At 41.5% G+C, this 279,718-nt stretch overlaps 2 protein-coding genes and 1 long non-coding RNA gene across 7 annotated transcripts; all 3 read right to left on the reverse strand.

Annotated features, from left to right (window-relative positions):
- Positions 1–1,974: 1,974 nt before the first annotated feature.
- CPQ (carboxypeptidase Q) lies at positions 1,975–165,741 on the reverse strand. Of its 4 annotated transcripts, none has more exons than XM_055800300.1 (9): positions 165,544–165,668; positions 164,340–164,437; positions 143,837–144,293; positions 132,076–132,283; positions 106,067–106,274; positions 64,883–64,994; positions 48,026–48,117; positions 38,159–38,360; positions 1,975–7,810 (listed from the first exon to the last, which is right to left on the reverse strand). In XM_055800300.1, exons 2-9 carry the CDS (start codon positions 164,406–164,408, stop codon positions 7,650–7,652), a joined length of 1,509 nt encoding a protein of 502 aa, XP_055656275.1. In that variant the 5' UTR covers positions 164,409–164,437; positions 165,544–165,668; the 3' UTR covers positions 1,975–7,649. The 4 variants fall into 4 exon arrangements, with proteins under 4 accessions (XP_055656275.1, XP_027633512.2, XP_055656276.1 ...); XM_027777711.2 differs by lacking the exon at positions 165,544–165,668 and adding an exon at positions 163,025–163,114 and having other exon boundaries at positions 164,340–164,439; XM_055800301.1 differs by lacking the exon at positions 164,340–164,437 and having other exon boundaries at positions 165,544–165,741.
- Positions 165,742–176,278: 10,537 nt separating this feature from the next.
- SDC2 (syndecan 2) lies at positions 176,279–236,849 on the reverse strand. Of its 2 annotated transcripts, none has more exons than XM_055799109.1 (5): positions 236,425–236,849; positions 187,773–187,884; positions 180,713–180,846; positions 179,782–179,917; positions 176,279–178,544 (listed from the first exon to the last, which is right to left on the reverse strand). In XM_055799109.1, exons 1-5 carry the CDS (start codon positions 236,482–236,484, stop codon positions 178,381–178,383), a joined length of 606 nt encoding a protein of 201 aa, XP_055655084.1. In that variant the 5' UTR covers positions 236,485–236,849; the 3' UTR covers positions 176,279–178,380. The 2 variants fall into 2 exon arrangements, with proteins under 2 accessions (XP_055655084.1, XP_055655083.1); XM_055799108.1 differs by lacking the exon at positions 236,425–236,849 and adding an exon at positions 192,208–193,099.
- A 13,449-nt stretch (positions 236,850–250,298) lies between these two features.
- Positions 250,299–254,536, reverse strand: LOC114010385 (uncharacterized). The gene is made up of 3 exons (XR_003551807.2): positions 254,208–254,536; positions 253,500–254,027; positions 250,299–251,403 (listed from the first exon to the last, which is right to left on the reverse strand). It is a non-coding gene; the product is annotated as an uncharacterized LOC114010385 (long non-coding RNA).
- Between the last annotated feature and the right edge of the window lie 25,182 nt (positions 254,537–279,718).

Consider the following 279,718-nt stretch of genomic DNA (forward strand, 5'->3'; position numbering starts at 1 on the left):
TAATGTTTTCCCCATCCATCGCTTCACAGATGAGGAAGGGAGGGATAAAACTTTCATTGACACCTAATAGAGCACACACAGCAAATGTTTACTCAGTTCTTCTGCTTTGAAGATACTGTCAAGCACTCCGCTGACAGCCATTACTGTTCCTGCTTGTTTAGACACAGCTCTGAAATGTAGAGATATGGAACATGAGAAGTATTAGACTTCAGTGATTTCACAGTGTGATGACAATGTTATATATCACAAATCCATTGCAAATCCAAGCCTAAAAGACATACAAGTACTGCAGCAGTTTGAACTGCAATTCAGGCTATTTGGGAGGAAAAAAAAGAGTCTGTGACCCTGAGCTCTTCCTGAACTTCTAGCATTTGAAATGAAAAAAAAAAAGAAAAAAAAAAAAAGTATTCACCTCCACACCATCACCAGGCATGAAAACTCCTCATTCCAGCTCTATGGGAGCAAAGATGCAAAGGACCTCTGCACCCAGGGGATGAGCAGAAAGATTCTCCGTGGCAATTCTACATTAGGTGTACAGAAAGAGGTCAACAAAACTCCTGGAATCTGGTTAGTGATCTTCAGTTCCCCTTCCTTTAGATGAAGCCTGGAGTGACTACCCTTTCCACAGGACCACAAGGCAACCACCCAGGCTGAGGTGAGTGGCTGAGCTACCAACAGCCGGTTTATTATTTGTCACATGAAGATGTGGTATCAAGAACAGCTGCGTCACACACTTCTTGCAGAATGTGCCCAACAAAGGCTTCTGGTCCTCACCCTATAAATTCAAACTCACATAGTTAGTTCTGGGAATACAGCGCACCCAGTGTGTTATCAAACATGTAGGGCATGGAGAACCCCTAACCAGAGAGCTTCCGATGTGCAGCAGCCTTTACTGATGCTAGCAAGCACTGTCGGGATTTTGCTCAACAGAGAGACATACGCACATTTTCTCTAACCTCTCCTTTCAGTTCAATCAAACTCATGATGTGAAACACCAGAAATGAATTTTTGCTCAACTGAAAGAAGTGTACACTTCCTTCTATCACATCTGCTTCCTTCTAACAACTTGGAAATTAATCCTCTCTTCATATTTAAAGATTTGTTCCTGTTGATAAATGGATTCATTTTTTGTAACTTAGATAGGTTGTTGTTTAATACATGCGGTACTTATACAGTTTACTGAATTATGTCATTTATTATCTTCTCATACATATGGAGACACTGCTGTTTATTAGAGAAATGAGAAGAGGCTTCTACAACTGTACATGCCAAAACCTAAGTTCAGCTATTTCTGCATTAAAAAACCACCACTTTCATCATTTTATGAAGATCTAACGAGACCAGATTTTTAAGTAATTTCTTCTACTGCTCGTACTTATCCTTCCAATAAGCTTGCCATATAGCCAGAAGGGACCCCTGCTTGGAGGGACAGCAATACCAAAGCTAGGCTGAGTTACCAATAGAGCTGTTCCCTGTCTTCCGTGACAAAAAAAGCATACAGGCATTCAAAACTAGTGTGCATTTGCTTTTTGAGGTTTCATGTTAAAGGTTCAGCCTACATTATAAAGGCTTAAAATAACTACTGCACAGAACTCAGCATTGGGAATCACTGCTGGAAAGAAGCATGCATTTTCTTGTGGATATTTATAGCTTTCTCTGTTTCTATGATAAGCAATTTGGAGGGTAAAGCTGTCAACATTTTATTTCCATTCAGAAACCATGCAGTGATTTATGCCTGTTAAACTTTCCATGGTTAAATGTCTCATGACTCACTTTCTAGTAATTCCTCTTATTAAACTCATGTTACTGATGAGCTAAAGCTTGACAATAGCTACAGGAAGAACAGCATGGCAGACTTATGTAAAAATGTGGATATTTTGTTACCTGCTTTTGAACAATCATTAGCCTCTACATTGTGTATTACATTAAAAGCATTTAGAGCAAAACAAAAAATGATGACTTGAAGTGCAAAAGAACTGGGGAAGTTGCTTTTAAGTACAGGCAATGATATGAATTCTCTGTAGCTATACCACTGCCATAACATCCCTGGAAAAAGCAAAAGATACAGACAATCCAAGATAAGTAACATATTGAATAATCACATTCACAAAGGTGAAGTCAAAATATCCCAGAAATTATAACACAAGCCACAAAGAACCTCAATGAAATCACAGTTTCAAAGACTTTCCCAAAGATTCAGTCCACGCACAGGACATCAGTCTTATCAAGATGCTTGCTGCACTATTACCTGAATTCCTACTGAGACTAAGAATATAGTTGCTACTCTGTAAATCCAGATATTTTTTGGCAACTTCTGCTTATAAAGTACACACCCTGATAAAAAGAAGAAATGAAATAATCATTGATAAGAAAGATTTTCCGTATTATGCATAGAGGGAGAAATGTGTGTAGGTGTGTGTTAATATGTTTTAAGGTCAATATAAATCACTAGCTTGGTTAACTGAGAGAAAAACCACAAAAATAATTTTCTCATTTCTCTCTCTTGAATTTGCAGTCCAGTGTTGCACATGCTCAGTCAAAAATGTCACTTTTGCACTAAATGTTATACTTCAGCTTCAAAATCACCTCAGTGGTATAAAAACAAACTAGTAACTCATTTATGGGCAGCACAGTTTGGCTGAGGTAGGAACTTCTGTATCTGAAACTTAACTTCAGGACTGACAGGCTGCATGGCTATTTGAAAACCATTTAACCTATTCCCTTTGCCCATACTGCCCCACTGTACGGCCACTGATTTTGTGAAACAGACTTAGCATGTGTGTGATGGTCCAAAGCTGTGAAATTATATATATAGATGGCATTGTGTGCGACCATTTTGCATACATCATACCACACCATTCCTGGATGCAAAGTACTATTAGTTTAAAATGGATATGCCTAATGTCCAAATTCTGTTTTGAAATGGCAGTATCTGAAGGAGGAATATTTCTTTTTGTTTGTCATGACAAATAGTAAATGCAATTAGCAAATGTAAATACAAATAATGCAAGTAATGTAAATGCAAACGGTAATTAGTAAAAGACACATTTTACAGATGAATTCTCATGCAGCTAAAAGGCATTAACCCCTTACTCCTCTCCTCCAATAGAACCTCACTTCTGCTATGAACTTATGTTTTACACGCATCTATGTTTTAACACACTGTTGTTAAATCAGACTACATCAAACATGAGCAGCAAACACCACCACCACCACCATTTAGCAGTGAAACTCGGGCAGGTTTACGTAGAGCTCCCGAACTCATCCAGCAAAGCAAAGTAAAACATCGGTACTTGAAGCCACAGCCCCTGCCTCAGTGTTACCTTGCTCTAATTTTTGTGGTCTGTCCTCCAGAGCTTCCCTCTTTGCTTTCTATAAACCTGATTTTCATGGAGTTATATAGAAAATCATGACCAGTGATGAAAACTCATTGCACTGATCACAAAGCTCTGTCTGCCAGTAACACAGGCCAGTGGTAATGGCAAGTGGTGGCCCTGATGGAGCTCTCACCCATGTGCTTATGTGTTGCTCTTCAGAGTCATCTCAATTGCGTCTTGCAGTTCCTGAGCCCCAAGGCACAAAATACGCAGATTTTTTCAGTCGCATACTCATTCCTGATATCCATATCACAGTACAGGTGCTGCAAATGACAGTGAAAGACCAAAAAAACACCCCCAAAATAAAAACTTAACATAAACTAAAGGTGTTTAATCTGTCCTGAAGTGAAATCAAACTGCAAGCTAGACACAGAGCTGGATATAAACTTGTCATTGATGTCCCTCCTCCAAAGGCAAAGAGGATTATTAAGAAGAGAGGAGCCTAAAGACCTTAATCAGGTGCTAACACAATGTATTTATTGAACAATTGTAACTATAAATCACAGCTCCATAGCTGGTCAAACCTTTGGGCAAAAGGGCTAGAGCTTCCAGAATCAATGGCCATGAAAGACTATGGTGTGCGTTGGACAGTGCTTCCATGCATCTGCTATACACAGAAGATTACAAAAGGTGTAAGTTAAAACATTTCTGTAAGTGTGGTGCAAAGATAAAATGGACTGTGCACAAAATAATATTCCCTTCTACTACATATGATCCATCTCCCCTATGATTTAGCAGAAAAAAAGAAGAAAAAACCCCCAAAGATGCTCCTTTTCCAGAAAGTCTTGAATTTTCCCATTCAAGAGCTGTGATGCATGCATCATTAATTTCTATGCAGAAAACATTGTTCACTTCAACCAGCAATTAGTGGTAACATTTCTATCCTGTGCAATGATGAGATTTTTATGCTAATCATTACACAGCAGTAAATTAATCATTTGGGCACATTTAGATGGTATGTATATTTCATGAGACAGATATAGATATCAAGATCAGTTTGATATTTACTTATGGTAAATGGAAGTGTCTTAAACTGTTACGGGGGAAGCATACTAACTAAATATACAGCCAAGGATATTTGCAGTGTAGCAGCAGCAGAAGCATCACTTCATCTCTTGTTCCAGGAAACAGCTCTCTTTCTTTGTTTCTAATTATTTTAAAAGGAAGTAAAGATCTTGTGGGATCACCTAGAACTGAATCATTCAAAGAGACAGTGAAACTCCAATAATGTCTTGACACATGAAGGACAAAAGCGCCAACTCGGTTTCCTATCCTGCAATTCTTTTACTACTCAGAAAATTACCTATGTTACATTATACAGTATTGAAAAGAGACTTTTCATCAGCATTTGTGTTATAGTCTAGTTGGGTAAATGAATTATGTATTGGCCCTGTCCTTCTTTAACTATGTCTGAAACCTTCGAGCTGCAGCAGAAAGGAAGGCTACCCAGGGGCCTCCCTTCCCAGCAGATGCAAGAGATTTGTAATACCGTGAGGAAAATGTTTATTTGAAATTTAAATTTTTAACATATATTTAAATGCTGCTGCTGTTTTTTCAACTCTCGGCTCACACATCTATGCAGGCAAAAAGCAATCTAGTCAAAGATAGCATTTTATTTTAGTGGAGGGAAATGTACACATGGCCCCTTTACCTTAGAATGTCATCAAAATACTTATGAAAAGCACAGATTTATGGCAGCTGACCCTGACAATCATAATAATAAAAATGGTATCTTCAGCTATTACTTTCTCAAGTAAAGTTGAGAAACATCCTCCAAGATCAAAGGGGGCATGCCAGTGGAAAGCAAAGTTATGTTTTCTGGATCGCTTTAGAAGTGCTCTTGAACTGAAAATTGACCAGCCAATATATGTTTAATTGCCACTAATTGAAACAGTATAATTGCTACACTGAGCAGGGATAAAGATGAGCTACTGCACAGAAGGTAAAAAATCCCACTGGGAAAGGAAAGAAATGTATTAGCATCTCTTCATTTATGGAAATTTTTGAGAGAGGTACATCTGAACAGACAGGTTATGAGGAGAGCACTGTGAATAGTTGGACTTTTAGGTCTGAGAACTATTACAGATGAGAGGAATCAAAAAGCCAATGTCTTATTTTAATGGAACCTGGGTTTACATGTAAAAAATTCTTTGTCAATTTGAAAACTAAAATGTTTTAAATTTCACTATTTCACCATTTCTATAAAAATAAGTTGGCAATTTTTTGATTTTTGAACATTTTTTTCCAAACCCACTCTGTAAAGCTTCTCTCCAGAGAAGTGTATCTGAAGTTGACATGAAGGTTAGATTTTCTTCAGGGGCATCACAAGTTTTAATCTTTGAGGCTTATCTTATGGATCATAGGAGCCAACAAGTACATCTTGGGATGTGCTGTGGTGCCACATGCATAACGCAGTGTTCTTCTCCTCTGCAGAAGTATTCTTGACACCAGAGATTCTCCATTTGACTTGAGGCAATGGAGAAAACCACAAATAAACTCTGTTTCCATGTGAGCAGAGGTTAAGATTTGTAACAATAAATGTAACTTCATGGAAAACCCTTCTGAATCTCTGATGTACAAAGTGGCATACCTTGAGAGTGAAAGACGTGGAATGTAGTTCAGGAAATAGTAATATCCCATGAAGGTCAAAAAGCTGGATTTAGAGACAGCTGAGGACACGTCAGTGGTGAGCACCACCAGCTGTGCTCTTGTCTAGCAAACCAGGAAAAAGAAGCATAAACATCATGCCTTGGAAGCAGAGGAAATTTTGCTAACTTTATATCAATACTAATTCTTTAAAAAGAAAGAGCAGAGTATCTCCAGGCAGCCTTTATGTTCCTGAAGTGATTTGGAGGGAAAATTGAAATATTTAATAAATTTGATGTAAAACAGCTATTATCATGGTAAACAGATATCATGGTTATTAATTCTATAAAAATGAATGGCTCATCACTCAGCTACTGCTCAATGACAGAACTGATTAACAGCACCAGGGACTGCCTGCCATTTGGTTTAATACTCCATATTGTTCGTTACATTAGTTGTTTGGTGTTGATTATATTGCAGCAGTTATTCACATCAGTAAGCTTGCTCATTGTAAAATTTAAAAGCAGAAACAAGCGCCATGTCGCAAAGAAATGAACAGAAATCATACAGCTGAAAATATTCCCCAACACCAGTTATATCTTCTCTATAGATAGCCCTGAAGTTATCTGAATGGTCATAATTTTTGAGCAGGAAAAATACCAAAACCCAACAAAGTATACAAGAATGAAATTCCCAGGTTAATTCCTCCATCAAAGTGCATATGTACCAGTGTCCTCTCACCCAGCTTCCAGCAGGAGAGCATCTCTGCAAGAGAGGGGCAGTTGGGAACGGCTTCAGAAGTCGGAATCAAAATCTGCTCTTATGCTTCGTTTGGATATCAGCTGGCAGGTAGTGAAGGTCACAAATCACAGCTGTGACGCCGTTTCTGAAACATCATGGCATTTCAGAGAAAAACTGCCACATGAAATTCTCTGCATGTCACTATGGTGAGTCTTCCATCAGAAAGAAAAGGACATGCACAGCTTTCTCCTGAAGAAACACAGGAGATCTGGGAGTCCTGTGGCTGGCTTCTTGTCCTCTATGCTGTGTTTTATCTGAGCCTCACATCAAGTGACCTTTAGTAAAATTTAACAGCAGGAGCTGAACAAACTATTAAAAGCCCTATTATTTTAGCATTTTGACCATTATTTGACCATTTTACCATATATTACCATTAAAACAGCCAAGATGAATTTGTCCAATAACCTGAAAACTGTATAGAAACTACAGTATTATCTTATGAGAGTAAAAAGGGCTGCTTCATTAATAGTATTTCATTCTAATGCATAGAGTGAAAGACAGAGAACAAAACCATAAATGTGTACACTAACTCAATACATTAATTATTCTGATGCAACTAATTTATTTGGTATATTTTTACTGCAGCACAGGACCACTCTGCATACAAATGGTTATTATGTCATAGTCAAAGAGGTATTATACCTGCATCAGAAATTCAAAAAGTACTTAATAGAAGAAATTTTAAGTAAAAATCACAAATGGAAGATATCAAAACAGCAAAAAGGAACAGGAATGTGTAAAAGAGCACATGAGTTTTGAGGAAAACTGACATCATAATACACAAAATCAGGGTAAAAAGCAGAATTTCCCACAGCTGTAAACCACATGCATTAGTGGACTCACAGTCTTTGCTGAAGAACAGAAATCTTCTTTCTTGCTGTTTTATTACCTTGGCAACATCTCCTCCATGTCAGCAATTACATAGGAGACAACAGTCCAAACAGCAGCACACAGATTCATCTGGTTTGGATCCTGAACTGTCATCGTGTCCCCGTGAGAATGATGAAACCAGAAGTATTTACTGAGGTCATCACGCAAGCTGGCACCTACAGAGAAAAATGGGCAATATTCCTTTATAGGAACACAAATATTTGAAGAGGAATATAAACTTAAATCCATTCCTGGGTTTATGATTAAAACCACATGCAACCGTATAAAGTTCCATATAATAACTGCACAGAGCTGTGGCATCTGCAGTTTGCAGGGTTTTTGTTAATTGACTTGAGTGAGCTTGAGGCAGCAAAAATTCACACTGGGGAAAAGCCGACCTTCCCCTGGGAGACTCACTTCCTCAGCAACAGTATACATCTGTTTTCCTCTAGGACTACCAAAGTCCAAGCAGGAAAATCCCTACAACCCCACATGTGGTGGCGCTTCCTCCATTCCTCTTCCCACTGCTCTGATGATGAGTTACGACTGAGTTACAGATCCTTTCCTTGCTGTTATTTGTGTTGGGGAACACTTTGGAATTTGCTTCTACTTTTGAGCCCCTGTTCGTCACAAGGATGTGCGGTTTCAAAGCAGTTTTCTAGACAATCTAGGGTAACCCAGGTAGCCCCCAACTACATAACCCTTGCAGTCATGACTCCTCATCGGCTGGGGCAGAAGCACCTGGGGTGAAACCGCAGATCTTCCCATTTGGGAACAACTGACTGCCTCTGGGAGCACACGGGCAGGGAAAGGACTACTCTTTTGCAAGCCAGGTGGGCTCAGGGAGCACAACTAATGCCAGTGAGGCATCACTCAAGGCCGCAAGGCAGACCAAAACCAACAGGAGCAGGAGAAAGTGCCACCCCACCGGGCACAGCAGCAGAGACACTGGTGGGGGATTTGCACCCCGGCCATTTTCTGCCTGGTCCAGTCCCCACTGATCCCCTCTATCCCTTTGCAACTTCTCTCCCAGTTCATTACTCTGCCTCTTCTCTGGTTCTATCAGCCTCCATCTGCTTTGTTTTAATCTCATTAACCCTGCCATCGTTAACAGAATTCCACCCCACATTTCGAAAATAAGTAGATGTGATATTTTCCCACACCACACAGATCCACTGCTTGCAATTCCTTTGTGTAGATTCCCTTGGCCTCCCACTGACTGGGGCTAGGAGGTGCACAGCTCCCAGGGTAGGACCCACCTAGCACAACAGACCCCTTCCTCGCTTGGTCATCAATCCCAGAGAACAAGCACTGATGTGAATTCACCAGTAAGAGCTATGGGCCCCAGGCGGAAACAAACAGAGGCTAAGCCTACTATGCCAAGGAAGACAGAAAAAACCCAGGACTGTTTGATTATAAAGACGATGTAAATAAATTATTCATATACTTATTTACACTCAGTGGAAATCAGTATCAGATGATGAAGGCTTTGATAAACTCATGTGTGCTCGTAAGACTTAGTTATGATTTTTCTTGGGTTTCCCTGAGATGCCTGAAGCCTTTGAAGAGAATGAAAGCAAAATTTCTGACAGCATAACTGTACATTCCTATAATACATATCTTTTGATCACTTGTACAGTCATTCAGGACAGAGTCCAGCTCTCACTGTGGTTAACAGGCATGTTTCTATTGCTCTAATGGGGACTGACTTGGATGGCTTGTTTCACTGCCATTTCAGAAAGAAGGAATGGAAAGGTAATGCATTTTATAATTCTATCCAAGATGAAGATCCCTTCATAAGATAATACGCAGAAGGCCAAATGCTGTAGCATATGGTTATATGGTATCGTGATTGATTTAATTTTAAGAGGCTCTTCTTGCTTTTAAGACTTGTTTGCTACTGAGTTGGAGCAAGACAGGAGTCACTGGGTAGGTTACAGGTGCTGAATTATGGTCCAATAATTTTAGCATTGAATTTATGTCAACTCGTATTCACTTTTAAAATTTGATTCTGAATTATTTAAAATATATACAATGATAAAAGGGCTGAACAACAATAAATTCTTTAACTGACAGACTTCTGCACTAAGGACACATTACAAGTTAAGCCACTGAGGCAAACCCATTGCAATTTTTGGACACTTTTGTACGACTCAAGACAAAAATTGGTTGCCTGGAATTTGTTGCAAACATTTTGCTATTCACATTAACTACGGATTTACAGAGTAGTGTTTTATCTCTGTGAATGGAACAAGGATAAACACCCTTTGCTTTGAAATGTTTAAATCCCTGAAATGCTGAAACAGATTTATTTCTCTAAATTGATTTTAAAAATCAGAAAATTATCTGACTTTGGCATCAAGCAATTAATGCGCAAGAAACATCAGAGTGTGAGTACACAGAGTATCAAAGGGTTCGTAAACTGGCTGTGCTGTCTCTTTCATGTCTTGGGCTAGCATTAAAGTCACTGAGCTGTAAATATCTTGTGAGACTAAGGAAAAGACCCTAAGAAAGCAGTTTTAGCCTATATAATTAGAAACAAAAGTGAAAATCCATGTTCTTGGCTTTGAGCACAAGAGCAGTTTACAGCCGAGGGCCTCACGCAAGCCTCTAGACATGAAACACCCTGTGGCATAGATACGACTGCAAGCGATTTTTATGTCTCCTGCTCCAAACCTGAGACTTCTCCATGTTGATGTTAGCTGCCTGGAGATATTTATGGCTTCCAGAGGTCGCCAGGCTGTGGGCAAGACACTGGCTAGTGCCATTTCACTGGTAAATGCATCTAGGACTGAGATCAATCCCTGCAGATGACCGTAAAGAGGGAAGTTCTGTGGAGCTCCATGGTCTGTGGTCATGCTGGGTCACCTGAGTAAAGTCCGCCGGATCCTACAGCCCCTTTTCAAAAAAACTAACAGAAGCAGCAATGCTGAGAGCACAAGCAGCCATCCTACAGAAGGCAGGGACAGGGAGAGAAGGATTCTGCATCACACTTCAAACAGTGAGGTTTCAAAGCACATCAGCTGGCTGACTGTACTGTATCCTCGATAGCCACTGAATTGTTAACCCTTCTCAAACAAAATCTTCCTGAAAGCCAGAAATGCCACTTCCAGAAGCTTGAAAGAAACTGGAAAACTCACCTAGATATAAGTTTTAAAACTCCAATTACTAGTAATTTTGTTCTTTCACCTAAAACTGATCTTAGCTTTTGTTTTATTGCTATTACCTAATATTTACCTCAGGAACAACAGCCAGCAACAAATGGAGGTTCATTTTTACCAGCTACATAAGCCAGCAGTCGAGTAAAATAGATGAGTAGCCATGTTTCATAGACCTATGAATTATTCACCCATCTCCATGCCAGCCACCGAGAAAGGGGATAGCATACAGCCTTACAAGAGTCTGAAAGGTCTAATTAAGTACTTAAAAATCCTCAGATGGGAGGTGCTACACAGGTAGAATCATAGAATGGTTTGGGTTGGAAGGGACCTTTAAAGGTCATCTAGTCCCACCTCCCTGCCAAGGGCAGGGACACCTTTTACTAGACCAGGGTGGTCAAATCCCCTCCCCAGCTTCCCTTAGGCCCCCTTCAGGTACTGGAAGGCCACTGTCAGGTCTCCCCGGAGCCTTCTCTTCTGTAGGGTGAACAACCCCAACTCCCAGCCTGTCCTCACAGCAGAGGGGCTCCAGCCCTCTGACCATCGTCATGGCCCTTCTCTGGGCTCGCGCCAGCAGGTCCTTTTTATGTTGGGGGCCTCAGAGCTGAACGCAGGACACTGGAGGGGTCTCACAAGAGCAGACCAGAGGGGGAGAATCACCTCCCTCAACTTGCTGGCCATGCTGCTTTTGATGCACCTCACGATATCATTTGCTTTCTGGGCTGCAAGCGCACATCGCTGGGTCACGCTGAGCTTCTTGTCAAGCGATACCCCAAGTCCTTCTCCACAGGGCTGCTCTCAATTCATTCTCCACCCAGCCTGTATTTGTGCTTGGGGTTGCCCCGACCCACGTGCAGGACCTTGCATTTGGCCTTGCTGAACTTCATGAAGTTTACACGGGGCCACCTCTCAAGCCTGTCAAGATCTCTGTGGATGGCATCCCTTCCCTCCAGTGTGCCAACTCCACTACACAGCTTGGTGTAATCAGCAAACTTGCTGAGGGTGCAGTCGATCCCGCTCGTCCATGTCGCCAACAGAGACATTAAACAGCGATGGTCCCCCAGTACCAATGTCTGAGAAGCGCCACTCATCACTGTTCTCGGTGGAACCAATACTCAAACAGAAAAGCAATAGATAGGCTGGGTGCTCCACTGTCACGTCTTATGCACTTTGCTGCTTTCCTTTGTTTGCAGAGCACTGATTTAAAAAAAAGATGTTTGCCAGACAACCCTCTTTAATTGTCCTTTTTCAGTCTGCTCACATTTACAGTGATGTGAATCACTGAGGAACACTGCTGGCCAGTAAGGCAATCAGTGAGAAACTGCTTCTAGCTGGATGTAGTAGGTGTTGTGGCATGAAAACAAGGAATGTTAAAAACCACTGCCAAAAATGCTGTACTTATTATTTGAATGCATCGAAGACGCTGGAAATGAAAACCTGAAAATAATAATTTACAACTTTAATAAGGTAATAAACAGATAATTCATAGTCCCATTACAAAGTGGCAGGAAACCCTCTTTAGTACAGGGGTGCTTTTCAGATACTTAGCAGCAATCTAGTGCCACTTGTGATCCCTCAGGTGCCTGGTGGGACTCATTGACATGGGTCTGATGGAGGGACCAGAGAACTTACGTCTCATGTTTGGAGCAGCTGCTGGGGCCAAGCAGTCCACTGTTTGGTAGCACAATGTGTGTGTTCCGGGAACTTAAAGCAGGGTTCTCCTTGGCACACCAAGGCACGACCTTACTTGCCCTTTGTGGGAAAGAGTTGCATAAGTAGGGTCAGAGGCAAACACTCAGTAATGCCTCTAACATCTCAGGTTGGGCTTTCTGGTTTCTTTGTTGTGGAGGTTGTGGGTTTTTATTTTGTTTTGGTTTTCTGCTTTCAACTCCTTCTGAGCTCGTTTCCTTATACTTGACCTGTTAGTGAGTCTGTGTGCTGAGCAGGCTGCAGATGAAACAAATTTTGTCATCAGGTTACAGAGCAGGGCAGAACTTGCCAAACAGATCAATTTACTCCATAAATGTAATAATTTTAAAAACATGCACAACCAGCATACGCTCTTGTGTGATCAAATGCCTGTTGAAAACCCACACTGCACTGGGGGGTTTGGGGTGATACTGATGTCATCTGAGCTGACAAAATCATTGATCACAGGGGTACCCTTAGCACAGCAGGCAGGTGTCCTGTGATCAAATCCAGCTCCTAGGAAACATTAATCCTAGGTATTGCAGGTCTGCTACACACAGTTCAAATAAATATACAGTTTACCTCTTCTCCCTTCCCCAAGTGCTGCACCTTCTTTTAAGACTTGCCATCTTCCAAGCTTTGCCATCAAGTGCAAGTGATTCTTCATGAGTTGATTCACTTGTCATGCAGTTGTAAGAAAAACAAGGCAACGGTATAAACCTGCACCAAAGCAGTCCATTGCTTTTTTGGTTTATTAATGTGAATTACCAGAAGCAACAACCAAACACAACAACTGTTGCCTTCCAAACTTTTGCTGCTACTGTTGCCAACACTGCCACCCCCTCCATCTGCCCTGTTTATGACTTGCCCAAGGTACTGTCACGAACATGGCATCAGGACCTTGTTTCCTAGCCCCAGGTTGTGGCTACCTCATGGAGCAGGAGTAAGATACGCTACCTCTTGTGCCACTCCACTGGGGGCACCATCTCGAGAAACGGCATCTCTCCATCTACCCATCTGGAGCTCCTTACTGGAGTCCAGCACAGGGATTAAGGGACTGAAGCATCTTTCATATGAAGAAAGACTGACAGAGCTGGGGATGTCCAGCCTGGAGAAGAGGTCTGTATAATACCAGATGGGAGGGAATAAAGAAGAAGGAGCCAGGCTCTCCTCAGCCTTATACACTGACTGGACAAGAGACAATCACCATGAATCAAAATACATTAAAACACACCTGAACACCAGAAAACACTTTTTAATGAGAGGGTGGTCAAACACTGGGACAGGTTACCCAGAAAGGCTGTAAAGTCTCCATCTTTGGGGATATTCAAAACCTGACTGGACATGGTCCTGGGCAACCTGCACAGCTGACCCTGCTTGAGCAGGGGGGTGAACTTAGGAGCTCAAGAGGTGCCTGCCAATCTCAACCATTCTGTGGGACTCACTAACCCATGCTGCTGTCTCCTTGGCTCATTCAGACATCTCTTATAATTGACACACCATAAACAGATTCTTCAATTCAAGCTCATTCACGTCTTGAACTCATTTCATGAGCCTCTGAATAACCAGCTGTCTCATACACAGTGTGATGCACTGCATAAGGCAGGTAAAAGCAGCTGCTTTGGTAGTCGATACTGACAATGTATTTTCAGCGATCAGCTGTGTAAGAGTATCTTGATGAAAACACACACACATACGTTAAGGAATTGCGAAAACGAGCTCATCTTATCTAGCTTCTGATCTCAGCATGAAATGCACTATGTGAATATTAATTAGCTGATGATCAGAATATTTACCTGCCCTACACTACCACATTAGACACCAGTTCTTCGTATGTCAATAAACTGTCTACCACATTTTTTTCTTGCCAACTTCAGAAGACACGTTGCTGCTATTGAGGTAAAAGGACGAATGAACCACAAAATGAATGATGAGCATGTCAGTGATGACCACTGCTTCTTGTCAATTACTGTCAGGCACCACTGCCTTCATACACACTGCCTTCATATATATCATTAGAATTAAACTTTATTGCCAGATATTTAAGCATTAAAATTATTGTCACTTGTGCAAACAATGACTGGAAAAGTAGTTATTGATTATCAGAATGATTAAAAAGGCAGTTTCCATAAAACACATATCTTCAAGAGGGAAAGTGTATAGTAACTCCAGAGTATTTTTTCAGTGTAAAACATTTTGCATTACATTCCTCCCTACATTTTCTTTCTTCTCTTTTTTATATCCCAAATAGCATTTAATTGCCAAAGCCAAATGCGAGTCTTGAAGTCAATACATGTTTGCTGTACAGTCCTATCAACAGCTTGCCAGTTGTCTTCACTTTCAAGTAAATCTCACAAGACAATGATTCCATGAAATTTTCAAATATGATGGGAAATTCCCCACTGTTTGTATAACCTCTCTTGGGTGTGGTGGGTCTTCAGTATTACAGTTAGATCCTTGAGATACTGACCTCTACATGTACATTGCCATATATAGTGAAGTTAATATGGTAATGAATTACAACAATGTGTAACTTTTTTAGGTTTCATTTTACAGTAATCCCTAGAGGAGCTGACAGAATTGCCACTCCACTATTTTACACAGTATATATACCGCTCCAAATAGAAAAGACACCAGCTCAGAAGAACATACACTCTAAACAGACAAGAGGGACTGCAGGATGAGAGAGGCATGCAGAGATGAAACAGCACATTCATTTTCTCACAGCATCTCAGAAAGGAATAGATGCCATGTATCCAAGCCTAGGCCAGTGCACTGTTGAGCAAGCTGTACTACCTCCTACACAGCAAAGTTGGAAATGCCTTAATAAGGGGTATTTTTCTCAGTATTTCCAAAAGTTTATGAAGCTAAAACAAAGGCTTTGCAAGGTAACGCATGTATTTCTTGCATCTTCCAAGCGCCTACGTGTTTGAGCTTCATCTCCCTGTCAAGACAAATCTGCATACTATCAAAGGTACTGCTTGTAGTACGATGTCAGCACAAACACCTGATCTAAAACTTTTATTTCTGCAGTGATTTTTCTGCATACAAAAGACAGATTCCCCCAACCCCCCTTAAATATTGCTTTTGTTTCCTGCTTTTTCCTCAGGAAACAAGAAAAAGTCCTTTAATTCATTATCAAGTTTATTGCAAACTTGGACTTTTTAATACCAACGACACTATTCAGGAATGTGCTAAAAAACTGCAATGCATTGGAAATAGAAAGACTTGATGAAATATATGTCCTTTTCCTTTACAACGACTACTTAGAAATAGGAAGAAAAGAGGCAAAGGGACACATCACAGTCTTCACGCAGTTAAAAACTGCTGTGTACCATGAAAGCGTAAATACTGATGATAAAAGCATTCTCCTCCTCACACCAGAGTGCTAACTCAGCTTTGTACTCCTACACACCCTATGAAATGGGGGTGTGGGGTTACACATACATCCATACACTAACAGAATCAACAGCCTCTCACTTCTCATAGCTGGAGCATTGCTGCCCTAAATGCTTTGAAAGGTCAAAACTGGAAGGCTCCCCCCACCCCCACCCCTCCCCCCGTGCCACAACATCCCTGTTGCTGCAAGCCCTGTGGCGTGCTTGGCTGCCTGTGCTAGGTGTTGCACAGACGTTGTGTCAGCTGCCCTCACTTAACTGCAGTCTTTATACTACTACTGTAATGAAAACACAACTATTGCAGACATGCGTTGCATGTATTTTGGCACACACATTAACCTCTTTTGTGGGATAACCTGTAGTTGATAGCTGGCTTTAATGCCAATTATTTCATTAACCATTTTTCATGTAAGCAGAGGCAATGGAGAATACTAATGGTGTTTAGTGGGGCGCTGACAGCATTAGTTCTCCTGTCATTTAGTCTCAAATGATGAAATTACAAACTAAGTTGCTTGAGTTTCATGGCTACAGACACTGAAATAGTTTCCAGTACAGAGCTTATAAATTTACACCAGAAGCCCTGCTGTTTCACCTCCTGAGTCATTCTCTCAAAAGTCTTTAAAATTCATGATTCAAACAACAAGGCAGAGGGGAAAGCTTTCAGTCAGTTGTTTCAGTGGCTAATTATATGAGACTAGAGTGTAATGGAGACAGTATGAAGTGTGCATTATTTCTTGTTTTGCTTAATGCATTTGAGAATTAATCCTCTGGATACAGTAAACAGACTAAATTACAGCTCAGGATTATCACAGTTACTTTTGCATTAACCTTTCACTCATTGCAGCAGAGGACTGGTGACAGCTGGGGATTCAATCTAAACTCACACGAAATCCTGAGAAATGAGGTCTCAGGGAAGGAAGCAGTTCTAGTCTACAGAGCACAGGTTGACTAGACTCTAAAATAATATCCTAAACAGTCCTTGACTGGAGAAGAAAAAACCCCAAACTGATGAAGCTTCAACAGCGAAAGGCGAAAGGCACTGGAAGCATTTCCTCCACTTATCTTCTCTGGGTCTTAAATCAGTAAGGCTCTTTTTTGAAGGGGAAAAAAAAAAAAAAGAAAAAAAAAAGAGAAGAAAAAAAAAGGGTGAGTCTTGCTAGCTGGTGCTGCCCAAACATGACCCCACGCTTGCAGGCTGGCTACCTAGGATGGAGAGATCCTCCACAGGCTCACTAATCTCATTTTTGAACCTATTCACACCTCTGCCTGCCACAGCCCCCTGTGGCAATGCATGGAGTGCCTGAGCATTTCATGTGGGCACCCTACAGTTCCTGCTTTGTGAGCTGTAGTAGTAGCACCCTGCCTTTCCCCGTTCACCTTCTTTGTACCATTGATGGCTTAATACACTTTTATCACATCCTAACTCAGCAGCTTTTTCCCAAGCTGAAGAGTACTCTTCATACAGAAACTTTCATACCTCTGAGAAGGCCAGGCTGCTGGTGACTCTTCTTCTTCCTTTTTCTAATGGTATTTCAATGTTCCTGAGATGAGAAGCCCAAACACCAGCGTGTGAATGCACTTGTGACATGACTGTAGCATACCACAACACATTACCTGTGGATGCTTTCTGATTCTTCTTTCTTCCTTCCCCAGCTGCACAAAACACTGTGGTTTTTATCATCCCTGGACACTGAATTGACAATTTCAGACAATTACCCACAGTGATTCCCAATCATTCTTCCTGAAAATAACTTATGGGGATCCTGTTGTTGCGTTTGCATAGCACCTATACTGCATTACCCTGCATTTATTGACACAAAAATGTCACTGGTTGTTGTATTGCTTAGGCATTTTCTGCTATAAGATTCCTGTCACATTTTCACAGTCAGCATCAGTTTTGATATGAAATATTTGAAGTAGTCATCAGCAAACTTTGCCAACTTGCTATCCTTGCTATTTACTCCCTTTGCAGCTAACAGGGAGTTTTCTGAACATCCAAAGTGCCAAAAAAAAGGTGGCTGGGCAGCCTAATAAAGCCTTTCTCCATTATGAAGACTGACAATTTATTTCTCCCTTCTTTTAATCAGGTATTACTCTGCAAGAGGAAAATACCTCTTATCTCACAGTAGCTTATTTCTCTAAAGGTCTTTGATCAGGAGCTTTTGAAGACTCAACTGTACTTTGCTGAACAGACCCAGTTGCAAAAATGGTTATAAACTTCTCTGAAAAAGCCCTGCTAGACTGGTGAGGCCTGACTCCTTTCTCAAAAGCTACACAGCCTCTTCCATTACTTTTGTATTTTCTGTCTTTGCAGCCCTTCTCTTGCCTCTGTGACCACCACATCCCTATTTAGGGGATTCCCTACTTAGGGCATTTCAATTTAGAAGGCTTATATAGCCGTATTAGATGTCTGTATAAGTATGTACATCACAGAATCACAGAATCTAAATTCTGTATATTTTAATACCGTTTATTTAATTTGTGCATTCTTCAAAATGAAGTATATGACTACATACTTTAAGCAAAGACAACAAAGTTGATAGTTTTAAAATTGGTTGTTGGATTTATAAATCCTTTACATTTTGCATTCTCTTTTAAATGCTGTGTATGAGGGATGAAAATCAGCAATTTCTCTAATTTAGAATTCTTTCTCATGCGTTTGTTTATGCCTCAGCTCAGCAAAGCAGTTAAAGTTTAAGCATGTGATTTATTTTAATGCTATTAAGGTTTAAATGTCACACATGAGGGTCAAGTGAAGACTGGGACCCAGGCAAACCATCTTTCCTAATCAAATGCATTTCTGTATGTCTTTGTACTCTCTGTATAACTGCAACATGTAGCTGATGTTATAAAGCTGCTTAGAAACCCAAAGTATTGAAGTACTTTCTTCAACGTCCCCTGCTAGCCGAAAAGCTTCCTGACAATGCCCAGGGGTAGACCCTTGCTCCATCCTGTGCCAACAGCTTCCAAACCACCCCAGAAATTCAGTGGAAGCAGGCACCCCTGGATGGTTTGAACGTCGGATGTGGGGAGTGGGAACTGTGAAAATAAGCCACATTATTGGGGTTTTGAGCAGCATTTCTGTTTGCAGGAACTGTTCGCATTTATTTACATTTTCAATCTGTTCAAGAAGCTTCCTTGTATTTTACAATCAATGGAGCTATTTCCTACGGTAAACTTGCAATCCAGTTTAATGCAAGCCTTTAGGTTTGCTTCCCCAGAGGACACTGGAGATAGACAGAAAACATACAGGTTTCCATTGAAGTTCCCTTCAAGCCCTAACCTCCCCTCCTAGATACAATCACAACTGGATGTTTAATGACAAAATTCCTGTAGGGCCCTCCATAGCAAGTAGCTGACTCCTAGAAATGCCAATATTCATAGGACCCAACCAAGCAGAGCTCACTTCTGCCCAAATGGTGAACAAAGCCTGTTAATGACCATGATGGTGTTTAACTAGTTGTCTGTTATATTTTATATCACATAAACAGAAACTGCATTTATACAACCACATCGACAGGATGAGCAATGGTGTTTACTGTCTCTTTACTGTCATACCCCATTGAGACTACCAAACTCTTCAAGGTCATGGTGGATTTTAGTTGTAGGACCGTTATAAAAGGCTGGAAGAATACTACGGCTATGAGCTACAACAACAAAATATCCTTCAAAATACCTGTGGTTATTTTGATTAATGCATACTTGAGTTTTAAACAAATATATGTTATTTCCTAATAGATGTTAGATGCTCCAGATACTGGTGGTGCAATACCTCTTTCATTTGATCTACAAACTAGTGTATATTTAGCTAGTTCATTATTAATAGAAAAAACGAGAGGTACTTGAAACAAAGTTCAGATCTGATTCTATTGCAAGGTTCAGGGCTGTTCAGATCTGGGAGCTTTGAGTAATTTCTAAACCAAAGCTGTAATAATCATCCCCATTCTGGTTTACAGATCACATTGTCCTACAGGCCGTGAACACAAAGTAGCAGGAAGGAAAATAAGCAAGGCTAACAATTCAATTTCTTAACAATAAATGGCTTATCTTTGTCAACAAAGCTGCAAAGAAAAAACATATTTTAACCAAAAACAATTTTAAAATTAGGGTACAGTGAAGACACCTGCTGCAACACTGTTGTCCATAATCTCAGATTTTTTCTGTTCTAATATTTTATGAAATTACATGGGGCCCCATTTGGAAAAGAAAAGGGGTAATTAAAGAAAGGATTTCTGTCCTTTAAGGGAGGGAAGGACAGAAATTCCTCAAACCTGCTCTGACTCTGCAGTGTATCACTAACTGTATGCGGGCTACAGCTAATCCACACAGCAGAACTAATCCTAGAAGAAGACACAGTAAATAAAGCAATGTCCCTAACTGGCATGATTCTTCCAATCTGTAAATTTGAGTCGCTGTGATAGCTGTTTCGCCACGGTCTAAACACAGTGAGTGACTTGTCAAAATGCAAAAATAGTAAGAGTGAAACAGAAGTGATATAAGCTTAGAAAGAACACTAAGAGAAGCTGACAACTGATTTTAAGTTGAAAGGTTAATCTGCTTGCTTTCAGTGACAGAGCCTCCGTCCTACCAGTAAGTGTAAATAGCATTTGCTTTAGAGACAGGCTTACTGCATTCTCTGTATTACCGTGCACTGAAGATGCTATTTTCTTATGAATCTGAAGGGGGTTTGTGTTCATTCAAATTATACCTGTATGGGCGAAAGCCCCATTTAAAACATGGAAAGCAGACTGGTTGGGTGAAACTTGACAGAAGCAGAACAAGGCACCAGTGTGTCCAGCTGCCCTGAACGCCAAAGTGTGAGTGTAGCTTTGAAAACCCTCCTCCAGATGCCATCTGACTACCTCCATCACAATCATATTTTTGCACAAATCAAGGATCAATATGTATTTTTCACCATTTGGAAATAAAAATGCCCAACGCCCCATTTTCAACTATATGGCCCTGTTGCTTAGTGCAGCTTTTGCAGAAATTTCACAAGCAGCTCCAAATGGCACAGTTTTACATATGATGCAACAAATGCAGATAATTTGACAACAGTGACCAGACTCTACACAATACAAAGTAAACAAACCTTGATTAGTTTAAACACTCCCTACCACCCTTCTGATACATTGTGCTCACACTAAAATATACAGCAGTGTTTACAGCTGTATAAATCGGAGCCATTTCAATTTGGATTTAGTCAAAGAAATCAAGTGTAAGCACCCTCTTGCAAAGCTGTTAATGGTGCTACATTCAAACACTACCTATAGACTAATGCAAAAGGGAAAAAGAGCCAGTGATGATCGTTAGCAGCCTAGAGCAAGATTATTACCAAATGATTGTAATTATTTTAATATAGAGATGTTAAAATTGAATACATTCCTTCAAAAAAAATCTTAATCCCTGCATTGCTACGCTTGCCTTTTGTAGGAAAAAGATATGCTTCCCAAATACAAGTTTTCATATCCAGAAGCCCACTTGACAGGCATTCAGGGCATTAAATCCAGAATAGATGGATTTAGAGCTCTATGCTCATCAACCTGCCTTCCTTTTGATTACTGTACTAATATTCACTTCTCAAATCAATTAAAATGTTTCCTATACTGTCCATCACTAAATGAAGTCTGAGAATACAGATTAATTTTATAGCCTATCAAAAAGTTCAAAATACTCAGTTTTCATTGGAAAAGAGCAGATATGACCATTGGTTCCTTTCACATATATGCATATACATATACCAACCCACACATAATTCACAACCTTTCAGGAGCTAAATGTGCACTTGCTAAACAGCATGCATGCAATAAACTCAGAGAACTGCAATGACTAGTCAGTCCAACTGGATTTAAAAGCCTTACCTAAAAATAAGATCTGCATGAAAAATTTTTACGCTTTGGCCAATGTTTATTTTACTTTTAGATCCTCACTTTACTTTCACATGCTCACTTTAAAACTGACAGGCATTTGATGGTAAAAAAAGAAAAAGAGGATGATTTTTCTCTCTTTAAGATCTATTGCTGCAAAATACTCTTGCATGATTATTGGTTGAATAGTTTCCATTCCCCACTCCTACAAGGACTGACACCGAGGGATTAAAACTGGCAGGTCTCATTAGTCCCGGGTAGCCCAACCTTAGCCTTAGCTAGTATCAGATTCCTCAGAAGAGGTGAAAAGAAGCACCACCTTTTCAGAAATGCAGCCACTGAAATCAGAATGCATTGAATGAAGAAGGGAAAATTTCCTCTGTCACATATTCTTTTCAGGGTCAAAAAATAGACAAGTGAGATTTTAAATAAGTAACTCCTTCCAGGTAAGTACAGTCAAATTGTTCCCCAGCTGACAGACTGCCATCACATCCCACTGCTGCCAGCAGGGTCCACAGCTGTGACTCCAAAGGTGGCTCTGGGTTTGGAAAAACACGGTGTAGCAGAGAAGGCAATAATAATTACTTCAATAATTAGATTCAGTCTTGTGCTGTGTATCAAGAGCTTATCTGGAATTAGATGAGGCACCCAGGAGTGCCTTTACAGCTAGCTATTTTAGTGAATGGAGCAGCCAAATATCCTCTTCTTGAAACAGTGGAAGAGCAATCACACTTTTTCCTGTCTCAATGAATTTAAAATGCACTGCAAATCAAGAAGAAAAAGAGAACGACCGAAGAAAAGCAGCAAAAGGGATGGAATAACAGTATCCATCACGGGGACACGTGTTCAATACTGCCCAATTTTTTTGCCGCAGAAAGGATGCTCTATACCTTAATAAGGGAGGCAGATTTTTTGCCCAGGTAAGCCATAAGGAGGGCTGAGACAGGGGCCCCTGACCTGCACAGCTTGAGGAAGTGAAGCCAAGACACAGCTGGTTGGGGAAGACCGACACAAGACAGAGGTGACACAGCAATCCTGCCCATTTCCATAGAGGCAGAAGAACTGGCTTGGCAGGCAGGAGCTCTCACACCTTTTAAATTATTACAAGACTGTTTCTTAGCACTCTCATAGCTCAGTCCCCAGGGACCATGCACAGTCCCTTCCCTCTTGCTCTCTTATTAGAAACATAAAGTCACTACTTGAGACAAAGGATAGTGAAATGAAATTGTCACTAGGTTGAGTATACCAAGTGAAAAAGTTTTTAAAGATAACAAGACAATGTTCCCAAAAACATTGCACCATGTCTCAAAATTATTTTACCATTAATCAATTTCCTGGCAGCCACTTGTCTGAGCAAAAGAGAGGAGCTGCATGGACAAGAAGAAAGCAAGCAAATGGCATTTTTAACTGTGTGATGATCCCTTCTTTCCCCCAAGCATCTTGAAATAAAAGACACAAATACAGAGCACTTGGAGGCTTCAACAGCATCCAATGCATGTGCTTTTAATCATGACTGCACATGAACATCTGCCCTGAAATCTAGCCAGCAGGTTTTGGTGGACAAGAAAAGTACACATAGTAATTAGGAACTTAAGGAAGAGGCAGGCAGACTAATTAACTTTCCCCCATGCTTCCCATGTAGCACACCTTAGGGATTTAAAATTAGAGACCTGTATAATATGGGATGTTTTCAAGATTAAGAAGTCTGAAACTTGATTAGTTTTAGCTGCACAATGAAATCTGCTTCTTAGCTACAAGTTAGAAGGACTAAAATTGTTCAGTCCAAGAAAACAAGCTGCTGCAGCAGTGTCAAAGCCCTGACGTGTTCAGCCTGTGGTTCTCACATTCCCGTACAGCAAGGGAGCAAGAGCTGCCCTGTTAGACCCAACCTCCTTCATACTGCTGGCAGTTGCAAGCTTGAGAGCAGTGGTGGATGGAGAGCTAGTAACGGTTTCAAGGCTGGCAGTGGCTACTTCCCTGAAAACAGCTTAGGAACCTCCCTAGTACTTCTGCATGGCGAAAAAACCCCCAAGAATTAACCTAGCCTTTGACAAAACTAGGGATTTTAGCTATTAGTGGCCATCTATTTCTGCAGCTTTCTGTGCACAGGCTGTGAACAGAGACAACAAAAAGAGAATGCACTACGGCTTACCTGAAACTAATACAGACTGTGTAGGTGCATACTGCAGCCTACAAGACTGCTGCCTGTTTCTCCAGGGGCTGCTATTAACGTAAGGGCCCAGGTCAGTCTGCAAGATGCACTGGTTAAAGCCTGAGTGCAAGAAAAACAACTGCCCAGCCTCCTGCAGTATTTTTCTAAACACTTCTTTTGGTGACATCTGTAGCATGTACAGGGGCCCTTATTTCTGCCCTGAAAAACAAATGAAAAGACACTTTTCAAAGTTTATTTTAAATTTCAGATCGATTCAGCTGATTTCAGAGCCTCTGTAATTTGGAAGCGAAGTGCTGCCGCTGCAAGTCTCACCTGCCTGCAGATTCAGTTAGCATTTTTAAAGTACAGAACAGCTGTTACACACAAGGAGTCAATAGTGATTGTTGGTATCAGTAACGTTTCCTGCTTATCTCCGGCCTAAATCTGCAAATCAACTAAAAGATGCTTTCATTGGAGAGCAGCTACCCTGGAAGGCCGAAAGCCTAAGGCTCCACACAGCTCTGCCCCAGCCATTTCACCTTCCCTCTCACCTTTCCCCTCCCACTGGCATTACACTGCCTTTCAGCTTAGGAAGACACAGGCACCTGGCTTCAGGATGAGGGCCTTGGATTTATATTATAGGGAGACAAAAGCTCGAAGGAAGGACTGCATCATAATTTACATTTAACACTTTAAATAACACACACAACACTCCTGCATCTAAAAGGCCACTGACTGTATGCGGATTATTTAGCACTATGCAGAGTAGCACTGCTTAGAACATGAGAACAGCTGAACTGGGAAAAAAAAAAAACAACAAGGTTCAGTCAGCCTGCTGCCCTCTCTGGTAGCAGCCAATGTTGTGAGAAAGAATGGGAGAAACAGGGTCTTCTCCTTCACTGTACCTTCAGTACAGACACCAACAGACAAGGACTTTCTGAATACAACTTGCATTCGTATCACTGTTGGACAGCCTTTGCCAGACCTTTCTCCCATGCAGCAGTCCATCCTTTTTAAGTTTGTATTTGACCCTTGTCTCCAAAACATCTTGTGGTGCTGATTTCTTTTTATCTACTGTCCAGAAAAGTGTGTCTTTTTGTCTGAACCTGTTCTCTGGTTAGTGTTGATGCTCTGATACTCTGGTTATGCTATAAAAGCTGAATTGTTATTCTCTATAACATAATAGAGCATTATCTATAATGTAATATTATGGAGGAGAACTGTTCATCCTTTTTGTGCTGTTCATATACGTCTCTCATACTTTTCATTTTTCTTTCTAGAGACGACGATAGTTTTGTTGGTGGCTTCCACTTTAAATCACGACGGGACAATCTGATAAAACCTGGAACTAGCCTGGTTTGTGTCTGCATCGAATTCCAGAGAGTAGCTTGTACAGCATAAAGATTGGTTTCCTTTGATTAAACCAGTACTTTGTAACCCATATTACCTTGATACAGTAATACATGATGCAAAGACCTGCAGTTTCATGGAATCCTAAGACAGGCAAGATAACAAAAGGCAGAGCTGGAAAAGCAATGACACAACTCTGCTCTTCTCTTTTCCCAATTCAAATGAAAACAAAAGGCACCCACAATTTTTCTCACAAAGTGAAATAAAATAGTAAAACAAAATACTCCGATCATTCACATTTTCTTGACTTTCTTGATATAAAAACCTTAAAAAACTAGTTTCTATCATTGCTTTAAATTTTAACTAAATGTTTATTCTTAATAGAACTCACCATTCTGTTATTTTCTATTCTAATTTCATCAAAATAAATCTTGTTTATACAAATCAACATTTCTCAATTTCTTTCTTTCCTTAAATACTTGAAGAGCTAATTTACCTATAGAAACTCTTCTGCAATGCATTCTAAGTAAGAAAAAAACTCAAAACACACCCAAGATCAATACTTCTAATGTCAGAAGCAAAAGCACTGTGATCTCCAGATGCTACCAGAATATAGTATGCTCCAGCACCTGAGTCTGTGTCTTCAGTATACATGATAGCTCCTTTTGGACTAACTCTCTGATCCTATAAAACATGTTTAACAGTTCAAAATTATGTTAATCACTAAGGACCAGAAGAGACAAATAAAAGTATGTATATTAAAAGGGTAATCTAAACTGGATGGACAGGGTACTCAGGGAGTAAAACTGGAGGGATGTATAGAGTGAGGAACTACAGGGGTCTAAGGTTATTTGGTATTTCCATTATAGACCCAAACAATGGAGGAGAGACTTCCTCAGCCAAGAGATGTCACTAACCAGGGACATATAGCAGGGACACTGAGAACACAATAAGAATTTGTTAAGTGATCTTCACTGAGATACTTGAAAAAAACCCCAAGATGATCATCAGTAGGGGTAAGTATAAACTGCTACACCAAGAAAGGAAAAACCGAACTTCAGAGAAAAACCTGCTCCAAGAGGAAAGAAATAACCATGTCTCTGGTTTATAACGGAAAGAAAAGAGAGCTAATGCACTTAAATTTCAGCAGGAAAGACGCAGGTTACATACTAGAAAAACCTCCCTAAGTACTCAGAATAGCACTGGGACAGACTGGCTGGTCTATAATGTTTCCATTATAGTAAGTCTTCAAGAACAGCACAAACAAACGTGAAAGAAATGACACAGGCATTGGCTAGACCATGTTGGAACCGAGGATGTTTAGAGGCTCTCTAGAGACCTTCTTGCCAGCTCTGTGGTTCTTTGAAATCTCGTCTGTTTGTATGCATTTCTGAAATAGCTCCTTAACAGACTACAGATCTTCTTTCTCTGGCGCTTGACTTGACCCGTGGTTACAGCCAAGTTCAGCCTGTGAGGCAAAGGGAAATTCAGGATCACTATTCCAAGTGATCCTTGCATGCACACATTAAACTAGACATCGAACTTTTGGAGTAATCTTGTTGCATTTCACAAACAGTCTAGAAGTAAGAAATTTACATCAGAAAAATGTCCTGCTCCTGAATATTTCGCATGAACAGCAATGTGTGTGTGCATGTGTAAAATACTGCTGAAAGTCCTTTCTCTAGAAACTTCCCATTTCGGGAGTACAAGGCATAAAGAATTTTCAAAAAGTCACTTCTGTGACTCCACCGGTGCTAAGTTTGGTTTTCATTTCTTCATGTCTGCTCAGAGATGGGCAACTAAGCACTGAGGTTTCTCAGACTGCTCCCAGTACCTTCCACTGTCCTTTAGATGTTGTTGCTGTTGGTTTGGATTTGGGGAGGGGGAGAAGCTGGCAGGCAATCCAGACAACTCTTTTTTAGTTAAAACCACTTTACTTTAGGATTCTTCACAACAACCTCTGTTCTCAGATAATTTTAGTTTTTCTGTCTCATATCTCTAATTTACTTTCGTAAATTGCTTCAATAGCTTCCAGCCAGTGAGGTGTCTGTATGTTACACATCCCTGAGGGAATCTGGGATAGCTATAAAATGCCAATAGTCTGAACTCTTATGTTTTCGCTTGTAGGGATGGAGAATCTACCTTTTGAGAAACCAGGCTGCTCTACCTCTTTCCCCTGCACAATGCCACATTATTGGTTTTCAACTTCTTCCAATTTTAAAATCCAATAACATTTTCAAACACATGGATGATCCCAACCAACAACAGATGGATAATTAAGCTCACTGACAACAAACCTGCTCTCTTCTTAGTAGCAGATGAAGTTGTACATTTTTAGGACTAATCCACAATCCTTCAGGAGCCTGGAGACAAGAGTCTGAAAATCCCTGCTTTCAGCTATTTCTTTACTTTTAACTTTCTTTAAAAACAGCAGCAACAACTGCACAAATTCTGCTGTCCCAGAAGGTCATTGCTCAGGTTAAATATAGTTAATAGAACTGAACTGTTTTAAAATCCAGTTTAGCCAGCTAAGCAACAGGAAAACTGCCCATTTTCTTTGGTGGATTTCCAAGCCCTACATGGTGATTGAGACAGCACTCTGTCACAGGCACTGCAAACAGTCGAGAGCTGTGGACAGGCTGGCCCTGATGGATAGTAATTCCTAATTCAGTTTTCTGGCTCTTTGGATGGAGAATTTGAATAAACTGCTGCTCATGTTGAGGTGCATGCTTTGTCCTTGCAGACAGATTTGTTTACATGTCCCTAAAATATATCTGTAGAAAGCTTTTTCCACATACACTGCTATTTTCTTTACATGCATCCATAACATTTGATCAAGTAAAGCTGCTCTTGTGCTAAATTAATGCAACGTGTCTGATGATTTCAGCAGAAGATGGCCCAGCTTAATTGGGAAGGTATTGAAGACTCCTCTTTATTGCACCTTACAGACAAAAAGTAGCTCCTCAGCATCCCTCAGGTAACTTCTATCATTAGTGAAACCAAGGAAACATGAATTGTTCAGTGAGGATGGCAGCTGGTGTCAGAGCCACAGCAGTAGCCCCGCAGTTTCTCTCTTGCATTTCTGTGCAGCCCACGACCCTTTCTTGAGGATGTGGCACTACAAAATACAAATGTATATTTGGTTTCTTTCACAGTTAGGTGTTTTTCTGTTGTCATGGCTGAACTGACTGGAATTATTGCATGAAAACACATATAATGTCACTGGAAAAACAGATATCTGGCAAAAAAAACTGGTGAAAAGAGACTGCCACTGAAACAATTTTGAACTTGCTCCTTTGAGGAAGATGTCTCTATAAATGATTTCCGAGCTTTGTATTTATTCAGCTACGTCTACTATCAAAAGCATTCTTCAGAAACCTCAGACATTTACACCTAAAATGTCACCTGCAAACGAAAGCGTGATGTGTTTGCTGCTTAAGGAAGGGGCAAGTTTTCTGAGTAATATCTAAAGCTCTGTCACTAAAAAGCTTTCCAATCCTGGATCAAAACCATACTTGGTTCAAACCTCCAGTGTGCCCTGTGCAGTTAAGCTGTTTTTACAGCCTCCTTTCCACGTAAAACTTTAGACTGCTTGGGAAAAAGTGCTGTGGAAGTGCTATATTATTCACTATATTGCCTTTAATGAGTAATGAAAAAATAGTAAGAAAGTAATTGCTACGGTTTAAAAGTAACTCAGGTTTCTGGCTGGCAGCAGAGTCGGTGTGAAGGGGAACAAGTACTACTTATGGTATAGGAAGATGAAATTGAGGGTCATTTAAGTAAATGGGCCAAATACAAATTAATGGTACTGGATGGGCTGCATGAGTGAGCTGGCCAATGCCACTTAGAGGTTGCTTTCCATCATCTCAGAAAAGCTGTGGCCATCAGGGGAAGTCCCCAGTGAGTGGAAAAAGGCAAATGTTATGCCCGTTGTAAAATAAAAAGCAGCAGGATCCAGAGAACTGTAAGGCAGACAAACTAACCTCAGTCCCCAGGAAAATTACGGACTGGAGGGGTGGAATAAAAGTAGGTGGAAAACCGTTACAGAGCGTTGGGCTCAAAGGGCGCCATCAACAGCTAGATGTCTAACTGGTGGCTGATTATGAGTGGTGTGACCATCAAGGGTCAATGCCAGGCCAGCACCCTTTGCATCTTCAGCAATGACCCGGATGACAGAGAGGGCACATGTCCTCATTAACTTTGTGGAAGGAGCAGTTGTGGATGCTGGAAGGCAAAGATGCTGGAGCTCAAAATCTAGGACTGGCCTGACAAGGGCCTCAGAAAATTTCAGCAAAGGCAAAACCAAAGTCCAGTACTGGAACTGGACAACTCACTGCAGCAGCATGGGCTGGAGGTGCACTGGCAGGGTAGCAACTCTGCAGAACAGGTCCTGAAGGCCCTTCTGGGCAAGGGACACCAGAGAGACCTTGTGGCAATGAAGGTAATGTATGGATTACGTTAACAACAGGGTAGCCAACAGGTCCAAGGAAGTGATTTTTTCTAAATCTTGCATCTTCTTTTGGGATTCCAGTTCAAGAAAGGCGTAAACAAGGTGGACAGAGTAGACTCACACTAACATAATCACCCTGGCCAGATGATCAGCTTGTTCTCATCGTTCTTCATCATTCCAATAGCAATTACATCAGCTGTGTTTTGTTGTAGTTTTAAACTTGATTCCAAACCACCAATGGAAACTCTGAATAGTTGAGGATGTACCAAGCCCTGAAGAATCCTATTAGAAACAGTCATCGTATGACTTCATGTAGGAAACTACTTGGAGAGCTGCAAGCCAGATCTTAAATCCATTTAACCTGTGTCCCTCCCATCAAGAGCAGCTTATGCATGGTCTTCCTGGAATGCTACAGAATGGTTTATTTTTTTATTCAGTTTTTAACACTGATGCCATTAGAGTTTGTTTTCCAGGAATGAAATCCACGAATCCAAACATATTTCAGCTGTTGTTCCTGATTGTTCTGGATCATTACACATTTGGTGAGACATTTCCCAACATTTCTGCACTATGAATGTGTCTTATTTTTCATACAGTCAAATTTAAAAAAGGTAAAAAAAAAAAGAAAAAAAGTGGAAAGAATCACATTTAACTTTCACACTTCCCCATTGGCAAACACTTTCCACTTCCAACTTCCTTACACAAATTAAACTCTCTATATTTTTTTCTGTTTACTTCATTATTTGCATGAGCTTCAGTGATGTCGGGGACAGTTCTAGGAATGAGGCTTAACTAACTTGTAGTTCCAAACTACATATTTAACATGTTAACACTGAGCTCTGTGTATTAATGTAGGACACTTGGTTTTTTAGGATCAACAAATGGCAAATGCTTCCATATGAAAAAGCATATTCCCACCCACAGAAACAAAATTCAGCTTTCCTACACAGCAAACAATAGAGAATTAGTATTCCTCTCAGAGGCACAGCCAGAATAAAAACAACCACACCCCAAATCCCAATGAGATTCTCAGTTAGATATTTTCAGTGTTTCTTCTCTGAGACGGAACATATTCTCCTACTAACAAGGTGAGTGACAGGAGATATTTTATTGATGGTTTTTGATATGTTTAGGATTTTTGTGTGCTTACAGAAGGAACCTATTTAATAACAGAGTCTTTTACACCAATCTACCTCATAATTTTTTGAAGAGTAAGCATCCAAAAGTAAGGAAAAAATTCAACCTTACTGATATTCACAGAATGAACAGTGACAAAGTATCTTTAAGGGAAAGAAATCCACTAGACAAAAAGGGCAAGAATCATTAGAATTTATGATTTTATTTTAAACATCTTAATTTAAGTTTTCATTACTAGATTAATAAGTTTATTTAGTATTTGTGCAGTGTTGAATGCACTTCAACAATTTTACTTCTTCTAGGATTCTAATAGCCAATCAGAATGTCAGTGCATCAAACTAATTTATTACAATATTCATACAAGATTATTCTAAATCTGCCTTGCGTCAGGTTTTTGAAAGACAAATTTAAGCGCTATGTAGTATCAGCTGCTTAATCCATGTGCTGTGATTCTTAGCTTGTGACCACTTAGCTCGTGACCACCAAGAAAACATTGTCAAATAAACTGCATGAGATACTGAAGAAAAGAGAAAAACCAGGAATACAACAAGAAATTCAAGCTGCTCAGCAATGTATGATAGTGTTTTGCAAATATTTTTGGTTTCACAGTTCAAATTTCCTCTGGGATTGGCAAGTTAACAATAGTTCTGGTTTTTTAATTGTCATTAGGATTATCTAAATGTTGTAAAAACCAAAGACATGAGCTTTTGATAGTCAAAAACCTAGGCTGTTTGAAATGGGTGAGTCTTAAATGGGGAAGGAGACATTTCATTACGGAAAATGCTTGTAATATTTACTGGCAGATTCACAGATGTTTTAAGGCCAGCAAGATCCATTACCATCTAATCACACCTTCTGAATAACACATGGCAAAACCCCCTCACCTTTTATCTATTGCATATTGCCCAGCCCTCCTGCTTGAATTACCATTTACTTTTTGGAGGACACCCAAGTGCTGTTTTGCACATTCAAAATTATGGAGAATCCACCAAGTCTGCAAGGTGTTTCTGTAGCTCACTAACCTTATTGGAAGAAGGTGTTTGCTTTCTTCCACTTTGCATTTGTTTAGACTCAGGTAGACTCAATTGTTAATGGACTATTTTTTAAAACAATGAGAAATGTGCTGTAATTAGACAAATCTCTTCCCAGCCTAATATGTATGCTGCAGTTGAGTCAACACTTAACACAGTTTTGCATAAACAGAGAGAGATTTAACATCTCCCATTTCTCACTGTAAGGTATGATGATTTCTAGACTTTCAAGTCTTCCTGCAGTATTAAAACATACTACCAAAGAGTGGGTGCCCATAGTGAAGGCAGACTTCAGCAAGTTCATTCAGAAGTAGTCTTCATTTTTATCAAAATAATGTGGATGAGCACTTATGAAGTATTTGCTACAGTCATGAATTATTTTGCCCCAAAGATAACACATTCTTCTTGCCTTGACAAAACCACCCTGTCCCCTTGCATTAGACATGTACATGTCCTAATGAGAATGTCCTAATGAGAAATACAGAAGCCCTCTTAAAGCTACCAGTAAAATTTGCATTCAGGCACTGTGTCTAATCACCCAACTCCATCCCTCTCCCCAACAGTACTATCCTAGCTCAATATTTACATGATCTGTGTCTAGTCTAAATGAAATAAAAAAATCTGCAGTTCTGGTGTTTCCTGTTGATTATTAGAAGTAGCCCCATACTCTAATATGCCAAAACAAGACTCCAGCCCAAGTAGAACAAAGGCGAAAGGAATTTTATGTAAAGCATGGTCAAACTTGTCTGGTAGTCAAATATCACAATTAATAAGAAAACATACCATAATTTACAGACTACTCCTTTCATTAAATGATTAGTCTCAAAGACTTTAACAACTTTATTAAAAGCAAAAGAGTTCATATGAAAGGCTAATAAAAGATATTATGTTAAACTATGAGCCTTTTAAGGCATCCACCTTCATAAAAAGTTGCAGCATATTAGATTTATTACTCTAGAATAATTTCTAGTTTCAAAAGCCTATTTTTATGGAACAATGATAAATTAGTGCATAGATGAATTATTTTACAGATTAATACACACAGTTCCTTCTGCAATAAAGATTTTAAATGTTTCTAATAGCTGTAGCACTTACAGCAGGTTCTCTAAGTGCTAAGCAATTATAACTGTTCTCTTAGCATACTGGTTTAATTTAATACCTCCCAAGTTGCAGAAAATTTGACTTCTGCAGTGGAACATACTCATTCACTATATTTACTTTGGAATGATGAGATATTTAAAAGGAAAGGAATAAAGGAAAAAGGAAAAAACAATACAATACAAATCCTAATTATCACACAACAGTGCTGGTATTATCTCAGATGTATTGAGATCAAGACTCAGGCAAGACATAGGTGTATACCATAAGGCCCTTACACCTCACATCCACAAAAAACATAAATCAGCCCCATATTGGCTGGTGCTGGCAGTGTGCTTCAACGTATGTCCACAGCAGTGAGAACTCAGAAAGTACAAAAATGTAGCACCTCTGGAGTAACTAAAATTATCGAAGTACTTATAACACGATCTATAAAGGTAGTTCTGTCAGTAGTGTTCAGAAGTTTTGTCCAACTTTCTGCTCCATGGGTGAGCAGGAGATATTTCACTTGTGTTAGTCAGTCAAATAACTAAGGCTCTCCACATGATACCGTACACTAATAGTCTGAGATCACAAATCACACAAATGTGACATATTAAAGTGAGAAAATCAAGTTTAATGTCTATTTTTAAGGAAAACTTTTTCTCTCTCCCTCATCTTGTGAGAAGGTCTTTGTCAAGTGCAATATCCCTTACCTGTGCGCAATCAAGGCAAAGCCTTTTCAGCTTCGGCCTGTGAAGTCCTAAACCTTGTGAATCTGATTTTTCCTCTTTTTCTTTACAGTTTTTATTCTTTTGGCAATAAAAAGAGGCTTAGAAACTGGATCCAAAGAGTCTGCCCAAGCCTGTGGACAGTATAAAACAGGTACACTGAGGTGCAATGCCTCATGCATCACAGTGGAGTATCACGAGTATCACTTCCGAACAGATGACCCACTTATGGGAAATAGAGTTTTTATCCAATTTTTCATGCCCAGGTGGCAACCTCAAGTCAGGGAGTTTTCCCATTTCACATGGCTGACACTGAGCAGAGGATCAGGCTTGGCTCAAGCATGCTGGCAGGCTCATACTGGAGTTTGGTGCTACAAAGGATGATGGGGACAGAGGGATAAGGGGGGAGCATGCACCAGAAAAGGAATGGAACTGAAGGATTTAACTTCTTTTGTAATAAGAAAGGAAATAATGCATGTCAAAGCCTGGTGTCTAAGGCCAAAATACATCTTATTTTAAAGGAAGGTAATAAATAAGCACTATGAAAATATAAAAATGAGAGAAATGATATATGATAGTATTTGTTTGCCACCTCTGAGAAAATTACTAATAGATTGGGTTAGCAAATGAATTTTTGATTTCTGAAGAAACATTAAAGTTAGATGAACTACTGGTTTATTAGTTTCTGGAAGAATAATTCCTCCTCTTGTCTAATGTAACAAAAAAGCAAGACACCATCAGTGTGGAGACAGAAAGACACAACCAACCATCAAGGTTCAGAGTGACACTGTAAAAAAGGAGCTTCACCTTTAGGTCACTGGTTGAATTTTAAATAAGAGTTGCCACATGCCTTTGGGGAGTTGTTTGATGTCCTGGGTCAGCTTGATCTCAAATACAGCTCAGTTCCTAACAGAAAGTGTTCCCATCATAAGCACTGCAGCAACAGATAACCTCCCTGACGAATGCAGCAGAAAGGAGCATCCCTGAACCATCTCTCCTGGAAATACTGTCTCCAAGCAGCCTTCCCTCTGCAAAAATAGGACAGCACCTGTTTTCCTCTTCCCTAACATCTAAAGCTGAATTAATGTTCACTGGATACCATAATACAAATATAATCACTTTGTTTGCCTTTTTTACTTTCTGAAGGTTTGCAGGGAAGGCTGACTCGACCCCCGGTGCTATTACCTTAGGTACTAGTTTAAATCATGTTCAAAGCATCCTTGTGATCATCAGATACCTTGCTTTTTCAACAAAAATACCTGAGTGCTGGTATAACAGGGCTTGCTTAAGGGTTTTTTTAACCCTTTCAGATACTGAAGAAGCCTGTTGTGGAAAAGCACGCAAAGAAAGCAAACAAACCCAACCAACCTGTATTTGCAAATCTTGGCCAAACTTGACTAGAACTTACTGTTGAAAAGGAACAAATTTATGTGACACAGTTTAGATGTATCCCTAACTAAAAACAAATACGTAATTGAACGCTTAAAAAGAAAGCTGAGGAAGATAATTGCATAATTAATAAAGGAGCAGTCTTACGACCAATGGTCACCTCAAACTATAAAACCACAGGATAAAATACGACACCACAAAAACCTCATTTCACTTGATTTATGCTTCATGAAAAAGCAAACCGAATGTTACACAAATATTTTCAGTAGCTGAAAACTGGCTATCACTAGAAAAACACAGCTACAGACATTCCTCACTGCTGGGCTGAACTGTTCTCAAAATAATCCAATGTAAAGGCCACTGATGAAAATATTTCTAATACTTGGCAATCACAAAGCACTAAACTCCTGTTTGGTGCAGATCACTTTGCTCGTGTTTAGAGTTATTAGTTAAGCTTCAGTCAATGGTTCACAAAGCACTCTGAACTCTCCTGGCCTCCCTCATCCTAAAATCTCAGTATAGTCACTGCTGTTTTCTTGCAGATATGTTTAAGTAACTTTACAAATAGCATGTAATTGCCTGCCCATTAAAAATAAACATACTGGAAACAGCAGAGAATAAGGAGCCTGAGACATTTCGCCTGTCTCAGGAGCAGCTATGAACAGCTCTGAGAACACACATGCCGTTGCCCTCTGTGGACCTTTCAGACCGAAAGGAGCAGGAGGAACAGAATTTTAATAGCATCTAAAAAGGTGAATCCCAGAATCTGTTTAACACTAAAAAGGAGAAAAATTCTAGAGAAATTATGTCAGAAACCATTCTTACTGTTCAAGAAGTAAACCCTATTTTCTCTCACTGTTGCAGAAACAAAGCCACCAAGTGTATTTTCAAGAAAATATTTAAATAAAATTGATGAAGTGTCAACACTTGACTGCTTGTTTAAATTGGACCAAATTATAAAAGCTGTTACAGTGTGTTCAGTTTGTTCCAATGTTATTATATACCATAAGGGCTCATTCGAGCAGTGAGGATACTGGGGACAAGGCATGAAGATTACAAGATGTCTCAGACTTCTCCCTGGTACAGCCAAAATTCTTTTAGTGGAGCTAATTCCTTCCCACTGGGGCTCAATGGGGAAAAAAAGAATCGCTGTTCCTTTATGCTGCAAGAACACTTTGTTATTTGCTTAACGGGAAGTTAAATGAACCAAAGCTTCAGACAGAAAAAAACCCCCACCATCAATTAATGTGCCAAATTTTTAATAGGAAAGCAGATCAGACTTATTTAAAAACTGAGGTCTCAGTTCTTGTGTATTTATGTTTTCCCAAGGTTGAGCTTGTAGTTTATGATACTTTTCATAGTTTATGGCTTCTGAGGAGTATGGGTGGCTATGGGAGAGGGCTCCCATTTCTGCCTTGCTTCTTCTGAGTGTACTTTACACATGTAGTCCTGGTGAATCAAGAGGACCACGGCAAGCTGTAGCTGTTTATGTTCCAGGTGCACCTCAGCTGATGAAAACTGGTGTACAAGAGCTCATTACACACTGCCATCACAAGCACCACTCACGTATCAACTGAAAACAAGACATTTGAGTGTTAAATTTTTCCCTCTTCCATAGTCTGTCACACCAAGATGGGAAGCACAATGGAAGCCCCTGAGGATCATCTGTAAGTGCTCCCAACACTTTACCTAGGAAATAATTCTGATACATTCACATTTTCTAAACACAGGCTGAGTGGTGAGTTCTCATATTCCAGCTACAAAACAGATATGTTGGTCTGAAATTCTGAAGGATGATGCACGGCTACAGTCTCTCAACAGTTCTTATGGTCTCTCAACTCAACTGAGCACACGGCCCTAACACTCATGTAAGATGCACCCACAGAAAGATGCACCTGCAGACACCTAGGTACCTGAGTGCACCCAATGTCACAGCTGTATGACATTGCACTGAACCACACGCACCTCACCCAGAAAGCAGCACACCAGCTGTAGATGAATCCCTGGCTGTTTAACAACATCCATTCATCCATACTTCTTGCCCAGCACAGATATTTTGCTTTGAAAATTAGACACCCATTTATTTATCTAGGCAGGCAACTTTATAGTAACTTTGTACACCCAGGTGAGTGAGAATCAAAGGGTTCTGACCATAAATAAGAAGCATATATTCTGTGACTCACTGCATCTTCCACAAGACCAGGTAAAAGACAAGGCAGTTAATAAAATAGTAAGAGATTCTAAGCATATAGTAGCTACTAGTAAAACTAGCATGAGCGATGCGCCAGTCTACTCCAGTCATAAAACACCAGAGAAAAAGAACCTTAAAATTTTAAAACCGATCATAATTTTTTAAATATCAGTGTTATGAAACTTTTATTTCTACTATTATTCAAGTGTGGAAACTACCATGGAAATTAACTAAGGCTTCACCCAAGCTGGCCTTTAACTGGGACTCTTGTGCTCTGCAAGCCCCCGTGCTAGTGTGGGGTCTCCTGCACCAGAGGGCTGCCAGCAGTGGATCTCTCTTGCAGCCTGCAATCCTCTTTGCCAACAAGCTGCTCCTCACTGGGAGCCAAATACAATACGCAAAAACCCCTCTCAAATAATTTCAAACTTTGCATAATTTTCCCCCTTTAGCACATGTTAATGCCCCATAACCTTTTAAATGTTATGCCTCTAAAAACATTGTTTCTTCAGCATATAAAACAGAAAGAAAAAGCCCTGTATTTCAAAGTAAAAATAATAATAATAATAAAAATTAAAAAATACTTCTTTTACATTGGAGAATTCTTCTCTGCCTTAGTTTACTATTTATAAACCACCAGTCTGGGATTAATTATTATAAATCCTTAAAGCTGAAAAGACGATTTTAGGCATGTTATGCTACGTATAATCTATACCATTATTAAACTGCAGCTCAAACGCACATTATGTCCTATTTCTGTTGGTCACCTTTTAGCACTTCCACATTTCACCTACAGTGAATGTTACTCCTTGAGGGAAAGCATTTCTCACTGTTTTCAAAACACCAGACCACCCATCTGATGTGCCACTGCATGGAAGGAGCAGTGTCATCTGTAAAGCATGCTCACCGGGCACCCCGTCTCTCATCCAGTAGTCAATGTCTGTTCCATCTGCGCTGTCATAAACATCTGTAACATTGATGGGCTGCAGCAGAGTCATGATCTCTTTCACAATGTCCCGAGCTTTAGCACTGCCAGTAAATCCCAGTCCAGATGGCTTGAAGGTGCCCTCATCAGACTCCATGACGATATCAAAGTTGGATATATTTTCCTAAACGTGTAAGGAAAGAAGATACTGTTTTGTGATTGATATTTTTGGCACCATATACTGGATTCTAGATGTCAGTGTGAGCAAACTGTAACAAATCTGTTAAGAAGCAGAGAAATGCTTTCTGTGGTTGTATGTGTATAAGCATAAATGAAGTGACCTAATCTTTCTGTATGAGAACACTGAAATAGTTCAAGTTCAGTTCTGAGGCGTGAATATTCCATAGGAGTCACAACATGACTGGCCTGCTGTCCCCAAATACTTGCTTTAAGAATTCTGAAGTGTCACCCAGAAAGGCAAGCTATTACCACCGTATTTCAGTTTTTACTTGTAGCTCTCACTTTCTTCTCAGACCTGAAACTCAGAAATTCTGTCGCTGGGGGGAGGGTATGCAGCCTGGTTGACTTTAAAATTAGAGGTATTCAAAGCTCGCTTAGATTGTGAAGGCCATTCCCTTTAAAAAAACAGCTGCTGCCTCTTCAGAAACACATTATTTTCAATATACCATGTAGTCAACCCTGACTTTGGTTGGTCTGAAATACCAAGGTTGCTCCTGACCTGAAGGAATAATGTCTGTTTTAAGGGAGGTTGTCCAAGGTAAGCCCTTACAGGAAACATGAAATTTTAAGATTTTGTGTACAAATGGCATAATAATAATGTGCTTTTCAAGTGCACTAAAGATTCTTTTTTGCTAAAAGAATAAAAAATTAGAATCCAGAGCCATTTATTTGCTTCCCATATGCCCCAAACACTCAGTCACAAAGGTTTAATTGGAATAAAATACTTAGGGACTTTACATGAAGGGAAGTCTCACTTTTTTTGAGAGGCACACAACTTTTTCACAACACAAAACAGTTCATGGACAGGTCAGGCAGAAAAAACCCCTGTATTTCAGACTCTTGAACGTGACTAAGAGAAGTCCATGCAGTTTTTACTCCTATACCCAGATCTCATTCCAGAATATTATGGCTGTCATGGGTTATTACACGAAAATCATTACAAGAGATATGTGATATTGGTGAGTAACAGATCCATGTCACTAACAGCTTATATAAGCCCACAAATCAGTAAAGAATTCTTTCACATTTTTCTGGATGTAAAACTAAATATGAACTACAGGTGGCTGTGAATGTGATATTCACATAAGTTTTCAGAAATTCTTTAAAGAATTTGCCAAGAACTGCATTTTATACTCTAATTTCCCAAAACTTTTCTCTTTGGGTGAAACAAGTTCTAACATACCAGAGGGTATTCATTTCTAACTTAGAAATACATCCAGCATTTAAAAAATTCCATACAAAATCTTTGCATACAATGAAGTAACCTTAAAATAACCAATCTACCTATCCACCCATCCAACTACTGGAAATCAAGGTGGAAATAACCAATATTGTCACCAAATTGGCAATTGCTATTTTTATACAATGAAAATAATCTTCAGTTTGTAAAAGACTAAATGTAAATAATTAGGATATATGTGGTGTCTAGGCCTATCATCAAAAGCAGTATTACAGGTCATGAGTCTTAACATGAAATTGTGTCCATGGATCCTCTGAACACAGTGGGAGAGAAGCAGATCAAGAAAAGCATACTGCATGGTAAAAGGGACCAATGATGCTTCAAAGTCACAGCTACAACAGTAAGTGTCTCAAATGTAAATCTTTACATCACAAGCTCAGGGAGCAAGACTTAGGGAAGACAATACATGTTTTGGTGGTGAATTGCCAATGAAAGCTAACTTAAGTTATGGTGAGCTCTGCATAAATACCACAACACTCAGAAACGGCCCCTTTGGCTGAGTCTTCAAAGCAGGACTTCTGCTCATTTTTAGAGAAGCTGCAGTAAGTAGGAGTGATAAGGCAAGTGGAAAGGACTATTCAGGGCAACAAGGTGAGAAAAGCAAGCACGGAAACAGTACAGATACTGAGAAGATATCTCACCTACCGCCCTGAAGAACAGAATTCCTAAGTTCCAAAACTTCATAAACTGCTAGTATAGCAGCATTACTGCAGTCTTCAGCTGTGTTTTCTCACATAAATGTTTGCATGTGTTTTTAATATGAAACTGAGGAAACAAACCACCCACGATACATTACACCATATTTTTGCTCTGTAAGAAAGCTGTTCAGCTCTGAGAACGTGCTAGAGTGGCATGAAAACAGGATGCCCTGGGGAGAGAAATTAGACTCATTGGGGGACAAAAAAGAAATAGGTCCCAACTACTTGAAGTACCATCTGTCCTTGAGAAAGCTTTTGCCCTATTTTGTCCACTAGAAGATAGGATTAATTATAAAACATTCACTGTCAAGTTTGGAAGTTGCAATCTTAAAAAAGGGAGTTAGGTTGGTTTCACCACACCCATTTTTATACATATATATTGGTGTTTCTACTTACACAGAAAGAAGTATGTACTGGAAAATATGCTATAGGGAAGGTGCTGTGTTGTCCTTTGATCTCTATGGTGCAGGAATAGCTGCCACTTAGCAAGGTGAGGTGAGACCATACATTGCTCCCTTGACTAATTCAAGGGAACAGCACAACAAACCAGTAAGATTTCATTAAGTAACTGCAGTCTCAGCTGTTTCCTCCATTTTCCCTCATTCATTCCTCACAGTGAATTTATCATTTAGAGAAGTATTTTAAATGCAGTACGCAATTTTTTCAGAAAGGAATCCCATTTGCTGTGCCACTTCTCTTAGTACATACCAGAAAATTAAAACTTGTTGATGTTAACCTGCTGCCTAATTCTCTGAGCATCACAATGGGCTTTTATCCTTTATCCTCCTATGACTCAGCCGCAGAAGAGGTCACGTCTCTTTATCTTATCATGTTCAGCTGTTCAACTGCACTTTTAAAATGAAATATTGCAATAAATACTGCATGGGAAAATTGGCTTTCTATAGCTTGCTATTTTCACTGAATATGCAAATAGGCACAATCCTTGCCAATACTTCTGGGTTTAATTTCTTTATTTTAATTCCTTTTATTTCTGTTTTCTCTATAAACAATCTATTTTTATCTCTTCTAAGCAAAACTAAAAATATGTGCTTCTCATCTCTAAGGCAAACACTTGAAAACATGAAATTACAGCAAAATCTTTTCATTCAAGAAAACAAACCCTTGCAACATGCACGACTGGTACTCCTATTGACAGGACACCTGTCCCATCTAGCGCAGACACAGGAATTCCAAGGAGGTACACCCTACCCTACAGGTAGCTACTTAGTCAAAATCCCAACTGTTAATTCTTACCAAATGTTAAACTAGTGCACTCAAATTCATCAGACTCCACTTAGATTCTGGTGTGGAGCTGCAAAGCAAAGAATTTTAAGATTATTTTCAAAATTACGGGAATTTTCAACATCTCATGACTAATCTATTGAGTTGCTGATGGCTGATGGCAATTCCTCTTACCCAGCAAAAGCTGTGAGATACCTGAAAGGACAAGGGAGAGAACAGCTGTCCTAAAAGCCTTCAGCAATTTGGTGCTATTTAAAATAGAATGTTATTACTTGTCCAATAGTTCATTTACTGATTTGGGGTTTTTTTATTCCACTGAGAAAAATCGCCACTTTACATGGAAAATACTGAAGTTTATAACGGCAAAGCACTGTTCTTGACTAACGGTTAATTTGTTCCAGTGATAAGGGACATTAGTTAATCTGACAGTGCATTTTCAGCTTTCTGTTTGTGATTTACAGTTAACTTTAGGAAACACCAATACTTATATTCTTGCATTCCAGTATTTGACTCAGAGCAGTTGGGATTCAAGTATATGACGGTGACAGCCATGTTGCAGAACTTAAGGTGAAATGATGGTCATCCCACTTGCAGTACAAGAAGTGTATTTAAATCAACACCCAGCTTTGTCATGGTGGCACCTGAGACTACAGGAAAGACAAGAGAAAACACCAGAAACACCTAAGTGCATGTGACAGCTGGAAAAGAAAAAAATAAATAATATCCTCTAAGCATTTAATAATATATAAACATGGGGTAGTGTAATTTTGAGTTGCTGTTTAGGTTCAAGATTATTTAATGAAGCAAAACAGCATAAATGGAAACTAGAGAAAAAACACCAAAACAGCTGTTAGGAAGCAGAGATGCGCCAGCATCAAGTCATAATAACCACCAGCCACAAGCATGATCATACGGCTCACACTCTTTTCAAATGAACACAGGGAAAATCAGGAACACTGAGTTATACATTTCTGTAAATTACCCCATCATTATATGGGATAAAGCTGCTGTAAAGCTGAAGATTAGCACAATTTTTGATAGATGAAAAGGTATGGGTAAAGGGCTCATGCTTTTGTCAAAAGATGAAATATTTTTCTGCCACATTTTGTAGGAAAGCGGTCTGTAAAAAAGTCCAGATTTTATGTCTTGTTCTCTATCAGAGCTATAGAGTTCTGACCTCTGAGAAGCCAATGACAAAAACCCCAGCAACTTCAATAGTCCTGGAGCAGGATTTGGTCATGTATTTTTTCACATTTCACATAGTAAAAACATACTACTAGCATGTCCTGTCTTGTACAATACCGCTACTGTTTCCTCTGCAACCACTGGCCAGCACTCACAGAGATGACCATTCAGTATTGTAAGTTCTCTGGGATGACAGACAAGAAAAAGCAGACCGCTCTGAAGACAGCAGCAGGCTAAGGAAGGTATGCACCAGGTTACCTGAAGCCTTGTCTTGGGAGGTATTTTTTTTGACAAAAAGGAATACCAAAAAGAAGCGTTCTTCCTGGAAAATGTTCCATAACTTAAGCTTTTGCTGCTCAAATACAAGAGTATCAAAACGTTATGACTCTGAATGACTATCCCACTGCTGTCCTTTTTTGAAAGATTGTAGGTTTTCATCTGAAAACAGGCAACTGCCAAAATTAAAAATTGTGGTTTACATCTTTCACTCTTTCTATAAGCAAATGAGTACTTTTGTAACTTTCAGTTAAAAATAGATGAAAATAAATTGGCCACACCTTAGAAATTATCACAGCACAAACATTGTTAATATTTCCTGGTTTTAAGCAGAATGCTTTTAGGTTCTCAGCTGGGTAAGATGTGAAATGTTAACATGAAAAGAAGTCAATGAGGAGAAAGTTCATCATGGTGAGTAAACAAGAGACAACAGTTTTCTGTGTCTTGCACAGCTGTGGAGAGTTTGGCTAGAAGGAGCCCAGCTTTCTTACATTAGAACATCCCAAAGCACCAAGGACCTGCGGTTGAGTGCATCTGCCTGGAGCAGCTGTCCTCAGAAGATGTTTCCATTATTTCACGTTTCAGACAACAGCTCTGCTACTTGCATGAGGGGAAGGGAGGAAAGATGCAAAGACAAAAGCTCTCCTAACACTAGACGTGTATGAAATTGGCCCACATGAAACAAAGACTAGTGGGCCAGGAGACATGCTGTCACGACTGATCCTGGATCTTCCCTGCTTCAGGCAAGGAAAGGAATCAACCTTGGTCGACTTATTTTGCTGGGATAAAAGAACCGACATTTAAATCCTTGATGTGTTTGCTTCAAATCAGACACAAATCCATGTCTTATATTTCACCAGAGTAATTGGTACCTTGGGAAATAAACAGGATGCTGAAATACATGAGTTTTCTGAAAACTCTGGTTTTGAGGAGCCAGTATTTTCTGGGGAAGAATCATTTCACCTGAAAGTGACAAGAAATTTTTTAGATATTTGCTTCTTGGAGAAAGTAACTCATTAGAAAATCATGTAGAAACCTCACGTGAGCATCAACAAAAGTACTTAAGTTAGCAACAATGAGATAACCAGCATGTCAGAAAGTCCTGTTTTCATGCAGTCCCAGTTTGGGCAAAGTATCAAATCTTCTTTGTAATAAACACAAAAAGGAAACAACAGCAAACACTGGTGATTGATATTTTTCATAAAATTAAATCTTTACTAAAAAGTTAAAACAATGTGTGGCATTTGCACCAGAAATTTAGGTAAGTACTGTAAACATCATTAAGATAGGAAATGCAGAACTAAAAAGAATGCTTTCTCTAATGTGGTTTGAATTAAATTGGTAACACATTAGTGTCTCCAATGATCACAACAGAATTACTAAAGTAAATTTGAATGTGGCCTAGGATCTCTTAGTCCTCTAATTAGAAAATGTATTTGCTTTCCCAGGAGACTGTACGCAATACTTCTATTCCAAAATAAATACCATCAGCCATTCATAGTCCCTTAATTCAGCTGAGTAAATAACTGTAACCTTGTCTTCATGGTACACAGATCTCTCACAGAAACTAGTCCAAAGCAACAAAAAGGAGGCCAGACACTTCATTACATATACTTCTCTCTGCCCTCATGAAGACAGCATAAGACTAAACACAAAAAAACTTCAAAACCCTTTTGGGGGGCATTCAGGTACCATTGTTAAAGGTAGGAGAATCTGTACTGAATAGCTGCAGCATGAGGTCCTCCAGAATTACTTAAACTATGCTCCTCCTGCTGCTTCCATTCAGTTTGGAAAGGAACACAGCAGTTGCAATGTTTCATATTTTTGAAGTTATTTACTGTATTTTCTGTACCTAAGAGCCCTACTCAGCAACTGGGTCACACAACACTAACCACTTGGCAAACACTTCAGACGTAGTGTTGAACCCCAAGATCTGGAGCCTGATTTATAGTTAGATCCTTTAATTTCATTACCCTTCATCAAAGTAAACAGTCTTAACTGTAAAAGAAAATGAAGATTTTTTCCAGTCTGGGATTAAATCTAATTATTGGCTAACAGTTAAAATCACTTCAGAAGGTACCTTCTTTGGAAGCAAAGGTGTTGGTGATTTGCCTGGGAGGCTTCTACCCCATAGTCAAAACTGAGCAGGTGCTCTGTGATGTACTGGGGTGGCAGGTACCCCTGCACTAAATGGAGGCATTGAAATTGCTGGATGATACTTGGCTTTCAACTCTTGAAATGTCTTAGAAAAACCGTATTGTGAGGACCATGAGATGCTCTCTAGAAAAATACTAGATAAAATGAAAGCATGGTTGTGTAATCTATGTGTCTGACCTTATTGTGACTGTAGCTGTGCAAATATGCTTTCCCTAAGCATCTATTTACTAGATGCTATCAGAAATGGGAGACAATAGTGTCAGACTGAGCTTTTGGTCAACCCAATATGGCAGCTCTTACATTCTCATAAAGCTCTGAACAGCCAATATACCCTATTGCTAGTTTTAATAATCAGAAACTGTAATACTGGGCTTTATAGAAAGACTTATGTGATATAAATAATGCTATTACGCAGGGGTGTGAGTTAATTATTGGCACCACAGTAAAGCCACTATGCTGCTGCTATCTCAGTTATTTCTGCAGTAACTTATCCACTTTCTAGCAGTGGCAACGTGCAATGACAGATGAGGAAGAAAGACCTAAAATTAAATTGAAAGAAATAATAAATAAGCTACAAAAGGAAAAGTATTTGTACTTGTCCAGTACTATATTGTCTTCATTCCTTCTCCCTTGCCACATTTCTGCTGACATAAGGAGGTAATTTACAATGTCAAGGAAATCCATGTCTGCCTGTGCCGAATTACTGCATTTGTATTTCTACTTGTTTGTAGTGAACTAAAGTCATAAGCCCAGGTATGTAGATGAGTCATACAAGCCATCTTTCATTTAACAAGGCATCTTTAAATACCACTTTTATTTAACTTGTACTCATTACCATCAGCAAGCAATGTTTCTGCCATACTATCCTAATTGCCAGAAATTTGCACAAGTAAATCATTAAAAGGTTAAGCTATTTTTCATGCTAAATATAATGTACAGTATTAATCTGCTTTATTTTGTTATTATGAGTAATGAGGTGTCCTATAGTTGTATCAATTTATAATTATGCCAGATCACATGGCAGGAGGGAAAGAAGAACAACAAACAACAGACGGATGTCATTTCTGCTTAAATTCTCCATGTAAATTGCAAACTGTTAAGTTAGACTGGGCTTTCTTTGTGGAGCACACCATCCAGATGGAATCACACCAGTAGAGCAACAATTGAGAGGCACCTTTGTGTCAATTTTTTTAAAAGCAAAGTAACCAAATATCTTTCAAACAACACCCAGCCTGCTTTATATTTCCCTATTTGATCCTTAAGCCTGCTTTTTTATATTACTTCAGAATATAAATCCTAGAGACAACAGTTAAATGCAGACACTTTGGCAAAAGATGAGATGTGCATGAGACAATTTCATGTGTTGCTGACAACACTACCATAGAACGGACCTTATTACCCAACATGGAAATCTACGGAGAAGATGATACATTTCTCATGAGTGGTGTGCATTAGGCACAGAGCACCCCTCCAGCTCCTCCAAAATGAACTGTACATGAGAAGCATCTCGTTCCTGTGCTATATAATCCAGAGCATTTCATTCTAGTTTAATCCTGCTGAACAGCAGAGTGCCAGTGGTAAATCCAGACGACTCATTATATACTAAACTGCAACATGTCACCTCCCTGAAGCTGAGAAGGCAATCCCTTAGGTACCTCTTCCACATGAGAGAGCTGAGCTATCTCTATACTTTGGAGAAATTAAGGAGGGACTACAGTATATATGGGTAGTTAAATACACTGCTTAGTAAGTGGGAAGTTGGTGGGAAATGACTGTTCATCATTTAGACAGAAAACCATAACCACTGTAAGGCTATCTCTCACAATTCTATTACAGATGCAAATTGATTTAGTTTTTTCAGCACAATTAATTTAATTAAAAATGAAATTTCCATTTATTTGTTCTGATAGGTTGCTTACCATTAAAAACATACTCTTAGGAATTGCTTGCAAGTCTGCTTTCATACTACTGTACAGCAAGTCACTTCCTAAACACATTTGCATTCATCTTGTCTCTGCCTTGGATATATTAACCATTGCTGAGAGTAACACTACTAAATCAGGGAAAAGAACAAAAGATAGCTACTTTAACTTAGTTATACAGATACAGCATAATTTTTTTGGGAAAAAACTCCACACACATATTCCATAAAATAGTTTTATGCAACTACCCTTGATGTCATGATGTACTTTGAAAAGGCAGTCAGCAGGAGAGATGGATGTGACAATACACAATATTTTTATCTTGATAACCAGTCAGAGTTTGTGTGTTCCTTGGATCATCAGAAATCAACCATTTAAAATGTTCCAGAACCCATAACATCGATGATTGGCAAAGAGCATTTTAGATTACACACTATTAAGGTAAGATAGCAAAGATTTTTCTCCGTATTATTTTATATTTTACATTGTAAAATATTATGGGAAAAAACAACTAAGCAGAAATATATAAGGCAAACAAAATTTATTTATATTGCAAACATATGTGGACCATTCATCATTCATTCTCAGAAAGTTAGCTATGTTTGAAAGCTATGGCAGGTATCATCATGAAATACCTGTTTCAGAACAGTTTTGTGACAGAATATCTTAGGTCAAGCAGAACATGTATATTTGTGGTCGCATCACTTTCTGTTAAACGTAAAATTAAGTTTACATTTATGATTAAAAGCAGAAAATACACTTTCAGGCAGAATTGGAATCACTATTTTCAGTTAGTTATTAAGCTGAACATTTTGACAAAAATCATATGCAAGTCTCGAGACAAGGGAGAAAAGTGCTGCCAAGAAAATAATCTGAAAACATCATTTACCTTGTGCAACTGATAGTATTGCTCAGCACCTATTCCTCCTTGCTCTTCTGCTGTCCATAGCACCAAGCGCAGAGTCCTTTTTGGCCGAAGTCCTAAAACATAATTTTAAATACTGTTTTTAGTATTAAATACCCATATATTTGAGCATTTTTTGCTTTGGTCTCTGCCCTCAAGTAGGTGAAAAGCCTGGGTTTCCCTTCATTCATCTCTACCTTCACCAAACGCAACCCATTTCAGGGAGAGAGACCATGTGAGGAAGGAGTGGGCTGTTTTGGTACTGCTACCAGTTGCAGGGGCACAGTAGAAGCACATTTCAGGGACATACTGTAGGTGTCTGAAAACCACACAACATAAAATAGCTACCTTGATAGATTTCTGAGACATATGCTAACTGACATTCTGGTGGTCTGCAGTAAGTAATGCGCATCCACCTTCAGCAGATCCAAATCAAATTTTCATGAAAATTAGAATTGCTTTGTCATGGTTAATTTATTACAATTAATTGAAAATGAGCTGCTGGATTTTTCTGAGAAATGTTTACCCATTTCAAGAACTGAGGGGCCCTGCAATATTATTTTGCGTTTTATCAGAGAAATGAAAAGCAACAATCTGTACTTAGGAATCTGAAATACAATCAACTGCTGAAAGCATGACTTTTAAAATACGGCAAACGCAAGGCCGTTTTCTATTTTGCTACGGTAGCTGAGTAAGAAAGATAAGTTCTTAGATAAATTTCGAAACTGTTTCTGCCACAGCAGAACTGAACAGATAGAAGTTGTTGCCCTTTATTTATTTGATTGATTCTATTCATAAACAAATACATTTGAGACATCAAACCTGACAGCATGGAAGAGCAAACAGATCAAGAACAAATAGTGTTCTCTGTGCAGTGTAATGCTAATTATATTCAAGCACAAATAAAGCCCCCAAAACTATTAAAAAAAACTAAAAGAAAAACCAGTGAGGAGACTATCACAAGTGATAAAGCATAAATTACCACACACTATTCTGTGCTGAGGAGAAATAATATCAGTATCACTGTCCAAACTTATTTAATTTCCTAGCTGAAATGGATGAAGTTTACAAATAGACTTGACCTTCATTTTTGTTTTCTCTCCACACAATGTAAATCAACTGAAAGATTTCTTTCCTGAAACTATACACTAGCAATCCTCATAACTGAAGGCAGCATATACAAGGAGTACTCAAAAACTGAAGAAAACACCTTGGAATTCCCAGTATTTCATAATGAAGGAAGTGCAAACCAGTGGTTTAAAGGCGTATTTTCTAAATGTTGATTTGCTGGCTGTAACCAGAAAGGTTGTCAAACCTCATCACTTTAAAAACAACCGTCCCACACACATCCCAGTAGATGCCCTGCTCTTCTCCTAAATCATGACAGTACAGGATTAGCCTCCTTTGCTTTTCAAATTAGCCAGCTGGCCAACGAGGTAAAATTAAGATAATAAAATAGCGATTGGGTTAATGTTAGGAAGATTTTAGACCCAAAATAACCAGTACTTTGGTTAGAAGAGGTGGATCTAAAGAAGAAAAGGTGCTGGGTGTAAAGCACAGAGCAGCTGGTCCTGTAGAATGCTCCAATGGCACTGCGGTTTAAGCATAAATAGAGGCGTTTGTCATACCACCAACTACAAAGTACTGAAGCCCAGTCTCCAGCCCACCACACCAAGGCTGCGAAAGGAGCTTTGGTAGGAGATGCTTGAGACAGGGGAGCAGCATCTCCTCCCTCCTCCCAGGCAAAAATCAAGGTGATTTAGTCTGCCACTACTTCCTTAAGGGGGACTCAGGTCAGCGATCAGGGACATCGGGTTCGGCTCAGACAGGCTGTAACCCCAGCTGATCTCTCCTGCTCTGCAGGAGCTTGAGTCGGTCTCAGCTCACTGGCGGAGAAGAAGTTTGAGATTCTTGTGGCCCCTTCCCAGCCCATCATTGCATCTGCCCATTAAAGCTTGGGAAATAAAAAACCCTGCTAAGCTTTGCTCTTTCCAGTCCCAGAGGTGCTGTATTGGTTCTTCCAGTCTCACAGATTTCTCTCACTGCTGACAGAAATACTTGTGTGTTCTACTGAAATTCAAGGGACAAGCTAAAAAAAAATAATAATAAAAAAAAATATATGTAAGCTATGGAGGCAGTTATTTTAAATACAAAACAAAGTCTACAGAGGAAAATTTAATTTCCTCATTACCTTAATCTGAAAGTGATAAGTATTTATCTACCTGTTATTAGAAACACAGCTATTCTGATCAAAGAATATCAGACTAATCCAATATTCACAAGTAAAATTGCTAAGAATATTCTCAATACACACTGTTATTAAAATATATGAAGTACTATACTTAAGTTACGGTATTTTTTTTTCATTAAGTTTACTATTTTGGCTCGCTTCTTACAAACTACCAGTTCCTAAGCAAGGTATCAGCTTCACAAAATCAGAAGTCTTGTAGATCACAGCCCAAATACATATTGAAAAGGCATGATAAAATAGCACTCAGACCAGAAAACCATGTTCTGTGATGGCTGTACTGTGTAGAGGAGTAGGTAGAAAATTTTACAATGAAGGAAAACTTTCACAAATAAAATAGTGTCTCTTTCCTTTCTACCTATATAAATGACATATCACATAGTCTAGGAAAAAAGGTATCAGAAGAAAAAAAGAATTTTACCCAGACCATTTATGCAGATCATTTTGGCAATGTGCAGCAGGTTATAATGGCATTCACTGATGCATCAGTGCAGAAATACTACCATGTCCTCCCTGGGTCACTAGGATCTGAGATGACGTAACTCAAATGAAACTTGCAGAGCTCAGTACCTGCTCAAAACCACTGTAATCCCAGCTTCCATCCTACCCCTGCATCTCAATAAAGAGAATAGCAGCTCTATTACAGGAGGATAACACCAAAAAGGTGATAGGTGGTACTCAAATAAATTGTTCTTTCTAAGCTCACATAACTAAAACAAAACCAACCATAGATTCTGCTGCAGCTACAGATTAGCTTACAAATCTCCAATGTTTTAGAAAAACGAAGTTGCTTTTTTTCCCTGACTACCTTACTCTTAACTGGGAAACATAACCATAGTTCACCACAAAGGCACGTTTTATTGATCAGCCTCCACATGGTTATACTTTATCCTAAGCATAAAAAATACTAAAGGGTGCCTAGACTTCTAAGATAGAGAATGAAACAAAAACATTGATATGGTTGATCTCTGACTAAGGAAATGTGTGTAGTGAGTACCACAGGACACTCGATGTATTATACTCCCTCTGTGCTGTAGTAGCTACTAGTCTTTTTGTTGTCCTTGGGTACCACACAGTTCAGTCATACTAAGATGCTGCTCTTACTAACGCTATTCTGTGTTTCTTTTAAATTGTCACAGAGCACTCACACTTGCAGATGCCAGCAGCAAGCCTAGATTAGCCAAAATACAAAATGCCTGAGAAGAAAAAATTTGTAACTAAGTGGTATTAAGTAACCAGTTTGACTTCAACCTCAACTACAATGAAGTATTTTATCAAAAGCTTTTCTTCCATAATGTATGTAAAAGATAACTGTCAGCAACTAATATGGTATTACACACACACATGCACATATATATTCATATATACACATTTTATATTAATTTAAAATCTAAAATCAACACTTTCTAGACATGATGCGTATTAGATCCACACACTTTTTACACATGTGGATGATCTCCTTGTGAAAAGACACTTAATAGGATGCTACAAAAGAATTTTATGTCCTACATGTTTTGCTCATGCTTGATAGATTTGAGACATTCCCACACAGTGAAAGTGAAATGTATGGCTTGCTACAAGCACAGACAAGTTATGCTCATCTGTCACATGTAATGTAAAAAAAATAAACCTGCTTTACCCTCAAGACAGCACATAAGCCAGGAGGGGGACTTGAATTGTGACCCTTTTTAATCAAAATAGAGATCAGTTGTGTAAATACTAAATTTCCTTCAGTAAATATTTTCCCACTTTATAAACATAAATTCTTACTGATGGAGAGGATTAAATACAAAGACACAGTATTTCCTAAGAAGACAGTTAGCAGATGGCTAATCAGACTTCTTCAAGAGAAGTCATCATGCTGTTATAAGACTGATCAGGTCTTGAAAATTTAAAAAAATTCCATCTTTGTGAAAAAGGATTCTCTCCCCTTCAAGCCAAGGCAGTGGGATCACCCACAAGCAAACCACATAGCTGTTCAGCTTACATGAGGCATATAAACAAACCGCAAATGGCTCTAAGTAGATTAACAGATAAAGTATTTTAACTTGCATTTATAGTGCAATCAGTGGTAAAATACTATCTTCTTGGTTTTAATTTCTAAAGTCTATTTCTATTCCTTCAGTCTGAAAGCTGCATTTATTTCCCACCCCTCCTGATTTTTAAGAACATTCATAAGAAGTTGCATTAGCTGAAGAGAGGAAAAGCTCCTTAGCAGTGCAAAGATGGGGCTAAAGCTAATCTGTACCCAATAAAAAGGAAAATTACTGCAGACCCCCACCATGCACTCTGAAACTGTGAAAATCATGAGGTTTCTTAGAGCTTTGCCAGCTTCACCTTCCCAAGACCCTGCACAGATGGCCCAGCAAAGCCTCGAAATAAGCATTAACACAGAATAAGTTGCACTACCAGTTGAGGGAGGCGATTCTGCCCCTCAGCTCTGATGAGAACCCACCTGGAGCACTGCCTTCAGCTTTGGGGTCCTCAGCACAGAAACATGGACCTGATGGGAAGCGTCTAGAAGAGGGCCACAAAAATGATCAGAGGGATGGAACACCTCTCCTATGAGAAAAGGCTGAGACAGTTGGGGTTGTTCAAAATGGAGAAGGCTTCAGGGCGACCGAATTCTTAAAGGGGGCTTATAAGAAAGAAGGAGACAAACTTTTCAGTACGCCTTGTTGCAACAGGACAAGGGGTAATGGTTTTAAATTAAAGAAGGGCATAAGAAAGAATTTTTTTACAGTGAGGGTGGTGAAACACTGGAACAGGTTGCCCAGAGGGGTGGTAGATGTCCCATCCCTGGAAACATTCAAAGTCAGGCTGGATGGGGCTCTGAGCAACCTGATCTAGTTGAAGCTGTCCTTGTTCATTGCAGGTGGTGTTGGACTAGATGACCTTTAATGGTCCCTTCCAACTCAAACTATTCTATGATCACTTACTCTGTAATACTGCTTAAGTCACTGATTTATTTGCTTCAGTAGCTACTGGAGAGTTATATACAGATATATCATTCTCAAGTCTTCTCCACTGCTGCATTTAACATCGTAAGCTAGACATTTTTCTGCATTATTACCCTGTGGCCTGAAATTTCTGCAAAAGGGTATTTATACAGAAAGTGATAAGATACATGATGATGATGCTGAAAATCATTAAATTTCTAATACACTCCCTACCTTTTCCAGGTTTGCAGTTTATTAGACATAGGGGATTTACTGGGTGACATTAGATGAGCTATTTCTATCATGCAAGCATTTCTCATAAAATGCCTGGAATTTTTAAAACCTCTGCCACAGCATAAAATAAAAATAAAGTTAGTATTCCACATTTTGCAGAAGAAGAAAAGAATTTATCATCAAACACAGTAGTACAATTTGCTTTCATTTCAAGCAACTATTACCTAATTTATGTACTCTGTGGCATGGGCAAGCACTGTTCTAGACACCCCTAGCACCCCGTTTCTCTGGCTAATTTCAAAGAATACACATATAGCAATAAAATGCTATAAATGTCATTTATAGAATGACAGTAGTAATGCAATTAATCAAAGATGTCCAGACCTTTTCCTCTGAAGACCAAGAAGAAGCCTCCATTCTAAACCAGCAGGATTTTAGCTTTTCATGCTATTAGAAATACAATCCTCTATTCAGACAACTAATTTCACTACTTGTGCAGAAAAGTGTCTGTCTAGTTAGTCACTTACTTAAGAAGAGATGTTTTTTTATTTGAGTGAAAAATAATGATTTAACAGAGAAAATCTAAGGCTATTAAAGCTGTAAGCTTCAAGAAGTAAGGCAAAGCACACCTCAAAAAAACCTTTTAATATTAATTAAACCCTGACTACAGTATATTTCTAATTCTGTAGTGAAGTTCAAATTAGACATGGGAAACAGCTTTTTGCTTGAGAAACTGTCTTTGCTTTCTTCTTAAAATAGTCTAATGCAATGCCATCACCTTGATTTTTTCTCTGTTGATAGGGGTTGTTTGCAGCACTAAGGATGAAGTGAGTCATGAAGGTCTGGAGTAGAGAAATGAGGTCTCCTGGAGTAGAGATGTGGCATCACAGGAAAAAAGACAGAAAATGGGCAGGTCAGGGGCTGGAGAGCAGGAAATGAAAGTGCAGGCAGGAGCCATGCTGGGCACTGCAGCTTGACCTCACCTGAGGCTGGCAGCATGCCCAGAGCCAAGTTTTGGGTGGTAAGGGGAGACGACACTGCCACAGCCACAGAGCATGAGCAGCTTTGTGGACAGGTCCTTGCAAAGAGGACACAGGGAGACAGCAAGGCCTGAGCTGGGCTTGGGAAGGATTGGGGCTTGCAGAGCTCCAGCGGCGGGCCACTGGCGTCAATGGCAGTGCAGCGACACACTGAGATGCATCCAAGCAAACTTTTTTTCCTGTTTTTTAGGGAGGCTAACGAGATTATGACAGAATAGGAAGGGAAGATTTACAGAAGAGCAGAGGTGGGAAACATGAGAGGTTTTAGGTAGATTTAGGCAATGGAATATCCATGAGGAAATGTCCAGGAAGAAGCTGGGTATACAAGACCGAAGGGGAATGATTTGCAAAGCAAAGTAACAAAAGCTGTGAATGATTTGCAAGTCTAGTAACTAAAAATAATGTGGATTAAGCCTTTTGGCTGGGGAGATGGGAGGAGAAGAGGGAAGCCAAGCCCAGAGCCTGGTGGAATGGGCTGCAATCCAGCCAGGTGGCAACGCTGCCAGAGTAAGGGTTTCTCTGGGGGACACATCATTGCCACCTGGCAGCATAGATCAGGGACACGCTCAGATGAGAAAAACTGACAAATGTGCTCTTCTGCGCATGGGGTTTTAAACAAAGAACCAGTTACTGCAGTGTCATGAAGTCAATACAAGTCATGTCTACAAAATAAAAAAAGAAAACCTGCTACTTATGTGTCTAAAACAGCAAAGTACCAAGTCAGCAGAGGACTCCTCCACCCCCTGCCCTGCTATAATCCTGTTGCCATGTTGTCCAAAGTCCCACAAAAGGAAAAGGACATTGTCCACCCTTAAAATGCACCTTATCCCTCTTTAGAAACACCTCCTTCCTTAAACGTATTTAGAGATCTCATCAAATTTTGGAGCAGAAAAGGCCCCGCAGGGCCCTGCTCTCCAACTCTTTGGCATTATAAGCATCAACCATGGTTTGATCTTACTGGGTGGTGGCTCTGCCTTCTGCCTCTGCTGCCCCACTCTTTGTATCAGAGAAATCCCAAATCTGACTGTCCTCAGAGCTGATGAGTCAGAAAATGCACTAGCCATACTTGTGTCTCCATATTGAAAAGATACACCTTAAAAACCCCGACAGTATAGACAAGATGGCCCTGACTTCATCTGGGAAGGATTTCCGCATTTCACCATGTCAGCCACATTACAGGTTTTAAAAAGAAAACACCATAGCCTCTGTCACCAGGTTTTTAAGATTTTTACAGACAGACAAAGCACATAATTTATCTTGAATTTCCTGGGTAAATTAAAGCTTGCAGAGAAGCAGCAGTCCACAGGACACAGAGCAACATTGTTATGGAGGGCCGTATGCCTAAATTTACTGCCAGATTAACAACTTTGTATGTCTGCAGTCACCCCTCTGCTATGGCAAGCTAGTGTGGAAATTGAAGATTTAATTATTTGCCAAATAAGCATTCAACCAAATGTTGAACTGAAGCAATAAATGCAGTTGTAGTGTAACAGCATATGCAGATATTTCATACCAAGTAGATTTAATAGATTTGCAAAAGGTGAAGGTCAGAATAAAATATGCAACTTTGGGGAAGTGGAAAGAATGTAAGAATAAGAAGTTAATATCAGCCATGTTTAATTAAAAAAGCCCCAACCCTACAGCAAAAGCAGTCATTTAACTGTGTTTCACAACATATGTCCTGCACAGCAAACAACTACACCACCACAGCTAGAGGAAATTCAGAAAAATGTTTAACAAATTTTTTGGCAAGTAGGTTAAAATTTCAGTTATATGACTTCAATTAAACTAGCAGAAAAGGAATGGCTCCAGTGATCATTTTTTTAATAAAACATATCTTTAGTCCTCATATATTAGCCAGTGAATTTGGACTTGAGAAATGTAACTTCATACAAAGACTACAGTGAACTGCATAAAAATCTGTCTTATGGTTTTCCAGTCACATTAGTCACAGGTATAATTCAGATGAGAGTTAAAATTTCATTTTTAAATAAGTTTTAAGGGAAAAAACTGTCTAATCAACTCCTTATGAGTTACATAAAATGTACTTCAGGTAGTACCTTAAAATTCTTATGTGCATTGCTTTAAAAACATTTCTGTAGTTTTCTGTGCCTTTGTCCTGTGAAACAGAAATTTGGTTGTGCCAGATCCATGTCTACACCTATAGGAAAGTTGACCCATGAAACTCCATACCCCGTAACAGTGGCAAAGAGAAGAGGGGGAACTATGCATGGCACCTATCACCATACATTTCTCTCTTTCTCATGTGCATATAGGTCATCTTCTAGGAATGTAGGAAAGCCATGTAAAAGGTGTGATGGCTGGGATTAGGCTTTGTCAACAGTCATCCTTCCTTCATCAGGCTGCTCCAACAGCAACGGCAACAGGCATCCTGCCCTAAGTGCAGAAGAGGAAAGCATGCCCTGTTCATCTACTTGACTCCTGGTATTCACTGGCTCTGGCAGCTCCCCATAGCAAATATTTTTTCACATGGAAGAACAAGGGTTCCCAGAAGCACTTGGAGGCACAGTCCGAGCAGGAGACTTCCTGGTCTAATGTGGAATGCAGACATGACTGCACATGAGCTCAGTGAACAAGACAACAGCAAATGCAGGGAAACATTTACTCAGTACCACAATCCATCATTATAGTGGTCTTTGGAGTGCAGCCTTCCCTAAAGTCTACGCTGACTACTTCAACACAGGCAGGAGTTCAGATAGCAATAACTGGCGATGCCTTACACTGCTGTGGTTCAAGCTGTTCTAGAGAAAGAGGGTAAGTTTGTGATTCGGCCAATTCACAGCACTGCCACTGGGCTTCTTCAGAAGATGCACCCTGTAAACACACAGACTGGGCAGTAGCTGGTGGACATGTGTGCACCTCTGGGCTTGGCAGGGCACCAAGAGCTGACTAGCGATGAGGCAAGCAAGACCCAGACACAGCCAGGGAAAGGTAGAAAACACATTTCTGGACAAGGAGAGCAAGCTTGTGGGTAAATGTTGCTGAAAGAAACCTGGGATGTGAACAAAGGACCTGTTGACTATTTGATTTCTCCTGTGCTAGACAAGATGAGACTCTGAAAATGAACTAGACTGTAGTTTCAAGTAGCAGCCCCTATCAACTTCTCAACAGGAAAAAAAAATGGCTCCAGCTGTTTTAATTAAGAGACTCAACCCAACAATTATCATATCTAAAGTTTTTCAGAAGAAAGCAGTGAAATTTATCCGTCAAAATCGACTGCATCTCTAACTCCAATGGGCTGCAAGTTAGGAGGCTTAAAATATTATGCTTAGAAAGCCGACACTGCCATACAACCACCTTCTAAAGAGCATTCTCTATTATTGTCATTATTCAGTTCCCTCAAGCTCCCTTTAAGGATAGAAGTCCCATGTTTCTAGCACTGGAGCATGAGGTAGCTTTGGCAGGGTGCTCCCCAGGGTGGGAGAAGGGCAGAGTGCCTGTGGCCTCGGCTGGGAAATGCCCCTCAGCCAAGCGATGCAGGAACACAGCTGGATTAGGAGCAAAAAGACAGCACTGACTAAAGCTCTGAAATCACTGGGTACATGCTGCCTACTTCTTGATCAAATATACTGTAGACAAGTTATTAGTCCTGAGCAAGGCCAGCATGGTAGCAGCCGCAGGCTTGAAATGGTGGGAGAGGAACACAAATACCACCTTCACAGAAACTGGCAACCAACATCCAGAGCTGGATTGAGTCCCACAGGCCGTCTGTCCAACTTGTTTAGCCAACTAAAGGCAAAATATTGCATCAAAATAAATTCTGGGTAATTTTATGGTGATTATTTTTTTTTTAGTAGCTGCTTAACTAGTCTTTCACCTCACCTGGAAAGGCAGATTCTTTTGTAAATCTCACGTGACATGGGGACAAGAGGAACTGTGTTTCAAATTCCAGTAGAGTATTAACCCAACAAACACGAAAATGCTGAGGCAAATGGCGTCAGCCATCTCCAGGGATGCCCTTTTTTGCACACAAGCTAATAAAAGTAAAATTTGAGAATTGTAAATGCAACCTGAAAACAAGTTGAGTTTGAGGTTTCTATACTGTAATTAGCAACACAGCTGGTTCAGTTTGCTTGAGTGCTGTCTCTTCTACAGCTTCCAAATGTCCTCACACCGCTTCACAGCTCATGCAACACCCTATGGGTTTCCTCAGCTTACAGATGGGAACCCCTCAGCCCTTCCCCCCTAAAACACCCCTAGTGCCTTCCCATGATCTCTGAATTAACCCAGACAACATTCTCACTACTACTGGAGCAATATTTGCTACCGATCACATAGAGACTGCAAACAGATTAAAAAGAAAGAGGCTCCAGTGCTTACACCAAAGCTACATGCGTGCTGATTAACCAGCATTTGTCATCATAGGGGAAGGATAAAAGCTGAGTTCCTTCCTGCCTCTCCCTCAGCCGGGACATCAATGCACTTGCCCATCTCTCCTCAATCACCCATTTGCAAAGAACATATCAGAACTTCATATTCTAAATATTTCTATGCCTCTATCAAATTTAGTTAAAATTGATCAAAAGGTTAAAGACTGCAGAGGGCTGGGGAGGGCAGCAGCTGCCAGACACAGCTGCAGGCAAGCTGCACATTGCACAAGCTTACTGCCTCGGACACCCTGCCTGCAGTTATGATTGGTAATTTCTTAAGCATCGGAAATCCTCAGCTAATTGCAACAGCCCTGGCTCCACTGAATGAAAGGGAGTTTACCAGTTCATACCAGCCCATAAATGCCTCTAAAGACATCTTCATTTCCAGAAAAAGGAACAAAGAACAAGGACCAGATGAGACTTTAGTCTTTCTTCTCATAAACAACTTCTGCGGAAACACTTTCAGTTTTTCGTTTTTTAACCACATAAGCCATAAAGCAGTTCACCACAGATCTTGCTGATCATCAGCATGTATAAGCTTCAAGGGTTCCAGGGAAAAAACCCTGGTTTTCTTTCCTTTGTGCTTCATTAAACTTCAGCGTTAACTGGGAGGAAAGACTCCTTTGGATAACATTAGTCAATTTGGCCACCAGTTGGTGAATTTTTCTGAAAATGAGTTACCGGCAAAGCAAGCAGCTGCGAGAGTATAATTGATACAGAGAATGTGATATGGGTGCACTAAGGAAACCACTTCTGTTTACTCTGGTCAGGAGATGTCTACAACCAGTGCTGTGACCAACAGGTGCACAAGCTGGTGCTGGCATTTAACTGTACATTGCTGGAAGGGATGTTTCACAAGTGAAGCTCCAGCTGCTTCAGAAGAGACAGAGTTGAGTTTTCTGCACAGGGTGGCTGTGGAAAAGCCATTTGGAGTAAGATTCACCTTGCTGAAAGGTAACCATCTAAAAGCTGGTGTTTGCTCTAAATTTGATGCCTGGACTTCCTCCCTGGAAAAGGTGGAGAGGGAACCGCACCCCCAGCAGCTGCCCCCCTCCCGTCACCCTGCTGTGGAAGATGGGCAGAGAGACAGTACCACTATTAGAAGCAAAGTATTCCGCCAAACTTGAAACTTTCCACTTTTTAGCTCTTTTATTTTCCAGGGCTAACTGAATCATTATCTCTCTAAACCATATTCAGAAACTACAGCAGTTTTTAAATGTATTTTTTATGTTTATATTATAAAAAGCCTATGTTTTTAAGGTAGTGCTCTTTTGAAAAGTATACATGGGGATTTTATATGAATTAAATCTTTTTATTCCACTCTTTGGCAATATAATACAAAAATATTTCAGTGCAACCTAGTTTTCATGTAATTCCCTTTCTCTCAAAATGAAACAGCATTCACATGAAGTCAGAAAGTGAAATGGGAAAAAAAAATCCTACCAAAAGTTTGAAGTTTTGAAGACTTCAAATTGTGCTACTACTTCAGATTGTGCTATTGTTATGTGTCCTTGTAGGGAACATGTAACTATTACAGTGTCTGAAATTCTACAAAAAATAAAACAACCACAAAAAAAAAAAAAAACAGGAAGAAAAAAGATAAAAATACAGTACAGAAACTGCCAGTTCAATTAAAAATAAAGGCCAACACTGAAGATTCAGGAAATATAAAGGCTTACACATTAAGTAAGTGATTTACTTAGAAATAAAAGCAAAAACTGTTTAATTTTTTTCTTGAGGCAAGAAAACAAACTGCACTGCTTAAAATAAAATGCAACAATTTTAAACTCTAATTTTAATGATTTTTCAATTAATTTCATGTATTTAGTCCTAAGCCAATAGCTATTAAATGGTTTCAGGAGAACATTATGTTGAAAGTATGGAATGTTACTTAAACTGTAGTAATTCTCCAAGTACTACGTGGAATTATCAAAATTTTAATTAACAGGTGTAACTTGGGTCCACCAGCCACATCCAAGGGTCAAAGTGATACCATGATGAAGGGCTATTAGATCAGCATGGAAAAAAACTGTTTAAATAGTGTAGTAATATCTTGCTTTCATGGAACCAATGGACCATGACAGAAGTAGTGGCAGTATTTCTCACTACACAATGCAAACTTCGTATTCTAGAATTCATATTTCAGAAGCTTGCTTCAGCTTTAAGATCATATCATCATAGCTGTAAGGCTGTAAGATCAGTTACACTTTGGTAAATGCAGACATAGTATTTATGGCTAGACAATGCACCATGGCTTTAAGACTCCCAGTACACAGTACAAAAATTCCACGTGTGCATACAGATGAGCCAGTTGAGTTGACTTATTCCCATGTCAAATGTATTTGGTGGGCTAGTCTAAGATTAAATTCATCAGGGTCCACAAGGATATTAAACCAAATCTCCACAGTTCAAAATATAATGCTTACTCAAAAAACACAATCTGTGGAATTATTTTAAATAAAACTCACTAATTTCTCTCACAATCTGCACATCTGTTACTTTGCTGTCCTTTTTGTCACATTTCATGTGTACCGTAAAATATAAAATCTGCATTAACCGATCTGCTACGGCAGACAGGTTATGAAAGGCCTCATCCCCCGTGCTTATCTACAGGTTACATGTAATGACTCACGAGTCCTCTCCCAGCCTTACGTTCCTGTAGAACACTGGTATAACAAGAAGAGCTGAACACAACAGCTGGCCAGAACAAAGGGCATCAGCAAAGGCTCCGGCATTTCCCAGCTGAGAAAACAGCATTTCACCACAGGTCGTACACCAAACACACAGGCTACTACCAGAGGAAATCAAATATTTGAACAAGCAGAAAGTGATGCATTTCAGTCATGCGTGAAGGGAAACCCAGTGAATAAGAATTATACAATGCCACCATGAACTTGCCCTTAAGAGACACAAACCAGTTTATTGTGAATGGAATAGAGTCAGCAAACACAGAAGCATAATTTTTTTTTCCTCAAGGTGGAGAGAACATAGACAATTTTCCAAGAATTACAAAAGAAATGTAAAAACACTAAAAGAAGGAGTAGGCTTTAGTTTACTTTTAAAAGACTAAAAATTACAACAGATACTACTTGGTTTTGGTTACAGACTGATACTTCATTCATTCTGAGGGTGGGAAAGTGAGATGTAAGAGGTTCAATTAATGCAAAACAAAGGAACAGGAATTCACAGGGATGTCTGATGTTTACCACTGCAGTATGAGAGTGGCTGATCACATAACAGAGCTTGTCTACAAAGCGCTCTTCAAGAAACACTGAGATTGTTCAAGTGCACAAATCCTTCTTATTGGAAGCAGGGAAAGCTAGTTTATTATTTAAACTCTGCCAGAGCTAACAGCAGGAGTAGCAGCAGATTTCAGCTTTTAATGAATATGTGATGCATTCGTCTTGACCACAGGTTACAGTTCTGGAAAAAGGGAATGATGAGGAAAAATAGATTCCATCTAACGAAGGGGGGAAAGCATCCTTGGATATCAACTTCACAATCTAAGTAGTCTGTTTTGAACTAGTTTAGAGAGTGACAAAAGCCCATATGGAAGTAAGACCAGCAAAAAACTACAGATCAAGCAGTAAGACTGGAATTTGCAGTTTGGAGACCAGAAATCAGACTAGGCCAAGGCAGACTGGGAACAGCAGGACAGCAGGCCAAACTTTGAGAAGCTGGGTGTTGAGAGAACACAGGCAGATGACTGTGCAACCATAGCTCCCTCTTGCCCATGCACTGGCCCTATCTCATCTTACCTTGTGGACCATCTCTTCTACCAAACACACCCTATGTGGGCATATGTAGACCATGCCCTTCCATAATAACACTCTGTTTGCAGCCCAGTTCTACCCGCAAGTCAGATGAAGCCCAAAAGCAGAAGAAATTGGCCTTTCGGATCCCACACATAGGGTCTATGCAAACCAGGAGGCAACAGGCTGAGCAATTCCACTCTGGTATTTTAACCATAGCACTACTAGAACAGACATATCCACACTAGAAGCCACCTTTTCCTCTTTCTCTCCTTCTTTGTTTACCTTTAGCATTGTCAGCGTGGGAGTTCAATTCAACTTGTACTTCTGCTGCACAGAAATTCTGCAGGAGGGAGACTAGCAAGTCCAGTGTCAACAGCCTGTGTGCTAGAGTATCAGCTTCAGAAGAGCCCAGCTGATCTGCAGCCTGAATTCCAGAACCCAGTCACCTTGTCACCCTGCTGATTACCCAGGATTATTCAAAGACGTGATCACTGGAATCAGAACATTGCTCTGCATGCCACAAAACTATTGTAGCAGGATACTACAGTGTGCAAGCCCTCAGTGTCAAATGTTGCTTGACAAGACACATGAGCTCACAACATCTGACAGGTCATCATGGTTAAGCTAAATTTGGCAGAAGTGTATCCCTATAGTGATGAGACTCAAGTGTGTTCTTGCTCTGACCTGGATTACCTTTGTGTGGGAAACTGGACCGATGAGACCCACCATCGCCACAGCAGATGTATTATCTTGACATTGCTATGGCAGGAAACTCATGCAATCACCACTGTGAATGACTACTGCCAGAGAAGAGATTTAAGGCAGGAAGATAACACCACTGCCACCGCAGCGACTTACCTATACATTGTTAAAGGAGGAAACCGACTGATGCCATGGAGCAACAGGGCAGGCTGATCCTGCAAAACTTGACCAAGCCCCTGTGCATGTATCCAGACTTGGGGTCAGGGGGGTCAAGGTGCCTGGAGGCCCCTTGATGTTGGGCACGTACACCATTGTCAAGTGGAGGTGTGGTTGAGCAGAACGGCTTGTAACAACCCTATAAAAAACGGAACCAACTAAGATTGGACAGGACGTTCCCCCACCGGACTTGGAAACAAATTGGACTGTCAGGATACCCCAGCTCCGGGGTGGTAGCTATTGCCCTGAACTCTTCCCTTTTCTTTCCTTCTTTCTTTCCTTCTTTTCTCTCTCTTTATCTTTTGCTCTCTCTCCCTTTGCATTCGCAGATTTATTGTTGGGAAAATAAAGTTCCTTGGCTCTTGACTCCGTTTTGAGTCTTAATTCTGTTCCCGAGAATACAAACAGAACCACGCTCTGGTCTCAGACCGGCATGCGACACTTTGCCAGGGAAATCAGCTGTCACAGTCCAAAGCAGAGCCCAAGTGCACAGCAAGATAAAAGCACCATACTCAGGAAATCAGCTCTCTAGTACAAAGCTGAGAACACACCAGTTTGATGGTATAGATGTATCTATCCATCAAACTGGTGTAACAACTCCAGGCAGGATATAAACTTATTTAGGAAGAACATTCAAGGAAAAAACCAAAACCACCAGAATATGTACGTTGGATTTCTGTGAAGTTCAGAATAATTTTTGCTGAATACCTTTACATGCAGATGAAAGGGAGAAGACCAGAGGCAGGATCATTGTCCAGATCCAGTCCTACTTATGGGCTCTTGAGAGGGACTTAGATGAAATTATCTTGAGAAGTCATCAAGAGCAAGGTAAAGGACTGGGAATTAGATTAACTGAGTAACCAATGTAAAAGCAGCATGTAGGACAGTGAAAGAATTAGGAACATGTTGAATGACAATGTTTGCTTAAAAGGCAGAGAACAATATCAGAAGGCTATGGCTATCTGTGACTTCATGAAGCTTCATCTTCATTAATAGGGAGGAACTCATTAAGACAATATGAAAAAGACTGACTTCCTTCTACAGTACCTAGACAGTATATCTCACACTGAATTTTCATTCTGTGATGACGGTGACCATGCAGGCTCAAAGCACTTTCTAGATCACTGATTGATGTGTTGCTTTTGGATGACCCCTGTGATGCAAGAAGGACTTCAACAGACAAACCTGCAAATACTTACACTAAGTATGAATACTTGTGCTCAGAGGAATGGATAAAATAGAAAATCCAGTTTTGGCAACATACAAAATGTCATGGAAATGTAATGCATTAAAAATATTTAAAAATTATGTATTTACCCAGATCCTTAATGAGTGATAATGCTTCCCATGATATGAATGCTCCACCACCATCATCCATAGCTCCCTGCCCAACGTCCCAGCTGTCCAGATGTCCACTGACCAATACAATCTGGAAAAGATTAAAAAAAAATTAAGAGAAAACGTATCTACATGAAAACACTGAATTAGAAAAGTCAGTTCAGTATTTAAGCATTTTAATGATTTTGTCATAAATTTGGCTGTTTAATTTAGAATGGGAAGAAGGAAACATTTCAAATAAAACTAAAACATTGTTCTCCAGTCACTAAATATAAATCTGGGATGACCAAATCCATCCTATTGCTTCAAACCACTGCCTAAATCAAACTAGATACTCTGTGAGAAATACTTAACTGAAAGGTTTTGGCTTGAACCTTAACAAAGTGCATACTTTCCAGAGAAAGAGGACTACTGCACTGTAGAATGGTGAAAATTTCTTTCATATTCCAGTTGTTTAAGCCCTTAGGCATGAAATTTGATTAACCCTATTTTTGGGTGCATAATGAAGAAATATAAACTTAGACTGAAGTGTTCCCAGACAAAGATTGTTGTTTTTTATTATATATCTATGGTACTTGTCACAGAGGACCTCTAATTCATTACTGGATCCCCTATGTGCTACAACAGTGACAACGTATTTTATAGTTCCATTAGTCATAAGGATATTTGAAATTTAAAATGACACGGTAGCAAGTCCCAGATGGGTTTTCTGCAAAGAAAGTTTTGTGGCCACAGTAGAGTATAGCAGTATACGTATCTCCAGAAACACCTGCTTTCAGATCTGAACTCTTCAGAAGTCCACAAGCAGCATCAGACCAATAACAGAAGCAAGACCGTTCCCTAACTGGACCTGAAGCTGAAGGGCTGATAAATCTATGATTGCGATGGAAAGGTCAAGGAGGGACAAGAACTCTGAGCTGAGCAGGCAGTGTGGTAAAATGATGGAATAGCATAAAAACAAGAGCAGTGCCCTAGAAATCTTTAAAAACTGGTACCAGTAAAGAGTGCCCTTAGGACAGGGTGGAAGTGGAAGTGTCCAACCTATGACAGCTCAGCACTGTGGAAAAACTGAAGGAGACCCTGGACCATCCACCTGTGCCCTGCCCAGAACTGGTCATACTGGTTATCATGAAGGCATGCTTCCCCCTCTCTGGTTGGCTGACGTCAAACAGGTCTCACAGTTATGGGATCTAGAAAAAGATGAAAAATGCTCATTCCTTCTGCCACCTTCTTCTCCCTAAGGGATAAGGATCTCCCTGGCATATCATCTCAGCTTTCACTCATTGCAGGACAACTACTCTAGCACTGAAAAAGTGAACATAATGGGTTTCTTTCCTATTATTAACCCTGGAGGGTGAAAGCCTGTGCTGTCAAGTGTGCAGGTAACATTGCAAGAAACTGTTGCACAGTACTGGGGTGCAAATACTAAGACCTCTATTTTTCCCTTTACATAAGAGACATCTTAGTACGTTTCACCAGTTATTAAAAATAATGGACAAACAGATCATGGAAAGACAAAAAGCATCAACTGCTCATCAAACAACCACGTTTTTTCATCCAATCAAATAAAAACTCAGGTAACAAAACTAAAAGGCCCCTTTGTATTAAACAAGGGCCATGATAGATTATTAGTCATATCCATTGTATTGCCATGTGTCCAACCACGATGCACCAAACCCCTTTAAATTTAGCAAATACACCACGAAATGTTATAAATGTGTGTATTATAAAAAACAGAAGTGTCATGCCTTAGAAGCTGGAAAAGCTTGTGATCAAAATCTGAAGAGCAGCTTAGTCTCTCCTTCTCAGATGTTTCAACTCTCTTTATTCCTTACCAAGCCTTAACTCAACATGTGCTTGCTTTCCAGCACAGACTGATTTTCTTGGTAGTAGAGATATACTGCAGCCTTTATTCCAAAACCTCCCCTCTTTCAAAAGCACTTAAATTTAGATGGCAGGCCCCTCTGTAAAAGCCTCAGATTTACACAGGAGATATTTCTGCAATTTAATGTCATGATCCTCCCAGGCCCGGCATGAAAGACTGCAAACAGCATGTTTTCCAGGGATGCTGCCCTGCAGTACAAGTACATAATCTGTGGCAGCCCTCTGCTACAATAGCAATATAGCTTAAAACCAGGCAATCTAAGAAAAGCTAGGCTTTGGAGGTAGAAACCTTTCTGAAATGAGAACAGGAAAAAAGTGTTCATTGCAGTACTCCTTGCTCATTTTTGTTTTCTTATAAGGGAGGACTAAGCACAAACACACACACATGCTCAGTCAGTGAAGGCAACGCACGAATGAACTCTGCTTTGAGTTCATTCATGCATGTGCAGACCCTCTGCAACCCACCTGTGGAGGACAGAGCTCAAACACGACCACACTTTGCAGCTGACTGATGCAGACTCATTACTGTCCTCTCAGTAAGGAATTTGTAAATAATAGTATTTTTAAAAAAGAATAGAAAAGGCTCCAAGTGAAAGCACAACTGTCTGCTGCATAAAGGACGTCTGTTCCACCACTTCAAAACCACCATGTGGTTGGTTTGTTCTTAAAGCAAAAATTGGTTTAAAGAAGATAAGTATTCACTCTCCTAGGAAACAGCTTCAAGCTGAAGTGAATTATTTAGAACAAGCTTGTAAACTCATTGAGAGATAACTAAGTTTACAACAGAAGCAACACCTTGTCTTTAGCAGTGAAAGAATACTTCACTAACTCTGTTCCCTGACAGCGATCTCAACAGGAGTGTCTGAGAGGGAATTACTCCTCATTTCTTTGAAACAACACACACTGCAACAGCAGGAAATTCTGAATCAGAAGAAGGTGGTGTAATCCCATTTGGGATTACAGACTCCATTCATAAAGCATCTTTACCAACTCCAGAACATTACACCAAAACAGATCAAGGTTCAAGTGGATTAAGAAAACCAGATAATTTTATGGATGACCTTTTACTTAAATTTACTTAAGCTAATGCCAATAGCAATTACATGAACACAACCAATGTACTTCTATGTGAAATTTTTTTCACAACAGTTGCTTTTTTAAACTATCATACTTTTGTAGCAGCTGCTAAAATCAAAGTTTCAGTGATCCTGCTGACAGCTAGCCATAGACATTCTTAAAATAAGACACAGTCATAAGTAACAATACCACTATGTTTATCTTGGTCTTTAAGTATATATAATGTGTCTGGGTAATGAATGAAAATATTTCTGCAATTCACTCTAAACCACTATATTATTTAATACAATATTATAAAATAATAATATGATAATTCTCTGCTTAGGTAGGCTAATAACAAAGGCAGTTAAAGCTATCAAGGACATATGATTATTGCATTTCCCACATTGCTTTCAAATCTGTTATGCGGTTCTCAGCTTCAAATCTACACATAGACTAATCACATTCGCACAAAACATCCCTATAGAAATGTCAGTACATGCTAACAGAATATAAGCATTGCAAAGCAATGTAAGTGAGTGTATGTAAGTATAAGTATTTGTTTTAAATATACAGAGAAACCACAAGCAACTGTATAGGACACTACAAACACAGCAATATACATTTGTCAAATTGACAGGAATAAATAAGACAGCTTGCATGCAACATGACACCTTAAGATTCAGCTGTCCTGCAGTGACACAGCTGAGAAATGCTACTCTAGACACTGTCCTGAGACAATACAAGAGAAGTGAAACTGCAGGAAACATTTCAAATAGAAGATGACATTTATGACATTATTATTATATATGACATCTATTTCCTTCTGCACCAGCTTTATGACCTCTATTGGATGTCTTTCAGTTATAACCAGCATTTCAATTGCATATTGAAATATTTTGAAATTTATATTACATTTTACATACTTATATAAATGTATATGTATACATTTTATGTTTTAAAACCGAGAAGATTAGGAAGAGGAAGCACCCTGTCCTGGTTTCCGCTGGGATTGAGTTAATTTTCTTTTCAATAGCTGGTACAAGGCTGCGTTTTGGATTTAGTATGACAATAACATAGTTGATAACACACTGATATTTTTAGCTGTTGCTAAGTAATGCTTATACTAAGTCAAGGGCTTTTCAGTCTGCATACATTTGCATATGTCATGGAGTTACCCTTTTCTAAGCAGGATAGTTTTTGCCACTAAAAATAATCTCCCGTTCCATATGTAGTCACACATGCCTATTGCATTTGTCATGCAGTAACTTCAGAAAATGTAGGTGAGCTACCTTCTGCTTGGTTAGAGGGAATTTTAAGAAGAGTTTATTCCGCTTTTAGTCTCCACAATCTCACTTGCTCCTGTAGAGGTACAAGGCAAAGTCTTCTTTCCATGCAACATTAGAAATCATAAATAATCACATTAGGCAAGAACTGCAAGTAACATTTTCAATCACAGAATTTAATCTATAATAATATTTGTATCAAGTTGTGAACATCAGCATGCAAAATTATTTCATGTCACTGAGGTAGACGTAACAGAAGAGTAACAAAGTCATCATTCATCTTTGCTCTTTATGGATGAAGAAGACTTGGATGGAGGTTAGGGTCCACAAAGCAGGACCTTTATTGATGGAATGTGGCTACCAACACATTCTCTTAGAAAAGCTTAGCAATAACTTTCATTATCCAAACAACTGAAAAGCATTTTTCCTTATATCTTCCTCCAGCAGACAGGGAAGATAAGGAATACCTTAACTTGCATGGAGAGGACACAAAACTAAATAAGAATCCCGTACACAGAGAACGGCATGACAAAGATCTAAACAGGGTATTAGAACCAGATCAAGCATGTTTAACCAAAACACATTCAAACTCCAAGTGTCTGTATGCCGAAACTTTAAGCTAAAATGGTGAAGTCCTCTAGACTGTAACAAGTTCTTTTCAACTGCTCATCCACATTTTCAGCCAAATACTGCTAAGTCATTTGCTCAAGCAGTACAGGTCTACAGTGTGCCAACTCAGTTCCCAGTTACCTGGAAACTCATGAAAAGCATTTCTATTCAAATTTTGCAGTTCTTTTTTCTCCAGGTTGCTTCTAAATAGGTCCATCTTAAGCTCTAGGTACCACAATAAGGTCTTACATTATTTGGATATTTTTTCTACATTAATTTCCTCCCAGTGGATAGGATATTTATACAATAAATTTACAGAAATGAACACCACATACAGTTATTTATGTTTGGACCAAAATTAGAGGAAAACAGAAGTCAGACAAGAATTAGGATCTCCTAATCCAATAAAAAAGTTGCCTATAAATTCTCTGCTTCCCCAGATACTCATTATTCTTTACTCACACAAACACTCTCCCACTTGCCAATTTCCTGTTTTCCTCAGCCCCAAGCAAAATTTTTGATGCTAACCAAACCATGACCGAAAAACTCTTAATCCCCACTTCTCAGACAGATGAACCCAGCACCAAATTCAGGCCTGCTCTCCTAAGCTTAGGGACTACGTTTTGAGTAATCTGCCCATTTGGATAGCATGGCAAGTGTGAAATGCCAGATGGCTTCAGTTTATAAGGATGTAAAGATTTTCTTCATTTCACTGTGTAACAGCATGAGAACAAGGGAAAAGAGAAAGGCAGCATATCATGTACCTAACTAGTGGGCAAATAAAACAGCTGGCAGGACTAAATTTAAGCCCATCATGCTTAACTTGCCTTCAAAACTATGATTAAATAAAGTCTTCAAATACACAGATTTGTTTAATTAAGAGTAGTAAATCTGGCACGGCAGTTTTAGGATGTAATAGCATCATCAATACATTCTGGAAAATGGCAACACCAAGCAATATGCTTTTCTACTGCTTACCCACACAGCAAAGCTGGCACTAGTGTCCACAGTAATCTTCCTCTTCTAAAGTAATTCTTAGCCTGCAGGCTGTATTCTCTTTCCCCTTTTTTAGGAAAAGCTCTGTCATCTTAATGGAATAAAATGTTGGCATGTAATTAGGCTTTTTGCTCTGACCCATTCTCTTCCCTGCTTCACCTCAAACATTTTTCTCTTCAACTCACACAGCAAAACAAATGACAAATTAAGAGTTACCAGCTCTTCCTACTTGGCACTTCATGTAAAGGCAGAACCACATTCCTGTATACAAACCAACATTCCTCAAGTTTTAAAATATTTACAATAGTTATTTGTTTGTATCAGGCAGTAAGATTCTGTAAATCAGTCCCTTGGCTTTTCCATCACAGGCCATCTGAAATCTAAACAATCAGAACTTGTAATCCTATGTGCTGTAGCAGCGCACAGACTGCAGCAAATGTATCACACATCATCTTCCTTTCTGGAATCCAACCCAGCTCTTCCAACAGCTGGACAAAGAGTCGAAGGAAACTTCTCAATCACTGCATAATAAAGACAACCACCTAAATAGCTCCTGCAGGGACACTGCATTTTGTATGTATACTACCATTATTTCAAACCCAGCATCTCAGCATCTGGGGAAGACAAAACTGACAAAGTGGAGTCCCCATCAGCGACATAGCACTATATAGCATGGGATTAGAATTAGACTTAAATGCAAGCTTAGTTACATTATATATATATATATACATATATATATGAATATAAATTCTCTTGTATTTAAAAATGTGCAGTTCATTACTACCAGAAAAAAATACTTTGTCCAGTTACATTTAAACACAGATCTACTCTATAGTTTGTCATTCCATCAACTTCAACAGCTAAATTCAAGCACGGAGATATATCAGAGATATTCAGTTGTAAAAAACACTTACTTGGTAAAAACTCTTCCTGAAAGTCTACCCTGACCATTTCCCAAATATTTGTTTTGGGCCACAAATATGTGAAAAAAATTTGTGAGTTTCTGCACTTGCCTTTAAGAAAACACTAACTGCCTCCAGTTAAACTGCAATTGGATTAAATCATGCCCTAAATGTAAATCAGGAACATTACCACATTTAGTGGATTTTATTTTGTATATATAAGAATATTTCCTCAAATTAGTTTTTAGCTTTGGTGTCCAAATAATATGACTTCACTGTACAGCTCCTTTTATTAGATTTCACGCACATTAGAAATGGTTCTTAAATAATCAGTCTAGCTGTCTCAACTAATTTACAGTCCTAAAGATACACTGAAGTTCAGAAAGAAAAAAAATATTAAAACAAAAACTGTCTTTTCTACTTAATATGCAGTGTAGCAAGTCTTCCAGGCTTCCGATTAAATGATAGATCTGCACAAGAAACTGTAGTAACTCACTTAGTCACACAAGAATCCAACCCTATTACTGCTAAAAAGCTGATTAACCTTCAAAGACCCTCCGGGTCACAATATACAGTAAACTCTTCAAAGCTGAATCTCTGCTTTGTAAGGGTGATTGAAAATAAAGTGTCCTCGGAAAGTATTGCAACGAAACCTCCCTGTTTGCAGTGAATCTCAAAACCACTGAGGAGTTAAATAGCATGGGCTGATATCATTTATGGCATATATGACAGTGAAGGAGAAAATTAGTCTGAAGATGAATTATTACTGATAAGGGAATTGTAGTAAAGGTAATGAGACATAGAAACTATATGAGCATTCAAAAGATAACCAAGTCTTGAAATGACTATCATTTTTGTATTAAATGTTAGATTTTAAGACATAGTATTTCCATATTTAAGTTCCCTCGAATCTTTCATTTTTTATTTCCTGAGCTGTAACATTTCAGAAATAATACCACTCTTCATAATACTGTATTCTGAAAACAAGGATTTTAATTTATGTATTTCAGCCTACTTCTAGAGGGGTTTTAAGAGGAAAAACCGTAACGATAACTACCTCTAAACAAAAGCAGGTATCACTGAAATATCACTTACCCTTCAATAAAGATGATATTGTAGCTGCTATTTTTCTAGTTCAAAGATTAGCAAAGAATCTCTGCAATACTCCTGTAGAAAAGCTGAAATGGCGTCTGACCTGATGTGCAGAGAGAAACAATCCTTTTTCTGCCCTTACCAAAGGAAGACTTCCCTTACACATGCAGTAGATGATTTGTGTACAAAGAAAGGGATTATTTAATAATCTAGAGGCTTTGTATTTATATATTTTTCACTTTAGAGATCTATGATTCCACATTACTACAGATCTAACAACATTACCAAATGTTTTAGCTTTGAAATTTCTTTTATCAGATACCAAAATTCATCTCAGCTAAAATGAACACTAATGTGTAGTGGTACTTCTTTCACCAAAGCATTTACAAAAACGGTCCTTCTTGTACACTGTGATACTATGCACTATTGGCAAGCATACCTTTCCAAAACTGTAAAAATTCTAGTTTTCTCCAAAAAATTACAAAACTATTGTTTCCTCCTGAGAACACTAGAACCCTTAAACAAGACCCATGCCCCACTAGCACTGCCTTAGTGCAGTCTGATAATCTTGAAAGCCATCCTGAGTAGCCACCTCGGAACTGTCCTCAAGAAAACAGGCTTCATTTTAAAAATCCCCCAAGAGGACTGCTGATGGAAACAAGTCAAAACAACCCTTAGATGGCTGTTAATAACATCAGAGGACACAAGAGAGGAGGCTTCAAAACATAACACTTAAATCCCCATGCCAAACACCAAGCATCAGAGAATACTTGAGGTTGGAAGGGACCTCTGGGTGCTCAACAACTTCCAGACCCTGCTCACAGCAGGCTCAACTTAGATCTGAACACTCAAGAATTTTCTCCAGTTGAGTTCTGAAAATTTCCAAAGATGGAGATGCCACAACCTCTCTGGACAAACTGTTTAAGTGTTTACTCTTCAGAAAATATTTTTCCTAATACCTTATTATAACAAGCTTTTTCAAAATGTGCCCTAACTAGCCCTCACTGCAGCATTCAGAAGTCAAACTGGATCCTGAATGCCGTCAGCTCACAAGCCTGCCTCATAGTTTTACATCTCCAGAAGCTTTTACTTAATTCATCAACACCAGCTGAACACAATGGAAATTAAATTCTTGCCTTTTCCCACACCACTGTCCCTCACCATTAGACATACTAAAAGCAGTGCTGATCCTGTAATCAGTTCACCCAAAATTGTCTCATCATCCCACTTCTATAGTCACAATGATCTATCAGAACTGGTGATGCCTCTTGTCCTCACTGCTCTACAGTGGGAGGTGGCTCCATGCCTTTCTGCTGTGATGGCAAAAAATCCCTCCTCTCAGGGTCACAGATTCACAGGCCTGCATTTCACAGCTCTAACTGCAGCCTGCGACAGAGGCTCTTCTGATCAGAGGCTTTTCTGACAGAGGCTCCTCTTGCTCCACAAATCCACACGTAGGCCAGGTTCTTGCCATTTCTACCACTGCTACTTAAAGGATTTCATTGTATAGTATGCTAAAACACTCAATCTTTCATTTGATTACTGTAACCCTTTTTTATCTCTATGGCTTATTCTACTTCCCTGGCACCTGCACAAGTTTTCTCAGAATTTTGCTAAGATTATCCTTCTATTTGTCAGAAGGGGCTTTTAAGATCCTTTTACTCCTCACTAATTTTTTTTAATGTGTACATAACATTTTTATTTCTCTTTCTCATACATACATTGCTTCTCTCTTAATCTGCACAACAAACTACTCAGTGCATCGCTCATTTCATGCATTTCCAGAAAGGCAGCAACCCACCGTGGGGGTAGGAAGTTACTACAAAGTGATGACTGAAACACCTGCACACGGAGCACATGGAGGGAACAGGCAGGAGGAACTGAAGTCTGTGTGCAGCTACAGGGCTGCCATCTCCTTGGGGTCCCAGAGGCATGGCGGGATGGCTCCCATGACCAGAGGGCTGCAAATGATGTGTGCAGGCTCTTTGGGAAGGACAGGCTGGGAGGGTGATGGGGGGAGTTGCCCTTTGTGTGAGAGCAGTGGGATCTTCTGGAGCTCTGCCTGGGGCTGGATGATGAATCAGCTTGGAGGTTGTGGGTCAGGATTAGAAGGCAGACCGATGTGGGTGACACTGCATCTGCTACAGATAGCCTGAAGAGGAAAAGGAAGAAGTAGATGAGGCCTTCTTCAGACAAATGCAAGAAGTCCCACATTTGCAGGCCCTGGTCCTCATGGGGCACTTCAACCACCATGGTATCTGCTGGAGGGCAGAAGCACACAGCAGGGCACAGGCAGTCCAGGAGGTCCCTGGAGTATACAGAAAAACAACTTCCTCACAGAGGTGACTGAAGAACCCATGAGGGAGATGCTCTGCTGGACCTCATACTTACAAACAAGGAAGACTGACTGGGCATGTGAAGGTCTGCAGTGAATGTAAGATGGTGGAGCTCAGGATCCTGAGAGGAAGGAGCAAGGCAAACAGCAGGATTTCAGCCCTGGACTTCAGGAAAGTGGAGTTTAGGCTGTTCAAGGACCTGCTTGTAAGAATCCTATGGGAGACAGAGCTGGAGAGAAAAAGGGTCTGGGAGAGCTGGCTGACTTTTAAGGATCATTCTGGGACTGACCAGCTGGAAAGCAGCTTGGCACAGAAGGAGCTTGGGGTCCTGATGGACTCGCTGACTATGAGCCAGCAATGTGCCTGTGCCATAAGCAAGGCCAACAGCACCTGGGCTGCATCAGGCTGAGCGCTGCCAGCGGGTCAAAGGAGGTGATCCCTTCCCTCCACTCAGCACTGGAGAGATACATCTGGGTGCCGTGTCCAGCTCTAAGCTCCCCAGAACCAGGCAGACATGAATATACTCGAATAAGTCCAACCAAGAGCCACTGAGATGATGAAGGGACTGGAGTATCTGACAGAGCTGGCACTGGAGAAGGCTTGGGGATCTCATCGACATGTATAAATACTTGACAAGGGATGTAAAGAAAGTGGAGCCAGACTCTTCTCAGTAGTGCTCAATGACAGATGACAGAACAAGGGGCAACAGGCAGAAACTGAAACAGAAGAAATTCCATGTAAAAATAAGAAAAAAACCTTTTTTTCCTGCAAGCGTTGTAGAACACTGGAACTGCTACTCAGAGAGGCTGTCAGGTCTCCATCCTTGGAGACGTTAAAAACCCAAACCCTACACAACGTGCTCTAGTTGTCCTGCCTTTGAGCACAAGATTAAACTACATGACCTCCCAGGGGTCTCTTCTTGTAATTATGACACTGATTCCAGAATGAATAATTCACGTTTTCTTCTGGCTCTGTAAATAATCCACATTTCTTCTGGCTCTATAAATTTTGTTAGAGACACAAAAAGCAGAATACAACTTGGAAATAATTTCTGCCAAACCCAAGTATGTCTTTCCAGATCCAGACAGCTAAAGTACAATTGTAATCTTCAATATAGTATTTTACTGGCACAAGACAAAAGATGTCTTTTCTACTTAGGGCCATCAAAATCATGGTAAAAACTAAAGTTCCTATTAAATCCATTTTATGGAATCATTTACAATTTTTGCCTAATAGTTTTATGAACTGATGCATGAACCCACAGAAACAGGACACTACTTGGCTTGCAACATGAAAATAAGGTCTTTATCCTACACTGACCCTAAAAGAGTTGCTTTACATATTGTATGAGGCATGTCTTCAAAGTTGCAACATCACTTTCAAATTATGAGTCTCTAACCAATTACAGTCCCTTCAGTTTCTTTTAGTTTCTGATAATTAAAACAACACTTCTATTGAGGCTTAAATGTGGACTTAGAAAATCAATAATTTCTCATTTATATATTCAAATTAATTATATTGTGTTGATCTCTTTATCAGTAAAATAGGACTAAACAACTGTTTATTATGTAGGGTTACAGTGAAAATTAACATTTGTTCTTGCATTTACAAAAGCATTCATGGAAAACACTAAGAAGTGGAGACTTACAGCCCCTGCCTTACGTTGAAATTATTGAAGCTGTATCTCCTTACGCAAATCAAAATTAAGTCCACAATTTCTAGTACCTGTCAACAGCCCCATAGAAACCAGTCATATTCACAGAGACACAGCCAAGTACTTGCAAGTAACACTGACAGATTTCCCTACTCAGTTCCCATTAGTTTATCTCAAAAACCCAGAATTTTGATACAAAAGGATAGCTTACCCTTCACGTTCATCTGTCCTTAGTTTCTTTGTTTATATACTATTGTGAAATCTAAAGTGTGTTTGACACAACCCTTTCACCAAGATGAAGAAGAGGCTGATTTTTCACACTCAAACAATTTCTGTAAAAGAGCAGGTAAGACAATTCTTGTCAGGATAATTCCCACAGCAGAATTTCTGCTCAAAAGGGATTCACTTTATTGGAACCCATAACACAAGGGCTCTGGAATGCATATGGAGTGCAGGGGACTTCAGAAAACCTGGTGCAAAGTACAGCTGTGACAAAGCAGGAAAAAACAGTGGTAACATGCACTTCAAGTCATTTGGCATACCAAAGGCTGGAAAACCGTTCAAGTGCGTGAGTTGTCTGGACACTGTGTGGCTACTGCCCCTTGCCATCTTGTAATGCATGCACGTGTGTGTCCAAAGAAGGGCAAGGGAAGCTGGGGAAGGGTCTAGAGAACAAGCCTTGTGAGGAGCACCTGAGGGAACTGGGGTTGTTTATCCTGGAGAGAAGGAGGCTCAGGGGGGACCTTCTCACCTCTCTAAAGCTACCTGAAAGGAGGCTGTAGACAGATGCAGCTTGATCTTTTCTCCCCAGTAACAAGTGATAGGACAAGAGGATATGGCCTCAAGTTGTGCCAGAGGAGGTTTAGATTGGATATTAGGAAAAATTTCTTCACTGAAAGGGGGGTGAAGCATTGGAACAGGCTGCCCAGGAAGGTGGTGGAGCCACCACCCCTGGAGGTATTTGAAAGACGTGTAGATGTGGTGCTTAGGGACATGGTTTCTTGGTGGACTTCACAGTGCTAGGTTAATGGTTGGACTCAACAATCTTAGAAGTCCTTCCAACTTAAATGATTCTATGCCAGGCACAAACCAGTGCTTCCCTTGCACAGAACAGACAGCAGATGGGTAACTCATAGCTTTGGACAAACCCTGGAGAAAGATGAAAAAGCAAGTCAACTGCACTAAGAGAAAGGGAGGAGATACACAAGGCCCTTGTCCTGTCTCTTTCCAAAATCATGGTGTGATTACCACAGGTGGGGTACCAGAAAATGGAAGTTATCTCATTTGGAACTGGTCCAGCTTGTGTGAAACATTTGAGTGTTCATTGGAAGGGACACGCAGAGTGATTACAGCACTCATCCCAAAAGCAGGAGAGGTGTCCTCTCATGGCCAAACTCTGTAATCAAGCTGAGCCATGCCTTGCACATGGGCCTTCATCTCCCCTCTATCAAGCCCCTAAGGAATGGTTGCATGTTGGTATCATTTCTGACATTCTCAGAGGCACAAACTTCTTCATGTCCTCCACAGCAAGGGAAACTTTTTGAGCCTGTGAAAATGTTCACAGCAGAATTTGTTTTCCCCATATCCAGCTACAGAGAGGAAATCAGAAAGAAAAACACCAGAAATGCCAGCTAGTTCCGGGTTATATAGACAGGTTTGTGTGATGTGGGTTTCTGTCTACTTGGACTTAACATCAAATTTATGTCCCTAGGCCACTCAAAATCTGCCAGTGCTAAATAATACTGCCTGTCACTTCACCCTAGATTTGAATCCCCGACCTTCATCTGAAAGGTTGTGTGTCTCATTGCCAGTGCCATCTCCCTCTAGTTTCTCTTCCTACTGCTGCAAATTAAAATAACGTAGTTACTTAACTATCCCTGCACCCCTCAATTTCACACATGACAGAGGAATTCATGTTCATAGAAATTTTGACATCTATACAGCACTGGCTAACCAGCTGGCAAGCACCCCTGACCGCTATTAGACATCAGTCTTCAATCACCTCCAAAATATGCATTAAAAACACCCTATATTCATTCAGTCTCCACATCCCTGGCATCGAATGCAATACAGGTTGTTGGATTTTTTTTTAATGAAGCCTTGTGTCATACTAAAATTATTACTGCTGTTCTATTTGTACTTCATTTCATATCTGTTTGTGTTGAAATGAATTTAATTTCTCCTTCAGGCACTCTTCTCAGAGGCTCCTAATCCAATTTTATTAGGCTTTGTGCCTTTAACTTCCAAAATTAAACACAATGGTTATCACAGTAGTACACAAAACTGATTATATGTCCTGGGTTAATAAGCTTGAAAGGCATTTTTAGTTAAGATTATATCAGGGCTGTACCTGCTTAAATACTTTAATGTTTGAATCTTAACAGAAACTTATTCTACCCTTTAAATAAACTTCTGACAAAATTGCACATAGAGAATTAGGGGCATGAGGAACAAGATTCTCCTAATGCATCCACTCTAGTCCTTGTTATCAGATGTAACTGCATGAAAAATCTGATTCATATGCTTATCATTTTATTACATTCAGCAATTTTTATTCCCACATTAGTGGATTTAATAACACAACAATTTCAAAATAACTGATAGGAATCTGTCATTCTCTCTAAACACTTCCCCTCCCACTGATGTCTTATAAAATTTACTACTGACTTTCCAAGCCATTGCTGGATGCTTCATTCCTGTTGAAAGAAGAAAAGATGCTCAAAGTTTGGCCAGCATTTCTTATGTCTACCACATTCTTCTCAAGAGACCAAAGCCTTTATGCAGACGGTTCCCTTTTCATCCACATATGGCAGGGACAGACTGAAGGGAATGTGAGCCGCTGGTTGGCACAAAGATGGTACCATTGGAGAACATTTTAATTATGCCTTTGAAAAATGCTGATTGCAAAATAAGGTCAGGACAAGCAGGAAACTTGAATAGTTGTTAGACCGGTCTTCCTGAACAACAGTAAGCAAGAGTGTTCACCTGGATTTTGCATCTTACAAATGAAACAAAATGCAAATTAACTTGTTCCATTACTAAGAGAAAAAAGGGCAAAACTACTCAGCTAGTGGTCTGCTACTCCTATCACACGGAAACCCCTCAGCCTGGCAGGATAACTGACTTGAACCAACAGGTGTCAAAAACCCTCTTGGAAAAAGCTGCTCCAAATAACAAGTCCTCTGCAATGCATATATCCCCAAAACAAGTAAGCTGCATACTCATTTTCTGAAACCACCTACATTCACATAACCCAGATCTCACTCTAGTAATTAACACTTTCTCTTCCCAGCTGCAGGACACTCAATACTAACACCGCTACATTAACTACAACATTATAATTGCAACTGAGCCACACACAAAGCAAAAAGACACAGAACCAAAATATTTCTAGGACTTTGCCTACAAACTTTGCAATCTAACGAATTACTTACAGTTACTTTCTATTCCACAACTGATTCAGAGTTATTCTACATTCTCCAGTAAACATGCCTTTCCAAAGAAAGCTGGCTAAAGTTTCATTTCTTTACAAAGACACAAGGATAGAAGTTAGTAGAAACAGTAAAGAAGTCAAATGAGGTAAAGAGAAAGCTGCAGATAAAAAGTTTCCACAATTCTGTAGAAAGGGCTGACTCCAATTCAAGTATGTCATCAGAATTAACCATGACTTGTTGCCAGTATCCTCCAATCAGCATAGGTTTGAGGAGAAGAAATTTATATAAACTGCTGCCTGGGAACAGATATTAGCTGGTGGTGTTGTAATGTATCCTTTGTTCCAAGCATGTCACCAGTGAAAGCACGAGTGAGTATCAGAAGATCAGGAAACATACACAAACACACACAAAAAGTGTGCTAGATTGCCTCAGCAGTGGTCTCTGTCTATTGAGCTACAACAGATTCTTGTACTAAGAACACAATCTCCAAATTACCCCAAGGAAACACTAAGAAACAAACCCGGGTCTGAAAACCAGGCTGTAAATGTATTGCAGAAAAACTTTTAAGTGCTTATGAGAGACTTGAGTTTCCTCTGGGGAAAAGGACAAAGCCTAAAAAAAGCTCAAGGTACATTCAGCAGGATCCACACTGGCAAAGGATGGGTGTTAAAAGAGACATTTTATGTAATAACAAAAGTTGTGCTAGAGATGCCAATGATTTTCCATCACAGGGTCATCTTGGTGTCCCCACACACCACCTTCACCATAGCTGCCATAGCAGCACCTGGAGAAATTCTTTTGCTTGCTCTCCAGACCATCTTGATTGGCAGTTGCACCCATGTGTCCACACTGGCTTTCACAAGTAAAAAAAAAAGCTTAAGTATCAGGTTGCAACCAGGATCTCCCTCCCATCCTCCTTACTCCTATTTTTTAAACTCCAGGGTAGAATCTGACAGGGTTTCCCTCACAGGTGTGAGGGGTCAGCCACCTTTGGTGTGTCACTGTGGCTACCAGGCAAATCAGGAAGAACATTTCTCTCCTTTCCCACTGCCCAGCTCAGGCTGAGTCAGGGCAACTTTACCTGAAAGATAGGAAAATGAATACTTATAGTAAGGACAGAGGGCAACCTTCATTTGGCAACCAGATGGTGAAAATGAGATATGCAGGGATTTTTTCACATTCCTGGAAAGCTACTTTATCAACCAATTTCAGTCTCTTCTGCCTGTCCGATATACAACTCCAATTCTCTCTCAATTAATTGAGCCCTGAGAGCCTATTTATTTACAGCTTGACCACCATGGAGGACACAGAGAAGAAAACCAGAAAACACCTTATAAAGCACCATTCATCTCCAGAACTTCGTAACGTGCCATACATCAGGGAAAGTGTTGCTCTGCTGTTGGGCAGGAGGCTCTGCAGAGGGATCTGGGCAGGCTGGACCGATGGGCCGAGCCCAGTTGTAGGAGGTTCAACCAGGCTCAGTGCCGGGCCCTGCCCTTGGGTCACAGCAGCCCCAGGCAGCGCTGCAGGCTGGGGCAGAGCGGCTGGGAAGCTGCCTGGGGGAAAAGGGCCTGGGGGAGCTGGCTGACGTCCGGCTGGGCATGAGCCAGCAGTGTGCCCGGGGGGGCAAGGGGGCCCACAGCATCCTGGCCTGTATCAGAAACTGTGTGGCCAGCAGGACCAGGGCGGTGATCGTCCCCCTGTACTCAGCACTAATGAGGCTGCACCTCGAATGCTGGGTTCCCTTTTGGGCCCCTCGCTTCAGGAGGGACGTTGAGGTGCTGGAGCGTGTCCAGAGAAGGGCAACGGAGCTGGTGAAGGGTCTGGAGCACAGGTCTTGTGAGGAGCGGCTGAGGGAGCTGGGGGTGTTTAGGCTGGAGAGCAGGAGGGTCAGGGGAGGCCTGATCTCTCTCTACAGCTGCCTGAAAAGAGGCTGTAGGCAGGTGGGGATCAGTCTTTTCTCCCAGGTAACAAGTGACAGGACAAAAGGAAACGGCCTCAAGTTGAGCCAGGGGAGGTTTAGATTGGAACAGTTTCCAGTTGAAGTTTCACTGAAAAGGGGGTGAAGCACTGGAACAGGCTGCCCATTGGAACAGGGTGGAATCACCATCCCTGGAGGTATTCAATGTAGACATGGTACTTAAGGACATGATTTAGTGATGGACTTGGCAGTCGTGGGTGAACGGTTGGACCTGATGATCTCAAAGGTCTTTTCCAACATAAATGATTCTGTGATTCTTCAGATATGATGTCTGCACACATTCTAACCAGAACATGTAACATTTCAAGTACCCTATAATGGGTCCGCAAGTTACTGAAGTTTTAGTTTTCAGAATCTAATTTCAGATCATCAAAGACTTAAAACAACAACAGTTTATAAATAAAATGAGATGCACACGGTTTTCAATATGAGAAAGTTCATGCACATACAATAGTGTTACAAGATTAAAGTTCAGTTAGCATGACGTTTGTAGCAAATGCCTTTTCTGAAATAACATTGCAGAACCCAGAATTACACTAAAACCAGAGAAGTACATTTTCTTGTACTTGAGGGAAAATACTGATGGTAAGATGATCTAGGCCAATAGTAACAATGTATTGGAGTAAAAAAAAAAAATATCTGCCCTCAATGCTTCTGCATCTTGTTTTTGCAAAGTGTTTTCCTTTGCCCTAAATCCAGGACGTTACACACAAATTTTCATAAACCCACAATATACCACATACTATATCATATTTCTTGACTGCAGACTACTAATATATGATTTTAATGGTATTTTCTTCATGCCAATCAGCCATAGCAAGAAAACTGCTTTTCCAAGGCTCTCGGTAGAAGGGAAATTACTAAGTATATTACTGTCACATTAGGAATATTTAACAGTGACCGTATGACCAGTGGTAGAAATGCCAGTGAAAGTATACCCAGGTTTTGTTTAGATGTAGGTGACAAAAGACCTTCTGAACACAAATGTTTTTAATCCAGACAACACACAACACCAAAGATAATCAAACAATGTGAGCTAAAAATACATTACTCCCAGTTCTGCCTCCCACATGATCCTCAGTGTCTGGACTGTATGCTGAGTGTGGTTTGGTTTGTTGTTTTTTGGTTTTGTTTTTGTTTTCTAATTGAACCTATGACCAAGGACTACATTATTTCATGGAGTTTCCCAGAATCCATCACATCTGAATAACTTCCACGGTGTTTAGTGATGTGTCCATCATCCCTGTGTATTCCCTCCCTCTCCCTATCACAGTGGGAAATCATTTGTTGATTAAAAAGCACTGTTTGCATATGTTACGCTTATTTTAGGCAATGTAATAGATGTGTGCTTTACATCTGCAGGTGACGATTGGATTTGATGCAGTATGGAGTTTGATTCCCAAGAAAGCTGTTCCCTGCATATACTGACAATATGCTCATTTCTCTCAAAATGAAGATGCCTACCATGACATACTGCAAGTTTCACCAGAGAAACATGAGTTTCTACAGAGAATGAGTCCAAGAAATATCCCGTGCGCAGCAGGTTAGTAAACAAGGAACACGGTCACATTTTACTAATTAGACTGTAATTTTTTGTATTTTTTTGGATATATTTACTGAAAAAAAAATAGAGTTTTCAGTGTCAAGGGCTTTTGCAATGTATCCTTTACAAATGAAAGTACTAGTTAGGTTTATTTATGTTAACCACAGGCACAGAGAAGCCATTGTGTATGCCTGGTGGTTTGGTCTTAAGTTTCTCGTCTCCCAGTGCTTGCTGGAAGGATGGTTCTCTTATAGTATTTGAAGGAACTGAGCATTAGCCACATATCTAAATTGTAGACTAGATAGCATGTTAAATAACGTCTTCTATACCAAAACAAGAAAATGTAGTTTTTGGCAGATTTAATATAATTTTGACAGATAAACAAATAAAAGTACAAAGGAAGCAGGGGGCAGTGCTAACAGATGACAAAATCAACATTTGAGTAAAAGATGTACAATAACCTAAAACATTTTTTTCTGGACTAGCATGCCTAAGGGTAGGAGCCCCTTCATTTTTAAGAAAGAAGAACGCATACGATAACTAGCAAGCAATGTATTCAGGACATCAGTACAAGTAATAACATTCATATCAACAGAGCAGGAAAGCAGAGAAGGACACAGGTTTTTTCTCATGGCTTTTATAGAAGGGACATATAAAGAAACTCTGACCCTGTGCAAAAGCCTTTGAAACTGGATATAAGCCTTCTCTCCAGCAGTCAATAAACAATTTGTTAGATCTTGTCTAAACACTTCCAGTTAACACAGTTTAAATATAGTTTTGATTAGTCTGGCTGCATCCATCTGAACCAATCAATGTTTACAGTATTTCTTATTTCTTTTGGTTTATATAACATGCTCCATGCATTAACTTTCCATGTAAATAATCAGCAATTAAGACCAACATCCAGAAAATGTCCTGAAATTTCCAGTATCCTCATGATCTAACACTTCCTAGGCCGCAGATAGTCAATTCATCTCTCTTTTCCGTAAGACGCTTAGATGTAAATACAGCTAGATCCCACTTTATCCCCAAGTTGGACAAACTGTCTTTAGAAGAATTTCACTGTAGCTTTCACATAACTCAGCAAAATGCATGCAGTTTGTACGAGTCACTCTTAACATTGCCCTAAAATGCAGAATACCTTGCCTTGACTTGGATTTTACTACACCACTGAAGCATTTGAAGGAGTCCTAGAAACAGCTCACCAAAATGTATATTGGGAGAAGATGGATTATTTCAGAAGGTGGAAGACATCATCTCCAAAAAGCTGCTGAAAAGGGTCCAGGCTAGTTTCAATTGCCATCAGAACAGAAGAGATCAAAAGATTGGATGAGCAAGAGGAAAACACACTAACTACACATTGTGAATACCAAAGCAGCATCAAAGATGTACAAGGCTGTAAGTGCAAGGCCAGCAGAAGTTCAGCAAGTTCCAAAGTGTCTTATAAAGATAACTGCACTGGAGTCTTCTCCTAACAGCTGTATAATTTCTGTCACCGCTAACTTTGGCTCGTTCACTATCTACTATGCGGATGGGCAATTATCAAATAAAAATCATCATTCTTTTGCAGGCTTCACATAAAGATATTTTAGAAACACTTTTGTTTCTTCTCTGTGCTTTTCTCCCAAACCTTCCAGGTCATAGAAACAATCCCACATTAAATAGACAAAAACCTCCCTCACTAGCTCTGACATGCTTCTGTAATGTTCACTGACTGCAAATAAACCAAAACCACTGGGGTAAGAAAAAAAAAGAAAATTCAGCTTTGAGTACAAGCAGCAGTTCCCAACTGCAAGCGATTTGGATACGACAGCCCACAATCCTGTACCCTTTCTCCTCTTTCGACCGGGCATATCCCAAGGCCTCTCCGATAAGATGACAGCTGTGCAAAAGTTATTTATTCATACACTGGAATTTGTTTTGCTTTAAATAGAAGTTTGTTTAATAAGATAGTGGAAATACCAAAACCAGACTAAAAACTAGAGGCAGAAGAGATGGAAAATGACAACAAACTTTTCTCCTTGTCAGTATTTTGCAGCACCTGAAACATTTAAAACACGAACCATGGAAGCTCAGGGAGCTAAGTGATTGGCCATTCTGTAGACAGCTGAATGTCTCTCTCAGGAAGCTTTTCATGATATTCCATCTAAATATTCCCTGCTTAGTTTACCTCAAGCAATTATTCACACTATATGCAGACATTTTGTCCCCCTCCCCACTAACCCACTCACTTCAGAAATACCTAATTATTCTACAGTCATTCTCCCCTGTCATTCCCCATCCTGTGCCTACATTTTGTGTTCTTTCCACTGAATTCCTTTAATCAATACTATTCCTTTGCAGGACTGAAAATTGAAAGCTAAAGATGGACTTCCAAATTAAGTCCCATTGAAAATACCTAAATTGCAACAAATCCTTGCAACTGCATTATGTGGTGATGTGGCAGCTCCAGTAAATTCTGTTTCAGAAAGCCTCTGTATTAATTGGGAAAAAAGCGATTAAAAGGAAGTACCTGTTCTTGAAACTGTTAGTCATGGAAAGGGCTGAAAAAATACTACGTATAGAGAATTTAAATCTAGATGCAACCATCAAGAACAAAGTATCTGAAGAGGAGTTAGTGAGAGCACAAGGACAACTGGCAGACACCTCTAGGATCTACATAAGCCTGCAAGAAATCCTAGCTATGAGAACAGACTTTGGTTTCAGAAGGCTGAGTAGTTAGAGATACTCAAATTTACTATCTTCCATTTCTTATAATTTCTCTGTCAGGATTTAAAAAACTTAGGTCTCTTCTGTCTCACTATCCTCTGAAGTTGTTCTTGTTTTAATTCCCTGTGTGTGTGATTCACACCTCTCTCCACCCTTTTTTGTTACCCCCCCCTTTGTAACCTCCTTTTCTCTGACATTCCTAATTCCTCAGTTAAACATGAGTAAAAGGATTTCTCTTTCTACTGACCAACCATATCACTCTCCATGCCTCAAAATCCTCTTAGTGAGTTTAATCGCTCAGCTTCCCCCACTTCCATCAAACACCTTTCTGTATTTGCTCTGAACTTCCGGAACTTTTATTTCAAAACCTGTACTTCCAAACTTTTACAAAGCAGTATTTTAATTGCTCCCTATGTGTCATCCACTTAACTCTTCTCTCATTCCCAGTTTCAGCTGTAAAAATCTTTGGGAGAGTAACTACTCTGTTGTTCTATTTAAGTGTCCTGAAAACCAGGGAGACTACGGACATAACTACAGCTACCTGAATACAGCAAAATTAGGAGAAATATCATATTACTTATTCTAGATAAGAACACCACTCAGTCTCCTGTTATTGCTGGACCATAAGTTTAGCAAGTACCAAATACACAGACAGTAACTGCATGCGGATAACTGTATCTGGGTTGCAAGAACTGGATACGTGACCCCAGAGTTTTCAGTGCCCGTGAAATTCTACCCTTCTACCAGCACAGATGGTACCTTTTCAGCAACACAGACTAAAGCCAAAGCACTACATCCATTTCATTCATTCCTCTAGAACATCTACTCAGCTTCAGACTATCAGTCCTTATTGCAAGATGCCTAGTGATCTGAACGTAAAAACTGGCAAGAATGGCTGTGACGCAGCTGCAGCTGGTGTAGCTTAGGAACCAACAGAACAGTTGAGGTCGCAGATGTGGTCACCGCCAACATTCAGTGTGATGGAACATTTACACAGTACTGGTTAAAATACAACTAACTTCTATCCCCTTTAATAAGACTGAAAGTTGCCCAGGTTAACAGGACCACTTTCAGAAAAAATCCTTTCTCCCAGGGAGTCTGAGTGCCTGACCCAACACATGCAAAGCAGTTTTGGTTCCCACATTTTGATTTTAAAGTAGCAATGGGTGCTAAGGCTTTTTATTACCAACTCCTGCAACACACTAGTTTGATTGAACCTTTCGTAAGTTCATAATCAAAAATTAATTACTTTTGTAGCTCAGCAATGATAATTATGAACTAATAACATTGACTATTTCAGCACAATTTTTAACATATTTCAACAATGTTGAAAGTAACAGTTCATTCCTACTCTCCCTCCTTAAGTCTCCTAAGTAGTTTTACAAGCACAACATGCTGGAAATTCTTTTGGGATGAAAAGTAGTTTCCTCAGTGGTTATTTGTAAGGATATTTGCTAATAATTCGGTAGTCCAAAGTTATATTCCATCACAGTTTCTTTCAAATGCTCAGAAAACTGAAAAACAAAATAAAATGCATTTTTTCCCTAAAATCATTCTGCTTTGCCCACTTCATATCATGGCATCTGCATTTCTGTCACTTTGTTTTTAATTCTTTATAAACAATTTATAGAAGCAGAGCTGTTTCCATGATCAGATTTTTAGATATAGGTACAATCTTTTACCCTCTGCTTAAGCCCTATGTTATACAAACTGCAATCTTCCCACCCAGTTTTTAAAGCATGATTGTTGTCCATTATAAGACATAACAGAAAGAAGCCAGGACCATTCAGATGATAAAGTTCCTGCACTGAGGACAGAATGAAAGCTACACCAGATTCTTCTGCCTGTTTTTTGCTTATAAAAATATCACACTTAATTAAGGGGCGCTTTTAAATTTTCTGACCAAGCATAATATTGGCAAAAACAAACCAGGCACCAGTCAAAACAAAGCCTTTGATTTACTCCTCTGATGACTCTAACTGGTTGAGTGTAATTCATTCTTGAAAGAATTCTGCCCCCAAATCCCACACTGTGAGTGGCTTTCAGCCCCATGAACAAAGTGAAGCGGTCTCTGGTTTTCACAGGGAGGCTCAGTGATGTGGAGAACTTTGGCAGGGCTACAAAGGCTCAGCAGAATGGAGGCAGTCTAAACAGATACGGCTGTTTGGTTTCTCTGCCGGAACTGCTGAATGCAGAAGTAAACCGTATGAGCTGTTTGCTCACTTGAAGTATCAGAAAAACTACAGTTTACAATTAAGTCTGCTTTCTACTGACAAAAATGTGCAATAAAACCCCTTCAACAGGCATGTATATATGTTAAGTATTCTGTACATACAAAAGAACTTAAGCTGAGATTGCTAAAAGCTTAGAGGAAATGTGATCAGCACAAAGGAGACAAGCCAAGTCAAGAAATTAAAACACAGAATGTCTCTGGTTGTTCTGCCTGGAAAATACAGGCAGAAGGACCATTCTAGATTAGATGCTTACTAGGAATCTTGAAACACTTGATCTATATCTTTTCACTGAAACTTTGCACTTTATTTCAGGGAGGAAAAACAAATAAGGATCAAAAGACTCTTCAAATAAAACCAGTCTAATGCTCCAGGTATAAAACTGTCATGAAGTAAGCTAACTGCTGCTTCCTGAGCATCTGCCTCAGTTTTCCCAGCTTCATGGAGACACTGCCAGCACTGTGAACTAAAACTGGAGCAGACTGGGTAAAACCACACTGGTGCAACTGTGTCGTGATGCCTTTCCACTTGGTCTCATTCCCCTCACTGGTCAGCTTCACAGAGCACAGGTTTAACTTCACTGAGCTGATCCTGCAGCCTTGCTATCACAGCATGGCAGGATGGGTAAGAGCTTACTAAGGTGATTCCAGTACTAAAACTGCATTGAAAATGAAAGGGGATGCAATTCTCCAGCACAATCACTTGTGGCATCTTGATAAATCTAGTGCTCCACAATATTCTAATTCGGTATGATATCCCAAGCCTCCCCCTCCTAAGCCACAGTAACATGATTTTAATCCATAAAAAAAGGTACATTAGCTTGTCAAGTACCAAAAGCACCATTCAAAATATTTAATTTCACTGTAAAAACCTCTTATTGTTGTTGCATGAATTTTCTAGTAATTCAGTTACAGCTAAAGTGATTCGCTCCAATTTACTAAACCAGTAATTTATTAATCATTCTGTCTAGCCTAGTAACTGCTGCACAAAATGCTCTAAACAAAAGTCACAAACTCTTTTTTCCTTTGAGCAAGTTTCCCTGGATACACAGCAATCCATTACAGCATACAGAAATTAGCTAGTGAAAGGATTATAACAATTTCCTTTATCTTTAGAAGAGTTCCTGAGTGTAGCATCACTGGGAACTTCTTTAACATACACTTTCAAATGAGATGGTAAATCATCTACCTTCAATTGCAGTATTTTTCATTCTTAAAAAGACACAGCAAAAACCTGAAAACAGTGTGACTGGTTTCAAAAGAATTCTCTATACAGTTAAATACTGAGAGTATGTTCATTGAACATAGAATAATGCAGAAAACACACTGCATGGGTTACCAATGTCAGAGGCAAGGGAGAAAAAATATACCCCAACAAACAACAAGTGAATCTGTCAGATTTAGTCACTGCACCTTGTCCTCCACACAGCCCCTTGCATAAATAGCTTTAGAAGCCTTAATCAAAACAGAATTTTCACATATTATTTTGGTTATTAGATATAATTTAAATAAAAATCTCTACTAAGAAACTCAGTGGATTAGAATTTCAAGAAAAAGTGAGTTGCTCTTAAGTTATTGTTTCATATATGTCCTCTGGTCCATTCCCAGCTCTGACAACATTCACTGAATATCTTCCTGGTTAGATCACAAAGAACAATATAACTCAATACCCAAATATGTCAGATATATATTATTTGTGCGCCATCACACCCAGAAGCAAAGCATCTTATGCAGCAAAAATTTCTCCCAAAGTTTTCCTACTGTTCTTGGAATAAGCAGGTTTAAGTGAGCAAAAATATTCCTAATTCAGTGCAGAACATGTATTTCCAGACTACGATTATTCTCAAAAGTATGCAAGACAGGCTGTGCAACACAAAACTTTCAGCAACCAAAAGAGGACTCAGCACATACCACTTCTGTTTTTTGTTAATAATAATAAATTTAGAATACATTTTCCTTGGTACTTCAGAACCCCCTCATTGTCGAACCAACGCATTCCCATGAATGTAAAAATAGAAATCTCTTCCTCCTAACCCTCCTCCTGAGACTGGAAGTAAAGAAAAAAACCACATTCACTCAGAGACATGCTTGGTTGGGAAAAAGAAGATGCAAGCAGAAGGGAAAGTTAAAATTCTAGTAAATGGATATGAAGTCTGATTTTTTTCCTTGAGAAAATCCACTTCATCATCTATATTCATTTCCCCTGGTAGTTGTCTCCTACCTGTCCACAGTCCGACAGACTAACTGTAGATATTTTGAAGAGTACATTTTAAAATGGACAGTGGAGTCATGTAGAGCATTAAAATTAAGGTGCTATAACATCAGATCTTGATTTTGCATTCAGCAGAAAACTACTGCAGTCAGCAGAACACTGGGATAGGATCTCAGCACATAGGCTGCTCCTATTTGGTATTCGCTGAGTCTTTGAAAAGCTGGTTAATATCCAGCAAATGAAAGAAAGAAAAGGAAGAAGAAGAAAAAAAAAAAAAAAAGATAACACTCATCATGAGTCATGGATCTGGCCTACTGCATCTTTTGGCAAACTAAGCTTAAGCCAGTGTTTACTAGCATCGTTAATATTTGGGCATCCACAAGGCCTATGAAATCCAAGAGAATCCCCAGGCAAAATAATGATGTCATCCAAGAGCAGAACTTAAGAACACTTGGACTGGGACCTTGGGATTCTTTTACTTGATGGTTCCCTTGAGCAAACCCTCGCAGGGACAGCTGCTCTGGGCTGTATACCACCATGGACACACATTTGCCTGCATGGGGAAATACAAATGCCAGACTACTCCCCAGTGATTTTTAGTCCCAAGTGCTTGATCAGTCCAGATGCTAGAGCCAGGAAGAAGACAACATCTCCTCAATGCTTCTGCGGCCCAGACACAACAGTAAGCTTCAGCCAGGTGCCATTTTCCTGCTTCTTATCCTGAGTTCACCTACCAGTTCACTCACCAGCTAGCCCCACTTAGGGGGAGGCCCTAAATTTTAGGTACAGATTTTCATGGGATTGGTGCCCCTCAATCAAGTGAACCCCCTACTCCCAAAGCCTGATCTTTCCCTGCTGTTTAAGACAAAGTAAGGGACTAAAATCTAACACTACATCCATCCTTAGCCATTTTTTTAAAAACTAGAGAGTTAAAGAAATCTTTATTCATAGCTGTAGTATTAGAGTAGCCCCGACTATCAATCTCTGTAACGAGTACGTGTTAAACACCCACTGGCAGCGTATCATTCTGCAGGATGAGGATCTGTCATATACTGTTTGTCCTTTAACCTATTCCAAGGGGAGAAAAACATGTATTGGAATGTCTTCTAAAAAGTTCTATTTATTTTTGCTGGAGGAATAGTGCTTGCAGATGTACATGCTGCTGTATTTCTATGGCAGAGAAAAGTGAGGTCAAAGGAAGCTGCCTCTCTCTGGAACAGAAGGTCGGTGAAAACACGTATTCCCTGAGGAATTTAATTCTACAGGCTTGGACCAACTTTGAGAAGTAGCATCTCCTCAAACAGTTTTGTTAGAATATGGCCCGTCATACAGGAGGAGCATACCTACCGAGTGTACGGTTTTTATCCTGTCTTTAGATAGCACAGGCCTATAAAACTGAAGGGTAGAGAAGGATGTCTTTTTGTCTTTCCCACCAGAGCTCCCCCATGTCAAGTTCACCTTCATCTAGCTGCTCTTCATTCATGAACTGATTTATCTAAGCACACGATCAATATGATCTTGGTCCTATTACTACAGAAATACATAGTGAGGAAGAAAGAATATGTAGACTTGTCTCATCCACCCTGGTGCTTGAGTCCATCCCACACAGTTCATCCCACAATTCTCTGAGGTTGTTGAAAAGCAGGAAGAGAGAACTGAATGACAGAAGTTTCATCACCACTCATGGGGACTGTTTCAGGAAGGACTCGAAGCATTTTAGCAGATAACTCGGGAAACCAGGAATGTTGTCTCTCTTTTAACCATTAACATTGCAACACACGTGGCTCATCATCTGGTCTGAACACCAACCATGCCAGTTCTAGAAAGTTAAATTCTGTCAGACAAGCTTATAGTAGCCTTTGAGTAGTCCCTCTGTAGTTTGGCTTGGGAGTGAGACGTTCAGGACAGAGCAGCAGCAGTCACATTCAGGTTTTTTGGAGTTGCTATAACGCATAAATACCTGAAGGAGAATCTACTCTCTAAATACTTCTCTTTCCCATTTCCTTTCAACACATAAATCAGAAACGAGATAACCATAATGGGTAGAGAGGGAAACACTCTGTAGGTCACCTTGAACCCTGAGAGAAGTTCCTTCAAATCTGTAGCTCAAATACACATGCCTCATATAGCTAGCACTGCACAGATTACATCAAGTGGTCAACTAAGGAGGAAAAATCTCTTTAGAAACAATCAGTGACAAACCCCCACCTTCCACTGCCTTCACTTTTCCCCAGGACTTGTCATTGCATAGTCAGCATGCCTCAGTCCAAACAAGCAATGATGGGGTAGGTGTGCTCACCACACATGCAGGCACTCAACAGGGGAACAGCAGAGCAGGTGCACAGTTAAAGCATCACAAAAATAAATAAGGTTGACAGCAAGAAACAGAATGGGTATTTCAATACAGCTCTTCATCCAAAAACATGTTCCTGGCCCACAAAATGACAGCCTGTTCATGGCTGAGCCAAAGAGCCACAGGGGCCACAGTCTTAAGACCTGCAAAGTACTTCCTTCCTCTTCCCAAAACTTCAGCCTGCCCACCAGCTGACTCCTTTTGTCAACCACCAAAAAGGTTTCCATCGTTTGGTACTCTGCAGGCCACAGTGCAAGATTTTGGCTGTAGCACACAGCTAAACAATTCTTTCTGCACTTAATTTCAAACAAATGGGAGAAGGAGGAAAGACTATCCAAACCACTTCAAAAAGGGACTGAAGTAAACCAGATGGTGTGGATTACGTCTGGGGGAAGGTTGCTGGTTTATGATGGTAGGATGTGAGGGGAAGGGAGCTAGAAATTTGGCATCCTCACCAATGCAAACTTAGCACTGTAGTTCATTACCTGTAGTGGGGGTAGTGTTCCAGTGGTGAAGGACACAAAGACTGAAACAGAAGGTCACATCATGGTATCTTGAATTCACATTTGCTTTGTTTCTATAAATCCCTGATAGGTAGGTTATCTACAGAGTGTTTTTATTCATCACAATTAAATATTTTTGTGCCATTTATTATGCTTGTGAAAAAGTGATGCAGAATTATTTCATTCCTTTGCTCACAGTATGAGTCATTTTGCTATGCTACCATTTTTCCTTAATTTTTATTCTTTTCAAAAAGCATTAAAACAAAGAGTGTAAAAAACCTGGGGGAAAAGGCTAGTTAATTTCAGATCCCTTTTCCAAGGTTCAAAGATGACTGTGATAAACATTTTAGATTTATCACTTCTTAAAATATTGATCTTATGTACCGATACACACATCTAACTAATTCCAATTTCACCTGCAGAACAAAATCATTAAAGATGCATGTTTGTTAAACCCATACTAGAAAATCATTTTATTTTCTTCTAGAGGCAAAGGTTTGACTAATCCTGAGATACTGCAGAGAAAACGGAGAGTGCCCTAAAAAAAAAAAAAAAAAAAAAAAAAGGAAGTTCTTCACAGTAGTGTCTAGAAAACCTTAGATAAACTGAGGTTTCTTAATTACTAATTCAGTAGGTCAGCTTTAGAGCAATTGCACCGCATTATGGTAATTGTTTCAGATAAATAATTTTTGTGGATTATCTTCTGGTAGAGTTTACAACTGCAGCCAGTTCACCACAGAAGAGGGAGACAAAGATGTCTCTTATTCTACGCCACAAGAGATAAAGAGATGGATGCTTTGAGTTATACGATGGGTAAGACACACTACCTACTGTCACTACACCCACATCCCAGGTCAGTGTTGCATCCATACAGCAACGCGCTGTATTTATTCAACACAATGCAGATAATCCCTTGATCTCTAGTTCTGCTTCGTTCAACACCCCAGTTTTAAATTGGTATTAGCAATTATCATCCACATCACAATTAAATAGGTTGTTTCAGATAATGGAAAAGAAAAAAAAATATCAGTTCTCTGTTTCAAAGATTCAGCAAGAGATTTCTAAGTGCTCAAAGAACAAAAATTAAATTATTGCAAATATGCTAGTATCATTTTGCACCACCCTGACAGAAGAAATTCTTATCTATTCCTAAAATGTACACACTTAAATTAAAATGCAATTATAGGCAAAGAAGATTCTTTCAAACCACTTAAACTGTATTTACAGCAATTTAAACAATTTCAATGCCACTAGATTTAAACAACTAAAAGCTAGCTTGCTTTCTTCAACTTCTTAGTGGCTTTCAAAGATCATCTTAATTAAATGCATTAAGTGATCCTCAGTTAAGCAGGGAAAGGTTTGTTTGGAATTTTTTTTTTGTTTTTCCTTTAAATATACACAGCTTTTCCCAATTACGGAAATAAATGTCTCCTATTAGAAAACAAAAATGAAATTTCCTTGTGTTTCCAACACAAACCTGGATTCCTCTATCCTTTAACAAAACTGAATTTAGCAGCAAGTGATTTAATTTGACCAACATGCAAATTATGTATTTTCCCATCTGTATACTATTGGCTGGATCTTAATTAGCTAACATTCATGCTTTGTGATATTGCAGAATCCTGTGCTGAAAGGTCACTAAAAGAGCTTTAAATAGGCTACATAGATAATTAGAAAAACAAAGCCGTCTCTTTAGTGCAGAGGCTTTTGAAACAAACTGCAGCAATTACAGCATGCTGAATGATGGAATGCTCTCTCAGGAGCCTGAGCTTTTTGCACTCAATGAAAGATTGTCTAGATGCCTCCATTCATCTCTGTACAAACACGTTCTTCAAGTGTGACCCTTCAACCCCCCAACTTGTGGATCTGTCTAAAACACGCTTGCTCACCAGGCACTACAGTTCTTCCAAGGAAAAGCTGGATGTCATCTCATTACTTTTATGCCACAATTTGTACCACACCTGCTAATTCCTAAGTACTTTACAACTGTTCTCAGCAGTTACAGCAAGGACCCTGTTAGGAGCCACCCTGCCAGGGGCACACTGTACATTCAATTTCTGCTTCCTAAAGAAAAGCAGATCACATTTCAACCCGATGAGTATTAATGATTCCTATGAATTTGCCAAGATTATTCTGAACCACTCTCTCATCCAGAGTATTTAGTACTTTATCTTTGTGACCCTGCCAACACTTGGAATCACATTCTTTATTCCTTCACCCTGGTCCAGTCACCACCAGATTCAGAAGGTCAAATTAAAGTGCAACTGTGAACATCCTCCAAGGAGTTCTTAATTCACAAAAACCCTGTTACAGACAAATGAAAATGGAAGTAATCTGAGTATTAACCATTGCTGACTTTGTACAATGAATAATCTCAAGCATTCTGAAAAGCTTGCTGTGTATTTTGCAGGGGAAGTGAGGGCTGTTGCATTGATCTCTAGCAGGAAACTGTTTTTCATATAATCTAGAATATTATCCTTACTAATTTTGTTGAAATTTAATCAGCCTATCAAAGCTAGCTTATTTGTATTTCTTTATACTTAGCTTTATCTCTTCCCTGAAACTCAGCATTTAAATTTGTCTAGGCAATTTTAATTTAAACTACCAAATCAATGAAAAAGTAAATGCACCATACTTAGTGGGTAAGGGTGCAATCCAATTATTTTGTCAAACTTATTTTAAGGTTGGAAACTTTAATGAATGAGAAAAAAATTGTCAGACTTGGGCTTGCTATAAATAGTCTTATTAACTATAGCCTATTTATATGCACAGCTGCAGTCTTCCAGAAAGACTTGCAGAACGTGTTAAGAGACAGTCAAATACAGTATCATCTGAACATTAATTCCAGCTAAGTGAACAGATCCCTGGAGCACTTTAGCATATAAACTGAGGTCAGTGGACCTCAGGCAGAAGTGGAGAACATAAATCCAAGACTTCAGGTTTACAATGCCAAGAAACAAAATCGTACAAGCAGAACAGACCACAAGCTGTAGTATCTGCTTTAAGATAAGACAGAGAGGATCGTATTTGTCAATAGTTCAAGATAGTTTTTTATTTCCTTCACAAAGAATCACGTAACCTTAGGTCCTCTTCCTGATCATTTGAAAGGGGAAAGAAGAGGATGGAGGACATCACGTTTTAGAGCTCAGTAATCACTCTCCTGGCAAGAAGCTGGATGACAGACATTTCCCATGTGGAATGGCAGAATATGCTCTTACTCTGCTGAGCAGCACGCCACAGAAGGTGGTGTCCTAAAACTATCATATGTATATATCTATATATATATATAGCTTACAGCAACAAATTCCATTACAGTGAAGGAATATTATTTCATTAAATATCTTCTCCCACAAGCAGCACGTTAAACTTGGCACACGGAGATGAGAAAAATATTTGTCCAGTTGACATCACTGAAAGCAGAAACTAAGCACAATGATCATTTGGACCAAGCACACAATTAAAAAATAAAGCCCAGAATTTTAAGTGATACAGAAGTACCGAGCCAGCATTAATATCCTTCTCTGCTGAGTTGAAATATTTAAAATACAAGGAAAATCCTACTTCTCTTTGCTTATATGCACTCTAGGAAAAAACAGTGATTTGGTACAATTTCCAAATGTTTCATCTTACATCATGATATTATTCCATTCAACCTCTATATGATAATGTATGTATGATTAGATGAACATAGGAGTTTTTTTCTGAGTAACTTACACCAGGACATTGTACACTGTTCTTGAGACTAATATTTCACAATGATGGCTGTAAATTCAAACACTGTGAGAGAAATCAGATGTCGAGGGACTATGTAACTACCAGAAAAATATGTATTTTAGTTTATTTTTGTTCAGATCTGTAAACCAATCTATGGAATAAATGACAGAACAAAAACTAGTGGGGAAAGGAAATGCAGACTTTGAGGAACATACTTTTCAGCACGTATAACAAAGCAAAACTACAGAACAAAATAAATTTTCTGTTAAAGACTCTGTAACATGGGGTTTTTTTTCTTTGCAACCTCAATAAAGAAGAAACTGGATCTCAGTCCTAAACACATAAATCAGTTGACTTTTCGAACAAGTACTACTGAACACAGTCAACCAGATGAATCGGGAGTTTGTCCAAAATTTCCATTTACCTGTTAGAATAAATCAGAATTGTATTTGTGCAAAATGAAATTCTAGATACATCGTGGTATACCATTGGTATAAGTACTGACAATATTTGAGAAACTCCATCAACAAAACTCATTCTTTGATTTAATCAAGATTTAACAAGTTCTTTAGCATTTTATTAACAATTATTTTGGACAAATTTTACTGCTATAACGTGCTTTACAGAGTATTTTGCTTTGCCAAACTAGAATAAATATTATTGCATCATTGTGACTACATTTGCAAAAAAGCTACAAAGGCAAAGTGCAAGATCTTCACAGTCTCAGAAGCCTAGGGGACTCCTAGGCTGATGAAACTGTATAAAAAAACTACATAACAATGGTATTAAAAAAAAAGAACTAATTATATTTACGTTCTGAAGCATGTGCTAACAAAGCAAACCAAGCTATTGTGACAAATTCTCTTAAATATCATGCCAACTGTGGTCAGCTTACCATTTTTACCATCTCTCCCCACTCCTTGCTCTCATAAAGCAGCAATGCAATGTGTGAAACCCTAACAAGTGTACCCACAATTCTGCAGCTGGTTCATTGTTTCTCAAGAATACTGTGTCTCTGCCCACTCAAACTATGAACTCCGCCAGATATTCTGCTACCTCCTTGAGTAACCATCTCTCACAGCTGCTGCAACTGCACCTTTCTTAGAATAACATCTTGTCAGTATCTTAGTAGGACTGAGTAGAGACCAAGTTCTTTCCCCCTTTCACCTCAGCCCCAACCTGACCATTTTATATTTCACTGCTTTTAAGATTTTCCGGCCACTCCACTAGCAATGTTAGCTCAATCCACCATCTAAAATCTCAGTCAGATCTTCCTCCACATTAGTCCTGTGTGTGAGAACCTCTGAATGTGTATCAAACAGCCCTCTACATCCAACACACACACTCTCAGACATGCAGTTTTCCATTAGCTTTGCATGGAAAAAAGGTATTTTTTCAGCACTCCAATCATCGTTAGGGCAACAACTATCTTGGTAGTCCTCCTTGTGTTGTACATGTTTAAGCATACAGTCTGCACCTAACAAATACAAACACACTACTACAGCTATTTGACTATTTCTGCAGTGAATAAACTAATCCTTGAATTTGTTTTCAATTTGTTTTTAAACTAATCCTTGAATGCTTGGCACTAGTGTTTCTGGCACCTACTTATTCATAATGAAAAGTATGATATGGTTTCTTTCCTCCTTCCTCCTCAATATTGTGGGTTTTTACTTCATGCCTCAGGCAACTATCACATCTGCCAAACCCAGGACTACCCTTCAGACACTCTGGCGTATCAGAGTGCAAGAAAGATGCAGTGTAATTTTAGAAGATAACTTTTTCAATATGGAGAAAAAAAGCTTTCACAACCATTCTGTAAATCCTATGTGTATTTGTAAATTATTACTGAAATAAAATCCCACAGTAATTCTTTAAACTGCTCCGTGGGAGTAGAGACAAAGGAATGGGTGGGAGGAAAAAATATTACAGTGTATCTGCTTATACTCACATCATCAAAAGGACTACAAAACTGCATGCTTAGATAAATTTGCTCGCCAACAGCACAAGCACCCTAAACGCTACTTTTTCATTTGTAGTCTCACAATTTAGTTGGTTGCAGTTTAGGAAGTAGAGGATTTAAAACCCAACTGAACGCTCTGAAGACTAGCGCACAGAGAAAAGGTCTAGCAAGTAGCTTTGGGCAGATACCAGCCTGGATTCCAAAACAGATAGGAGCTGGGGTGGGCAGCCAGCTGTTGTGTATGTGGCAATATCTATGCCCAAGCTCAGGCAGAAGGCAGAATGCACACTGCCGGAGTTTACATCAGGAGAATCCAAACAGAACATGTATAAAAGGGTGACAGCAGCATTCAATTCCTCCAGACTCCGCTTGACTCTAGTGAGGAAGGCCACTTAGATGTCTCAACCCTTGTCACTGTCACCCTGGTGCTGCTGTAACACAGGATATCACCAGTTGCATGCCAGAACACTCTAAGAAGGGTCCTGCTCCCTGTGGAGACCAGGCGTTGATGGCAACTAAAGCTAATACATCTTTCCTTCATGTGGCAATAGCTCCCATGCAGTGACAGCTACTGTGCCTCAGCTGGCAAGAGGAGATCCCTTTCAAATAGCTGCTGACTGTGCTGACCCAGTGGAGCACATCCCTTGGCTCTGCTCTGGCATCACCAAGCTGAGACACACACCAATTTCAGGAGACTCCAAGACCAGCAGAGACTGCTACCACCCCGGCCCTCTCCTTCACTCTCAGCTGCCCGTTTATATATGTGATCTAGCCATTTTGAAAATATCTGAACATTGCAAAGGTCACATTACACCGGTGAACCTGACCTGGTGCCTTTCAGCAAAACTGTATCAGGAAAATATTTTTTTAAAACATCTAAGTTATTTTGAATCTTTCTTCCACTTATATACATTCACTTGTTCCACCAATATTTCAGACATATATTTTAAGTACTACAAAGATTTTTAACTGTTGCCCCTTAACCACATCAACCACATATATACAAATTACTTTTAAGATGTATTTGTTGCATACACAGATACTAAGGTTTCCAAAATACATGCCTACTTTAGGCTGCATTGGTCATTCAGAGTCAGAAGGCAAACTACTGCCAAGTTCTCCCTAGCACAACTAAATGCTTTCAGTCAGCTTTTGGGTTTTAAATGGGAAATTCAAGATTTGGGAGGTTTGCCAAGCCTTACACCGCAAATTTAGCATGCACTTTAGTCTTAAAATTTGGTAGGCTTTCTGGCAGTTAAAAAACAAAAAGGTCAAGTTACAAAGAAAAAAATTCCTCCATATCAGTTTCACATTAATTTGGTTTCGTCATGACAAGACCTCTGTTTAAGAACAAATGATGGCAATATTGCCACTCCCACAAGACACATTATAAAAAACAAACCCCCAAATTAATAGTGCAAAGTCCCGTTACTAATAAAACACACGTTTTTTTCAGCAAGTATCAATACAAAACCTTCAAAGAAAATACAACATTTCCTAACAATGCCAATGTTTCTAATTCACCCTTTCTCTTGTTTCTTTTTCACCATTTCTCTTTCTTCCTCTTCTTTCCCATCAGTTCACTATCACGAAGTAACAGGCTGGCACCCTCGAAACCCAATCTCTATAACAATCTCTTAAACTCTGTTCAATTCTCTTAAATTCTAGCAGTGACAGGCATCATCTTACAGTCACAGAAGAGAGGCTCACAGAAGTGCACTTTACAACATTTTGGAATGAATAGCAAAACAATCCACATGGAGAAAATGTGATAATGGAGCCATAACGTGATGGCACCAGGCTCTTAAAACATTTCTACTCAAAGCTCTATTGTATGCATGATAAAGTTTGAACATAGGGATATCTGGAAGCCACATCAAAGGGCTAATGGATAGACATTTTGTTAACATATGTAGAACTGATGCCAGGCCATAAAACAACATTATACCGAGTATTACACATCTTCAGAGAAGTCTTTCTTTTTTTTTTTTCCTCCCCTGGGGCTGGGGGTCTTTTTTTCGTCTACAAATTATTTCTTCCCTTATGTGCATGAATGTCTAACAGGCTCAGAAGCCTGGACAATTTTCATGTTCTCTTGTTCCCTGGAGCTTTGCCCAGTACCACAAATTCCAAGACACGGCCAATTTTTGAAATAAGGAAAGGAAAAAGAATGAAAAAGTAAATAAGCTGCTATTTCCTTTGTAGAACAGGTTCTGCTACATCAATCACAAACTGGTAAAGAACATCACAATCTATTACCTTAGCATCTCTGTCACTCTTAGGTCATCCCTAGGACTGCTACTTTCAAAGTGCTGCCCAAACTTGGCTCAGAGCTACAGTAAATTCTTCAATGATTTGTTATGCCTGTGGTGTTCAAAATAGAGTAACTTTTCTAACGGTACATTTTGCAGATATGACACTCCATTAAAACAGGAGGCAAAAAAGCTGTGTTGAGTGAATTCCTGGAACAGCTCTTCAGGATTCCAAAAAAGCCACTTATGAGCTTCTCTGTTTCTTCTCTACAGTATTTATGCTAGATCACAGAATAATGAGCAACCATTAAATGTATGTACTTTGTAGGGCACTTAGAAAACAGTTTTCCCATCACTTAGTAACTCTAAGATAAGTGGAACAGCACTGCACACCAAGAAATGCACAGTATGGCAAAACACTGCAAGTCAGGCTTATAGAAGGGTTATATCTTTATCCACTTTGATACCTTTTCAGTTAATCAAGTATTTTGTGGTTCCATGTTTGGCGTATTAGGTACACTGAAGCCAGACTAACAACAAACAGCTGTTATTTATAGCATTTCCCCAGAGATGGGAACGGTTGCTTTGCACTTTAAGACCAATCATGTTACATCTGTATTAAAATGAGAGGATAAACACGTTTCTACTGCCAGCTCTGCCTAAATTTCAAATAAAACCCACGAGTTAACTTGTGAATTACTCAGTCAACCAATCTCCAGCACCAGCTTACACAGTTTAAATAAAGCATCTCACCAATACACAATACAGAACAAAAGGATGTTAACAGCATGGTCCCAGGTTCAACAGTGTGCTTCAAAACCTCCTCCACGATAAAAGTCAGGAATGGACTGCAGATGTCTAACCTGCAATAACCTAGACTTCAGCAGGCTCTGCTGCCATACCTTCCTCATTTCACAAACTCTTTGGCTCAACTGTCAGCAGTCATACACGATTAAATATGTTAAGTTCCACAACCTACAGGTTTTCCACTCTCCCTGCTGTCCTAAGCACTGTGAGAATGGGATCCCAAGCTCAGAGAGGCATCAAGCCATAGCATGTTTGGTCCTGTGCCTCCAATCTGCTTATATGAAGAAAAGCTTGATCTTGAACTCATTATCTTATAGGCACTGGCTCACTCCTTTGGGGATATATGGGTATTCAGACCTCAGCAGGCACTGAATGAGGACCTGCGGACTGAGAACAAGGCTGGTGGATGTCTCTGCTCAGATCATGCATGGTCATGCCCGCTCTGACATTAACAAGGGTCCTGTTGGGGAGAGCAGCCTTTCACTAACTTAGAAGGGATAATACAAAGATAAACAGAACAGAAACACCGGTGAGACACTGAACTTTACTGACAGCATGACTAAACCCATTTCCTTTTCTGTTCAAATGCTTCCTACACCACCGGAAAATTTGGTAGTGCAAAGCTTAAACTTACAGTAGGTTTCAAAGTCCATTTTTCTTAATTGGAGCAATTGATACTAAAGCATTTGCTTACTGCTGCTGGCTGGTCAAACAGAAAGGATAAAGGAGAGGAGAAATCTGAAGTATCAGGGGTTAACTTTTCAAAAGTACCTGTGTGCCTTGGGTGCAGAGCTGCGGCAAAAAGCAACAAGACTGCTGCACCCATGCCACATCATCGCTTCTGAAGATGAAAGCATCCCTGAGAGCTCAATGCTTCACAAAGCAGTAATTGCATTTCTTTTACTGCTTTAAGTTATTCAGAAATGTAAATGTGTTGAAGTTAAGCATAGGTGCCTAAACAAAGGTTTGCACATTTGACAATTCTGAGGATCAATTCTGATGATATATCAAACATTTCTTGCAATAGCAAAACAAAGCATGTATTACAAGACTTTAAGAACACTAAGCCTAAAATACAGCAAACTTTTAGGAAAATATGTCAGAAGTATGTTAACTACTTTCTTTCAGTTTTCCTTAATATTTTGCTACTTTTTCTTCCCCACCCATTGCTATATGCAAGAATCCACACAAAGCACTTGGGAAAATTACTTAAAAAGGAGGAACTGGACTGGACATGCTACATGATGGTCAATTAAAAAACTAAAAATGGAAAAAAGGTAAGAAAAAACTGTAAATTTTTTTCTCATAATAATATGCTTTTATATGCACAATAATATATCTCATAACAATATGCTCATAATAATAATGCTTTCAACAGATAAAATTTTCAAACAAATATTTTGGTTCTTGGTGATTATCTTTAACAAACATGCTAAAATCTCACAGGAGGAATTAATGAATTATTTATAAATCAAGCAATACATTAAATTCTGGTCAATATACAGATGAGCATAAACATGCCTAATGTGCAGTTACATCTAAAACTGTATCACTTCTCACCAGACTTCTTTAGTATCCTACAGCGATCCTCATTTTTAATTAAGTTGTGGTTTTTTAAGTAGCAATTTGCTGCAATACCTGTGACCAGTCATGTTTCACAGACTTCAGCTTCATTTCAAACTGTTTTGCTTTAGACCTTTGTAACAGCAATACCACCCGCTGCTGATTTCTCACCCAGAGTTCAGAGATCCAGATTTGCTTTTATTTCAATTCAAAACTTACACTGAAATTTTGGCCCATGGAAATGGCACCTTTCTATTCCCCTGGATTTGTACTGCATTTTGAAACACTTTGGCATAAAAGGTATTGTAAGAGTTTGGGTCGGTCTGCAATGTATTTCATTGCCTAAATAGCTAGCTGGTTCCCATTTTTACCGGAGTAACGCAGTGGAATGAGTGTGGTGAAGCATCCATTAAGGCTTCAAGAGGAACTGAGTACTAAAAAACCTAAACATTCACTTGTTTTATTTTTCTGTTTCTTGGTTACATTTTCAAAGTGTGTCCACTACCACTCCCATTAACATCAGCAGGGGGCTTGTAAATAAGTCTTTACCCAGTGTTTCAAAAAACTGAGCTTCTCAGTGGAAGAAGTGATCCCAATCCATTTCATTACTTAAAGAAACAGAGCAAGACAGCAAAAAGAAAATCAAGTATAGACAAGCACCTTAACACATCTTTGAAGGTTACATTTGGACGCTTCATAACCTCAATTGAAATGTCGATTTTTTATATACCAAACATAACTCAGGAAAGATAGCCTACTGGCTGGTTAGAAGCATGGCTAAAAATTCAGGTGACAAAATTAAATTAACTGTACCCTAATTAAGAAATTGGGGCATTGTCTTTAACTTGATAAATAGGTGTTTCATGAAGCCAGACTCAGAGGTGTGGGCAATGTAAGTGAATCAGCCATGTGGGTAGTTACTTTTACTTTTTCCCTGCCCAGCGATCAAGCTTCTGAAACCATACATTCGTTCTAACACTGAGAATCAACAGACATCACAAGCCAGCCCTACAGAACTACCACCTCACAAAAGATGAAATCTTTTAAGAGCTATGCCTCATTTAAAGGACAGAGATAGTCATTCTTATTTTCCATTGAAGTTAGAAAACTACAACATTTGGAAAAGAATCATGGCTGAGCAGATGTACTCTAGCAGCAATTTCTAGTGCTGCTGTAATTGAGGTTGCATGAGCATTTTGACAATAAACCATACTGCCAGAAAAATCATTCCGTGTTGTAATCTGACATAGAAGACCTCATACCAAGCACAAACTGTTCAGCACCATGAATTCAGTTTGTATGATTTTTGGCTAAGAGGTTGGAAGAAAAGAGAAAGCAAGAAGAAAATTCTTAAAATGGAAGCCAACAATTTAGGATTAACTAGTGTTCAAACAGAATTTGCAGATACTTTTTAGCACAGATGGTTTCTTTCTCCAAACTAACACACATACAACTCCTGCTAAAGACAGCAATGATTTTCAACAGAAAAAACATCTTCTAAAAAGCTAAGCTGACATCCTGCATTCACTTTTATATTGAGGAAAAACTCAGGCAAACAATTTTATTTCCAGACAGCAGAACCTGGTTTACTTGCCTGATCAAGAAACCACTTGAAGAATATTAGCAGAATAATAAGCAAACCCCAAGCACAAATGATTACGGCAACCTTAACCTACTGCTTGTTATTTAAAACAATAACCATATTCGTTCCAGTGCTAGGATTTCACTTCTGCTTACATACAAGCTTTGTGAGCCTATGCAGATGGTACTATTTAAAGTGAGCTTTAAGCCAAGGAAACAAAAAGGAGAAGGTTAAATTGTATACAGTTTAGATGAATTTCCTGTTCTTGGTAATCCTTACAGTTTTCTAAAATATATTCTAGTATGTTAGAACTGAGCCTGGTGGTTTCAAACCTGCTACCTGAAAAAGACTGAAAAGCTGAGATGTCTGAAATGTAGAAGAGTAGGTGAATAAGAGTTACTCGTTTGAGGGATTTCTTAGGAAGGGTTGTTCTTTGGGCTTTTGTTATTCAAAAATATGGGGGGGAAAAAAAGTAAGTTTCTTTTTCTATATTCTCACTCACTTGCTCTGGGTACTTGCTTCCAACTATCTCTGCCACAGTGTTAAAGGAAGGAGAGTCTGGATAGGTCTTAGCACCCATCTTCAGGTGCACAACAATCTTAGTGCCCCGGAAAGACATTCGTGACATCATTTCAGCATCTTCCACAGAGATACAAGCAGTGGGAATCCGGGGCACATCACGCTGGTAATTCTGCCACCCAGTATGTGGGCTGTGAAAAGAAAAATAAAAACACAATGTTAACAGCAGCTCCATAAGTTCTTATAATTATTACAGAATTATTAAAAAGAACACTTTCTCTAGCATCCCCAGCAGACTCTCAGAAAGAATACAGTAATGATTTTTTAATAAACCTTCTGATAAAAAACATCAAGTGTTTTTACACCAATCAGAATATCTTACTGTTAACATTCTCTATGTCTGGAAAGCTAGTCTGTGTCAGGTCTATTTAGGTCATTGTTCTCACTGGACTCAAGATTTCAACCACTACCTGTAGATGAAAGAACTAAAAAACAAACCACCAACCCCAACAATTGTTACACAAATTACGCAAAGAAGAAAAATATGCACCACCAGATGTAAGGCTTCAGTGTCTTCAATTTCTGAATAGCTATGCCTTGTGAAAATAAAAAAAAAGGGGTGGGGGGGAAACCCGAAACACAATCACAAAGTTCCTCTGACATTTGCAGTGCAATATGGAGCGACTTCTTTCCTCTCAGAAAGCTTCAGACTGTTTCATGACTATTTAAAGCAATTATTTGCCTTCCAGAGGCTCTTTCTACCACCGCTGTGTGCAGAGCTAACTGGAGTGAGTGACTCCACATCTGATTTAATGGACAAGTTCCTTAGTAAGTCCCTTCAATGTTTTTTTCACATTTGGCCATTATTTACATATTTCTTATTTTCCAGTGCTTCTGTTGAGATCTTGGGATCTGACTTACAGAAGTACTGAGCATTACAGCTGCAGCTGAAGTCAACAGTTTTAAAGTCACGTTGTATATAAAGCCTGATACGGCAGGAAAAAAAAAAACAAACCACGTGTGGGGAAAAAAGAGGAATCAGGATCTAAATCTATGCTCAACTTCACTGATACTCCCAATATTAAATCATTCTCTGCCTCCATTTCCCACTTGCAAAATGGGAATAAAAATGCTTTTTGTTTCACAGACGGGAAAAAAAGGGGGATAAAAATACTCTTTGTTTCAAGAGGAGAGACTCAATGGATACTTGAGCACAATTCTGATACCACAATAATGATCAGAAATCAGTTGGTATACAATGCAACATCCTAAATCCTAAAATAAGCTTAGAACTGCACATTGAATATTAGGGTAAACTGAATAAGCAGATCTCCAGTATTGGCCATCCTCTGCAGTAAATCTGTAAGCTAAAATAATACATTTGCAACCCTTTATTTCAGTCTGCTTTGTAATTCCCATGTTTCAGTCACTACTCAAGAGGTGTTTTCAAAATACATACAATATTTAGCCATCTGAGGCTTCTTCAATATTCTTCTATGCTATTTGTCTCAGTTACTAAATTCTGACTTTATCAGCGAAATGCCAGTGAATTAAGTTTCCGAAGGAAATCTCTAAAGCTCAATCATATCTTTGCCTACATGCTACCCTATGAGAAACTGTTAAGAGTTGAAGCTTTCAAACCAGATTACAGACATTCTTCACATCAGCTGTTACAAATTTTAATGTTATTTATCCATATATTGATAACAGAATCACAGAATGGTTGCAATTGGCAGGGACCTCTGGAGGTCATCTGGTCCAACCTCCCTGCTCAAACAGGGCCACCCAGAGCCAGCTGCCCAGAACCATGTCCAGTATGTGAAATTCATCACCTATGAGCCTACTTACAGCAGCAGACACATATTGTTATACATTTAAATAAACATTTTTAAAGAAATTGGGGATTTTTAAGTCTTCTAAACTAGAAAAAGCCACTTAATTCCTGGAGGAGATGTGGTGAGGAAAGAGAAATCCACATTGTAAGGATATAGATTAGGTAAACTGGGAGAGATTAGTCAATTCTATTTGTTTAGAGGAATAAATCCTTCTCAACAACAACAGGTCATATTGTAATCAATAACATAACCCACAGAGTAGATAAGTATAAACGTTTATTTGAAAAGAAAATACTAAAAATCAGTTACCGTGGTCTTAAGGGAGCTTATTCAGAGTGTAGACAGATCTGTGTACTAGGTGGCAATATTTTAGGAAATTATTGTTCACAGTTGTTTATAGTTGAAGATCACACAAATGCCGGTGCCTCTTCTCATCAGCTTTGCAGTTCAGGTGACCCATAGCTCACCTTCAAAATAACAGCTACCCTGGTACTCAGAATCTCTTGTGCCACATAATGCTGAGCAGGATAAACTCACACAGACTTATAAATTCAGATATTTTTTTTCCTCTTTGTCCTTTGGTAGGGGGGAAGCCCTCCTTGCCCTACTTCTACACTATGAAAATTTGCTGCATAGGTTTAATATTTCTTGGAGTAAATGGGGATATACCTAGCATGTTAACCAGGAGACTTTCCAAAAATACAAACACTATACAAAAAAAAAAAAAAAAGAGAATTTCATGTATTAGTGTATTAGTGTTCAAAAAATCCCCTACATTCAACAACAGAGCAGAAACAGTTCCTGCTCATTTTAAATTAATCTATTCACCTGTGTCTTCTGACAAGATGTCTTAGTACTAACACGCCATGTACACTGAACTGCAGTAATTCAAGTTTTATCACTGATTTCACTCTCGCTATTTCCCAGATGCTCAAGAAAAAAAAAAAAAACAACAAACAACTATAACTGTATTTGTTCTTCCAATATAAGTACCAATTACATTTCTTTCAGATGCTCAATCCCGACGCTCCACCACAACTGTGAATAAACCTTCTGACAACCCACCGAGATGAATGTATGCTTACACACCCTAAATGAATGAACACTTGCAGGTACAAAATTAATCCCAGCTAGCCCAAAAAAATAAACCTTGAATTAACCTAGTAGTCCTGCCTTTTTATGCTCATACTACTATTTTGCCAAGATTATAAAGATAAACCCAACTACCCGAATTAAGACATTTTGGCACAGGCAGGCAGAGCCAGCAACTGTTCAGATAACGGGACCTGAAGGGAATGGATGACTGTCCAAATAATGGCTACAAAAAGGGAAATAGACCCTAAGCATTACCAATACAAAGGCACAAGGCAATACCACAGTACTGTACATTCCCAGTGCTACAAGATGAACTCACATAGAAAACATTAGTGGCAGACACTAAGTGTCCTGAGGTATACCTGATTAAAGTTTACATGCATGCAAAACACACCATGTGTTAAGCATATCTATATAACAGATTGCTTAAGTGTCAGAGTACATAAAAAAAATTCTGTGTAAATGAGCCCCCTTTTATGCAGAGATAACCAAAAACTGAAAAGGCTGATGACCATATGGCAAGACCTGAGCAAGAATTAACTGAACGAAATGGAAATTACTAGCAGACTCTGTGTGTAACAAACGAAGAGGGAGAGAAGAGTCATGAGTTTGGCTCAAAACAGGGCGAAGAGGATGCAGTTCAGGAGAAAACATTTTGGTACTAGTGGAAAAAGAAGATTTATTTTTTTAACTGAGCCTGAATAAACATGACTTTGTGGTTATCCTTTCTGTAGAAAAAGAGTTTTACTAAAAAATAAATCTGACTTGCATTTAACATTCCCTGCCCCTTGAAAAAGAAAAAATGAAAAGCATCACATAAAACCAACTAGGGATATCATAAAGCAACCCTAGCTCAGAATCAGCATTCAGCTTTGCAACATTGGTACCTACAGGCAAGAAAGGTGCACCTCTGGCATTTCCTACTAACACCTGGGAGAGATGGCAGCTTCTGCTGCTTCAAATCCACACTCTCTGCAAAATATTGTAACCCAGCAAAGCCTGAATTCATCTTTTGAAAACATTAAGGGTAATTAGGCCACTTAATATCTATCATGTCCACACTCCAATACCATAGTCCGGTGTTTAGTAAAGGAGAGAGGGCGGATGGTTCTTTTATTATTTTTTACTTATTAAACAAACTCGCCTATTCTTCTGATGTCAGATCTACTGGATCACAATCTCCATATTTAAACGACTAAAATAACTGAACAAATCTAGTTAGATTAATCCTTTATAAACCTATTAATGTTAATAAAAAATCATCATCATTCTCCTGCTCAACAGCTGACAAGATTAAGATAAATGAAGCAGTTGGGTTTTACTTTCGATAAACCCCTAGATTTCACATCTTGGAAAGAATTTAAGAGAAGTATCAGTGTGATTAACACAGCTGAGGAAAGGCTCCAAAACATAAAAGCATTTTCTCCATTAGAAGTGCATGTCAAATGAGTAGTAAGAAACAGATGTGGCTTCCATCTTACAGAAAAATGTAAAGGAAGGATAAAAAAAAAAAGTCAAGAAGCAGCTAGTTAGTTTCTCTTCTGAGTAAAATAATCAAATGTGGAGAAACTAAAAGGCATGGACGAAAAGATGTGCTGCTGGTGTCAGGTCAATTCTAACTCTTGTTACTGTGGTAGCTGACCTTGCATGCTTCATTACTTCCTTCCTGGACTACCAATCCTTATCTCTAAGATAAACTAAAATGCTCAAGGACAAACAAACTTGTAAGAACCAGTGCTTCAAGCTAAACTGGATGCTCTGATGGAAAACACATTTCAAATTGAAGCCTCAGGCAAAGATAGCAATCTGCTAAAGGGGGAAGTAAACATGATGTTACAAGAACTCTAACATGACTAAAAGGAAAAAAGAAATCCGAAAATCACTTCATTATATGAAAGCTTATAAAGATCTTTTTCAACCACAACGTGTATACACACACCCCTAATGCACAATTCTTTTCAGCAACCTCATAAAGCAACCTAGGGTTGGGAAATGCAAAATGAATGTTGTCTAAGTATCTTTACTCACTCATACAAACACATCACGAGACTCTAATTACATACATGACCACCTATTTTATACAGGACCCACGCCATATTCACTGTACCAACAACATGTAGACTAAACATTCATTTCAGGTCAGCTGGTGTGTTATTATTGACTTAAATCATAAAACACATTCTTGAACGGAACCATGATTATATTAATCACTAGCTATACCCACAGCAAGATCACAGCCTTAAATCTTGGTAATAGGCTCACTTCCCCCTCATACTTCAGTTCTGCTTTTTCATTTGCATATTCTACATATCACAGAAAAAACTCTCACACACAAAGCCTTACACTTGGAAGGAATGACGGGCCATCCTGTAGCAAAACTGAAGGGAAACGGTACATCTTGATCATATGCTTTCCTACAGAGAATAGCTACTCAGGAGTGCCTCGCTCCTGTATCAGCATGCAAGAGAGCAGCATGGCAAGGGCTGAGCTCCATTCAAGTAAATTCCCTTTTCAAGCACCACAAAGTCCTTACAAAACAAAACTTGTCCTTGTGTGCACTCAGACTGTACGTTCTTTCAAGATTCTCACCATTATCTGGATAGAGAGGCCAAACTGTAACAGAATTAGTCAAAATGTCAAAAGTATTGTTAATCTTCTCAGAAGAATCAGGCCTTTAAAAATAAAATTAAGACTATTCCCCATTTACAACCACTTGGCAAAATATAAAAGAAATAAATTCAGCCTAATTTTGTGTTTCTGTCATCACTTGTCCCACGATTCTCTGGCTTTCTTTGCTTCTTATATTGGCTTTGTAGGATTTGATTTGTTGGTTTACAGCAAGTTGAAATAATAGCAAGACTGCTAAATTTGCAACAAAAATTGAATATGCACAGAAAATTTTAAGAAGCTAAGGAGACAAAATATGATGTGGTACAACTATGGAATCAAATAATATAGCAGTCTGTTACCAAGGATAGAATATTTGGAGTCTAGTTTTACAATCTCTTGCAGATTACTTTGTACCAACCTTTAATTGATGTAGCATCTGCACTAGTGTAATGAAGTGTAAGGGAGACTCCAGAAACTATTTGCCTTACCAAGAAAAACTCCCTTTGAAAAAGAGTACGGCATTACTGTTACCACATGGAGTGCATTTTCATTAACGTTTAGAAAACTGCATCTAATCAGTGCTAGGCACTCATTAAAATTAGGCTTTACCAAACAAGCATAATAGCTTTGACATAATTACATATATGCTAGGCTACAGAATGCAACTAACACGTATATGTTTGTATTTCATTATAATATTCAATACCACATGCACCAAGGGAACTCTATGATAACCACAGAAGTTTTTTAAAAATAGTGTAGATTAGATTCAGTTTGTCAAACAAGGAACAGAAAACAACTATGAATGGTAAAATGATCAAATGAAGCAAGTCCAAAGTATTCCACCCTGGGACTATCCAACTGCTGGGAAAGTAGGAAAGTCTGCACAATCCTTTCCAAACGTCTGTAGGAAATGGAAGCATCAGCTGCTCTTCAAGTGGAAAAGAAACTTTCTGCATCTTAGAGACATGAGGATGACTCTCCAGCAGCTGACTATACCTTAAGGGAACCATTTAAGTCATACACCTGTTTGGCCGCCTCCTGCTCAATAGGAACAAACAAACTCCCTCCTCCTGTGTTTACAACCCCACCTTGTGAGAACACAGCTGCCTGCTGCACACTACCATAGGTATGCTACCAGAGGGCTCCTGGAGGGAACACCAGTGACAATCCTAATTACCAGCAGCTGCAAGGCTTCTGGCTTCATGGGGTTTCTTTTTATTTTTTGTCGAACTCCTGGCTTCTCAGCCTTGAGCAGAAGCCATATTTATATCTTCAGTGACCCCTCTATCACCAGAGACTAGTGAGCACACAGGACAAATTCAAAAATCCTCACTGGAAACAGCTGTTCTATTTTATACTTACAGGAAGGATATAAAAAAATCCAAACAAAAAAAAACCAACACCAAAACAACAAACCCCCACATTTTCTTTATTTGGAAAGCAGAGAATCAGACAAAGAGGCATCACAGGGCTAGCAATACATAAGCAAACTAAATAACTGCTAGCTGACCTGGCCTTTGTACCTCCTCCCTTTACACTAACAAATGTCAGTTTGTTATTATTGGTAATGAATTCTTACATTAAAATTATCAGGCACAAACAGGTGTGAAGAGGCATCAGAACCTTCAGGGTAGGATCAACCACCTTATCAGTGCTTCCAAGCCTCTGCTTCATTGCAGACAGTAAGTAGCAGGGAAGATCAAGCTCTCCCATACACAGGCATATACATTAAGCCACACCAAAAACTTGAGCCTCCTCTGGCGCTGCATACAATATATCATGAGAGAGTATGGGGAGGTTCCTCCTCCTTTTGAAAGAGAGTCATGGTAAAGGGTAACACACAGCCAATTTAGTGAGCTGCAGGAAAAGGGTAGAGATGGAGGATACCATAAAACCAAAACCACAAAGCTGTCCACAAAGATAAATAGAGGGGAGCGAGGTCTGAAAGGAGGCAGGGGAAAGGTTCAGAAGAGGGTATGGATAGAACTTTTCTCATTCCCCTCCTTCTTCACACCAACACCATTCAAAGTTGTACACTCTTCGGGACACTATCCTGCATAAAAAACCCTGAAATACAAACCTAACTTCAACACAAATGTATTTAGGAATAGCTTTTCCCTACAATAGATTGGAGCAATGCAAACAAAGTCTCATGTTTACAGTGTACAAAGTAAGACTTAAGAGTCAACAAGGCAAGCTAGAAAAAAACCACAAGGTAGAAATGGGAATGACAGAGGGAAAACAAATCTCTGAGAAGAACAGTATCTTAGCACCAAAGGCAACTGTGTAGACAGATAAAAGGGGAGACCTTTTAAACACTAGACAGTAGAATACCTTAGACATTATCACCATAGGCAGCATGGAAGTAAATGCCGGGAGTGAAATAGAAGAGAGACAATAGAGAAATCATCATCTTTTCTGTTGTTTGGGAGTATAACCCTGTTTCCAATGAAAATCAGTGGCAAATCTTACATTAATTTCAATAGAAGGGAGTGGGGAGGAAATGCTTTAAAAATTGACTGGTTATGAGAAGAAAGAGCAAAAGTCCTGACTGGATTCAGTCTCAAGCAGTGAGCAAACCAAAAGCCACTACACAACACTTATCTGGGTGAGCCCCTATATTTTCTGAAGAAAACTGAAACTCAAACATTTTCACTACACAAATGCTTCTTTTACTCCCACAGATCTAATTTCTATAGAATATTAAACTCCTTTTTGATGTTCCACTAAACAACCCAACACTTTCGCTGTTCAAATAAAAAAAGTAATTTCAGGTCAAGAGAATAAAAAGTACGTTAGTAAAAATAATACAGAGGGGGTACCACTTATTTTTCCCCTTAAGTGAGAGACTTTAATAGTGCCACGTGAAAGGAACTATTTTAACATCACTTGATCATTATATATGCCTATGTGGTTCACATATTACACAACATTCATGCAATGTGAAATGCAATGTAAATGCTTAAGTGATAAGAATACATTATCTAATAGTGTATTGCACTAATTTGATAAACTCATTCTCCAATAAATGGTACGGTTTTATTTTAAAACTCAGGCAAGTCTTGCCTGTTGCTCCCAAAGTTACAGATACACCCTGAATTTTTCAGTGTCAAAATCCACCATAAACAGAAAAGCCCCTGTTAGCAACAGAATATACTTTTAAAGCTTATTATAACATTATAATAACTCCTGTGAACTAGGACGAAATATTGAACAACACTGCAAAATATCACGCCAAGCATGAGCATTCTTTCCCCAGCTGCGTTTGCTGACTGTGGCAGATTCTCCCAAAAGCTTCATAATCTACATCAGATGAAATTCAAAATGTCTCAATAGGTACGTATTTTCTCTGAACAGCTCCTTTCCTGGCAATTAGTGTTGTGTCTGGGAAATAGAGTGTTAGGCTGAAAAAAAAAAAAATCTTTCTAGTGCAAACCATGGTTCGGAGAATGATTGAATCAGTTCTGGGGATCTTCCCATGCTGCTCGTTTCTTTGGGAGCATGCAAGAACACCCAGTGCACAGCAGCTGCCGTGAGGAAATGAATGTAGGGGTTTCCCAAGAAAACAGTTGTCTTGAGAATTCAAGTCATTTTACCTTCCTCAGAAGGAAAAGAGAAATTGCTGTCAAATGGCAACACTTCCTCATTGTTTTGTTTTAGAGATCAAGTTTGTTGTGCTCTTAAATACATACTATATACTCATACTACTTTGCTTATTGTTTGAAGGTTTGCGCTCTTCCTATTTAATCCTGGAGATGCGCCAATTCCTTCATCATCTGCTGAAGGGGAGAGAAAAGATTATTCTCAATCCCACTTTTACATTTTATGGATTTCTTTAACATCTAATAAAGAGTGCCTAGGAGAGTTCTCTGGTGAAGAGAGACTGAAACAATACCATTTTCTTTCATTTTCATTAGTCGGTCTGTGTTGCTGAGGAAAATGTTGTTGGAAAAAAGGTAGCAGGCTGGAGGCTTTTGTTGGAATGTACAATAATGATCATTACTTTTAGAGTCTGTACATAAATTTAAATACACAAATTCTTTTGGACCTTAACCACGAGATACAGGCACACAGCCAGTCAGACCAGATGCAGTGTGGTGGTGTAGAAGATGAACTGGATTTAGGGACATGATGAGATTCCAGACTACCTGAAAAGTGACAGCCACAGGAATGCTGAAGCTCTCCGAGCTCACCTCTGGTACCTCCAGAAGAAGAGGGCTGTCAGATGGGACCATGGTCTTCTCCACTCCCTCCTCACCTGTCTGTCCTGGGTGTCACTCTTCTGCTCAGACAGCCTCCACGAGGAAAAGCATGCAGCAAGCCTCCCGCCTTCATAGACTTGTGCATGCACCACAGCCTTAGACCTCAAGATAATAAAAACACTGAAGCACACCTAGCGCAACACTGCAAGACAGTAACATAATAAAAAGTGGGAATTTTCTTCCCGGTGTTCAAATGCTAACTAGGAATAATTTTTACCCCCTGAAGAACACTATGCAGGAAGATTATCTTACTGATTGTTAATGTTTAATGTTAACACTGAGACCATGCATGTAACTTCATAAATATAAACAAAAAACCTGTTAAAAACTTGTATCTACTTAGAAAGAAGTGTATCATATAATTTTAGAAGCAGAACTGTGTTTTACAAGCAAACACGCACAGGCTGAATTACCTTGCAGTTGTCAAGGTAAAATTTGTTTATGTAAAATACTCTGTACTACACTTCTGTATAAGCATAGTGGAATGACTGCAGTCATTCACTGGAAATGGTACTTGTTTCAAATCTAGCTTGTGTATAAACTGATACTGAAGTTCGCAGAACAACTCTGTGTGTAGTTCATAACTATTTATCGCTTAAAGCAGTTGGTAAGTGCAGTTCAAAGATCAGTTGCAGCTTGCAAAGCCTTTGTACACCCAGCCCCCAAAGCACACTTCCAGTAGTTTCATCTATATGAAGATAGGGGTTCACTGACCTGCACGTGAACCTTGTGATGTAGCCCATAAAGACTAACAGTGTTATCAACATAACTCCTGGTTTTACAGGACAGTGCTTGATCCACAACTTAACCACTGAATTACGCACCTGCAGTGAACACTTGATGGTTGACATGAGCCATGGTACACTGCAAATCACACATTATCCCTTCTTGCTGCCAGAGCTATGAAACTATGGAGTGGCCTGGCTGCAAAAACGTATATAAAACATTTTCTTTCTTGGATATTAATGATTTGTCAAACATTTGGGGGAGACAGACCTGTCTAAGAGCATCCTTTTGACACTGCAACAGCCAGGCTGTCCAGCTCATGAGCTCTGCTCCCCACTAACCCTTGCAACATCCTTCTGAAAAACTCAGGTGGAGGTGGAAAAAACAGTGTACTTGTGGTTAGAACTTCTCAGCCATAAACATACTTGGACTAAAAACTCCTTCAAGCCTCACAGATACTTTCTCTAATACCCAACAGTTACCCAAGCATACCAAACTGATCTGTGTGCTTTGAAATCCCTTTACATTTTCCTTAATCGGCTAGACTGACTTAAAAGTAACAATATCCTCTTTCTGTAGCTGTCCTGTTTGTATAGATACACAGCCAAGCCACTGCATGATGAGCTGACGCTGATTGAAGCATTTAAAATTGTTCTTTTTACAGATTTTGTATTACAGCCATGACCAATTACACTAGTTATATTAATTTAGACACCTTATGAGAGAGATCCTCAGAGGAACAAACAGCATTCTCCTTGCCTTTCTCAAGAAACTTCTACGGACAAGTATTACCTGGAAATCTGATGCTTTACTACGGTGCGCCCCAACTCCTAGTCGTCTTTTTGCAGTTCCCTGGATTTGGGCATCTTTTCACGAACTCTTAAATCATTCCACTAAGTCATATTGAAATAAAAAGGAATCAAAGGTACTGCTCTACATGGGAAAGGGTTAAAGGAATCCATCACTGATTTTTGAAGTACCATACAAAGATGTACATAACTGAAACCTAATTTTAGGCACTGAAAAACAGATATGTTTCTAAAAATCATGAATTGCAGCTGCACTTATTATTCCAAGTAGCTCTGCTAAAGTTTTCTCATGGGTACGCCTATTCACATTGCATTTCTGGCAAGACTGAAATGTTAGAATTCTCTCAGACACTGCAGCACAGCATTTCTGTTTTCCTAGGTTGTCAGTATTATAAACTAAGTAAAGCAAGAGAGGAAAAAAACCACATAGTTTTGTGGAGTTAGAGCTTTGGATAGTCTCTCAGATGAATCGCACAGCCCAGGATTCTGGACTCCAGGTGCTGGCTGCATCTGGAGAGTGCTGAATCTCTCCTCAAGCTCTTTGGCCTTGACACAAATATAGAATCCTCTAATGCCCTTTCTGGAGATAGAGAGCATGTACTCAAGCTGCCTGGTCCCTTCACGCTATTTCTGGCTCTCCCATGTCCACCCAGCAGCCACTGCAGCTTTCTCAGAGCCTGAAACTGGGACTGGGAGCCCAGAAGGTTGTTTCCTTCTCTGGAGAGCAGGGAGAGACTCTCAGAGGGAGACATAGACCACCTCAAACAAGGATCACAGTCTACTCCCTGAAAAGGTGCAAGCAATACACAAATTATAGAAGAATAGCTAAAACTTCCCTTATCTCCCACCCGTGAGCTCACTCTTTCCAAACCTCAGACTTTTGGCAAAATAACATTTGAACCCCAGGATGTGATTTCTAAAGTTCATGTTGTTCTTGATGACAATGAGGTGTTACTAAGAAAAAGCCCTGTACTTTTATGAAATTCTAGCTCCTTCATGCTCTTCCCAATGGCTGCAGCTCTCTCACAGTGAGTTGTTACTGAATTGAACTCAAAACCCAAATGTTCTGAGTTACAGTCAACCAATTGTTACTAAATATTTAGATTTGAAAATACAATACTCCAAGGTAACAACCTGTAGGCTCTGTCATTCACCTTCTGCCAGAACCTTCCCACAGATGTCTGTTATAACAACCCAAAATCTCAATCTAGCAGAAGTTAACAATCAAACTCACTACATTTTATTTCACAATAAACCCCCCATGTTTATATAATGGATTACTTATAAGCAGCAGTTACCCACTGTTATTAATACTATCACCATTACTTGGTTTTGGTACAGGCAAATTATTGCAAAATCTACTAATGACTACCTAATCACAGTTTAGAAGAGTCTGCTTTTAATGTGTCTTCTTTACAGCAAACACTGTACAAATGTTACACTAAATTAATATTCAAAAAAATATTACCACTACTTGCAAACAGGGAAATAGAGAAATAACTGTGAGCTACTAAAGATCCCACAGGTACACAAGGCAAAGTTATTAATGGATATTCAGAATCCCTGGTTTTGGTAATTCACATGATTATTCACCCTCATCTGACAAAAGTATCTTTTGTTGTCCAGTGCACAAATGTCTAGAATCGACCTGGATTTTCCAGAGCTAAATGGCACAATAGTTTCAGTAGCTCTTGTTGAGGTGTATTTTGTGTGCTTCACAGTCACCAGCTAACTAATGTGATGAAATCCAAGTAGAAATAAATAAATCGGAAACTACGTGGCTCCTTTCTGTTTCTTATTCTCAGAATAAATGTTCTTCTTTTGTGATCACAGTACATTTAAAAAACAGGAATTGCAGTCAAAGCTCAACCCTGCTTAATAATAATAAACAGAAACGTACCAAAGACAATCCCTGGTATTAGACAGCCAATGCAGAAGTACTGTGGACAGTGACTAGGAAAGCAAGGTAACGGCGAAACAGCGTAGCAGAAAAACCAGATCCTAGTCACCTACCCAGCTAATGACATATGGGAACAATCTATAAATACTAAACCAAAGGTCAGACTTAAAAAGGAAAGTTGGAAGAGAACAAAGTTACAGCTTTAGGTTTGCACCATCCTCCTAAATATAGAAACAAAATGAGAGAAAGTACAAGGTGCCTGAAGGAGAGGACAACAGGCAAGTAATCAAAGTTGGCATCACTGGCAGAGCAGAGACAGGAGTTGGCACCTCTCATTCAATAAACCAGATGGAGAAGGATTTTCACCATTTAGCCCTACCCTGCAGGCAAAACCAGAGGATTAGTATTTGATGCAACAAGATGGACACGTTGAGAGAGGCTCAGGTGACTGATTGGATTTGAAGGCGAAAACAAAGCTGGAGAAAAGGATTAAAGTAATTGAAATGGTTACACAAGACATTACTTCTGCAGGGAAGAGCCCATTATTACTGCTGACCATAATATTGGGCTACATTTAGAAAACAATCCTAAACAACAACTGTGGAACAATTGGCTTTGATTTCCTAAAAACACAAGTCAAAATTTGTGTGCCATAATTAAGGGGTTTCATCATACAAACAGGTCTAGCTCATGATACTTAAATGCCTGACATACATCATAGTAGAGCTAACACAGCAGGGTGAGGCCATCCTATGTGAAGGCAACACTTAATGAAATAACACAGAAATACCCTACCATATGGACAAGCCACAAGCAAGACTGTGGGAAGTGGAAGAACCAGGGCTCCCTACCCCCTGAAAAAGCATGCAAGCATTCTTGTAAAGAGAAATCATAATACTGTGGAGTAAACCAGACACATTTGCTGAGATTTTTAAGCAAACAAGGCAAAACAAAATGAGGAATTAGCATTCCCAAATCTTCTGCATGCCTGGGGCATAAATCAGAGAGACTGTGGATATTAACAGTTGACTAGCACATTAAGTGTATTTTAAAAATGGCACATATATTTGTCTGATTTTTAGTTTACATGACATAAGCAAAATGTTACACATCAAAACAAAACATATTGTATGCATGAGACTGATTGTGAAGCACACAAATCCGGACAGCATTCCTACATAAACCTGTGTTCACTTTTGGAAATCAGCAGTAAACCTTGAAAAGGATACTTCAGATATTTTACAGCAAACAGAACATGTTTCATAAATAAAACTTTAATATATACATGTCAAAACTGTGCTGTAATATGTAGACAATTGTTAGTAACACATCAGATTAAGAACAATATCAAATAGATTCTGAAAAAGTACGTGGAATAACACAGGGAGTAGACACAATACTAAGTGGGAAGTACAAACTGGAAAAGCAGTTATAAAACATGAAAAAGATAAAATTGGATAGGCAGGTGAATTTATATAGTAGACCTCTGTACAAGCTGTTTCAGCATTGCCTGGACCAAAATCAAAAACAAAGTTGCTGTGTAACTTTAAATTAATGGGGTTAATCCTAGAATACATCAAGAAACAGAGTCTTTACTCTCTTTGGCTTGGTGGTTTGGTTTTGTTTGTGTGGGTTTTAACAAAAAAAAAAGGGATAGTATTAGGCTAGGATACCCCAAACACCAATTCTGTACCATTCTGGCACAACCATTCTGGTACTTTTTAATCTCTTCCAGTTTTTCAGAGCCATGTTCTCATGTGCTCTGGAGATGAACACTCCAGATAGAGTCCTCAGTTGCTGCACTTACACAGGAAAAACCACAAAGAATTACAGAGAAATTGAAATGACAATCCACATATTTCTCAGATCTTAGCAGCAGCTGACAATAAATACACCCATTGTGAAAATAATTCATTGTCATTGTATTACTCAGATTCTTCTCTGTAATCTTTATCTGCATTTTCATTGTCAGGTTCTTCTTCAATCCTCTACACTTATGGTCATCACATACTAATGAGACACTTGGCAGTGTAATCGAGAAAATTGGATATTGTCAGAACACTAAAACAGAACACGCAATTGGTGGTTCAAGACACTACAATCATGTCAGATGGTTCTGAACTTACTAGCGAGGCTTTCACAGGCACAGCAACTCCTACAGGCTCAGAAGGAAGGGCTGGCAGCACCAAAGAAAGCCAGAGCTGATCAGGGAGTAACAGGAAACCACGGGGAAAAAAGTTCCCAGTGCTCAACTCACAGCAAGCACAGCTGTACCTCCTTAAAGATCAGTACAAGAAAGCCAAAACTTGGCAGTTTTATATGATCAACATCTTTATATACATGAACTAGTAATGCAAAGACAGAATAAAGCTGTTCCTTTAAATCTTACTAACTCCAGAATATCACTAAATCTAATCAGTGGGTGCTCATGGTACCCGAAAAAGACCAGAGTTAACACATTATTCATGATATGGGTGGCCACCTAGCCATCAACAAAATGTATGAGTCAGTTATGTTATGAGAGTGGGTGGGCTGGAAGAGAAGAAACCAAACCTCGAATACTACATTAATAAAGGTTTACCTTGGGAAGCTATTGTTGACAAAGTGAGATTTCAAAAGGACTGTTACCCTCACAGCATCTTTTTGGATAGCACAGTCTACTGACAAAGATTTTACGAGCCCTTTACCCGCCTCTACCAAAGTTACAGGACACTGCTTATATTACTAGACACTAAATGGATGAAACTCTTCCCAGTTACATGAACATATTCCTGAACAGGAGTAGCCAATACTAGGAGGAGGTAGAGAAAGCCCTTGTCAGTGTCATCAGCATTTTACTGACTTTGTAAGAAAAAGAATATGCCAGGTGTATGAAATTACCCAGAGGTTTCAGATGTTACACCAAACCCTGTCTACTGGTTTCGCAGTAAAAAAACACTTATGCAGTTCAAAGCAAAAAGAGGCAGAAGTCTGGCAAAAGCAAAAGAGGGACTGGGACTTAAGAAACATCATCTACAGACTTCTCACTATTAGGAAGTTACCTGAAATTGGACTCCTTAATCACTGCTCAAATAGCAAGAACCCACTGTACAATATGATTATCTCCTAAAGCACAGGCTCCATTTCTTCTGAGGACATCTTAAGTTCTCTTGCTGACAGCTAGGATTTGGCCAAAAGTGAGCACGAAGACTGCACTGCAGAATGCAGTCTGGCATGTTGACCTTCAGGGAACACAGGAAGCAAAGTAAAGATTAATGAATTGTCAATCAACAACATATACAGAGATCCTGGAGGGAAAGCCCGTAAGTGCAGGGCAAGAAAATAAATCCCACAGCCCACCACCAATTAATATGTCTAAGGGCAGCAAGACAACATGCACAGCACTATGAAACATAACTAGAATCTTTCATGAGCTCACCAGAGACTTATAAAACATGGCCTGCTTTTATTTCCTCATTACACCACAAACAAGGGTTTTATCCTTGTTTTCTGGTCCCTTAGTAGAACACAAGACAATATTGCTGTATCCTATTGCCACAGGATCTTGCCTCAGGACAGTCTCTCATTGAGATGTCTCCCATGAACACTTCCCACAGCTATACTGATCCCATAAGTGAGAAGTGTTCCCAAATAATCAGTGGTGCTTCCTGATTTCTTCAGTCAGGCTACAGCATTACTGTTACATCTCTACAGTTATCACCCAGCTTCCTGCTGCCTTTATGCCTCACGCATTCCCCAAGCCTGCACAAAGCAGACAGAAGATACTTCCTACTTAGGAGAAACTTTTAATAACAATTCTGCAGTGTCAAAAGCGAACACACACAATATCAAGCAAGGGAGAATCAGGTTCGTCAGTTATCAATTTCCTCAGAGATCAATTCTAAACTACCCTGACTGCAACTGCATTCTCCTCCCCACTGGAAGAAAATAACTGTTCAAAGTACACATTCATCACTTCACCTTGGGCGCACAGAACTCACATGCTAGGAGGAAAAAAACCCAACAATTAAAACCCACAAGGCAATAATGAAAACAGGTACTCTGTCACTGGAAGATGGTAATGAGCAAAGGAAGTTTATCAAGTACATAAATGAAGGCATCAGATCCTTCATTCAGGTCAGATCCACACAATATAAGCAAACTGTTTCTTTTCAGTACATCCAGCATCTAGCTCCCTAGAAGTAAGAGTGGTGGCACTGCTCATAATAGCATACACCAGGACCAGAGAACATTGCATTACAAGCAATCAAGAAAAACTCCAGATACCAGCTTACCACTGTCACAGAAATGAGAAAGGTAAATATAGTAGACACTTTTACCCAAGGAATGTAGAAATAGTTTACTTTTACACTCACAGAAATGTCTTGTGCCACAGACATCCTTTGAAAAACATTATTTCTGGAGACAACTCAGGAACCTTCTCCCTTTAAAAGATCTTTCGCAGTGCTTTTTCTTGACAAAAAGGCAACCTGGTTTTGTCATTTCTATCAAAAAGTATTCAATAATAGTAATGTTTGATTTTATGCACATATCAGCATGAAGGAGACCTACTTGGCTGACATGCAGTGAATATCCCTAAGTTTGTCTTCCCTGACATAGAGAAAGCCTTGTCTCTGTCCCTGTACTTGCTCTTGGAATTGCCATTTGGAATCAAGAGCCACAACCTGCACTGATGAAGTGAATCTTCCTATCACAGAGGGCACATCTCTGGCCACTATAATAGAAATTACACCACAAATGGTTTAAATTATTATATAGATTACGTGACTTTCAAAAAGGTCTCACATGGTATGTCCATATTAGCCTTTTAGTTTGAATAAAGAATGAGCTTTTGAAGTGAACCTCCCAAAATCCTTGCCCGGCCGATGACCAAGCAGTCTCCGAGCACCAGGTCAGATTGCTGTCTGATGAAACTAAAGCAGAAGATGCGCTCAGTAAGTGCACCTAGCACGGCCCAACTGCTAACACATGCCCAGTATCAGCTGTTGCACCTAAATCTTCAGGAGCATTTTGGTTTTTTTTAAAAAGTGATTTTTACTTTATTTATAATAACAGATGGAAAAACTCCATTGCAACACAAGGATTTTTGTTTTGAAAGATGTAAAAATGATTTGCAATTAGAAGTGGAAAAAGTTAGGACAACCAGGAAAATATTTTCCCTAATCCCAAGGGAAGACAACACAAGATTATTTCATTAACAAAAAACCAAGGAAGCAGGTTTACAGATGGACTAAAATACATCCCATCCCTTTAGACTTGAGAGCCCAAGGCTAGCTAAATCAGGAGCAAAGAAAAAATTGAGAGGATTGAACAGAACTGCAGGAAATTAACTCACATACTACATGCTCTAACAGGCTAAAAGCCAAAGTAACTGCAAATTCCTGAACTGACAGCACTTGGAGAGGATTGGCCAAAATTCAAATGCACCCACAGCACCAGCAGCTCACACACTCTAAGCCTGTACACGCAACCAGAGATGATACATGTCTCCAGCTTCGATCCAGCTATGCATCCTGCAAGCGCCAGCCAGGCTGGCCCCTGAATGTGGCCAGACATGCCAGTAAGGCTGCATGGCTTCAGCGGACCAGGAAATCATGTCACCAGGGTGCCATAGGCAGATCAGAAAAAGGTGCGCATCAGCAATGCGCAAAAAGATGGAAGTGAAGCAAAAACTTACAAAAATTAATTATACACAACCTCCTACTTCAATTTGTACATATAAACCAATTTAATTATTTTCTTTTCAATGGTGCCAGAGGCAGTGAACAATCTTAAACTCAAATACCTGAGGAAAGCTAATTTTTTTGAGTTGTGCAGCGGTCTGTATGACCAGTCCCATACTACAACAGACAAAGCTACTAAAGAAAAAGTGATGATAAACCTAACTCTGATTTTGCGCTATCACAGGTTCACTTGTTCACAACAACTGTTTTGTTTATTAAATAACCAACATGAAAGAAGACAGTGAAAATGAATTGGTTAGCTGAAGAGCTCCTGAAAGTACTTTAGAATGTAGGTTAAGTTTTAGATTTACATACATGTCAATATTTTTTGGCTGAAAATAATAGCTGATGGTCCAGGCCTTTTAATGGGTGACAGGGGCAGCTTTCTAGGGCAAAGTGACCCGTCTCACCCACTTGACTCCCCACCTATAACACACAAAACTGAATACAGGTCTGCTTAGCTAGACCACATGCACACAGAGCAACAGAGACTATCATGGACGTGACTTACAGGTCACAATCAGGCTGGGCTCAGGTTATGTCGAGTCCCATATTAAAAGAGGACTGCTCTCAGGCTCACATACAAGTCTTAGCCAGTGCTTACCAGCTGAAATACAATGCCACATGGACACAGCACTGCTCCCCCGCTATGGACAGGTCATAGGAAGAAAGACTCCTAAGATGGTACCAAAAACTCAGGTATACTGGCATCCATCATGGAAGGAGGGGTAGAACAGGGGGGAAAGCAGCATTCAGGGCTCATGACATAGGATACAGTATTTCAAAGACCAAACATCGGTTTTAAAGGCCAGATGCATTTCTTTGCCATAAAAAAACCAAACAAAAGCAAAAGAAATCCTACCAAAACTACAGCACCATCCAAACTTCAGAAAACTTGGTAGAACAAGCAAAAGTTGAATGTCTGCCACTACTGACGTGAATAAGCCCTTTCTTTCCTTAGAGATGGAGTTTCAGTGACAGAAGGAAGCTCTCCTTAGCAGGTAAGTCTCACATCTGGAACTAAAGGCACAGACCAAGCATTAGGAAGAGGTGATGTGGTAAGAAGTCACTGTGCCAGCACCTGAGAGCTGAAAAATAACACTAGTTCACATACATTGCCAGTAAGATTGAGAAGGGAATTAATTGTTTATAAAGCAGTGAAGAATATAAGGGGAAACAGCAGAGGAAAAGAAAATACTCTTTGAGAGTACAATGTATATAGAAAAAGATATACCTGACTCCACGTGGTAGAAGAAAACAAATCAAGTGAGGTTACAAAAAGGGGAAATGAAGATAAAGGAAAAGCAACAGTTATCATTTCATTAAATGTATGTGAATTTGAAATTCCAGCCCTGGCATGCCTGCACTTAATTGCGTTATATGCATCCACTCAGGCTATCTAGGCAACCTCTGCCATAAACCTGGAGTTGCACCATGCCATTCATGCATTCAGCTTTCATCCAGACACAGCTTTTGATTAGGGTTACTAGAGCTTCACAACCTGACATTGTGTCTTGGCCACCTGTAGCCTGAAGAACAGGAGAGAAAGTGAAGGAAATTACTTACTTCAGATGAGTCTAAGATGCTGAATTCATCCCAGAAAGAGAAGAACTTGACCAAGTATTGGTCAAGTAACTTGACCTTGTTAACAGCTTCCAGACTGTCAAAGTACTACTTGGTCTATTTTGGCCTTGTAATATGTTCCCTGTTGGATTTCTTACATTTTGGAGAAATTGTTCTGCAGCATCAAAAAAATTAGTAATTGGGTTCTTGGCATTTATCTCTGAGGATTCTTGTGATCTTTCTTTTTGAGTTCTTGAAAAACACTCAATTTTGCTTTCTTCTAGAGCCCTTCAAGGGGTTATTATTACAAGACAGTGTTATGACTTTACTAATCTGTGGTTCTTGAGGAACAGAAGGATTTACTTATAGTTTTAGATTCACATGAGTACACATACCACAGGATAAACACTGGACCATTTCAATAGCTAAAGGATACCTTTTATCTATTAAATGTTCTAAAAACATACAGCTAGGAAGCAAAAGAACCAGATTTATGGCTACCTTATTACAAGCACAATTTTAACCATGCCTCATAAATTAAGTATTTTTGCTGTAAAAACATGCACTACAAACTGGGAAATACTCATCAGTTTATTGTATACAACAGTAAATGTATATATCACTTTAACATGTACAAGACAATCAATCACAGTACAGTCAAGCTATTAAAGCAAAAAAGTCAACATCCAAATTTCTCCAAAAAGTCAAATACTATGGATACTGTTGACCAACTACAATAATATGTATTATTTGAGAAGGTAGGTTAAAAATAGTTCAATTACTCTTAATTCCTAACACCCATGTTCAAATGTTTTCACCACCAAATTGCCAGTGCTTCAGGAAATTGTTACTGGGAAAAAGGCTGTCATATACACACCATTTCAGAGGAGGGCAGGGAAAATTACCTACCTGTTACAGTGACTTTCTCCTAAGTACAAAATCCCACTCTTACATGATTCCTATAAAGTAGCAAGAGATTTATTTGACTCTAACACAACATGATGACAATGCCACAAGACACAACTGCCACACAACTTCGTAATACCAACCATGTAACTACTCTCATCTCTTTATAAGCCAAGGGAGACATTGCTAATTTTATTTCCTATTCACTTACCATTTCTGTCCTAAATAAATGAATTCTCTTCTTGAAACTCAACAACAAATCCTTCAAGTCCTTCACTGTCACCAGGGAGTTGGCATGAGCCCTAATATAAACACAGTACTGAGTTTTCCTGAATGTATTCAAGTTCACCCCTTCTTGCCCTCGTTCAGAGCTGAGATACCAGAGTTCCCAAGTGTTTTCATTTACTCCACAGCGATACTACCATACCTTAAAGAAAAATAAACTGCCTGCATAATCCCTGCTCAAAGGCTCCCTTCACACTTCTTGCCCCTTGTGGGAGCCACTTGCCATCTCTGGAACAAGGAACAGTCACCAAGCTGCCAGCCAGAGAACAGTTTTAATGCACGCTGTGATTTTATCAATTCAGTAAGCTTTAGTAATCAGGCCTAATTAGCCTAATATGTTAATCCACTGGAAAGTACCTAGTTTTAACCTACCAATATTATTCACATTACAAGATCACCTAGAAATCACACCACAAAGTGGCTTCCATTGTCCTAGTAGTCTGCTTAATTCATTGCAAATAAAGTAAATAATAATAAGTGATCCCCTGTCGAAAAGGGGTTAAAATACAAACCACGCCAAAGCTGATATAATTTAGGGAAAATTGTGAAGTTCCACCCTTCGTTTACCTGATGGAAATGATAGTGCAGTACTACTGATAGTGCAGTAGTAAAAGGAGGATACTTTCTTCTAAGGTGTTTCCAGAATGTGTTGGAAAACTGCCACAATTGCATTATCAGTTATTCATATTACAGGTGCACATGCACACAGGCTCAAGAAGTAAAGGTTCTGGTCAACAAAGCAGCAGTATATATATATGCACGTAACTATAAATGCAAGACTGACTTTCACACCATTGAGAGGTAAAAAGCAGATAAAAGACCTCTAATCTCTCACTCTTCCAACATGCTACTCCCTGCAATGATGCAGTATTCCCCATCAGTCAATCAAAAAGGCAAGTGACTTGAACAAACAGTGCCCCAGCCACTGATGGAGAAGTACCACATCCAGCACAGCACATTGGTAGGACAGACAAGGAGACACACAGCTAATAATGAAGAGAAAACATAGGAGAAGGCATGGATAAGAAAACCCATCCTGCCTACAGCAATACCTATTTTCTGTCAGAAACAAGACAAACAGATCCAGGCATCGTGGAGTGGCAGAAGTGACAGACTGGACCTGAATACCTCCCATATTAGAGGAAAAAATAGATTAACCAATCCCTCCCACACCCCAAAAACACCCAAAAGTGAAGGTAAACAAAGAAAAAACAGAAAGCACATTTAATGAAAAACGCTTACTGGCAGCATATAAATTTGAAATTGCTTTTGGGAATGACACCTCAGCTCCCAGCCCCAATTAAAGATTCAATACTTCTAAACAAACATGCATTTGGCATCTGTTTCTCTTCTCTTTTCATGCAATTCTGAAATAGCTGTAAGGCCAGTACCCAGACCTAATAAATAAGCTTTACTACCTTCAGTCTCCACCTCTGTTCCTCACCTTTAAATCTTCCATTACATGTTAAAATGCACTTCCATAAATAGTCCAGCCAACAGAAGATACAAAGAGCTGCTTTCAAATGAACACCTCTGCATGGCACCAGAACTAAGGACAGCATTAGATCATATTCTGGTTTGCAGATAATCAACAGAACATCTTTGTTGGCAACATGGACAGTGGAACTGAGCACACCCTCAGCAAGTTTGCTGATGAAACCACCAATCTCTGTGGTGCAGTCAGCATACTGGAGGGAATGTATGCTGTCCAGAGGGACCTTGACAGGCTTGAGAGGTGGGCCCATGTGAACCTCATGAAGTTCAACAAGGCCAAGTGCAAGGTCCTGCAACTGAGTTGGGGCAACCCCCAGTATCAGTACAGGCTGGGTAGAGAATGGATTGAGAGCAGCCCTGAGGAGAAGGACTTGGGTGTGCTGGTGGATTAAAAGGTCAACATGACCTGGCAACGTGCGCTTGCAGCCCAGAAAGCCAACTGTATCTTGGGCTGCATCAAAAGAAGCGTGGCCAGCAGGTCAAGGGAGGTAATTCTCCCCTTCTGCTCTGCTCTCATAAGACACCACCTGGATTCCTGTGTTCAGCTCTGTGCTCCCCAACATAAGAAGGACATGGAAAAGAGAAGGCTCTGGGGAGACCTTACAGCAGCCTTCCAAGACCTAAAGGGGGCCTACAAGAAAGCCGGGGAGGGGCTTTTTATGAGCGCATGTTGTGATAGGGCAAGGGGCAATGGCTTTAAATTGAAAGAGGGCAGATTTAGATTAGGTATTAGAAAGAAATTCTTTACTGTGAGGGTGGTGAGTGGTGGGCCCCTGGAACAGGTTGCCCAGAGCAGCCGTGGATGCCCCATCCCTGGAAGTGCTCCAGGCCAGGCTGGATGGGGCTTTGGGCAACCTGGTCTGGTGGAAGGTGTCCCTGCCCATGGCAGGGGGGTGGGAGCTAGATGATCTTTAAGATCACTTCCAACCCAAACTACTCTATGATTCTATGATATGACTATGGATTGCAATATTCTTTGATGAAACCAAGTAAGACTATTTTGAAACAATGTAATTTTTTCATAAAACTGTTTTTGAAACATATTCTACTATCTGTTCATTACTATGAACTTTATTAGAAAATCGTAAGTATTAGAAAATGTATCATAAAAATCACGCATGTTGGGCATCAAGAAATACAGTAGTGTAGTTTGGATAGTATCTGAATTCTAAGTATTTTTGAGAAAGCATTTTAAACAGGTAATATTGGCTTCTTTAGGGGGATACAGAGCATATAAAGATGCTATCAAGCAACTACACTGGCAGCAGAGCTGTCCTCTGCACGTGATCCAATACAGTTAGTTGGCATTACTGCACTTCTCAGACTTCCTGAAGCATCACTAATAGTGATGCTTTCACACTTCTCACGCTGCTGAGATGTGACCACTTATGTTCTGTCTGAAATGGTGGAATCAAGCATGCTTCCAAGTGCCTGACCCAGCACTTCCCAGCCCCAGCCTCAAGCAAGACCCAAAGTCATACCACCCTGTCCCACCTACCAACCTAGACTTCTGTAGAAAGAAAACCTAAGTGCAGAGATTAAAAAAAATCATGCTGATATCTGACCAGAACACAATTCCAGTTTATGATGTGCCACACATTCGGGGTCAGGTGAGCTACCACCAGTGACTCACAACTCCGTGGGTAAAGAGCTACTGGGCAACTAGGGGAAGGAATAAAAAGTCTGTACTGCTCTAAACATGTATTTGCCAAAAAAAGAACAATGTTACAAAATACCACACTTTTTGTATAAACTGCATGAGTCTCTTCCACGCTATCTTAAGGAAGCAGTTCTATTAACACAGCTCCATGGTTTAAACAGTCAAGCTTTGTGTTTGGCATCACTTAAAGCCCCTGCCACTCCTGCTCAGACTACAGTACAGGTTCAGGAGGGTGGGCAGGAAGATGGTTCTGTCCTGTCTGCAGTTCTCAGTCCAGCTCTTCTGTCTAAGTCTGCATGACCAGAACTCTCATTGCAGACAGTTGGCTAATACACAAAGCTCACTGCAGGCATTAAGCTCACCAACAACTGTGTAAAGTTTTAAAAAAACTATGTTAAAGGACAGTTTGTACCTGTCACCCTTTTACCTTATAGCTGGACTCCACTTCCTCTCTATGCCTCAACTAATCTTTTTCATAATGTACGAGCATTTTCAGTGTAAGCTTTTGTCAGAGTTGAAAAAAATCACCAGATAATATAAGGAATTCTGTTACCAACCAGAAGGCTAAAAAAGCTCTAAGACATCTAAAAATACTTAATTTTTTAAAAATCATTATTTTAACATACCTTACTTAAAAAGCAACATGAGAATTACAAACCTTACTGCTAAAGTGTTCTAGATAATTATATTCAGACTACTCCATCTAGCCAAGTCAGTCTTGTGCTAGGAAAACGACCAATACGATAAAATCTGTAAACTTACATTCTAGACAAATATAGAGAATGATCAGCTCATAACACCACTGACAATCTAGTACATGTTGTCACCAAAGACATTTGATTTTGGTTGATCTCAGATTATTTATGGCAGCCTTGAGAATGCAGGAAGTTCTTTAAAACAAATATACAAAATTTGGATCAGTAATAAAAAATGAAAACATTTTGAAAGAATGACAAAGCACAGGGGAAAAGAACAATTGTGCAGCCAACAGTTTCAAAACCAAACACCCACTCATAACCGGCAATATTTAAGTCACAGAGAACAAAAATGCCTGCCCAGAAATGACATGTGAACTAAACACTGAAATGCAAGTCACGGGGAGAAAAGGGGAAAATGCTTACCTATTAATAGAAAAAGTAGCAATGGATCTAATGAGGGATGCCACTGCTCCAACTTTAGCAGCTTCCACTGCTCCCTGTGATCTGTATCGCACAGTTTCACCATAACTGATGAAAGGTTTGTTGTAGACAACGATTTTCCCCTTGGCCTCTTGAGCTCTTTCGTGCAGTTCATCAAAAGAAGCTACCACTATGACTTCCGCCGTAATTCCTGAAAGAAAGTATTACAATGGCTTTAACATTGCTTTCCTATAACTTATAACTTTTCTAGAGCCAATTTTAAGAGACAGAAAAGCATGCAGTGTGCAGAACACAGGTGAACAGATCTAACTTCTTACTGGAAAAGGAATACTACGTGAAATACTTCATAAGGGATTGGTACTAAGTAGATGTAATAGCACCCCAAACCAAGTACACACAGTTCTGTAAACCATGCTATCAGGTTGGTATTACAACATAACTTGAAGGGCAAGAAGGATACACAGGGAGAATTCTGTTCTGTGCATGTACTGTAATGCTTCACTGCAATCATTCGTAGTACAAAAACATTTGCAAAAACTGCCTATGGGATTAATAAAAAAAGATAGTAATCTTTTCATGGAATTGTTTTGATATGTTGCTAAACAACTTGGCTTAACGTAAGACAACTGGAAGCACATATTTTTAGATTGAAACACAAAATTATTTAATCCATAAATGAAATTAAATTAAAGCTCTGCAGTTTCAACAAATTTTGCAGTGTGCTTATAAAAAAAAAATCTTCATATTTAATTCAGGAGAATGCCACAGTTCTACTGGATCTCCATCTAGGGGTTTTCCCAAGGAGCCCATCTTTTCCAGTTATGATACAGACAATATAGGCAGGTACTTCTGCAGAACTGTTCCCACATGGTAAGTTAGATCCCACCCAGCTCTTTGTTTTCAATAGTTGAAATAGTTTTTAAATGCTGTATTATCTTGCTTGAAAAAACAAAAGATTTTATAGATAAGCAGTTTTTCCCAAAGCCACAGAATCCTTCTAACTCTTCAGAACACTAACTGAGGACCTATATTTCATAGCATAAAATGACCACTCCACTTAAAACCCAGTTTTGTTGATTGGTTACAGCGATAAGTAGAAACTGCTTAACAACTTGAGCTGGTACTTCTAAATATAGAAGTAGTAACGGATGTCTAAAATTTAGTGTTGTACATTTCACCTACAAGCCACAAAATACGTCACTGAAAACTAAAACTAATAAAAAATGTTTAGAACAAGGATTTGTCGAAGAAGTCAAACTAGCATGTTTGTAAGAAGAAAATGTTTCCCCTTGAAAGTCGTCTTTGTTTCTTTTTTTTTTTCCTTTTTTTTTTTTTTTTTTTTTTTGTGGCATAAGAATTATTTGGAGATTTCAAAGGCTTGTATTTGAGACTGTTATACTTGAGAAGACCTGATAGAACACTAGGAAGATCATCTCTCCCAGCACCAGTGCACCCAGGCTTATGGCTTCCTCAAGATCAAACTACAGTACACTTCAAAACCTTAACGAAACTATTTCACACAAAAAAAAGAGTTTGGTTTCTTAAGAGTTCACCACTCACTAAAAGTGCAACAGACATCTACTGCTAGAGTAAAAGCCCATGACTTTTAGCTACAGAACTTAGTGTGAGCAGTGTAAAAATTTTAACTGAGTAACTATTCAGATTCTTAGCTTTACAGAAAGAGGCACAGAGAGCCAACCCAGAGAATCACATTCAAATTTTACTAGTTGTTGTTGGCAGGCAGCTGAGTGTGCTAACAGACTCCAGCTGCTTCTGATGAACTGCAGGTTCAGCTGCCTACCTAAGGAGCATCCCAGCGACAGGATCATTCTGGGCATGGAACTATGCCACTGGAAGTAAAGCCAGGTATCTGCAAAATTTTGTTTTCCACAAGAAAAGTCATGGTCTCAGTAGACTGATACTGCAATCTGTATTTCATATTAGCGCTCCTCATTGCTCCACTTGGATTGCACAGCAGGCACTGGAAGGGCACATACTGTGTTAGTGACTGTCCATCAACAGAAGCAAGGAATGCAACTCTTCTAGAACTACACTTTACTGCATTAATGAACAAGCACCAATTTTTTGGACAGTTTTTAAAGAATGTTACAGACAGCTAGTAACTACCTATAATCCCTAAAAAAATTTCATGGAGAAGTATATTTACGGCCCTCCCTAGACAACAGGCATCAGGAGTTTGTACAGTGAGTTTTGTAGGAATTAAAGCTAATGGAATAAAAACAGAGCTGCAACCTCCAGCCCAGTATCTCTACTTTTGAATGTTCCAAAAAAAGCTAAATAAAGCTATCCTTTGACAAAGCAAAACAAAGGTTCTCTCTGCAAGTTTAACTTAACGGCTTCACGGTATACATAAAACATTAACTACTGTGCTCTCTTTACTTTACTTTGCTTAAAAACAAGGTTAAGTTAACAAAGTAAAACTTCACTCTTGTATAATTTCTGACTAATTCAATGACTTATTTGCATTTTAGTTCCATTTTATATCATTACAGTCTCACCTACTGAAGTGACAAGAGCAATGTTTATCTTAAATATGTGGACACGCATACACAAACCACCCTAAGACCTCCTGTTCAACGGGAGAAATGAAACAGAAAAACTCAATGGCTTATCAGTTTAAGGGGAATTAATTATTCCTTTTAAAAATGGGAAATGCCTCACCTTACTGAGCCTTTAACCAAATTAACAAAACTCTGTCTAGCATCTCCTACCAATTCAGTGCCTCATGGCTCTGCTTCCCATGTCAAAAGCTGTTCTATCTCTTTCCTACTTTTGCTGTTGTCTGATCCAGAGCCTGGCTGTGCGTTATTGAACAGAAGTCTTCAGAAAACCCATGTAAGTAGGGAGCTGGGTTGGCTGCTTACTTAAGCAAAATACAAAGATTATAACCCACAGTGCAGAAGATGAATATGGAGAATCTGGGGAATTAGCTAAGCAAAGGGCATGAAGCATAGAAGACAGAATTATGAATGTGATAAACTTGGCTGACTGTATGAAGCAGAAGATTGCTTATTTGTTCTTGCCATGTGAAACATTACACATATTGTTGGGTCGGGTGAGTGAGCAAAAGAACCTATGTAGTACTATGCGTTTCTTCTCATTCCTCATGTTGAACAGTGAATTGTAGTCTGTCACTTCTGAGAATTAAGGTACAGGAAGGGTGTTAATGGTGGGAACAAGCAGGCAACTTTCAATTACCAACAAAATTATGTATTATAAAGTCCTCTGTACACAAAAATGTAGGCTTCTATCTAAACACTCCGATATGTCACAAGTTTGATGATCACACTTGAAATAAATGGCCAGTTGAGATAAATGGCATGGTACGCATTAGCAAACTCTAAAATCTGTCTCAGGCAGGATGGAGGCAAGACTGATTACAGTTACTCTATTAGCTACAGAAAGTCCAATTATATATATACACATATATAAAACCCTGTAAATCAGCTGTCTGCAACATTGCCATACATCAGAAGTCTGATTCCTGGTGTGAAAAATTCTGTCTGGAGAGTTATCTCCTAGCACCTGCCTATCTACCAGCAATCATGCCAGAAATAGATTAGTTCAAAGGGAATTCCTCAGGAGATAATTTATTCTTGCCAAGATTTAATGCAGTGAATATTTAAGCCATTTTAGTATCTGAGCTATGCATCTGTCTGTGTCAGTAACAGGTTTCAAAGAAGAGTAAGGGGGGGAAAAAAGGGAAAATCCACCCTAAACTGAAAGAGGGTAGGTTTCAATTAGATATTAGGAAGAAATTCTTTACTGTGAGGCCTGGAACAGGTTGCCCAGAGAAGTTATGGATGCCCCATCCCTGGAAGTGTTCCAGGGGCTGGAAGGGGCTTTGAGCAGCCTGGTCTGGTGGAAGGTGTCCCTGCCCATGGCAAGGGGTTGGAACTAGTTGGTCTTTAAGGTCCCTTCCAACCCAAACCGTTCTGTGATTCTATGATTTTAAAAGCTGGTGAATCTCTATTAAAATGTCAAGGAAACTTCCCACAGAATATTGTTGCTGTTCTTGGATACACCAGGGCAAGACATGGCAAGACTTTACCACAAGTACCAGGAATTCCTGAGATTTGTGAACCCAGTCCCTACTGGGTTTTATTTATTACTAACTTAGAAACACTCAACTCAAACACACAGAAATTCAACCTAGTTAGCTATAATCAATTGCTGTATTAAAAGAAGAATGTAGCAAACCCAGGAAGAAATATCATTTGCATACTGTTGAATCTTACTGGATACTAATTTCCTTATTACACAATTATGGTCTTGCTCTCTTTTTTCCCCCCAGGCTCTTTTTTCTCATCCTGTTAACAGCAACAGTCCCTTGGAGACCTAGTTACAAAGCCAAATGCAGCCATCGTTAATCTGACAATAATTTTTTCCAGTAACAGCAAGTGAAACACTCACCCCTATGTACCTTCCAAACTCCATTTACTTCACACTGTGTTAACATAAGAATTATGATTTCTCTCACAAATCACACTATGGAACAGCAATGCTGCCGATCCATATGCACTGAAGCTGCCACTGCCAAATAGATAATTTGATGTGCAAGGCATTTTTTGTTTAAAACAATTAAAATACGGTATTTTTAGGTCTATATACAACAATGGTGGAAACTACATCAACCAAGTCTCTGCTAAACTTCCCTGTGTGTTATATATTTAAAGTTTTTGCATCCTGAGCATAAAATACTGCCTGAAATACCAACACAAAAGGGCAACAACACATCTAGTTGTTCTGGTACTGGTACAGATTCTGAAACTGGGAAAAACATATCTGAAACATGACCTGGTCTCTGTGGTTATAAGCGCAATAGGGAGACAGAATGCTACCTCCCCATTCATCAGAACTAGGCACCATGACACCAGGACCAGGAAATCAAGACACTTCTTCAAGGTAGGAAGACAGAGTAGGTGCACCAACACCCCACAAGATCAGTGCATGAAGCCTACCCGATGATCACAGTCCTGCCTCACAGACCAGCAACATCAAACCACCCTCATTTCTTGTCTACTGGATGGCTGCCACTTCACAGATTCCTCCATTTCCACAAAGCTCTCCTACAAAGCTAATTTAGCCTGGAAGCTGCCGCATCAAGGTATACTGTATTCCATGCTGACCCTAAGCACATGCAGGTGGTAGCCCCGGGCTTTTCTGACCTTAGCCTGGCTAATGCAGTTATCCTTCAGGCTTGACCATGTCCCCAGGATACAAGTACCATGCTGCTGCTTCTTCCAGAAATGGCCCACATGCACTGTCTTGTGCCTGTTTGCAAGGTAGCTTCTTTCCCAGAGTTACACTGAACCTAGAGGTTTTTTTGCATGGCTCACAGGAAAGATTTGCACATACAAAGTTGTAATGTAGCAGCTGGGATGTGTAGTGCTTCTGTAAAAATGGCAGTCTTATACCCTGGATGCCACATCTCCCTCCACAGAACCAGAGCAATTAAGGCTTGGTGTCAGGCTGAAACAAATGAAAGATTCATATTATCCCTTTTTTTTTTTCTCCCTCAAAAACTACTAGCATGTACTGAACATCTGAAATAATTTAACACCTAGAAAAACATTTTCTCTATCAACACGTATCAATATTTATTGATACAAGAATTATAATATGAAGAAAAGAATAAATATTTTAGGGGAACTGTGAAATGAAGAAGAGGGCTTTTATCAGGAAGAAAGATTTTGTAAAATCTGAATATATACTCCTGGAAAATGTGACCTCATCTACTCTGTGGAACAGCAACGAGAATTACTTCACGGAACTAAAATTACATAGGAAAGTTATCCAAAAGGATATGAGTCTATTCAGCTCTGATGCACAGCACAGAGACTAAACGTATTACTCTATTATTTAAGAACACAGAGAAAAATAAACACTATATAATAGTTACATTTTCAACAAATATGACAAACGTTTCAGCAAGTACTGGATCTCATTGGAACAGTTTGGTTTCAATAACATGTAGCTTACCGTGCAGCAGTAAATCCTAGCAGCAAGGGGGTTGGACCCAATCCCCAGCATGAAGCCTTGGACACGGAAAGAGTGGGGGCACCAGCTCTGGCTCTCCCAGGAGCAGGCCTGCACCTGGCACAGGCTTGCTATGCAAGTCTGGGGACAATCAGGTACCCAAGAATGGGATCCAGAAGAGCCAGTTTCAGAGCACACAGATGCCCAAAGCAGGAAGTACCAAGGGCAACCGTTCCCTCCTTAGCAAGTCAAGATGCCAGTCACTGCAGGCTATCCCCTGGGAGGGAAGGTGACAGTGCCACCCAGCTGTGCAGGCATTCCCCATGCATGCAGAAAACCATGTTCAAGTCCTGTCTCCATTAGTGTGAGGCAGAAGCTTCAGCCTGGGCTTATCCTTGAAGTCATCACCCTCAACTCAGTGACACTGAAAAGGGCCAAGATGTGAAAATGCATTTTTTTGCCATTGCCAATCCATACAGTTCAGTAAAGCAGCAACTGGAATGCATGTCCTTCCCAGACAGCACGTCCACCTCAAAGCCACACAGCTACACCTACTCTCTAAATCTTTGAAACCCCACTGCACTAACTTTTGGCCCAGATGCCAGGCCACTGAACAACACAGTGTCTGAGGTCCTTCATGGACATCACCTTTTATATTCCAAGAAAAATAGCAGCATAATTATAATACTGCAAGCAGCACTGTTCTAAGTAATAATAAACAATCCAGGCATGCAATACTGAGGCTCATGGTCTCAAGATGTGAATCAATAGCTCCTCATGCACAAAGAAAGGGATCCAGGGAAGACAGGAGGGCTTTACCATGCACTGCGCTCTCATGCCTACCACTCTCCCAACCCCTGCTCTCAGCACTGAACCCCTCATCAAAAGGGATACCCAAATCCTTCCAGAAGGATCTCTTTCTCCCCCAGCAGGTCAGTGGTCCAAGATCCTGACAAGTCAAGGGTAAATCCTCCGATACACATGAAAATTAACTTTCTTGTTGGCCTTTTGTTAATCTAGCTGAATTCCCTAATCCACCACCGAGAAACAAAAAAGGAGGGTCAATACAGGAGAAAAATACATCAGCCAGGACTGGGGCCACACTACTTCTTTCAGCAGCATCCCTGACTTAAAAAGACTGTAAGCCTAAAGCAAGAGCACATGCCTTCAACAGCTTCAAGATATTATCCTCATTTTACAAATAACAGGCTGGAACTATTTTCTTATTAGCTAAGTGGCAAAACTCCCACCGCCTTCTGTAAGACCAAGACTGGACCAACTGTTGTTGATAGTTAAACAAAAAAAAACAACCCATGACTCCACACAAAAACTAGGGAAAAGTCTGCCAATACCTCATCTTCATACTTACATTATTTCAGTTTTGCTGCAACAAACAGTACATAGAAACCAGAGACTTCCTTTTTTGAGGTGACATTTTGGGCAGGCTGCATTCTGATGTTGGTTCTACTTGTCAGTATTTATTTAAAATGAAAGGGCAGAGACACCCGTCGGGAAAAAAAATGCATTTTAAAAGACATGCAAAAAATATGAATTCTTTGATACTTTACGGTTAAACATCTGCTAAACTACTACTTTCCTTCAATTATGGGATTCTCAAAGCAACAATTATATCTATTTTCCTCAGAATTTGGGGGATATAATCAGTACTACCAGAAATCAGCACGGTCTCTCTATATATATCTGTATGTTTTGCCAGTGTTGAAACACTGGAAATGAGACAAGGTCATTGACTAAATATGGTAAACCTCCAGTTCGTCAGATCCCTAAACCGAGCACTTTCTAACATTCAATCTATTTGTTACTTAGGAATCCATTTCTTCCAGATAGTGACCATTTTCAAACTCTGCTGACTACTGGAAATCCAGGTCACACTGCATTTCATGCTTCTCCTCTCCCTGCCACTAAGATGGGCATGAAAGTTACTCCCTTCTTATAAAGACAGCAAAGGAACTGAAAACTTTCTCCTTGACCCAATACGTTCAAATCTTGAGATACACTGAAAGGGAAAGCCTTTTTTTTTCCCTCAATAAAAAAAAAAAAAATCTAGCTTTTTCTGTGCTGTCCCTTTTTGCTGTGTAAATCAAACTCAGTCTGGAAACTTGACACCCTGGCATGTTGCCCAGTCCTGAAAAAGAAAATAGGGAAATGTGAATTCTATCCACAAGATCACAAAGTACCGAAAAGCCTCCTGCACATCATCAGAATGGTTCCAACCTCGAGTGAGCCAACCAGCTCTACGCCAAACTCATATCTGAGCAAAACTGGGCAAACCCCAGCAAATCCAATAAAAGGGCAACACTCTGTCCACATCCCGTAAAGTTTTCAATCCCTTAGGCATGGGTTAGATAGAAGATCTGCAGGAAGAGACACTCCTTGTATGCTGGAGTCAATGCTGGCTCAGGCTCTACAGCTAAAATACTGGTACTACTTAGGGCTTCCTGCTCCTGTCCCAAAGGATCATGGATTTTCTTCCACAATCACATGGCATATGCTGAAATGGAAAGTGAGCAGCCTCAGCATGTGCTCTGGCCATTGGGTCACTCTTAGGAAACACCGGTTTGAATTTCCACGGACAGAAGCAAAAATAATCCCTGAATTTCCAACATCCAAAGCCAGGTTTCTAACTGCTGTTAGGCTTTTGCCATGCTAATAAAGAGTCCTTCAGAGCACTGGTTTGGGGAGCTGAGCTTCAGACGGAGCTCTGAGGGCTAGGGGCCACCAAGTCTGGCATGAAATACTAAGCACACCCAGAGAGCAGCAGTGTTTTCAGTTTCTGCCAATGTTTCCTATTTTCTTAACTCATCAGGTCTCAAGCTTAGAGGCGCATAACGGGAAGGGAGGAATACAGGACATAACTGAGGGTAAGAAAGCAAGAAATGGTGTCCTGTATCTCCTGCTGGGATGGGGGAGTCACCCCCTCTCATCTTAATCACATCCCCAGGCCTTAAAAGACACAAAGTCCAGCCAGTGCTGCCCTCTGACTCTAAGTAGGCATCAGTAGTGTCAAGGAAGGGATCTGTCAGGTCTCTACATAAGACAGTGGTGTGTAAACTGAGGGGTCCGAAACATATCCTGGTAAGAACACTGAATTAAAACACGCAAAAATTATCAAGCTAATACTAAACGCCTTCGGGGATCACCTGCACAGTCCACTTTAGAGGCAGCTTTGAAGGGTGCATCTGCCCCTGAGCAGAACCCAGGCACCAATGATCAGATCATGGAGTTGACATCTGAAGCCAGTCCTCGGGCTTTAACGAGTCTCTCTGGCAAAGCTCAGCATGGCAACAGTAGATCTCCCTTGTTTGATCCCATACAGCAACAGCAGTGCAATGCCAGGAGAATCAGCATCAAGCATCTCACACTGAGTTGCATTATTTTGATTACAGGATGACTCACACTCTCACAGCTTCTTGGCTAAAACAAGACAGAACTGTCGATATTCCCTCTCTGAGGGAAATTTTTTAAATATTTCTGATGTGATTTAGAGCAGTTGTCTATCCCTTTTTCTCAGGGAATAGGGCATGGCGACAATTGCTGGTTAGAGCAGAAGGAGCGGATCTGGAAATGAATTCCTGAAAAGCAATGAGGCAGTGGTTTTAATAGTCTAACCACATATTTTTTATTCCATGCTTGGTATTAGAACGGGCACTTCCCTGAGCAGCACACCTTGCAATTCTCTTGCCCAGAGAGGCTGGTGATGAGCAGCTCTCACCAGACATTTCCGTCAGCCAGGCGGTGGGTCCAGCGATTGGAAGAATGAGAGCCAAGAGCTCACCAGGAACCAGCTACCCCACATAGCCTTCTCAAGCATGAAAACCTGTAACAGCTTGCACAGAGCAAGATGAAACCAGCAGAAACTGTAACAGCCACAAACAGTAGGATAGATTTTAAGTCAGAGGGCAAGTAATTTAATCAAAATGATTCCACCAAGTGTGAGAAACTGCATGCTCTGCTGTGAAAGACCTCACCGCCATGCAGTCTTCTAGCACCAACACATACACCTCTTCATGGCAGATCTCAGAGGAAAGTAAAAGGTGAGGAAGAATACTGTGGATTTTTTAAACATTACTCAGTATAAACCAGCACTGGATAATACCATCTTAACTTCCAAGACATTACCAGCAACAGGTACTAGCCTGACCATTCAGTCATCAGTATACTAAGATCTTTACAGACAAAAAAGGAGGACACCATTAGCCTCTATAAGCATTTTTAAACATGTAAATTCAGTATCTCTTTAAATCAAAAAAGGCAAACCTAGAAGTAAGACCAAGCACGTGCAAACCACTACCCAGCTGAGAAAGGGAAGTGAAAACCAGACTTCTCGGGATGTGAAGATGTGTTCATCAAGATGAAATTGCAGGTTCTCTTTGCAGGTTCAGTAACACTTGCACAGCACCAAAAAGGCCATTTTAATTTTACTTTCCTTTTTAGGAAGCTTGAAATAGGATTGGAAAGGACAGAAAAGAAGTTGTAGCTTTAACTTTTGCTGTAAATATTCCCCTACAAAAACACTAAGTCTTAGACATATCATGGGATAAACAGGTATCATTAATGGGATTAGTTGTTTGGGGTTTTAGGCATGTGTTTACTTTAGTAATATGATAGAAATACCTCAGACAAATTTACAATAGTGGTTTCCCAAACCAAGCAAGATTTATTTCAAATGTATCTTAAATTACGCAGTTTTACTTTGTTGTGTTTTGAAGGGCTGTATCATTTTTTCTAAACAAAACAGCTTTTATACATTATTTGTTTCATTTCAAACAGCTCACTATCACAAAAAATTATAATTAATAAAATATTTATAAGTATCATGTTACCTTTTATTTCCTAAACTGAATTTATTTTCTCATAAAGGAATAAGAATGCTTCTAAAGCGGTCTAGGAATAAGTCTATTGTTATTTATGGAAAGCAATCACAAAACAAGGTTGTCATCCAGCCTTTAAATAGCAATCTTGAGAGCCCCACATCAATGCGTACAAAAAGAGAATCCTAGAAATCATCTCATTTGCAAGCAAGCTAATCTTTTGGGGCTCAAAACACCTGAATTGTGCTGAGCCCAGCCAACGATCATTCCTGTTCTCTTAAGTAATGCATCACACATGGTCCACTAAAAGGCAACACACCAGTAATCGGCAAGTTTCAAAGACTTTTCCAAGATGATCATGAGACGAGGAAGGAAAGGACATGCAGATACCAATTGCCAAGCTTAGCGAGGGGCTGGCACTTTCCAAGTTCAGTGCAAGATTCTCTTCTTCCTGCTGTCCTGGTTTTTGCCAGAGTGAAGTACCGAGCTTGGCAGGACAGGGCACAGCAAGAAGAGCAGAAATCACCTGTCAACTGAACACCCCATGGAGAACTTCTGTGGCCAAAATTACAAAGAAGGGCTGGAAAACCCCAGATCACAAGAACAAGTCTCCCACTAACCTCAATGGAGGAGCAGAATCTCTGCAAACAAGGTTCAACAGTGTTAAACAAAATGGTATAGATTTAATGGGGTGTTCAGGAATCAACTCTAATTTTACAAGTCGGTTCAACCAAACTGCATCATTCACAACCATGTCATACAGAAAAGTTCCAGAAAAATAGCATTCTGTCTTGCAGAACTATTATAGCATGAAGAAAACTTCGGTTTGACCATTGAGAGAAGTTGTTTGGGGTATAATACCATTTGGCGTTAAAAAGCAAGAGATACTTAATTCCAAAATGAAAAGTTACCTTTTGGTGGAGTTGCAACACTGCTCCCAAGTCCCAGAACAGCAATGCTGTGATTCCTTGGTTCCAGCATCATTGCAAACTCTTCTCCTCTTTCCCAGTGTGGTACCTTCACAGGCTCCAGGTGCACATTTTCCAGCCTGTCTTCCTGCAGGGCACTGAACATATACTTGATGGCTGCATCTAGATTTTTTGAACCGCTGAGTCTAGGTCCTATGGTATCGGCAAAAACTGCTAATCTTTCATAAGATCTGTTCTGAGCTTTTCCGTGAACGGCAAGATCAATAATAGCTTTAGCAATATCACTATAGCCAGCTATCTCATTTTTAATGTCTTCCAATGTTTTTGGGTAACTGTCATCTCTTCTCAAAGATTTCCCAGGATACTGTGGTAATAAATTAATGAAAAATACTAAGAATATGTACTTCATTTTTTCTCTTTTTTCTTTTCCACAGATGGCCTGTTGGAGAGACAAAAAGGAAAAAAAAAAAAAAAGAGAGAACAGTATTAAAGAAAAAAAAATCATACAGCTATCAGCAACACTTTTTCTTATTTTCTTATTTGGATTGGCATACAGACCAAAATGAAATTAGTTTATAGTGAAAATGCTTTGATCAGAACTGGCAGGAAAGTAAACTCAACTTGGAGACACAATTATTGAAAGCAAATGAAAAAGATACTTAGACCACTGGACACAATCTTTGTTGTGGTCTTCAGAAACATCCCTGGAATGCTGCATCTCTTTAAATAATCACATCCTTCACTGAATCAAAACCCAGAGTTGCTGCTCCCATCCAGGAGGAGCTTTGCATCTCCTTTCTGTTAGGAGCACGATTTGCCAGAAATGCCAAATCAAATGTCTTCACGCAAAACATCTGGACAGAAACATATCTTAAACCATTCATGAATAAAAGTGCTTCTTAATATCTATCTTCATAATCAGGAAAGCACTTTTATTGCACTAGAAAGATGTCAGAGCAATTTAGATCCAGTGCCCCCAGGAAGAAAATATGAATTTCTATACTGCATAAATCCATGACCATTTCTTATTAACTGGTGTATCTCTGAAGGACTAAATTCAGCAGCATCATAGAGAGGTACAGCACCAGGGGTACTGATCCTGTGTTGAATACCAAGACTTAATGCTTAATAGTTTATCCATCTTATCATTAAAAGTTATAATTTTTAAGATACTACAAATTTTCAATCCCATAAAAGTGACAGGTTTTCTATACTATTAATTGAACTGACAAAAAAACCCCAAAAACCTGAAATCAGTTGGGAGTAGTTGCAAAACTCTTCTATAACACTGGAAGTAAGATTACCCAAACCCAAGATATAAAGGTCTTCACCAAAGGAAATGTAATTGTCTCATTTTCCTTTGAATTTAAATCAGGCTGCAGTTTGGACGATAAAAATTAGCAATAGGAAATAAGACCTTTAAATCAGCTCTATAGCTGCAGCTGTTATGGGACTTGAAAAAACAGTAATTAGTTACACCCAAGTGAAGTGAAAATTACAACTAGCTCAAAAAAAATTTTGATTCAGCACTTTTGCCATTTTCATGGACTTTCATGGCAATACCTGTATTTTTGAAAAAGAAAGTAATTTGCCTCAAAAAACAGTAACATTAAAGGCAAATGTTAGCTTCTGCTCTACAAAATATGTTTTACTTGGAAACAATTGTTCTACAAATAGCAAAGGACTTATTAATTGGCTAACAGGGATAAAATATGAGTAAATCAGACCTGCACAGCAGAATTATTACTAGATTTTGCTGTTAAGATTTCCACGCATCCTTCTTCTCAGTTTGTATTTATTTAGTATTTCTGGAGAGCTATACTTTTCATTTTATAATCACTGACCTGAGGAATCATGACAATATACTTGTATTTTTGGTCTGTGATGTTAAATGCATAAGAGCCGGTACGAAGGTAGGGGGGAGGTATGAGTGTGTGTATGTATATACACATGTATTTGCATACATTATATCCACATATTATATTCACATGCAAAATAAAAAGAAAAATCCTCCTTTATTTTCAGACAATTGCACACTACAGGAGCTTTAGTTGAGCACTAATTCTCAGTCATTTTATGGAGTAGGCAAATTTCACAATAGCTAAATAGCTTTGTAAATCATAATACCAGAAGGGACTAGAGTACCTACCTCATCTGATTGCCACAGAACACTGATTGCAGGATATTCCTGAATTAACCTCGCACCACCAGAAGCCACACAGCAAACCAGCAGTTGAGCCAGCTCTTGAGAGAGTAAAGGTGAGGTTACACCAGTATTGTGCCTCTGGGAGTACATGCCACAGTTGTATTCAAAGCTTCTGCGAGCTGCATTCTGAATGATCTAAGCTAAGAAACCACCTTTCCACTTCTGTTTGTTACAAAGAACCAAAAATAGATGAACTCATTTTCTCAAGATGTTCATTCTGGACCATTTTCCAGCATTTGCTCAAAATAAATAAAGAAAAATAAGCCTCTGACATAATGAAGTTACCTTAATATACAAAGAATTCTGACATAGATCTAATATGTACCCTGTCTCATTTTGTTTCCTGTCCTCTCTTAGTTTCAGCATGTTTTTATTTCCACCAAGAAATCTTTATCTCAGTGTAGGTTGCAGGAACTACTCATTTGACTTCCCCTTGTTCAAGAAACATGCTGAGATAAACAAGAATCTGGGAAATTCAGATCTAAGTTAGGTAGATGCAGTTGCTACTTCTGATCTTTCTCCCATTATTCCCCCAAAGAAGCTTCACTGTAACAGTGGCAGAGTATGCTAGGAAAAGCTGAATTACACAGGCACTTAGAAGCACAGGTTCATCAATGGAAACAGAAGAGGCAACCCACATAATTTTTGTGAGAGCTTTCTGATCAGCTCCCAAGAAGGGGGGACGACCCACTAGGCATGCACTCATAAAAGGCCATCTGAAATGCTGGCTGTGTAATGCAGAATTAAGACACACAAAAGGTGAAAGGATTAAACCACATTTTTAGGATCCATAAACCAGATAAACCAGCAGAAGAATTGGGGGGGGGGGGGGGGGGGGGGTGGTGTCAGCACGGGGACGGACACCACCAAAAAAACCCAAACAACCCCCCTTAAAAACCACACGCACAAACGTTTTGGAGTCACCAAGCCCAGCTCACATCATAACCAGCACAAACTGGAGCCCTTTACAGGCCTTTACGGGTCTTTTCACGGGTCTTTTCACAAACAGCAAGTTAAACAATAGCTTTAGCAATATGAGAATATTAAGCTACCCTCCTTAACTATTCACATGTCCCCTAACCTTGAGATCGAGGCAGCAACAAATTCTTCACAGTGAAGTGTCATTTTCCCAAAAGAACAACAAAAATCATCTGTGATTTCATCTATGGATCTTCTCTCTTTGCAAGACAGGCAGGTCTTACACAACCAGGAACAGAAGACGGGTTATCTCAGGACACTAACAGAGAACTGCAAAATGCCTTTTATAGTCTGAGTTACTGTTTATTTGTGGTTATACTACACAGACAGTATTGGTGTATTTTTATTGCTATGCTCTGTACTTTCGCCATGTTCCTTCCCTTTGGACCAGTTAATTACATGCTCATAGACATCCTCTGCTAGACATCAGCAATTTTCTCAGGATGACCATGCTCATTCCCTGAGTTTTGCCAAGCTCATCCACAAACAAGCAAGCAAGATAAACTGATTTCTGCCATAAGACAAATTCTTGCTGACTGCAGTAAGACAACTTTGTAGAGTTAGGTTCAAAAACTTAAGGTTTGGGGTTTTGTTTAAGGGTTTGCAGAATCTGCCAAAGCTGATACATTTAGTTGTTAAACAGAAGGCACAGGGGGATTGTTTAATTAGCATTGGCCACCTCAAAGAGCCCCCCAGCTACCAACTTCATGCATTTTTTCAATGGAGAAATGCAACCACAGTTATCACACTGCCCATAACGAAGACATACTTCCTTTGCTCTTTCTGGCCTCATTCAAAACCAGCAGCACCCTTACTCCAAAGGCTGCCCCAGAGGAGATGCATTCACAAGACAAACTTTCTCCAAGAACTTTCCACTAAACACTGAGAACATACATGTCTCCGCAGCTTTTATGGATGTAACATACTCCTGCCACGCACAGCGTTTCACTAACTGCCACTGCATTCTAAGAGGAGTGTAACTGAATTCAAACCCTGGGAAAGGACAAAAGAATGGGAACGTAATTTATTGTGCTTTTCTTGAATAGTCCAGCATAATCTGTCCAAAAGTTAGCAGCATTCAGCAATAATTCCGTGCTAGGTAAAATAACGTCGTACTCACTTGGACTGCAGTACAAGAATCACTCCACTGCTAATTCAGGGAAAGAATAGCACATCTGTTGTCCCAGTCTCTGCAACATTATCACTCCAACAAATCATCTGGGAAAAGAGACTACTGATTTTTGCACATCTCGCTAATTAGGACTCAGCAAATGAACATCACAGTGCAAGCCAAATTAAAAAAAAATAACAGGACAGTCACAATTGTTTGATGTGTTTAATTATTCACTGAATTTCTTTATAGGTTTAGAGCAAAATGAGATAGGAAGAAAACACACTTTGAGGAAGTACAGTCCTTTCTCCCAGTCCTATTAATGCATCGCACTCCATGTCTCTTCAGTATAAATTAACCACTTACTAAACTATGGATAAGAATCTGGGATTCCCCTTGCCCTTCCAGGAAGCAAGGATGCTCTTTAGAGGGTTACAATCCCTCTACTTTATTCCTCTGACCCTGTAAATCTCGCATGCATGGGAAGGACACAGAATGGTGCCATTTCGATTTTGCTTGCAGCCTCATGTGTAGGGTATTCTCCTAAAAAGTGAAGCTCTCAAGATCATATGAAACCTGCAACTCCCACCTTTCACTTCTTCAAGGGGACTTCTAATCACTAACATAACAAAGCAAAAAGTGGGAGCCACCATTGCTCCTCTCCCCATTTTGAGCAGAACTGAAAGCCATTCACATATTACACACTGCATGTTTATGCCAGATGAATCTGGCCTCTTCAGAAATTTCAGCAGGGCTCAGGGCTTAACCACCTCCAGCTTAAAGGGCTACACAGGCTCTCAGCTTTCCAGGATGCAAGAGTACACTTAGGAACCGTGGAAACTCTGTGGTCCAAAATGAGGATAAAGCTAAAAGGCAGTAATGTAAAACAGTTCCAGTTCTTTTAGCTTCAGGTGAAGTGGATAGGGGGCATCCAGCCAAGGCCATACCTGGATCCATATACAGAAGGAAGGATGTGGTCTGAATATACTCCACAGAAGAAAAAGATTTCTTCCTGCAAAATCCTAGCAGAACATTTCAAACGGGAAATCTGGAGCATGGAAGATGTACCCTTGGTGGGGGAAGATGAGGTTAGGGAGCACTTCAACAAGCTGGACATACGTAAATCCATGGGGCCTGATAGATTGCACCCACAAATGCTGGGAGAGTTGGTTGATGTCACTGTGAGGCCATTCTCAATTATATTTGAAAGGTCATGTCACTCCTGCTTTCAAGAGGTAAGATGTAGGGAACTAGAAGCCAGTCAATGTCACCTCAATCCCTGGCAAGGTGACAGGAGAAAATCCTCCTGGAAATTATTTCCAAACTTATGAAGGACAAGACGGTGACTCAGAATAGTTAACGTGGATTTACCAAAGGGTAATCATGGTTAATCAGCCTGACAGCCTTCTAGGACAAAACTACTGGCTTTGTAGATGAGGGGGAGAGCAGTGGATGTTGTTAGCCTTGACACTAATAAGGCATTCAACAGTCTCCCATAAGGTCTTAAGGAAGCTGATGAAGCATGAACTGGATGAGCTGACAGCAAGGTGGATCGAAAACCAACTAACAAACAAGCTCAGAGTGTTTTGATTATTCGTATGACATCTAGTGGGCAGCCAGTAACTACTGGTGTCCCCTAGAAGCCAGTACTTGGTCCGATACTCTTCAATATTTCCATTAACGATCTGGATGCTTGGACAGCATGCAGCTTCAACAGACTTGCAGGTGATACAAAGTTAGGAGGAGTGGCTGTACACACAATGGTTGTGCTGCCCCTCAGAGTGAATGGAGAAACAGCCAGGCATGAACCTTATGAAGTTCAACAAGAGGAAATGAAAAGATCTACATCTGGGGAAGACCTGTCCCCATGCACAGAGATAGGCTGGGGCCACCCAGCTGGAAAGCAGCTTGGCAGAGAAAGAGCGTGGGGTCTTGGTGGACAAGCTGAGCATGAGTCAGCAATGCAACCTCATGGCAAGGCCAGCAGCCTGGTGGGCTGCACATTAGGAAGAGCGTTGCTAGCTGGTGGGGGGAGGTGATCTTTCCCCTCTACTCAGCACTGGTGAGGCCACACCTGGAGTATTTGTCCATTTCTGGACTCCCCAGTGCAAAAGAGACATACTAGAGTCCAAGAAAGGGCCATGAAGATAATTAAGGGACTGGAGTACCTATCCTGAGGAGAAGCTGAGAGAGCTGTGACTGTTCTGCCTGCAGAAGAAAAAACTCAGGAGGGGTTTCATCAATGGGTATAAATAGCTGATGGGAAGGAAGGAAGATGACAGAGCTGGGCTCTTCTCAGTGGTGCCCACCAACAGAACAAGAAGCAGTGGGCACAAACTGAAACATATGAAATTGCATCTGAACACAAGAATCCACTTTTTAACTGTAAGGGTGCTCAAACACTGGAACAGGTTGCCCAGAGAGACTGTAAAGCATCCATATGAGGAGATATTCCAAAGCTGACTGTGCACAGGTCTGGGCAACCTGCCACAGCTGACCCTGCTTAAACAGTGGGTTTGGACTAGATGAGCTCAAAAGATGTCTTCCAACCTCAATGTATGATTCAGAATATAAAAAGAAGCCATAAACACAAGCTGAAAAGATTTAAAAAATCAAGGGAGACAGGTTCTAGGTCTCCCTTGCAGAAGAAAATGATAAATTAAAGGCAGAAAAAAGTGTTTTCCACCTCCAATGAGTATGAAAGAGAATGAAATGTACAGCACAATGCTATGTTGGTAGTGCAATGTTTAATAGTAGCTAAACAGCTACTTTAAGGATGCTTCCACCTATGTCCTGATCCATTCGTATGTAGATAACTACTGTCTTTGATGCTAAAGGGCAAGATCATTGGGATCTTATATAAGGGCACCATAAAAGATGAAAAGAGCTTTAGCATACCTATATCTGTGTATATATATATATATACACAGATATAGCATATCTGTAACAAGGCTAACTGGTGTTACCACCATTAAAATCATTACAACACAAATTACCTAAATGTAACAGATGGAGAAGAATGAGAGAAAAAGGATAAAAAAAATATCTCAGATGAGAACACTGTCTACAGCAATCAGATAACTGAAAGAGGAGCAAAGGGAACAGAAATAGAATAAACAAAGCTAGAGCAATGCTTCTTCTCCAGTGTGGCAAAGTTTTCCCAAAATCCCAGTTGAAAATACAGACAAAAGAATACAGACAGTTCACAAAAGTCATGGTTATGGGAAATGAGGAAAGAAAATAATAAATTGAGGATATTAACCACTTAATTGCTAGAGATCTGCTAAATCTGCAGAGTATCTATAAGTTTCCTAACCATGTACCATTTGATTTTCCTCCAAGGAATGTAGGAAACCTTGAAATCACACAGTGGTTTTGATAACATGAGAATAGACTGAAAAGCCCCAGGGTAACAAACTCACATGCTGCAAAGTGATGTCTGATACACTTAATAGCATCTGAAAGAAAGTTTGTTGTGACAGCTGTGGAGTAGGATAGCTGGAAGGCTCGGTGGACTTGCAAAATGAGGAGGAGATTTCTGCCTAAAAATAAAGTCATCGAGTTTTTCCATCACTAAGATAGATAAGGGAGGTGGGGAAGAAAGCTTTATGATCTTGAAGAGTGAAGCAGAAAAGCAGACATTCCTCAAAGACTGCTTTCCAGCATTGTCAATATTCCTTATCTGGGAGAACACTTAATCAGTTGAAAAATCTTGGCTTTGGGAACACTCACAGTCAAAGTTATCATTTACATTACATTACATTTACTTAAGATGAGCCTTTTAACATCTAAAGCTAAGAAAAAGATGAGTACATCACAATATCGATACAAGACTTTGAATACAATACAAAATCTTACTACTTGGACCAAAAAGTCTAAAACTCCAAAGGAAACACCTGAGCTGCATTACCTTTACCAACTTCAGAAGAACTATCTTAATTTGCTACAACTGAAGATAATGTCCTGAAATCCTTGACAAGATAAGTGTGACCTAGTAGTGTATGACCATATACACCCAGGTAGTGATACTGACTTATGTGGACAGTGTAAGAAATGAAATGTTTAAAGAAGACTACGGATTAAACCAGAGAAAGTCCAAACGTCCCCAGAGATACTGCACACATAGCTCCCCATCTGGCAAAAGGAAAAGTTCACGGCCTATTTATACTCTGTATAGTGCAAGTACTGTAGCTTAACATAGGAAGGAAGCGGTGGAAGGAACCACACTTTTTCTTCACCTCCAAGCCTCAGAATAGTAACAGGCTATCTTAATATAATCTTATTCAGTAACTGCTTCTAAACCGGATGGCACTAATCCTGAAGAATCACACCATAATCCATGTGCAGAGTACTGTATCAGCAAAGCTACAGAAACACTAGTCTGCTACTTCCCTAAGAAGCAGTGACAGCCAAGACAAAAACTAAGGCAGTGACGGCCAAGACAAAAACTAAGTTTAAAAAATAAAAAAAATAAAAATAAGACATTACCACTGAGCAATGCTTAGGCCATGTAGCAGCTGATATTACCCTTAACGAGCATTCAAAATACAAAGAGTTCTCAAAAGGAGTACATTATCTTTTCAGATGCAAAAGATGGGAATTCAGTGGGATTTTTAGATGAGAACAACTGAACAGAACAGAAATATTTAATGAAAGGAAGGCAGTTAGGAAACAATGACACCGAAATACACAATGTTGTTCATATTACAATGAATGCCAAAGTACATAGCTAATGCCAACTGATGGCATTGAAAGACAGCTTGGGGGAGGGTGCAAAAGATTATTTTGGGCAATTAAATCAAAACATAACAGAACAGAGCTGCATTTATCTGCTATTCTGATGCTCAACTTCAGTGACACCTCCTTCAAGTCTGCAACTATTGCTCTAGTGTGAAAAAAAAGACAAGTTGCCTTCAGATGTAGAAATACTATGAAAACTACGAAAAAAATAAATATATTCACACACACACACTCTGAGACAAAACATTAATGGCCTCTTACTAATTTAAGGAACCTTTCTTGACTGTAAAGGCCCTTGGGATAGACACATATCTTTGCACTAAAAACACACATAATATAGATACAACCGCACCTTTTTCTTTTAGCATTACCAACACGAGAAAAGCACACCCTTTTTATTAAGGCAATATAATCACAGAAATCTTTTACAAATTCTTCTGTATTTTCTGTACTTTCTTATGTGAGCTGATGAATTATGCTATAGAAAAGAATTAAATACCCAAGAGAGAGAAACAAGAGGCACAAATTAAGGGGCACTTAAGAATTGCCAGCAAGGCCCCATACTTAAACACCTATCACCCAAAATTCTAAACTAAGTTTCTTTTTGAAAACACGTTCAACAAGACATCTTGTATGCTGTTATTTAGTTAAATTATTCCCACAACTCTGACGCTAAATATTTTCTTTTCGAGTTTTTATTGAAAGACCAGCAGCTGCATCTGGCCAAAGGATGAAACCTATCGTCATACCAGGAGAAAGCCTAAAACAGAAAGTATGAGCTATGAGCAAATGATCAATCCATATCCCTGGATAGCAAGAGCTACTAAAGTTGATGGATGGATATTGTAACGGGAGCAAACCAAGTTTCATTAGCAATAGTCAGCGCAGGGCTGTTCTTGTCACAGGTTGGGTCTGCTAGGCCTTTGAAAGCCGAAAAGGAATCAAATTGCCAAGTATCTGGCACCTGCAGGCACTTCTTGGTGCTCCTCCAAGCAGCGTTCCAGCAGAAGGCTGTTCAACCCTACTGAACACATGTATGCTTTATGTTGCTCCAGATTTTGGCCAGAAAGTACAAATACTTTGATGTCTCCTTCCAACAATTAAATCTGTTTTAAAGGTGTCTATATGTTATTAACGGTCAGAATATTTGCCAATATGAACCACCAAAATAAGTAACCTTAGTTAATAATTATGTAATGGAGTGCAACAGGCCAAGTTTTCTGCTATTTTATTCTATATACCTACAGTCTCATTTTACAGACTATAAGTAGCACCACAATCCCAAATTAAGTCAATAATTATTCAGCATTGCTAAATATGATGCGATATTTAAGAATATTATAAAAAAAAAAAGAGGTTAAAATCACTGTAACTTTTCTGAACATCTTTTTTATTTGCTAGTTTTTTTCATGCAGTCTACTGTCCCAAGAAAAAGTATGCTCCTCATACTGCTATAGTAACAACATTCAAGTGGTTTTGTGAAGCTGAGAAATCTGGTGAACATATTGCTAGACTCGTTAAGAAAACTGATATTCTAGTCTTTTGCCTCCATACTGTACGATATGCCCACTGAGCCTTCCCTTTCCAGAGCAATAAAGGATGAATTTGTAAATACAACTATATGAAAAAGGCACAGCGTCAAGAATTTCTCATTACAACTGACAAAAAAAAACGATCTTTATAATGCACACATTTCTCTACTTATATTAAGGGTGGGAAAGGATATTAATTTCAATGATATGTTATGAAGTATGTCATTTATGATTGCATCATATTCACTAGAGCATAATATTGGCACTTAAATATCATACTGTATTCCAACATATCGACATCAGACACAAATTGCTACAGATCAGTGGCAAAGTACAGTTGGGAGCATCATCCCATCACAGACTGCACTGCAACATACAAGCAAAAGCAAGCTTAAGAAGTTTAAACATAAAGAACCAAGGCAAAGAACAGACTGTAAACAAGATAAATACTCTTTACTTAATGAGCTTGATAGAAAACTGGTTTTCAGCCAATTCTGAGGAATAAATTAGCAAAACCAGATCTCCTCCTGATGTTGAGGAAAGTTCCAACACCATTTCTTCATCAAAGCTATGCCGCAGTGCAGCACACATTTGATCATGGAGCATTACAGCTACCATGCATGAGGCAGTTCTGATTCTGCATTTAACTTCTAAATTCTCCATTTTACTCCCATTTAAGAGACCAAAAAATTATCAAACGATTTTGCTACTGCAGGACAAAAAATGTCAGTTATGACAACAGACATCCATCTATATTCATTAATTTCAGACCATTTAAGACCAGGGTCCACAGTACTACCCACTACACAGATATACTGAGACAAACATGCCTTTAGGAACTTATAACTACAGACAGACAAAATGGACAAGCAATTGGAAGAGGACAAACCCAGAAGTGACATCTCCAAGCAATTCAATTGCCACATGAAAGACATTTCAATTAGCATGACCACTCAGCCCCCTTTCTCCTGACAGCAATAGAAGCCAGTCAAAAGCTTGCTGCAGTGAAGCAAACGGTCATATTATAAAAAGTGATCTGGAAAACAAAGTGGAAAAAACCCAAAAACACCACCAACAAAGCCCTCAAAGAACGTATCGAGAGTAAACACACCACCCCAGTTACAGAGAGGGCAGTAACAAATGCTGACAGCAGTGAGTCTGGGTAAGACAATTCCTGTTTTTCTGAGCCATGAAATTCTACTTGCAAAACTGAATTTTTAAAGATGTGTTTCAGTTGTATTGTTGGGTTTTTTTTTAATAGAGGATAGCAAAATAGTTATAAATGTAAACAATTACTGTATCTAGCTTGCTAGCAATAAGTATTTGAAAACGTCTGTTCTCAAATTTTTGTTCGCACACTCACACAGCTGGCACATTTCTCTCCAGAATTCTCATGCAGTGAACTCAGAAGATCTCTCATGCAGGTAACCCATGAAACAACTTACACTGAGCTCAGATAGGTTGGTAAATCTCAGATAAAACCTGACAATTTTCTGTGTAGACTAAATCCGAGCATGAGAAAATATGCACAGGGAAGCCCGGATGTATAAAATTTTCATGTGAAAGTACCTCAATGCAAAATTTGAAGGTAATTTTGAATATTTAGTTCCCAAACATACATCTTGCTACTACCAGCTACAGGTGCTTTGTTTTTTAATGCGGAAGAGAGGAACACACTGTGGAGAACCAAAGAATAGCTGAAACCTGAATGAATGAATGCCAATTTCTTAATACCTTTTGATGAATTACCATTCTAAGAAAACAGCTGAAACAAAAGAAACTTCTCTCTGAAGCAACCAAAAAGTGACAGCATAAACCTGAGCAGATGTTCAAAGTCTAATCAAGAGTCTAAAACGCCTTTTAGAGGACTGTGTTGATTTCTCAGTACACAGAATTATCACCAGGAAAAGCAGCTATACTAGCAATTTATACGTTTGAACCCCATTCATGTGCTTAAATTAGAGTATTTGAGTGCAGCAGCATTGGACTAATGACATTATAACAGCACCTTCAGAATACCTGACGGAAGTACCATTGCCAAAACCTATTCAGGAGCTACCCTAGAGATAGCTTTCCAAAATGGGAAAAAATATTTGTGAGAAGGAAGGTAGTTTAATGAACTATGAAACTCCCTTTTCTCAACACAACTATTGCTTCAATGTCATGGTATTAGAAAAACAAATAGAGATCTAGCCTTCAAAATCCTCAAAGGTTCTTCATCCTAGCTGCCAATCTATCTGTGGTACCATATGGTTGATTCAGGTGCTTAGCAGGGTCTTGAATGTGACAATACAAAAGCTGATACTGTACTTGAGTGTCATGCTAAGGGAAGAGACTGACTTTGGCAAACATAAGCTGACTAGGTATACATATACGTCATTTTCTGGCACACATTTTACAGCATCTGCAACACTGTTGAAGACAGAATGTGATCAATCTTCTCCCTGCAAATACGATATTACAGCATCTTACTGACTTTTCACTGACACGATTCTGACCCTGCACCTGACCAGGTGATTCAGAGATTAAACTATGCCATAAAAGTACAGGAGAAAACAAAACAGCCAGAATATTCCTCCTAGGTCTTAAATACTTCTGCATAGTTCAGACTGCATGAGGAAAAGCTGACACACAGGTGTCAGCTCCCAAACTCCAGAGAAGTTTTTACACGGGCCATCTTTGAGAAAACCAGCTCACCACCACTGCCAAGAACATGCCAGGCTCAGGTGAGTGACTGCACCTGAGCTCAGGAAGCACTTCACACAGGGCCTTCAGCCAAGCAGAGCCCAGAGAGCCCACAGCTCCTTTTCCAGAACCCAGTTATACGTCCTATGCTTCTGGTATTGCAGGTGACAGTCACAAGCTCCTGGGTCTGCTGAAGAAGTTATGCCGGGAACACAATAAAAAGTGAAGCTATTTAGACACTCTTTAAATTGCTATTTAGATCCAGTGTCACTAAACTGGGCAGGGACCCTGGGTATGAGGACAGCTCTGGCTTTTATCCTACCTGCTAAGTAGTCCTCTGCAAGAACAGCTTTGGGAACACAGCCTTTTAAGTGTTGCTAGTCTCAACACTAATCATTAAGGAGACAAAAGCTTGCAGAAACAACCAACTTAAACCATTTTACTTTGATCTAGCTATGAAATGGTGATTTTCAAAACCACATATTTGCCCTGTCATAATCACATAAGATTCAGAGGGCTTTATCCACAGCATGAGTAAAGAAATTGTTTAATATTTGGGGCTCTGGTGTTACTAGTATGAGGAAAAAAACAGAGCCTCCATCTCCTTCAGTGAATCCAGATGTTGTAAATGTCAGTTTCTTCATGAAATAAATGCAATTCCAAATTAAAATGAAACTGGTATTGGAGGATTGCTTACACTTGGTTTCGATTTTATCACATAAATCATCTTGCAAGCAGGAGCAGTTGATAAGGTAGATTTCACATGAAGTTACAACTGCTCCTTCATTCAGAAGCAGCCAAAAAGTCATCTTTGGCTTCTCAGTGAAGTGCTGATCCTTTCAGGATGATGGTCTCACTGCATGTGCCCACACTTCCATGATTTCTATATTTGGGTCACTCCTCAGAAAGCTCTTCTTTGAAACCATTTGGAAGATGGGCCGGTACACAAACAGTGCTTTGGGCAACGAATTATGTATTAATCCTGCTCCCCGATTACAATGACTTCCCAGTTATCCATTGGAACAGATCTGACGCAACACTAATCCTACACCCCTTACTCCATGTTTATCAACAAGGTCTAACTGTTAAGAACAGCATACTTAGCTATAAACACCTGGAGAGCAGGCAAGGTCAGCAAGAAGTCTACATTTCTTAAGTTTACTATCTCATTTAATTCCTAGAGTAAAGCTTTTTCTATAGCAAAGTTACCTTCTGCTTTCAGATGAGCAGTTGAGCTTGCACAGACCACCACCCGCAGTTGCAGCAATGCTTGCAGCTAACAGCCCAGCTGTTACCTCACCACAGCTAAAAATGTTTTCCAGAAGAAGAGCTAGTATTAGCTGACTTTCATCCTTCCTATGCTGCTTGTCTGTAGGGACAGGAGATGTTAGACAGCATGTTTCATTTTGATAAATTTGGGAGGCTGCATTAGACAGATGCCTACTCTAATTATTATTTATCCAGTGTGCATCTGTTTTTTTTATATACAGTTCACATACTGATAAGCTCCCAATAGTTATTTTTATATAACATTCTTCAAAGAAACTTTCCCATGCTCCTATTCCTGTCTGCATGCTCCTCAACTGGGCTGTGTGTCCCAAATTTTCAGAAAACAGTCATCGTAGAATAGTTTGGGTTGGAAGGAATCTTTAAAGATCACCTAGTTCAATTCCCCTGCAATGAGCTGGGACATCTTCAACTAGATCAGGTTGCTCAGAGCCCCATCCAGACTGGCCCCGAGTGTTTCCAGGGACAGGGCATCTACCACCTCTTTGGCAACCTGTTCCAGTTTCACCACCTTCATTGTAAAAAAATTCTTCCTTGTATGTAGTCTAAATCTATCCCCTTTTAGTTTAAAAACATTATACCCCTTGTCCTATCACCACAGACCCCATTAAAAAGTCTCTCTCCACCTCTCTTATAAGCCCCCTTCAAGTACTGAAAGGCCACAATATTCTCCCTAGAGCCATCTTTTCTACAGGCTGAGCAACGCCAACTCTCTCATCTGAATACATTTAATTCTAATACCAACACACTGAGAACAGAAGTAACAAAGTGCCATATCTTCCAGCATTACAACAATGAGGAAATGCCAAAGGAGATAAAGCAGCATGTGAAAGGGGAGAAAAAAATTTAAAATTTTACTACTACTGCCCCAAAATATAACTGTTCTGACTTTGTTAAACCCTTGAGACCTGTAAATGCATGACAGTGGGACTGACAGGAATGTGGTTTGTAATGTAATGATGAGATAGCTGAGAGGGCTACACCACAATCACAAGAAAATGGTGCTGGTTTGAAAAAAAAACCAAAACCAAAAAAAACCAAACACCTAAAAACATTCATAGAAACATCAGATATGCTTTACAGACATATATACCGTGCATTTTTTTAAGTGCTGGGCTCATCTCCTGACTTGAAGTCAGAGCCAAAAAAACAGGATTCACTTTATATGTTTGGGGTTTTTTAAAGCTTCTACCTTAAATAAACCTTGCCATATGATCTGATTGAAGAAACACAGGATATATCACTATTGATAATGACAGTTCCTCAAATAAAGCTTAAAACATGCATTTACTTCAGCCTAAAAGCTTAAACCATAAAACACTTTTCAGAAACTTGCTTCACAAATAACATCAGATGGGAGAGTATGATGTGAGGAAAAAAAAGATACCATTTCTAGCCACATCAAAATTCCCATACTAGAGAAAGCATAAAGTGTTGTTTGCTTATGAACACAAAATAACCTACGCTGTTGTGTCAGAAGGATTATCTTTCTGGGCCAAAAAGTCAGACATACTTTGAGCAATGAGAGGACTGCTAACAGAAACACCACTTAGCACTGGGAAATAGCTTTTCCTCTAGGGAAAAAGACTTGCAAATGAGTTTCCATCTCACCTACTGCAAGATATAAACACAGAAAGATAATCATGTTATTCCAACCACCCCTTTTTTCAATGAAACAAAAAATTCACTGTCCCAGTCAAAATACAGATGCGAGGCTGAAGACACCACTGTCACCTGCTAAGAGCACAGCAAACTTTTAGGAGATGTTTTGACATTCAATGTAAGCTGTTCTCTCCAAGTTTCTTCAAGTTTGACCACCTTCTCTTCTCTCAGATTTGCCAGAACAGTCCAAAATTGCATGACTACCCCCATATGATCCACCTCTATCATATATGGTGGGTTTGGCTATGCCAGGTCTGTTTAATAATCACAGCTCTAGTGTACAGCAGATAGCACCACAAAGCAAGATGTATCTGCCAACTTGGGTGGCATCACTTGCTGGAAAAAAGCACATCTGTCCTCATTTAGTTACTCTCTGAAGGGCAGCCACAGAGATAATCCTGCTCATTACCACCCTTCCTGTAAGTTTTCTCTTCAGCTGTAAAACACAAGAACAAAATGAAGCATGAATCACAGACCATAGCTGCAGTCATAATGGATATTAAAATGAGTGTTAAGTGTATTTTACCAGCCTATGGACTGGGCAACAGAAGATTTGGATCAGTTGTGGCTTAAGTCCATCTAGGTCCCAGCTACAGTGGCTCTGCCCTCCACTAACTGCCATTCACCTGCACTAGAACTTCATCCATAGAGTCAGCAGCAAGCTGGTTCTGGGAACCAATCCAGTAAAAAACATTTATTCTTTGCAGAAATTAATAATGAGCATTAGTACCACGAGGTTACTGCCAAAGAGAAAATGGGGATGTACTACCCAAAGGAAGATTGGACTGTGGCGGTCCCTGCAGCCTGAAGAGCAGACAACTCTGCTCATTCCACCACCTCTCCTACCTGGGTGAGGATCACTGACCAAGGGACAGGTGGGTGGGTGGGGTGGAGACCTCTGCAGCAGCTGCAGGTAAATTAGACAAGGGTAGTTACTCAGAGCCTGCATAGAATTTTCCAAGCATATTTCTGAGACTTTTTTACTTCCAAAAACCCTCCAGAGATTCCTTACCCAACAACTATTTCATGACAACCAAACTGAACAAGTAATTAAAATCAAGTTGACTTTGTTTTCTTTCTAGGATATCTTACAGTGCATCACTGAGGTAGAAATTGTCTGCTCTGTGTATTTTTCAGCAGCACTGAATACATTACCTGAGATTAGTAATGTACTTTTCTGCCTTATCTAGTTGTCATAAGAGAAAATATTAATAGCCCACTGCAGCATATGATCAATCTTAAAGAAATTAGTTACTTACAATTCTTTCTGCTTCCAAAGCAATAAAGAATTTCATTAAACTAAAACTTCAGTAAGTGTTTTCACAGTCCACCACATTAGAGCTCTCATGTTTTGTATGGGAGAACACGACCAGAGAGGGCACTAGAAGGTGAGCCCTGTGATTCAGAACAGTAAAAATCAACAAGATCAGAAACACTAACCTCAAAACCTGTGGAGAGTAGAAGGGGAAACCATTACAGATGAATCAAATTTATGCTTTGGTCTTCAAAAGTTACAGATAAAAAAGTGGATGCTTTCCCAATGGAGTCTATTGGCTCAGCTCTCATTTTAAGGCCTCAGAAAAGCACATTTCTTTCTCAATTGTCTATTGGTACATGCATAACATTACATAAGCCCCTTTTGTGGGGCTACTTGAAACATAAAATTACTTTTGACTCACTTGTCTTATGTAAATTCACAGTCAAGTGCCTCTTCTGAAAAATACTAACACAAAAATTAAAGGCACCGGATATCAATATACATGTAGCAGATGAAAGTTAGAAAAATTGGGGGAAGGCAGAAGAGTGATCTCACTCCCTTTCATACAGAGTGTTCTAGCAGGAAATGTACTATCAGTGCATTTAAGTGAAAGATCAGACACCATAACCAGCAACTGGAGAAACAGAAAGTAAAAAAAAAACAACAACCCAACAGACATATACTTAAACCCAGAACTGTTTTCTCACATCAGAACTAAACCAGGCCTCACAGGGGTGACATCAATTCTCAGATGCACAAGATGCTGCATCTGTGGGGTCACAAAACAGGTTTGGGCAAATCCTGAGCTTGTGGAAACTGTCACTGTTGTACTGAATGCAGGATGGTCACTCAGGCACATTTAAAATAAATCTTGTGATGTAAGAGATGTCTATGATAGGTGATCTGAGATGAACCTCCTCTCATACAACAAAAGGATCACTGATTTAAAATTGGTTTTGATCATTGAGATAAATATGACTGGAATTCTAAAACAGCATTAGGATCTTTTAAAGTCAGTTTTTAAGATCACAGGTCTTTTACCATACCTCTGATTGAAACGGGTAGTAAAGAGGAACATTTTGCCAAAATATATAAACATCTTCTTTGAGATTCATTTTAATCTGTATGTCTCTTAATTAGATAGTTCTATCAAAACCCTCTTGGCAGAAACAGCACCGAAGAGATTTTCACATTTTTCTCTCACCCACTGTGGAGAAAATTCATCAAACACTTCTATGTTAACTAGATTTAAAAGACTCTTGAGAAAATATTACTATTATTAATACCAGGACAGAAAAAAATAATCCAAATGAGCTGGGTGTTTGAACGCTCTCCATTTCAAATAAGCAAATAAACAGGCAAACATTAAATAAATCAATAAAGTCTAAAAAGCAACCCCACCACCACTGGTCCATTCCCTCTGTCTCAAAAACAGAAATTAATCCTCTTGTAAGATCAAGGCACCCAAATTATCATTTTTTAAAACTACAGGCTAACAAGGTTAACATTTTTCTCAAGCTGACATACAATTTTTTCTTGTATTGTAAAACCTAAACAAAAAAAGAGCAGAGCATTCTCTACAGATTCTATCAGAAATACTGACTTAATCAAGTAATTGGCATTTAGAAGATTACAAAGCTGAGCTGAAAATTTACCATTGCCATCACAATGAAAATGTAAGTGACTAGGGTCAACTGAAGAAAGAACTTACATTTATTTCACTACTTCAAGATTATTGCAGACATCTGGCAACAAAAACGTGAAAGATTACTGCAATGCAGTTTTTGACAGATAATATTTCCTGTAGAGACAGAACAGAAAGAACTGTAGAGCTTCAAGACTGTAATCATTTTGTACATTTCTATGTACAAAGTACTTTTTAAAGAAATATTTCACCCCTGCAGGTGTTATCCCTTAGATGTACTGCCATCCTTCATCCTCATCCTCCCACAACTGGAAAGGAAGGAAGAAATGACAAGACAAAGTTTTCAATCTTAAAATGAGAAAGTTTTATACACTATAGCAGGGATAGATAAAAGAATCCCATGTGCATTATGAGTTCATGCAATTGTATCAACGATGAGAGACTCTGTAAGTTGCTTTCCCAATTTGGCATTGAAGACAGGCAGACATTTGCAAATCCATGTTATAAAACAAGTAAGAATTTATATGAGCTTTTACTGACAGATGTCTCCCAACAGGGGTCAATGCCAGGTTGGTCTTCCCCAGCCCAGATCTGCAATCTGTTCTTATCTGATTCAGTATTTAATTGTTCTGCTGTTCAAAAGAATCATATATATTTTAAACACCAAGAAACAAGACTGGGTAAGTCAAAGGCTTTGTATGAATCTCTAAAGTTGCAGTGGGTCTGATCCAAGTATATCTGCACAGAGTTCATCTGAAAGACTGAAGTTTTGGTAAAGTACAACTGATTGCAAGGCACAACTCATAGTTGTTACCCAAGCTAGAGTGGATATGTCTAAAGAAATGAGTCAAAATTTACAAGGAAACACGAGATGTAAGAACTCTTACTATGGCAGGCTTTGTAGGGCTTCTTTGGGCAAAGAAGTGTTTGAGGTTTTATTCAAAGTAATAACCTAACAGAAGGAACACCAGACAAGACTGCAAGATGATTTCAGAAGTAATAGTAGGTAAGCATGAGAAAGGCTCTTAATAAAAGCCTTCATTCTCTCAGAAAAATAACCAGAGCAAAATCAAGGCCAAACTGTGTCGCCCTAGCTTAAATATTACGAATTTCTCTAGCTAAAATAGAGAGATGCATTCTAGACAGACACAGATGTAAGCAGTTCTTCCATTCCCACACAGGGGATCTGTTCTACGTTCATACCAAGCATTGCTTTGTAAGAAACACCCACGTGCTCCCCTTTCATCGACAGATTACAACACTTACAGTCTTTTGATACAGAGGAGTGAGCAGATGCGGAACTGTCTCAAGAAACAGTAAAAATTAATTTTGAACAAAGTTGAAAACACAAACAGGCAAAATTTTGAAAATTAAGGCTTACAAAACAAGTAATCAGGATTTCAGGTGTTGCACATGTGTGGCCCTCTGAACAGGTGCTTTGGGTGCTCATGCAGCACTTCGGATCAGGTCCCAAAAATTCTGCAGTTTGAAGGAAGAAACAAGTAATCAACAAGCAAACAGAAATCCAGTGCTTTTATTTTGAATTTTCTCTTCAGTAGTTCTGAGCAGACTTTGTAACTTGTCAGATGCAACCACTAGATTCAAAAGGCTCCTCCCTATTTAATACTTCCTTACCGAAGTCTGATTCAGCTTGCAGAACTTACATTTTTCATGCTTTTTTCTCTTTTCTGTCCCTCATATATATTTTAGTACTTCTATAAAATATGTATTCACATATACACATATACAAAAATTGTATATACATATATAAAAATGCCTCTCATACACTCTTCCCTTTTGCATCAATTTGAAAAAAGTAGTCTTTGAAGAACAAAGTCCTGTCAAAACAAATCAAATGAGTACTAGTTACTAGATTTTCCTACTTAGAAGCATTAAACCACTCTACATGCTGGGACCTCTTCACTATGAAGTGGGCTGTAAAATGTAATTAAATATCTAATGCATCCATCTGGTATTTATGGGTTTTATCCATTCACAGTGGCATAGCTTTCAGCCAGCGGCTGCTGTGGGCTTTGCTGGTTTCAAGGTCACCGCAGCGCACCATGCCGCACCTAATGCCAACCATGCGTCCCCCGAGCACGTGTGCGACAGCCAGCTACAACTCAGGGTCAATATTTGTTTTTAAATTAAGAGGAAGGACAAGGCTAAGCTGGCATTTCTTGTCACATAGTGGAACGGCCGCGTTCCTGAAGGGCAACCAAGCTGGTGTCCCCCTCCAGAGAAAGGCAGGAGGGCGGCCATGAAGCAGGCCCAGTGGACCGCGGCCAGGCTGGGGGCTGCAGCCCACCGACCTAGGGCAGGCCCGGCCGGGCCCAATGCTGAAGGCCCCATTTCGGGGGGCTCCCCAGCATATGCTGGCAGGGCTTTAAAGCCAGACCTCGGCGTGAGGAGACGGGGCCGGGTCCCGCGTTCCCCTCCTCGCCCGAGCCAGGCAGCGGAGCCGGGCCCCCCACGGCCCCGGGACAGCGCCGCAGCCCGGCGGAGGGGCACAGCCGGCCCGGCAGAGCGCGGGCCGCCGGCCCCTGTGAAGAGGAGGATGAGGGGACCAGGGGAAAAACACGCACCTTCCCCCTGCAGATCGGGCGCCAGCAAGGCCCGGCCCCCTGCCCCCGCCCGGCTGGGACGATGGGGGAGGAGGAGCGTCGGCGCGGTGGAAGGGGCGGGCCCCCGGGCGCGCCGAGGCCGCCTGAAGTAGCGTGGAAGCCGCTCAGGGCCCCGGCCCGGCGCTGCGTTGCGGGGGAGGCCGGGCGTTCCCCCCCCACACGCCTTGCCGGCGGGTCAGGCCGGGCCGCGGCGCCTCGTAGGACCCTCGGAGGCGAGGCGGGCCCGAGCCGCCCCCGGCCTGTCGGGGAGGCGGCCTAAAACCTCGCCACGCACTACCGCCAGCCCTTCCCGGGGAGAAGCGAACGGGCGAGGCGTGAGGCGGCGGCCTGGGGGCTGGGGCCGGGGGGGCGGTGGCGGCGGCGGCGGCTTCCCGCGCTGGGAAAAGCGGCTCCGCGGCGCCTCCCGCACGGGTGACGTTGCGCTCACTGAAGTAAAGGTGTGCTTATAAAAACGCTTAGGTAAATGAGTGCTGCTTCTGTAGGCAAGATCTTAAAATACAGATGTGGGTCTTAACCCGCAAACGCTGAAGCTCTCGATTGGTTCTGTTTAAGTCAGTAGAACCCAGGCGCTTACAGGTGTTTTTAGGATCAAAGCCCTTGGTGCATTTCCAAAAAAGCTGCTGTAGCAGGAAGACAGTGAAGAACTTCACCCTCATTCAACACCCTGTTCCAATATTCATGAACTTTTTGCCCAAGTGAAAGGACTGTCATACCGATGAGCTTTGTGGGGTACCTTGAGGGTGATTTGAAGCGCATGTTACAAGGTAGTGGCTGTCCCTGCCAGCCTGGCTCCTCCACCCATTTGAGGTCACTCGTTTGTATTTTTTCACTTGTATTTTTCAGTGTACCATCTGGATGGTACATTTTTGCGGTTGGGGATGGCCCCTGCTGTACAGCAGGTCACAGAGTGGCGCGTGCAGGTGGGATGCAACAATACCTGGGGTTCCTCTCAAATTGCCCCGGCCTTTGGCAGTCCTGTTCCACTGAGGGTAACAAAGTAACTGTTTAAATAAAAAAAACTACCCAAGAAAATGTCTTTAGAGATCTGCCTACCTGTCTGTTTCCTGTGCATTCTGTATATTCTTTACGTATCACACCCTATAACCTCCAAGTATCTGTCTGGGATTGCATCTCTAGAAATAATTATACACAGTAATTAAGTAGTTATGTGTCACTGTAAGTCATGCAAGCAAATATTCCATCCTCAAAGGTCAGCTGTTGCACCCACAACATCTTGAACTTAACCACCAATGTATACCTTCCTGCTTCCAACGAGAGAAAGAACATGGGACAGGTCTGCATGAGCAAGCTCATGTGAAAACTGTACTTGCAGGATTTGAATTTAGGATTTTGGTTGATTCCTGGGAGTGATTCCTTCTCTCTTCGTTTGCTCCCTTTACAAGTAAGTTCCCAGAACTGGTTTCCCAATAATTTTTCCTGATTACCTTCCTTTGTTAATCCTTCCATAGCTGAAGAGTCACAAGGTTGAGTGATAATAAGCCATCTTTTTCCCCATCATCAAATAGTCACAAGGATGGAGAAATCTTGGCATTGCTGTCATTAATCCTAGGTCAGAGGGAAGAGAGCACACTGTTCATGGCTTTTGTTGTCCTTGCCCAGGAAGCAGTAAGAACAAGTAATGAGTTGTAACAACAAAACCTACCTCTCTACCCCCCAAGCCTCTTCAGCCAGCAACATGCACAAATCTACTTATGGGTTTGAAGCACATCAATACCAACTTAGCCTCAGGAAAGGTATTTCCATCACACCCATCTCTTACATTTTTTTCTCATATTTTGCATTATTCCCTAAATGCATAGTTTTGTTTCCCTTTAGTTTGCAGCTTCAGGACTTTGGGATTGCTGTTATTCCCTCCTCAGGATTGTAATTGCAAATCAGGGAGAGGCTGAAGCTGAGGAGGCCTGTACTCAGTTTCCCAGACTTTATAAGCAACTATGCTGGGCAAAATCCTAGCACCCCTCCACCCCGCCCCATTTACAGAAATCACCTGTGTGACCTATCTTGCATACTTCTGAACTCATTAAGATTATTCAGGTGCTTGAAAGTCCCCGTATGGATGTATCTTTTCAGGACTGCTGTGATTATACTGGTAGGAACAGTGTCAGAGTCAAGAACATAATATTCAAGAAAGGGATTGGATATATATGAATGTCAAAAATAATCAGAATTACCTGATTGTAACTTGGTGCTTCAGGGCATAAACTGGTATCTAACTCCAGGAAAGGGGAATTAACTCTAATGTGAGGACAGATGACAATTCTTACTGCTGGATTTTTTTCCACTTTCTGTTATGCCATACATGAAGCAACTGGTAGAGTGTGCTGTTAGGCACAGGAATACTGCCTGAATGGATCCTGAATCCCTTCTGATAGGCCTGTCACTTGGTACCATGCTTTACCCTGCACAGAATGGGGGTGATGGTTGATGCTATTTTGTTGTGCTTTGCTTTTCCAGTCTGTTTAGGCTGCATGTTTTTTGGAGCAAGGACTACTTTGGTAGAGCTCTGAAATTTATTAAGTCTCTAGAATGTGAACATATTAAAATAACAAGAAAAAAATCACCAGCGTATTCACATATTAATTATTATGCAAAGTAGGGAGGGGGAGGGAAGAAAGTACAAGATTCCTTTGAAAAGCTGCCAGCACAGGTCCAAACACAAAAGGTGTTTGAAGTGGGAACACACTGTACCAGCCTGAAGGAATTACCAATATACCAGTTACCCTTGTTTAGAAGCATGCTCTCAGTTTTAATTTTATGACATTTATTTTACCAAAGCATTTTGTTTTTTGACACAGTCTCCCAAAAGTCTCCTCCAGGTCCACATTTTTCAGTACCACTAGAAGGTGTATTCTTCATTTAAAGTTTTTCTTTGTTGTTTTGCACTGCAGGCAGATAAATATGGACTGCTAATTAGTGCAAAATTCAGCTTTTATTTCCTCTTATTTTTCAGTTAAAGGAGCTGAAAAGAAATATTCCTAAGTTTCCAAGAAGCACTGTTTTTCAGTTCTTCCTAGGAAGAAGTGTTCGAGCTTGGCCCTGACTTTTATGTCTTTCCATTTATGCATCCTGGCAGCAAATAACTATATCCTAATAGTGCATCGAATGGGGAAGAAGACAGGGACATTGTGAAAGAAAAACATCAAGCACCTCATGGCATGTATTCTTATACATGGTTCTCCTAGCTTTTCCTCTGCTGTGTCAGAGTCTCAGGTTTTTTCAGGTGTCAAGAGCAGCATCAGCCCAGAGCAGAGCGTCTGCCAGCAGTGGGTTGGTAGGGCATGCTTGCTTGGGACACATCTCAGCTGGGGCCTGGCCGGTGCAATACAGGTTCACTGTCAGAAGTCAGCATTAGTTGCCCTGAGTTTCTGTGCATTCTCATACTAAGTTGATGTAAGCTAATAAAATTCAGCCTCTCCTGCTAAAGTGGAATCTCCTCTCTGAACAACACAAGCCAACATACAGCTACTAGCAAAATGCCACTGCATAAGTGCTCCAAGAATGCAGCAATGTTGGCAGATGCAAGCTCTGGGTCCTTACCCAGAGAGCAGCAGCCCTTCTGCTGTTACAGCCTCTTGCAGCAAGGGCATGCAGCAGCTCAAAAAAGCAGTCATGAACACACATGCTCCAGCAACATAAAAATGCCAGGAACTCGTGACTCCACAAAAGTTACAGCAGCACAATTTGCTAGTAAGACATAGCCCGGCAGTGTTAACTTCTCATGCAGAATACTACAAGTTTACTTACAGGGGCCATGGCTTGAGAAGCCACAGAAACTTTTTTGTTAAGCATTAGTGGAAAGTGTTCCCACTTGAATCTCCTTATAAATGTGTGACTTGTGCTGCCATGGGCAGAGAGCAGAGCACAGGCGCCTGATGTAAAACCAGAGATGCGAGGAGCCCTCTCTGTGCATTCCTATGGATCTCCAGTCTTCAGGTAGCAATTGGTCCAGCAATATACATGAGTCTTCCTTCACTCCTGTGTCTACAAAGCAAAGGTATTTGGATGCCTAACATCAATTATCATGCATTTGCATTTAAAATACATTGAATACTGCTCTAAATAACTTTCCTTATGATGAAGGAATTAAGTTATAAATAGTTTCTCTCAGCAGCTCTCTCCACTACAGCTTGGTATTATTCATCTCAGTATTTTCTGTGAGGATAAAATCCAAGTTCAACTTATTCAGCACATACTTGTCCCAAACAAGTTTAAATCCATAGATACTTGGAAAAATGCAGATAAAATACACCATTTATTTCTGGATATATGGACACAGCGTAAAGGGAATGTCACCCCTACTGCGTACCAAAGCAGCCCTTTTTTCATAACACGCCTACCGTAATGGTGAGTTCCAAGTTCAAAGGACATCTAGTGCAACCCCACCACCCCGCATGAAAACAGTTACTCCTTAGGCACAGCTTGGGCTGGGTTGGACTGTGTTGAACACATTACAGACTGTCTTCATACAGGATGAGCCAATATAATATACATTTCACAGAGGCAGATGGGAGGCTGAGCGGGAGTGTGACTTCTCTGTGTAATGCTGCTTCAGCCAGCCATTGTGCCGGGGAGGGGAGCGTTCTTGGAGTGGCAGATACTAGACAGATGGACGTAAATTGAGTGCCAAAATAGCTTGTTACCATCTGAACAGGCCCGAAAGTGAGAGGTGTTTGATTTTGTGTTGGGTTTTGAATGCAAACAGACACAACTCCCCACTGAGTGTGTGGATTCATGCTTTGAGACGCAGCTTCACCAATATCTCATTCTAGGTTTAACTACAAGATGCTGAACAGACTGCTCAAATCAAGCAGAGATAATATAACATTAACCATTTAAACTTAAAAATAATCTGATTCTGTAAGACAGCTAATGTGTTACTATCAAAACTAACTAAAGCCTTGGAGTCCTCCTTTAATCCACTATTGGTATACATTAGAAGATGGTGTAAGTCTTACTCAAATTTGCAAAGTCTGTCTTATCAGTTTCAAAGCTTTGGTACACTTACTGAAAAGTGAAAAGCTGATATACTAAGAACTTGTGTGAAAGAATATGTTGCTTATTGAAGGACAGGTACAGTATTTCTTAGAATCTAGAAGAGTCAGAACTAAACAAGTCTATGGATTCAGGAGCTGCATTAAAAGTCCCATCAAGACAGGCTGAAGTAAAAGTCTACTTAGCTTTTAGTGGTTCAATGTGTGTTATAAAAAGACTGGCAGACAAAAATTGATGATTTCTACTACCAGAGCTGTTACAAAAATCAAACCATGAATTGGGAGAAGTAACATGGCTGAGCACCTGTAACCAGTTTTTGAGATGATAAAAATCTTTAGGCTCTTTGACAGCTCTTCTGTAAGTATAAAATTCTCTTTTTTTTTTTTTTCCCCCCAGGCTTTTTTTTACAAAACCACTTAGAAGCTGAAAAGGCAGGAAAGCTTGTACGCTTCCAACCTGTAGGAAAAAAGAAGAAAGGTTGAGACCTACTGGTTTTAAGTCTTAACAGACATTGTGATTGGAATTGCTCAGTTCAATTCAGTAACTAGCAAAAATGCTTTTGCCTAATAAGTAAGTTACTTCCAATAATTACATATGCTTTAAAGTAAAAATGTTTTTGCTAACCTTTGTTCTGATGTGCTTGATATTTTTTATTTTATAAGAAGTGCTAATTTTATGCATTCTTTTAATGAATCTCAATTTCCATTGAAAAGCAAGTTGAAACAAATAAAAACTATAAACTGAATCAGCTGGTATCTATTCACCAATTTTAACATAACAGAATGGAAAAAGTAGAATATAAAAACAGAAGTTAAGCTTTGCAATGGCATAAGTATGTAAATAGTGTGTGCTCCTGCAGAGCAAAATACTGTAAGGATGAAATTAAATTACATGTTAATAAGTCATCTTGTTTACCAGCCAATGAAAACCAATTTTCTTTAGGAAAATATCTGAGCACATGCAAAACAAACTGAAAGCTGATGATTTAAAGACAGGTTTCTTGCTACTGCTTTGATTGTAGTTAACAATTTAAGCTGACTGTGATTCTCAGGGAAGGTTTTCCTACAGGATGGAGCTCAGATAATGAAGATTTACTAGAACTGCTCCTGAAGCCTTGCCTCACCACCACGAAGGTGACACAGCCGCTAGCCTGGCAGTGAGGCACCGGGTCAAGGTCAGGTCCTTCATTCAAGCTTTTCGGTCTGAGCAGGAGGTAAGCCAGGCCCTCAGCCATCTGAGACTTGGCCCCAAAAGCTGTTCCTTCCCAAGAGGAAGTTTTTCCCCAAGTCAGCATTAACTCAGCTGGCACTGTGGGCTGGTACAGAAGGAAGCACATGCTCCACTTCTCTTCCTTTCACAAGAGACTTTTCTCTTAGCTCTGTGGTAACGAAAATTATAGGGACGAGTGATGAAAACTGAACTTTGAACTGTTTTACATTCTTTCAGTACTGGTTAGTGTGACGGTTTTTGACTACTCTCCTGCCGCTATATTTAGAGAGGGGAGTAGGAAGAAGATGAGCGCTAGTATTATGGGTTATGACACAGAAACATCAAAAAGTAAGCCTGCATTTCTGTTTGGTATCCTCTGGGGAGCCAGAGTGTTTAGAGAATGCTCCTGTTCCACCACAGGAACTCATGAAAATGGGCACCAAACTTTTTTTAGACTCTGGGACCACATATGGCCGTACAAGGTGGGTGGGTAACTAGGACACAGAACTTTTTCCTCCACTGAGCTTAGTTTCCCACCACAAGATAAGCTTCAAGTAGCTTGTCTGGTGGGATTATTGTTCCTTATACGTCAGTGCTTGGATTTAAAAGAGGAAAAAAAATCAGAAGCTTCCTCTGCATTCAACAAATCAACAAAAGATCCATGGGAAAAACATTGCATAATGCCCCAGAAGAAATCTAAATGAATTAAAGTCACCCCCTACAGAGAACTTGGGCTCTGTTTATTTTCAACAAACTATTACAGGTTTTGCAATATTTTTCTGGAAGTTTTTCACAAGCATTCCTGCTTCCTCTCACTCCAGGCCAGGGCTGAACTGCCAGGCTGGAGGAATTCTTTGGACCTGACCTTCAGTCATGAGAGACAGCGGCCCTCCGCCCCAGCCCAACTACAGCACAGATTTTAAGCTGCAACATGAATTAAAAAACTTGAGAGCTGTGCAGGCTACACCATAAACACATTCGCTATCGAAGGAGTTAGGGGCGGTGAAAACTTGACATCTCCCAAGCATAGAAAAGAAACAAAAAGTTGCTTCAATACACAATGGCACATCTCAACTGCAAAGCCCTGGCTGCATCTCATCCATTTCTTCCCACCTCCTACGGACAGCCCAGACCCTTCCAATTGCAATGCAGCACCCTAACTGCTGCCTCCTGCCACCCTCCCGGCACCTCCCGTGGGCAGCAGCAGGCGTGCGGGGTCACCCCTGCGGGTCTGCGGCCCGTTTTGCTGCAGCAGCTCCTCTGCAAAGCCACTGGCAGCCGCTGCAACAGGCAGCACAGATCTCGGATGCGCTGGGAAGCTGTGTGCAACCAAGAGCGTCTCTCAGGATGTGACACCAACACCTGCCCACTCTCTTGACTACAGATCCTCTCCGTTAAGAGTGAATTCAGTGCGATGGCACAGCTCAGGAAAACAAAATGCCTTGCAACTTCAGTGGAAAACATGGGTCTGTCAGGGCAGCTTCTCCTCCTGCCTTCCTTCCACTCACCCCAAATTAATGCCTGTAGCTCTACACAGGCCCTGTCCCACCGCCCTCCCTCCCCTCCCTGCCCCCACACCTCCCTGCCAGAAACCAAGCTCACATACTGTGAGTGCACAGAGCATTATTCAGATTTCCACCCACGTGAGCAGCTACTCTGCACATCCGATACACATTTGAAATTGGTTCACAAGGGTCAGGGCAGGAGCCCACGTTTCCATTTCTAGCTCTACTGAGCTTAAGTTTTATCATTTGTTTGTTTTCAAGGCAAAAAAATACACAGCTTATTTCACTGGGGAAGAAATCTCAGCAAAGCATCTTTTCCACTGGCAGGGTTGGGTTACATCTCCCCCACTCCCACCCACACAGCTGAACCCAGCGCCTGGTCAGCCCAGTCAGGAGGAAATGAAATGCACATGTCAGCGTCCCCCTCTCCTGCTCCAGTTCCTTCGTAAAACCGCTCTTCGGCTTCAGCCACGAATCATCCCAGGACCAGAAGGCATGCCCGGGAGGGGGATACTTGCTGTATCTTCTCTCAGACAAACTGTGCAGCAAAGTCATGCTTCCTCAGCCTGAAGAACGTTTTGGAAAAGCATTGCTCTAAAAATTTACAGCACAGAATTTTCACACTAAGGTTCAGAGCCCTGTGATACACAGGCAAGAGCTTAAATTTGACAAAATTAATATTAAAGCTCATTAAAAATAGAGAACAATATTGCAAATTCCTTAAAGGAAATGATGTCAGTTTGATTAAGCAAGGGCTAAGCAACAAATACAACTGATTGCAAGTTTAAAAAGAATTGCTGTATTATTTCCATCTGTAAGAGTAATAGTTTCCTTAAGAGATCTTTTCCCTCTCAAATTCCTTTTCCCTTGTTGTTTGTTTATGTCCTGGTTTTGGCTGAGTTAATTTTCTTCTTAGTAGCTGCTGTGTTTTGGATTTAGTATGAGAACAATGTTGATAACACACTGATGTTTCAGTTGTTGCTAAGTAGAGCTTACTCTACATTAAGGACTCGCCAAGTTCCCCATGCTTTGCCGGTGGGGAGGTGCACAAGGAGCCGGGAGGGAGCAGAGCCAGGGCAGCTGACCCGAACTAGCCACAGGGATGTTCCATACCACAGATAATCATGCTCAGTATATAAACTGGGAGGAACTGGCCACGGGCTGCTAATCACTGCTGGGGGACTGGCTGGGCATCGGTCAGCAGGTGGCAAGCAATTGTATTGGGCAACAATTGTTTTTTCCTTGGATTTTCTTCTTATTGTTGTTGTTCTTTTTATAAGTATTATTACACTTCAATTATTAATTTTTTCTTATTTCAACCCACAAGTTTTACCTGTTTCCGATTCTCCTCCCCATCCCACCAGAAGTGGGAGAGTGAGGTAGCAGCTGGGTGGTACTTAGTTGCCAGCTGGTGTTAAACCACAACAGCTTACTTGAGCAAAGAATATAATATTCAGCATACTTTGATCATCTCACACCAACAGTTTTTGTTTAATGTTTATCTGGATACTTATTTGCTTACAAAAGTTTCCTGTATTCCATATGTTGCTTAAAAATAGTATCTGTAATTTAAAACAGCACTCCACCATCATTTCAATACATGGCTCCAAAAGAACGAAAGAACAACTAGCCAAAGTTACAAATAAGCTATTCTCTTATTAGGAGATACAAGAGGACAGTTTTGGTTTTAATTTAATTTGTCTTAATTCAATGAAGTGCAACGCTCAAAGTGAAGAAAAAGCTGCCTATGCAGCCTGTAAACATGATCCCAAACTCACTTGTAAAGCTGGCAAGCAGGAGCATCAGGAACTCAACCTCTGAAGTTATTTTTCTATGAATAAAGCAAAGGCGAGAGACTTCTTTTAACATAAGCATTACATTACTTGCGTTGGCCTTCATTTGCAAAGAATCTAAGAGGAAATAACCATTTATAACTCAGGGTGAATGAAAGCAGACTGGCATTTTGATAAACAGTGGAGCTCATCAATCACAAGGAAATGCCTTGTGTATCAGGTCGCGGAGGACTTTCAGAGCTGGTACAGTGTCTCCAGCAGAGAAGAGCCAGAGGTCTCTAGGAAAAGCCATCCCAGAGGTACAGATGCTGCTGGCTAGCTGCAGGCAGGCAGCGCAGCATCCACAGCCTGGCACCGAGACTCCCAGCTGCCCAGCAACATCCACGAGTAGCCAGAGCATTGCTAGAAACACATCCAGGAAGCGGAGAACAAAAGAGAAGCAAAACCAAAGACCAACTCATGCTAGGGAGCCTCACATGAGAGATGCATATTCAGCTGCTGATTTCTTCTGAACAGCATTGCTGGAAGCCAGGTGTCTGCATCAGCCTGGTTTTGAGACCGATGAAAACTGAACCGAAGTTTACAATTGAGATGATAGCTCTGATAGGGAAAAATTCTAATAGTATGGTTTGGCACTGAAAACAGAAAGGCAAAGAGATCACGAGATGATAAATGCTACCATCACGCCTACTGCATGCTGAAGAAGTTTCAGGTTTTAGTTAGGGAGGGTGGGAGCACTGTGATACTTTAAGTCCGTGTACATAGCTGAAGCATTAAACCTCTCCTGCATGTAACAGAGCAGATAATGGAAGTGTAGGGGAAAGAAAGGCGAGTGGTGAAATAGAGCTGAAACTTTACCATCGCTTCTGCCTGTAAGCAGATGCAGGAAGAACCAGACAAGCGTAATATTTGGTAGCCTGCATAATTACTAGTGTCTGCGTTGGATAAAGTGTCCTGTACGTTAAGTATAGAGGCAGAGTCTAACCTATATAAATAAAAAGAAAACAGCTTCTTAATATCAATTTGCTGAAGAAGGAGGAGACAATTTATCTGGTGTTTAATATTTACAGCTATACTTACAGTGATATTCATTGCATCCTTAAAGAAAATTCAGATCTACTACCTTAAGCGAAGTGGGCTTCAAAAAACTGGATGTCAGACTGTACAAATAAAGTATTAGTTTAGGCATGGTAGACTTTATTTTGGCACTTTAACAAATGCTTTATTTTACAGCAGTGGCACAGCATTTGCCAGAAATTTTCTTTTCTTGGCACAGTTATTTCAAGCAGTTATTTTACTAATTGAATTTCACTAAATATTGCACAATAAGATATACCTGTTAAATTCTTACCCTGTTTTTACTTGTTGAACTTTTATGGCTTTGAAAAACTTGCCAGTAAGTATAAGTAATTTAAAAAGCAATATATTAAATATTTTAGCACAGGATAGCATTTGTTTGTTCCTAAATGACCACTGAACTTGGGACAGCAACAAATACAAGTTACGCAACTCTTATCTGAAGAGCTACCAGATCTTATTTACAATACATTGCCATTTCTGAGAAGCAGTTCAGCTTGACATCCTGAACACCTACAGTTTGGAAATCTCAAAAATAAAAAATGAGGAGGTTAACAGAGCAGAAGACGAAGCCATTTGTCTGTTACAAAGCATAATATAAGGAGGCAGACTATCGTCTTCTCCATGTGTCCCTCTATCCAACACCTATCTGAGGTCTAAGCAACAAAGCCTTTTCTCTTCTACTCGGAATATTTCTTTCTTCTCTATGAAGATATTCCACTTGTCAACTCTTCTGCCGGAGTCCGAGTAGAATAAACCCAAATTCTCCAAAAGGATGGGGAAAAAACAAACCCAAACAACAAATCAAAAACCAATATACACAATAAATGAACCCAGGTACTCCTTTGAATTTTACAGTACGGAAAACAACATTTGCAGGAAGAATAGGTCTGTGTCAATACTGCCATTAAATATTATGCAAAGGTCAAAAGACTCATAACTCATACACCAGATGCAAGACTTAAACATTCCTGCTTTTCTCCACCACTTCAGCAATACATCTGGTCCAAGGATCAGCATGATCAACAGGCTTTTTTTTTTTTTTTTTTTTTTTTTTTGTCTGGATTTTGAAGAGCTAATAGTTGTATTCTGTGACATTAAAACATAAGCATGTAGACATAAAATGAAAAGCATACAAAATTATATCACAATGGAATTCTCAGTATTAGGCCACATGATTTATTCAGTAGTGTTTATGTTCCCAAATTACAATTATGTCTATCCATGTAGGACTACAAAAGTTACCATTAGAATTGTCTGTGCTTATAAAATACCAACATTTTCTTTTACTGTTATATACTCATTAACACCAGTCTGCGACAAGTCACATATAATCATAGGCACTTCAAAGGCTTTAAAAGACGTTTACAACTTAAATGCATTTTTAAAGAACAAAAATTTAAACCCCTACTTGTACCTTCAGATTGCAAATAATTAACAAATACAGTGGCCATAGAAATCTGCAGCAACTTCTCAAAATACTGTTAGAGTCTTTGGGTTTGCTTAGGTTTGTCAGTAGCTTACTCCAAATCTTCCTCACAGGAGATTTGTTTAGTAAGAATACGACTATACAGTTTGTAGTAATAATCCAATTTTACACATTAATTTGCTGTTACAAATCTCACTGAAGCTACAGGTACGCTGAGAAACAATGCAAAGTGTAAAATTGATATCCTGACACAAATTTATACAAAGTGGAGGTTAAAGTTTACATAGCTGAAAAATTACATTTACACTAAAAGTTACTGTTATCTGAATTATCTGAAGACAAATTGCACCATGACAACTACAAAAAGGCATTTTGTGGAAACAGATAAATTAATGAAATAAGAACTAACTTGTAAGATCAATCTGAGACATGCCGACAAAAATTAAACAACTTTCATTGAACCATAGGATAAAACAATAATTTTCATTATTTTATATTTATGCATAAAGTTTTAAAAATGATTCAGTGAACATCAATGGTTTTATAAAATAATGCTTTGCCACTGTTATTCACAGAACACTGCAAATGTTAAGTTTTAATTTTACATTTTTAAAGGAATACATGGAAAGTTTTAAATACAATGGGATTTTATCATAAAGGTGCCGTAATGGCTCTTTAATGAAAAACAAAAAAAAAATCTTCATTATTCTATGCAAAAGCTTTATTTAAAAAAGTTCAGTGATCTCATAAATAGAGACACTAAATAGGAATTTCATGCGTAAAACTCCTTAGTAGGTGCCTTTTGATAGGCAGCACAGGATGGTTTACGTTCACCAAGGTCGTAACTGCCTTCATCCTTCTTTCTCATGCGATATACCAGCAGCAGGATAAGGAAGATTGCGAAAAGAAAACCAATAACTCCACCAGCAATAACAGCTGTAATCAAAGAAACAAAGATTCACAATATGCCAGAAAAACAAGTTTAGCATCATGTTTCTTCTTCATCTCACACTATCAGTCCGTCATTATTTTCAAGTTATGCAACTGTCTTGATTATTAGTACCCTGAAATATATTCTCAGAAAGCCTGTTTGTGTTTATGAAGGCAATCACTTAAAAGGGCATTCCACCTACAAGTCAGTGATCCAACAACCCACAGTTCTAAAAAGGTTATTAAAAGTTTTCCAAATCCTCAATTAGAAAGCCACCAATACTGCCAGAGCATAAAGTTGTCTTAATTTACAATAATAACATTTAAGTTTCTTTCAAACTCATTTTCAACAGTTAACATTTTCCGCCTTAAAAGAACTATTTTGTTACACTGGCTAAGAAATGAGTTTTCTCTTTTCTCCATCAGTTTTCACTCTGACCTAGACTGAAATGAATTTTCTTTTGATGAGTAATAGGAGAGAACATTTCATGGAGCTGTAGGAACGGAGGCATTATATTCATCATGCATTTGTGAATGTGTAGGAAGTATCAACTCCAACTAGACTTCAAGAGCAAACCCACATGCTTCCACTGATATGGATATCTAGGCTACTTCACATTTTCATGCTTACAGGAAGATGCAGTCCAAAACTGACTTTCATGCCTCCCAACAGCCCTTCCAAGGACATGGGGGAAAAGTATACCCATAAACACTGTTCTTATAACAAAAAAACTCACATGCAGTGAAAACATGGGTGGCCAGCCTGTGCCTCCCTAGGTTATGCATGGAAGTAGACCCACTGTATCCTAAGGGCAGTGCTCGTCCATCCCTCTCTGTCCGCTCATCCACCCACCCCTGCCGTGAGCTCCTCCCACGCAGGGTCCATCTGCACAGGATGGACCAGACAGCGATGTGCTCTTGGAGTGTGGGTAAGAAATACATTTCTGCACTATAAGCATCAATCCAAATTGCAACTCCCTGTCTGAGCTGTTGAAGCTGCAGATAGTCAGCAAGCAGTATTCAGCTTGTGGGCATCAAATCAATTTGCAACCGACTTCACGATTAAATAACTCCAGAAGACATCCGTTTCATTCTCATCAAATCAACCACTGGCTACCCACTACGAATGTGTTTAAGAATCTACCAAGAAAACACAAATGCTGAGTTTGCACTATTTAATATGGATCCCCTCTGTTTTCTGTGATATTTCTGGTGAGATAGACTTTGGCAAACACTGCCTCACCTGCCAGAACTTCTGTTCTCTGGAAGAGGTTTTCTGAATGCTTCTCAGTGAACACGTCGGTGTCATCCCCTGGCTCATCACTCTTCTTCTTGGCACCTGTCTCGGGCCTTTCCTCTTTATCAATTTCTTCAGGTGACTGTGGCACAAAAAAGAAAACAGCGTCACTTACAAACAGGGCGCACCATAAGTCGGCACAGTCACTGTCACTGCCCATCACGGGCAGCCACAAAGCTGTGGCTCCATGTGCATACTCCACAATACCGACAAACACACACAGGAAGCTTTTTGACCGTAGAAAGCTGTGCTAGGCATTGTAACTGGACCTATCTGTCATCACAATGTTGGAATGAAAAACACTATCAGCAAGTTTAAACCCCCAAAAGCGCATTTAGCGAACAGCTGTTAAGTATTGCCTGTGTTTATCAGAATAACAGCCTCTGAATGAAATAACAAATCTGAAATTAGCATGTCAGGTATGTTATATTCAGAACACCTTTGAGGGTAACTTAAGTATCACCTATGGTAGTAGAAGGAAACAGTGAAATACTAAATGGAACCTGGCAAGTATTCAAACTACAGCCAAACCACACAACACTCTCCTTTGAGAAAGGAAGTTTCATGCAGCATTTTTTAATAACTCTTCGAGAGACTTAAAAAAGGTACAGCTCAGACTCAAAGGTATCATGAGAAACTATCTTGTGTATCATGAGATACTGTTTTTTGCATCTCTCTTCTTTTGTGTGAAAGCCAGACGTCCCTATGTAGACTTTCTAGTAGAAATGAAACTGAGCAGCTCTGTATTCAACAGGCTGCAGTAGCATTCATTGAAGTTTGGGGGGGCTTTTTAATCCATATAAATCAAAGTTAATATCAAGCCATCAATGGGGTACAGCAGAACCATTTCAAATGGTATTGCTCTCCAGCCACACACCTTTGTTTGTGCAGGCACCTTGGTCTGCATTTTCACCGTGGTGGTCTCAGCCCTAGATGCATCACTAGTTGTCGGTAACTTTGGAAGCGTTCTGGATGTTGTTATCACTGCACTATCCTCATCTTCTTCAGCACCTGGAAACAAAAGAGGTGACATTTCATTGACCTGTGAAATTCTTCCAGACTAATTACGTTTTTTGTTATGACACCAAGGTAGGGGTGCTTGCGCAGCCCACCTTAGGGAAATGGTTTAGATGACAATGCCTAAGATAAAGGTGCGAGTGCAAACAGTGTCCCCCAAGTGACCCTATGAAAGAGGAAGCAGGAAATTACCTCAGTGTTTTTGAAAGAGAAGTAGCCAGCCTGAAAAGAAGTATGAAAAAAGCATAAACACTTGTAACCTCTGGAGCAGGAGCAGCATCAGGGCTGCTGTGACCCTGCCTGACATGCCCCTGTGCTCTGCTGGGGCTTGGCAGCACCACCCCCACCCTGTGGGTGCCCCCAGCAGCCACCTCCCACTCCCCCACAGCCACCATGGGGGCACCCCTGGAACCCCCACCCTGGCAGTGCAGGGTCACCTCCTGGGGGTGGCAGGAGGTGGTGGGGACCCAGGATCACAAGGGGCGGGGAGCACCTGTGTCTCCCACAGCAGAGGGGTGTGGGCAGAGGGTCCTGAACATCCAGACGAGGAGAGCTAGCACACCCCCACGGCTTGCGAGAGGGGTGTGTGTCTGTCTGTGTGTGTGTGTGTGCGTGTGTGTGCACAAATCTTGTGTATGGCGCATGTTGGGATCAGGTACAGAAAGGGGGGTGGAAATTTGTAGTTGGATGTTAAACATTTTTTAAGCGGCTCGTATTAAAGTTATCTGTTGTATTGCTGATATTAAGCTCAAAAGTACAGTTCAATGATTGCCAGTTAATGGCATATCATCAATCAATCAACTTCTTTATCTGGACTTGACTTAAACTACATGAACTGACCAGGTTTTCCCTGTAACACAGTGCTTCATCAACAAAATCTCTCCTCTACAGCAAATCCATTAAACCCTCAAACATAAAAACCCAAGTAGTTTCTATCTGCAGGAAGACTGCTATTTCTTTATGTTTCAGTCACCAGGAATTCATGTGTTTTTAAACTCCACATAATTCAGAAGCCTTTTCCTTTTGAAATAAAGAGTAAGAAGACAGAAAACTCCCTAAAGATGACCTTAAATTTAATTTCCTCTACATTCAAAGCCCTGCTGGAGTATGAAGGCTTCTTTAGAATAAGATAATGGACATGTCTAATAAATATCCTGTAGTGATACTGGAAGGAAGAAGACACAGACAAGAGACTAAATTACTGCAAGGCCTGAAAGAGGAAAAGAATCAACCTATTCTTGGACCACTCCTTAGGAATCTCAATGTGTTCTGCTCATTACAGACACCGATTATCCAAGTAACTACTGGGTAATAAATCCAGCAAATGTGCATGAGAGTAATTCCTAACAAATAAAAATATATCCTCTTACAACAGAATAGTATGACTCACTCATTCCAAACTGACTTCTTATCGAATTTTTATAGAGAAATAAAACAGGTTGAAAATACAAGTGCAATAAAGACATTTTGAACCCACGATCAAGAATTCTATACATTTGGCATTGAAAGGAAAACTATTTCTTACTCTAGAAAAGAAAACTTGGAATCATGAAAAAAAGTACTACGTTCAAGCTACCGGCATGGAATAATACTGGAAAAACCGTCAGAGATAGCAAACTTACAGTGCAGCCTCCAGAATAAAGACCTCACAACAAGAATCGGGTATTTTCTTGAAATGCTACTCAAAGATCAAAAAACCAACATCCTGCTTCAAAAGAGAGATGAGGAAAGGCATCCAACAGGAAAATTTTTCTGGCTTTGCCTCAAGAGTTTTCTTTGAGAAATAAAGGCCCAATGGATATCTCAGCCTGCTTTACCTTCCAAAGTTCCTCCAAATTACACAAGACTTTCACAGTCAAGGAAATTAAAATTGATGATCAGATTAGAGATCTGATAAAACACACTTTGAGAACAGAGAACTTTTATTTTCTTCTTTTTATGAAATGATAAATCCCACTTAATCACAATTGCTCCTTCAAGTCCTTAAATGCCACCTTTGCTTCAGGCAACAGTTGTGTCTGCCAGATAAAATGGTGAGTGTTACAGGTCTGAACCTCACTGGCTAGAAAGGATGCAAACCTCTGGTCTCTCAATAAATGGATGACTAATCTAACTCCTGAACTAGTTGCTAGGTTTGCACTAAAAGTACCCAGCTCCTCTTCTGTATGGCCTCAGGGGAATCCCGACAAATCCAAAAACATCAGGGCACCTGTCATTTAGGCCTGACTTGGGTACTGGCTCAGACACACCCCCACAGCTCCTGCTTTCTAATTAGCTTTATCTAGACAGGTCTCCGCTTGGCATGGAGTAGGTCTAAACAAGGGGAAGGCACTACTGACAGTAGTGTTCTCAGAACTACTTGTAAATAGGACTGAAGGATCAAAAAAACTCTCTAATGCTCTCCAGAACACAGCAATAGCATTCCACATAGTATCATTTTCCCTAAAAGGCAAAAAAAAAAAAAAAAGAAAGAAACCCACCTCCCTCCCTGAATCCAAATAAGACTGGAAATATAAACTATAGAGTCTATGTCATGAGCATAACTTCCAAATAGGTTGTTAAGATGAATACTGTGAAATGGTTGGAATATAAGAGCTTAACCTCTTCCTCTTGAAAGTATTACTGTCTCTTTAGATGTTTTCTGGATTTGGCTAGCTTGGGTGGCGGTGCTGGGTATTAACTGCCATGAGTCCCTCTACAAATAGATACTGCCCTGTTAATGAGGGCACCAAAAAAATCTCTGCAGTAATGAAACTCATAGCCATCTCTGTGGTAAAGAGTTGAGAGCTCTCGACCATCACACACTGTCTTATCCACTGCAACTTCTTCAGGATGCCCAATTGCTGTCTTCATAGTGGTCAAAATAGCTCTAAATTGTGCTGTACTGTTGGAAATATCCATTGTAGCTCTCAGTGATGTATCTATTACCTGCCTCTTGGATAATGGAAACACAAATGCTCTTTCACAGTCTTAGGGCTTGAGGAAACTTGTCAGGAAATCAAGACTGTGACAGCTTAAGTTATTGTATACTACAAAAAGCCCATGGTAGCTAGCACTCTTACTTGCAAAGCAGCCCGTGACTGATTCTTCCTACCAAACAAATCCAATCATTTCACCCTATCTTTTGTCATCACGATTATTTGCTGTTGCACATCACACTCTGGGAATACTACCATCACAAACTTGTCTTAAGGTGGGCACACACATACCCACCATCTCTTTCACACCTTCCATCTCTACGATCCATGTGACACCTACCAGAATAACACATTTTTAGCTGGCTTATCTCACTCCCATTCACATGAAAAGTCCCCAATGCAACCTTTAATCAACATAGTGTTAGGCAAGAGACGACACTGTAAACATTACTAGTGCCATATCAGGGAACTGCAGCTGAAATAAATGGAGACAGTGGAAGGATGCTGCGTCTCTGATATTTCTCACCTGAGGAAGGAAACTTCCCCCAACAAAACTTGAAGAAAGAATAAAAGGAAGCATTCTAACTATACTGACATATAAGATTCTGCCCAGCACCACAAACCCACACTTTCAAACAGTATCACAGTAGGGTTTTATGTTAATATACCTGGAGAACCAGGCAGTCAATGTCACGAGACATGTTTGGGGCTGGTATAGCAGGTGGACAGAAGATCTTGCTCCAGGCCAATACGAAAGACACTTATGAGTCAGTCCAACCTTAGGAAATGGAAAATGAATCCTTGCTGTGCTGCTGCACCCCAGGAAGGGAAGCACCCCAGGAGCACCCAGCGTTGGCCATGGCCCTCCTGCTGGCTCCTGTTCAGCACCTGGGAGAGCGCCCGTGTGTCCCCGGTCCCATTCCCCCCCGCCCAGAACCATGGCCCCCCTGGCCATGCCACCACCTGTCACCCAGCCCCGTGCCACACTGCCACTGGACTCCTGAACCGCCTTCCAGCCTCGGAGCGTACCTTCAGCTTCCTGTTGAGTCAACAGCCAAGAGCATTGTGTTTCTTGGAGAAGCTCCAACCCCACCACCATAAATTTCCTCCAAGAATAGTCCCCAGCTGCAATGTCAGTCTAGACCTAGTTCATCCTAAGCCAACCTCAACTCAAGCTGCTATAGACTGACAGATATTAGGCTGGGGAAGAAAAAAAAGGAGAAGGAAAAATTTGCATGAGATTCTGATATATACACTGCAGTGACTTGTCTACCATGAGTAACTTAAGACACAAGAAGCAGAGTTTTCTAAAGAACTTGCAGATAAATCTGACAGAGATGGTACCTTTCCTTAACGTAAGGGTAGTTGTGCTGCTTAGCAGCTACTTCCAGGTACCTGCAAGACCAAGGCTCAGTAAAGATCTTTGATGCCAGAGGAAAAAGTAACAGTAGCTATAAAAGCATTTCAAGTTGTATATAGGCAGGAAAACTATTTTTACTCTTTTGTTATTATCATTATTATGCTATATATAAACAACAGCACTAAAAAGAGTGATGACAGTCTGAGGCATGTCCTCATAGATGGAGACCGTAAGAAGGAAACAATGGAATAATGAATTCACTACAGACGTTCTGCTATTGATACAGGACAATCAGGAAGCAGGCATGGCTCCTTTGGAAACTGTTGACCAACAGATTCAGACTGAACACTTGGGCAAATGCACAACAGTAGCTGAATGTACATGAAGACTAAAAGCGGCTATGAAAGGAAAGAAAAAAAGAACACCATTACCTTTTTTTCTCCTTACAATAAGCCCTCAGCCAATTTCTTGTTTGAAATATGTCATGCCTACAGTGACATTTGTCCATGTTAATGCTGCTTGAAGATCTGCAAGGGCATTAATGGTGGTGCTGACAATTCCTGTTTATCTCCAAAGGCCTGGTGGCAGCTAACAATTTTCATAGCAAGGAAAGGAGTCAGCATGTTGTCATCTTGGATCTGTTTGCTTGGAGTGGAATCACATAGCAAGAAAACCACTCTTGAGTGTGAAGGCTCTTCCTGCTGGAACACTACGCCACTGAGCACGCAGTAAAGAGGAACACATTCAACATAATATGAGGAAAATTGATCAGTGGTACATCTGCAGGACACTTTCTACTCCATAAAATGGAGACAGAAGTAAGTATAGGATGAGTAGGGTGCAGGGGATCCTAATATGCTTCCCTCCTGAGACTTTTTTTTAAGTGAATAAAACTGGGTCCACAGATTGCTCGGAAGATTATTTGAACTTCTTCCTTTGTTCAAAAGTAGTAGATTTAGGTACTGCCACATGAGCTCTCTGGAGGGGCATCCAGCTACTCTTAAGTCTACATGAGACTTTTCCTGTTTTCTTGTAGGAAAGAAAAAAAGAGACTGCCAGAGGCAGCAAGAGTGCATTATACACTCTATCTTCCACCCACAGTCAAGGCTGAGCACAGGAAAACAGAAGAGAAAGCCAAGGTGTAATTGTTGGTGCATTACTGTTGGTGAAGTCTAGAGGTAGTTTCTGTCCTTCTGGCTCCACTTTTACCACTGAGATGGGTTAATAAAATCTGAAGCCAGTTCTTGTATACTCCTTTCCACTTCAAAAGCAGGGCTGCATTTTGAATCATCCATATTAGAAACAGCCAGACTACACAGAGGGATGGAAAAAAACCCAAATCAGACCATTCTCCATACCACTATTTATTGTCAACCTGTCTCCTTCCCTGAAGCTTACAAAGTCACCAGCATCTGAAGACATGACAGAATGGGATGCTGACTGAAAGGGCAATTTTCCTGTAGATCAGAATTTTCCTGTAGATCACAATTTTACTTAGACAGTCCTAGGAACTGGATGAAATCAATGACTTGTTAATTTAACTTTTTTTTCTTTTCAAATGAAATGTTAAATTTCCCCTCAAAGAAGTCTGCAGCAGGAACGTCCAATTAAGCCTCTGATCACACTGGAATGTCAATTTGCCCCTCTGGAGGATTCCCAAAAATGCAGGATATCACCTGCATTTAATATATCTTTGAATCACCAAAAGACAGGAAACACTAAAAAATCCACCCGAAAAATCTCAGCTGTGGCTTACAAGGTAACAAAGTGCTACAAGAGGGGGTCATCCTTCAAAAATCCACAACTATGTATAAACATCAAAAGACAGATTACAAAAAGTGAAATAACAAATAAGTAACACACTTGGGAAACAAATGGGATTTCCACAACAGCTCAACAAATACAATAATAAGGAAATCTCTCTTCCAGAACTACCATAAAATCCTGCACTTGGCTTTTAATGGCTGGAGCCTCCCAGCTAGTCTAGAAGATACTTCACAAAGAAGCTTTCTAAGAGAAACGATTAATGAGGTTTCATTGACAGCTTTTTGAAAAATTATGAGCTAGCTACATGACATGTCTCTAATGAGTGTTTAAGAGTGAGAACTCAGTATGTTATGCTTAAGAACTTCTTTATTCACTGTATGGATGTAATTACCTCAGAGAAAACCCATGGTTTTGGCAGTATCTAGACTTCTAAATTTAAAACAACAAGAAAAAGGAAGAGATACCGTGTTTATGTGAACCTGGATGCATGTAAGAGAAAACAAGATTGCTGCTGCTATGTTTTCTTACAGACTGCTAAATTAGCATTATGTCATGGGAGAACTAAGCCTTCTCTAATCCTTATTTCTAAACTCCAGAGAGAACTACACAGAAACTAGAGGGAAAGCAGAGAGACAGCAAAGAAAAAATAACGCTGTGAAATGATGCAACTAAGGAGTAAGAGAAAAAGAGCAGAGAGTTAATATTTAAAACTCAGCCCCCAGGGGTGCTCAGTGCTCTGTAAACAGAGCGCGCCAAGAACTTGTGATACCGAAAGTAACATCTCCAGTTTACAAAGGAAAACTGCACAGCTCTTGCTCAAATAATTGCATTACTTCTTATGCTTTTTAAAATCAAATTGTGACATGTTGTCTCACCTGAACCTGACCCAGAAGAATAATCATCATCATCAATTGGATAGACGCCTGATGCTTCTTCAACAGAGCTGTTGTCAAGGTATAAATCTTTATCAGAGGTCAAATCTGCTCTCTGGAAAACAGATAAGAAGGAATGGTTAAAAAGATAACAGTTCTCTAGCACAGCAGTCTCTTAATCTTCACTCCTATTTCCAAAGTTGATGATGGCACACTGAACAGTTTATACTTTCAGTTTATGCAATACATTCATCTAAGCTGTTAAAGAAATTTGTAAGAATTACATCATAAAGAGAAATTCAAGGCTGCACAATGAAAACTAAGAAACCACCCTATCTTTAGGAAGCAAGCCCCCCTGCAAATCACACTTCATCTCATTAAATGCATGAATGAATAAATAGGATTTGCAATGTACTCTGCAGAGATTCTGTAACAAGAAAGCAGCAAATCCCAGGACTGAAGCCCTCTGTCAAGATCTCAAATATACAAATCTATAGGCTGTTACGTGAAGTCTGTCATTTGATTTCACATGGGAAGCAACAACAGTGTGTATCAAAAACCATCTCAGAGATATATTGAGCCAAACCTCATGAAACTCTTTACAAGTTAGAACAAACAACTAGGACTACAGAATACAAATGTTTCCAAGACAGTAGTGTTGATTAAGGGTTATGACACTTCCAGCCGGATCAGACAGCAAATCTCCAAAATTTTGGTCAGACATGATGCTCCAATTTTAAATGAACACATCTCTTCTAAAATTTAGCTGTAGCTTCAACAGGCTAAAAAGTTGGCTTCTTGTGACTTTCACCACATTTTTAGAAGTATTTCCCTACTAATGAGAGATGCTGCTAAAATGAGCTGATACTAGAACACTGTATCAGTCATCCTTTTAGACTGACAGTTCAAGCTTTGAAAGACTGGAAGTTGTCTTCCCCCACAGCAGCTTGTGCTTTCTCAGCAGAGCATAAACTTCCTTATGGGAGCCATGTATCCTTGATGACCGAGATGGCACCTGCCGCTATTACTACTATTACTTTTACCAGCATTTCTGTGAATGCCCATTTGCCAGGACTTGCTGAAAAAGTATGACAGATGCAAATGGAGCTTGAATTCAAGAAGCCGAATACCAAAATACTACACCAAAAAGCATTTGTTCTGTATCTCATTTAAGCACCCAAACCTGCTATTCTGAGTCCCAAGGTCTCCCATCTTACTTTTTACTGCACGGCATTGATTGCTCATTTTACTCTATCTAACATTCACTGTAGCTTTCCTAAAGGGGTAGCAAACTGTGAAAGGGATAACTCCTGTATGCAAAGACCCACACCCACATCTGACTTTTTGAGGTAAATTTTTTCCCAGAGGCCTAAAGAATATTGTTGAAGATGTGTGATTTTTTTTTTTTTTTTTTTTTTTTTGGGGGGGGGGGGGGAGGTTTGGCAACAGATTCCTGTTCTAAGCTTCTTCACAGCAGAAAACTGCTCTTCAGTTTGATCTACAATAAAAATGGATTATGGAAAGCAGAAAGGCCATCTTGACTATCAGAGTATTTAAGAGTGAAAGACCTTTGCACTGGGGGTACCTGACACTTCTCTGAACAGCTCTGAACTAAAACAGTGTTAGCCTGTTTTTCTTCTACAGAGGAAAAGAAAAACAACACAATACTTGGTCAAAGTCTACTCTTGCTACAGCAGCTTTGAATATGGCGGGGAGGTAGTAAAAAAGCCCTGTTTTTAAGATAGGTTTACAAAAGGCTTGCTCTCATCTGCTGCTGCGAGTTCACACGGTCTGCTTGGAACTGGCTGCAGTCCAAAGCAGAAATTCAAAACAATGTGTGGTCACCATCAAATGACTTAATTCCTTTAAAAGATGTCTCCAAAGGAAGGCCTGAAGTATGTCGGTAGGTGTATAGGTGGTATTGTAATCAAGACGCAGCTGAGAGCGTTTCCATATAGGAAAACAACTCCCTGTCACGGGACAAATATCCTGCTGTTCAGCAGGCTGCCACAATGGGCCAAGCCACTTTGCCCCGTTTTACTTTCAGCCACAATGATGGTACAAAACCACCCACTCTGCAATATCAGGCAGGAAAAAACAAAGCAGATTTAAAAGGAAATGCAGGTGGCTGACCATGAGTATAGAAAAAGCATACAATATTCAAAAGCTATAAGAGGCAATAAATGTTACCCAACACCAAGCTCGGAAAAAAATTTCAAGACCTATTTGGAGAAATTTCCTAACAATGAAAATTGCCAATAACATTTGGCAACAGCTGAGAAAAAGCCTGCATTTGCAAATGTTAGTGCATAAAAACCAGTCTGCATGAGAACAGAAGCATCACACATCCATGCCCACAATTTTTAATGTTGAATAAAAATATGAACTTACCAATCAATTTATTCCCTAGGCGATTTCCCACTTCTGTCTGTATCAGAAGCAAATTTAGCAGATTTCAAAACCCAAATGAAACCCAAAAAAGCCCCATCCCAAAACAAACAACCCTGTTTCCTTGCTCCTTCCAGCTTCACAGGACTCAGAGAAAACAGAAATGATCCCCGATAGTTCTTCCGAAGACTCAGTTTTTGTAAGACAGCTGAGCAGCTAACCCAACCCAGCTGCAAGCGCCTGGTCAGCCAGGCTCCCCACCATCATATCCACTCCCTTTCTTTCAATGAATCATGGCTTTCCAGCTGCCAAAAGGTTTCATTTCTAGCTATGCTGAGATGTTCTCAAGATTTAAACCAGCTGAAAACAGAGGAACAGAAGTGGAAAAAAAGCCTGGGTAGTTTTCTGCAGCAGTTTGAGCATCCATTGTATTTTATTCTGGGGATGAAAAGGATACAATGTGAAGCATTATTTAATATCTGGTATTGTGGATGGCACAACTCTATCAGAATGCAAAAACTATTCCCCACAGTCTTAGAGACCCAGTACAATATTTACTATAGGGGGAAATATATGGTACAGTGAACTCCACATGCATTCAGATCAGACATCAAGCTCCATCTGAGGAAGATGCTCTGCAGCTTCTCTGGCCGCAGCCCCTTGCTTCAGCCTATTTTCAGTATGAATAATTCTTGTCTAGTGGAACTCAGGCAGGACACGAGCACCCTCTCAAACCAAAGGCACAAAGAAGCATACTCAAGCTTAAAAATCCCCAAGCATTTGCATAGATAAATGCACTGCACTGTCCCCAAACAGACTCTCTTTGTCAGCTGGCTAGTAGACTTGGGGTAGGGTCACCCTCTCTACATCCACAGCTTGCACCTCTTTTCCCAGTTGCTCAGAAGAACGTAGCTGCCTTAGGCTACTTGGAATGAGAACTGCCTTAAGGCTAAGAATAAAAAGAAAAGCCCAACAGTTAACAAAAAATGCACAGGGTTAAAAAATAATTCTAATAAAACTCTAAGCTTAGAAAAATGAGAGATGGTTAATGAAAATAAAAGAATCTTTCATGGAGCTTAAGTGAGTATCAAGCACTGAAGCCGTGCTTTGCAATTTTACGGTATGTAAAAACAAATTTGATTTTACTTGCTCTAGAAATGTTTTCTCACTTGTCAGCTGGGAAACCATGGGGGCCCGTGGACTACTTCCAGGGTGTTCACAAAAGATAAGTTGGAAAAATAAGTCTGTTGTCAGTAGCTTGGACACAGAAAGGTCTCTACTAGCACTTCAATATGCTTACGGGGAAAAATAAAAAAGTCTGCAAATTCTAACTACATAAATCTATTTTTAGTTATTAGGAAGGCCAAATATTTAAGGGACTATTTCCTATGGCTAACAACTGAAATGAGGGCCCTCATGTCACTTTTATGTAACAGCCTTACTTTCAGATCTATTAAAACAGCAGGAACACCAGGCAAGGATGTCTCTGTTATCAGTCCTTTAATCTGGCCCTGAAGCCACAAAAACTGCTCATTACCTCCTGACAGAGATTGCATTCTTGTCCATCATTGTTATCCCACTTACGTTTTTATTCCAAGAATATAATGCTGCAAAATCCTGTGACCTAAATACTTCACATGCTACATGCCAATGGTCACTGATTCCTCTCTGGTTATTGACTACACTGACATAAATCTAAATTTCATGGATGTAGTTTAGATTAGCACCCATTAAGTACTAGTTAAATGATATTTCCATACCTGTACTAAGTTGAATTTGAAATCTCAAAGTCTTTATTTTACTAAAGCTTGCATTTTAAATTATTTTTAATTTAATAAATCTAGATCATGCAGAACATTTTAAAAAAACACCTCATTCTAACACTAAATGAGAGAGGAAAAAAAGCAAAAAGCTTTTCTGACTCATCATCTCACAAAAGGCATAAACCATTCATCAAAATTACAATGGCAAAAAAGTGAAAACAATCTTCAGACAACAGGAGGGTTGGGCTTCATTAAAAAAAAAACAAGTATAAAGTGCCCTGTCATACCCATTTCCCTTTTCCAGTCCTGCTGTTACAGTCAGTCCTCCCATTACGTGAGGGTGATTTAGGAGTAAGATGTTGAAGACTTATGCCATGGGGATGAAGCCAAGAAAGCTGGTGTGAGAAGCAGTGAAGAAGTAACATCTACGATGGCTGTCATGGCTGTTTGAAACTCAGAAGAGCAAGGAGTAACTGACACATGGAAGGTAACATTTTATTACTTACAGATGCACTCAAATTTCTGTTCTCTGCCTTTTGGGTGTATGTATGGGACAGAGAATTTGAGGTTTGCAGCTGGGTTATTAATGGTACATTGCCTCCTTTTTCCCCAGATGGAAGTCTTTTGGATGTAACCCGTTTAGTATGCACAGAACCAGAGACTAATATTTTAAAAGTGATGTTATATCAAAAATATCTAAGCCAGAAGGCTCTTAAATTTTGCAAGCATTACAGCTGTTAATTAGGCAGAGATCTCATATGTAAGGAGAAAGAAAACAGATTATCTTCTTCTATTAACAGATACTGCTGTTCTATACGTCCTTGTATCAAAGCATGCTCAGCTGGTGAGTCTGAGTCCACTGAAGTGATGTATTCTTCACATACACTACATTTTTGGAAAGCTAACTATCTGAATGCATTCATCTAAAGCCCAAGAACCATTGCAGAGACTCCCACTGAAGGCTGGAGAAAAGGTAGTTGTGAGAAGGAGAAGCTGTATTTCCCTCTAGGCTTCCTGCAAAAGGAACTGTGATCTGCCAGCCAACAGACCTCAGTACTGCCAGACTCAAAGCTGGCAGGTGTCTTCCTATCGCTGCTCGCCATTTCTTTGCTTTCCCTCATCACACCAGGAAAGCTACTTCACCGGTGAGACTGACCCATTAAGAGTTCGTTAACCTTGTCCAGGAATAAAAGTCATGATTTTAAACAAAAACAAAAAAACAAAAAAAACCCCCACCTCTACAGCACAAAACTTGAAAATCAGATTTACATCTTGGAGCACTAGGTTTTCCCAGAGAAATGTGCGAAGCAGGAGAGCATCCACCTTCCATTTCTCAATGTGTTACGGGTTCTCAGAGATGAGCCTCTGGTGGCTCGGACGATGCTTATCAACCTCCTTCAGCCTGCACATCCCTATGCGGCCCACGTACACCCTGCTGCAAACACGTACTTTTGAACGAGGATTTTATGTTACAAAGTATGTTTGCCACTGTCTTAGTACAGATGCCTGCCTTTCCTGTCACTGACATGCCCGACAGCTGGGCACAGAATAAAAAGAGAGAAGTCACCCCTATTATTTCCTTCCAAGGTGGTGGTGGCCACTTTTAAGGACTCGCAGGCCAAACTCTTCCCAGCAAACCCCACCTGCTGCAGTGGGCCCTTTAGCAGAAGCAGCGGTGGGAGGCATGGTGGCAGGCAGTTGTGGGATTCTTTGAGAAATAATACACTAATAATTAGTGATGTAACTGAAGCACAGCACTCTAAAGACTCTCCATTTTCTTCCTTGGAGAAACTGTACTGCCTGCACAATGGTGATGTTAGTGGAGTGGGTACTGGCTGCAGGAAAGCTGCCCTATGCCACGGTCTGTGTAACCGTGATCACAGCAAAAATATTACTTCCATAACAACAGGCCCCAGATTGAATTTTCCAAGTTTGAGAGCAAGGGTTTCATATAGAAGCCAACATCTGCAGTGCTCATTTCCCCCACATCATTTTGACATGGTTCCCATCCCCCAGTTTTACCTTGGAACAGCCTAAAAGCCTCCAAGCACACCCTGAGGCTGCTGCCTTTCTGTGCCAGTCCTGCTCATCCACGTGCCCAGTGTGAAAACCACCCTTACGCTGGGGACTGCCTGGACCAAATTTGCCAAAGCTACTGCCACCCCCACCGCTGGCTTTGGCCAATTAAATAACAAGCTGTGACTCATTCTGGAAAGCTAGTTTCCAAAGGTTATTTTTAAAATCTTAGAGGAAGTTTGCTGCCCTTCTTCAGGTAAGGCTGAAAAGTATATCGACTCTGTACAGGTGTCCCTACTAGAGCTGTACGTCGGGTGTTTGCCCGTGGGGACGGCGCTGGTGCCAGCAGCAGTGCAGCAGGCTGAGACCCTGTCTGGTGCAGTGCAGAGCCGCCACCACGGCCGGAGCACATGCCAGAAAGATTATTCACGCTCCTTGTACCTCATGTAGAACTTCCTGATGCTGCACAAAACTATAGCTTTAGGCCTCCAATCTCTCACGACAGATAAAGAAAGGGTTTGACTGCTCGTGGCTGCTGAGAAAAGGCGGAGAGCCCAAAATAAACACAAGTACTGCAAACTGCTTCTACTACCGCTAGCATCCAACAATAGAGGAGTCTACCAAAAAAGCTGATTTACGGAGATTGCCTCATGTCAGAGCCAAGAGTCAAAATATGCTGGCTTTTAAGATGCACACAGTCTGTTACGCCAGACTAATTACCAAAACAGAGGCATATTTGACAGGGACAGCATTAATAAAACAACTCTTGCCGCTGTCAGGCATTTCAGCTGTCCATGTCACGGCTCACACTAAAGAAAATACACCACATCCATGGTGCTCACAGGGAAACACTCCAAGGCAAAGAGTCCCCTGGGGTAAGAAGACACCAAGAAACCATCACCACATCAGCTACTGTTCATTTAACAGCCCCGCACCAAAGAAATTACAGTGCTGCAGTTGATAGATTTAAGTTCTCACTCTTCACAAAGTCATAGCAATTCACGTGCCTGTGTTCTAACAGTTATCTGTGCCTTTAGAAATATCCCCTAATGTGTAATTACATGCCGTATGGTACATTATGTGATAACAGAACTTAAAATGGTAAGAAGAACTTATTCAAGCTTATTTGAAAATGCTTTTCTTCCCATCACAAAGGCTCACAGATCTGTGTAGTGGGTCTTTGGCCTGCTTACAGCTTTGGAGGTGAGGCTTGTCCTGCCTTGAGGAGAAAAATAAATGTCCTCTAAAGTTCTGGCCTGTTTGAAATCAATTCCAATGGAAAAAGCTTGTATCTTTCCACTTTTCACAGGGTCTGATTTCCAGTTGTGCATCATTTGTCTAGTAGATGCACACAGGGACCGAACTTTATTAATCTAATCCCTTATCCACAAACTCTGTTGCCCAGGGTGGGACAAAGGTTGCTGTATGAAGACGTAGGAGGGAGGCAAGCAAGCACAGCAGCAAGATCAGGCAGGGCTTTCTATCCTTATGCACGAGTACCACCAGCATGATTTGTGATGAAGGACAGATCAAACTACTTGCTCTGTGCTCTCCAGCCACAACTGGTATTGAGTAAATGAACAAAAAGAGATCCTCATCAGGGACCCAACATCCCTCCGAGGCTATCCAACTAGGGAAGCAGTATTAAAGGACTACTAGCTGAGTGAGAGCGTAGCTGGGTCTGCTCCTACAAAAGATGCTTTCATCATCCACCCTGCACAATACATGTACATCTTCATTCAGTTATACAGCACTTTTTGGAACAAAAACCTTTACCTCTGTGGATCTCAGCCACCACTATACCCCAGTGAAGAAGAGTACCTCTTCACCTGGGCAGAGACTCCTCAATAGAAGTCCCACGGCCTCATCTCATGACTCAGCAAGTAAAAGCTTGTATCCGGATCACAGGATATGAAACTGCAGCATTTTATTTTTCTTCTCCAGCAATTAAAGTTTCCTGCGGTTCTACAGCAGTTCATGCTGAAATCCCATGCCCAAGAGAGGACCAGCCCCACTGGTCATTCCCCAGACCTACTGCCAGAGAGCTGCGTGGTGAGATCACCTGTACACAGGCTACAGGTTAGGACCAAGGGACCTTCCTAATCCAATGACCACATAAACTTACTTCAAGTTAAAAACAGCTACTTAGAATGATAGAAGGGCCCAGCAAACTCTGATATACCCATGCAAGCAAACAGCACTCCTGTGCTGTTCATGTGAACCCCTTGATTTATCACATTCCCTGACTCCACACCAACAGGTCTTTCCCTGTACATGAAACCCAGAACTGAATACTGCAGTTTAGTTGTCTCTTTTACCTTGAAAATGTGCTTAACAGTCAAGGTACAGTACACAGCAATTCTTGTTTCCCACGTAAAAGCAGAAGTTTAATACTCAAGTTTCTCCGGGAATCCCAAAATTAACAGATTCAAAGTCCTTTCAGCTTTCATGCCAAGCATCATTTGGTGCAAAGAACAGTTTATTCTTCAACTTTGCCTTTGACGTAGGCACAATACAACATGGAAACTATTTTAGAAGGGCTATAGCTGAATCAGCTTCTGAACTGCTACTTCAGACTGAAATATTAAAGGGCAATGTGCAGGCGAAACAGCATCAGAAGCCAGCAGCCAGCAATGTGCATCACGGATTGATTTATCTCAATTAGCATAGCAATTTTCTGCACGTTTTCTAAAAAGCACCCTTCGGTCTCACCAAAAATAGGATCAAAACCACCATGCAAATCATTGTCACGGCTCAAAATGCTAATCAGTTTTTTAAGGACAAAACAGCCCATGTGCAGACAGGTTAAATTTAAGGCACAGCCGTGACCAAGCAGCTAAATGTACTCCTTTGAAAATGCTGAATGAAGAGGTTAGCCTGTCTTTGAATCACCAGTCACAAGTCTGACAGTAACGGGAGAAGCAGGTAGCTTTTGGCATAGAGGTCATAACTACATGTACCTGCCCCAGTCACTGCTTTTAAATCTAACGCACGCTGGCTCTTCCATGCATACCTCCCCTCTCCTTTCGTATTTTTCTGATCCTCTTCCCTAATCAATCAGAAGAACTAACACTTATATTTTCCTCCCTCCTCTTGAGAATGTGGATGAATGATTAAAGCTGCCAGGGTAACCTCTTCGGCATGCATGCCAATAACTCCCCACCTAATAGCCTTTCCTCTGCCTTGCTGCCCTGGCCCACTGGTGATTACTGCAGCCCCCTGAAGTGGTCAAATTGCAGGGCAGCCCCCATGGAAACCTATTTGGAGCTGTTCGAGCTCATACCAAAGAATGATGTTTTTAATACAGATTGTTCTTTTTAAAGCCCTACAAAAGCAGCTGTAATCAATCGTAGTGGGAGCACTGCAAACCTCCACCAGTTTCAAAAGCCCCATATTGATTCCTTTCCAGCCTGTGGATTTTAGCAAAATAAACCCACGTGATGAACCCAGAATCAACTAGCATGAAATCGTTTAAATTAAGATATTTTTGCCATTAGTAGCAAGAATTGGCAATAAACTGTCTCAATCAGTTACATTCCTTTGGCATAAACAGGGAAATTATAGACAAAACTACTATATTATTAAAGTTCCGTTAACCACCAATTAAATATTACTAGCAAAGGTTATGTATGGCACCCAAAGTTTGTCAAAGGTGAGACAGAATCAGTCTTTGCAGTTTAAGGAGTGAGCATTTCCAGTTCTTGAATGCATAATCTATTATTCAATAGGGACTTACTCGTTCAACAACATGGTCCACAGATCTCTCAGTGGCCACTTCTGTTTACCACCTGCAGTCAGCGGACCCTTGGTGATGTCCCACCAAAGCTCCCCACAGGTGGAAAAATGGCTACTGGTAGATCTAAAATCTGTTTGATCTTTCTAAAAATGTGTGCTGTTAGCTGAAGGAACTTCCCTCTCTCCCATAAACACATGCAACCTATTTCAGAGGAAGGTTGTAAACTGCTCTAAATGAAGAGGAATCCTGGATCCTTTAGAACCAAGATGAATATTAGTGGTAACACATTCGTACCCCAGGTTTGCTAGACTCTTACTTAAGGAAAGTAGAGTTCAAGTAAGCTTTAAGTATGCTTAAATGAAACACTTTTGACTTTGGGTGCTGACAGAGAAGATTTTCTGCTCAAAACTGGTACTGTCTAATGAGGCAAAATGCAAAGTGAACTGCAGATCAATGTGAACTTTGCATTAGCCCGCAGAATGTGTTGCATGTGCCAACCTCCTTTCTCCAGTCCATGAAACTGATCACAACTTCATTTATTCAGGTAACAACTTCCAACTTGTTGGGTGGTGGCTGGAAGCACAGAGCTAAGGGATCAGTTTGTCATCTGGCAGGAACAGCATAGGTAAATCCAAAACTTCGTTAAATTAGGCCAGAACCCATGATCTCTGTAGCCAATAGGATAAATGATTATCACTGCTACTCTTTCCACTGGTATAGTCTTCTCAGAGACAGCAAACACAGAAAGCACTGGGAGACCAGGTATATCTTTGAGACAGATCTCTTTGTATCCCAGATCCCCAAACAGCAGACAACTAAGATGACTTTATTGCTGTTTCCAGGTGCCAACTCCCACTCATTTCACCCGTCTACAAGATTAAGTTGTTGGATTTGACACTCTGATCCTGTCTGTCTTAACTGAATTTTTGCTACAAAGGCTCGGTGTTCATATCCTCTTTGATGCATACAAAGATAAGAAATGAGTTTACTTCAGATAGGAATAAAGCATCACTCTAATAACTTCTACTATAAAAGCAGTTGAGTGAAATCAGAGATATCGCGGCTTATACAGGCTACATGGCTTCAGGAGCAGTCTTCTGTCTGGTATGCTGCCCTTCAGGCACTGCTCCCCTCCTTCCACCACGGAGGAGGAACTGGTGCATCACCGAGGCAAGCTTGCCTGACTCCCCAGCCAAAGATGACAGACAGGTTGGGCCTGGGTTGGGGGAGACACACAGCACCGTGCTTGCTGCACCAGCCAACTTCCCAGCCAGGTGGGGCCAAGGAAAAGAAGGAAGGATTTTCCCTCCTGTCCTCCCTCCATATCTGACTCTCCTGTTGGCTCCCTGGGGCTTGCAGTGCAGTGTCAGACTGGGGAAGGGAACCAAGGGGACTAATTCTTTTGAAGACAAATACAGCCCAGAGTTGCATTTGGAAACTAGATGGGTATACTGAGCAGAACTACTGAAAGATAATTTGAACTATATTTTTAGGAATTTCTCCGCACACAGTTTTGCAGCCGGCTGACTCCACATCAACTGCACAGCAAGACAAAACAAGGCACACCCTTGGTGAGGCAGTCCACTGTGAGCCTCCATACCTGCTGTAAGATGCATCCACACACCATAACTATTAGCATGGATTGATATTCCTGAGAAGAACCATCTAACATATGTCTGCTCTTAAAAAAACTCACAAACGTACATAGAAAACATCAAGCTGAAATCACATAGTATAAGGTACGCTGTAATAAAAGAGTTACTCCATGAGCAGTGGAAAGGCTGACACTGGATTTCCTACAGCGGTTCCCCTCCCCACCCAGCTCCTGCACGTTTCCCCTGGGCTTCTCCCTCCCTATGAGCTGTGCACGTGGATGTGGCAGAACATGGATCAAACAGCTCAGCAGATGAACATATAGGTATTTCTCAAAATAGAAGTTTCAACTGGAGTTACGTAAGGGGCCATCTTCAAACAGCACATTACCATTTTTTGGTTTAAAGCACGGTCAAGAAAGCTGCTGCTTTAACTGAAGGATTAGTGAACTGATAACATAATCTCTCCCAGTTATCATGAGTGATAACCACCTTTAATGAAAACTGTCTAAAATAAGCTTCATATTGATTACCTTCAGATGATGTTTTAAAAAGTATGTTGCATAAAACTAGAACCAAAAGAATTACATTCATAATGAAGGTAGGGATAAATTACACTGTATTTGATAAATTAGCTTTCATTGCTTTAAAGGAAAGCAAGCCAATTAAGTTGTTTGACAGCATTTTTAACAGTCATAGATCCGACTGAAGAGTAAAATACAACAAAGACTCTTAATGGTATTAAGTATCTGTTAACAAAGAACAAGCCTTTCTTGCTAGCATTCATACTTTAAATCAGAGTTCTGCTGAAGGGAACAAAGATTTCAGTATTTCTATAGCCTAATTCTGAATCGTCATAAAACTGTCCCAGCACCATCAATACAAGGTTAGCAGCACACTACAACATTTACTGCCTTATCAACAGTCTAAAGCTTTTAAAAATCCATATGCCTACAAAACCTCCTGGACCTATTACGCATTGAGGATTTCACAGCATTATTGACCTGGGCAGCCTCTTTATCCTCAGTAAGTTATTTTAAGCAACTTTCTGCTAGCAAGCAAGTCTCTTTGTTAGGCTTTGTCTGTATTACTGCTAAAGCACTGCTTACAATACAGCACAAAACAGGGAGGTACTAAGCAGAAACCAGAAAGGGGTCTGTGAAGTTCCCTTTTTTATTTCTTTTTTTCTCCACTTTCCTGATATGTTTCTCTGGCTACACACCTAAGCCACCTCCTGAGAAGGGGCAATGTGAATGCACAGCAGACAAAACAGACCAAATTCATGTATTTCAGGGACCATGCTATTTAACTTTCTTTTGCATTGTTGGCACTTATTGAGATACGTAACTCTCTATATATCTGTCTTGTAGAGAAACAAGAAGCTGGCAAGTATATTTACCTACTGATTAAGAAAACATATCACCTGGCTTGGAAGGTGAGGAAAGGAAGAAGAAAGGTAACTTTCTCATACTTCAAATTCAAAAACCAAACATTCTGCCTTATTCTTAAATCCCTTATCAGATAAAGGTCTCCAGCTTGAGGACCATATTTCTGTGGCATGGTAGGAAAAGCAAACCTCAACCCAACATGTATCAGCACACATCAAAAAGCAATCTCATGTTCTTCTGCAGACTCGTGCCTGGAGGTATCAACTGAGAAGGCCAGTGCTAGCACAGCACTCTTCCTTGGATTGTAGTTTATGAATAGCTACAGTCAAGCAGCCATATCCATGCTTCTGCTTTTGTACTTATCAAAAATATTTATGGGGTGATCCTTTGGGGAAGCAACTCTTGCTTGTCCTTTTACTTTGAACTTGCATATCTTGAAAGCTTGAGTGACCCATACTACTCCCTGTTTTAATCCAAGGGCACGCTATAAAATGTATTCAACTGACAGCCCACACAGGCACAGACAGATTTAGATTTGATACCAACTTCTGTGTCACACTTGATAACTAGACTCTCAACTGAGGGCCAAGACATACAGAGGAAGCTGCCCAGGGAGAAGGGTGACAGAAAGAGATTTCAACTGATATAAATCGAGTCCACAAAATCTCTTCTAGTAATATTTCATTTCTGGATGTTGGATCAACTTTCCCATTTCCTTGTTAAACCTGTACCTTGTGGAATGAATGGAAAGAAAGGGTGTTTTCTTAAGTTGTCAATTCAGCAACATTTCCAAGTACCACAAAAACACCTTTTAAGCAATGTCTTACAGAAGCAACTAATTCAGCACTGGCATCTTTATGCTACTTAATATGGTTAAGTGTCGGCAAAAATAGTGGACACAATGGATAAGTAACCTGTCATCCCTGAGTTATTCTGGATAAAGAAAGAATGTATTCCAGTTATCTGCACCTTATTTCCAACAGTTCTGCTTCAAAAATACAGCACATAATCTGCTCCGTATAGCCATCAATCAAATGGATAAATTCTCTTAAGGTTTCATTGCAGATATGTCCAAAGCAATTGCGCTTTACAAGGCTATCCCCACATTAATAACAAAAGTTTAATTCAAACTACAGGTTTTTCTCTGCAAGCAATAAAAAAGGTTGCTACAGTGATGGCATTAGAAAGCTTCTTAGTTCCCATTTCTGTTTGCTTCAATAAAAGGGGCGCTCGGAAATGGAACAAGCAAAAAGGGGTTTCATCAGCCTAAGTGTTACGGATGTTGGCTGCTTAATAGACCTGACCTTGCACAAACCTGCTCACCTACCTGGGTTCTGGGAGCTTAAAAAAAAATCCAAGGACAAAGAGTGAGGATAAAGACTCTGCTTAGAGAGACCATACAGCAAGACATTCAGATCTGCCACAGCAGCATAACACAGAATAGCTTTGCAACGTTACTAGTACACTTGCATACGTATATCTGAGAAAACAGAGCAGTCATAGACTATGTTTCAAATGAGAGCAATGCAAGACAAAGCATATTTTAAGGTATGTATACCTATACAGCTAGATAGAAGAATGCACACGTAATGTGGTTTTAGTAGAAAGCATAGAAGAGTTTTCTATCACACAATAATAATGTATTTCATTTCTTCTCAAATTAGACATTTTGACTGAAAATAAACCTCTCCTCACAGAGCAGGGCATGAAGTGTGTAAATCAGGTTTTCTGATAAACATATCTAAGCAAATTGGAATGAGAACTGTTGATAAATACAACTGTGAAATAATACAAATGCAGGCAGCTTTTTATGGCATGTTGGGGAAGACAACTGCAAGGAGGCAATTGCAACATGCTACATCACAGCAAGCAGCATTTGTTTACTCGCTTTACCAGACAGAAGAGATCAGAAAGATACTTCCATATACTATTTTCAGGGACAATAACTGAATGAAGGCAGATGACAACCAGGAAGCATTTGAGAACCGAGAAGGTGATGATCATTTCTGCTGAAAAGTCAATTTGTGTCAGTAGCTGACGTCTCTTCCTAAAAGTCACTCAGAAGTACATTCGACTTCATAACGACAAGATAAACAAAGGCCATTAGGCAGAAAAATGCAACAGCTACTGGCATTTTGATAAAGCAGAGTCACCAGCTCATTTAATTTCTTTAAAAAAATGAGTCCACACTAGACACATCCCATGAAAACTAATGATACTCGTCCAGTGTGATACATAGCTGCATTCCACTTGCAGAAAAAATTGCCTTATGGAGATAATCTCACACCCTAGGGCTTCTGGTCCTCCCTCCACCCATGGCATGTGCACACACGTGGGGCCCATGCTGCAGTCTCCTGGCGAAAGCTCTGATGGGCTGGGAGAGCAGATCTCCAACGGCTTACAGCTCAGATACAGCACTGTATGCATCTGGACAGCTTAAACCTCTATTTCAGTCTTTGAAAATTAGTTTGTAAGGGGAAAAATGAATGGTTATAGGAAGAACACCAAAATGTGACACAGATCCCCCAAAACACAGCACAAAGCTGTGGGATAATGCCTCAGTTTTCAGTCACCAGGGTGAGGGCAGAGCCAGGAGGCTCTGCTGACAGCGCCATCAGCCACCAGGCCTGCCAGAGAGCCAGGGCTTGCTCTTCATTTTCTGTTCAAACATCACGTCTTTCACTAGCCTGTTTACAATTTTAAAGTGAAAGACCAGGCCATGCTCTGGAAGTCCAGTATTACTGACATCTGCTTTTGGAGGTCACTCCCTCTTCCTATAGCAGGTCACGGAGCAGGAGGGAAGGGCCTGTCCCACCGGCCCCACCACCCACGGCACCGGTGGCCAGCGGGCCCTGGGAACACCGCCGCTCCTCACAGGCGCCGGCTCCCGGCAGGCAGCAAACGGGAGCCAAAGGCGACCCTCCAAGCAAGCCGCGGCCTGCCTGGACAGACAATGCGGCATTTTCTTCGTTACTTTCCCAGCAGGGCCAGTTTGAAGTGGCACATCATTTGCATTCAGAGTGAAAAACCTCATTTTGTCATCAGAAAGCTGAGGAGACATTTCCAGCGAGGTGTCCTCGGGCAAGTGCCCACTGGATGTTAACTCGCCCCAGCCCACCGTGTGTCAGCTCTGCGGCGTGTCCCGCTAGCCCTGACCAGCCGGTGGGGACTGGGCTCTCAAAACCCCATTTTGTGAGGACGAAAGGGGGTTGCGCTGTTCCCCTCTCTGTTGCCACTACAGCCATGCTTTGGAGGTAACACAAAATGGAAAGCTCTTGGGTGTGTGACAGCCAAATGCAGTTCTTCAGTGTCTGCTGAAGCGAAGTATAAAAGTGGCACTTAGAGATCTAACCACAAAACCTCAGTACCTATAGGCTGTATGCCGAGGGGCAAGCTGCAATAGTACTGCTTTTTTTGTCTTTTTTAAACCAATACATGAGATGCAAATAAAGGGATAGTTCAGGTTACCTTACACCACTTCTCCATCTTATGCTATCTTAGGAAACCAATTTCATACCCTATTATTGATTTATATCCAGGATATATAGTATATCCTAGGATATATTCTATCCTATTATCAATTTATAATCAGCCCTGTCAACTGAAAGTTAAAACTCAAATTCACCAAAGGAGTCACTAAGAGGAACAAGCTTCCCCCTCACTTCTAAGCCTTTTCCACTGGATCACTCAGCTGAAGGTTTCCATTTTGCTGGAGAAGGTTGTCGTTCATGACATTATGCAGTGCTGAAGGAGCCAAACAGATTAAATGGACGTCTGCCTTTGCAGCCTACTATAAAAGTGGTTTAACACCAAGCAGTGTTTAAACAGTAAAACTGTCTGCAAGTGCTGCTCTATAATCTGTGAGTAATCAATCAATCTCAATGCTGAGCTTCCATTACTGCTTCTCTGCAAGCAGCTGGAAAAATTTCCAGGGCACATACTCCTTATTTATACCCCAATGCCAAAGAGGAATTAAACACAGATCCATTCTGCATTCCCAGTGAGACTGGCATATGTCAAGTCTCAGGCTTGTATTTTCAAAGCAAAGCACAGAAGATACCGTGAAACCTTCAGTTACAGCAGCTATTTGCCATGTTACTTCCCCTCTGAACACATTATTGCAATAAATACCCTGAGGGCTTGCCAAAGCAAAGCAGAGCATCCCATCAGAGACCTCATCCTCCTACTCTTTCAAACCTCAGCACCTCAGAAGAGAGCACAGGATGCAGCTGTGGTCCCATGCCACCCATGGAGCTTGGCTGCTCTAGCTTGAAGCCATCTCAAGCAACAGCACCAAGCTGAATATCTTTTTCAGACTTGTTGCTTGATGTTGTAATGACTGTGGGATCATGACTGTCATGTTGGGGATTCAAAGGCTTACTTCTTTTAACAATGCAATATGTGTTGACGTGTTTGGTTAAGATGTAATTGTCCCTTGCTCTCAGAGCTACATGAACCCGGCCAGCAAAAGCTATGCACGCCAGCAGCTGACATCCCTGCTCAAGGAAACTAAAGGTGACTAAAGGTGTTTCCACTCAATCAGGAGAAGGCCAAGAAGGAGACGTGGGCACTCTGTTCCAAGCACGGGATTCAGGTTGAAGAGAGGTCACAACTAGACAGGTAGCTTGCACCTTATGATAGGGTCATACCCAGATTACCCCACTTCCCCAGCTGGACATCAACAGACCCAAGCCATCCCTCTTATGCAAGAAACGGCTTCCAGAGTGGATTAATGCTGAACTTTTTCATGTTCCTTTATTCTGTCATGCACAGGTTGTTGCACAGTGCTCTCTCACATGGTATATAAAGAATATGACTCACACCCACACCTGTTCACCCCCTCATCCCCTCCCCAAAGCCAGGATTTCACATGGCAGAGCCTCTTCCTTTTTCTGGAGTGCACAGACAGTCCCACAAATGCAGAAGTGGGACTTCATTCAATTTAGACAGGGCAAAAGTGAAATCAGTTCTTCATAACAGGGATATCAGTTGCTGATTTCACACTCTCAGCTGACAACTAGTTTAAAGGCAGCTCCTGCCCCATGTATTTATTCATCAATGATTTCTGAGTTTCTGGCAAGTGCCCAGCATGGTGGCTGGTCAGGACAAGGAACCCAGCAGAAGGGCACTGCTCCTCGCAGCGCCAGTGCTCAGCTCTGCTGCTGACTGCAGCCACCTAACCTCAACAGCACCTCCTGCATAGGCGGGGAGTCTCAGACAGCCTGATGAAAAGTGCCATGGACTGAAATGCAACATCAGCCTTGAATGAAACCTGAAGTATTTTTCCAACATTAACTCCATCTACTCCTAGTGACCCTCTCCGCTTGGCACAGGGAAGCAAAGGATCAAAGTGAGCTCCCCATATGCACATTCCTTTCCCTCTCAATATCTGTACAATTAGTATAATCACTACAAATAGACTTCACTTGTAATTTTGAACCCACTGGCCTCAAGCTGGATTATCCAATTCAGGGCTTTAATACAGCACCACTCTCAGACAAGACTAAGGAAATCGGGAGACAGAAAGCCACTGTGTATTTCAGACACCTAACTACTTCAATTCAGAGTAGCTAATTTAGGACCAAAAGGTCCTTCTACAGATCAATGGGAAGAGGTATACTTCCCCAGAGGGCTGTCCACAGTCCTGATTTTACGTCTGAATTCAGACTCCTCAGTTAACAGCTGAACAGTCCTTCCAACACATGCTAAGGAAGGGAGTCAATCTCTGACCGAAATGGCACCTATAGCGTCAGGTTCCAGTAGGTCTGAATGAGTTTTGGAATTAACAGTAGAAAGGCACATTGCAAAGCCAGCAGATCTTCTGCATTTTCCAAGGGAACACTTACTGTCACAACAGCACATTTACGAGACTTGGAAAGAAACGTCAGTATCTCAGTGCTGCCATAAGATGTGCTGAAAAAAAACCCCCAAATCCCACAACTTCAGGCTGCAGACCCATACTTTTGCAGCTGGTGGTTCCAATAAGAGACCTCTGTTTATTTATAATGACACAGTATAACCCAACCAAGTAGGTGACTTGTCCCTGCACTGGGACAGCAGGTACTCATTTCTCTGGATGGTTCATAAGGAAGGAATAAAAAGCAACCACAGCATAATTCCTGACTGCAGAGCTCTTTCAGCAAGAAGAAGCTGTATTTCTGTGGTCATGTACAACAGCAGCTATTTCAGCTCTGAAGTATACAAGCACCCAGACGTCATTGTCATGCAACTGAATGTGCAGACCTGGCTGTATAGAAAACCAATTCTGCTGTCTAATTAGCACAGTACTATGTGCCAAAAAAATTCTTCCAGGTAAACTTTTTACCTCTTCATATGCCGCTTATAGTCACTTGATGACTGCTATGAAAGTTATACTGTTCCACACCTGGAGCACTGCAACTCTCCTCCAGTTACTAATTCTACCCTGTACAGTCATTAAACGAATGGTAACATATATCAGATCCTTTCTCAATGCCATCCACTGTGTACAGGAGCATGCATGCTGAACATAATGCTTTAGAAATAAAATTTTCCACACACCACTTTGAGGAATGGAAAACAAAGGAGTAGCTGCATTGTGATACAGTAATCAAAATCCACAAGATAGCACAAGTCTGAATAGTTGTGTATCTCGGAAGGATGCAATGGTTTGTAAAACCTGCAGACTGTGTATTTTCTCTCATGCACAATGAGAATGAAGTGTAATCTATTAAGGCTTAAAATTAAACATCCCATATCTATCGCGCAAGGAGACAGAAACCAGTCAAACTAGTTCAAAATTCACAGTTCTTTTCTATGTAAAAGAGCATTGTACACCTATCAGTTACAGAATAGCAGAAAAATTCACCTAGGGCTAACCTGTAAATGTGAGATGTGCTTGTGTTAGAAAGTGCTTGAAATTTCTAGTAATTATACACCTATTCTACTGACAGACAATAAGGACCTATTTCCTCAGCGTAAGACAGCACTCCAGTTCCTATTCCTGTGTCACCTTTTTCTCTTTTGAGCCAGGCTATTGATAAATGCCCAAACAGTATGAAAACCCCCTAAGGATACCTGCATATAATGCATTTACAGACAATGGTGTCCTGGTCAGCAAGATGAAATTACCTTACAGTGGCTTAGAAAGCCTTCCAAGAGGGACATATTGTCCTAATGTAATAGGAGGCTGTGGGAACAAACAAGATGAGAACAAAACAAGACGATTATACAAAAGCAACTTCCCAGCTAACATCTGAGAGGCAATTACAGGATATCGCCGTGCTTCCTGGCTGCAAGCTGAAGTACCACTGCTGTTCGTCAGTGATAGGGGAAAAGGAAAAGATAAAAAGCACAAACAGGCATGGAGAATTTTAAACCCATTCCTAGAGAGCCCCAGCTGCCCAGAGTGCCAGGCTTAAAGCAAGGGATTCAGCAGCAGACACCTACTTTTAGGCAGGCATTTGCCTTGAGTTCAGTGTCCAAAATCCTACTTTAATCAGTGGAAATCTAGCCACTGCAGCCAGGGGAGCCCTGTTGAGCTTCCTAAACGCAGGCACGTAGCACTGCTCAGGATGCCTCAGGCACCCTGCTTTGTCCCCAGCTCCTGCTCCAGATGGACATGTGCCTCCTGTGGGTCCCATCACACCTTCCAGGACTGTGTGGACCTCCCAGTGCCGGAAGGTTTCTCAAATGGCACAAAAAATTAAGATCATTTGTTCGCTTTGCCCACACTGGGAGGGCAGGAGTTGCTGGCAGAAGGAAGCTGTCTCTGAATCAGGGGCTGGTCTGTGGCATGGGAGACAAAGGATCCTGAATGAAGGTTGTGCAGATGTCTGGAACACTTTTGTGCACACACTCCCTATACATAGGTATTGAATATAACATGAGTGAAGCCTGCCTTATCACTCTTCAGTGACGGCAACTCCTGCACAGCAGGGCAAGCTTTGGAGAGAGCTCCAGGGTGCTACCCAACAGGTCTTCTGAAGTCCACTTACACCACCTAGAAACTCCTCGGATAACGAGGTCCGGGCCAAACCACTGGATGCTCCTCACAACAGCAGACGTCAATGCAGACTTCCGTATCCCAGGCGTGCAAGATGACTACACAGGATACACGAACTACACTCAAGAATTCTTTCTCTCAGGTTGCCTTTTTTAACTAAAATGCCAAGCACAGAAAAAGAAAGCTTCCAAACCTTCAACGCTAATTTAAATAACCTGTTGCTTATATTAGTGAGAAGAACACTAACGTCTTTGTAACACAAACCTATTAAGACAGTATCTCTAATAACTAGAAATCCATGATCCCCAGTCTTTGCCTTCCCTACTACAACTCAGAGTTGCTTACACCAATTCCCCTTGCTGCCGTGGGAAAGACCCTGAGAACCAGCAATATCCCCTGTACCAGTGAAGGGGGTATGTCTAAGCTGTGCAGCACCCTGTTGAGCTCTCCCGCAGATCACTAAGTTCCCCTGCTGCCTCTGACACATCCATGTCAGAGGCTGTGAGAGCGCAGGCTGCTACAGCAGCCACAGCTTCTTGCGGAAGGAACAATCTTCCTCCCTTTTGCCACGATGAAAAGCTAATGAGGTCATGGTGGGAAAGCGGAGGGCACTCTTCTCACCAGGCTTGAGCTGTCCTGGCTCTGCACGGAGAGATCAGCATTCTCACCAGCCCCGGGCTCCACAACTACACAGAAAATTATTTTCAGTCTTACGCCTGTAGACATAGGCATGGGATTAGAAGATGTCACATTAGTCACACCTACAGCATAAGAGCCGGGGAAAATATTCTGATTTGGAGCAAGCTTTACTATCATTTCAGTGCACAGATTTACATGTAGCTTTTCAGCAGTTCTCAGCCACACGGTCCCTTTGCAAAACCAAGGCAAGTCTTCAAAAGCCATTAAGAAGGGCTTGCAGGCTGCAATCCTGAACTGGATCTTGTATTAGATGGGCAGTTGAAGACAGCAAAGTGAAGTCACCAGCTGCCTGTGTTAAAACACCTGTAGATCATCTACTTCCAGAGCTTCTCATTGTACCACAAGCCATATTTATACAGAGATTAGCCAAAAATCTTGGTGAACATCTCATTCTTTCTTCAAGGCCAGAAAGACAGGTCCAGGCAGGATTTGCAAAGGCTGATGCACTGATGCATTATTGCTGATGTTTCCCTCTTGGCTGTATTAAGACAGAAATTGGCCAGCCATGGGAGTTGATAGCAGCTCTCCCCTCCTCATCAAGGTGTTGATGAAAGCTCCAAATAAGGCTTCCAAAATAAATGCTACTATGACACTTTTAGGGTGTAGACACACCCCAAAATCTCATAAACCAACAAGAGGGCTTTTGTTCTTCTGACTGAAGGCCAAGCATTTCAGAGCGAAAGCTAACCAGAAAGGCTACCTATTTCCTTCCTTCCCAGGCTCTCAAAAACACTAGCAATGGTATTTTTCTTCAACCATAAATCAGACTGCCTACTAACACACTGCAGCACAGTATGTAGAATGTAATTTGTACAGGCAGTCAAAAAATAATAAATGCATGCATGACTGTACTCCATATTGCACTTACTTCTATTAAAAATGGGCGTTTTCCTTTATTGCAATAATTCTGAAGGGGATAAAAGGACAATTTTAGAAAAAAAATAAAGCTCTGTACTTAACACACACACACACACGAAAACACCCTCACAAAATCCAGCCACCACCAAGGAAGGACAAGTCCCAGATTCTACTTCCTTTATATGCTTGAGCTCTGTGATTAAGTTAAACATAGGAGCAATAAACTTTTGTGCAAGTAACATGTAAGCATTACTGCATATACAACTAGAAAGCCTTGACAGCTTCCTACAGAACAGGCATTCCCACAGGGGCTTTTAATTTCTTTCAAATACAAGTACCTCTTGTGAGGAACAGAAAACAATACACAAATGCCTCATAACACCTTGAGGATCACAACAGGGGCTGGGGGGGACAGAGGGGTTCTTTTAGTCTTTATGTGGGTAACAAAACTTGCATATATTTCTAAATTTCCTTGATTTCCACCTGAAGCATAGTTGCTGCAATAACAACAATCACAGGTAACTGGAAGTCATCAGCAAGCTGCATACTCCGTGTATATTCTATCCTTCTAAGGCAGAAAACAGGTTCCCAGTTTAAACTTGTACAATGAGCTCTATTATCTGGGCCTAAATTTTTTCCTGTGTGGAGCAAGACATCATCTAAGTGTTTCAAATACCTGGGTAAGATTTGTCTGCATCTTGCTGATACTGCCTTGAACCAGTAGCATTAAATCAAATGTCTCCTACTTTAGGAAGGAATGAGCATCATTTTCAAAATTGCTACAGCAGAAGTACCATGCGTAAATTTACAGTTCTTTGGGGGTAATTTCCCCAATATCGAAATCCTAAGGCTGCTTCTGACAACAGGAAAAAAAAAGACCTTTATTTTGTTGGAACTACTGACTGAGGTGTTCCCTCTTCAGCATCTGCAATGAAACCCACCTTGTGTGGGTTGAACGCACAGCACAGGTAGTGTTACTGCCCTTAGAAGAGGCAGGCTCAGATTATGGAAACCTGTTCCTGATCATTACTGATGAGAGAGGAAAAAGAAAAGTTTAGCTGAATTCCAGGCATTAGCATATTCCTCTAAGGTTATAGGTTGCTGAAAGACTGAAGCCAAACCAGAGGGGTTTTTTTCCCCCTCAGAAATAATTAAACTACATTAGGAAAATACAAAAAATTAGAGCAGAGGTAGCCTAGAAACCTATCTTTTATATTGGACACTAATTGAAAAAGATACAAAACTAAATAAATTTAGGAAAACATTAACCTTAATTATACTGTGAAAATCCATGGCTGTTAAACAATCATCTGCACCTGATACCTACCTTATTATGTGCCTTAAGTAAAACTGAGCACCTAGCTCAAGGGGAATCCCTGCTTAAAAATTAAACATAAGTAAACTGAAGTACAATAAGCCTCCATGATTTAAAAGCAATACTCTTAAGTACAGTCATGAAGCAAGAGTCATGCCACAGCATCTCATTTAAGACTGCATTTAGAAAGATACACCATTAGAGGACCAAATCTCTTAGCAGAGAACGCAGCATTTCCTGCCAAGCTGTCTGACAGAAACCAGGCACTGATATAACGTAATCTGTACAACTTCCCATTACCAATACCACTTCCTAAAAGGAAGGCATTAAGGTTGAAGGGCTCTCCCTCACAGCAGCTACCGCAATTCGCTGCATAGAGCAAAGGAAATCTAGCAGAATTACTTTTCTATGAGGTAAAACGGTCATGCCGAGATGTCCTTCCAAATCAGAATTATTTAACACTCCTTACCAGAGACAGACTCGTAGCATACTATAGAATTTGCAAGTGATTTAGTTATTTACTTTTTACAGGCACTCAAACGGGACTTGTTACCCAGTCCTCCTACTTTAGCTCTTGGCCGTGCTGAGGGCAACACTGCTGTCACTTCTGGTTTATATAAAGAGTCCTCAGTACTCGCTCAGTGCTGTGGCGAGAAATACTCCGACACAGCGCGGATCTGTGTTTTTATCTCTCTGCAATCTCATTGAAGACTGCAGCTTTCTTTTACACAGCTGAAGTATCAAGTTTTAGCAAGGAGGCCCTAACACTGAGCTCTTAGTACTCACCTCTCTGGAAACTCAGATTACCAGGATAAAAATGCTCCCCTCTTATTAGCCTTTTATTATGAAATAGCTATTCATGGATTCCTGAAATACCTGCAATTCTTTTCATTCACTATGAAGAAACTCTTATAAAGCTTAATGAATTGCAGAAACATTATACACTAACAAAGGCAAGATACTTCAAGAAACAGGAGGAATGCTCATTCAGTATCGCGCAACACTTGAAGAAAATTACATAGGAAGTTAATGACGTAAAAAAAGAGTACGTTTTATAAAAATTTCCCAAAGAATATACGTAAAGGATATAAAAAAACAAAAAGTAACTTTATAATGCATACACTTTCCATAATTGAGCAGTTTAAGGTGATTTATGGGAAAAGAGTGAAAAATCTGGGTCTGTGGTAAAATACTGTTGTTTCCATATAAACACGTCATAAACTATCAATTACACTTTCCTTGTCAAGATCTTCAAAATGCTGCTGAGGCAGGGAGAGGTGACTTGCTAGCAGAAATCCCACACTGCAGATTATACTGTGGTTTCAAACTCACACACCACCTTTTTTGAGGTACTCCCTTGGCATACCTGAGAGGTCCAAAGCTGAAGCTTCACTTGGGAAAGGGGAGGGGGAAAAACTTCTGCATATTTTGCTTTTATCAACATTACACAAGCAGGTGTCACACACCTTGAGGGACAAACACACGTCATACTGACTGCTGGCACCAGCCAAGCCACTGCACCGATACAATTTGGAAATCTGCTTCCCCAAGTCATGCACGAAGCACAGCTTCTGGAATTTCAGTCAAATGAAACAGCTCCCAGAAAGAAAAACCACTTCACCATGTAGCCCATGCCAGTTTCTCCTACTTTCCAAGACACCACCCACCCTTTGCTGCTGGTGAGGCAGCCTCAGGAGGAGCCCAGCCCTTCACCACCAAGGACAGACCTTCCCATGGGAGAAGCAGGTACCACAGCGAGCACCTCAGACACCCAGGCCAGGGTTTGCCATGTCACATGTGAGCACCCAGGTGCAGGTCACTGCCTGTCGGCTACTCCTCAAACAGGAGGACAGCCTCACTAACAGAGAGCAAACAAGTCTCATCACCTGAGCTCTGAGGCTGAAGTGATATGAGAAAAATGGAGAGAGAAAAAAAAAAAAGGATATACTAGGGCAGGGGTAATAAAGGCGTAATTACCAGTATAGCTTCTCTTTGGTAGACTACCTCAGATTTTACAGTAGCAAAAGCCACCTAGTAGCAAAGATGAGTGACATAAAGGCTGAGCGACTGCAGAAACAGAACATGATGAATAAAACTGTGATTGCAGAAAGGCAGCTTTTCATCACTAATACACCCCGAGCGGATAAATTATTGTGAAAGTCCCATTACATGGAAATTCAGCCACCTGGGAATTCAAGCAGTTAGCGGCCAGATCTATTTTTAATCACATTCATCTGCCAGGCCTAACGGCAGAGTGGGAAGGATTTGGCTTTGCCAAATCCTCTGGAACAGAGCAGAACTGACTACGGGCTTCAGAGGTAGTCTGCACTCACCACAGCGCATGTGCATATGAATTTTGCCAGCTCTCCAGTCCAGGGGCAGGGCAACAGTTTTGGAGGAACACAGGAGTGAGCACAGTTTCAAGTGAAGTACTCCAATAAACTAGACCTCATCTGTGCCTGATCTATCTGGGGCATCACACCAAAGCTTCTCTGGCAGGAAACAAAGAACAGAACAAGAAACATAAATAACTTCCAGGGATGGTGAGTATGTAAGAGCAGAATTAAGGCCTCACTCCATGTATCACATATGGCATCAGCTTTAGAGGACCCAACTCTGCAACATTGCTGAGGTTTACATGCACCACCTCTGCACTGCTAGACCAGTACCTATACCTGGTACGAGCTGGCCAACTCAATGCTAGACCAAAGTCTACAGCTGCAGATTCCCAGACAATACAGCGCAACTCCAGCCCTTGCAAACATCTACGGTCTGTGCCCACAAGCAGGAGCAAGGCAGTGGCTATCAAACAGCCTGGGCTGCAGCTCCAGAGACAGGCAAGATGCCATGGGCTTATCTCTACCCTGTTTAGTAGTTTCAGCTCGGGGCAGGGGTAAGGATTTCATAGCAGAGAAGAGCAGGCAACTGCCAGTTATCAAGTAAGAAAAAAGACTCACAAATTAAGTCTGCAAGGGAGGCTTGGGATGGAAAGTATTACTTAACTGAAATGGGGACACTGCACAAGTGTGCTTTGGTCACACTTAGGAACGACAGGCAACAGAATTCCACAAGCAATGACAACCACTGGCTTCCTTCACATGAGGCACAGAAGAAACATCCTTTCTTCCAGATAGCATGGTGGAAACTTGTCAAGACTCACAGACTTCTGTCATTTCAATTCCCTCTCTGAAGGGCTAACCAAAATAAGTAAGCCACTTGTACAGGACTCTCTTCTGGAGTTACTCATCTTTTCCACTGAGACAATTCCACACTTATCTGCAGTAATCTGCATCCCGCATTCCTAACTTTAATTGCCAAACACAGCACAAAAACGGCTTTCGGTATATATAATTTCATTAATTCCTTATTTTTCAAAAGAAGCAACAGATCCTAGGACAAACTTGCAAGGCAGCCAGCTGCCTCTTCTCTGCATTTGGCAGCTGCTCCTGCTCAGCCAGGGCTACTCAGGCTGCTCCTCCCAGTGCAATACTTGGTGGGTTCTGCTTCCTTCAGCCTCTTCACCAAGATATATACAATACTGAACAAAGCAACCTGTGCAGCGTCAGTCTAAGCATTCATGCCATTTGGTGCTTATACTGAATTCTGTACCACTCTGTCCGCCCTTCAGAGCACTAACATTGACTACATTATTTTGTAAGCTCATAAACAAATAAACAAATCTCCAGCAGACAACAGCATGTTCTGGCCTGTCTTGTATCAGTCCAAAACTGTGAAACCACCTCATGGAGCATTTTAACAGAGCCAACACACCCTCCAACGAACACACTGGGTCAATTTTGGCCCAGTGCCTTGATACCACTTCTGGATTAGGAATTGCACACAACCTGTGACTCTTGAGCTTGGACATCCATCAGATGCCCCCACACGTCTCACTTTATGCACAATAAGGAGTCCCACCAGGGACCCTACTTGGGCTTGCTCAGCATGCTTAACTTGGAACACGTGCTTAAACTGTGGATTGCATCTGATTTAGTTTTTGGGTTTTTTTCATTCATGCTGCAAACAACTGCTCTGAAAATACAGGTTCTAACTCTAAAATACTTTAGAACACCATACAAGTGTGTGCTTGTACTTTAAACCCCTATGATCTTTTTTTTGGCTCTATTAACAATTGAGAGGTCCTAGAAAATGAGACAGATGCAAGTGTAACAAAGAATAATGTGTGGGATCTATCTAACCTGAACATCGCCACCAGCCTCCCCAGAGAGCATCTACTGCACATATCTAACATATGAGGCCCAGCTGGATCCCAGCGTATACTTGTCACCACACAAACTATATAATAGTTGCACAAAGCTTTATTTAAAGGTTGACAACCACCAAAAGCTGGAGAGAGCCTAGTGTGGTGATGGACCAACCACTATTTAGTGTTATGCAACCAAAACACTTTCTTCAGCAGCATCTAGTCAGAAGTAGAGACTGGGATTGTCCTAAATCCCAGCAAAACAAAAATCATCATCCAGTAGAGCAAAGCACACGCACTAACAGATGTGGACTCCTGCAACAAGGAACCACTGCCAGCTCGACCTCTCTCCCTCGATGACTGAAATCCTCAAGCCTCCTGATTTAGCTTGGCTTCAGCTGCTGAGACCACGTGGCCAAGCCATGGGCCCTGGCCCACAGGCAGGTCACAGGCAGCATGGCCATCACATGCCAACAGCTGGGCCACCCAGACCCTCCCCCATGGGAAGAGGAAAGGGTCAGTGAGGCCACAGAGCAGGGACCGCAGGGCAGCATGGGCTCCCAGACATGTGCCCAGATCACCTGCTCCCCAGCAAGGACACAGTCAGCAGCAGAACTGGGGAGCCTCCAAGCCACCCCAGTCCTCCTCTAACTCTGCAGAGGTGCCACTGGGGGCATGGGGCACCAGCCCTGGGGGAGCTGGTGGTGGGGCTCAGGCAGGAGGGCTGCTCACCCCGCTGTTGGCACTAGGGACATACTTGGGAAATTGCCACACATCTCTGAATGCCCTTCTCCTGCTGGTTCAAGCATCCACTTAATGTGGGGATTAATTTCCTTAAGCCATAACCATGAAATAGTCAACACTTCACTACATTCATCAGAGTGACTGATGGATACCTAGCATGACCAAAGCACTTTCCTAAATAAATGAAGTTCTGCCAACTCTACATCATATGTGCGCACAGATACAGCAACAAAACAGCTTGGAAGAGGGGTGGAAAGCTGTGAGCAAGTAAGGAGCTAGATTTTTTATTTATTTTTTATTTTAAGAATCACTTTGGTGAAGCCTATTTAAAAAAAAAAAATCTCTTTTGAAAGGCATTGTAATGCATGAAAAGTTTCGCATGCATGCTTATGACTCCACACCCACACAGGATAGACTTCAAAGCATTCCCTCTCTTTGCTGAGAAGCCACCTAAACTTCTACCTTTCTCTGACGTACTATATTTATTTTCATTGCTTCATGTTTATTCCTCTAAAAATCAAAGTAGTAGAGAAATAGATGTGTATGTATCTATTACCAAAACAAGTAACAGGTCAGCTGTCTCTGTCATGCTTTCACTCCGTAAGAAAACCAACACCTTTCTGTATTCCTCTTTCTACCTGAGAGTATTCCATTCTTCAGTGTCTCCAAAGCTACAGTTTTGTTCTTTTTTTTTTTTGGTATGCTGGAGTAAGATCTCTAATTACTACAACACAAACTTCACTCAAGTTGGTGGCATTTGCTCAGGTACAACCAAGAGTAAAAAAGCAAGAGTATCCCAAATTTCTTAATGGAAATTAAGAAATGCTCTAGAAAGTTTTGCCCAGAAGCAGATGAAGAAAAGGACACTATTAACATGAGCTACTTTATGCTGTGCTTCTCAAATATTCAACAGTGAACACTATCTTGAGCCCAACTCTGGTTTTGGTGGCAGTAATTAGTAACACTGATGTGGTAAAGGGAAAGAAACAAATACTGGTTTGTGGGAGAGAGGGAAAGAAGAAAAACACATCACACAGCAGTTATACAAATTCAGAACACACTCATGTTCTGTAAAGTCTGAAGCAATGTATTTCCATCCAAAGGATCCCAGCAAAGTTGAGGCCTGTTCATTTCTACAGCTCTACAACATCAGGTTAAGTTTCCCCATAACTTCAGCAGCTGCAAGGTCCGTTTTTACTTCACCAAAAGCAGAGGGGTCCCTGCACACCCCAGCAAGGCTGCCAAGCTGCCCGTGTTATCCTTTGGGCACCTTTCCCACCAGGCGCAGAACGTTAGAGGCTGAGCCAGGAACGGGCACACGAGTGCAGGCACTGCAGCCCCAGTGCCACTGTTCACTCACGGCATGCTCAAAGGAGCCATCACCATTTACTGTATTGTATGAATGCCTGTTAGCTATAGGACGAATTATGCATTGGGGATAGCACCGGTTTCTATTTTCACGGTGCTGAGATGGCCATGTGCAGCTGGAGGCCTGAACTCTATTTTCTTCAGAGCAAAAGACTTAAAATAAGTTTGCTGCCTGAGGCTGGGAAAGCAGCTCATGCTATAAAACAAGAACCTTTTCACTTTGTTACTGCAGTTTCTAATTTAATGTATGTGGGGTAATGGGTAGCCAATTTTAAGCCGGTGGTTTTGTTTAAATATTAACTCTGGTGGTACATAAGGCTTCATTCAAAGGGTAAGTTCAGCTGCATAATAACAGTTTACAAAACAAGTGTAATGCAGCAGAGAACTGTGTTGTAATTACACCCTTGAAAGTTACTTTTAATCCTCAAAGTTTCATATGCTGCAGTCTCTTTAAAAAAAAAAAATAAAACCTCACACAGAACACACCAACTGAAAAGAAAGTTAATACAGTATCTAGTGCTCCTTATACAAAATTGCTAAGAAGTGTTGACTTCTTTAAATGGTAAAAGCATATAACTAAATCCGGCTGCATAATCCAAGCAGATCATGCTGATGCGTGGAAATCCCTGAACTGCTAGGCAATAGAAACTTTACATTTGAAAAAGTAAAGTCCCTAACTTGTTTTGATTCCCCAAGGCAATTCTGCAGCAAACCACTGCTTAATGCATCAGCAAAATACCACTTACCAATCACTTCTTTTTAAAAGACCCAGCAGCGTATCCCAAGATGTTGTTTGAGGCTAGACTGCTAGGTTGTCGCTGACTATGGTAAAATCCGTTTGACTTTGGGGTGGATCTTGTCTTTTGGCATGTTTGTACCTAGTCTGTTGTCCCTTGACAAATTGACCAATACAATTCTGGCCAGTTCTTTTTAGCTCCCCCTTGTCCTGCCTTTTTTCCCCTCCTCGTAAATACATGGTGCTTTCATATATAAATCAAGTTTTGTCTGTGCTATCAAACCGCCATAATACATATAGATGAATTACTGTTTCCCTGTCCTGTAGAAAATCCTGCCCCCTCCACCCCGAACTCTACATGCATTCACATGGCCACCATTGTGCTAGAAAATGGCATCTGTAGTACACCCACACTTGTCATCCCCCAACACGAAAGCAGAAACAGCAATCCTAAATACCCTAATGCTTTATTTTAGTACTGCCTTCCTAGTTGCCTCTCCACGAAGAATGCCTAGTCCTAAAAGAACACCTGTCAATTCTGGATGCTTAAGCCTCACAAATGAGTATATTGATGTTTAAAAGCAGATTTTAAAAAGAAAAATGTGTTCAGAAACTCAGCTGTGTGACATGCATAACATCCACCTCAATTCCCAAGGAGAAATTACAGCATCGCTTGAGTAGATGATCCATTTCAATCCTCCCGGCAAAACAAATGAATTCACATCTCTAAGAGGATTTGTCCTGGCGAACTGGCCCCTTCCTGAGTGCTGCGAAGGGCAAGATACCCACATCTCCATCCAGACTCGTTGACAAGCACTGAAAAGGGACATTCCAACCATGGGCAAAAAGCAGCAGGTGGGAAAGATGTCGCTTAATGTAGAACCGTGCAGAGAGGGCAGGAGCGAGATGCCTTCCTAGCTGAAGCTGCCTCCTGGAGAACCTCATTCATCAGGCATGAATGACTGATACTTAGCAGCTAATAAATATTTATTAGGTAAAAGCTAAACAAGTTTTAATGGCTCATATAAATTATTAGCTAATTTTCACCATATAAGAATGTTATAACCAAATGCTCTGTGATGCATAACCTTTAACTTGGTTAATTCATATGCGGAAAGCCCTGAATCACATAGATTGCCAAAGACAAAACTGATAAAATACAGGTGCTTCTCATCTGAGCAAAACAAAGTGGTAACTGGTTTGCTGGTGTTGCAGCAGGAGCTAGAAATTTCTTATGTTATGCTGAAGCATTGACCTAACAGCCATAATCAGTTCGTGTATTTTCACATCAGTTCAGATGGGAAATACTATAAAGGGGTATGTGGGGGTTTTTCCACCCGAATAGTCAGCTCCACCCTGCCATTCTGTCCCACTTCTAGTGAAAGTGGTCCTCTGCTTTCACAAGAGCTACTTCCACTTCCCAGGATCATCCTTCTGGAGTCATACAAATAAATCCACCATTACCTTTGCCCTCATCTCTCACAGTGTTACTTGCAACACTATCATGCTGACAAAGTACCTATTTGGAGGAGGTGAGCGGCTCAGGGGTGAGACGAGGCAACTCCTTCACCTCCTGGCACATCCGCTGGGAGTGACAGTGCCGGGTACCTGCTCTCTCCCTCCATCAGTGCTTCACTCGGCTCTTGGGCAGAGTACAGCAAGGAACTGACTGTAGTCACATCCTCCATATCACGAAAGAGAACCAAAACCCACAAAAACAAAAGTAGAAGGAATCAAAAGTTAAAGCAAGTGGGTTCTCTTGAGAGTTTTTGTTCCTTTTCAGGGAAAGCTGCCTCTCGCATCCGTTGCTGTAGCCACTTCCAAAGCATGCATAATTTTCTGGCACTGTGTTAGTAGGTTTGAGCAGTCACAGGATGATTTTCAGCATGTAAAGTCACATTCTCGCTCTTCTCCTTCCCTGTGTCTCTCCATCTGACTTTATCAATGCTTTCTGTACCCACAAGAGATCAGCAGCCACAGCACAGGATTATTCCATCCCCTCTACCAAATTTTCAGCAGAAGAAAGTTTGACATTTTTCATTAGTTGAGGGCAGATCCCTCCACAATGGAAATACAAACACCCAAATAAGCTCTGTTAGCAACAGTTTCAGCTGAAAGGTAAAAAAATTAACAGAAGTTGGTTCTCAGCTACCTTTTCCTCCACAGAAAGTCCTGAGGTGCCACTACTGGTATTCCTGGCTACTTCATCCCTAACTTGTGCTAATTATAATAGAAATCCAATGTATTTACTGTGCAGCAATTCAGACCACTGTCATAGAATTAAAAAACAATTTCAAATTCATGAAATACGAAAAAAACCCACCCAAATCCAAACTTGGATTTGACAAGTGTGGTGTTTCCAAGGCTGTCTGGAATTACAAACACAGTAAGGAAGGTATAATGGGACAGATCCATATATGTTTTCAAAATTAGGCTCCTTACCAAAATACATATTTACTTATTTGACCATGACGCTACCAAAAGAGACACACTGTTCTTTCGGAAAATGTAATCCATTTCACAACTTTCCCAAAAAAACACTTTCTTAGTGTTCACTTTTTGTGTATTTTCACTTTTGTGAACACCTTAGCATACAAACACAAGCATCAAAATACAAGAAAACAAACTAAGAGTCACAAACTGCCAGAGTTTCTTAATCATGGGCTGCTTCTCCCAGCATTAGAAAAAATAAATTCTGCCCTGCTTGGCATGCCAGCATATTATTTTAAATAAGGAGGAGGGCTGAAAGAAAGTCTCCCTTCATCTCCCAAACCCCAAGAGAAAATGAAGGAGTTATTTCCAGAGCATGTACTCAATGACCATCCAGTGAAGCCTATTCATTTTGGTCAGGCTTCACAAGTCCTGCACCACACCTAATGAACACACTGCCTTCTTCTGATGCCTGTTACACTGCCGGCAGTAGAGGATTAAAAATAATTACAGGAAAAGAAAACAAAACAGCCCTAAAAGATTCTTATTAGAACAACTCTCCCTTTAATTTCCTTGGTGTTTGTTCCTTCTCCCTTGGAAGAAGCTGTCACCTATGCAAGAGGTCAGCTTTACAATTTCAGCCTCTATTTGCATTGTAAGGAAAAAAGAAACTCAAGAATTTTGCAAACGCAGGAGAGCGGGATCTCTGCTGCATGAGCAGGGACCTGGCACACCGCAGCCACTCTCCTGCAAGGGTTCAGATCAACTAGTTCCACTGGGAAAGCCTGGATGCAACCACGGCTGTCGTGACCTACATAGCTTAGTCTTCTGCTCATGGAAGATTTGTTATTGGGGCATCTAGAGCTCCAGACCTTCTAAGAGTAAAAATCATGAGGTACAAAAGCTGCTTGTCAGATCTTCATGCTTCCTCACTACCGACCAGCTTCTCTGCTTCAAAATGCACGTCTTTCTACATGGTCCCCACACAGCACAGGCTTCACCCAAGTTAGGTGCAACTGAGAAAAGATAAAAGGATAAACTCAGTGCTTTGAAATAACCAAGCAGCTGCAAGCCAGAAAATAGAGTTCATGCTCTACCAATATGTTAAGTCTCACCCGGTTTCTTTGCCCTGATGGGAGTATCAGCACTGCTCAGAGTGTACTCTCAACTCTGGAAACATTTCACGTCACCGACCACAAATGAAGTGATAGACGTGCTTTTCCATAAGCTGGGAAGAAGGCTCTGTAGCTAGGGAAAGGGGAGGTTTCCAGTCACACTGGCAGCCCAGTAAAACAGGAGGGCTGCATGGAGTGAGCTCCTGGCAGCGAAGGAGCCTCCGGCACACCCTGAAGCTGAAGACCCTCCCTCCTGCTGCAGCTCCACTGGCCTCAGCCTTTTACAGACACCTCTTAAAATACACTCAGTGAAACTCCTGGTGCATTTTATCAGACCTGTGTGAGTGAAGTTTAATCCAGCTGATCTTCTCAGTGTCCTTTCACTTCTTGTTCTTGCCTTTCCTAACCAGAAAGGGGATGTGGCAGTCAGCACGTAACAGCTACACTTTCCATACAGTAAGGCTCAGCAATTGGAAGTTCACTCTTGCCTTTCCCCACCACAATTTTTAAGTCTCTCAACCTTGCCGTCTTCACAGACTCAGGTTTCCCAGTTTAACCTCCCTTTTCCTGATGCTGCCTGTTGCAGCAGACCCTTCCACAGAGGACTGGGAATAGGTCCCCCTGCCTCGAAGGAAACCACAGCTTACAGCCCGCTGACTGCTCTAGGAGCAAAGCCTCTGGCAATCCAAAAACTAAGCACAAGAGTAGTTTTCATTGAAGGGGAGCCTATTAAGAAAAGGCTTTGTACCAGAGTCTGATTCCTAAAACTTTAGTTACAGTCCCACAATAAAGCCCAAGACTAGTAATTTCTCACGGTCTTCATTTATCTTATTCTTTCACGTAAACCTCTTCATCACTGGAAACAAACCGCACCCAAAAACCCAGCAAGGTATTTTTGTGGGGCGTTTCCTGTGTTTAAGACACCCACAGGAATTTTTGTTTAAAATAATATAAATCATCTGGCATTATTCGAGGGGCAGTATAAATGGAGCTCAGAGAGGACTCTTGTAGCTTGCTCCTCAAACACGCCTTCTCCCCAGCAGCACATCAAGGCTATTTCAAGTAGCACCTCCCATTTTTCACTCCCAAGTATCTCAAAGTGTGTCAGCTTAAGTAGCCAAAGAAAGAAATGGTTACTTAAGGGCAAGTGTAAATAGCTTGGAAGGAGTGGGAGGGAGACAGGGTGGTGTTAACAGGTTGCTTACCATGCAGTGTATGGAGAAGCAAGCATCCAGACAGCAGCTGCTGAGCCACAGATAATCCCCCCGGGCATGCTGGAGCCCACCCTTCCTCTTCCCCCTGTGCCACGCTCAGCACCTACAGTGGGTGCACAAGCACCCTGCGGAGAAACCGCTTCCCTCCCCGCAGCGCCTGCCTCCAAAACCTTCATTAGTGCACACACATGCCTGCACTCCTGGGGTAGGTAGCAACACTCAACATTTTCCCCTCCGGTATCCATGGAAAGAGTTTAACACTCCAATATTTCATTAGCCAACAGTGCTAAGTGTTCCACCAACTTGTGGAAACAGTAAAAGCACGGTGGTTAATGTATTTGGTGAGGCTCTGTGGAAGGGTTTGGGATATTTTGTTTCAGTATAGCATAAGGAAAGCAGCTGTCACCTTGATCACAGTGCCCTCGGTAAACTGATACTTCTCCAACTTGTCCCAACTTCCACCGGCTCCCCCTCCATCTGAGCCAGCAGTTACTGATCACTTAAACAGGCAAATGGTGATTTGCACAAAAATAAGTTTTGAAGTGATGCTGTGGGTCAGAAGAGGAGCACCAGCTTTAGCAGCACCTTGCACTCACCATACCCATCCTTCCCCAGTCCGAGAAAAGACTACAAAGCCTTTCAAGAAAACCTGAAGAGCAGAGAGAAATGCCAAGCTGCAAAGTTTGGCTCCACACACTCACTTTCCAAAAAGCAAAGGGGATGAGGGATGCAGTGCTCGAATCATCCACATCTGCTTAAACACTTGGTTCACGTGCTCCAACGCTGTCAGGCACAGCTGACGAGTCAAAGATAGAGCTAGTATACAGTGGCTCTTCCCCACCCCAGACCAGTCACCTCCAGGTTTTCCCTTGAATTATGGTCTGGCCAAGAGGTGTCAGCAGTCCAGCATCCCCTCCCCACCAACAGCTCTGCCAGTACTTTGGTCACTCCCAGCCACCTCCTCCCCACTCCCTCTCTTTCACTGCCACAGGATGAGTGAGCATAAGGATTCCTGAGGGTGGGCAAAGGACCAGAGCAAGCCCAGTTTTTCGTCTACCCTTTCTTCTGCTCTTGGATCTTGTACTTGCAACATGAGACTGAAGAGCAGTGCCAATCCTAACAGTCACCTGGCTTGCCTGACAGCACAAAAGCAGTGGAGCAGGGGGGGAGATCAGTCTAATGAGGATGGAAGTACAAGAGACAGCAGAGAAAAAGAGCAAGTAAAGAACTTAAGATACAAATTACAATTAGGTGCACTATAGTTACCATGTACTGTGCAGTATTGCTCAGAAACACCATCAGCACAAGTCAAAAAAACCACACTGAACAAAAAGTGACATTTCTAGTAGGAAAATGGTAGTCTCACACCACCACTGCGGTGATAATGGCATGAAAGAATGTATGAGTAACAGGTTAGACAGAATTTAAAAGCCCTCTGTTCAGGTTACTTCGTTAGTTTCTATCTTCTGATAAAAACAGCCTATACCTACATAGCCAATAACACGGAGCAATACCCATCCCTGCAGTATGCTCTATCATACCACGATTGAAAAATAGTCTTTTTTTTCCCTCCCTTTTCTTTTGAGGATAAAAGCCCATTAAGACATAATGTCATTACATCTGCTTTGATTTATCCAAAGGAAAGCCAAAGCACCTACGCTATATGCTTTGACCAATAAATTTACATAGCTCCATGGACAATGTGTTATAATTTAATGATTTATTTCCCTGGAAAAGAAAACAAACTTTTATTTATAAGCTGCTTCATATTTTAGAGATGTTCACTGAAATAGAAGTCCAGCGTAACACAGTCTTAACTCATACACACAGAGCCAGCACTGCACTTCAGGCTTTGCAGTTAGTCACAAAAGGACCCAGCAAATTAAAAAAAAAAAAAAAAAAAAGTCTTAAGGAAAGCTAATTGACAACTGCAAAGCACAGGAGAAGGGCCTGCCTCTGCTTAATTGAAGGTCTTTTCTGTTAAGCTGCATGCTATATTTACCACCTGGCTTGTAATGGCTGTTTTTATTCAAATGTTCTGTGGTAAAATACATGCACGTGTAAGGGATGAAGACTTTATCATCGAAACCTTCTGCAAGAAATTAGGGGAATGAGGAAGGCTCGCACACTTCCGCAGCAAAATTAGGTCAGAATGCCTTTGAACAGCTCCATCTGAAGGCTGTGCCAGACTTCAGATCAAATACTTTTTAGTGCATTAGACCCAACAGCTTAAGAGATGAACTTCTATGCTGCTGATAATTATTACTGGTACTGTGCATTGCTGCTTTCCTCTCCACCTGTGGATAATTATAAATAGCCTACATTTTCCAGTCCCTGACATATGCCACTCGGTTAATAGCACTTCCAAAACCCATCCTTTATAACCATGGGTCACACATTTCAAATATGACGACCGCGTAACTCTACACAGATTGGGAAATTATTACTTGCCCCATGCATACTCTTTAACTAAGCACTCCCTGAATATACATGTATAACTAAATGATATTACCATCACAGTAATTAATGATGTGAGGCTGTAAAGTGCCAAGTCGGTGATTCATATACAAACTAGTCTCTGCACTCTGGTGCCTATGCACAGCCCTGAACCGTGCAGCCAGGGAGCATCACTGCCACCAGCCGTCACCTCCTGCCCTGCCCAAGCACAGTCAGCCCCAGGGCTGATGCTCTCCTGCATGCCAACCCCCCCTTCCTAAGGGGCTCCAGGGCTATCCCGAAATAAAGCATACTCCAGTAGCCAAGCTGGGGGAGTAAAGGCCACAGAACTGTCCCCAGATACATAAAGCAGTTAATCATACATCTCCTCCCCACTCAGCTTTACTGCTTACACCCCGAGGAATGGGCAACAGAGCCTACCAGCCCCCACATCCAGTCATGTTTGTGTAAAATTTCATTAATAAATTATTCTGTAAGTAAACTATAAAAAAGCCTAAACCCCTGAAACTACTTCCAGGGAGTAAGAGGGGGTTATACAGCCAAAACAGTAACTCTAGAGTCAAATATACCTTTTGTGGAGCTTAACAGCATAACAAGACTAGCAGTAAGAAAATCGAGGCATTCAGAATTGTAATTCTTTAAAAACTCAGACTTTTCCCTTGGTTTTTTTTAGCTCTTAAAATTCACAGCTGAGTTCACTCTAGCAAGCTTGGCTCTTGGGAGGGTTGTTAAGATACACAGAAACACCCACCTCCAGTTTCCTACTGCTCCTTGTTTTGCTCTCCCGTTAGGTGACACTGCTAATTGTACAGCTGCTACAGCTAGCTGCCAGAGACTGCTCTAAGGAGGTTTTCCAATTAGGTTAGCTGAATTAAATAACAAGGGAGAGAAAGAGATTAGCTTTTTCTGTGCATCTCTAGGAAGCCACAGAGAAATTGCCCAAAATACTCTTGCTAATCCTCCCTTAGGACCCCTTCATCTCTGATCACAAATACAGAAATGCCATGTGAGCTACTCTACTTTGTGGGAACCATGCCAACTCTGATTGTCTGTACAGCCACAATTTTCGTGACAAGGAATCCTACCTACTTTGTTTGAGACTGACAGCATCTGCCAGAAGAAGTTTTCTCCTCAGTCTTCCTCAGGTCAAATACCTTTACACATTTAAGCCAGTGGAGGTAAGATCCTCAGGTGTTAGGTGAAACATCAAGAAGTAACAAGGTGAAGAAGTATCACAAAGACCGCTATCTGTATATTATAAAGCACCAACTTTTTTTCACAGACATTTTTTTGTCATAACCCAAAGCTGCCTAATTCTTCCCATGCAGATAGAGAAGGTCAGAAAAACAAAAAGTAGAATGATTGGTACCTGACCTCAGGAGCATTACTACATATTCACAAACCCAGAAGACTTTTTCAACCCACAAACAAGATTCAGGGTTCTCAAAAAAAGTATCAGAAAACCTTCATCACTACTAAGTTTATCTGGCTTTTATATATGACAATTTATGCCACCAGGCAGAAGACCAATTACAGGTGTCCACCAGAAGAGACCTACATCAAGATGCCAAGTCACCAGCTCTTGGTTAATTGGGAGAGATATGGTCAAGAAAGCAGCATTAGTGAAAGCACAAAATCCCAGACCAGCTGAGGGCAAAGTAAGTTTTTCAGGTTGTGAATCACAGTAAGAACAAGAACAAAAGGAAAGACAGGTCATTTTCCCTTTCCAATGCCCTATAGTTACAAAACAGACAAGAATAGCATTTTCAGCATAGCAATATTATTGAGTACTATCTCAAACCATTTTAGACCTAATACTCTTCCATCATCAGGAGCTGGTAAGCTCCTTCCATCCAGTGAGTCCCATCACGGTGGCACAGGCACACCTCTGCCTCTCCAACCCAGCAGAAAGGCTATTTATTACTGAGCCTGAGCCGGCTCAAAGGCAAAGAGATGCCCCCCTTGCAGAACATAGCCCTGCTCTTCAACACAGCATTGCTCCTTGAGCTAAACACCACCGGAGAGAAAAGCATTTCCAGTAAGAACCATGATGAGAGACCACCAGCCATACTCAAAGTTGAGTATGTTAAATGTCCTTTCTTCTCCAGCACCTGTGCGCTTTAAGGAGGAAAGTCAGTTTTTAACAGGTGGCCATGGTACCCACTTTCCGCACCCTCAAACCCTGCACAGTCAGGCCTTTAAGTGGCATTGAAGCATCCAAACATTATTCAATAGGCTGGAGATCAGGCTCTGAAATGCTATCAGTGGATCTTTTTTTATGTCAGTTTTCAGAGTTGGTGCTTTTTCAACACTCTTGTGTCACCCCTCCCTTCCGCACACCAATACTCTGCGGGAAGGACCACCAGTCCTACCAGAAGAGCAGAAAGCATCTCGTGGCTTGCCACAGGGCTTCCTCATCCACCTCCTGCTCACTGCCAAACCCTTTGGAAACTTCTAGAGACCTCTGCCACATTTTCACAGAGCAGACAGACGTGTCCACCAAAGCGTTTTGGTCAAAAGGGAGGAAAAGGCAAATTCAAGTGGCCCAAGCTGCAACACGGACAGACAATTTCAGCTGAGCTGGGAATCCATTCAGGTCACAACAGCTCTGGTGTGACCTCCCAGCCTGGCCAGGTCAGGTACAGACCTGTGCCAACCACTATTCCCAGTTTTTCTCTTTAGAACAAATTTTTTCCAACTCATTCACATTTTGCAGTGACCCCTTACCAGGTCTTTGAGGGCAGAGGGAAGGCTGTGCTGGAGAATCAAACCAAAAGCACCTTTGGGAGCTATGGAGGATCAAATCATACTTCTGGGGGAAAACTGTTATGAAATTGTTGTATTAAATCACAAGTGAAGAAGCAAGAAGAAAACCATTTGTAAAGACCACCTCCTGTTTAAAGCTTATTTTTCCTGGTAAGTAAGGTCAGAGAAGCTGCTCCTTCTACACTAATTCGGGCCAAGAGAATTGTTAAGACAATTTTGAGAGCAATTTTGATCTGTTTATTTAACTGGGAGACCTTCTCAAGTTCTGCTGGGCTTTCCTCTCCTGACACTTGAAAGACAGACTGCCTTTTGTAAAAGGCAAAAAAAAATCTTTACTTTTTGTAAAAGATACACACACAAAAGTATATAAAATAAAAATATATGTAACAGAGACATCTGTGTAGAATAAAGATCTATATAAAATACACACACAAAAAAAACTTTCAAGGGCCTTCCAAGCTAGAAATGCAGCAGCTGCAGAGAGCACAGGCTCTGTGGAAGCCACTCTCTATGAACAGATAATTTCAAATATACCCCAAGAAGTTTCATTTCATGACATTTTAGATGTTACATTCAAAAATATCAGCCTTCACAGATGAGAAATAATCAAAGAGCACATGACTGGAAAACCATAAGCAACTCCATCAAAGACAAGAATTTAGAAGACATACACGGCTCTTCAGTAACTTTTCCTATCTACCTCCAGGACTAGTCATCCTTCTTGTCTACCACGGGGAGAGAGGCCTGTGAGTTCCACAGACTACAGATGCTTAAGTCACTAGTGATCCTAAAGTATTAATCTTCCAACGTAGTATGCTGCCACATCAGTTCTTGAGAACCTTTCACAATGAGACTTACACAAGCCAGTCACAAATACAACCAAATTTCGCATACCCTGTTCACAGACGCTCCTTCTCTTTGCTGCACAAACACTTCCATTCACTGTGCTCGAACTGCCACTAGTGGCAAGTACCAAGTGTCCCTGAGCTCCTGACTGGGAGGAGACACAAGCCAGTCCACGGCCAGGACAGGACCTGCATGTTCTGCAATCCCTCTTCCACAGAAAACTCAGAATCTTGCTTCGCAGCAACATTATTTTATGCACATCCTTGCTGAGATTATACACTATTATTATTTATAGAGCTAAGCCATACCTATTTTTATTTATGCAATGACACAAATTTACATTCAACAGAAGCTCGATTTTCAGATGTCCCAACGATGGTGCATTTCCATTACTTTGAACTAGCTTCACCTTTCCGCTTTGCTTCCCTTGCAGGTTTTCATTTTAAATAATAAGAACACCATCAACGTCACACCCCCACACCTGCATATTTGAACGTGGAACTGCACAACACTTGAAAGGGATTCAAAAGGAATGTGGAGGGTTTCAACTGGTAGTCAGTTTAAGTGACACACTGATTCTGGAATCTCCATATCCTGAGCAAGCATGGATAAAGAACCCAGCAAAGGAAGAATCTGTCTCCTGGACATCTCTCCTCTTCACAGCCTGCAAGATACAACATGTATTCAAACCCGGCATTAGCCTTCCCCTGCAGACCCCAGTCCAAAAAGCAAACAAGACTCAGCTCTTAAAAGCCAAAAAAGACCAAGTGCATGGGGCTTTGGCTGGCCACAGCTGTGCCCTCCAGCTGCTGTGTCCAGCCAGCTGTTCCTGCAGGTACTGCAGAGTCACTGCAGCTGGAATAAATGCAGCTCAGCCCAGAGAAAGAGGAAAGCTTGCTTCTATTTGTATAACTAATAGTGGGACAGGAGCAGACAAACCAGAGAGGATCCTGTGGAAGGTAGGAGAAATGGAAGACCTAGTGAAGTTATTCATTCATGTGGAAGCAAGTACACTACATTTTTCTTCTCTCTCAAAACTTACTGAGTCTTGATGCCACGCTGATCATGTACCCAACTGCTCCCCAAGAAGTACTTCACCTCCCAGGCTATATTCTTCAGCAGCACTGTCTCCTACAGCTCTGTGAGACCACTGCAGCCACACCGCTGAAATACATTTCAGCAACTAAGCATGGGCCACTTCACACTGATCTGAAAGGTGACAATTGACCTCCATTAGTGTGGAAGCACCTCTAGAGAAAATTATGCTTTATTATGGTTAATCAAGCAGGAACAAAACATGTCTGACAGCACAGTATTTAAATACAGACAATACATTTTGGTTGTGAACGACAATGGTGGTTTCTGAACATTTTGATTCAGTTCCTGTGTATACCGCAGGCTGTTTGACCTTCTACAAGTCCCTTTGTCTCCTTAACACTAATACGAGTACAAAGTATGTATTTATCTTTATGCGTGCAACTCAAACACAGCCAAACAGGTTTTTATTTGAACTCTCCCAAATCAATTCACCTTTGGAACAAAACAATTTAGCTTAGAAGGGAGATTTCTGTAGAAGTTTATATGTAAACTAAAAATAGTGATTTCAGATGGAGGGTCCAGCTCAAGCTTTAGTTAAGCACAGCTTATACGACACACTAATAGCCTATCTAGACAAAGCCAAGTTCCACAGATTCATCACCACCCTATTAGTCATTATTCCTCTTTAAATGAACCCCCTGCTTGAGAGATCAACAAAAATAATTTGTTCAGCACAAAAGTACTTGTTGCAAACAGTTGTTAAATGCTGTGTTTTCTCCTACTGCAATCAGTTTTCCAATACTTTTGAGGATTACATGTATTTTGTATTTCTGCCTAAATTTCCAGTATGCTTTTGAAAGCATCCCTTGGGGCTGAGCTAATCAAGAAAACAAAATGCATACAGAGAACTGTCATTATTACAGGGTCAAACACTAATGCAGTCTTTACTCGAGAGATTGCAAATTATATTTCAACGTGAGCAAGAGAAATCTTGCTCCCAAATCACTGAATAGTGCCATGTAACCTATGAATAAATTACTAGTCCTGAAAAGATTACAGACAGCAGTTTATTATCATCTTGTAAGCATGCACCAAAGATAACCAAACAACAAGTTGTTAGAGAACAGCCTGCAGTAATTCTCTCATGCTAGCTACAACACAGAGAGCAAAGCAACTTGAATGTGGACCAAACCACTTGCTCATGACTTGTGCATCCTCTCTCAACTGCGGCAGCACAGAGGGCATCTTTATGACTTACATTCAAGCAGGGTCTTACATGGGGCCTTGAATAAGCTTGCCAGTCTCAAACACAACATTTCTGTTAAAATTCATAGTCAGTCAGATTTATTCAGAAGACAAAAAGAGTACTTTTCCGTAACTAGACAAGAGCCCTTTGTTCAGCCACTAAGCCTTACTAAAGCTCGTAATTCTTTGCCATAAGGAAAATGTTTAAACTGGTCAATGGCAAAAGTCAATTTGGTGAGATAATGTAATTAATAAATGGCATCCGTATGCCTCTGCTCAACGTTTTATAAAGACAATTGGCCATCAAGAGCAGGGCAAACAGAGAGCCCTGCAAACGACTGGCTGCTCTGCAGGAAGGTCAGCTGCTGCACTGAGTAATGAGCTATTATCCGAGCTCAAGACTCCCTGCCAAAACACTATGTTCCCCACCGAGGACAGCAGGTAGCTCTCCACATCCTCCCTGGAGGCGTTAGATCATGGCTGCGTGTTTGACACGGAGGTTTTCATAACTCATACCTCTGCTAGCCAAGAAACTAGGCTTTGACCTCCATTAGTCAAAAAATTAGGCCTTGATCTGGTCATCCTGAGATTACACTTAAGATTAGCACCACAGATCCATCAAAACTTCAAACAAACCCAAGGTTTACAGCTCTTCCTCCTAAGTCCACCATCTTTATCCCATTACCTGCAGAAATTGCCTCAAACCTACCACAGAGGTGTCATCTGCCCAAGAACAACAATCCCAGTACCTGACTTCAAACCCAGAGATATTTGTTCCAACTTGTTCCTGAAGATGAGGCTCTCATCTGCTTCCTTGATAAGGATCTAGAAAAAAATGCAGAGAAAACATCTCTGCACTTCAGACCTGAATATTAAGTCAGTTCCAATGCAGACCTTGGGGCTAAGATATTAAAAAGAGAAACTGCTTCAGTGTTTGATCTCAGGTCAAGAATCATCTGTTCTTCAATTTTTAAAAGATAAGCTAACCTGGGAGGGAAACCTATTCCCAGAAAGTGGCTCCTGTGAACATCCAGCTAAGGGGCAGCTTCATTGCAGCACCAGAACTGTAACTGGTGGTAAAACCCAGAGCACATCAGTCAGGCAGCTGTTGGATGGGAGCACGGAGATACTCAGCTAGAGTAAGGGAAGCAGCCATGGCAGATGCTGCTGACTGATTACAGGTGCTGCCAGGTCACAAAAAGCACTGGATGGATATTTATTAATTCTACAGTGAGAAGAAAAAGTTCATGTGAGTTGGGGAAGGGTGGAAATAAATCAAGACTAAAAAAGCCTCCTACATTTCTTTGGAACTTACTTGGCTATGCAGATTTAACATGCTTAGGAGAGACACACATGGCATATAAATCTGAAACGCCACCCATCTCTTCAGCCCTTCTTCTCTCTTCTCCTCTAATTACTATGTCCAAAGTCTAGCTGCCTTTTTCAGGAAAACAACATTCCTCCTCCCCAACACGCTATCAATTTTCCAAATTCCAAAAGCAAAATAACCATTAGAAACAAAAGCAGTAAAATGAAAGCATCATGCTTCTAAAATACTAAATACTTCTGAAAAATATACCAACTATTAACCTTGGATCATCCCTCAGTAACTACATTTAGGCCAACAAATCAGTGCTCAGACGCTTGCAGAAGAAGCTGAAAGACTACCTAGTTGACATTGATGCACCAGTGCTCTATTTTACTGAAAGCCTAAAAACCAACACCAACACCACCCCCGACATGCACTGCTGACGCAAAGCAAAGTCTTCAGACTCCAGAAACCTCACAAGGAGAGCGATGATTAACCTTCTGTTAGGAGAGCAGCGCTATAGTGCCGCGGTATGCAGCACAACCTGCTAGCCAGCAAAGTTTCCCAACATGCGCTTGGGCTTGCAGAGAGGATTAGACCATCACACAAGCTCTGGAAAACCGTTCGTCCCACTGCTGCGCACCAGGATGAAACAGGAAGGTTTATCCGCCTCTTCTGAATGGGAGCTGACAAGTACAGCTGGATACTTGGCGCTGCTCTCTGGTGCTATTAAAATCAGCAAGAGCTGACTCCCACCACCATCAGGACCGGACCCAGCCTTTTCACAGGCACATCAGGCCTTTCTGAGAGTTTGCCTTTTTTTCCCAGCAGTTTCATGTCGCTCTCATTCCTTCTCCTACAAGCAAATGAGGAAACTTTCAAGGTAGCTAAAAAGCACATTTTTTTGCCGTTAGCCAAGCCTGGGTGAATCCTCCATGTTCTTCCAGGCCTGCTGGGGTTACCAGACCCCACTCCAACCTGATGTCTCACCGCACGCTGTGCTGATGGCAGCAAACCACCCCACAAGCCCTGGCTGAGACTCACTGGCTTTGATGTGGCCAATGCCTGCCACCATGCACAGGTTGCCACAAATGGGTCGGAGTCCCCATCACCCTCTGCATCCCACCCACGTCCCCAGAGCAGGCACGGCACAGCAGAGCGCATCTGCAGCACGACAGCCCACGCCAGGGCGCACGAAGCATGCACCCAGCACGGACAAACCGCTCCCAGGTTCAGGGGCAGGTCTCATTTCCAGTCCATTTTTAACACGGCTCTGACATCTACTTGGCCTACCCCAATAAAAAGGTTTCTTGGTTACATGCAGCAAACACAGGGAACTCACTGCTTTTGGAAACAAAATGACCTGCTGCCTTCCCCCACCTTGCTCAAAAAAACCTCCTGGATAATTTATTTCATCAGAAATGAGATTTTTTTTCCCTTACAGCTTCGCCTAGATAATAAATACCAGAATCAAACAAAGGGGAAGAAATTTAGAGCTAAACCCACTTGACAGTGCTCCGGAGAGCTAGCAGGTCTTTTTAAGCATCCATATAAAACTCCTCTTACAACTAGGACCAATTTCTGCAGAGACTACAGATTCGGCATCTATCATTTCCCAGAGACCCGTCTACAAAATCCTACCTTAAGGGACTATGTAGCTGCTGCCAGAATCAGTGAAAGAAAGGGGGGGGGGGGGGGGGGGGGGGGGCGGGGAGCAGAGGGTGGAGAAAAGGGAACTTTTCCCTTTACTTTTCCAATCTCTCCACAACTTTCTGGCAGCAGCAAGGGCACTGCACCAGGGCCAGGCAGGCTCCCCCCACCTCACTCCCCCTCTGCCCCCCAAACCGCGCTGCCCCAGTACGCCCTGACAACCCGCCTCACGCTGCCGCAGCGTGTTCATCCCAAGGCAAAAACCCATAAAACTTAATACTTTACTAATTACTGTGGCAGTTTAATAGTTACTACACCATCAGAGAACTTTGTAATAACAGTATTTCTATAAAATTAAAGTATATTGTACCTCATTAGCCAAGGGTGTTTCTGCAGTGCAGTCATACTTAGCGGAAACAGGAGTCCGTGTTCTACACAAACCTTTTTTAATTAGTCCTTAAGAAAAGTGTTTTGCAATTGTATCCTTAGAAATCCCTAATGATGAGCCTGATTTCACCAAGGCTGTGACTGGGCTAATTTATACAATAGCTAGACAACTTCCAAAGTTAACCCAAGCTAGTGACATTATTTAGTTCAGTGGAGTGGCTCATTTTAATTGGATTAAATTGTCATGCTTTTTTTTAAAATTTCATACTGAAACCTCAATTTATTATTTCCTAATATTTGCCCCAACAATGCAACGGTGTCGTTCGCATGCCCCCTTCCCTCAATGCAATCGAGGCAACCTCAGATCTACCGATGCAAAAGAAAGACTAAAACCCTGTGGCCCGCCTTCACCGGCTCCGTGCTGCGGCGGAGCGGGAGCGCTTTGCCCAAGAGTGGCTTTTCCCGCGGTACAAATCCCGGTAACCGAGTTAATTGCATTAAGCAGAGGCCCCCGGTTAGCAAATACACTTGTGGCTCGGAAAAGTGTAAACAGCGGCATTACCCCCAGCATCCCGCAGCAAGCCCGCAGGGGCAGGGCCGGCGGGGCCAGCGGCAGGCTCGGGCTCCCCGCAGCCGGCACCGGCGGCTCCGCAGCCGGGACAGGCGGCCGGCCGGGAGGCGCGCAGCGCTGCGCCCCGCGCAAGGAGAGGCGCAGCAGCTCGGCGCACACGACGGTTTTGGGGGCTCCTGCGCCGCGCAGCCAAGGGGTGTTAGTTACCGCTTTTTTTCCTCTTTTTAGCAACCGGCCGGGGTGGGCTCATTTTGCCAGGCGACGCTCCCGCCTCACCGCCCGCGGAGCCGGGGGGAAGCGGCATTTTCCGCGGGCGGCTGCTCGGACGCGGTGCGGGGCGGCCCGGCACAAAGCCCCGCCGGACGCAGCGCCCCGAGGGCTCCGGCCCCAGCCCCGCGCCGCCACCGCCCCTCGGCCGCCCCACGGCAACCGGGCAGCCCCCCCTCCTTCGGGGCGGCAGGGAACGAGGCACCGGGGGGGCTCCAGGGCCGGCAGGCGGCTGGGTCGTCGCGGCAAACTTCGGCTGCGGCTCGCTGGAGGGCGGCAGGGTGCTCCGCTCGGCTTCGTATGGCTTTTTGGGAGGGAGGTCTCTTTTTCTATTTTTTTTTTTTTGGGGGGGGGGGGGTGTCTGATGTTTGCAGAGCCCTCGGCTATCAACAGATGCTCCCGCGAACCGGCCCGCTGACCCGGCGGGCGGCGATACCGCGGCCAGGACCAGGGCTGCGCGCCCCGCGCTGGCAGACGGAGCCCAGGCGGCCGCCCCGTCCCGTCCCGTCCCGTCTCGCCGCGCCCCGCGGAGCCGCCGCCGCCGCCCTCCCCTCCGCCCCGGGACTCACCGGCTGCCCGGAGGCGCAGGCCACGAAGCTGACGGTGAGCGCTAGCCACACGCCCCGCATTATTCCCGCGGAACCGGCGCGGCGGCCGCCTGGGGCCGGGCACAAAGGAGAAACCGGGGGGCGGCGGCGCTCGGCAGCGCCCGGGGGGGCGCGGGGCAGGGCCGGGGGCGCCCGCCGGCCGCCGCGCTCCTTCCGCTCCGCTCCGCGCTCCGCTCCGCCGCTGCGCGGCCGGCCCGATGCTGCGCGGCGCTGGGGCGCCCGGGCTGCAGGCTGCGCGCTGCCGGCTCCGCCGCTCTCCCTCCGCCCCGAGTGCTCGGCGGCGGCGGCGCGGCTCCCAGTTAAACCCCGCAGAAATTCCTGCAGGATTACAACACAGATTGGCAGCTCCCCCAGCCAGTGGAAGGAGGCGGCACGCCGCCGCCGCCGGCTCTCGCCCCTCGCAAATTCAAGCAACTTTCCCCCCCCCGCCCCCCGTCTCCTCCTCCTTCTCCTTCTCCTCCGCCCCGGTCTCCCCTCTCTCGTCCTCCCCCCCAGTGGAAAACATGAGTAGCGCCGCGGGCCGACCGAGGGCTGGCCTCGGTGTAAGAGCGAGGACGTGGAAGGCTCCCTCTTTCCAAGGGCAGTCTGAGCGCTGCCGCTGTGTTTAGTGCTGTGCCCAACTGCGCATCGCCGCTCCGCGCCACCCTCCCCAGTTAGCCGGGCTGGCAGCCTCAACTGTCGGAAAACACAGGACGGAGGCGTTAAAAATCACGGGGAGGGGGGAGATCCCTAAATGCCGGCCCACTTCGGATCCTCACTTGGCTGTCTGCCCCGAGGTTCGATCGTTTTGGACTTTGCTCCCTTAACAAGAAGACTAGAAACTTTCAGGGCTGAGGGGGTGGCATGTAATAGCCGCGATTTGTACCTAGGTACGTGGATCCAGGAGCTGTGTCTTCAAAATAAATATTGCAGGAATTGACAGCACCACAAATGTCTGCCCCAGCAGCCAAAACAAGAAGTCTTGCAATGACTAGCCCATGGTATTTCTCAGCTGGGGAAAATGGTGGTATTGCAGAGCTTAGGAGCCTCAGCGCAATCCACTTGCCTATGCCAGCCTGTTTCCACCGCTGAACGTGTCCACATATTACATCAGTCATTGGACATGGGAAAGGAGCAATAACCAGGAAAGCAAAATATATCAGTCTTGCTTGCAAGCTACCGGTTGTGATTTAATTCAGAAGGCTGCAGGCAGCATTTTATAGCCCTAGTCAAATGGTCACAAGGACCATAATGGCCTCTTCTGTGTTAGCAAAACCTATCCCTCTTAGAGGACCCCAGCCCCAGAGGGGGCAAGAAGAGCCCGGGGAGATTCCCCAGGCAGATGTTTTTCCTGGGTAGATGCTTTTCCACGCCCTTTGCCTTGCTTGCCCTGCTCTCTGGCGAGCACTTTGGCTGACGAGTGGTGTTGAGATCCCTACTGCCTTCAGTTCCCGCTCTGGTTGCCTTCCTATCAAAACAGGAATGCCATGTAAGAAAAAAAAAATAAAGTTAATTTGGCACAAGCGATCTCTCACCCCACTCATCACTCTCCCATCTCTCCCAGGCAAACACACATCCCTGGAGATCCCTGTGCAGTGTGGGCTCAGCGGCTAGCTCTGCACTGGGAAGTGGCAGGACCCTTGTCCCCAGAGGGGTAGGTGGCTCTGTCTGGAGTGCTCTCGCTCTGCGCAGCCCAGTCCCAGGAACGTGATACCTCTCAACAGTTACCACGCTTGCTATTTCTAGATCCACCTTCCGGACATGCCATGTAATTGATTTTTAGGCTGCGTTCCCCACTGAAATCTTACCAGATTTTCAACGCTCTGCTCCTCGTGGGTGTCACACACAGATCGTTTAATACGTTCCTTATATTAAACAGATTGTTTAATATAATCCTTCTCCTTCAAAGTATGTTGCAAATACTTAGGACCCAATTTTGTGTATCCCCTTCCTTGGTAGGCAGCAGGGTTGCAATCCAACCAAGCAACAATTTCGGCACTGTTTGATGTGGGTGCATGAAGTGCAGTAAAGCAAAGGGAGGAAAACTCTGGCTGGGCCAAATCTGTAGGACCTTGCACAGGCACAGGGTCTTACAGGCACCCTGCCTGCAAGGATGGGAGAGAGAAAGAGATTGCAACTTGCCCTGAGTCAAAGTGGGAACCAGAAATAGAATTCCTTATGCTGGCAGGATCCTTAACAGCAGGAAAACAGAACGCCACATTAGATACAAGTAACATAAAAGAACAAATCTGAAGACAGAGAAGTTGGGTACAGGCAACATCTTAAGGGTTGTCAGACGCCAAGGTGCAAGTGATTTACTACAGCATGGTGGGATTTTAGCATTCAGACCTTTCAGACATATCTTTAACAAATAAACCAAGCTCACATTTTCATTCATGTTACAATACGTGATTATCAGGGATTTAGTGCTCAGTAGAACCTATCAGAGACCAAAATATCATCTGCAACCAGTGAAGTATTCCTTTGGCAAAGACAACAGCAGCTAATGGGTTCCTCATGGACCATGATTTTCCATAAGGGCAGTGCCCATCAGGAACTTGGGACTAAGACCTGCAAAACCTCCACATGTTTACACACCTCCTTAAACCTGTGCAGGGGCAATCTCTGATGCCAAGCATGAAGCTAAGCACATGCACTAATACTAGAAGGAGCAGAACTGGAGACCAGAAGCCAGACAGATGATTTGGAAAGATAGAAACGAACATGAGGAGGAAGAAAAGGAAAGAAATAACCCTTGTAGGTCACAGAACCAATAAAAGATTTTCTTGGGACCTGCTTGCTGCCTTTGCACACTCCTGAGCCCTCCGGCTGGATGCAGTAGGAGCACTTCCACGAGTGGTCCCACAGGGAGCGGCTGTGCTACCGTATCACAGCCAAGTGCTCTGGCACCTGCTCCTCTTTTCGCCCTGATTTTATAGGGATAGAGGCAAGTGGAAAGCCCAGCATGAAGCTGACACCGTGTTTTTAACCCAAAGGAATTATGTAATAAGAACTGTAACGAGAGGGTAATCAGAGCCAGGCGATGAGACAGAGCTGCCAAGAGAAAGCTGCAGGCCTGGGCATTCCTGATACAGACTGTCAGGCAGCGATCACAGCGCTGCCTTTGTGCCACCCGGAGTCCCCCCAGCCCTCCAGCAGACACTGGCCACCTGATCACAATGCCAACATCAAGTCAAAGCAGGCTGGAGTAGGGTTAAGGTGGGATTAAGGGACAAACGTCACAGAAGGCCATTTTCTTACAAAAAGTGTTACATGCTGGAAGGAAGCAAGAAGACCTCGCCTGTAGCATGTGCAATGTGGTTATCAACTACAGAAAAGCCCCAACTATAACCCAGATGACCACCAAATTTGAAAATTCAGCTCTGGGTCTCTCCTAGGAGGAAATAAACCTTCTGCATTTGCAGCCTGTGTTCTCAGCTCTGGCTTATTTTCACTGTACAGTCATAGCACCAAGTGACTTCACACAAATGCAAACACTTCTAAAGCTAGGAGTACCGCAGAGCACAGACAGGGCTTTGCAGGACCCTCTTAGTGGGATGTGCCATGGAGTTACTGGAATTTTAGGGAGGAGTTATGGTTAGAAAGAGATGGAAGCTGTGCAAAAAGCAAGTTTGGAGATCTTGGGAAAAATATTTCCAGCCTATGGCCTATGCTGTTTCTCCAATGAGTTCTGGCGAATACTACGGGGTGCGATTGAGAACGCTTGGCACAAAGCAGCAGTGAACACAGCAAAAACCCTGAGCCTCACGCTGCAGTCAAGTGGATGATGAGGTGGTGTTGGCTGGAGCTGACGTCTGTTGTATAAATGATCGGTGGCTGTATTTGTGCCCAGGATGGGATAGTCTTGGCATGACATTCAAAGGCCATAAAAGGTGGCAAATTTTCCCAAATAACTTATTCAGAGGGAAGCAGAACCTGTGAAAAGGAAGAAAGCAGCTGACATGAGATCTGTTTGAACCCATGCTGGCAAGGATATGACATAAACTTGCTAAAATATGTCACTAGGACAGTTCAGAGTGAGATTTATAACTACATCCCCAAACTCCTATATTCTATGCTTCTAATTCAAGAACAGTAGAATTACCCATCTCTTCTATTAAAATGTCTCACTAAATATTTGCAAGTGTAGTCGTGTTCATTTCTGTACTATAATCTGGATTCAGGAGTGTGGTAGGATGAGATTGGTGCTCATGGGACAGTTGAAACAGGAGAGGTGAGAGCAATTTTTGGTAACGCATCACTGAACTGTTCTTTTCTGTATCAGTTCTTAAACAGTGTAATTATATGAATGTGCAACCTTCTTCAGCAGGCTCCTATTCCAAGGGTACCTCTCCTAAGCATCCCCAAAATACCCTGGGACATCTTTGTTTCTCTTTGATTCAAAGGCCTCTCCTGCTATGCAGCCTCTGAATCATAGACTTATGCAAGTTATTTATTTTTTATTACATCTATCTGCTTATTCTGATTAGATATGAAATACAAAATATGTCTGCAGAGAAGTGAGTGCCCCCTGATAGTTGGAACAACAGCATGGCAGGAGCTAAGGGCACCATAAGCAACCAGTGCTTGTTGCATCTGCTGGGGCACCGCTGAGGCCATACAGTTGGACCGTATGTGGTTTCTAAGGTGGTTTATAATACTGGGGTTTATATGAATGCAACAGAAAGTCTGAGCTTGGCCTGCAACTTAGCTGGGCAACCAATAACAGAAAGCTTGCAGCAGACAAAACTTTTTTGTTCATTTTCCGTGGGAAAGAAGAGTGGTAGGATGGCCTCATAAAGAAGAAAATAAAAGGCAGAGCACAAGCAGCACCCTCCTAAGAGATGCTGGGTTGGGTGAAGCAGTCCAGGGGCAGCCTGAAAGTGGAGCTGGTTTGTGTTTTTTGCTGTGCAGCAAAAGGAGAGATCATCGACACAGAGAGACAAAGATAAACTTAGGCTGGGGGCTTTGCTCCAGCGATGGCTACAGAGGGGGGTGCTGCGGGTGGGCCGGGCAGGGGGGGACTTGGCATAATCTCTTGCTTGGCAAGAACTGCATTAGCCAGCTTTCCAGAAGAGTTACGTTCAGAAAGTCACGGCCCTTGTCTGGAGGGGGACATCTGAACCAGTCACTCATCCAGATTCAAAGGTGGCCTTTACACCTGGCATTAAAGTCCAGCTTTGGCAGCGCTCCTAGAGCAGGTCTGATTCCCTGCTATTCAGCAAGTCGCTGAAGCTTTTAAATGTAAAATACATGCCTCAAGTGCCTTGCTGATTTGAGAGTCCCTTTTCCAGAGGAGATGCCTACCGAGCACCATAAGCCAAGTGAACGGCACGATACTGAAAGCTAGGACCACCGAAAAATTATGGAACTTGGCCAAGGAAACATTATATTCCCAGATTTGGCTCTTGATTTTAACTGCCCTAAGAGTCACTTTGTTCTGGCCTCTTGAACAGGGCAAAATTTATCACTCTGCTATTCTAGCCAAGGCTATTACACTTTTTTTTTTTTTAATTAGGACAAAATGTACCTTTAAAATAGAAAAGATAATTCTTTATCTCTGAAAATTTCATTTAGAGCCATGGCTCAATATTTGGCTGAGACATTTGCATACCTGGAAGTGTCTCATATGTGATGATCTCTGCAAATGAAATGCATTGTTGATTTAGTTTATTATCCCAAAAGATGGTATCGTGGTTAAGGTTTGTATGCGGTACACAGGAGAAAAATACGGAAGAGTTGAATTGAAATAGTTTTTAATTCTGCCAGGTATACTGTTGAAGTTAATGAAAGTCAGTTAGACATACATTTGGCTGCTGTTGCTAACTGAATAATACAAGTAATAACAGAGGCATCTATTCAATTCCTGATGAACATGAGTAATTTCCATTATCTTAAAATGTGTAGGAGTTACGAATTATAGGTGCAGAGATTGCCCAATGCTTTTTCATTATTATATCTTGTTGTCAGTTGCTTATACATTTGCCAAAGTTTAATGCATCAAGCTGAAATATCCTATGCTGAGTATCAGCTTCCAGCTGACTTTGTTTCACTTTATTTTTGTTTTCAAAGTTTTATCAAGAATGGTACATCTGTATCCAAGAGCAATGTTAGGAGAAAATATGTTATTTTGTCTATGGTAAGCCAAATTCCTTCAAACATTTCTCTGACAAGATGTTTTATCGCTGTGTGGGGAAGCAAAGAGCAAAAATCTGGCAAAAGGAGTCAACCAAACACCAGAAATTTGCTTTTCAACACATTTGTGAAATTACTCCCAAATCTGGACCATGGCTAAGCATTACTGTCTTTACTGTTTGTACCTGCTCAGTAGAAACTTGTTAAATTCTGACATCTGAAAATGTCATCTAAATCAGGCATGTTCCAGCTCAGAGCCACAGAAACCTCTCTGGGGTTGGTCTCCAAATAAAAGGGCTGGCTGTAGATTTCCTCCCAGCTCTTGCGAGAAAAGGTCTGCTGTGTGTAGCTGCACAGTGAGGGGGAAGAGAAGGGAATTATTGACTTGTGGAGGAATAAAGAGAGGGGCAGTGGCTGTAAGAGTTGGAGAGTGAAGAGTGGGAATATGGGGAGGGAGCAGTGTGGTGGGAGAGGCACAAGAGCGAGGGTGGAGGAAGGCATTGGCACAGAGGGGCGAGCATCTGAGCATCAGACCTGGGGTGGGCGATACCCACAGGCGCAGCGAGGGAGGAAAGCAGGGTGATGTGGTGTCTGGGGTGGCCAGGAGAAGAAGTGGAGGGAGACAGTCCTGCTGAAGACGAGATGATAACTGCCTATCATTGGGCAACTGCGTTCTCCTCCAGACCTCGAAATTACACTGCCGGACATAAGGTTCCACGTTCCTCTGCTGTCAGCAAATAGCGATGGGAAGATGTCTGTCTGCCCCAGCACTCTACATTGGCTGATCAGCATATATAATAGGCCGTGTGGTGTGAGATAATGTTGTCAGTAAGATCCACGCAGAGTTTTGTTGAAGAAGTTGAAAGCTACGGAGAGAATGACAAAGACGACTGTAATTAAAGATGGTATCATAAGGCATTAGCTGCAAGGACAACCTTAATTCTGATGCTTCTCAACTGCGAGCACTTTGTAGCTTAAATGTTTTTATAGCAGAGGTTTTCTTAATGTTATTCTTAAAACATAATGCACAACATGTCATGCTTGGGTTAACTACTTTCTACTGTCTGGCCCTGGAAATCTGTACTCATATGAGTAATGCTTGCACATGTGAAAAAATCACTGGAATTAATTGACATCACTTATCACCTCCTAACTTATGGGAGTCAACAGATACTGCAGAACTTGCCATATAATACACTGAGCATACTAAAGTTAGTCCATATTTGTGTATAATTGATGAAAGTATTTTAAAACAGTATCTGTTACCTCTTGCCTGCTCATACTTTATTGTTCAGATATAAATGTATAAATACATTTAAAATAAACATGTATTCCAACAGCAAGGGATCATCTGTCTGCCAAGCCTTATCACAGCTATTTGGGGTTTTTGCATTTCTGTTTCTCTCTCTGTTGGGTGTTGGTTTTACCTTCTCAGGATGGAACTGGATCAGGAGCCAAAAGAATAAAATTAAGATGTGTCCAGGTTGTACATGTTTCAGCATATTTATTCCAATCTCAGGATATACATCCTGTAAGCATCAAAACACATTAGTCTGCAGTACAAGGAGAGTCTGTGGTCTGACTGTTTCTAAGAGAAAACGCAGCTGGACTTTTCATGCTAGAGAAAAAGCTTCATTTTCATGTGACTGCTTTTCTTTTTTGAGTGTACGGGTATATAGAAAAGGCTGCCTGTTAGGGGTGAAGTGAAATGATGACCAATGTCCCTCAGTGCTTGCAGAGCAGCCCCCGGGGGAAGTCTGACACCCAGGTGAGGAGAAGGGCCACCACCTACCACCATGAGATGATGCGGTGTGGGACTTCCCCTGGCTGGAGCATCCCTCATTTGGGGTTTCTGAAATCAAAGGGCAGTACACACATTCTCGATAATGACCAGCTTCCTAATGATAGTAAAATGGGAATTATGCAAGGCTGCAAGCAAAGGACAAATTCTGAATGAGAGAAAATGAGTTCAAAGCATGTGATTAAATAGTGGTAGGCTTAAGGTCTTAATTCTCCTCTCCCACTATGCAAAGCAGGAGTAACTAATTTGTAGTCAGTGAAGCTACAGAGATGTAAAATGGCATCGGAGGAGAATCAGGCCATTGTTCTCTGCAAAACTCACTGATAAGACATTAATTACTAAAGAGAAAATGCCATCAAAAGGATTTTAACTGCTTTGCAGAACTCAGGAGACAAACTCATTAAATGCTATGTCGTACAGGGAATTAGTTCCAAATTTGTGAATGCAGAGAAGGCAAACGCTGCACTACAGATAAATGGTTGATCGTTTTGAAAGCCTTTTTCAGAAGGCCTACTTTCTTTTGGAGGGGGAGCCAACCCCACACATTACATCCAGAGATGAGAAACAATTCCAGATAAAATAAATCATCCTGAACCTTGGTCCATCTCACACACTGAATCCCAGCCAACTGCAGTTGTTTAAGGTTTGTGAAAGTTCACTGGACTCTGTTTCCTGCCCAGCCTGTCTCCCCTTCCTCCCCTCCACTCCCAGCTCTTGCCTTAGGTCAAGCCAGGCTTGAAAGCAGAAAAACTAAACACCAGTCAGACAGCATCATGTGCGGTCTTTCAAGCCATACACCCAGTTAAAGTGGTAGAGATCTCACTGGGGGAAATCCCAGCTCCAGGGGTATGATAAAATCTACAGTAAAATTCTCATTTGACTTCTCCAAGTGCAAGATTTTATCCTCATCCTCTGAATAATCCCCAGATCATTTTGCAGACCCCGGTTGCTGAGATAGAGTGACCAAGTATTTGAGGCTTCTGATTTTATTTTTTTTTTTTTAACAAAAGCCCTGAGCATTAATCCTCCATTAAACCCACCACAGAGGAGAAGCTTATTAATATACAAGGCAGAACAGCAGAGGAATTGTTGGTGAGAAGTGAAAACATGACCGTGTCACGGGGGACAGCGCTGCATGCCCCAGCCCCAGCACGTGCCATGTCCTGCTGGGGGACCCTGGATGCTGCGGCTTCCAGGCCAGCATCATAGATCTTGAAGGCACATTTTTGCCCCAGACTTTTTTGGCCCATCTGCCTTTTGCTTTGAGCATGGACAAAAGCAGAGTGGCAAGAGGCTGGCAGTCAGGATTCTTGGGGCTGAGGTCCACATCCAGCCATGTGATGGGACAAGGGAAGCGCGACAAGAAGATGCACTTGTCACATGAGCCAGGGGCAAGGTGGGGATGCCAGGACAATATGTCCCTAACACATGACCTGTGTGCAACGCTGTCCTGTGATCTGATGGGGTGACTGCGTTCCTTTTGCAGGATCTGTGTGAAGGAGAGAGTCCTTTCAAACGTCCCCTACATCCCAGCTCTTTCTTGTCACTGTTGTTCAAACCCAGCCACTCGAAGCAGGAGAAGGTTCAGACTATGTCATTGGCGTCATTGCGTACTGATCACACTTTGGGACTGGTGGCAGGAGCTCAAAGGGATTATTCACAGTCCCTCGAGCTGCCAAAGAGGCCGTGCACTGTAGAGCAGCAGGAGTGCTTCCCTGGCTCACAGGAGGACACGTCTGCCAGGACAGCAGCAGGACTGCTTCAGTTATTTCAATGGATGGTGCTGCAGCATCACAGACGTCATTTCCAGCTCAAGTGGCACAGTGAGGCTGTCACCTTTCCTTTGCGCATTGGGCTGGATGCTCTTCTGCTACCAGATAGTTCAGAATTCTCCTGCCCCAAGCAGTCTTTGTGTTCCCATGATTTGGCTGCACTTGGTTGGAGTGTTGTGGTTGTCAATCCTGTGGTATAATTCTGGGCAATAGTGTAGATGACACACCCACAGATTTTTCGGATATTTCCTCCTCCGATCAAGGAGATCAAGTCTGATCAAGTGAGCGTGACCGCAAAGGCATGTGGACGGAGTCACCAGAGGTGCAAAGTCTTAGACACAAAATGGGGAATGTCCAGCTGCACAGCTGGAGGACAGTGGAGGTTTGGGTTGCCCTGTTACAATGGTAGCAGTGAGCACCCCTGTGCCACACTGTGTCACTCACTGGGGTGGCATGTGCCCAGGCCATCTGACTGCAGGTGGTGGAGACCATGGGTTGCAGGGAAGTGTGTGCCACCGGCTAAAGAGATGTATAGCATGAGGTCCTTCAGTGCAGGTAGCCACCAGCTATCTGGGGCACATCCAACCTGGCCTGTGCTGTGTGTGATCCCCTGGAGGCAGCAAGAACGCCTGGCAGAACCCAGAGACGGTGTGAGCCAGAGGAAATACCCAATGGCTCTAGGCAGGACCAGAAGTGAAGACATACATCAAAGGTCAGGAAAAGGCTTAGAAGCAGCCACGATGGGTTTAATTTAACAGGTGGGTTAATTGCAAGCACGGCCTGGAGCAGCCGATCATCGCTGTAACCTTGAGCTCCAAGGGCAGCCAGGAAAGTGTCCTTATCCAGCAACAGGTCACGGATGGGGTGACCTCTAATAGAAAGAATGTCTTTTTTTGTGAGTGATGTATTTTGAATCCAAATCTACACGGGACCTCTTTTAGTAATGAATTCATACTAAATTAGGGAAAATCTTAGAGATGTCCTTTCACTGTGTTTGCAAAGGCATCTTTTCAAAGCTGCCCCAAAAGTGGATTAATAATATGAAATAAAAATAATTAAAATAGCCAAATCAAAGTCATGGCTGTGCTGCTGCAGTGTCCCATCACTGGGCATCGGCTTGCTGGAACTGTGTCCGTTCCAGTGTTTTGTTAAAATACTGCATTGGGAACAGTAATTAAACAGATTCTGATGATGGTTTTTAACACATGCCAGCTGGCTCCCAGCCAGTGTCGAAGCAGAAACATTGTGCAAACTCATGGTCAATGATGACTTTGATCTTTGAAGGGCTTTGTAGTGGCGGAAGGAAATGGGAAGATAGGAGGGAGGGAGAAGAGCGCAAGCAGTGGGGAGAAAAGAGAGTAACATGCACTAGAGTGGGAATTATCTCCTGCACCTTGACAAAGGCAGTGGGTGCTTTCTTCCTTCCCCTCTTTCTTTATGTGGGGCAGTAAGCACAGTCATAAACATCATCGTAAAAGCCCCGTTTTGTTAAAGGCAACCCATATGAGTAACAGAAGTCCCTTGAATATTCCCACATGTGTGCCATTGGGATTGCTCTGTGAGTGACTTCCCCTGCACATTGGCTTGCAGTAGCTGGCCCTGCCAGTGCATTAATGTGCAATGGACACTGGACAGTATTGGAGTCCTTCAGGACAGAACCTGGGACAAAGATGAAGAAGAGGCCTTCTGTGGCCAAGAAAATCATAAACACACTAACTAGTCAAATTATCTGCTTAGACATTGCCTGAAATGCTACAACAGTTCTTTAGGCACAAGGAAAATTATGGCTTCTGTCCCACAAAGTTCCCTGTTTAGATGTTGCATGAACAAGTATCAAGGATAATGGATGACTGCGACTGGCAAGAACAAGCAGAGCGGGATGTCTCTACAGTTCTGAGCAATTAGTTTATATTTGGCATGACTTTCCCGTGCTAACAGTTAGCAATGGGCACGAAGAAGGAGAATCACATTGTCCTTTTTTAGCCTTAGAGATATGCAGATGGTTTAGGTAGATGAAGTTGCTGATTTCCAGGAGCAGTGCTAGTTGTGCCTTGGTCAGCAATAAGCCCGTGTTCCCAAACTGTGCTGGAGGACTCTGAATATTGGTGTGCTCTCTCTCAAGTGAAGAGATCGCAGCTGCTTTTACTCTAATATTCTTATGAAATTCTTCACAGAAGTAGGCTTAACAGTACAAGCTGCAATGCTTCTGTAGTAGCACAGGAAAGCTGGAAAACCTTGCAAATATCTTCACACTGAAAAAAGTATCTTTACTTCCCTTCCAAAATCTTCATTATTGATAGATGATGACACTTAGGATTTTTCCCTTTCTTCTGTTTTGTAATGAACAACATTTTAAATTCATTAATTTCCAGCTCTGGAAGGATGCATTTAGCAGCCATGGGGTTTTGGTGTGACTCCTAAGAATTTCAAAGAATAAAATCCTTAATGAGTTCTCCTGTGCTTTTGCATGCACAAAAGATGCTGTCAGTGAGAATAACCTTTATTTTAGTTTGAGGGCTCCAGCAGACAACTGAGTTAAGTAACCAACCTTGCATCAGCTGATCTCCCAGAGATGTCAATAATCATTTACGTGAACTTCTCACCTGCTCTAATTGCAAGGTGAGACAACTCAGCATGAACTCTGGTAGGAAAGTTTTAAGCTAAAGCATTTGCTCCACAACTGAATGACAGTAGTTCAGTTTTGTATCTGAGCCACAAAAAACAATAAGCTGGAAAAGATAAGCATATTGTTTACAGGATGGTGTCTGGCCCCACTGCAAGGAGACCTTGAACTGGAATGTAAGTACAAGCAATCTGTGAATCAGTCTTGCATTTTATACCAGTCAGGTCCTCTGTGTGGACATATTTAATTGATTTACAACTGAGTAATAGCAAAGAAATTTATGTAAATCAGTTCTAAAGCAATTTAAGTGTGCACAGTGTAGCTCATTCTCTTAATTAAAATCCTATTAATTAATGCAGGTTTTGTGTTTATATGCAACATATTGCAGAGTTCTTCAGATAGTACACCTTGAGCTCTAACAGCAAAAATGGCCATGGCATTGAATCCCCCAGCAATATGCAGGAGTACAAATGCCATGCCCAGAAAAAAAGAACCTGGCAATTAGGTCCACCATGGACTTCAGATAATTTCCCATGTGCTTGTCCAATGTACCTCACATAATTTGAGCATCCTTGCTTTCTGAGTTTGTTTGGATTCTGAGCCAGGCTTGTAGAGATGTGCTGAAGGAGGGCAGCAGGAATTCAGGGGCTCTTCCTCAACATAACTGAGATCCTCCTGCATGTACCCACTTGATCTCCCTTTTGGCTTGCAGGAAAGAGACCCAAAATCACAGCAGGCCTGATTAAAATGCACAGTCCCTTGGTCGTTATTTTAGTGCTATGACAAAATCCTTGTTCTAAAAACTGGGAATGAAGAACAGCTCTTGCTGCTTCAGCAGGAGGGACCGAAGCAGATCAGCAGCCACTGCTGGAGGAGCAGCCTCTTCCCACAGGGCTCCCAGCTGCCTCTGCTCCCACGGGTGCTGCTGGGTCCCCGACACAGGACAATGCCCCTGAATTGTCCCTACACCATGAGGAGCCAGAACCCAGGCCTGCAGCCCAGCCAAAAGCATAAGGATGCTTCAGAGGGGGCATCGGTGCCTCTGTCCCAGTGCTGCCAGTGGCTGCTGGGACGCTGCCCCCAGCACTGCGGGCAGCCACCCGTGCTGCAAGGCTCTGCTGCAGCTATTTGCTACCAGCATTTTTAATTGGACTTTTCCCAGATGGAAAGACACATGTACACACAGAGAGATGATATATATAATGCTGAATAACCACCTCACAGGTCATTGATTGACTTCACCTTTCACAGACACATGTAGAACTTAACAGCTTTTACAGTAACAACAGGAGCCAAAAAGAAATGCTACATTCTATGACGCTCTAACTGCAGTCATATGGCTGCCATCATCAGTACTTGCTACACATGCTCTTCTGGGAATGACCCTCCACCTAAAATAAAGGTATTGCCTCCGGCTCCTAGCGACACCGATGGCAGCTTCATTGGCCTGGGACTGCAAGCAGCTCAGTCATTTATATGACATTTATCCATCCAGAGCTCTTTTTCTACAGCAAGGTGTATTTTTTCTAAGTGAAGACAGTAAGGCAGGAGATCTTGGTTGGAATCAAGAATTTGTTTACTGTAAGCACGAAAGGGAAACAAGGTCGAGATAGCTGATCTTCTATAGCCACGTCCAGTGAAGTCACTCTCATGCCAGCCAGCCCTGGGGGATGGAGGGAGGCAGGGGGGTGCCCGTACCCGAGCAGAAGTACAGGCACAGTTGTGATGCTCCCAGGTAACTGAAGTGTCACCCAGGGAGAGTGTGCCTGGCACACACAGAGGAGTGACAGGTACATGGGGATTAAAATAGTCTTGTCACAAGAGCTCAGCACCAGACTGGGAGCTCTGACCTCATGCTTGTGCTCTGCCAGGAGCACCTAGTATGAAGATGAGCCTTTGGGTAGCTCAGCTGCAGGTGGAGAGAGCAGGGCTGGGAGCACTTCTCCACTGCATGAGAAGAAATTGGGACAGCTCACTGAAGACTGGAAGGATGTCACATAGCAAGAGTAATTCAGACACAAAAAACATTTTGCTGGAAGGCCCAATACATAGAGCACTTGAAAATGTTGCCCTGTATAGCTAGGGACGCACCTCTGCATCCCAGTGGAGAGCCAGACAAAGCCTGATAAGAGTAGCAGTTCATTACAAGCTTTCCTTACTTAGTTAAGTATTACTTTCCAAAATACTTGATGAAACTGGAGCCATCATTTTCCTTGAAAAACCAGATTACTGCTGTCATTCTACTGGAGTGCCACTCTGCCTCTGTGAAAGGTGAAAGGGAGTTCCTAGGAGATACTTAGTCACAGCTTTAACAGATCTTGCTTTTACAGTTGAGTTTGATGGCTCGCAGAAAGTTACTCCTCCCTTAATGAGCCCCTGGGGATCCAGTTGTGTATTTTTTCAAGATCTGTGATTCACATATGTATCTATCTGGCATCCTCCCAAATGTTTTCAAAGATAAAATGTGAGATGAACATCTGGTTCACACTATTACAATATTTATTAAACACTTATTTCTTCTTCAGAAAAGCACCATCTGCCACAACTCCAGCCCTTGTTTTGTAACATGGATTTTTCTTCAGAAGTACACAATGAAATAAATCTTCACCAGTTACCGTCCCCAGAATTTCCTGAGATGAAAAAGCACAGTGACAGTAGTAGGCTCCATGAATTGATTTGCTTCAAAAATCCTATGTTATTATCTAACTCAGTAAGAAACCATATTATCAAGGATACTAGCTCCACTTCACATTATGAAGAGCTCGTTTACGCACCTTGATAAATCCATTGCTGAAGGATTTGATGCTTTTTCAGCAGCTTAGAGCACTGCATCTTCAAGCCTTGATAGTCAAGGTGTGGATTTTGCAAAATCTCCCTTGTGTCTCACAATATTTTTGGAAAAGAGAGACAGCTTGTTCTGGATATGTAGAAAGTTAATTTTCATGCTAGTTGAATCCCTGTCTTTATGACACGTAGAAAGCTAATTTCATGCCAGTTCAGTCCCTGTCTTTATGTTCCCTGTTCTTAAGACCAGTAGTACCCAAAAGCCAGGAGAGAAAACCCCTCTGAGCCATCATCTGCTTGCCTCCTTCAAAGGCAACAGGATTCCCCATGTTTCCCATGGTCCTGAGACACATTTCTGAGTCACTCATTTCTTTTGCATGACATTTGTAGACTCATCTCACTGTGCTGGGGAGCTTGAGTGTCTGAAAGGATTATAATCTCCTGGGCTTTTAGGCCCTTCTTCTTGCCTATTACTAAAGCAAATCTAAATAAATGCTGTTAAGAGGCTAAATTCAATTTCCTGTCTCTTGGTGTTGCAGTACCACATCAATAGGAAGCTGTATACACATCACTCTGTGCCCAAGGAGCACCATACAACTGATGGGCTTCATAAAGTGCCAGGTCCTTAATGTCATGGTGCTGGGTAGCAACAGTGCATGACTCCAGCCCCTCCAGTCAGTCCTGCCTGGAGAAGGCAAGGTGGAATGAGCACATTTAGCTTAATTTCAAACTCCCCCAGGTACTGACAGCTGAAGATCTTTGCACAGAATGAGCTGCTTCTGGGATAAATGTTTGGTTTAAGCTACAGTAAAGCAGGGAGACCAAGGTGGAATCGGTTCCTCCACCTATAGCTGGCTGAGGATCTGACTTGACACACAATAGCCAGGCAAGCCCCTGCAGAGAGAGTCCTTCTCCACTACAGGCTACTACAAGTCCTTTCTGTCTAAAGAGACTCCCAAACCCTGAATTTATACCTGCTGAACAGTTGGTGACAATGGCAGGAGAGACGATGGGTGAACTCCATGAACACCACACGATGATGCTTTCCTCACATGGATGTCTCTCTGAGAGTAGCTCCCTGCACCCCCAGCTCTCTGTGATGGCAGCATGCAGCTACACTTGTGTCCATAAATTCTTGCTGTATTTCTGCCTCCATAATTTATGCTTTTAATTAACCTGGGCGCTTTTAATGCCCAGGTATTGCATGGTCCATGGTGCAGCACAACATGAAAACAGCCATGGAGACTGGGCCTCCTGCCAGTCTGCTCCTCTGGGTGCCCTCCCACCCTGTGTACCTCTCTCGAGACTTTGCTGGAGTTTGTGGTCACAGCAGCAACAAAAAGGAATAAAGAAAAGTAACGCCATCATGATATGACTCCATGGTGAAACTGTTAAAGGATATTCTACATACTACAAAAATCACATATTTCTAGTCTGGACCTGCTTTTTTTAGAGCATTAGAAAGATGTACTGAGTGGTGACAATACAAGAGATAACGAGTATGCCTTTTTAATGACAATCTGAAATTGATCCCAAATGTGCTGCTGATGAGTGCTTAAACACACACCCCCTTGAGCAGTACAAATGATGTAGGGATTTTTATCCGAATTAAGACCTAGTGGGTGAAGGTTCACACCTGTATCAGCTTCACAATAAGTTTCCCAAAGGTGAGGGATAAACAGGTAGAATCTGAGATTAGAAAGAGTAAGCAAGCATTATTTGGAGCCAGAAATGCCTGCTCACACCATGGCGGCCATGGAGAAGGTACAAGTGATGGCATGCTGACTTCAGGGAAACCAGAGATTTTCCTGCAGAGGTTCCCAAAATCTGTACCCCTGTGGGGAGGGAAAGGCTCAGACTCCTCGCGAAATGAACACCAGCAAAGAGGACTCAGAAGTGACCCAGACAGCCCATGGCCACAGCTATCCCAGGGAAGAATTACCTTTTCTTAGTGATTTCTGGATGTCAGGGGAATTTCAGTTCAGGTAGTCCTCACTTGCCCTCTAATACCAAAACCAGACCCTGAGTGTCTTCAAGAGAGCAGCTGAAACCACCGCACCTCTGCTGCTGGACTTTGCCCTGCCCTTGGTGCAGAGCAATCCCAGAAGTTCCGTTACTTCTCCCAGAGAGAAATGAGGCTGAAACCACAGTGGGCACAGTGCAGAGGTAAATTCTCCAGCTGTGCCTGTTGCATAAAAATCCTTCTGCTGCTCCTCTAACAATACATTCTTGCCGAACAGCCAGCAGCCTCGGTATAACTGCTACTAAAACTGAAACATGGGCAAGCGGGAAAATTTGCTTCAAGATCACAGGAAACCCTGTGCTTGAGGGTGGTACTTGCAGAGCAGCCCAGGGCTGGCAGGCTGCTGCTGTAAACATAGCCCAGCTGGGTCCTTTGGAGGAAGAGAGGTCAGAGGTGGAGGTCACCTCTGTGTTGCCCTCCAGGTCAGAGATCAATCCCATGGCATTCCTTAAAAAAAAAGAAGAGTGAATGTGTAACCTCAGCAATGTCACCAAAATTCCTTCTGACCGTTAAACAAGCTGAAACAGGCATCCAGAGCTACCGGAGCTGCTGTGCCAGAGAATTATCTACGCAGCATGGTTGTATGGTCACTAGCAGCTGATGAATTTCCACCGCGGTTTTGCATACCTCAAATGCGAAAAAGGCGATACAAAGCCAAATTCCTCAGGACTTATTTCACAGCAATTTTAATTGTAAACAGCTCCTGCATGCAAGTACCGTATGGTACAGAGGGTGAACAGGACTCCGGGCACAGGACATGCAGGCACACACACGAGAGTTTGAATGAGAGGCGCTTGTGCAGAACCGATACCTATTGCCATGCGCATGCACAGGCTGATGAAACCCAAAGCGACAAACTCTAAACGTGTGCACTGAGTCGGTTGTGTGAGCTGCTTCCACGCACGGAGCCAGGAGATTATGGGAACTTGCTGCACTGGATAATTCCAGTGGGGTACGAGGAGTTTCATTCCGCTGCCTGAGGGTGGTTTGATTACTCTGTACAGCGTGTTGCAATCCTCAATCAGAACGTTTCACTACGTTCAGTACGCCGCATGGGAACATCTGGCAATTTACAGCAGGACGTCTTGTAGCATTTAATGCCTGAGTATCTCTTTCCTACAACCTATTTTCATTTCACTGAATAGAGACCAAATTTCCTGAATTTTTAAATAGTCTTGCTAACATAATCAAATTACCGTGATTACTCGGCAACAATTTCAAAAAGTCCTAAAAGCACTGTTCCAACTTTGCAGTGAATTCCTATTACATGTAGAAGATCTTGTAAACACTCTGAATAAAATGCTTTTAATTCAATCAGAAGAGTAAACAGTGGTTGTTTTTAGCTATTCAATGTATTTGAGCCACAAGCATTTTTCCAAGTGAGTGACTATGGGGGTTTGTAATGCAATGCAAAGCAAACACAGAGAATATAAAAATCACACTTGTTCAAACAGGATTAAAGAGTTTATTCTAGCAGAGTTTCCAAGGATTTCAAAGAGAAAATAGCAAAATTTTTTTTGGTGGTTGTTAGGGAGGTGGAAAATATGTGATGCCTGGTCAGTGATTGTACTTAGTAGGATCCCAGCGGTACCGTGCAGCCCGCACTCCCGCTGGGTAGCAGGGCAGGGATGCCATTCATTTTTCAGTCTCTCAGTCCTCTGCAGCTCGCTCCAGTTCTGCCTTTGCTCAGCAATCGCTTTCACTGCATTTTGTTAACATGGACTGGAAGCCAGCAAAGAACTAAAGCCTGTTTCTGGCACGCATACAGCAGCAGATGAAAAATGTAACCACTCCATGCTTCTTCATGTATGCTTTTTGCAGGCTGTTTGTAAGACATGATGATAAGAAAGGGAGCAGTTTCCTTGCCCTGGGGTGTTGGTTAGTCATGTGGAAGGCACAGTGCCTCAACCCTTGCTTGGGCGATAGCTCTCGCTCACATGCCTGCATCACTGAACCTCTCCCTGCATCCCTTCTTCCTTGCCATCCCTCCCTGTGCATCCTGCAGAGGTCTCTGGTACCTTTTGCCAGCATTTCTCATCATTGCCCAGTGCTGGAAACATCCAAAAGCATGGGGCGAGCATTGTCCCTCTTCTGTTTTCATCTGTGTTGAAGCACATGGTGGCTGGCCATCCTCCCTCCCACAGCCCTGCTCCTCAAGGCAGGGGCACATCAGAGCTTCGTAGGAGATGACTGGAATAGCCTTGCCCAATTCAAAATACTAGGTGACCCAGAGAGGTCACTGCAGACTGCCCAGAAGTATTTCCTTGATACCACACTTTGATTTTTCCACGATAATGAAGTAGTTATTGCTGGGGGCTGTGAATACTTTGTCCTGGGTGGTGGTTAGCAGGTCAGTTTGTGAGCTCCCCCCACCCGTTTTTTCAAATGCATTTGTTATTTGTAAGCAGTCACTGAATTGCTGGGACAGGTGATTTGCAGATTACGGATTGTGTACAAACTTTTTTTGTTTGTTTGTTTCAGCCACTCACTACTCAGGATTTGTTTTCTGTGATTGGCAATTTAAGTGACATGGTGTCACTTCTGATCCCAGAGAGAATGGCTAAAGTACTTTAAAGAAAAGGGGTGAGAACAGCAGTCAGAAAAAAATGCCATTCTGCTGCGAGGACACATTTCTTCTGCAGTTCATCATCAACCTCCACAGATTTTTGTAGGCATTGACAGTGGTCCAAATGCTGTCAAAATGTCAGTAAGATAAATCCACTGTTTGTAGCAAACTGAACCCAGGGTACTAAAAAATATATTAAAAATGTAGATTTACCAACTAGCCTTGTGCGTGTGCATACACATGTGCACATTTGTGTAGGGATGCGTGTGGACACACAAACTGAGAAAGAAAATATTAACCTTGTGCTAGTACCATATGCACAGTTTCTGGCCTTTTACTGTGAAAATATATCATCTTGCAACCCTTCTGCAAAGTTTGAAGAAATGTTTAGTGTCACCCACTATGGTACAGAATCTCAGAATACTGCCGTGATTTAGCACTCTGTTAGAGCCCAAAATCCTTGGCAGAAAAAATCAGAGGGCTGAATTTCTATTTGTCATTGATTTCCTTAAAATTGGTGTTCAGAATCAAATGTAGACACTGCAATGGTACCTAATTATATCTGCTTTAATTCAGGATGTTGGGGTGCTCTAGACAGCCTGGATAATAACAGTGAAAATTTACATTGCCATTTAAAGTTATTGCCATCAACAGAAGCCCTGATAGAACATAAAGCCAGCTATCCACATGGATATTTCCGAAAAAGGGTGATAGTGATCTCAGACATTTCAGGGCAGGGCAGCGCACTGTGCCCCCCTCCCTGCTCCATGACTTCCCACGCAGGGCTGGGCAGCTCCAGTGCCCAGCAGGATTTCGAGGCTGTGGAAAAGCAAAGCTTGGCAGCGAGTTTCCCAACAAGTCCTCCCCACACCAGTGCACTGCAGAGCTATCAAAAAGTGAGGGTTTGGGTGTGTTTTCTTTTGAGGGTTCCTTTTCACCTCCTTGATGATCTAATGATCACACTCATTTGACCAAAATAGGAAGGACGTGTTTTAAAAAAGGGAAAGTGAACGCCTCCACTGGAAAATTTAGATTCTGAAGAGTTATTAAATATATTTGTCACATGGGCAGGAGGATTTCCCCATACAGCTTGCAAGATGATATTGCAGAAAGACTACATATAAAGGTAATACTAAGCAATAGTAATATTTTTAGCAACATTTTAAGCAATCGAGCAGCTGGAAGTAAGGAGAGAGAATCACTCCCACATGATTCACACTGTAGGATTTGCTTTGTAGGTCAGAGTTTGGGATGCTCTCTGCTACCAGCAGTTATTTCTGCAACAGGCTCCAGTGTGACACTGCAAATCATTTGGCACCAGCGTGCCGTGCTTTCTCAGCAGCGTATATTGTTGTCACAACTTCTAGAAACCCAGCTGCAATGGTAAAGCTTTCACAATAGGATCTTCAGACAGGAGACTGTATCTCAGCCTAGAAAATATCCTTGTCCATAAATCTAATGGTGAGGAACTCCTTAACGACAGCTATTTCTCAGCTGGCTGTGTGGCATCCCTGTGGCGCAGGGGGACATCAGGAAGGCTATGGCCCGAAACAACGAGGGTGAAGTGAGTTAAACAGTATCAGTTCTCCTGCTGGAAGTCCTCCTGCAGTTTTTCAATCTTTCTTGCTTGGCTATTTTTATTTAAGTAAGAACAATCTAAATTAACAAACAAATTACTGAGCATTTTGGAAACAGGTTTCAAAATGTTATAATCAGCTGATATAGTTGCCTACTTACAAAATATTGAAGCAATGAGATCCTCGCTGTGTTTGTTGAGAAATGGAGGGCTAGGATATTTATGGAATTTATTTTTGTCTGACCAGAACCTTAAGTATTCAATGCCAGTTGCTCACAGCACTTCTCCACAGACTCTGTCTTTGCCATGCAGGGCTGTGAGCCAGAGCTGCCAATGGGGCCATGAGCCAAATCCCGCTTTTCTCAAGTTAGACCCATCCCCTGGCCACATCCAGGTCCTGTCTCTGCTCCTCCCCATGTGTCCTCCTTGCCAAGCCTCCAGCCAGAAACCCTCATGTAGCAGCGAAGGTCTTGGCATGACTTTGGGTGCCGTGGTGGAGAGCACCAGGTGGTGGGCAGGGAGAAAACCTCTTTGGTGGCCATGTGCTTCGCCCATGAAGCAGGACAAAGCCTGAACATGCTCCCCAACATGGCAGAGCAGCTACCATACAGTAGATTGATGTGCTGACAGGTAAGGAGGACAGGAGGAAAAGAGTCTGCTGGCTTCCAGCGGGTCCTCTGGCTGCTCATGCACAAGGTCCAGCCTGCTACCATGACAGGGTGAATTACCACCTCAGGTCCTTTTTTAATGTGTAAATATTACACCCCTTTCATTCAGGCACTGCTCATGTATTTTGGTGGTTGGGGGTTTTTTGGATGAAAGCCTTGGTAGGGTATGGATTGTCCCATGTCAAAAGCACATAGAATAAATGAAAACTTCCTCTTCCACAGCTGGATGCTACAAGGTACGTGGTGCCCACGGCTGGGGCCTCCAGCCAAGCCCAGCAATTCACCCACACAATAGATCAGTTGTGGACACTAGTTAGGCACAGCGTGAAAGCTTCTAATTCCTGCCTTTTATCATTTTATCTTATCACCTTGACATCATTGAGGCATTTTATTGGTAAGCTTTGGAAGCTGGTAAATAACACTGTGTAGGAAAGTGGTATGAGTTAAGCACTGATAATGCTGGTGGGCTGCAATTTCAAATACTTCTGTAGACAGTAGATAGAGGTAGGAGACGGGCTCTGGGATGTTTGCTTTTTTTGTTGTTGTTTGTTTGGTTTAAACTGCTGCAGGTTGTATAGTTCATTTGCAATTAAAATACCAAAGACCAAGCAGCCCCAGGAATACAGTCATTTTCGATTGCAGCAGTGAAAGACAAGAATGTTGAAATTTCAGTGAATGTTATTCACAGCCTCTTACTTATCAAAAGAACCACGCTATTTAAAGGTAACTAATGGATAAAATATGAATAAAGATTAAACTACAAAGGCTAAAAAGGATTATTTAGAGTACTTCCATTATGCAGAGTCCTGACATTAATATTTAGACACTCATGAACACTTACATAACTGCAGCTTATTTTTAATGTTCTTCTATCTTGCTTTGTTAACAGGCTGACAAAATGTAATTTAGGACTATAAGCTGTGAGCCCCACATGGAGAAGAAAAGCCTATAATTCACATCATGCTCTGGCTTTTAAGACTTACAGGACGATGGCGATTGTATGGCAGAATGCAGCTTGCAGGGCAATATCCATTTACATGCCATTTGAGACCCTCAGGCTACGTGAAGCACTGCAAAGTGCATCATGAAAAAAAAAAAAGGGAAGAAAAGAAGCCAGTTTAGTTACAATTGAACTAACATGATGGCAAATTAATTTATAAGGTAAAGGGAAGGAAGGGAGACCCAGTTCCGTTGGTGGACTCAGTCACGTGTCTGTCTTTACTTTGCACCATTGATTCATCACTCCAGATTTTCTGTCCTTCCCTTGGTATAAAACCGCTGGAAGGGGGCAAAGCATCAGATTGACGTTTCCCAGACAAACAGAAAGTCAAGGGGAGCCAACGTGAAAAAAAAACGAAACCCTGGCTTTGTGTATACTAGGAAATCAAGGTTATTAGTTAACATTTGTTTTCTCCTCATCCAGCCTGAAGTTAATAATTATTACGCCTGTTTTGAGAAAGGCAGGGCTAGGGCTTGACCCGTGTTAAGCACAGATCTCACCAGTAATTACCCAGGACTGCACCTGACGTGCTCCCTGGGAACTTGGTGTGGGTGACAAGCTGCGGAGGTGCAGCTGCAACACCTGGGTGGCTGACCTGCCTCTAGTTTGCGTTGCTGCAGCTATTTTCCACTTGGAGGCATCCATTAGCAGTTCCCTGAGGGAGACCCGCAACACCCCATGCGTGCTTGGGCTCTGAGGTGTGAAGACAAGGTGCTGCTCCAGCTGCCTGCCCTCAGGTGCAAGGAGCCAGGCACACGGGGCTGAGGACATCGAGGCCAGGCGGCTGCGGCAAAGAGGAGGCCCCAGCCATGTTGGGGTGAAGGCTCACACTGTTGCTGGTTCTGGGGCACTGCCGGAGGGTGGCTGGAAGGATGTGCCACCTGCCTCCCCGTTAGTCCCCTTGGGAGCCAGTGGCCCCTGACAAGTTGAGCGGGCAACCCATCTCTTTGCTTGCAACAGTTTGTCCTGTTTGTCTCCGATTTCATGGCCACGTGCTTTGGCCTTGAATTTATATGCACAAAAATACATGTTTATATTCCCAGTCTAGCAGAGGTTGGCTTTATTCAGAGATTATAAGCAAGAGAGAGTGAACACAGAAGCAAGATGAAGACAGAAGAGATGACTGCACTTCGTGCATAGTCAACATACCTGCCATCAGAGTCAGAGCCTATTGCTGCACCATGTTTCCAACCTCCTTCTCAACTAAACTGCCAGTGGAGACTCACGGTGGCATGTAGGTCTGGCTCTTGGATCTCTGGCTCTGGTCTCTGGGAGGGGGGACCTCAGACATTGCTTCTCTTATTGTCCTCCTGGAGCTCCTCAGGGAACAGAGCAAGGATCTGGTTCAGTACTAGCCCCTCCTTAGCCAAGCCTAGAGCCTGTGCTGCTGGGACAGCCCCTGCTGTACAGACTACCACCAGTGGCCAGCACCTTCTACTCCTCATCCTGTTTCACAGGTGTTCTCAGGTGGGCAGTTTGCTTTACGCTGGCTTTGCAATAACTGCTTTTAGTCAACATCATCACCCACTGTGGCTGATTCCAAGGAGGTCACAAGCATGATTACAATCCCCTTGTGTGATCTCCCAGGCCTGCCTGTCACCTAGTGCCTTCCAGCCAGGCATAGGTGTCCTGAACCTTGATGAGACCTGGCTACATCCTTCCTCTGCTGGAGCCTTTCTTAGGAAAACAGCTCTCCAAGAGGTGTTTTGTGGTCCCACAGCTTTTCCAAATCAGTGAGAAGTTATAGCCCATCTCCATAGCTAAAAGAGGTCTGCTAATAGTGGCGGCATGCTAAAGATAGAAGGTAGTGGCCTCACTGTACAGCTGAATTGAGGGGGGATTTGGGAAAATCCTGGTGAATTAGTCTGGGAGAGGGATGGGCACCCATGCTGTCTGCTTGGGCTGCTGGAGAATACCCTTCCCCTGAAGATACACTTGATATTTTTCTAGAATTACATCACTTGGGTCATCTTAAACCTTGCCTAAAGGTCATTCAGGCAGGCAGCCCAAGGGTTTCCTCTTCAGAGACGGTGTGAGCTGCCAGGCTGCCTCCCTCAGCTCTTGCTGCCAGCAGTTAACACAAGCATCTCCTGAAGGACTGATGCTCCCCCTGATCACCACTGCTGCAGAAAAGCCTACAGGCTGACAGCTCTTTGGTGGTGTAATGCAATAGTGTGCTGGCGTAACTACACGGGTCCCAGCACATCACGTTAGTGTATGAAAATGGCTGTGAGAAAAAGCCACTTCAGCTCAGACAATTATAATTTCTTCAGTCCTTGCTATAAAGATAAAACCTACCTCTTCCAGCTCTTTCTGATCTTCACCTTTGCTGAGAGGGCCTGTGTCTTGAAGACATTTGTAGTAGGGAACTGGAAGCCCCAGGTTTAACCTCTGACAGGCAAAGGAAATAATTCAATGCAGAATTAACTTTACAGAGGACAGGTGTTGTCCCAGTCCTGCAGCCAGAGCAGGCACCCTCATGGCTCTGTCCGAGAAGAGGAACCAGGCAGAAAAGTTTGGGGATTGCACGTGGAAGTGGCACCAAATGGTATATGCTGGGAGAAGTCACATTGCCCCACACAGAGCTGTAGGAAACTGGAGGGACACACAAGTTCTCCACAAAGGGCATTGTGCAGAGCATGACATGAGCCTGGAGGGTGGCTGTCGTGTGTCCCTTCAGAGGGCTGCTGGCTTGAAGCAAGAGAGGATGAACAAACCACCAGCTAGAAAGAAGACGAACATCTCCTGCACTGAAGATGGAGAAAGTGCCTGGGGTGCTTGCTCAGACTGTATGAGATGTCAGCTTGGGGGCAAAGTGTCAACTTCTCCAGATCCCGAGAAGGGGAGAAAATGCTGCCGAGACAGCTGCTCTGCCTAAGAAGGCTTCAGAGACAGCCGTGACCGCTGAGTCCTCGTGCCTGGGAAAATGATGCGATGCGATGTTACAGAAGCAAGCTAATGAACTCCCTCCCTGGTGACACTGGGGAAACCTCGCAGGTCCCAGCCATGACCAAGGACTGCGGATGGCAGCAGCGTTGCCACGAGACTGGGTCAGCTGCTGCTGCCCTTGGACCAGCAGCCTGACACAGCAGAAATGCCGATGTGGGGAGGAAGTCAAGAAACACCTGAACCTGCACAGGCACCTGGGGCAAATATGGCAAATTGTAGGGGTTTTCATATATGCTAGAACTTCTGTTGTGCTAAGAGCAACGCTAGTGGCCTTTTGGTTATGCTGGGAAGGGCAAGGAAGAGGTTGGTGACAGCCCTACAACAGTCACGCCAGAGTCACTGCTGTCTTGTGCAGTGGCTCGTGTTAGCCCTTGTTAAGTAGCTACAACTCGGACTCAGCAGCAGCAGATCTCTGCCGATTCTGTTGCTAAAAGAGGTTTCTAAGCAACACCTCTACAACCTGCCTGTATTTTTATATATGTAAATACATAAATGTATCACTCCAGCTCAGGACAAACTATTCAAAAGTCACAGGCAGAGCGGCTGTTAGCCCGAACGCTTCAACAGGGTTGGAAAAGGGATGTGACAAGTGATGCTGGGGGTCCAGCATCTACTCATTTTGCATGGGCTCTTAGGAAGCCAGTTGTCGGTGCTGTTTGTGATGACAGGCTTGCTCATTAAAAGCTTGGTGCTGCTGCTAATGAGTAAAACCAAAATTTCTTTTCAATCTACTGATGTCCCAAGAAACAACAGAGGTTGGCTGATGTAGGGAGGTCATACTTGTAATATGGCAATAACCTGTCCTCGCCTGAAAATTCAACTGAGGAATAGTCTAAGCAACATCATACAAAATTAATACACATTTCTGTTACTGAACTTTTCTGTTGCTTGGGTAGTATTAAACGGGAGAATTGTTTAGGCTTTATAACAAAATCATTATGAAGAACATCAAAAAACTTGCTGCTACTCTTTTCTTGTGGTTCTCAGGGGCTCTTGAAATCCATAGTAAATAATACTATTTATTAATAATATTTAACATTTACCACATGGTAAATAATAGCAATGAGTTAGGCATGCTGTTCAATAATGTTCTGCTGCTGCTTGGAATTCTCGTAGCATAGCATGCTCTCGGAGCTTTGAAATAACATCATCTTAAATAAGTGCCTGCTAGTGCCGTGGATGGAGGTTTTGCTGCGGAGGCTTATCCCAAAGCCAGTGGATGCCGATGGAAAGAACCCCATACGCTGGCTAATGGACTTTGGAACTGCCAAAACATGGCTGGAGCAGACACCTTGGGTCAGAGCAAAGACTAATTCTGCCCTGGTAGCTGGTACTGGACAGTGTCATTCCCTTAATTTCACTTTTTGTATCTGCATTCTCGGTGCAAGGTAGTCCATTAAATACTAAATGACAAATCAATGGCTTGTAAATGCTGTGTGCCACAGACAGACTTCTGCTCATTTCCTGTGTGAAAGTGTTTATTTATTTCCTACAAAACCTGTAGACTGGAAATTCAGGCTTTTACATTGAACATAATTCTTCCAACACAGCAGGATAGCCATCATATTCCATGCAAAACCATCTGTAGCAATAAAAATACAACATAAAACCCAGAGCTCACAATGAAAAAGTCCTCCTTTTTCCATTTTTTAAACCTTCTTCTTCACAATAGTGATACTCTTTCACTTCCCTCTTGCTTACTGGTACTTTGAGCCCATATGGGTCTGCCACACAGGTTTAATTTTCTTCTTAGAGCACATGGAAAAAACATTTGCTACTGGAGGTATGTTGTTAGTAACCTGCCAAAGGACTTTTCCGCGGTACGACGGCTGCTGCTTTCTTTTGTCAATCTGAATTTATAACCTCTTTCCTGATGATGGAATGGGCACCGAAGGATGGAATTATTTCAGGGTGCTGCTAAGCAGGATGTTTCAAGGATATTTGATTTTAGGTGTTTCTTCCCTTGATGACTCCTCTGCTCCCAGACCACAGGACAGCATGAGGAGCAAGGAAGCCCCACACGACTCTTGCCCTCACTGTGGGCTGCAGAGCAGCCCAAATGACAGCTCAAAGGTGAGTCCACACTGTCCACAGGCAGCCCAAATGCCTGAAACCTCCGTCCTCCTAAAGTCCCGAACCCAGCAGGGGCATCCTCACAGCACAGGCTTGAGGCTTCACTGAGTGTCGATGGGAAGTGAGTCTTCTTTGGGGAATAAAATCTTGGGTTTGGGTCCATGAACATCCTCTGAGTCCAGTTCTTTAGGCTTCTGGTAAGCAATTTTTCCTTGGATTTCATCAGAGATTTGTCTTGATGCTCTCTGGGTCATTTCCTTGGCTTTACCCACAGGCGTCAGGACTGTGGCTACAGGCAAATTTCTTATCTGATGTCCTTGCAAATGAATTACAAAATCATTTCAAATACAGTTGAGAAAGGTTTTCCAGGCTCCTGTGAATAGCCACCTTTCAATGCTAGATGATTCTGGCTCCAGATCTTTTGCTTGAAAATAACTCGAAAATAAACACCATAAATCCCATAAAATCGTTAACTTAAGGAAGATTGAATGTATGTATAGTTGCTGTTCACAATAAATGATCAGTCCAACAAAGGAAATTTTAACATTAGCTCTGGTTTAATTTCCAAAATAGAAAAATAGGTCAATGAAGAGAATGGAATGGCTTTTCTAATACTGAAATTACAGGAATGGATTCCTCCCTCCTTTGCACAGACATGGAGTCTCCCCAGGGGAGAGCAGTATCAATGAGAGCAGAGCCTGACTTACAGATTCGGGTGCAACCAAACCCAGGACTGCTGCAGTCAGTAGGACATCGCCGTCCACTTCACGATGTGTAGGCTCTGACTTTTAGGTGCACATTTTCCTTTAAAGTAATTGCACACCAGTTAATTGTTAGTGCGTGTATGCGGACCAGATGCACAGATTTGTGGACCCCAGAGAATTTCAGTGCTTTCAAAGGATGTGATGTAAAATTATGTACACTAAATTTATTTCTTCCCATGCAACTGTGTACAATCAGTTCTAATAGGAACTAGACACTTCCTGCACGTCTGTTTTTTAATGGAATCTGCTAAGTTTTATAAGGGCCATATTTAGCTGTACATCCTCTCAACTGTTAACTCTATTATCCTTTTAAGGAAGTCATTAACTGTTCACTAAACACTCTTCCTATAGTGGTTTTACAATGCATGCACACAGAAATGTGGTTCTCTGCGGGCTAAATAGCTCTTCATAGTAAAAGAAGCCGTGTGTATGTATGTGACTGGAATAAATGAGAAGAACCTTTGAAATGTATGGCACGATTAGCAAATAATTTCTTCTTGTTTGCCCTCCGACAGCTCCTAATGCACACTTCATATATTTAAACGATTTCCTTTTCTCTACAACTGATCCTGGGAATACTGCTCATGCTGCCCAGAAATTATATTTTCAGTCACATCTTTGTTTCAGCTTGAAGGAGAGAAATAATTTTCACATCCTGGCTGTTCAGCATTAGCAGCTGAAGCTTTTGTCTTCCTCGCATCATTGTGGATCAGCTCCTACATTTCATCTCACATTGTTCTGTTTTGCTTTCTGTGTACAAAGTGGAACTATCAACTTTCAGCCTAAAAGGTCTATTTTAAGATGAAGGGGAAATAAAATGAGGAAGATCGTAAGTGAAGTCTCCATGAAGAAGTTCACTGCACTTCCTCATTATGAAAACAAACTGGAGGCTGCCCCTGGCAAATATGAGGTTAGTTTTAATGTAACTGTACAGCAAAGACCTTAATCCTTGAACCTGCCACAGTCCTGCTCTGTGAAGTCTGCACATAGTTTACATGGGAGTTATAAATCAGAAAGAGAGAGCACCAAAATAAACGGGCTGTACTTCCTATGGGATAATGGTATTGTACTCTGCCAAGCGGCAGGTTACTTTATTGCTGTACCTCTCATGAACTCGAATAATCAAATGTAAAAAAATTAGAAAATGCATTCCTTTCTTCACTCACCTGCACCCACTTTCTCTGCAAAAGCAAAAGCAAAAACCTGAGCAGTTCTTACTTTCCAATGTATATGTTTTCTTCCTGTGGTTTGTGGTTCCTTCTCTCCCAAACCAAAACTTGTGGAAGTATGTGAGCAGGTGCCTAAACAATTTCAGGCATCCCCACGTCAGGAAAACTTCCCTTTCTGACTCTGTGGGACTCTGCAGCCCCTGGAGGTGGGTCGGCTGCAATGGGAAGTGTGCGCAGGCTCGTGTAATCCACCTACTCTGCCATCCGCTCCTGCAGGCTTCTCCTTCCATGGCAGTGGTAGATTGAAGGCAAAAAGAAATGGCAGAAAAATAATTATTCTACCTTGTATTTTTGAGATTTGTGATGTTTGGGCTCTTTTCTCCTTTCTGATTCTTGTCACAGGGAAGGCAAGAACGGATGGGGTCACAACGCCAGTGCAGAAGCAAAATGCCGAGGTAGGGACACAGAAATACGATCCCCTACCTCAGCAGGCTGGCAACGTGTACTTGAAGAGAAAGAAACAATGAGATGGCTGGTGAGGATGAAACCTTGACAATGTGTGCGCTTGGGACAGGCTAGTAAAGTGCCTTGGGAAGGTACGCACGTGTGTCTACATACAGCACAGGAAAAGACGAGAAAGATAAGCAATCATGTCAGCTAGGAACAGCCCAGCAGGACCACGTTTCCCAGCCAGCTCCCCAGCCCAGGCACACGGGTACTTACAGCCAGCACCAGGGTTTCTCGGCTCATGCCGGCACACCGGTGGCACTGGCTTGTGATGGCCCCGCCGCACTGTGCCCAGCGGAGGGGCTGCAGGAGTGGGAAGAAGGTGGTAGGTCTTATTTTCAAGTCTGGCAAAAGGATACCTTGTATGCTCTCAGGCCCTGCGAGGCCAAGGGGCCACACCACATCCTTCTTCCCCAAACTGCAAGTCCCAGGAGTCTGATAACTGGGAAAATCCAGACTAAAACACGGAGAAACTTCTTGGAGAGTTTTCCCTTCATCTGCATTTTTAGGAGGCATGACGTAGCTCTCAAGGTTGTTAGCCTAACATTTGGCATCAGTTTCAAAAATATTTATTTTCAACAACCACATATCAGGATCTTATGTTTTCTTCCTCCCTTCTGAAAGAAAAAAAAATATTGTTTGATATGATTCTAGGAAGAGCACTTTAACAGAGTGAGAGTGCATCAAAAGCTATATGTGTCCGCTCTCCATAAAACTCTGCCATGCTCAGGAGTTCGTAGGACTTGGTCCTTTATGAATTAAAGCAAGAGAAATCCACTGAACTCAACATGCCCCAAAACCAAGATTCCTTGAGGAATAATGTAAGAACAATGAAAAGAAAATATTTCAGTTTTTACAGAAAGTCATGGAGAAAACAACTTCTCCAAAAAATCCCCCACCTGCTTTTCTAGAAATAGTCAGAGCTTAATTTTTCAAAAATTCTCCTACATTTCATCCCTCAATGGATCAAGGAAAACATCAGGATGGCAATGTGTGCAGCAGACATGATGTGAGCCACACAGAAGGGCTGTCATCTGCACATTAGGCTTTCAGGGGGACCCCAGAGGTCTCATTCACAGCTTGGACCCCACCAAACAAGGCCATGTATAAAATCCCTGAAACGTACACAACCAATTTACTTTTAAGAGAAGTACACAACAAGGTATCATTATTATACAATAGGAAATGGATGTGGAGGGTACAGTTTTGATTAAGGAGCAGTTTACCTCTGTTAATTGCAGGAATAATTGACTGCACAGGGAGCCAGGCAATGGAGAAAATGGACTTTTCGATGAAGACCTTCAGTCTAAAAGCCAAAGTCTGGTGTTTGGGGTAAAGGCAGATTCCTGTGTTGCGGGGCTGGTGAAGGAAGTGCTGCACGCTGGTTCTTGGCAGATGTGGAGAATCAGACTGCCTCGCTGGGTCTCCTTGACCAAAGGCTTCTGACAACCCCCCCCCCAGGGCACTGGGGAAACGGCAGGCTTGGTTGCAAGAGAGGAAACAAACCAGAACTTTTTGCAGTGGAGGAAAGTCACCAAGAGACTTCTGCAGTTTGCGCTGGGATCTGCTGTTCAATAGACTTATAAATGACATAGACAAAGAGGTGGGCAGCAAGGTGAGAACATTTTCTGACGATAGCAAGCATTCAGGATAGCAAGGCGTCCTGCATTCCCCAGGGCACAGTTATAAAGTTTAACCTGATGCATAAAACACATGAGAGAAGCTCCTGAACATCTATCTCATAGAGGCAATGCTGGTAGCTCTAGATTGCCAATGGCATGCATATGTATAACTACACTGTAAAAAGATTTATTTCCATCTATCTTTTGATTAAGTTTGTGTCTGTAAGCTGCAAAACCCAAACACTTCCTGGGGACTCAGAAGAGCTGTGCCGGATGGAATGACGTTCTTCGGCTTTGAATCAGATTTTGCAGCTAGTGAGAAAGTATGATTAAGAAAGACTAAAACATCTGGAAAACAGCTGATGATGATGTCCCCCCAAGGGACATCATCAAAATATCCTGAAAGAATATTTTTGTTGCAGAAGCAAGGCCAGCATTGCACACAGAGAAGTAATTTTTCTTGGGAAAATAAAGAATTGTCCTTGCCCAAAAGACAGTTTTTTCCCCTCTCCCTATTGAAATTAAAAATAAACAACAACAAAAAAAATGGAAACAGTAATTCCTCCTTTTTCAGACGATGAAAATAAATGCTTACTAACATCTCCATATTTAGACAGGCCAGCATACTTGGGGGATACAGTCATTTATTTGGTATCAAGGGCTCCTTTGTTTGCAAAAGCAAAAATAGCATTTGAACAACCCTCGTGGACACTTCCGCCTTCAAGCATAATGTGGCTGTAATATAAAATCGCAAGTGATTCAAACCTCCTTTGAAATCAATGGCAAGATCCAGCTTTTTAAGAAGTTGCTGGAGAGGCCGCCTCCAGTGGGGGCTGCGGGGTGTTTGGGAGAACCTCAGCCAAGTCCCATTGGACTCACCCCCAGAGCTGCACTTCTGGGCTGTGCAGCGGCTCAGGTGGTGGCCAGCAGACTTCTGGCAGGACAGCCCTCATCAGCCTTGCTTCTTAATTGGGCAGAGAGAGAGCTGCACATCGAAGCTCCTCTCCACGGAGGAAGAGTGACCTGCCACTGTCATCTTTAAGGTTGATTTTCTGAACTCATGTTCTCCCTGGCAGAGCCAGAGGCTTGCTCTCGTTTGGTGGCACGGGGCTTGGCTCTGCCGTCCATGGCCATGTGCTGCGTGGGACGGTGCGGAGCTGGACGCATCAGTCTCCATCACAGCTCAGCCCGGGACGATGAGCAAAAGTGGTGGATACTTGAAGGTGACCCTGGGGCAGCCTCTCAGCCGGCCCCCTGCCATCCTTGCAAAGCAGTGCCCTTCCCCACCCGCTCCATGCCTTGGCTTTTCCCTGCAGGGTGTAGACATCCCCTCCAGGACACTCAGTCAATCCACTTTTTCCATCATTTAGCCACCCACGTTATGATCAAATACCGTGATGTATCAGGAGAGAAGCAATACTCCAAGAGCAAAGTTTGCTCAAGTTTTCCTTAAAGACCTGCTCTGCAAAAGTGAAGATTTGATAGTGATGACTGGTAGTAAATCCCTCAAAACGGGAACAGCACTGAGCAGTTTGAGAATTAAGAGAATGAAACCCCTGTATTTAAAAAGGGAGCAGAAAGGAAATAAACCTAGGTAATCCTCAGACTATTTCTCTAACCCACATATAAAGTCCAGTTTTGGAAGGCTCTGCACAATTTAAAATACATTTTGTGGGGAAAAGTATTTACAAGCATGGAGGTAACTGGAAAATGAGAAAGAAAAAGAAATATGCAACGGAAAAGTATGAATGGTGAATTAAGAGAGTAGACTGACAGCTGATTTTTTTTTTAATATCTTCATAAATGGTCTTGACACAAAACTCAGAAGTGGCTTAAAAAGTCTGGTTGTGACCTAGAGCTCCAGAACATTGCAGGGCTGGAATGGAATACTGGATGGGGAGAATGAGGTGACTTTTCTGAAGGCACAGGTGACGGATGGGACTTAAAGAAGTGGAATGAAAAGTGGGAATTCATGACTTCACGGATAGCAAATGGGGATTCCTACAATAAACCAGGAATTAAAAGGAATAGAGGAAGGGAAGGATGTAGGTCCCTCCGTTACTGTCAGGATATAAATCCCCAATGCAATATGACAGACGGTGCAGTAAGTAATGAGACATTTTCAGTAGAAATGGGACTTGTTGCTACTATTTTTCAGGCAGAGGTATGTGTTCAATTCTGGCTACCAGCAGTTGGAAAGGATGAACTAAGGCTGGAAAAAGTGCAAGGAGCAGCAGGCCACGTCTAACTTGTCCAGACCAGGAGGACTCCAGTTCCTGGGCTTCAGTGCATGTGCCAGGTGCATCCTGATCCACAGCAAGGCAGGAGCTTGGTCGGGGGGGATGCAGCATAGCCTGATGGCTCCCTGGCCTGGGTAATGAAAGGAATGACACCTCAAGAGTTTCCTGAAGAACATTCCCACCCCTCCAGCTTTCTGGCTGCCCTTGTCTCCTCTTACTAGACAGGACCACACGGGGCTGGCTCCTCCAGCCTACCAAATCAAGGCCTGGGCAACTGCCATCTGTAAGTCCCTTCCTGGCCTTCCAAGGATTTGGAGGCTGTGGATCAGCTTCCCAGTCAGGGCAGAGGGGACAGAAGAAGCTGACGAGTTTTAAAATAGAGCCTGAGCTTGAGTAAAGTGCTTTAATGAGCTGTTGCACCACTCCTCAGTGACCTGGGAGCCCCAGGTTCCTGGGAAGCTATAGGTTCTATACTTTTCCAACTGTACAGTACCAGCTGTACACTCAGAGGACCCATGGCAGCATCAAACAGCTGACTCCGGAGTGTTGTGCAGACCTACAGAAATGCTGGCCAGTGCTGGTTTTAGTCACGAGCCTGCAAAGATGGCATTCAGTCAATCATTGCCTGCACTACGGCAGCAAAATGTTCCTTCTTCTTCTTGAATGTGATTATTGCCTAGTACTGTTCTATTGCTAGGGTACTTTTCTCCACTTCTTTTACATTTCCAAGGACGAAACCAAAGAATCAAGTGGCTTTAAACCAACATTTTTTCAGCATGATATTTTTCCAATATGTCTTATGGGCAGCAGCTGCTATTACCAGCCTCTTCTGCCTGCCTCCCCGAGATTAATTTTTCCCCTCATGACAGCATTAAATTAATACAGTCCTGCCTTTACCTGTTTCCAAGGTGAGTCAAGTTATTTCGGTGGGATCTCAGAAGCAAGCATGCGAGGCTGCAGCAATTCCTGGCACAAATTCAGCTCCACAGTGTAAAGTTAGCCTCCACAATAAGGGAAGGAAAGGGAAGTGAGAAAATGGCGAGGAAATGGGAGAGTTGCAGTCCAAATTTTTGGGTAGTCAGAGCCATCTGAGATGCCACAGTGTGGAGGCTGAGCGAGATATCTATTAGTAAGGCTGCATGACTCAACACTTTGGTCCCTCTTCATGTCCCTGTGCAGCCGTGCTGAAGCCAGGGACGGTCCACGTGGTGAACTCCTCCAGCTACTTGGAGTTTCAGGATTTTTGCCTGAGTTTCAATTACTAGAATGTAATGGGAATTGTGATCTCAAGGAGACTGGACTTGGTAGCTTTCCTATTTAATTAATAAGCCCGTTTATTTAGACTTGGCAATTTCCTGTGGTCTACAGCATGTTTCCAGAGAGGAAACTCAAGTGCTGCTGTACAACTGCTGTCTATAAGTACCATGACAGAAAGACAATATACAAGCTGCTTTCATTTATTTCGCAATTCGGAAGTAATCACCCTCCTTTGTATCATGTGCCTTTTACTCAAAGCTCTCTGTGTACTTCCCCTAACACAAAGTCACTTTCTGTTGCTAAAATTAATGCTTCCTAGATACTGATCTCATACCAGAAGAGCTGGTAACACCACTGACTCAGCACCAGCTGCATGCATTCCCCAGCCAACACCTTGCCAGAAGGAGTCAAACCTGCCCAGGGGTGCAAACTGGCCCAGCACAGGGTCCATTCCCCAGCACCCCACACATGGCTCCTAATGACCTGCTTCGCCTCCAGCTCCTTAGTGCTGTGCTCGCACTGTCTTATTCCATGTAGAGAGAGGTAGAGGTACCCCAAAAAAGAATTGACTCAGCCTGTCCAGACAACCTGGCTGTAGGACTGATGGTCTCTCCATTTCCAACCATGAGTTAAATTCCCATCTGTTACTACAGTGACATTTATTAAAAACAATAACAAACTCTCAAAACTGTGTAGATCCTGTTGCTGTCCAAAAACAATCCACTTATGAAGAAGAACATCATCACTCGACACTCCAAAAATAAATAGAAAAGGAAAACTAAGTGGGGTACATTACAACAGGTTGCCAGCTCTAGGCAGCTCTCGCTATGCCATAAGACCCTCTCAGAATTCATCCCTACCACACGGATTAAACCCATTGTCAGTAATCTAGCTCAAGATGGTCCACAGGGCTGAGTTAAAACAGAGGAAAGAAAATCACAGCAATAAAGGAAAATTAATCCTAGACAATATGCATAACAGCAAACAGTAAGAAACCTGGCTCCTCTTTTCAACACCATTAACAGTGATTAAAATTCTATGCAATCATTACAGGTGTATGTACAGGATGCATCAGATAGTTGTAATCCCTTGCAGAAGGTTCCAGCTGTTATTGCAGGGACTGGTGACAGTAACCCAAAATGCTGTGCTGCCTTCCTGCCCTGCTGGCCCCACGTGAGCCTGCACCCTCCAAAGTGCCAGGTGGTTTGGCGTGGGTAACTCTGGGAAGGGATCTGGAAAGCACGTTCACAAAGATGTTATTTAAGGGACAGAAATTCTAACCAGCAAATTTGTGGTCAGATTTTATCGTAACATGTGTATTTATTGTTTACCCAGAAAATTGACTAATTAACAGTTCTTCTTGTAGCCACAGCAACTGAAAGTAATTGTACTGCCCAGGGTACGCACAGTGAGTCTGAAGCCAAACTACAGTTTGCATTTCTAGCCAAGGCTCTTTGCTGAGTCCTTTGCCAATGGGGGTTTTGGAGTGAAACAATCTCCCCATCCTTCCTTTGGAAAGCCTATCTTATAAGCCCTCAAAATCCCCTGTCCTCTCCTCTTTTCCCTCTTGTTCCCACCCTGTCTCTGCACATGCTCCCACCAAAGCTGGTCGTCCCTTGCCCATGGCAGCTGGTGCTGATGGGGAGCGATGGGAGCGATGGGAGTGAGTGGAGAAGTCCTGGGCTGGTGGGGAAAATATTGCCCAGGTCCAAGCACCCGTCTTATCCATGCTGTTACAAACAAACACGATGCGTCATCCAGGTCTGTTAGCAGTGGGGCAGGAATGGTTTGGCCACCTAGAAACTTCAGCAGGCTGGTGCCCAGCCCAGCAGGTCCCCCCTCCGTGGCACCCATCCCAGCAGCCACAGACAGCATGTGCTCGCCCAGGGTGGCTGGCATGGCTCAGAGCTGGGAATAAGCAAGCACACCGATCGCTTGAAAATTGGAGAAATGTTGACAGATGGATGGACTTTAATTTGTGCAGACAAACTCTTATGCCACTGCATTGAGAGTGATTGCGTATCGTTCCCACTTTTCCAGTTAGTCTGAGGTCATTTCATTGGAAAGCACTTGTTTTCTCAAGTGTGTTTTTTGGGCGTTTTCTTTGAAGCATTGGTCGGGGAGTGACATTTAACCAGCTTTTTAGGGTTTCCCAAAGGGAGCTCCACAGGCGGAGAGTCCAAAGGCTGTCAAGCAGTGCTACACGGATGCTGTTTTATACACATGTGGTGATAGCAATGCTATCCCACCACACGCAACCGAGCAGGCTGTCTTTCATCTGCCTTTTCAAGCCATCACGGCATTTTACTCCTGCTTTCAGCCAAGGAGAAGAATGGAATAATTTCTCCCAGGAGCAGCCAGTTGGCCTGGAAGTTGGGCTATGGATCTAAACCTAAGCTTCATTTGGTGCGGAAGTCAAACCAAAAGGAAAGTGGCTAGAAGAAACTTGTCCTGATGCTATCATTACTGTCTTCTTTTCCTCCCAGGCTAAGGATGTGTATTTAAGTTAACTATATTTCTAACAGGCTTTTTGATTTAACAGGGTTGGCAGGGGAGGGAAAAGCTGTCATAAAATTTTTCCCCATCCTTGTTTTTTTTTAAAAAAAATCAAACAAACTCAGGAGGAAACTTACAAACTAAAAATTATCTCCAGCGACACTTGGGAGACCCATATAGTCCCAGCCTCACACTGATTTCTGGGACAGTTACACACACATGAAAACAGGGTGTAAAATGCTGTAGATAATCTGATTCTAGAAAACTACATCTAATGTATGACATGAAAAGTATGTTTGTATTAGGAATGTTACATATATGTGTGTGTGTGTGTATTTAGATACACATATAAGATTTTCAGGCTAGTACTAACAACAAGAACTTTAAAAGGTGGCTCACTCTGTCCATTTTATGCAACAGAAAAACTGACCAGTGATTGCTACCAGCTTCTTCACGCTTAGGTCTGAAATCACCTCCTCTCTGTTTGCAAATGCCTTGGGAGGCATTACTTGAGAAGAGAAAGCATGAAGCAAAACCTGTCGTGTAAGACGTTAGCACGTATTGGCTCCAGAAGAGAAACTACAATGACAATTAGATTTGGCCATTGACAACGGAGCAGCTAATCACCAAAGCTAAAATCAGATTACCCGAAATGAAAGTCTGTTGCTTGGCTGCAGCCGAGTTTCAGATATTCTTATTGTAAGTGTACCGAGAGGAATTGCAATCCCATTATCCAAACAAGGACCAAAAGCCCAAATCAAATGCCAGACAGATTAAACAGTGGCTTCCCGCGTCCCCTCCGCCACGCGCACCCATCTCGCTGCTGAGCCCAGAGCCAAGCGCTGCCCCTCCTCAGACACCTCCTGCCACCAGCAGTGCCTGAGCCGATTCACAGCACCCAAACTCCGGCTGCAGCTAAAAAAGACGATGTAGATGCAAACTGAAAAGTCTGGGTGTTTTGTCTCATTGATCTCTCCAGCTTTTCCACTCTTTGCAGTCACACATTGGTCGTGGGATCGCACTTAAATTGAACAACAAATTTCATCCTCTGCTGGACACACAAACCATGGTCAGAGGCAGTGCAGTATCATGTTGGCAAACATTTGGGCTCCTTGGTATTTTTGTAAATTTACTAACATTCAGCCAAAGTTTGCAGAAGGGTTTAACTTAAAGGTCAGTGAAAGAATATCTGCATATTGTAAATCTAATAATCGGGGGAGATGCAATTTGTTTAAATTTAGGAAAAAGCCAAAGTAAACTCTTTAAAGAAATTGCTCATACATTTGAGGCTAGTAGTGGGGTAATAAAAATAGAAATTATGTACATAGGACCTATTGTGGTATAGAAAGTTAACCTCAGCGTATTGATTGAGGCAGTTCTTGTCCCTGAATTAATATACGCCTACGAGTGAGTATTTGTTTTAGGAAAGTTAAATAGAAAGACCCTGAATAAATATAAAGGCTGAGATGAAATAGCCATCTGGACTACATTAGACCAAAATGCGTAATTGAAGCAAAGAGAGCAATACACCCTTTGATCCAGTCACGCACAACTGAAATGAAAGTAAATGGGCAATTCCTCTTATCTAATCATTAGAGAAGAGTTTGCAGCACATGTGAGCGAGAAGGAGCGCTGGAGGGCTGCAGCTGGGGCCACCTCTGCGGCAGGAGGACCCCAAGTGTGCCAGCCACAGTTGTCCTTGTGTCAGGTGTTATGTCAGGGCCAGGACTCCAGCATAAGCCCTAGCTGGGCTTATCCTTAAACTGCTAAAACCATGCATCCAGCCTCAGCACCTCTGCCGTTCCCAAGGGATTAGCAGCAGAGCCATATGGCAGGGCAAGGTTGAGCTTGGCTCTTTGTGCAGCTGGAAGAGGTGGGGTGGCTTTGCGGTGCCCTGTTCTGCCGTGGTGGGGATGCCCACGCAGTGAGCCATGGCAGCAGCCAGCCAGGGAAACACTGGTCCCTTTTAATCCAGATCGGTCTTGAAAGCAACGGCACAGAGACACTTACTGTCATCCCGCTGCCTTGAAGTATCCTCCATTTGACCAAAGGTGAGGACATGGGGGTGGCATTTCCAGAAAACGCTAAGGGGAGTGAGGGCCCATACTTCGAGAGCCTGAAGTCTGCCTCAGCTTTTGAACCCAGGGCTGCCTTGGGGCTGGGGGGGGGTGTCTTTGGGGTGCACAGACATACTTCACGCTGAGGCAAAGGAGTGGGCAGAACTGAGGTCTTCTGAATAGGTTTTCTAACCTACTGTTGAAATCCCAGCCAGCCCCTGAATGAAGTAAAAGCTGATCTGACACCGCCCGCAGTAAGCTGTGTTTTCCTGAGCACTGCCACCTCCTTGCCCAGGCAATGTGCTGCCCATCATCAAATCAAAGGCTGGAGCAGCTGGCCCTGCCTCCTGGCCCCTGGTTCTCTTGATCAGAGATGTACTGATGGTCAGGTCTGCAAAGAGCCCTGGTCCTACATCAATAGTGTTGTGCTGGCAGAAATCTAGTGGGTAAACAAAGGAACATCATAAACTTTCCACTGATGAGAATGACTTTGTTCATATGCATGTTACCAGCCTAGCAGACCATCGAGCTTTTCGAACAAAGCTGTACTAATATCAGCAGAGCTTCCCTGGCTGAATAAAGGTACTCCTGGAGAGGCACCTTCAAATTAGACTTCTCCTCCAGCTTTCCAGCTGAGCCCCTCACATCTATGGGGCTTTTGAAAATGGTGCCCTAGCCATGACATGCATCCTAAAGATGCTCTGCTGCAACAGAACCTCAGGGGTTGACCTGTTGACATCTGATACAACGCTGGTACAAAACCCCCAACATCCCTTGATCGTCCCATCTCAAATAGAGCTCACCAAACTAGCGGGTATGACTCTAGGAGTGTGGTAACACCCCTGTGCTAAGGGACAACAGCATTTGGAGGCACGGGTGCACTGCTGAATGAGTGCGGGGGGCCTTGCCATTAGGGCATAGCACGGGGCCAGGAGGCAGAGGCACCTGCCTGAGGCCCAAGCAAGAATAAACTGCCTGCGAGGAGATGGTGGTGCTCAGGAAAGCAGAGCTTGCTGAAGGCAGCTTCTGATTAGTTTTTCAATCCCTCAGGACCTGGCTGGGATTTCAACAGCTGGTTCAACCACAGTGGACCAAGCTGTCTCCTAGCAGAGTCTTGTTTGGAACAGTGAAAGAAGAAATTCTGTTGAATCCAAGGAAACAATTTTTCAAGATCCCGTTGTCAACTGCCAGCTTCTTGAATAGCTTTTCCATTTCTCTCATGCTTCTCCGTTCTGCGCCTGTGGTTTAGTGCTGTGTTTAATGTGACGGGTTTGGGAACAGGCAGAATGTAAAGTCAGCTCTTCTGTGCTGAGGGCAACAGGCTAGATAATAACCTCAAAACAGCTCTGTGGCCAATGGCATAATATTATCTAGTAATTTTTCTTCATTATTTTCCCAGCTCACAGAGCAAGGGAAATGATTTGCAAATGTTCATACACACACACACATTTTCTGACACTGCAACAGAAAATATTCATGTGGATAGTCTTTCCATTATCTCCAAGCTCATGCAGAAATTTCTTAGAACAGTTTGTCTGACTGACATTATGTAGGTCATTTCATAGTTTTTACAGGATAGAGATAATAATTCCAGAAAAAGAGGGTGCCAGAGCCTACTGATTTTGAGAGAGCGGGAAGGTTTTAAAAATTAAATTTTCAAATCCTTGAAAAATTCTTCATTGGAGTGACTTCCAGACTGAGACAGACCCATTTCAACTAGCTCTGTCATGCAGTGGCAAAGCTGGCTGAGTAACTTAGAGATGTGCCCGATACGCCTCCCTTACTGCTACCAAAAATTATACAATGAGTCCTGTGACATGCTGGCCATGATGGATGCTCTTTGGCAACAACTATCAGTCAAGTGAAGGTGGGTGCTTCCTTCCAGTTAGTTAGGAAAGCCTATATGCCACGCTGTTACATCAAGGGCAAAGATACGGTGATACAGGGAGGGCAGCTGCAGAAATACTGAATAACAGCTCCCTTGTTTAAATCCAGTCTCCAAGTTGGAAAACTACTTGAAACAAGTTTTCTGTCACAGGCTGTATCCACCACACTCCCGTCCATCCTCTCACTGGAGGATGTCTTCCTTTTGTGCCAACAGTTTGGAAGAACAACTTTTTTTTCCCGTTTGTATTTCACCATATTAAATGAGTAAAACTTGCACAGGAGTTGAGAGAAAAAGAGGATACCCCATATCCCAGGCACCCACACAGCCTGGTCGCCCTCCTGCACTGTCCATCTGCCAAGCACAATTCAACATCTCAGAGACAAATGGCAAGGGGAAAGATTTTGCATGAGAAATGGTGAATTTTCTGAGCAAATACCATATTCATATTTGTCAGGAACAAAAAGTACAGTTACAGCCATGTGTGGCTGAATATAAAGTAGTTTGCACAGCTGAAGTAACTTTTATCTCTGCCGGGGAGGAAGATTCAGCTTAAACGGGAAACCCCAGATCAGATCTCTCCAGCCATAGCCCCCTGCGCTCCTGTACTGGCCTTTTTTGGGTCACACCACTGCGACCTGCCACCAGCCACCTCTGTAACGGAGAGGTTTGTAAAGAAAACACCATACTGCAGGATCAGGGGAAAGAAATACAGCTGAGGACTTTTTCGACCATGTTGTTCTCCAGACCTGAATCCAAGCCTGCCTGCATCTGCAAACCTACCAGGAAAGCCCCCTGTGCTCTTACTTATCCAGACTTCATTGTAGCTCTGTGAAATCGAAAAATATTGGCTGAAAATTAGGTCAGGGAGACCCATCTGAAACAGGATGGGTGAAGTCAGAGGGTGAGGCAGATCTTTACAATGATAAACAAACACAATTGCTACCTTTTGTCCCATTTCCATATCGGTCTCTCAAGGTCTGTAGTTTCTCATCTGGAGATGTGGCTTCAAGGTTCCTGCTCTGCCCTGGCTGTTCACGTAGGCGTTTCTAACAGAGCCCGTGTCCTCCTTGGCTGCTCTTAGCTGTATTCACCCAGCACTCACAGCACCACTGCCCACCCCTGGGGGTAGCTGGCTCTGCGCTTGGCAGACACGAGACCCCATTTCTTCCCTGCAGTCTCTGGCAGGCTTGGAGAATAACTCAAGCCTGGTTTGGGGCTCCCCGGTAGGACTTCCCATCGCTGATGTGGTGCTCATGCCCCCGGCTGGGGAGAGCCCGTCTACCGTGACAGCAGCCGAGCGTCCCCC

The sequence above is a fragment of the Falco peregrinus genome, chromosome 3 (assembly GCF_023634155.1).
Source record: "Falco peregrinus isolate bFalPer1 chromosome 3, bFalPer1.pri, whole genome shotgun sequence".
Lineage (NCBI taxonomy): Eukaryota > Metazoa > Chordata > Aves > Falconiformes > Falconidae > Falco > Falco peregrinus.

Excerpts from the sequence above, each read along its gene's own strand:
- CPQ (XM_055800299.1), bottom strand. The coding sequence starts at position 146,150 with ATGTACTCCCAGAGGCACAATACTGGTGTAACCTCACCTTTACTCTCT. Across the intron at positions 106,275-132,075 it reads GCTACTTTTTCTATTAATAG|CCCACATACTGGGTGGCAGA; the intron begins GTAAGCATTTTC and ends TTCTTTTCACAG. Across the intron at positions 64,995-106,066 it reads GAAGCAAGTACCCAGAGCAA|ATTGTATTGGTCAGTGGACA; the intron begins GTGAGTGAGAAT and ends AATCTTTTCCAG.
- SDC2 (XM_055799108.1), bottom strand. The coding sequence starts at position 192,345 with ATGTTACTTCTTCACTGCTTCTCACACCAGCTTTCTTGGCTTCATCCC. Across the intron at positions 187,885-192,207 it reads GGACTGGAAAAGGGAAATGG|AGAGCAGATTTGACCTCTGA; the intron begins GTATGACAGGGC and ends TCTGTTTTCCAG. Across the intron at positions 179,918-180,712 it reads AGGTGCCTGCACAAACAAAG|TCACCTGAAGAAATTGATAA; the intron begins GTGTGTGGCTGG and ends TTTGTGCCACAG.